We start from the raw sequence: 288,358 nt of genomic DNA, 5'->3' as shown, positions 1-288,358 counted from the left end.
GGGTCACACAAGGGAATCATTATGAAAAAACTGATAAAGTTGGCAAAGGAAGTCAGGGAAAAGGCACTAATGCGAAATAATCAAGGTGTAATGGCTTCCTCTGATCCAGATGGTTTACGTCACAGAGGTAGCACTAGCTCGGATGAAACAAATGGAAATAAAAAAGAGGTAAATAATGTTTGGTGCTTTAATATATTCTGGTTTGAAATGTATGGTTCGTTTACGAAATACTGAATAGAATACAATGTAAAGACACTTCTTTTTAAATATAGAAACTATTGATATATCTCGTTTTATGTCCTTCATAGAACATTTAAAATGTCAACCAATTGTATTGTAAATAGCCCTAAATAAGATTATCTGCATTTTCAAAAAAGTTTCAGAAAATGTGGATTAAAATTTATTTTTGTTATTTTTTAGACTGTTGTAAAAATGGATGCAGGTGTGACGCTACAGAAACAACGCAGTGAATTGGAAGATAAACCAGCATTTGAGAAGGGCATGCTGTATGCTATGTACTGTGACGTTGCATCGAGAATTCTGTTTCCGCTCGTGTTTGCTATATTTAATGTTGTATATTGGGTGCATTATATCCAGATTCTAAATTATTAGTGAGAATGATATAACTTACTGTAGAAGTACTTGTAAAACATTGGATAATTTAGAAATAGAAAAAAGTTAAAAATTTTTATTTTTATTTTGGAAGCTTCATTGTTACGTGCAGCCGAAAGAAGACAGAGTTTATAGATTTTACAAAATTTCCGTGTAAAAGAGGGGCAAAGATTCCAAGGAGACAGTCAAATTCATAGGTCGAAAATAAACTGACCACGCCATGGCTAAAAAAACAAACAGACAAATAATGAGTACAAAAGACACAACATAGAAACTAAAGACTACGTAACACGAACCCCAACAAAAAAGGGGTGATCTAAGGAATTCCGGAAGGGTAAGCAGATCCTTCTCAACAGGTGGCACACGTCGTGTTACAATATTTCCGTGTAAATAGTATATATACGTTTTTACTGTTATTATTGATTGGTCAAAACTCTGTGTCCATGTATGTCCTAGCGTGCTCATGTTGGTAGCTAAGCAGTAAACTATGTACATTATCAAAACCACCTACAAATATATTTCATTCGGTATTTTATACGAGTTTATAAGCTTTTAAATTACTATATTAGAAATTATCTTCGACAAATGTGTATGTCTATTAATAGATTGTGATGTTGTAGTACTATGTTTATAGTTTATTTGTCTTTTAATATATTATGCCTATTTTATAGATTGTGTTGTTGTAGAATGTTTATAATTTGTTTTGATATGTTTGTCATTTTTTATTGTAAGTTTGTTTGTTAGTTTTGTTACGAATTCATTCCAGCGACTATGATTGTTAGGTAATTTTAGCGGTAAAAGGGCGATAATTGTAGCGATTTTAATAAATGTTCCACCCTTTGCTTTTTGATTTTTTTTCGGTAATACTATTAACCATGCAGCAATATGTTCTATTGTAACACCACCTGTGAGTTGCAGCAAAAAAAATGATATAAGATAAGTACTAATACCAGAGGCACACCTAAACACAAAATATGAAGAAAAAAAACAAGAATGTGTCTATAGTACTCGGAAGCCCCATTCGCACTATAGTGGAGCGGCGGAGAGGACAATTTTAGAAATTTAAATTACCTAAATACCTCATGGGATTTTAATAGCTCATTGGAAAGCTGAAATCCTGTACTTTTTGAAAATATGTGTCGTCAATATCAAATCTGGTACCATAATATCGAAAATCAAGGTCAAAGGTCATCACTTAAAAAAATCCTACTTTCATCTAGAGAAACAATACCATTGATATTTTTTCATAATTAATAATCTATTCAATAAATTATACGAGTAGTAATATGTAGAAAAACGTTAGTGCATACAAAATCTTTTTCATATTTGCACATGACGTCATAACAACGTTTTATTTAAACTTTTTTAAAGGTAGTCCATGGTACATACAAATTTTAATGCCTAATGGAAAACAGGAACATATTAACATTGATAATTGACATCGACAAATAGCATTTCTTGAATACTTTAATAGTTGAAAAGTTTTCAAAGAGTATCTGAAATGCATAGCTAATAAATCAAACCAAATATACAGCCATGAAAAAATTCGTTTCAGTTTTCAAGGATTCGACGTGTCACTGAGTTTAGTTAAAATGAATTCAAACTATCTCAATACAAGATACCTTTTTATTTAATATACTCGTAGTTAATGGAGTTTGATATATTACTCAATTAGTGCAAGTGTGTTGTAGAACAAATTCATAAAATTGAGACGTGACCGTTATGGTATCTATGATGAGTTTATTTTCATATCAAATGAAACGTCGAAAACATTATAGCAAATTAAAATAAAGTTACCAAATATTACAAGAACTATTTTCATGGTTTTTCATAACAACTACCTACATTTTGACAAAAAACATAATCAGTGCAAGGAAGACCCTGCTCCTTGCAAACACGTGCTGCCTAGCATGTTTTCCCTCCTTAGATGAACTAATAAGATCTTGTAGAAAGTCCGATGCCATTTGTCCCTCAAAGAAAACTGGCTCTAACGTGTCATGTTGCGCAGTTTTCCAACAAAGGCACATGGGGAGCCATTACTTCGATTGGCTAGATTTGCGGACAACCAAACTTTGCTTTGCCACATTGTACGTAGTACGTGATGCTTAAATACAAATTCACATGCCGAAAGCTTTTCGGTTGAATTGTTTTACACTGTCTTATCGGGGCCTATTAAAGCTGACTGCGGTATGGCCATTTGGGCTTTGCTCATTGTTGAAGGCCGTAAGGTGACCTAAGGCTACTGGATTACCGAAACGGCTTGGTTTTGTCCTAAAGAGGTTGAATATCGACTTTTAACCGATTCCAAAAAAAACTTGAAGTGAAGTCACACCAACCCAGAGCATGAACGACCGGCATAATAAGACTTTAGATGGAGTAAGTATGTTAATACAATTTGACAACAGGCACTCTGCAAGAGTAGCACATTTTCTCCGAATGTCATGCGAAATATTCATTGATACTGAAGAAAATGTTTCAAAAGACTTTGTCAAGAGACAAGTAACAAAACTTATCAAATAGGTTGACAACATAGCTTCTGACATTTCCAACGATATGCATTTGTACTTGGTTATTTGCACGATAATAATCCCTAGATATATAAATACTTTCCATTTTTTGTCATAAAATTGAGGCTGCTTCATAAAGTACATGCATACCGATTTGTCGTTGGTTTTGGTGGAGCTACATATACTTAAGTCGGCTTTTATCTCAACCATTTTTATGCCCCACCTAACGCAGGTAAAAGTTTTTGGTCAATGTAGTTTTTGATGAAGATGAAGTCCAATCAACTTGAAACTTAGTACACTTGTTGCTTATGATATAATCTTTCTCATTTTAAAGCCAAATGAGACTTTTGACCCCAATTTCACGGTCAACTGAACATATAAAATGAAAGTGGGATTTTCAGGTTAAAGTTTTTGGTCAAGGTAGTTTTTGATGAAGCTTAAGTCCAATCAACTTGAAACTTAGTACAATTGATGCTTATGATATGATATATTTATAATTTTGAAGTCACATTAGACTTTTGACCCCAATTTCACGGTCCATGAAACATGGAAAATGATAGTGCCAGTGAGGCATCCGTGTACTTTGGACACATTCTTTTTAGTTATGCTTTGATGTTATTCGCTGTCTTAACAGCGTCTCCAATGAAAATATCGCTGGCAAATACAATGCTAGATTTATATTGTCCTTGTTGAGCTAAAAAGGCAATGTCATCCCTGTAGTACCTCTCAAGTTTAGCCTTATGTTTAGAGGAATTACAGTATGTCTTACTTATTTTATCAGGTAAAAAAGACTGATACCTTGTCAAAAGTGATGATTAAACAAGAGACTTTTTTTCAAGAAGAAGGTCTTTTTTGGCATCTAGCGAAACCCGTTTTAACGAGATTGTTAAATTGTCCATGTGATTGAATAAAAAAACAAATCAAACACACCTGAAAACCAAACCCAGTTCAATTCAACAAAAACGAGTATACAACAATACCAAACAACATAAATTAATCACAAGGCTTTGGAAATTACAAAATGAACTAAAATATGCTTAAAAATGACTACAAATGACCTTCGCTAAATCGCTGAATGTTTGACTATAACTAGAAACCACAACAATGTCGGTAAATCTGTGACAAATATTCGGACTTGAAATCTGGATAAAAAGCAGATATTTAGTCAAATATTTATATTTTTAGGAATTAACTTCAAAAGGTAAATCGGGTCGATTGAAGTATTATACGGCGGCTTCATTGTTGTGCCTTTAAAATATACCTATGCTGCACGTGCAAATAATGCTAGATGAAAAACGATGATTTTTACAGTGTTATTTTCAACCATTTTCAGATGCATTAAGCATTAAATTTAGGACTATTTGGAAATGCCCTTACATTGTATGAAGTTCACGAATAACTTTATTTACCAATTTCATTCAAAAATTATTTTTAGAACGGGTTTGTTGTGAAATTTGCATGACTACCAAATCGGCAGTGAGGTATGCGATGCAAGTTGGGTAACGTCAGTAAAGTCTATTTTTAACGTCATTTGTACCACATATGATATTGACGACAAATATTTTTCTAAAGCTGAATAATCGATAAACATTTTAGGACCTTAAAATTCCATAAGGTATTTAGGTAATTTAAAATCGTTAACTAAGCGACTTTTTCAACATTCGCCGCTCCACTACTATCATTTCTATGTTCGGAGGACCGTGAAATTCGGATGAAAAAAATAATATGGCATTTGAATTAGAAAGATCATATCATAGGGAACATGTTTTCTAAGTTTCAAAATGATTGGACTTCTACTTCATCAAAAACTACCTCGACTTAAAACTTTGATCAAAAACTTTAACCTGAAACGGGACAGACGGGTGGACCAACGGAATAATGGGAGGAAGGACGGACAGAGGAAGGAAAAAGGCAGAAATATGAGAAAACAAACTAACGACAATTAATTGGAAAAATCAAAATAAAATTTCAAAAGTCTTTCGGATATATACACTTACATGAAAATAAAAAACAAAAACAAATACATAAAACGCATCGACTCCGAAGATTAAAAGTATAAATAGTCACTGAGAAAAACGGACAAACAGCACACCATGTTATCAGAACAATGTTCTAGCATTTTTATAAATTTACCACAGCATAAACTGTAATGGCGTGTTATCAGATTCTTGTTAACTAAGCATGGACTTATAATCAGATAGGTAGTCATAGAGATTGTTTAATGAAAGCTTTATATAACAGAGGTGAGAGATACCAAATGTATTTTCCAACTCATAAGTCGAAAACAAATTAAAAATGACATAACAAAAATATGAAAAAGGCATACTATAGTGCACATAACACAACAAAGAAAACTAAAGACTGAGAACCAAAAAAAAACAACGATAAATCCTGGATTTTATCTCAGGTGAATTTGAATGAGCACGTTGATCCTGCTCCAAATGTAACAACAGTTGCATTGCTCATGTAAGTACAAAGCCGGTGATTAGTCTAATTCCGAATCGGTAGATTGAGGAAGAAAGAACAGAATTGTGAATACGACTATTGGAACAAATCCATCGTCATCTGCGAAACCGCGCTGAAGTACATCTGCGAAACATATATTTCATAAAATAATTCAGGCTATCTAGTAACAAGGTGTTATCCATTTTGTTTGTCTTTACATTAAATGATAAGGGGATATGGTACGACTGTAAATAATACAACTTTACTTCAGAACCCAAATAACGTAGAAGTTAGCAACTATAGGTCACTGTGCGTGGCATTCATCAATGAGCAAAACACTTACCACAAAGCAAGATATAAAAGACCCTGGGGTGAAAAATATAGAACAATTTAAACGAGGAAACGGGACAAGTAACTGTCTTATTTATGCACAAAACAATAATAAAAAAAGGATGCGACAAACCGCAACAAACGACCACTGAACTATAGGTTGCTAACTTAGGACAGACAAATACAGAATTTTGCCGAATTAAACATCTTTGTCGACGCTCAGCCCTATCCTAGCTTAATTTGATTCAGCGGCAAAACAAGGACGAACTGTAGAAAACAAGAACGAACTGAAGAAAACAGCAAATAAAAAAACCAAATGTGATATAAACACCAACAAAAAACAACCATTAAGTTATTGGATCATGGTCTGGGACAGGCACATATATCATGTATTTGTATGGGGGCGCTCAGTCCTCCCCTGAACTACGACAGTGCAGGAGAAACAGCACAACATAAAAACAAACTGTAAAAATCAGTTGAACGATACAATGCATACAACAAGAAACTTAAGACATAAAGTACAGATATGAGACCCCTTGCAGTAACCGAAGTGAGGACATATATTTATGAATTTTTAAGATATGAACCTACTCTATTTTTGAAATAAATCACCAACTTCAAACGTCCTGTATTTCTTATAACTGCCAATTTTAATAACATTATTTTAGAACTTATGTTTCATCAGCCATTATGGCGTGTCCGTAACTACAATTTAACATTAGTGAATATATACAAAGTCTCAAATGTTGACTGGAAAATAGAAATATGTATGTTCCGGACCATATGAGTATTTGGACCATACGCGTATGGTCATGACCATATGCGTATACTCATATGGTCCGACCATACGCGTAAGGTCCGACCGTACGCGTATGGTCGGACCATATGAGTATTATACTCGTTTGGTTATTAACGGGCCGGACCATATGAGTTTTTGGACCATATAGGTAATTTTTCAAATATACAATAGAAATAATACGTATTAATTTTACATTTCAAAAGCTACATAAACATTAAATATTGATGCCACAGTCAGTTGATCTTAGTTTTCATCGCTAATTGTATTCGTGTATGCTTTTGTATACTTAGAATGACATTCACACGGTACCATACATGTAGCTTTTCTGTGATTGCTTGTTTTGGCTGCGTGCAGTGATATCGACTCGGACAAATCCGATGTGTTTACGGTATTTTTAAAAAACTCTATATCTCCAATATCGTAAAATGAATATCACAGATCAAATTAAATAAAGGCAGTAGCTATTTCATGGCTCTTAAATGCTATTTTACCGGTCTTATAATTAAGATTAAAATAGAAGTATAGAAATAAAGAATAGAAAATATCATGATCTTTAAAAAATATCGTGATCCTTGCCAATGATGTTTCCTTCTCATGCTACTTTAAACAATAAAATTTCTTTTACAATATGTTCATTTGATTTTGACATCTTCTTATAATTGTACTTACAAATAGTAAGTAATAGTAACTGTGTGAAACTGGTTTTTTTATAAGTTTTTTATAATTTATAATAAAATGACATTTTAGTGACGTAACAATCAGAAGGGTCACACCTAATGAAGAGTTTAAAGTATACGTGTTGATTACCCCGACCATACGCGTACGGTCCGACCATACGGGTATGGTCGGACCATATGAGTATATACCCATATGGTCATGACCATACGCGTATGGTCCAGATACTCATATGGTCCGGAACATGTATAAAATAAGAAAATGTGGTAGATTGCCATTGAGACAACTCTATACTAGAGACCAAAATGACAAAGAAATTTTACAACAATAGGTCACCGTACTGCCTTCAACAATGAACAAATCCCATACCGCATTGTCAGCTATAAAAGGCCCCGATAAGACAATGTAAAACAATTAAAACAAAAACACTAACGGGCTTATTTATTTTTTTAAAATGAACGAAAAACAAATATGTAACACATCAACAACACCCACTAAATTACAGGATCCTGACTTGGGACAGGCACATAAATTTATAATGTGGCAGGGCTTAACATGTTAACGGGATCCCAACCACCCCTAACCTTGGACAGAGGTATAAAAATACAATGTCTTTCAATGTTGTAATTTTATACTACTGTTTCAGGTAAGGTTGAAGTCTGACGCATGTTGAATTTTTAAACCTGCTGCATGTGTTTGCACAGGTGTAAGTCTGTCCTATGTCAGATACCTGTTGTCCAGTGAATGTCATTTGTTGTTGTGATATATAAGTGTTTTTCATTTTTCGTTCCTCGTCACATGTATTTATATAGATATGACTGTTATATTTCCTGTTTGAATTGTTTTAAACTATCCATTTTGAGCCCTTCAGTGGTTTGTTGTTCGTTAAGAGCTAAAGCTCCGTGTTAAAGGCCGTGCTATTTCGTATGCAAGTATTGTAAAGTATATATTTGTCTTTTTAATGCTATCACCTATACTGAGAAACGATATGAGTAAAGGGGAGTAAGTCATGTCATTTTTACGGACTAGGATATGAATTTTTCTGTATAAAAAGGATTTAAAAAATAATAGATGTGGTTAGATTACCAATGAAACAAGTACCCACCAAAATCTTATAAAATTACGAATTTGTGCATATTTATATTGCATCGTACGGCTTTCAAAACTTAACATAAATTCACACTGTATAGTCAGCTATAAAATACCCCGACATGACTTATGTGTAACAATTCCAATGAGAAAAGCCGAGTTCAGTATAGAACTGTTTGATCATACTTATATTTATAACTATTAGTATTGCAATATTACGTACTTTGAATTACTTGTATTCATTGATGAAATATAAAAAACAATTATGGTTGTGTTTTTTTTGTTTTAAATATTATGCACTTAATTAAGTAGTTTATATTTTCTTTTAGTGTCTGCTGTTAGTACTGGGGATTTGTTGTAAGTCTATTGACTTTCATTAAAAGATGACAAACTGTTGACATCACAATCAAGAAGTTTGAAGTTGTATCGCTATATCTTTAACCTTAGGTGATTAAGTTACATGTAAGTGCTCGACATATTGTGTAAAAGTCTTCTGCTGACTTTGAAATGTCTTTTCTGTTTCTTGTTAGATTGCTGTCTAATTTACCCAACGCAACGTTGGTTTTGATGTGTCAAATACGACGCTCGTCTATCAAGACCTGTAGTGCTCAGTTTTCTTCAGCAAACTATTTGGTTAAGTAATCTATATTTGATGCCTGAGGGTTGTACTTATGCGTTTTTTTGGACACTTAAGTAGTGTGTTAATTATGATTCGTTGATGATTGCTTGTACTTTCGACCTTATAAAGTACAAAACACTCCCAGATTCAAATAGTGTATACTGAGACCACTTTGGATATTTTTCACATTTTTAGGACTATTAGGGTAAACCAATTATAGCTCACCACAGTGTTCTTATGTAAAAATGAACTCTATCAAATGTACAATCCCATTTTATTAATGCCATTGTAAAAATACGGTTCGTAAACATACATCTCTAACTAAAAAAGGAAGAAAATTAAGAAATAATTAAAGCTTGACAGACAGAAGTAATTTGTATTAATGTGTGTCGGAATATAAGTTAACTTTAAGTTATTAACGTTAACCGCTAAAACAGTTTACCAATCCTCGTATTCCCATTCACTTAATTAAGATAATGACTGTATATGGTTTTTACTGTTTTACAAATCGTTAAGCACACATTTTTATAGATATAAAATAGTAGTCGGTACTTATTACATGTACTTTTGGTTGACATGTTATTGCGGTTTTAACACAGTTGTTAAAAAGGGGGATATCCGTATGCATTTGTATAACCATCATAAACGTACCTGACGATCCTAGTTACATCAGATTTTAGTCTGAAAAATAATAATTCTTTGACGTGAGACTGTGAAGCATCAAAGTTAAGATGTGATCACAAGTAGGCTTCAAAATCGCTTACCATCCATACATTATACATTTTGTTCTAAAAAGAGCCAAAATGTCGTCCTCTATTGGAAATAAATTGGAAATCAAGACAAATCTATAATAGAAACAATCACTTGAGCATCCTATCTTAACATACATCTGAAAATAGACAATGAAAGTCGGTTGAAACTTTACGACAAAAGAGATAATTTCAGCTTCCCAATTGTGTATTTTCCATTTCTATGTAGCAACATTCCAGCAGCACCTGTATACATATCACTAAGTTGATACGATATTGCAGATCCTGTATTTCCTATTATTATTTCCTTCATAAAGGGTTATTGCTGCTCACAAGGAAGCTATTTAACTAATTGTTTCAACTGGTAAAGTTGAAATCATCCCTTCGTAGGGTATACGGACGCCATCACGGATTAGTTGACCGGTATCGAATAACCGTTTCACTGACGATATGTCGAAATTAACAATCCCGTCCCCTTTTTTCCCGCATGTAACCAACCAAATTATATTTATTACCAGGTTTGTATTAACATGAGCAACATGACGGGCGAAACATGTGAAGCAGGATATGCTTACCCTTCTAGAGCACATGAGATCATCCCCAGTTTTTCTATGTTTAGTGTTGTGTGCTGTTGTTTTTCTCTTGGTCTTTTACTTTTTTAGCCATATAGTTGTCAATCCATTTTCTCTGGTATCTTTCGCCTCTCTTTTTGAAACAATATCTGAATTTGTGTTTTCGCATATAAAACTTAAAACAAACTTAGTCAACGTGTTTAAAATACGCCCATTTCTAGTTTTCTCACGGAATTTCATTTTCACAAATCACTATAAACTGTAACACACTTCTTTTATAGACCTAAGATTTTGCTTTACTTGTAGAAAAAGTAAAAACAAACGTGACATTTTTAAAAGAGCCCCGACATTTAGATACGATCCATGTTAACTTATTTATTATTGAAATAAACTTGTTCTGATAGGTTATCAATTTGACTTTGTGGAAAGGTTTGGAGTATTGTTTTCATTGGTTCCAAATAATCGTAGAATTTGTTCTGGTGAATTGAAATATAAAATAATATATATTGATATATTTTGGCATCGCTCAATGCCATGACTTTCTTAGACCTTTTATTGTGTCTTTTATTTAAGAATTGAATGCTTCTTTTTGTAACTTTATTGAGGTGTAAAAGCGTTGACCGAAGTACATTTTGTATGAAGCGCGGAAGCACTTCATTCTAAAAATGTGCACACTGTCAACGCTTTTACAATCCTATGAATTAAAATTACATTTTTTTTAACTAGGATTATGAAAACACGAATTTTATCATTTTTTTATGTACTAGTAATTCACCTGTGAACTTAATTGTGGACCTCGTGTTATCATGAATGATAAGTTTTATAATATTCAGTAATGCAATTGCTTAGGAATAACACGTGATGTGCAGCTAACCAATCAGAATAACGTATTATAATGTAATTATTCAACAATACATCTGTTAGATGTGCAATATACTTGTATATTAGTCCTTATTTACGTGATTTGTTGAAATTGACTTTGTTTGTGTCATTTTGGTCTTTTGTGGATAGTTGTCTCATTGGCAATCATACCACATCTTCTTTTTTTATATTTTGAACTAGGTTTCAGTAACTGCGAGTACTTTTCGATCGGTATTTCAACTTGTATTTTGTTTTAATTTTGTTATGATTTGTATGTAGAGTGTGTCAATCTGAGGCGCAAACCTTATATCATGCTATACGATACATGGGTTTTGGTTTATTGAAGGAAGTATGGTGAACTTTAGCTGTTTAAATCTATATCAGTTGGTCTGAAGTTGATCTTTGTTTTATTGAAAATCATACCTCATCTTATCATCCTGCAGATGTTAATGATCTCGTACTGGCTCGATTGGACTAACTTAACTCTTTACCGTTCTATCTTAAGCATTTTTTTCGTTATCGGTAAAATGTATAACCACATTATAGATACATGTATGTGTTCTTTAAAATACATATGCAGTGATACGTATTTTTAAAAAGTCAAGGGTTACTGTTTAGTCAAGAGGCAATTGAGTAAATCAATAGGAAAAACATATCATTGAAGTTTACAGAGGCATCATGATATGGTTGAAAGAGAGGCGAAAGGTGTTAAAAGGAAATTCTAACTCATAAGTAGAAAAAACTGACCATGCCATGGCAAAATAAAAAACAAAAAAGACAAAATACAAACAACATAGAATCTTTAAGACTGAACAACATGAACCCACAAGCTGTTGCGGCAGAGTACGCAGATCTTGCTCCACATTTTGCAACATTGAGTTATGCAATATTTACATAACTGGTGATACGGGAATATGTTCCCTGTCGTATTTTTTTCCTTCTTGACTCTTGTCCTCTATTGTGACACACATTTTAATAAATGCGACCAATTACCGTCTTTTAAGCTGTAATGATGACACATGAAGGGTGGCACTATTGGAACAGTTTACTCCTCCGGGTGCGGGAATTTCTCGCTACAGTGAAGACCTGTTGGTGACCTTCTGCTGTTGTTTTTTTATTTGGTCGGGTTGTTGTCTCTTTGACACATTCCCCATTTCCATTCTCAATTTTACTGTATAACCCTTCCTGGATAACTGAGTCTATCTCTAGTTTTGTGTTAAAGGATCTTGTCCATTTTGATTTAGTTTGCAGAGTCATATTTTGTATATTTCGCAATCCTATAAGTTGTCAAAGAGTTGACTATGATAACATTGTATTTTTAAAGCGTATTTATGCTTCATAATAGTTCTCAAAAGTACCAGGATTATAATTTAGTACGCCAGACGCGCGTTTCGTCTACACAAGACTCATCAGTGACCCTCATATAAAAAAAGTTATAAAGCCAAACAGGTGCAAAGTTGAAGAGCATTGAGGATCCAAAGTTCCAAACAGTTGTGCCAAATACGGCTAAGGTAATATATTCCTTGGACAAGAAACTCCTTAGTTTTTCGAAAAATTCAAAGTTTTGTAAACTGGAAATTTATAAAAATGACCACATAATTGATATTCATGTCAACACTGATGTGCTGACTACTGGGCTGGTAATATCCTCGGGGACGAAACGTCCACCAGCAGTGGCATCGACCCAGTAACATCATAAACAATTTAATGTCCGTCCTCGCTTACAGATTAAAAAATAAATAGTGCACAAGACGCTTTCAATTTAAAGATATAAAAAAACCTGACGAAACTGCATGCAGACAGAAATTCAACGTCAAGTGAAACAAATACACCAAAAAAATAAAAACATGTAAGTTAATCGCTGAAATTAAACTTTAACGCTATCTGATGTGACATATTAGGTTGTAATTGTATGGATAAATGATGGGGATGTAATTGAACTCGTTCCTAAATAAATCAATGATCCACCAACGCCAATAGTAATTCTTTTAGCGCCCTGTATAAACTGACATGTTAAACCTTTCAAATATCAAATGTTGTGGGTGTTAATGTGATAGATCATATTCAATAGAGATATTGATCACTTTCGAGACAATTTTACTTCATTAAACATTTATCATATGCTCATTATTTCATCCAATTATTCATTTTTTCTGTCATATTCGAGTAAATCAAATGAACTGATATTTTAACATGTAATTCACAGGAAACGATATCGGTTTAACAAGTTTAATGATATTTAAGTTGATTGTAATTTTATAGTAATCTTCGTTCATTCGTTTTAGTAGTCGGAGTTTATAATCTTATTAGTTCATATAATTGTGTTTTCACATAAATACAACTCTTTCCGACATCACATCTCTGGAATACACCTCCATAATTGACATTTAAAAAGCACTAATTTACAGATAATTCATTTGCAAAGCACATGTAGTCAAATGAACTTAAATGAAAGTCGTAAATGTTAGCATCAAAGATGAATTATTGATACATAGCTATTAAGGACCCGAAAATTACTTTTCGAGAACGTAATTGAAACTATTTTTCTTCAATTTTACATGCATTATTTACTGGTTAAGGTTAGTTTTAAACATTTTCATAATCCGAGCGCAGATTTATAATGTCTTGTGTATTTTCCCAACATACCCATCGAAACATTTGCATTTCTACCACTTTATCCCATTATTGATAACGACCTTTAACCGCTATTGGTGCTTTGCTTCTGCAATTGGTATTTCTTATGCGCCAATAAAAATCTTTCATGTGGGCCCAAAAAAAAGCCATTCATTTGCGCCAAAAAAAAACATTTCAAAAATAAAACCTTTTTTTTTTGGGCAAAAAAATAAAACTTTTCAATGGCGCCAAATATTAGGTAAATGCATCTATTCATGCTCATGCGTATATTATAAATTAAACTGAAAATGATAATGTGGTAGATACTACATCTATTTGATAACTTTTTAAAGGTAATTATAGAAAATAATGGTTTTATTAGTGCTTTTCTAGAGGTTGGATCTACAAAAAAAGTGCTAGATAAACGACGTAGTAGGATGTCATTTGGCTATCTCATTGATAAGATTTATAATGAAAAATATAAAGAAGTTGCTACATTGAAATTGATTCAACTATTTTATTATCTTAAGCAACATCGGTATTCTAGATTATCAGCTAGTTTGTCTTTAGTTACTGTCACGCATTTGCGTCAGAATGAAATTTGATATCCATTTCATCTGCCAAGCATTGATTAAAACGGATGTTTAAGAAGTGATAATTACAAGTATTTCTTAAACTGAAAATACTACATACAATTATTAAGTTAGCAAAATTGGAGCACTGGATGCAAAACATGATCTAGTGGTGTATGCAAGTCAACGTGTTATTCTGTAAAATGAAAAGCGTAGCCAGTTTACTATTTCGAAGATAGTGCATCCCAAAATGTAGACTATTATCTGATCTGAGGTCGGGTTGTTTTCTCTTTGACATGTTCCCCATTTCCGTTTTTAATTTTATTTAAAGTAGGAAATACTACCTTATTTTTTTTTTACCTACTGTACAATCCATGAACTTTTATCTGTAAAACTTGCATTTAAACGATATCAAGAACAGCGTCTGTGAATGAGTGTGTTCCATTTTTTGACACCCTTTATTGAGCTATTTTATTTAAAATCAGCTATTTACGCATTCTAGTCTTTTATACCATGCTTAATTTATTTACTTTTACACACGACGCAGTCTTGGTTAAAATAGTTCAAAAATTGTATTTGTTTTCTTTTTTGTACACATTTTAATTATGCACCCTCGTTAAATGGCATGGTTGGATGCTATTTTGGAAATACCACGAATCAAAACAGTATTTTTTATTGATATAATTATCAAATTGGCCTATATTTAATTTGAATGTTCAATTTATAGTAACTAATGTAAAGATGTCTTCCCTTTATATATAGTAGCAAAGGATCAAAAACCACATATAATTGAAACAAAGCGTCTATAGTGATAGTCCACTAAAACAAAACAAAAAAACAGAAAGTGAAATACACGATTCTAAAATACTACGATCCCAAAAAGAAACCAGACTGTTGGTCCTGTTTGAAAATTTCCCAAATGAGATGACCAATTATGACATACTATATAAAAAAGATGTGGTATGATTGCCATTAAGACAACTATCCACAAAAGACCAAAATGACACAGACATTAACAACTATAGATCATCGTACGGCCTTCAACAATGAACAAAGCCAATACCGCATATTCAGCTATAAAAGGCCCCGATAAGACAATGTAAAACAATTCAAATGAGAAAACTAACGGCCTCATTTATGTAAAATAATCAGTGAACGAAAAACAAATATGTAACACATAAACAAACGACAACCACTGAATTACAGGCTCCTGTCTTGGGACAGGCACATACATGATTAATGTGATGGGGTTAAACATGTTAGCGAGATCCCAACACCCTCCCCTCTAACCTGGGACAGTGGTATAACAGTACAACATAAGAACGAACTATAAAAATCAGTTGAAAAAGGCTGAACGCATCAGATGGACAAAAATACAAGTGGGCGTGGCCGGGTACTTATACATCCCGACACAAAAAGACACAATGAACAGACCTGAGAGTACTCGCAGTTATCTGACAGCTTGTTCAAAGCCACTTATGCTTACTTTGCCTGATACATTATTGTACATCGCTATTGTCATCATTCAAGTAAAGGGCCACCTGTGTATAACTTATCTTTACAGAATATTGCTTATCTTTGTATCTTGTACTAATTGTACTATTAAGAATAATTATCATATGATCACTATAGCTAATTATAAGTACTTTAATAGAAAATCGTTAACTGGTCACAACATTTTATTTATTCAATAGCGAATTCCTTTTTTTTTCGAATTCAGATTTTACGAATGAAGTTTTCTACTTACCACTTAATAATTTTATCTTTTACAAAGTCTTGACTCGTATTGAGATACTAGATTAAAGGATAATGAATGGAATCGTATCAAAGCGTACTCGAAGTCACTGATTGTTCGGTGCACACAGATATATCAGTATTAGTAATCAGGGCTGTAAACGAAACTTTAAAAAAAAAAATTGAGGGATTCATTTTTAGACTTATATCTCGAATTTGACTTACACAGTCATCTCAGTACCAGAATCTATGACAAACAAGACGATTTTAATTTTGAAATAATAAATTTCCCCCACCTTAGTAGCAATATACCAACTTCACCTGCATATGGGATATATATTTCCCAACTTATTCGATATTCAAGAGCTTGCAGCTCCTACTCAGACTTTGTAAAACGTCATCAGTGTTTGAGTAGAAAGTTGATGAACCAGGGGTATGTCAAAGAACGTCTCGTGCTTTTTCTAAAAAAAGTTCATCGGAAGGTACCAAGACCTTGTTGATAAATATTCCGTATCAACTTCCCAAATAATACACTATGGTCTTGATGTATAGATTCTGCGTACTGATGTTGTTTATCATCTTAACAACGTGTTTTATAGTTCTTTCATTTGTCGTTGTTTTATTATTAATATTACTTTTACTGTTGAATGGTTTTATGTGATATCCGTTTGACGTGGCTCAGTACTTATACATCTCGTCAATGTGTTTGTATCAATTGTCTTTCATTTTTTGGTGGTGTGTTTTGTATATGCGACTTTTTGTATTTCTTTGGTTCTTATAACGTGAATCTGTACTTTAATAGATCCCGTCAGTATGATATTGTTCTATTTTATGTCATTATGATATATTTCTATCATGAATTACAATTTACGTTGAACCACAAACGTCAAAATCATTCAATCGTGTAGTGGAATTAACTATTTGTGGATTCTTAAAAATTCTATGCATAACTTTTGGACTAGTTTAAATCTCGGTCTATTTTTGAAATTTATTCTTCATACTTTTGATGATTATTTTAACCCTGTATGCTAACATCGCCTATTTTTTAACCCTGCCTAGGTAAATTTTAAAAATTATTTTGTATGCAAATTGAACGACAAAACTATGTGACGTATACAATTTTCTGACGTCAGACACCCAAATCAATTAATGTGTTTGTAGATAGATGTTTTTGTGTTTTGTTAAATTGTTTCTTTTTAAAATTGTTATACGATGATGACTGATGTACTCATATTTTGACAATTTTATTTATTGTGCCTGTTTAGTTAACGCATCAATGTAAAAATACCAGAATTTGATGAGACTGTCATCAAAGTGGGAGGGTTAGCGCTATAAAACCAGGTTTAATCCACCATTTTCTACATTTGAAAATGCCTGTACAAAGTCAGGAATATGACAGTTCTTGTCCATTCGTTTTTGATGCGTTTTTTATTTGATTTTGGCATGTGATTATGGACTTTCCAAATTGATTTTCCTCTTAGTTCAGTATTTTTGTGATTTTACTTTTTTCGTAAGTTATTTTTGGGGTATTTGGATGGAAACTGTTGTAAGGATTAATGTATGTCCATATCCGACATATCCTTTTTCACATTTGAATCCCCAATCCTCTCCCTTTCCCAATTCGACTCCCAATTGCAGTACCAACTATTAAGTTCAGTCTCGTCCTAAACTTTCTTGAAATATTTGCCACTGGACGTAAAGCAACAGGAAATTTAGACTATCGATGATCACATTCTCATAAAAGAAATAGTCCTTCCACTGGACAAAATATGTTGTGGATTAGAAATAAAGCATCTTGATGAAAATAAAATTAGAAGATGTGGTATCATTAGCAATAGGACAACTCGCTACCAGAGACGAAAAGACGTAGAATTGTTATCAAAGGTACCAGGATTATAATTTAGTACGCCAGACGCGCGTTTCGTCTTCATAAGACTCATCAGTGACGCTCATATCAAAATAGTAATAAACCAAACAAATACAAAGTTGAAGAGCATTGAGGATCCAAAATTCCAAAAAGTTGTGCCAAATACGGCTAAGGTAATCTATGCCTGGAATAAGAAAATCCTTAGTTTTTCGAAAAATTCAAAGTTTTGTAAACAGGAAATTTATAAAAATGACCACATAATTGAAATTTATGTCAACATCGAAGTGCTGAGTACTGGGCTGGTGATACCCTCGGGGACAAAACGTCCACCAGCAGAGGCATCGAATTTAGCTATTATGTATAGGTTGGTTTCAGGGAACCTGTTTATTTGTTTTTAGAAGTTTCTAAAACATAATAAACATATCTAATTTAGAATCCTTAAAATGCATTTAGACTTCTTACAAAAGTATTTGAATTTTACTAAGAAGATGTGGCTGACAATGTTTTAACAGATTTGATGCATTTATGGAGAATTGCTATATTTGCATTGATTTGCGTTCCTCTGACCTGAAGGTGCAGTGTTTATAACCCATAGGTAAATCCTATCAATCATCAGATACCGCAATCATAGGGGATTGTTAACTTTGTTTTTATTACTTAGAAGATTTTATCTTGTATATAAACATCTACGTGAATCACATGGTGACAGTTGATGGAACCAGTGGGGTATCATGCGATCTACACCCACTACTTACGCTTAATCAACAGACAGGGATACAGAGGCTTTACATTTCTTTTGATAATTAAAAAAAAGATTTATAGTTTTTAGACGGGCATACATATTGTTTAAGCGGATAAACATTCATTTTAAATTTTTTTATCATTAAAGAAAAAGATATACTGTTTAAAAACGGGTATTATTTCATTTACATTCTTTGAAGGAAATGAAAAATTATCGAAAAATTGCCGTTTAATGCTTAGAACTGGAAAAAGAAAGAGAAACCTGTGAAGTGATTATTTTCAGCTTGTAGCTTGCAATTCTTAATTGGACAACTTGATGGACCAATATTAATTAAATGTGTTGTTTTCTAAGATATTGATTTCGCATTATGAAATTTGACCGCATAGTCATATTTTGCTACAGTTTTCTGGTTCTATGTTTAGAAATTGGGGATTTTTCAATTACTCCAGAGAATATTGAAGAACTGAAAAATTTTGTAAACAATTTAATGAGCTGTAAAAAGATCGTTGGACTCGGATTAACGCTTGTTTACGACAATAAAGTAATATTAGCAGATGGATTCGGAATGGCAAACATTGAGAAACGTATTCCAGTTGACAAACATTCTAAATTTGCAATAGGATCATTAACGAAAGCTTTTACAAGTACAGTCATTGCTAAAGTGCTCAGTGAAAATCCGAGGTAAGACATTCATTGTTATTTATTTTTTATGTTTAAAATGTTTTAAAATCACATATTGTAAAGTACTATAAGATGCATGACTATAGTATATGTTTAGACCATATTTCATTAAATTTGATTACCTTAATTTGATAACTGATTTTGGATAAGCATAGATGTACTGGCCTAATATTTCTTTTAAACTGAGCACATGTTGAAGATCTACGACCAAAATAGATAAGACAAATTATTGCGTTAATTGTTTAATGTAATTGATATTAGGTTAATTTGCCGCCTGAAAACAACATAAACTTGTATGTTTTGGAAGAAAATATTCTAGTTTTTTGCTAATAATTATTTTCCAATATTCCGTCAGACTCAATTTACACCTTGTTATGCAAATGTCAAACAAAAACTTCAGTGTTATTAAAACAGTACATATAAAACAGACAGAGAATCGTGTTGTTTACATATTTGTTGTAACGATTTGTATAACAGACTATTCTATAATTATATATAATTTTAAATTTTTATCTATTGTTCATTCGAAGAACAGCAGCCGCATATTTATTGATACAATAAACTATTGTTTCTCTCTCTTTGTTTAAAACGAAAATAACAACTTATCGAAAGTCAATGGTAATGGTGTATCAGCACTGGAATATTTGAGGAGATTTGAGACTAAAAATTAACAGGATGGGCAAATACTCATAGGATCACTTTGCCGGGGGTGTTCGAATTTTAGGTATTTTCAAAATTTCCAAATTTATTAACCTAGAATTTCATAAAAAGAGTGATACACATATTGTTAGAAAAAACATCAAGATTGCTGAGATATGAAAAAAAAATTGAAGATAACACTTTATAACTTTGGAATGTTCAAAGCGTTATTTTCTAAATTTCACTTCACATGCTTTCGATTGCATAGTTTTACCGTATTTTACCTACTATGAGCAGCATGACGGGTGTAACTCGTGGATCAGAAACTTCAAATATAACATGAGTATCGGGTTAATATGTTTCGTCTATTTATCTTCGACTTATAATTCTTAATTGCCATCTTAAAATCTTCTCCCGTTTTATTTGATATAAAGGAGTTATTGAAGACCTGAAATGAAAGTCAATGATTGATTTCTTGTTATATGTTTAACTGTCAAGTAAGTTCAATAATTTGTGTATCTCTGATATAATACCGAACCAAATAATCGGTCAGTTGGATGCACTTGGATTGAGGGAAGACAAATTTGAATGTCACTTAAAAAAATGACAAATGGCAGAGGCAGAAATGTTCTAAGCCAATACACACAAGCACTTGTCTCAGGAAACATTTTCCCTATATACGACACCATTGGATATCTGAATGTATTGTAATTGTTCGATATTAACTAGAGATGCTTCAAAAAAGAGCATCGGATTTTAAATCCCATGCCAACGGATTTTGCTGCATATTCACACTTTCGGAACAATCATAGTTACACTGACGGCATGGTTCTTTCTTTTTTAAGCAGTAACGTTACAGGTTGTCATATACCTAAGATATCTTTTTGAATAGAAGTAGAAATGATTCATAACAATCATTACAATCAGATGAAATAATTTGATAAAAATGAGATGAGGTATGATTACCATTGAGACAGCTTACCTACGAAAGAGACTACGTCAAGAATGCTTATATCGTCTGATCTACACTTTGCTTTCTGTTCTATCTGCAATCAGTTGATCCTACTATAGTATATGATTTTGTTTTGTTATTTTTATGACTATGTTTAAGCCATCCCATCTGTAATATAATTTGATCGAATATTAAGGAGTGACGCTATAACTGCTTTCATATGAATTCAAAAGCGCAATTTTCACGCATTCTATTATCAATTGTTTTTTACTTTTAACGATCTTTCGGTAACTTCGAGTACCCTCAAATCGTACTTTTATGTTAATTTGACCTTTTGATACAATTTATAATGCGTTTTGTTATTTAAAAAGTAAAATCACAAAAATACTGAGCTCCGATGAAAATTCAAAACGAACAGTCCCTAATACAATGGCAAAAGCAAAAGCTCAACCACATCAAACAACAACTGTCATATTTCTGATTTAATACAGGCATTTTCTTGACGACGACGAAAACGGTTGATTAAACCTGGTTTTATAGCTAACTCAAAAAATTCAAACGAGAAAACTAACGGCCTTATTTATGTAAAAATAAATGAACGAAAAACAAATATGTAGCACATAAACAAACGACAACCACTGAATTTACAGGCTCCTGACTCGGGACAGGCACATACATACATAATGTGGCGGATTTAAACATGTTAGCGGGATCCCAACCCTCCCCTTAACCTGGGACAGTGGTATAACAGTACAACATAAGAACGAACTATAAAATCAGTTGAAAAAGGCTTAACTCATCAGATGGACAAAAATACAAGTGGTCGTGGCCAGGTACTTATACATCCCAACACAAAAAGACACAATGAATAGATCTGAGAGTACTCGCAGTTATCTGACAGCCTAGTTCAAAGCCACTAACAAATAAAAAAAAAACATGCATCTAAGACTCAACTATCAATCCATACACATCCAACATCCAATGGATTTAGTGTAAAGACGTCATAAACAGCCAGAGAAAAACACGACCTTGTACAATGCCAAGCTACAGGTATTGACAGATTGTCTTAATGAGTTAAGCCATTTCAATTGATATTTATTGTGTGTCTTTCTATGTTGTGATGTTACACTATTGGTTTCGGGAAGGATGAAGGTTTAAAAGTTCAATCCCGCTGCATTTGTTTGCATTGTTCTAATTCAGGAACCTGATGTTCAGTGGTTGTAGTTTGTTGATGTGGTTTAGAATTGTTATTCGTTTCCTTTTCTTTTGTATAGATAATACCGTTGGTTTTCTTTTTTGAATGGTTTTATACTAGTCATTTTTGGGGTCCTTTAAAGCTTGTTGTTCGGTGTGAGCCAATGCTCCGTGTTGAAGACAGTACTTTGACATATAATGGCTTATTAATACAAATTGTGATTAGGACTAATACCACATCTTCCTATATCTATATAACCGTTTCACTTTTTATGTTTATATGAAAAATTCCACGAACGGAATGAATCTGCAAACCTGATGAAAAAAAAAGTAAAAACACAAAAATACCGAACTCCGAGGAAAATTCAAAAAGGTAAATCAAAAATCAAAAGGCAAAATCAAAAGTCTAAACACATCAAACGAATGGATAACAACTGTCATATTCCTGACTTGGTACAGGCGTTTTATAATGTAGAAAATGCACATGAACACATATATACGAATTGACTTTTTGTCGCAATTTTTCTGTGTTTCTTGTCAAAGACAAAACCAAAAATTTCTTCTTAAGATGCTCATATAAAGTCAATAGATTGAAAAAAAAATCAAAACTCCCCAAAACAAGAAGTCCATTAAACCTGGCAAAGTCAGACGACCGACTATATCAACCAACAGAATGATTGGAAAATAACTGTCGTATTCCTCACTTAGTGCAGTCATTTTCTAAAGAAAATGATTGGTGAAACCTGGTTTCATCACTAGCTTAACCTCCTACCTGTACAAATGTACAACTAATGCTCATAGCTCCTGTTCATTCTTAATCTCGCTCTCTCGTTATTTTAAACCTGGAAAATAGGGGAAAAGATCATAACAGACACAATTGTCTTGATGCGAACATACTCATTATCAATTTTGTCTGTTCAAAAGAATGATATTGAAAAGTATGAACACTCCTTCGGCAAACAAAATTGAATCTTGACTTCCTTCAAAACATCTTTATTTGACATTTATTGATAAAAAATATTACCAGAAAAAACAGACAAATGCTTCCTTTGAAAACCAATATTACCATTTTTATTTTCAAACTAATTTACTGATTAATTTTTCTTTTCTGGTTTCCTTGTAAGATAGTAATTGCCATGTTTAACGCGTCCGGATCTATTGGGGGCGATGTTTCCATTCAAAGAAATTATACTTTATAGTATTAACTACAGCTCCATCCACCGTGTTAATTATATTGTAACCGTAAAATAGATGTTTATTTAGCTTTGAATTAAAAGTCGTCTCGTCAAAAGAATGATAATATTTTATGCGTTGCTGTTCCGAAATAACAGTCGTTTATCGTTTAAGCGTGTGTTATATGTGCAATGTTGATAAAACCGTGGTTGTTTTTTGGAGCAAATGCAAAAATATTGCTTTAAAAAAAATAAACCTTTATTCAGATAAATAAAGAAGATAAATGAAAGATAGCTCTTTTTTCTAGCTATTGTTCTCATATACGAACATCCGATGTCTACCTTTATTCACTCATTAAAAAATAAGTTAAGTCATAAATCTAATGTACCTTTAATTGGGTCATTCTACTCATATATGCCCATTTAACAATGTGTATTAGATTAGATAAAAATGTGATCATAGCTGTTTTTCTTGTGTATCATTGCATTCCAAAATTATTGGTTTTATAAGAAACGTAGTGAGCAGTGATTAGAACGTAACCTTAAGATCTCTAAAAAATGAAATAGTCCACATAATTTTGGAAAATGTCATTACCGTAACGGATTATAAGACATTAATTTTTGTAAAAACCATATTCAATTTGTTTTTGTCCTATTGACATATCGTAAACAATCTTCAAGTTTTATAACCGATTCTAGTTATTTCCAGTTACAATGAGCATAAAACATAAATTTTAAAGGAAAATGTTGGCAAACGATACTTGCTTTAATTTCCTTGAACTTATTTAGTTTTTAAAATATTATGGTTTTGTTTGTTTTGTATTTTAGCACCTTGTTACTTATAAACTGTATTTATATTTTATAGTAATCTTTACAAATGGTATCAATTATATAATAACAGTGTTGCAAATCGGCAAGTCAATGTTGTTACGGGAGTGACCGTTACCGTTACGGCAATGACTGTGTCCCCTTAAACTGTGTAAATGGTTATAAAATGTGTACCTGTTTGAACACCGAACCTTTCAGTTGTAGGATAATTTAATAAAAAAAAAAACTCTTACACCAGTATTATGCAAAAAAGTATTAATATTATGTGAACTACGACATTTAAAATCAGGAAACTGATAAGTTCATCAACGATATGGTATCCTTTATTTCGAAAGAAAGTTTTATTAGATACGCAGTATTGAGGAGACAATCAAGAACTCAAAAATAAGTGGTAAAGGACTTTGGTTAGGCAAATACATCTGTGTTCACCCAACTTATCACTGTTATGTATCAAAGGATGTATTCGACTGGGATCGCAAACAATATAGTTTGTCAATTTCCCGAAAAATCCAAAATCATATTGAACGTTTGCGATTGTTTGACTAGACAAATGACTTCTACTTATATTAACTAAAACGTACATGGACCTATGATGGTTTACTTTTATATATTGTAACTTGGATGGAGAGTTTCTCATTGGCACTCATACCACATCTTCCTATATCTATTAATAGTTTACTAATAGAAATAATTAATAATTATAATAAAAACAAAATATTTTTTTTATTTTGATCAGCTGGACTTTCAAATAAAACTGTTGTTTATTTTATATAAAGATGCATTTGAATATGTTATTTCAATTGGTTTCATCAAGTACAGCTAAAATTAAATATGTCAATCTTAAACAAATTTAATGAATGAAAACGAACGAACTAGAAACATGATTTAAAGAAATCAATACAACTATATACAGTGTTAAATGCCAAGATCATCTTTTACTCGCTTCCAGACTTTTTTGTCAACCTCGTAATGGCGGGATCCTACCTTTGTTGGAGGATCAATTAAAGTTACAAAGTTGGAATGATGATACCATAGAATGTCATGAACCATAGGCCAATAAAAACTATTTTCGCCGATCCTGTGCATCACCTCAACTTCACATTCGTTTGCATCGATGTCTTGTATAATTCCAGGGTATGGTTTGTTATCGTAAGTGACTATACAACATTTTCCAATGACTGATTGGTCCAAGGAGTCTGATTGTATATTTGTTGCATTACTTTTGGTATTACTTTTATCAAACTGAAACTCAGATACACCAAAACAATCACATGGCTCTGGTTTCTTACAGAAGCAACTAACATGCCTTGACTGTACTTTTAGATTATTGTGCTCCTGACAAAAAACCTGAAATACAACAAGTTATTTTTATTTACGACAATTGCAAAAAAATCAAAGTATTTGAAACGCTTGACTGGGGTAAAAAGTATTAAAATATTGCTAACAGTAATTTTATCAAAAATGTTTCTTGTATTCAAGATTCTATAAACAAGTCAGTGGAATTTAATAGATAGGTTTTTGAAACAGTGCTAGCGTTTCGTATTACCATAATATTTTCATTGTTTCGTATGCAGCAGAATTTGCTGTCATAATCAGCTAAATTGTCATCAATAAACCAGAATGTTTCTTTTGCCATGTGGGTCGTATATAAAATTTACAGATCTAACATTGTTGGATTGATGTTTAGAGGAGTTGTATATATATATATACTAGTATATTAGTGTATTGTTGATTTGGGTTAGACGTACAACCACTTCATATGTGGCCTTTGAAAGAACGTTCTGAACTTTGTTCATACTGGTTTTTTTTTGGGTTTTTTTTGTATATTTAACCGTCCTTGTGATCATGTAAAGGCTACGCAATTTGACTGTTGGTGGTTTCTGAGGTCTGTTATGGTCTACTTAATGATCTCATGCATGCTTCTTTTCAATCTTTTGCAACCATTCAGTTGATAAGAATTTTTGAGTTTGGTTAATTGTATACATATAAATAATACCTGGTGAATTTTCATTGTTTGTGGTATTGGTTTCAAACTATCTGGTATTAATTTGTTCACAACATCAACGTCTTCCTCCTCCACTAAAAACAGCTGAACTGAAGTATTAGAGTCTTTTAACACTTGCATAAACGATTTTGCATCTGTCACATCCTGTCCATTTGATACTACCCTATCAGCTGTCCTTTTCACCGCAGCCCCTATGCCATCTGCAGCTCCTTTGCCGTGGCCGGCTTCAAGAAAGTTCCAATTTCCAACTTTAAACCCTATAGTGAAGAAATAGGTGCACAGCAAGTAAAAGTTCTGTTTATTTCTATACTGGGTTGTTGGTCCATCACTTACAAAGTAAACAGTATCAATTGTACCAATCTTTTCTTTAATCATCTTCAAAACCGGAGTAACATGTGCCCAGATGGCTGCTGGGTTGTGTTGTTTACAATCCGAAATAGAACAGAATGAAAATAACACTTTATTTTGGTGATATACCAAACCAGTATGAAGTGAAATGGAACGCTGGCTTGCGCCAAAATGGACGCTTTGAATTTCTTTTTCGTATTTGCAGTTAAAATTTTCTGAGAAATCCATATGTATTACTACTTCGTTGTCATTCAAGTTTTCCTTCAGCCTTTTCAGGGCCTGATACTGGTGAACTATGTTGAAATAGTGGTAGCAAAATTTCTTTAAACTTTCTTGAAATTCATCAATAAGATGGCCCAATATATCCGTTTCTTCAATCTTAACTGTTGTTGAAACTGTTACAATGGAATCATTCTTTACCTTTTCTTCTCTTCGCGTGCACCATTTATACCATGATACCTGTTTTGTAAGGTCTTGTTCATTCATTTCGACTTCTCTCTTTTCACAAATGTCACATTGCCTGTACATACAATTTTTATTGGCGATATCACAGCAAATATTACCAATAAACGTTTCAATCCTTTTAGTTGTTATAACCTGTGATTGGTACAACTTTTCTATTAGGTACTGAATATTCTCATGCTTTATACAAAGACATGTTTCTCTATCTTTTGTGCTTGGTTTGACAACCCAAAAGGGTCTACATTTACAAAACATTGAGTATGAAACCGGATGTTCTGGAAATTCGCTGTAAAATTTCTCATGAAGATGCCGAAGATCATCATTTAGGTAACGCTTCTGCATTTTTAGTTTGTTTCTGGTTATAGTCTCCTTTTTACCAGCGGCACATCTACTGTTTTCATCCCTCTGCAGAAATTCGCGGACCATTTTTTAAAATTTCGTCACAGTTTTGTTTTTGTGTTGTTTTCTAGTGTATTCTAAATGTTCTGTCGTTTTTGTTTTTCTGCAGAAAGAAAATGTTTTCTCTGTGAAATGTTTAAATCTATATTTTTTCAAAATGTTTGATTTTACTACGTTTCGTATAAGTTGTCTTTTCTTTTCACTTTTATTATCTCTATACTTCTGTTTAATGCCCTCTACTAAACTGAAATGGTACATAAGGGTTTTTCTCACTTTCGGGCAAACTTTCTGTCCCATCAGCAAAATGTTGGTTTTGGATCGGGGGGATTCAGATGATAGCTTTCCTTTCTTCTTCATTCTATGAAGACGCTGGCGGTAGCGTTGGTTTAGTTTTTCTGCGCTGATAAGCCGGACATTCAATTTCTTCAGTTGTCTGTACGCCTTTGATCTATCTTTCCTCACTTTTTTTCTACCTCGTCGCTGAGCATTTGTTCTTCTGATGTTCTGTTGAAAATCTCCGTTTTCTGGAGACACAGGTGGTGTGTTATCTGCCAAGAAATTATTAGTTTCAATTGCCTGCTTCGTTCTTTCTCTTTATTTGCTTGATGTTTCCTCCAGTGTTTTCGTTTTCGCCTTTTCTCCCGTTCTGTCATATCTTCAATTGGTTTTACAACACCAGATATTTTCTTATCTTTATATCTGTTTCTTTCCTTTTGAAGATATTCAGAATATTTTCGTGGGTCTGATTTTTGGCGTTCTCTCCATAGCTTTGCTCTTTCAGCACCCGTCAGTACCATAATGTTGTTTTGCGATTTTGTTTGCTAGAATTAACTTTTCTTTTGCAGAGTCAATTTGCTCTTGTGCATCACACACGTATTTAGACCAAGTAATCTTAAAGTCGTCTGTAAGAGGATGTATTCGTAGTATTTTTTTTAGTTCAATTTCAGCTAGGACTAATGATGTATCCAATTTTGTTATCCAAATTTTAAGCTCACTTATTTCTAGAAACAAAAATAAAAGTTTTTATTACGATTATTATTTATTGAGAATTTAACATTATTATTATCATAAAATATAAAAGTGTAGCACTTGTCCATGAACTGTCACTTATCTGAGTAGATATGTGTATATAAAAACTCATCGTAGATACCAGGACTAAATTTTGTATAAACGCAGTGTACGCAAGTACTGATAGGTTCGGGAAACTTTTTGCTCTAACGTTGTTGGCAATATAAAAATTGTTGACAAAAAAGTTGATTGCTTTGTGTTTTAATTCAGATGTCTCATTACAAATAAATCTTAAGAAACTTATTCACAAAAGCAAGCGTCGGTTATATGCAATACACGATAAAAAGATCATTGCTGTCGCTTATATATAACTTTTGGTCATTACCGTAACGACTCTAGTCATCACCGTAACATTGCATTCGTTACGGTGATGATACGTTACGGAATTGACACTTGTGCTAACTTTCGTGGATATAAGCGGGCTTGAAGTTTTTTAAGGGCTGGACGATTTCTAAAAAGCATGAGGAAACATTCACCTTTCACGATGTATATAAAATTTTGGAAACTACTAAAATGCATAAAAATTGAGACGCGTACGGCAATGACTCAATAAAAACATACGTGATTATTTGTGTGTAAAAAGATTAACAAAATATACATACCGTTGTCTTCATCTGCCATCTTTCTTCCATGCAAAACGCAAAAGGGTGATGACGTCATAAACGACATGAACGCTATATTCGTATTATCTCCCCTTTTCCACAGCTTAAAATTTCAGCCCGTGTTACGGAAATGACACGCAACTATGTGACACATAATCTAACTTGAAGATTTTGTTTCTAGTTTGTTACATCTATGATTTTTATTCAAAATGTAGTAATATGATTATAAGGGTTCGCGTGAATATTTTCTTTCTTAGTCTAGATGAAAGAAACGTCAATAATTTGCTTTGACAACTTAGAAATGGTAAACTGTGACAGTTTTTAACCATTTCTCGTAAATCTCAATAATCTTTTACAAAAATCTTCTCCTCTGAAACTACTGGCCTAAATTAGTCCCAACTTGACCACAATCATCTCTTGGGTATGTAGTTTGAAAAATGTGTCCGGTGACCTGGCCAACCAACCAAGATGGCCGCCATGGCTAAAAATAGAACATAGGGGTAAAATGCAGTTTTGGGCTTAAATCATAAAAACCAAAGCATTTAGAGCAAATCTGACATGGGGTAAATTTGTTTATCAGGTCAAAATTTATCTGCTCTGAAATTTTCAGATGAAACGAACAACCCGTCACGGTTGTTGGGTTGCTGACCCTGAAGTGTTAGTTTTAAGGAAATTTTGCTGTTTTTGGTTATTATCTTGAATATTATTATAGATAGAGATAAACTGTAAACACCAATAATGTTCAGCAAAGTAAGATTTACAAATCAGTCAACATGACTGAAATGGTCAATTGACCCCCTAAGGAGTTATTGTCCTTTATAGTCAATTTTTAATAATTTTCATAAAATTTGTAAATTTTTACTAACATTTTCCACTGAAACTACTGGGCTAAGTTCATTATAGATAAAGATAATTGCTAGCCGCAAGAATGTTCAGTAAATTAAGATGTGCAAACACATCACCATCACCAAAACATAATTTTGTCATGAATCCATCTGCTTCCTTTGTTTAATATTCACATAGACCAAGGTGAGCAACACAGGCTCTTTAGAGCCTCTAGTTTGTTTTAAAATAATTCTCTCATGAAATACCGAATTTCTCAACCTGTCTCTAATAAACCCCGTTTAATGCGCAATTATTGACGCAAAACCTCAACAACGAAAAAGGTTCCAAGAAAAATAAACAACAGTGTAAAGAGCTAGAAGACAACAAGATTCATTGCAAATGAATATCATTAGACAGATGAACAAGACAATAAAATGCCACTCCAAAAAGGTGGTGAAGACACAGAAATTTACTAAACGCACAGAAAATAGAAAAAACTGAGAAATACGATTACATAAACTTTTGTCAACTTTAATCAGCTTAATACATCAAATGAGTAAGCTGGGGGGAAATCAACAAAGCAACCAATGAACTCTACCATCACTTTATAAGAATAACATGGTGCCTATAATTCAAAACATAACAATCATAATCCAATAAACAGTGTTAATAATTACGTTGGTATTTACCCCTTACACACCATTGATTAGTTAACCTGATACTAATAGATCCCCCTACTGAGACACATCATTGATAAGTATATCTGATACTAATAGATTTCTAAAAGAGGTTAATGACTCGATTAAGGTTAAACTATAGATGGCATTTAATGGGAATTTGATGATCAGTATAATAAGTAATTTTATTTATTGAAGTTCGTGTCATGCAGTTTTACTAATTTTTATGTTTGTAAATTATGATGTTTTGGCTACGTGGTTGATCTTGATTGTTAAATTTACTATCAACTACAACACATTGTGTGTTGGCGTCTTCGTTAGATTTATTTGTAAGTTTGTTTGAATTTTTTAGACAGTTGTGATGTATGTTTACATAATTGTGACTGCTGAAACCTAATTATTGTCACACATACCGGTTATGTCTGTGTGTCAGTATATCGGAACTATAGGGGAAAACGGTACTATTTATTCTGCCATAGGCGACAATATTAACATTTTTCTAAATTTACAACTTTTTTTTTATAAAAACCTGGATAAAACAGTTATATGTGGTCTTAGTACTTAAATATTCTGTTGTAAAAACTAAAGCAAAATAGTATCATGACCAAGTTCCAATGGAGCTTGTTTATGTTTTCCATGCCCACCGTCATTTTGCACCAAATTTATGAAATTGTGGAAGTCGTTTCGAATAATTCTCTAGAAAATAGTTCAATAGGTTTCAAAATTTATATTGCAAACATACACACTGCAGCTATTCATAGATAAATAAAAAAAATATAGTGTACCATTACATCAAATCATAGCGCTCCTAATTTGACTTCCATCACCTGGCCAACCTAATGCTGGGAAAATGTAATATTACCGTTTTCCCTATAGACAACTGACATACAAGAGGGAGGTCAATGATTCATCTTCAACACAATGTTGACTACTGTACCCTTATTTTTTTTTACATTTTAACGTCTTATATCTGGTCGTTTATTCATATAATATAATGCTATTGTATGTGATTGTCATACAAGTGTGATGATGAGCTAGCTTTAAAACCTGGTTAAATCCGCCATTTTATACTTTAGAAAGTACCTATCAGGAATATTATAGTTGTTAACCATTCTTTTAATGAGTTTGAGCTTTTGATGTTTTGCCATTTGATTTGGGACTTTCTGTTTTAAATTTTCGTCGGATTTCGTTACTTTTTTAATTTTACTTTTTTGCTAGCTTTAAAATAGGGTTAAACCAACCCTTTTCTTCGCAAATACATTGACCGTTTTTTTCAACTCGTTTTCGTTGCTTGGTGTTGTCAGTTTTTATAGACTTTTCCGTTGAGTTCGTTAGGTGTTTTTTTTTTTAATTTAAAAAAAATATTTGTTTTGGTTTTTTTTACTTTGAGGAATTTTGGTCCTAAATGCTCTTCAACTTCGTACTTCATTTGACCTTTATAATACTTTTGAATTGCGCGTCACTGATTAGTCTTTTTGTAGAATAAACGTGTGTCTTGCGTTTATTCAAAAATTTTAACAATCATAAGAAATAAAAAAAAACATAAATCAAGGACTATTCCATATACTATCGATCATCTTTAGTCATAAGGTTTTAAGTCAAACGCAGGCCAAACGGATATAAATTTAGTTATTAGTGAATATTGAATGCATACGAACCCTATAGACTGTCATTTGAAGTGTGTTTAAATTTTATAACCTTCCGGAGCACTTAAGATCGCCCCTGTTTTTGATGTTTTTCTAGGCATTGTTTTGTCAGTTCATTTCAACGCCTGAGTTTGAATGTCCGTATATACAAAATTTAGTTCTGGTATATATGTATGATGAGTTCATTTAGGAATATTTCGCCTCTCTTTTGCCAGCCTTAAATATATTTCTCTCTTTTAAAAAAAACCCTAAATTTACACCTCTGGGAGATTGTGTATATTTATTCCTTGTTTGCAGCGCTATCCTTTCTTGTTATCTTTGCAGCGCTATCATTTCTTGTTATTTTAACAACGCTATCCTTCACATTTCTTCTACTTACACATTGCAAATGTATATGCAAAACATTTTGTTTTATAAATCTATAACTATTTAATGTAATTACAGATACAACTGGGATACACCAATAAAAGATATTTTGGGGAATGACTTTAGATTATTTGACGATGTCAGAACGGACAACATTAATCTTCGAGATCTCTTGGGACACAAAGTAGGAGTTCCCGGATACTTTGAACCTTTACTGGTCGGCTTTCCTGAAAATACATCCAGAGAAGAGTTCATTAAGTAAGATCTTCAACCTTATTTATATTTCAATACTACTTTAAGAGTATTTAATTGAAGCCTGTTAGGGCTATATTATAAAAACAAAAAAAATATGCACTTTTTTTTCGCTGTGGGGATAACCGGCTTCCGTTATATTTCACTATCTGTATATGGAATATCAACGGTTCTTTTCATTATACTCAATTAGAATACATACTTGGTGTGGGAATTGATAAAATATAAGTCACCAAAACCTATCTATGAAATAAAAGAAAAGGAAGTATGGGAGAGGAAGGAAAATCAATTTAAAAAGAGTGACAATGCAGAGGCAGTTGTTCAAGGTAAAAAAGAAAGGATGTGCATATTATAACAATAGACATTCTTACAATATCAATCTGTATGTAGGGACAATCGGGGATATGTAAGGGATTAGGAATCAGGCATACGCGATTGAATGTAAGTCAGTCGGTTTAAACTATTTCCAGCTTTGTGTCAAGAGGACATTGTTGAATAGTAGGTTGAGGTATATAGATATGTGCGTAAACATATCTACATGGTGAATTATTGACAGATAACTTTACCAAATGTTAAAAGAAGGTCAATATAAAAAAGATGTGGTATGATTGCCAATGAGACAGCTCTCCAACAGAGACCAAATGACAAGTTAACAACTAAAGGTCACCGTACGGCCTTCCCCAATATGCAAAACCCATAGCGCAAAGTCAACCATAAAAGTCCCCGAAATGATAATATAAAACAATTCAAACGAAAAAAGCTATCGGCTTAATTTATTTACAAAAAAAGAACGAAAAACAAATATTTTACACATAAATAAACTACAACCACTGAATTACAGGGTCCTGTCTTGGGACAGGTACATGCATACCATGGCGGAGATACACATGTTAGCGGGATCATCACCCTTCCTCTAACCTGGGACAGTGGTGTTACAGTACAACATATGAACGAACTATACAAATCAGTTGAAAAAGCTAAAATTATCAGATGGATAAAAATACAAATATAACAAATACATGAGGACGTGAATAACCGGCTTCCGTTATATTTCACTTTCGGTATATGGAATATCAACGGTTCCTTTTATCACACTCACTATGAATACATGCTTGGGTGTGGAAATTGATAAAATAAAACTCATAAAACTTATCTTTGAAAGATAGAAGAATGTTGGGAGGGGAAGGGATATCAATTTTAAAAGAGCGACAATGCAGAGTCACTGAAACAGGTTAAAAAGGAAAGATATGCATAATATGAGAATAAAAAACATGGACAATCGGAGATGTGTTAGGATTTAAATCTCCTAATCAATTCTTATAGAATTTTGGTCAGTCCGATTTTATTATTTGCATCGTTGTGCCAAAAATGATAGTTAGTGTTTAATAGTAAGTTCCGATTAACAAAAATGTGCTTAAACAAAACTAGCTGGTGAATTATTGACAGCTAACGTTAAAAGAAGGTCAATGTCAGGATATCTTGTACAGCAATTTATAAACATTTAAAATGATATAACACTATACAACTGAAAAATAAAGGCAACAGAAGTATACTGCTTTTCAAAATTCATAAATCGATTGGAAAAAGAAACATATCTGGACTACAAACTAAAACTGCGGAAACACGAGGATAACAAAGACACAACAGAAACAATAAAATGCAACACACAGAAACGAAATAAACGAATAAGATAACAATAGCCATTTGCATGACTTGTTTAGACATGTTTGAATTACAATACATGAAGGGTATTGAGAGCTGTTCTGTATAGAAATACTACCACTATATCACATTGACAGTTAGTACTTTTTTCAGAAATATACAGTATCAGCCTCCAGTAGAACCAATCAGAACGAAGTTTATATACAGCAATTACTTCTATGCTCTTGCTGGTTATGTGGCAGAGAAAATAACAGGACGTTCATGGGAGCACCTTGTCCAGGATTATTTGTTTATCCCATTATGTATGAAAAACAGTGGGTTTGTGGATCACATTTCCTCGTTTCATGAATTTGCCTTAGGATATAAGTACATAAAGGAGACTCCTGTTAAATTAAAAGAAGAGTTATTATAGTAAGTGTTATCAATTTATAACAACTATTGGAGTTGCATGAACAACATAACACGTCGTCCATCTGTGTCAACATGAAGGAGACGATCAAGGAGGGGCAAAATATACCTGAGGGACAGTCAAGCTCAAAGACCGAAATTAAACTGACAATGCCATGGCTAAGAAAGAAAAAAACCAGATAAATAATACACACGACACAACATAGAAAATTATGAGACAATTCTTTTTTCTGTAGCATTCATTATTTTAAGTTTACCAGGATAAATTTTATGCAAGACCTCTCTGATATATGGTTTATTGAGTGACAGGATAGCCTCAAATATACCCGTGTGAACGTGAGATGTGCTTCCGAAACAAAAGGTATTGCTCCATACTTTCTTTTGTTTTCTATTTGAGTAAGACGGACGACTTCAAACAAGAGTCCAAAACAAAAGGAAGGATTTCCGAAATAGACATGTTGTCTGCATTGTGATTTATCTATGTATGCAGTCCATCATCACCTTCAGAGCCAAATTGGTCTTTACATTGTATTTATCATACCGGTAATGTTGCTTTACTTATCATTCGACATTATTCTATTCGATCCCACCGGTTCTATATTTGTTTCATTTTTAATTTGTTATATTTTAGTACATCATCGCCTTCGGGTCCAGCAGGTTCTATATATTCCACCCCAAAAGACATGGGAGAATGGATATTATTGCATCTTAATGCAGGCAAAGATTCAAGTGGACATAATCTAGTGGTCAACACAACATTAAAAGAAACATATCGGGGTCAAATGGCAACTCAATTGTTTGGTAATTTGTATAAACCAGGATTCCCAATATCTGATGCTGTTATCTCCTACAATATGGGGTGGTTAACATCAGTGTACCGAGGTATGATTCAATTACGTTTACATTTATAAAACACTAAACTAAAGATTAATATCTGAATGAAATGTTTATGCTTTTTTTTCAGCTAAGATTAGGTTGTTTCAATAATACTAATTAGTTTTCCTAATGAGTGCGAAAATATTGTTAATACACTGCACGGATAGGTCGAATCCCCGAGACTCGATTGTAATTACAGTACAAACGTATGGTAATGATTTTCATGTCCACCACTTTCATCAATTACGCTCAATGCTCTGCAAGTTTTGTTATTCCATTTATACATAAGCTTGAAATTGGGACAAACATAATAATTAAACCCATGTTAGAACTGAGCATAAACTAATGATACATAAGCTCCTATGTGGACAATACACCAAGGTACCATCAGGACTACCGATCCAATGATACACCTTATCGCTTATCCCGGCTGACCCTGCCGCTTGAACTTTTGACGTCAACAACAATCACTTTTCCATTGTGGCGTCAGATATTTTGTTTTATGACGTCAACATTTTACGGGAACCTGTGTGAAATCCAGCAATGGCGGATAAATAGCGATAAGGTGTATTAAAACATATCCGTCCGATTTTTCGCGACTATAACTCACGTTGAATTTACCACACCTAGTACGCTCGCGACAAGAAGTTCGAAAGAAAAAAAAAACAAAATATATACAAGTATATGAAATTCAAAAGTATAAACCAAATATTGACTGATTGAGTAATTTAGTTGATAATTTAATAATTCTATTTCAGGTTACAAACGACTGTGGCACTCAGGTGGTATTGTTGGTTATTCGTCACTCCTTTGGTTGTTTCCAGATAAGAAAGTGGGCATATATGCTTCAATGACTGGTTCCAAATCTAACGGAAACAGTGACGCAATCAAAACAATATTAAGTAGATCTGCTGATATGTTGCTGGGTCTTGATCCTTGGTTAAATGATACAACAGCGTGTTCATATCCAGAACCTTGGATTAAGAAAAGTCCCGTTGAATATCCACTTGACGCAATGATACCCGAACCTCTCTGGAACATTTCAACACAGCAAGATGATTACGTAGGATTTTACTGCAACCCAGCTTTCGGCATGATGAAAATACAAAAACAAAACTCACAATTAATTCTGCGCTACGGGAGATTCGGTAAGATGAAACTTTACCCTATAACTGAGACGTCATTTGATATACGATATATAGAAGCACTGTGGTTTGTTACAAACTCTGATGACAATGTCACACCTGTTCGTATTACCTTCAGTTCAGACTTTGACTCTTTGGTGTACCCTATTGATAAAACGTATAGAAACACTACTTTTAACAGAAGCTGCAATGTTAACGTCGATAGATCAAACCTTCAGGGAAATGGTTGCAATATTATGCATTATATACACGATACAGGGAGCTACCTCAAATCGTATCTACTTATGTTAAATCTGTTTCTAATCTTATTTATACAATGGCAATAAACATATTTATATATATGAATAAACTATCTTATTTAAGTTCTATAAATTGTTAGTTTGCTGATCTACAACCACTTTGTACATGCTACTTTTTGAACCTTTATATAAAAAAAACCAGAAAACATAATTAATCAGTACTGATCAATTGTATTTTGCTTTCGGGATCTTTTAATGAATAACAAGCAACATGTATTATACGTGTTATACTGACTTCAGTATGACGACAGCCATTGAATAAATCACCAAATTGATACAAAGGAGACACACTTGTCATTCATTCCTTGTGCAATATAACCGTATGATACTGGTATCCATTAAGTCACCATTTACAATCAGGATCAAAGATTTTCAAAGCCAAATGAAAAGTGAAACAACTAACATATTCAAAAAAAGGCAGAAACACTTAACCTTTAAGAGGCAAAGACTATTTCAGCATGGTTTATAGTGTCCATTACATCTTTATATGATAGGGAAATTGGGGTTCTTATACCCTTTCTAAATATTTTGGTTGTTAAAGGGTAAAATAACACAAATAACAAACTTAGAGAAAAATCAATAAAAATCGGAAAGTCCATTTTCAAATGACATCAAAGAAATGACATATTCCTGATTGGTACAGGCATTTTCTTATGAAGACAATAAATGATTTAAACTAGTTTAATCGCAGTTTAATAGCAAGCTATACATCTCACGTGTATGACAGTCGAAGAAAATTCCATTATATTAACAATAATGTGTGAACAAAACGAACAAACATAAAAGGTACGAATGTCAAATATAGGGGTACAGCAGTCAACAGTGTAATAATCTGAACCACTTAACCTCCCACTTGTATGTCAGTTCCGTTATATTACCAAACAGCCATGATAGATTAATGTGACGATAATTAGGTCTCAGCAGCAAATTTGTGTAACAATTCATCACAACTGTCTAAAAAATTCAAACAAACTTACAAAGAAATCTAACAAAAGACTCCAACATAAAATGTGTTATAGTTTATAGTAATTTTTTTTACAAAAGAAAATGTCTGAACCAAGGCACGAATGCTACAGTTGTTATCCATTCGTTTGATGTCGTTGGACTTTTGCAATTTGATTAAGGACTTCCCGTTTTGAATTCTACTCGGAGTTCAGTACTTTTGTTATATTTCTTTTTTTCTCTTTTGACAATAATCAATATAGACTACGAACTAGACAAATCATCATAATTAACAAACATTCAAATTAGTAAATCTGCATTACATGAATTCCAATAAATAAAAGTAGTTATTATACTGATCATTAAATTCCCATTAAATACAATCTATAGTTTAACCGTAATCGAGTCATTAACCTCTTTTAGAAATCTATTAGTCTTCTTTCCACTTAATACATCTTAACTATATAAATAAAAACACAACACAAACTTATGTTGTTGACTAGCTCGAGTACTGCATATTGTGAGCTGCCGATTTAATAAGACAAATGATCAATATAAACATATTATACACTATACAATGTGAAAACAATAACATCATTGTTCAACAAAAATATATACTCATCAATGTTGACCTTCTGTATTAGAATAATTGAATAAATGAATGTTTCGTGGCCGCCCAGGAAAAACCCTTTTAGGAAACCTGTGTCCTTTTGTCCATGCCAACGAAACTCTAAGTGTTGGACCTCACTTATCAAATGAGAAAAAGAAAAACATAATTTTGTTTTTAAATATCGAAATAGAAAAAGAAAGCGAGTCATTAGGACTCAAGGGCTATGAAAAGTTTTGATACAAAAGTCTAAATACGATTACGTTTGTATAGCCAATCAACCTACATAAAAATCAATATATTTATCAAATACAAAATTATGCAAATCTTTTTTCCTTAAAAAACCCTTAAAAATACGATGTTCACAGTACGAAGTACAGGCTAGAATTAACTATATAAAACAGTCACTTTACAACCTAATTTTTTGGCGCCAAAAATTCCTACGCCTACACGTACATGTATTACACATGCGCAAGAAGACAATCAATTCCCGTTATACTTATGTGCCTCGGGAATTTTTTAGTCTTCTTTCCACTTAATACATCTTAACTATATAAAGAAAAACACAACACAAACTTATGTTGTTGACTAGCTCGAGTACTGCATAGAGCAACAAAGATAGAAAATTAAGAAAATAAATATACTACAAGCCTAAAGTTTTAGATACGGCTAACATACTTTCTACAGAGTCGGCTACGTAGCCGTCTTTGCTTGAATCACTTTTCCACCTACCATGGCGCTTCCAGCACCTTTCATTGACACCTGAATTTGCCGCCATAGTGGCACCACCAGACCTAAGAGAATGCAACCCAAGATTCAATTCAGGTGCAACTAGTCTTAATCTCTTAATAACACACTCCCTAGCAGTAGTGTAACTAATAGGTTTGTTAATACTAATTAATGCACATTTTTCCTTACTTCTGTACAAAGGTCGAAATAAAAACATATCACTATCCAAAACTAATTCAGCTAAACTTACATATCTAAAAAACATAGCATAAGGACAAGCCAAAGTATGACCTTTACAAATTAAAATTTCATCACCTGATCTGTACTGATCAGTCTTACTTCGCCTAATCTTAATAACTAAATGCTCTTCTTTTACGAAAAAATCGTTACATCTAAGCTGACTTAACTCATTAAAACGTAAAAAACCACTGAAACCTAGCAAAGTCATCAAAAGATCCCTAACTACCAGTAAATCTGTAGAAAAATGAAACATAGAACATAACCGAATTAAGATATCAGTAGTGACTGGGTCTTTCTTATTAACAACAGGTTTAGCAGTTCTTTTAGCTGATTCAACTAAATTTTCAACAAAAGAGTTATTTGTAGGGTCAATTTGACCACACATTTCATGTGCCCATTTAATTGAATAAACAGCAGATGATACCGTACTGTACGTTGATCCGGAATCTAACAAATTAGACAAATATAAAGCAATATGTATAGGCGAGGCAGGCATAGAAATTAAACAATGTTTACTAACAAATTTTTCCCACTTTAAAAAACCATAGTAATATTTTTTCACAGTACTGTCACTTCTGGATCCCAATAAACGTCTTGATAAGCTGGCAACCGAACTGTACAAAGGGTGAGTTTCATCAATTCCACTATGTACCACGGCGTCACGCACAAACTGCTCTTGCTTTATTCCTGTGCAAAAGAAATACAACAATCAAAATCTGATTTTAAAAGCAATCATTGCAAAATTCAAAGGATTTACTCCAAAAATACCATTATTACCTCTACCTCTTACAATTAAGTTTTTATTTGTAAGCCGCATTTTACTCTCAACAAAAGTGCAATTCGAATTGTGTAATAATGCCCAGAATGGAGCTGATTTCCAAAATGGAACAACAAGAGTACTGTCCGCGCTATCGTTGCATACTTTTCTAATGACCTTGGCTATCAAATTTGGCGGTGGCGCCAACCAGTTATTTTCTCCTTGCCAATTTTGCGTGAAAGCGTCAATAGCTTCAGTACCTTTGCACCAACATTTTGAATTAAACCTAAAACATTTACTGTTATAATCAGTAGCAAATCTATCTATAGAATGTTTTCCCCAAAGCTCATCAAGCATGTCAAACACATCAAAATGAATTCCCCAATCATCACAATCTGAATATCTACTTAAATTATCAGCTATTGTGTTTTGTTCCCGAGGAACCCATTGTGTCTTAATACTTATATTGTTTTCTGTGCACAATTCATTTAAATCGCAAGCAATCTCTTGAAGATCTAACTTTCTACTACCGTTCTTAATTATGCTTGTAACGTTTTTATTATCAGTATTCAGTTGAACTGTATGATTTTTCAGCATTGTAACAGAACTTTTAACTACTCTACTTACTGCTTCAAGCTCTCTCCATGTAGAGCTTTTAACACTTTCAGATACCGACCAGTTACTAGTCACAGTTATCAAACTGTTATAAGGAACTTCTAGACCACAATCAGTCATTTTCATAATACAATCAGAGTCACAGACAGACTCTGTATCAGCTGGGACTACATATCCCCCAAAGCCGACATCTGATGCGTCAGTATACGCCACAAAATCACAAAAATCTGACTCATGCAGATTAAAACCCTTTCTATTGAACTTTCTTAAGTTCTCAAACCAAAAATATAGCTCTTCAATAGCTACAGAATTCAATACTACAAGCGAGTTCCAACTTGCTCTCATTATAAGACAATTGTACAATTCTCGAGTTCTAAGTCTACAAACGTTTCACATTACAGACATCATTGATATTATCTGTCCAACAATACCAGCCACAAATCTAGCATTATACAAAAGCTTGCCTTTACCTACACTTATCAATGTTTTGTCAATAACCGAAAGAAGTCTTTCGACTCTCTCCTCGGTAATACTCAATTTTCCAAATTGCATTTCCCAAAATAACCCTATCCAAGTAATATTCTGTACAGGCAACCATATACATTTCTCTTCTGCTATTAAAAAACCAAACTCTGTCAAACTTTCTCTTACAAAAGTGCTAACACGGTTTGCGCAATCGAAATTACTGTCTCCGCCCAAACCATCATCTAAGTACATTAGGATTTTAAAACCTTGACTCCTCCAGTACTTAACAACTTCTTTTGTAAGTTTGGTAAATATATGACCAGCGCTAGCAATTCCAAAAGGAAGAACATTAAATACATAATATCTGGTTGTCCCTTCAAATTGCCAACTAAAACCTAAATACTTTCTGTGGTCTGGTAATATCTCTATGTGATGATAAGCACTTTTTAAATCAAAGCGAAACAGATAATTTCCTTTATTAAATAGTTGCTTGGCAACTGACCCATCTTCAAACTTAAATTGAAACTGATGTATGCACTCGTTGATATGTCTGCAATCTAGAACCAATCTAGGTTTTGCTGATCTGTTATATGCTACCGTTAGCGGATTTACTACATACGGTATTTCGTGTACTTCTGAAATACACTTCTTATCTAATAATTTAGAAATTTCACCATTTACAAAAACAGAATTATCTAAAGATGATTTATTATTTCTGAGAACACAACTGTCTGGAAGAGTTTTAAATGGTATACCATAGCCTTGCTCTATTACTTTTAAAATGTACTCACTTGTACCAGTCTCCTTCCATTTGTGTATTGCCTTATTTAATTTACCTACTGGTGTCAAAACATTCACCTGTAAATTTGAATGACCAGACGTCTGGTCATTACTCTCGTCATACCTGACTGAACCGTTAACACAATTGACCATTGTTTCGTTTACCTCTTTGTGAGCAGAATTCAATAAACGACTCCCCCCTTTTAACTCAAAACTTGATTTGTAACTCAAATCCCAAGCTGAATTACAACATTTATCAAAAATTTTACTTAACTTTGGTCGTTTCTTTTCAGGACACTCATTCTGCCAATGACCAGGCTTGTAACAATTATAACAAACACCAGGCTTCCTTGATACTGTCTGTCTATCTCTGCTTCCACTGGAACTCGCTGGTTTTACATAAGGCTCAGCGCGGGATCTCCTCTTTACTCTGTCTGCTTTGATCTTCCTTTCCGCTCTGTTTTGTGCTCGAAATATCTTTCTGTCATCTTCTGAATCGTCCGCCAAAGGATTTGCGGTATACTCCTGAACCAATTTCCACCCACATTCTGAAGAGTCTGCCATCTTTACTAATTTTTGCCGATAATTTAAAAGTTCAATACCTTCAGATATCTTCTGTTTAGCCCTCGCGGCAGATGGGTCTTTTGGCTCGATAACAGCTTCTGCTTCTTTCAACGCGACAGACACTTTCTGGTTGAACTTAAATTGATCTTCACAACTTTTCCTCTGAAATTTGTAACTGTCTGTTGATAAAAGGTCATTGTGAATACGGTTGAACTGTGCGTCCGAACGTTCCTTCTGTTGCTGGTCATAAACTTGAAATTTAGTAGTAAATAAACTGTCCAACTTAGATAAAAATTCATTCTGTGATCTATTTACTTCTTCACTAACGATACGCTTCACATTATTTTCTAAGTCATCCATAGCGTGACGGTGAACGGCACTCACAAAATACGATGTTCACAGTACGAAGTACAGGCTAGAATTAACTATATAAAACAGTCACTTTACAACCTAATTTTTTGGCGCCAAAAATTCCTACGCCTACACGTACATGTATTACACATGCGCAAGAAGACAATCAATTCCCGTTATACTTATGTGCCTCGGGAATTTTTTAGTATCATATCTATCTATGGTGTGTATCAGAGGGGGTAAACGCCATCGTAACACTATTAACACTGTTTATTGGATTAGGATTGGTATGTTTGGTATAATAGACACCATGTTATTCTTATTAAGTAAGTGATGGCATGAGTTAATTGGTTCTCTTTTTTGTTTTTTTTCTAGCATAATTTTTCAAATTCCATCACTTCTTTGACAAACGATATAATAATTTTGCGACCCATTGGGGTCAAAAGCTTTGTAATTAAGTGTCTATTCAATTATGTTACAACAAGATATTAAGTGTGGTCAATTAAAATTGGCATTTAAGTCGATGTGATTTCAATTATTACCCACACCTTTGAAGATAGTTGTATTAACAATATTGACAGTTATCACTCATACAGGTAGTTTATCAGTACTTTTACTTGACTCAGGAATAATTTGAAGTATGTGAAAAAGTGCGGGAATGATCAGATTGTAATATCAAAAGCTTTTAAAACACATTAAACGAATGGTAGATAAGAACTGTCATATTCATGAATTGATTTATACATTTTCTTATGATGATGTAAGGGTTTAACGACATTGACTGCCTTTACATGGTCGGACATTTTCTTATGTAGATTAGACCTGATTTTATAGCTAGCTGAACCTCTGATTTATGGTGTTGACATGAATATCAATCATGTAGATAAAGGAAGATGTGGTGTGAGTGCCAATGAGACAACTCTCGATCCAAATAACAATTTAAAAAGTAAACCATTATAGGTTAAAGTACGGCCTTCAACACGGAACATTTGGTAATTTTTATAAACTTCCTGCTTACAAAACTTTGAATTTTTTCGAAAAACTAAGAATTTTCTTATTCCAGGCATAGATTACCTTTATAGCCGTATTTGACACAACTTTTTGAAATTTTGGATCCTCGATGCTCTTCAATTTTGTACTTGTTTGGCTTTATAAATATTTCGATGTAGACGAGACGCGCGTCTGGCGTACTAAATTATAATACTGGTACCTTTGTTAACTAGTATGGAATCATTTGCAAGTGTAAATCTATATTTGGGTTACTGTTCTTTATTTATCAAAAGTTGTATGTAAATGATAAGTGATGAGCGGAGTCATCAAATTGTTACATTATAACTAGATAGAGGGGGTCTAAATAAATAAACCAATCAAAGATCAAAACAAGTTTCAGAGTAACGAAGAAACTTCCTACTCTATGGGAAGTGTGAATCCTCTGTTAGAGTATATGAAACCTGAGTTTGAGTATGGGTAATCAAACTGTTAATAAAAGGCAAATGGATTTAAAAAGCAACCTTTGAAAAGAACCTTATCGAAATTCTTGATTTGTTTAACTAAAAATAAACATGTTATATATATATGTTTTGTGTGCGTGCTTTCAATAACCAAAATACATTCCTTTTGGAACAAACGGTGCTGCTTGTCTCTTTATTTGTGAGGATAGATTTATATACTAGTTAGTGGTTTTCTTTGAAAATATGAAAGAAGAAAAGGTTTTCTTACGTTCAAGTATAGTGTACTTCCTTTAACAGGACCATTCAGTTTTTGTGAGCATCTTCAACTACTATTTGATTTGGTCTTAATGATTCGATTGCCAATGATGATATTCATTAATTAAGATCTAGACAAAACGCATGTCTGGTAAATAAAATCATAAGTCTAGTATCTTTGACGAGTGTTTGCAATTGCTGGGGATGATTCAATGCCACTGATGGTGGACCTAAATCCCCCCTCCCCCCCAGAACATCAGCCTATAGCTAGTAGTCAGCACGTTTAAATTGACACAAAGTTTAATTGATATGATTATTTTATATAAATGTATTTTTTTCTGAAATGTTGAATAAAAAGAAACTATTAGGTTAACAAACCTTAAACACGTTGCCTCAGACATATTTGGCATAAATTTCCGGAATTTTCAGTTTTTGCTGTTCTTCAAATTATAGATATGATTCCACTGTTTTACTTTGAGTGCCACAGACAAGTCTAAGACTCTTGAGTATATTAACTTGCATATGGAGAATATAGCTTCTAGTTGATACGCTTTTTCAGACCTGGTGATTTTTGGGTACATGGTTGCTGTTTAATAGATAGTTATTGAAATGGGAGCCATTAGTGGTAATGTCATCTTATCACAGGTCATAATTTGGTTGAACAAGATTTTATCTCTGTGTCAGGAATTTTAATTGAAATCTTCAGTTTGATGTTGCCACAGTACTTTTATCTTCTCAGGGATTGTACCAGCTAAAATCCGTCGGAAGGGGACGATAAATGGCTGACCCGTGTTAAGAGAGAGCCATATCTATTGCACGTTAAAGACACCTTTGTTGATTTCGAAAAAGAGTAGGCTAATGCCGCTACAAGGCAGCACTCGCACCCGCAAAGTGGAAAGGGATTAATATAAGTTGCAAAACTTGTTTCCCAATCCACTATAAATAAATATGTTTAAACTAAACTAGCTAACACATTATTCACTATATTTTTAACACAGTTAAAGTAGCAGTTACTTCATACTTATCCTGAGAACAAAGTTAAGCCATTAGGTTTTGTTGAAAGCGGTTACTGTACTTTTTTTTTGTTTTCTATCAGGTATCTAGTTCAATTTTATTTTTCTGTGTTGTTTCCATCAGTAACAATCGCATCTATTGTTTGTCCTATAAAACTGGGAATGATAACTTTAGCTGTCTCAACTGTATATGAGCTTAAAAGAGGGACGAAAGATACCAAAGGTACAGTAAAACTCATTAATCTAAAACAAACTGACAACGCCATGGCTAAAAATTAAAAAGTCAAACAGACAAACAATTGTACACATGACACAACATAGAAAACTAAAGAATAAACAACACGAACCCCACCAAAACTAGGGGTGATCTCAGGTGCTCCGGAAGGGTAAGCAGATCATGCTCCACATGTGGCACCTGTCGTGTTGCTTATGTGATAACAAATCCGGTAAATTGTCTAATTCGGTAGGTCTTACTTAACCTGATACATCTGTATTCATGACTAATATTTCATGTTTATTTCCAGTCATTTTACAATGGGAAAATTAATTATAGAAATTTATGTGTATATAAAAGGCTTATTGAAGGCCGAACAGTGACCTATAGTTGTTAATTTCTGTGTCATTTGGTCACTTGTGGAGAACTGAGTCATTGGCAATCATATCAAATTTTCTTTTTTTATAATTATTTAAATCTTTTCTCTTTATGAATTGACCTGCATATTTTTCCACAAAAACTATATGATGACATTTCAGTTGTATAATATATTTTAACTTGATATACAACTAAATATGCTTGATAATAATAATATGGGGAAACTAACAGCAAAACAAATTCAATGTGGACTAAAAATAAAGACAAATATACAATTTATTTTGTGATTTTATTATAGACATGTAATGTAAAATCTTTTTATACATTTCATAATAACTTGTTTCAGAAGTAATGAATTATTATTATATAGAGAATAATACATGGCAAAATCCGTATCATATGTCGTATCATCCCGAGACATCAATATCAGCCCCAGGGCCTGTAGGCCCGAGGGATGATATTGGTCGAGGGTGATACGTCATGTGATACGGATTTTGCCATGTATTATACGCTTTATCATATATTTCGACCGAAGAGTTTATATTATATGAACTGTTTTCTGATCCATAGCACTGGGTTACCTTCAGTTCTGCTTTTGTCTTGTTTCAAAGCTTTAAAATAACTGCTCAATTATTTATACGAAGCACTTAGGTAACCTTACAATCTGTTGTTTTGAAAATATTTTGTTTATTATTGTATTATTGAGTGTTTTGTATTTTTTATAGTTGCATTTAGTGTGCCAAAAAAATTGTTGTAAAAACTTTATGTTCGTGACGTTACATACCAAACAATGACGTCATTAAAAAAATTGACCTATTTTTAGAAGAAAAAAAAATCTTTTTTTTTTTAAATTTTTTTAATTTTTCTTTTTTTTTTTTTTAATAGAAAAAAAATTCTTAAGCAAAAAAAAACCTAAAAAACTGACTTGAGTTTTAAAATAAAAAAAAAAAAAAAAAGGTATGCGATACGGGTTTTACCATGCGATACGGGGTATGCGATACGGGGTATGCGATACGGGGTATGCGATACGGGTTTAGCCATGCGATACGGGGTATGCGATACAGGGTAGGTGATACAGACTGGAAAAAAGAACCTTTATTAGATATACTAAATAGCTGTATTTTGTACTAAATATATGATAAAGCAATTGATTGCATTGCATGCAAAGTACTCCGATATGTAACTGGCACAAATACAATAGAGATATCATTTTACAGCTTGCCATTACTTTGACATTAATATAACATCTTTTGTCTGATATATGGTTTTGTGTATTTTTTTCTTTCTTATGTAGATTAATTCAGGTTTTTTACTTTCTGAAATTTGTGTACTCCTTTATAAAATTATCTGCTGAACACATAAAAAAGAAAGGATCAAAACTTTAGCAATTTTTAAATCAAGCAATTACATTTACATGTATATAATACATGAACATATAGCATTGAAAGAAATAAGCAGAACACATGGCAGTATTACCTCCATGTGAAATAGTACAAAAACAAACACAACAACAAACAATAAATACAAAATCTATACATGCTACAAGAAAAATATTGTAAACAAAGATCTTGGATAAATTAAAAATGGACGGCAACTATGGACAATGAAAGTATGTTGACATAAGGAATTGTAACCATTCAACAGTTTAGCGTTCTAAATTTGCCCATCAAAACAATCTAATATTTGAAATACGTCAATCAATATTGGCTGGGTGTGATCACAATGCTGGCATACAAAAAGATATTTGCCGTTCTTACTTGTAATTGTGGAATCTTATAGAAAGGGAAAATATGGGCAAATTGTTATAGTGAAGTAAAGATAGGATTTTTGCATCATAAACACAAAAGGGAGACAAAAATAGGAAGAGAAATATTCCAAAGGAACAAAAGTCAACCCTCATTTACAATATACTTCAACATAAAATGTATACACTCTTTTAAGAGTTTAACATAGCATAATTACTTAAGAATACTTTTTTTTAAATATGAACTGGACGGAGAATTGAAAATATTTCTATCTCAAAAAACAAAATTATAATTACAAATACCCTCCATTTCTCACAACCAAAAATATAAATAATCACAATTTCCCCCGAACATTTCCCCTTTTTCTATTCAAGATGTGAAATATATATTAAAATGATTTATGAATCTATAAAACAAATTGAGAAAAATTGGAAATTGTGACAGTAATAGTTTTTAATGCATATTATATATCATTTATATTGCAAAGAAATGCAAAAAACATTTCAGTGCATTTAAATACATGTAACTCATAATCAACAATGAAATATGGAATGCTTTTGAAACAGTAACAGTTGGAACCCCATTTCTATGGAGAATCAATGCATTTAAATGGGGACATGTAGTTGGAACCCCCTCCCCCCCTTTTTTTTTAAATGGCTGGATCCAACCCCTGTTCTAGATATTTGAAAAATTAATGTAATCTTTGGATTCTAAATTATGCAAAACCTTAATTATGCTTTTAATTAAAATCAAAGATTCAAGGAAGTCTTCTTCTACCATATTGCTATCATTTTTCAAACAAAATAAAGTGGCAATCTGGTTATTTGAATTCTATTGATTTGATTATTTACAGAAATGATTCTTCTAACAACTTTTTTTAATGGTCAGATATTTTCTTTTAGGAACAAATTACTTTGTCCAATTAAGTTTACTATGTCACAGATTTATTATTATGTCAGAACATGTGACAATGTCACAAATTTATTACTATGTCATATGTTACCATAATGTGAAATAAACAATAATGTATAATAAATATACAACAAACTATGTGTAATGTACCACTCACTCACAATACACAATCATATACACTTGTAATAAACTGGCAGCCTCAAAAATAAGTTATCTTCACAAACAAAAGCAGTACACACATAAATGGAGTTCAATATTATTTATAAATAACCAGAAGTTTTCTCTTAACAAACGAGAGCAGTACACACATAAATGAAATTCATATTTATAAATGTATTTATACTGTTGTATTTTATAAGCTGTAAAGATGCTACCTATCACAGTTAGAATGATTCTGTCTCTGTATGGTCTTTATTCATTGTCTGTAATGGAAAAAAATAAACATGATAAAAACAAAATAACAAACAGAGCTTTACAACAGTGTTTCAAACTTTCTCAAAATTGTTCAGGTACATCATTTTTGTAATTAACTTAGATCATCAACACTCAAATTAATGAAAAGAAGATCTGTACTTACAGAAACATGTCTTTTATGATATAAGGGAATTTATTAAATACAAAGCATCCCTCAATAATAACCATGGTAATATTTCTCCAAAAAAAAAGTTTTAATAAAATATCACCAACAGTCAGTCATTGAGGTTAATAGACAAATATTTGTATATCTGTTGAACAAGGGAAGGGATGTGTAACAATACTAATTTTTAATCATTTTAATTAGCTCTTCTTTCATGAAATAAGAGCTAGAAATTTATATATACATTGCTTATAGTTGTATCTTATATCATTTTCGTTGAGCTGATAACAATAGATATTAAACCACAGGTTATAATCAGAAATAATATTCTTTACGTTATGAAAATAGAATATACTGTGGATTCCTTTATTTTCTTGGGTTCCAATTTTCATGGAATGCAGAGAACTTACAGTTTTGTGGAAATATAGTTTCAGGGTTTTGCCAAATCTGCATACAAACTAATGGCAAATATGCAATTCGTTGAATATTTAAATATGTGGTTAACTTGTACTAAAAAATTTCAGAAAAATTGGTATCCATTGAAAATTAATGAATCCACAGTAAATGAAATATTTAAATGCATCAATAGCTTTCAAGCTCAAAACAAAGATATAAGTGTTAAAAACTATAATATTCCCACTGAAGTTACAAATGTCCACAACCTAATGATTCAAACAAGATAAATTTCATTTCATATCATTTTAAATAAAAAAAAACCAATAAAATTAGTATCTTTTATAAATAAAATAACCTATTTAAGAAATTAAAAGAAAAAGATGAATGAGAAATTTGTAAGTATGTAAACTGGTGAAGTGGAGTAAATAGTAATGAAAGTCTTCTTGTGAAAACAGTAGCAAAATTAAAATCAATTCTATTTTTGTGCAGGTAACCATACCAATAAACCCCATAATGATACATTAAAAGTAAATGGTGAATGTGTCCATATGACGAAGTTTATGCTCCCACTTGCATGTAACGTTGAAAAGGGAAATAAGACAAGAATGGTAAAAGTAATGCTACTCAAACTCATACTTGATCTGAGTTTTACAGTAATAAGCATTGTGTATAAGTTTCAAAACACTTAGTTAATGTAAACTTTTGTAAGAGAATGGTAAGAAATTCAGCAACTTTTAATTTGTAAAGGGGGCAGATTCTAGAATGGCAAAAAGGATGCCACTAAATTTCATAATTTATGTTACTTTTAGTAAAGATGCTAGTGTGTATTATTTAAGTTTTATTATCTTAATATGTAGAGAATTAGTGGCCTTAAAGAACCTGTGTTGCTCACGTACCTTCACCTTCAACAAAGACCACCATATAATAAAAAATCCCATAAAGGGGAATAACTCTTATAAGAGTTTTAGAAGTCATCTGATAGTTTTGACTTAAATGAACCATAGATTTAGCTCAACATTCTTACCATATAAAAAAGAAGATGTGGTATGATTGCCAATGAGACAACTCTCCACACACGCCCAAAATGACACAGAAACTAACAACTATGTTTGCTTTTAAAATATTTTGAAATACTTGCATTTCCCCCCTTTGTTCTATTTAACCATGTCACTTGGCCTTTTAGGCAAGGTGAGCTAAAGAGTGGATCTTTTCTACACATGATTGGACAATTTTTGGTGGAGTTATAAGAGCAATATAAAAAAGAAGACCACCTTCTGCCTATAAAAGCATGATCACCCGTTACTACTACACTGTTACATTGGCTATCACAGTCTTGTCGTTTATATCAACTGTACATTATTATTTTGTAAAACTAATTTCAAGAAGTTTAAACCTTAAGCATATTTTTTTTTTAAATGCCTATACCAAGTCAGGAATGTGACAGTTGTTATAAATACATTTGATGTGTTTCAGCTCTTGATTTGGACATTTGATTAGGGACTTTCTATTTTGAATGCAGCATTTTTGTGATTTTACTATTTACAAATAGTTTATAAATCCAGATTCTGACAAAATTAAAGATGGCAAATTGATAATCCAAAACTAAATAAAATGTTGGTCACCCAAATAAAAAATTCTAATTTTGATAGAATTTCTTTAATTCACTTTTAGTAATTCCAAAATGTGCATCACTGCAGACAATATTTTAGTGTATGGTTACCATGGTTACAGGAAGCAAACATAAAAAGACATAATAATTTACTGTGATTCCATTTTCTGTTGCTGTCCTGCAGAAAAAATTAATCATAAGATTTTTATTCTGCAAATTGGTTATTCGACTGAGTCAAAATTTAAAGGTAGAAGTTATGCTGAAAAAAAATTTCGATGGTAACTTATCCTTAATCCTATTAATTTGCAAAAGACATATCGGTTGACTTTAATAATAACTGTTATTCATAATTGTTTGCTAATAAATAATCATGATAATCAAAGATAGACAATAAGAAGATTAGACTAAATATATTTATATGTTAAACTATGTATGAAGAAAAATAAGAGATAACACATTATAGGTAGTATTTTTAAGTAAGAAAAAATTATAAGTTAACAGGAAAGTCTTGAATAAAAGAAAGGAGAAATAATGCATAACCCATGAAATAGACATAAATGAAACAGAAGACTGAACAAAATAAAAATTTGATAGAAAAAATCCTTTTTTCATAATAACACCTTCCCAGATCTGTATATATATGAATTATTTCAGAGATGTAAAATTAATCAGTTTTCGTTTTTTTAAGCACTATTAACTAAAAGATGAATTAAAAGGTTTTATGTAAGTAAGTATGTCATAAGCTTGTAAATCTAGTTTAACATAAACAATCATAAAAATTCAGTCAGATTATGATGGACTTCTCACATTTCAATAGCAGTTTTTTGAAGAATAAATTCTGGTTTGTTTGTTATGCATTACCAGTATTCTCACTTTCTAAACAAGTTCCTGTCAGACAGCTCATGGTTGGTCATACCCACCTTACACACTTAACCTCAGTAAAAGATGAATGAGTTTCCAATTTACGATATGTAAAATCCCTATAATAATCTTAGTAAATATCTAGCACTTAAGCATACATCTAGCAATAAAATAAATGTTTTACTCTATTTCTGGCATAAGAGAGATGTTGAAGCATTTTACATTAACACACTACATCAATGTGATATGTTACCTTTAGGCATCTTCACCTGTACAAGATAATTATTGTAGATTTCTTATCAAGTTCCTAAATACTGACATTTTTCAACCACCAATATAAATATAGTTAATACCATTGTCTTCAGATTCATGGAACAAAAAGTTTAATTAATATTGTATAACTCTAGAGTTATCAAGCTGAGACCAAAAAGTAGAGAGAAAAAATATAATAATTCAAATTCGGAACTCATAGGAGAAATTAAAAATAGTAAATCCTTAATCAAATGAAAAAATCAAAAGCTCAAACACATCAATATCCAGACCCAACTTTGCATCACTGGTTAAAATTGACAGAAGTATTACTTTAAGCTAAATAAGAGCTAAACAGTTAACAACTGAACATGTCCATCCTACAACCAGTATAAAGACAAAATACTTTCCTTTTCACCCTTATATATCTGGTTATGCTCCTAAAGGACAAATTATAATATTTACTAATTGTATTCTGAATACCATGAAATATTTGCCACTGGACATCAAGGAGCCATACATACTCTTTTTTCGTGATCTTTACATCAACTCAAAAGCTTACTGTTTACATGAACTCAAAGGCTTACTGTCATTAAAACTTTAATAAACCTGGCTAGTTCAGATATTTAAGGACAAGTTCACAACATACCTTCAGTAAATGCAGCATCGGCCATGACTAGTTGGAATATTTTAGGATATAAATGTTCCTGATCTTTGCCTAACATGTTCATGGCTAGCTTAGCCCCATCTTCTATATTCTCATCTTCATCTTCTTGAAGAGCCTGCATTTCAATCAATAAAATAGCAGTTAACACAGATTGTTTCAAATCATTTGGATCTTTCATAACCACATTTAATATAACAATTCAGTTAAGTTTAAAAAAAAAAAAAAAAAATTGTTGGTCTTCTTCTAAAGGCTTTTATTTATTGAGAACTACTTTTAATTCATGCATAATTATTTATAAAATTTTGGGTGTAAAGAGTTTTTTTTTTATTTTAAAATCTAAATGTGAATAAATTAAGTTTAAAAAGCTTTTGGTATTTTTTTTCTCAAAACCGGTATATTTTTCTAATATTTTTCCTTTCTTAATTCTAGCATCATATATTTAAGGAATGACTTTAATATTTTTTCTGTCTATGAAGAAATAACATAAAAAATGTGGTGCACACGGAATAACACGGGTAGCGGGTTATTTAACAGTGTGTACCACAATTTTATGTTATTTCAAATAGACTGACAAAATATAACAGTTATTTCTTATAACTTAATTCTAAAGCGTATATCATGCAAAACATTGATGATGTCATGGTCACATGATAAAATTCTGTCTATGATATGATAGCCGAAATGACGTCAGCTAATCAGAAGAAATGTTACATCCAAAATTAAATCATATATAAATAAATATAATTTTAAACTGAACATCAAAATCCATTAATGATATCTTACCTGTACTGTTTTATATACTTTTAGAAATTTATCACAACCAAGTTGACCTTCTAATTCTGCTCGAGATTCTTCTAACCGTGAAAACAAATCAAAATCTTCATCGTCATCTCCAAACTGTGTATCAACATCACTCTCATCTACGATAACAATGAAAATAACTTATAAAACGTCAAGTATACAATCTGATATGCTATAGTCTGAAGAACACTTCAGCCTTCCCACTGGCAGCAAAACAGAGATACTTCAAGAAGACATAAGGGAATTCAAAAATGCTTCTTGTGTGACAGACTTTTCTTAGCATTTCTCCTACATGTTTTTTTTTATTACATATTTATTTCCTTGCATTGTAGTCTGAATTAATTGTAAGCTAAATAATGGGTGCATTTGCGGTAAAGATATTTAAACAAGAGGCTAAACAATATCAATGCTCAGCTAAATGGTGTTGATTAAATGTTTACAAATTCAGGGGAAGCACTGTTACAATACCAGTAGTACAAGATAGAAATATTACTTAAATATTTTCTTACAGCTGTTTTATTTAATCATACATGACACCCAGAGACAGAACCTGTGAACAGGTGCTTAAGACTATTGTTCAATAGTAAATTTCGCTGGAATTAATTGTAATTGTTTCAATGGATTAGTAGCACATTTTCTAAGAACCATACCTTCAATATTCTAACAAACGTTCCTTCTCCTTACCTGATTCAAACAATGCACTATCATCTTTATATTCAGCATCTTCTAGAGCCTCAGCGTAATTATTGAGATCACCATCATCTCCATTTTCCTCTTCTTCATTGTCATCTCCCTTCTCCTCTTCATCATTTTCATCTTCCTTGTTTTCTTCATCTTCTTCATCCTCCTTTTTATCATCATTTTCCTCTGCAATGTCGTTCTCTTTATTGCTTGCTGCAGACAATCTGAATTTGTTTGTGTCTCCTTTGTTTGAACCATCATCATCTACAATATAGTTATAAAATTGGGAATGAAAATAAGGAATATGTCAAAGGGACAACGAACTGACAAAAGAGTAGATAACAGCCAAAGCCCAACATAGTTCAGTGAAAATGTACATCATAGTTAAATCTATAACATATAATGGAACTGAAAAAAACCATACAGGATTAACAAAGGCTCCTGACTCGGGACAGGTGGAATAATGCCACTGGGTTAAACATGTTTTGTCACTGGGTTAATCAGATCTCAACCCTCCCCTATACATTTTTATACTCTTTATACTTTATCAGATCAAACTATTTACAATTCAAACTGTTCATAAATGGACAATACCAGTTGAGAGAAGGTAAAAATTCATAAAGGAATTTCTGTTTCAAGATTGGCATTTTCTGCACTTGATCAAATCATTAAAAGGCATTACTGTAAATTTATTTATTTTTCGTGTGTACCAATTTTCGTGGATAAAGGAAAACTTACATGTTCGTGGATATCTATTTTAATGGTTTTGTGAGAGTCTGCATACACCCCTATAGAAAATTTGTCATTCATTGAACATTTAATTCTGTGGTTTCCCTGTACCCAAGAAATCCATGAAAATTGGTATCTAATGCATAATAATGAATCCACAGTATTTCTCATTCACTCACCTGTACTACATTCCCTCAGTAAAAGACTAGCCATTGTTTCCCGTACACTCATCAACTCTTCATATTCTTCTTCATCTCTGAAATACAATTTCACACTTTACAAAGGTTCTCAAACAAAAGGCTCTCAGGGGCCTGAATTGCTTACCTTGATTTTTTGCATTTATCTTTCGTTTAAGAGTTTTAAAAGTGTCAAATTTCATCGTAGTTGTTTTCTTGGTTTAAAGTATATTAATAAGTGTTAGAAAACATGATAAACAAATTGTGTAAAATTGTTCTTAAAGGGCAATAACTCTTCAGGGGGTCAATTGGCAATTTTGGTCATGTGAACTAATTTGTAGATCTTACTTTGCTGAACATATTCGCTATTTACAGCTTATCTTTATCATTAAAACTTTTCAAGATAATAATCAAAAACTGCAAAATTTCCTTAAAATTACCAATTTAGTGGCAGCAACCCAACAATGGGCTAATAGATTCATCTGAAAATCTCAGGGCTGATAGAACTTTACCTTATAAATGTTTTTTTCATTCTTTCTTTATATAATTAGTACATACTGGTATATATGAGTCAAATATTTTTCTTGTCTGAATTATTGTACATTTGTCATTGTAGGGCCTATTATTGCTTTCCATGTGCTATTGGTTTTGCTCATTGTTGACAGCTGTACTGTTACCTATAGTTGCTAACTTCTATGTCATTTGGTGACTGTTAGAGAGCTGTATCACTGGCCATCATACCACATTTTCTAAGTTTTTTATAATTTTAAGTTAAACATTCAAAGACTACATCCTAGGATTTGCACATCTTCTTATTTTTTAAAAGTTAAAATTTTTAAAGACTACCAGTCTGTGACTTACACATCATCTTCCTCTTCTTCATTCTCTCTGTCATCTTTATCTTTATTTTCATTGGTTTCCTCTTCATCATCATCGTCATCCTGTGTTACAATTTATATTTCATTTTATTCCAACTGATAAACTGATATAATACTGTAACTAACAGTAACTTATATAAAAATTCATTATTTAATTTGATTTTCTTAAAGTACAAATTAAAGTTTGTTTTCATTCAAATACAAATTAAGTTTGTTTTCATTCAAATACAAGCATTTGCCCATGCTGAGTCCTTTAGAAGGCATAGAATCTTATGAAATATTGAACCATTGCATATTACACATAAAAATAACAACACAGAAAATGCAATCTCCATTCTGGGTAATGATCAGGGGTCACCACACCTCAGACTTCTCCCTGGTAGCTAAACAGGGATGAGTGTTGATGCAATAGAAAGACTCCAGGAAGACAAGAGAGGTTTTAATAATGCTATTTGTGTGAAAGACTTTTCCAAGAATATTTCTGTCATGCCACTTTGAGGGCCATTTTTATTATTCATTTAAAAGATTTATTTCCCTGCCTTGAGGTCTGAATTAATTGTGAGTTAATCAATGTGTGCCTTTTTAGTAAGATTTGTTAAAAACATCACAAGGCCACACCTGGTAACTTGACAGAAAATCTAGGGAGATCAAAACTTCCTTTTTACCATTAAGAAAAGTTAATATCAGGACTCCAAAGAGGATCAATTTGCTCTGTTCACCTGGTGTGGTGACCCCTGCAGATCCAATTATACAGAGTCCTATATAGATTACTGAGTACATGCTTACAATGAAATAAAAGCTGAATATACATATAAACATGCAAACTTAAAGCTGAATTTTCAAGGAACTTTTGATTTGATAGTTTCATTTACCATGTTTAGTGAACTCCTGATTAATGACACATATATAAACATTATTTAGCAGTAAGAAATCCCATATAAAGTCTTTCCCTGACCCTAGTTATGCAGAAAACTATTGATAATAAATAACGTATCACCTCTTTAAGTCTTTCTAACTCTAGACTTCTTCTTTCTATTTTTATTACATCTTTTTGTGACAGTTTACTCAGATCTGGTTCTGAACAGGTTCTTAACATCTGAAAATATAGTATGGACTACTTTATGAATACGGTAAACTTGGATATTATTGCGATGTCTTTATCATTACCATTATTATGATTTGGTAATAATTGCAATAATAAAAACTCACATTCATTTATCTGATTTTTTTAATGCATGCAGACTTCCCCCAAATCACAATAAAAAATATCCCACTTTATTTCCTATCAAAAAAAAATGCAATGCACACATGATCATTATTGAAGAATATTGACCTCCACATAATTATATGTGTTGTTTCTTGTGTTACACAGTGTAGTTGGTTTGTTGTCTCATTGGACGTTAACCCAGAATCCCCTTTTTTATTTAGGTCATAAAAAATTGTTTAAGGTGGTACCCAACACTTGCACTAAAATTAATTTGGCTCGTTTATTTTTCATAAAATTTTGTCAAAGTACTTACTTTTACCGTTTAACAAAAATATAAAAATTTCTAAAATTTTGAACCAACCGTTTTGTCAGAAAAATTACACTGGTTATATAGCAGTTTGACAAACACCAATTTTGATCATTGAGAAGCTTAATATTCCTGTTACAACACAACGCAATTAAAACGTTTAGCTGACTTTAAAGAGTTATCTCCCTGTAGTGTTAGGTACCACCTTAAGTGATATTTGAGGAATTCTTTTTGAAAATCTTAATTCAAAGCATATCTTTAATTTCTATGTATCTTTTTCAAATGATAAAATCACTACAATTTCTTAAACTTAAAAATTTATGCTTAAAAAGTAAAGTAATGTATTGCATTATGAAGCTTTTATACATAGTCACTACTCTTTTCACCTATACATAATCCTTAAATGACTTACCCCTGTATACTTGATATCAAAATGACCAGTGGTCAATGCCACAGCTAGTCCTGTCTTTGGTTTACCACTGTCATAAAGAAACAACACTCATATCAAACATAGTCCAACTTAATTATTCTATATTACTTAACATTATATCTTTCAATGGTTCACAAGACTTCTTTTAAATGTTTGCTAAATTCTAAACAAGTGAAACCGCAAGCTACTGCTCACTGATGATAACCCTGCCGTAAGTGGATAATCTTAATAATATAAAAATATTTAAGTTTTCGGTAAATAGGAAGTTGTTGAGTGATGAATCTGAAAACTCATCACACGGTATAGCTGACTTATATAAACCCTAAAACAAAATTTCAGAAAAACCTTGTAGTGTAGTTCCTGAGAAAGATGAAAGGAAAATATTCATAGGATACAGACAGACTGATGGATAAATGGGCAGACAGTGGTAAAACAGTATACCCCTATGGGGGTATAATTATAGAACAAACACATGTAAACCTTTTATCACATGGTTACTTACTCTTTATCTTTTGGTACATCGTCTTGAACTTTATCTTTTGGTGTATCTTCCTGAACTTTATCTCTTGGTGTATCATCTTGAACTTCCTCAAGGACTAGATTATCTTTGATGACCTCTGTTTTGTTCTGGTCTGTCTCCTCAAGTTCTACTTTACTGAACAATGATCCAACACCTACTTCATTCTTAGTCTGTGGTACATCACCTTGTTTGGCTGCAAATATTGGTTAATATGTAATAATATGTAATAAAGGAAATGTACGAGAATAGGAATTCAAATCATTTGTATGACACATACTTTTGGTGATTTGAATATATATTTCATTTAAAAAAAACACACACAAAAATAATTTAATCACCATTTCAGGAAAATATCAAAGCAAACCGTTTTAATATAACAAATAAAAACAAAATAGCATCAATTTATTACCAGTGACAAAATAAAAATATAGTTGTGAACTTGTTAAACATGCTTACAACATATGGGGACCACTTCAGCTGATCTATTTTTCTCCTCTCAATTTTGGACTTCTTACCCTTGTAGAGCAAGGTTTTTACTTTCGTTCATAATCCTCATCTTAAGGTTTCTGTTATGTTTTACAGACTGTGGATTGTATTTCATCATATTTCTTTTGGTTTAGTTCAACTATAATTACTGTGGATTTATTATTATTAGTTGGATACCAATTGTCATGGACTTTGTGGGTACAGGTGAACCACAAAATTAAATATTCAACAAATAGCAAATTTCCCATAGGCTTGTATGCTGACTCCCGCAAAACCATGAAATCAAATATTCTTGAACATGTTAGTTTTCCTTATCAAATGAAATTGGTACCCACGAAAATGAAAGAATTCAAAAAAATTTGATCAAGTTAAATATTTCATTGGCCATAATAACAATATAGGCTTTGTTGTGAACCATTAAGTTAAAGGTACAAAATGATTACTAACCAAATACTAATGGAGATTCTGGTTTGGTTAAAATTGTTGGTTTAGGTAATACCAATGGTTTGTCAGCAGGTTTAGGTTTGGACGGCAAGGGAGGCTTATTTAATACTGATTTAGTAGCTACTGGAGGCTTAGATAATTGTCCCTCAGAACTGGATTTATCTGGTTCCTTTTCTGTGTCAGATTGTGTAGATTTCTGGTCAGGTGATGATGTTATTGTAGGTTCTGATTTTGATTGGTTGACTTCATGATCAGGTGATTCAGATGGCTTTGATGGGATTTCTATTTCTAAACAGAATAAAAGTGCATAAACACAACATCAAATAAAATAATGGTGAAAGTACAAAAAGCAAGCACTTCACTAAATAAAGCTAAATAACAAACTTGAGATTTTTAGATAATCAATATTATTCAGTCAGTATATATAAAAATGTTAATGTTATTTCATACCACAACATCCATCTTAATTATAAAATAGATTTTATTTATTATTTACAAACAATCATTTTTACAAAGTATTCATCCGTATTTTTTTTTTATAATTTTTAAATATAACTTTAATGTATAACACATTTTGTTCATGCTTTTATGATTTTAAAAATGATGTTTCAAAATTTACATGTTAAGTCTATCTGCCTTTGAAAACATAATTGTTACTGTGAGTTTTGATGACTTGGTAAGTGCTGGACAGGCCCTACTTAAGGGGTTAAAGAGTTTAAATTTCAAAATTAGTTGAATGTTTGAATCCTAAACAAGAGAACAAGCTTCTCAAAAAATAAATTGAAATAGAATTGTCAACAGATGAAATTAATATTTTGTCAAAATTTTATGGAAATTAAGCGAGCTAAATCTGTTTTAATAAAAGTGAATACCCCCTGAAATGCATGCAGGACCATAAATGTGAACCATGAAACAGCATTCTTGAAGTAGAACAAATTATAATAAATGGGTGTATAATGACAAAAGAGTTCTAAAAATAATCCCCAAAAAGTTTTGATTCAAACCATACAAAGAAGTAAGTACTGAAATACAGACTAACTGTATAATTTCTATTTTTCTAATAGAGCTATAATTTGAAGGGGTTGGTTCATAGTATATCATCTTCAATCAAAACTTTAATATTCAATCTGATACAAGACAAACAAAATTTGGATTGAAAGCACAGACTGGAAAACAAAATGTCTCCTTACAATTACAAGCATGGCATAATAATCGCTAATTGAAAAGCCCCTCAGGAAAAGTATGGAGGAACAACCTAAAACATTTAATGCTTCCTGTTGAATACATTGCAGTCGACACCTACCAGGTCTGGTTATATTTTCCTTTGTCTCTATGGATGATATTGTTATTGTGCCTTTTTGAATGGGTGTTTTTGTTACTGTTATGGTTTCACCAATACCTGGCTTAACTTCTGTGTCTGTTGAAGCTACTGAAGAGGGAACACTATCATCTGAAATTAAAAATTTTATACTATTTTGCTGTAATTTTTTTTAATATCTATGATCCTTAATTATGTGATCCCCAATAAAATTTCACAGAATAAATAAATTTACTGTTTTCTGATTGGTTAACAGTATTACTTTTATTTTCAATGTTGTCAATTTCTATGGTGACCTGCCCACTCTGGCGTTATGTATTCATACACCAACATGTGTGTACATTTTACATAATCCGCTTTGCGGATTATTCAATGTGAAGAGTGAAAAATAAATTTTATGGTTTAATAAATTCAAAATAAATTATTGCCATTCATTAAATAAAATCTATTTTTTTGTAATGGCTTCACATCTTTCCCTCTTGGACTTATGAAATTCAAACTAAAGAAAAGTATACCTGACTTATCACTCGACAAGGTATTGCTCCCCTCCATGATAGGTATATCTTACCTGACTTATCACTGGACATGGTACTGCTTCCCTCCATGATAGGTATATCTTTAAGAGCATTCATAACTGTACTGCCAGGTCTGCCCCATTGTCTCCTGGCTGCATCGGCTGCTATATCACTTGGATTCAGGATAACCTGGTCCCTGGCACTAGTGGCTAAAATTAATATAGAAATGGGCTTTACTGGAAGATTCTACAACTGCATCAAGTGTGAAATAGGATAAATAGACTAAGAATTAAATATCTTAGAAATAAAAAGACAAACTTCAAAATTAAACAAAACCAAATGTCTACAATAGTCCATACAGTAATGTACCTTCCATAGCAGATGCTGTTTCCTGAAGTGGGAGTCCTTTCAGTCTGTCGTCTATCTTGTCACCCCATCTTGACCTTGAACTTTCAGGTTCTTCCTCTTCTTTTATTTCAAAGGCAGGTTTTTCATCTAGAGCTCCCCATCCTGCTCGAGGTGGACCCTGAAATTAAAAAGGTTATTAGACTGTAACAAATATCATTCAAAATTTATATTTTGGAGCTTAAGGGGTCTCGCGGGTCTAACTAATTTTTTTAATTTAATATAGGATTTCTCAATTTTTTTCCCTATAAATGGTCCGAGACCACCATTGTCGTCCCTTGATTTTCGTTGTTCACAAATATAGTCCCTAGTGTTGACAGTGGGTTACTTGCCATTAATTTTTATACCCCTTCCAAATTTATTTCTCCATGTTCACTGCCTCAAATTGCAAGAAGGGGGATGAAATTACACTGTAAAAAAATTTGGGTCCAGAATTTTAAAGGAAAGTAGTGATTTGGTCCAGCTGAAAAAGGTGGAAAATGAGCACTTCGGAAGCTGTCAAAAGATTTCAAGACGCCCTAAACATAAAATTGTCCATATTTTGAGTTAGAGACGATGAAGTTTTCTATAAATTTGATATAATTTGTCCCAAAAGTAGTACAACACACTGTAAAAGTTTCTTTGAGAAAGCGCAGGTGGGATTTTTTTTATTTTCATTTATGTTCTAAAAGAAATGCACTACGAATTAATTGTGTTCTCGGACCTAAGAGGTGAAATCTGTAAATATAGAATTTGTACTCTGGCAACTTCCCTAAATGATTTGATGGTGTCAACTTGTCAAATAGCATGAAACTAAAGGATTTAAACTTTTATTTTATAGAATTTCTGCAAAAATTACCAATTTTGGCATTTTATGGTCAAAATAGGCATTTTATAACTTTTTCAATATTGATGCATAAATGGCATCCTGACTTTCTATCTGACAGGTTTTTATGGGTCAATATTTGTGTTTCTATGCCTTTACCTGCTTCTTTTACTTATTTATGAACTCTGAATCTACAGAAAAGAAGTTTATCTCAGATAAAATGTGCAAAATGTGTTGTATAAATGACCCTTGTCTAACGCCTTGTTTGGATGAAGGCAATAGTGGGGAGCTTGGTATATAAAATTTGATGTCCATATTACAGACCTCACTAAATTTGTATCAAATGCACTTTACAATGTCTATTGTACCTGTTCCATTTTTCATAATAAATTTCTTTTCTTCTGTAGGATAGCAAGTGGTTTAAATATAAGCCTGTTGAGAATAAATTGCATGCAAGTTTTTCCCTAAAAAGGCAAAAATCTTTGTTTCAGCCCATACTGCTTGTAAGAAAAGTTAATTGCAAGAGTCTTTTTGTGCTCAGATTTGTTGTATCATGTCACATGAGTATAGAAATGATAAAAAAGACACAAATTTTTATTTCTTATAGCCTCAATATGCATTTTTTAATGCAAATATGTAGCACGGCCTTAATTGACCCTAAATGTTTTCCAGTCTTACTTGGCCTAAGACCCTTTTAAACTAATATGATATGTTATTTGTAACTTTTCTTTCCATTTAGAGTACTTTAAATACATATGTAAGGATTATTTGTAACTAAAAAGCTTCACAAATTAAAAATTGCTGGAAAATATTACATCTTCATGTAAGGCTCCCCTTCATTGAAAAACCTGAATTTTTAGGCACAGGCTCATATAAATTTGACTTTTGAATAATTATGCCAAGTCTGATAAATCAAATGAGTACTCTATTGCTTTAAGTACATGATAAGTTATATGTTAAGGCATTTAAAAAGTATTTTTTTGCAATATTTTAATTTTTAAAGCCCCAAATGTTGATAGTTGAAATTTTTCAATTTTAACGTCAAAATTTTACACTCAAAGATGAGTATAGAACTTAACTTAATGTCTATAATGTACATCCTATTGTCATGAAACTTTGTAAGCAGTGTTATAATACATTAAGCTTTGTTCATACCAAGTTTTTTTAAGATTTGTCAACTCTTTCTACCCTATTAGGTCCGAGACCACCATTGTCGTCCCTTGATTTTCGTTGTTCACAAATATAGTCCCTAGTGTTGACAGTGGGTTACTTGCCATTAATTTTTATACCCCTTCCAAATTTATTTCTCCATGTTCACTGCCTCAAATTGCAAGAAGGGGGATGAAATTACACTGTAAAAAAATTTGGGTCCAGAATTTTAAAGGAAAGTAGTGATTTGGTCCAGCTGAAAAAGGTGGAAAATGAGCACTTCGGAAGCTGTCAAAAGATTTCAAGACGCCCTAAACATAAAATTGTCCATATTTTGAGTTAGAGACGATGAAGTTTTCTATAAATTTGATATAATTTGTCCCAAAAGTAGTACAACACACTGTAAAAGTTTCTTTGAGAAAGCGCAGGTGGGATTTTTTTTATTTTCATTTATGTTCTAAAAGAAATGCACTACGAATTAATTGTGTTCTCGGACCAAATGAACTTTATCTTATACTGAATAGAAAAATGAAATAAAACAATTGGGTGACCATTCATTTACACTCACAATCTGACTTCGAAAGAAGCATACATTTTTGTGAATGTCCTTTTTTTCTGTTGAACTAATAGGAGAAATAGCAGTAATATCGAAATAAAAAAAATACAGAAATCGCATAAATTTTACAATCATTTAGGCTTATTTGAAAACACCATTAAAAATATAGCTCACCGATGAGTTAAAAAAGATATTACAATTTTAATGTAAAAAAAAGTGGCATTTTTGCACCAAAGGGAGATAATTTGGAGCTTTTTTTTTAATTAATATCTACATTTTTAAAATTGATTTTTTGGAATGATTTTTGTACCATATGATAAAGTAACAACTACTTAAGGTAATAAATAAAATTTGTAATGAAAAATAAATGTTAATTTTTTTTCTGAAAATCTTACACCAGCAAGCCTCCTTAAAGAACTTTTGTCATATTCAGGGCCTTTTAAAGCTATCTAAGCAGAATGGGCTTTGCTTATTGTTAAAACCTGCAGTTTTTAACTTCTATGTCATTTGGTCTGTAGTGGAAAGTTGTCTCATAGCATCATACCATATCTTCTTTTTTATAATGATTTGAAAACTCTGTTTTTTCAGCAAACCATATATTACTATATTCCATAAGAGAATATATTCGGCATATTGAAAGAATCATGTTGTAATATTGGAGCTAAAAGGACTGATTTTAAAGATCTGTTTCTTTGGCAAACCTTAAGTTTTGATATTCCATAAGAAACTAGATTTCCACATATTGAAAAAAAACATGTTGTTGGAGAATCTGTTAACTTAACATATATGATACATACCCTTTGATTAACTCCCTTTAGAACCTCATCCCTTTTAATCTGTAATGCACTTCTGAAATAACACAAACATATTTAAATAAATCAAACATTATTACTATAATAATTTTTTATCTTTATTTTTATATAAATACTCATATATGTTAATGAATGAAAGTAAATGTAGGGTAAACTTAGTATCAAAAACACCTGGATGTAAACACAGTATTGAACAAATTCCTATGATATACATACTTAGGTCTTTCCTCTGGTGAGTTCTGTGCTCCAATAGCCTTGAGGGCACCAGTCATTCCTATCCCTGGGGGAGATTGTACAGGCTCTGGTATAGCAGGCTCTGAACCAATAGCCTTTAGAACTCCTGTAATACCAACAGCTGGAACTGGCTTGGCAACTGGAGGAGCTGAACCTGGTCTAAATAATAAAAATAGATTTTAAATACCATAAACTTTCCTGCTAAATATGCCAGGTTATTCATTCCTATTTCAACATATTTAGGTGGACATAACCAGAGTTTGCAAAATCTTTTTCTGATGGTCCTTGTGATCCTTGAAGAAAATTGGCAGGTCCTCACTATTAATTCTATTGAAAAATACTAAAAATGTGTCAGTCCTATGCCAAATTTTGGTGGTAAAATCCAGAGGACCACCACTTTTCACAAACTCGCTGGCATAACATAAAATTGGGTAAAAGTGTTTCTATTAACATGATAAAGTATATTACTAAATTCATTGAACAAATGAATATTAAAAAAAAGAAATACCATACTGTAAATAGGGAAATTGACGCTATGTTTTATGACATAAATTGTGACTGGTTTGCATTTACATTATAATTTTGAGTGACTCTTTAAAAAATGCAACTGACTTGCTCTAATAAATGTTAAATATGTCTACATGTCCCATCTTCTTTAACAATATAAACCCTGACTATTGTAAACTTCTAATATACCTGTCTTTTCCTTGTGCATATCTTTGTGCCTGGAATTAATCAAATATTCAAAATAAATATCAAATTTTAAATTATAAGACCTATATTTATCCTTTTTTTGGTACTAATTTAACAAGAGGTAAGTCTTAATTGTGGTGTTTATACTGTTTATGTATTAGTAGCTCCATCAGTGAATGTCAGTCATAAAGTTTATGAAGGTAATAATGACAATTAGTAAACTTATCATCCTAAATGTCAGCTATATTTTGTATAAGCTGGTTGGCTGAGTGTTAGAGTGCATAGGACACAGTGGGTGTGGTGCTATCCCATTAGAACAGGGATTTCAATTCCCTTGGAAAGTATAAACTTTGCAGATCAAATATTTTGGGGTTATATTTTGGGCCAAGTGTGTATATCTATTTTACATATTTACATCAATTGATATAAACTTATGTTCAGACTAAAAACTTTACAAATTCAAATAATGCATCAGAGATTTGCTTTTAAATATAAATTTGACACATGTCTTGGTTTTATATACATGATCTTATACTAATATGATGTTTTGCTTGATAAGGCCCATTGATTAAGTCCTGTCACCAATGCAATGGATGATTTTCTAAAAAAATAATATGAAAAAAGTTTCAGATGATATTATTTTATATATCTTACCTGATGATTTCTCATTCTTTCTTCTTTCTGTACCATTTCTCTTCTCTGTCTCTCCAACTGTTCCTTTAACTGTCTAGCCTTGTCATCAGCTTGTTGCTATAAAGATATTATGAAGTATAGTTACCTCCCCTTGTTGCTATTAAGATATTATGAAGTATAGTTACCTCCCCTTGTTGCTATTAAGATATTATGAAATATAGTTAACTCTCTTGATTTGACTGTTTATCATGTATGCAACTTAATTGTTCTTGAAATACCTATAGCTATTAGACATTTTTATCATTTCTCATCTTATCCAAATTATAAATTCTCCTGTTCAAACTATGTTCTAATTTGAGAATCATCCAATGTTTGATTCATTTAAATAATTCTATCTAATCATGTCTTTATTGAGTGTCAAAAATTGCTTACTATTTTAAATGTAAGGTATTGTTGTTCATTTAAACATTATTTTTTTTTTTGTAAACCCAACTTACTCTTAAAGCTTCAATTTTCTTTTTCCTAACTTCGGCTTCGTTATTCTGAAAATCATAACAAAAAAATGAGCAATATTTAATGGTTTTACTTTAATATTCAGAGGTAATATCTTTTCCTGTAATTCAGTGGTTGTCGTTTGTTTATGTGTTACATATTTGTTTTTCGTTAATTTTTGTACATAAATAAGGCCATTAGTTTTCTCGTCTGAATTGTTTTACATTGTCTTATAAGGGCCTTTTATAGCTGACTATGCGGTATGGGGTTTGTCCATTGTTGAAGGCCGTACAGGGACCTATAGTTGTTAATGTCTGTGTCATTTTGGTCTTTGTGGATAGTTGTCTCAATGGCAATCATACCAAATCTTCTTTTTTTATATTTCGTAAATAGATCAAACTTTTTCCCCTTCTCTTAACTGTTGTGCATAATTGTCTTCAGATTTTTCTATTTCATTGAAAATTTTTTAAATCTTTTAATTCTGTGAAATTTGTAAATACTAAATGAAATTTTGTTAGTATAAAACAAAATTTTAAATTGCAACATGTTATAACATTTTATACCATACATAACTTTCAATGACAATAAACCCTAACTGATAGGGCAGTGGTATGTTATCTACATGGAAATATGATATGCTAATGATTACACAACTGCAAATACAATATTACTGTTCATGACTAATAAGTGGTTCCCCGAAACATACCTAAATAACCTTTTCTGCCTTGTCTGTGATTAACCAACAGTCAATATTTAACACAGCTAAATCCCACTGTTACATAAAATTCTTATATTAAAGACATGGAATTTACATATAATATTATATTTACCTTATCATTTCTTCTTTCATTATAGTTAGCTTGTCTGATCTTTTTCAGTCTTTCTAAATACTCCTATCAAATATAATAGTAACAAGTAAATTAATGGTATGAAAATAGCAAATGTCTTTTTGTGTTGCTGTCTTGATCATACGGGTACCCAAGTATATCTTTTTACTAATACAAATCACATGCTTTTATAGGGTTCTAACAATTCAATGTTTCTTCTATTCAAAATACTAATTTATAAGATTCTTCTCACTAGACAGATATATACCAGCATAATACATGTTATGACCTTTTATTTTGTGTGTCAAGTTTTATTTGTAGTTTTGGTCAAAATTTGGCAGTTTATTCTTTACAGAGTTCATTATTCATATTTTATGAAGTTTCAATATATGTTTATAAAAGAACAGTGAAAAGTTCATTAAGGGTCAATATCGTGGTAAAATGTCTGTCCAAAAATAGTGAAAATTAGAAAACACTTGAAAATTTCTCAATATTGATTTCCATAAATCAAATTTCAATAGTAATGGGAAGAAGTCTACCTAAGGCCTGAAAAAAAACTAGGTCTGCAAATATAAATGCAAACTCTCTTAAATAATATTCAATCACAATTATTCTGTCAATATCTGCTACTGAAATAATATTTGCAAGGTCAACAGGCCCGTAGCCAGGAATTTCCAAAGGGGGGTTTGTTTGACTCACAAACTCGACTTTAACAGTCACAATTCGAACAGAACATCGACTTTAACAGTGCTTATTTGTTTTCAAGGGTGGGTTCGTCCAAACCCCCGAACCCCCCTGGCTACGGGTATGTTCAACATTCACTTATGTTCTGCCTTACCTCTTCTTCTCTTCTCCTAGAATCAGCTGATGAAGGTCTGCCATCATCCCTCATCGGTGAAGGTGAGGGGGGAACATTCCTTGGGGACTCATATGGTGCAGCTCCCTGAAATAAATATAAATAAACCTTTATTAATCACTGTTTCAGACCAGTTCTTTCTTTATTGATTGCTGCTAAATACTCAGTCAATGACATATGTCTGATAGAAGAAGACAAAATAATTTCAGATGTCAGGTATGCCAATGCTAATACAGCTGCATACTAAAGATCTCTGATCTATAATAAATGGTTCCAAATGAACTGACCTAATGAAAATTTATACACATAAACCATTCAAAAGTTTCGAAGTCAATAGACCCTGTCTGAGGGGGCAAAGACAAATAATCTCCATCAAAATAAGATGTGCCAAAGCTCATACAACTACATCCCAAATAACGTTGATTTACCATTTGTGTTTCTCCTTAAACTGTCCTAATCACAAATTTTAACATATTGTCAAAGCTGGCACCACAATCAGCATACCTATGAGCATCCATTAAAGGGAGACAAAATTCTGGATCAAATTCCATCCAAATAAATATAAATTAATTGTATGAACCTGATCTTAACTTTTTGCATATCACAAACTGAATTATTTTTATATCCTTGTTGAATGACAAAATGAAACAGCAAAGACAAGATTCTTTTTGATTTAAAAATAGGAAAAAAGTCTTAAAATTTTGTTGTATTTAGTATTTACATGTTTTATACACTTCTGGTTCCGGCAAAGACAACAGAAGGTTTTTTTTTGTGCCCCTAATTTTTTTTAAAAAATCTGCATCAATCCTGCATAAATTTGGTGACCAAATTAACATTTTCGCCATGAAAGCTTAAACACAACATCGACATATCTTTTTAACTAACATTTCATTCAGAAAAAAAATAATGAGTAAAACAGCAACTCCAAAGACAGGCACCATGCCGACCTCAATTAACAACAAATCTTGTGCCCAATGTGAAGAAACATTTAAGAAAAACCAGAAATGTATGAACTGTAATATATGCCGATATTGGTTCTGCATAGAGTGTAGCCATGTTTCAGCAAAATTATATGAGTTACTGAAAACTGAGTCCACCCCTAATTTGCCATTTAACTGTGATGGATGTGTCCGCGTATTACCAAAACTAAATGAGTTAGGGTTACACATTGAGAGACAAAGGGTACTTTTTGAAGAACTTGATACAAAATTGAAAGTTGTTGAATCCAGCATGGATATGAAAATTGACAAAAGAGTAGAAAGAGCCTTTGAGTCGTTTAGGGACAGAGAAGAAAGAAAATGCAATTTAATAATTCATAATGTCCCAGAACCAGATTGTAGTACTGATAATAAGAAAAGAGATGATGAAATTTCATTGAAAGATATATTGCACACTGTTCAGAGTGATGAAGTTGAAATTAAATCATTTATAAGATTGGGTAAACCAAATGAGAGTAAACCAAGACTGATGAAAGTAACTTTTGGTTCAGTTGTAGATAAGCATAAAGTTCTAGGTAACTCTAAATTGTTAAGAAGGAAAAACAGTGATGGGTATACTGTACATAAATGGAACAATATTTATATTACCCCTGACTTGACAAAAGAGGAGAGAGATATTAACACTGAGCTGAGAAAGGAGCTTGAGAGGCAAAAAAAAGCATCTAACAATGCAAACTTGGTAATTTTCAGGGGGAAAATCGTTGAAAGAAACTTTGGAAAAGGTTATACGGAAAGAAATAATTAATCATTTAATAACAAATAATTTGTTATCAGACTCACAGTTTGGCTTTCGCTCTGGAAGATCATGTATATTACAATTACTTGATGTCATGGAAGACTGGTCATTATACATGGATAATAATATATCCTGGGACACATTATATCTCGATTTTGCCAAAGCTTTTGATAAAGTGCCACATAAAAGATTATTAAAGAAACTGTATTCATACGGTATACATGGATCTATATTAGAATGGATAACTGACTTTTTAACTGAACGTCAACAACAAGTTGCGGTAAAAGGGGAAAAATCTGAATGGCAAAATGTAATAAGTGGAGTGCCCCAAGGCAGTGTACTAGGACCTGTTCTTTTTATTATATTCATAAATGATTTACCAGATGTTGTGAAGTCTATAGTAAAAATTTTCGCAGACGATACAAAAATTTATGCACCTACTTCTAAATCTGATGTCTTACAGAATGATCTAGATGCACTCTACAATTGGTCCAAGTTAGGGGACATGAAATTTAATGTGAACAAATGTAAACAAATCCACTATGGAAGAAATAATCCTGAAAATGTTTATACTATGAACAATATTGATATTACTAAAGATGAACAAGAAAAGGATCTTGGAATTATTTTTCAAAATGATCTTAAATTTTCGCAACATATATCAAGTAAAATAAATAAAGCCAATAGTATACTTGGGCTGATTAACAGAACTTTTAACTTTAAAGATCAATATACATTTTTAAGACTATACGTTGCGTTGGTACGACCACATGTGGAATATGGAAATACAATATGGTATCCGCATTTAAAGAAAGATATTAATGCTGTAGAAAAAGTGCAGATGAGAGCAACTAAATTAATTCCTGATATACGACATTTAAGCTATGAAGACAGATTAAAAGTACTTAAACTACCCTCCCTAACTCACAGAAGGCGAAGAGGTGATATGATACAAGCGTTCAAAATATTAAAAGGAATCGAAGATATATCTTATGAAAGATTTTTTACTGTCATCAGTACTAATACCCGTGGGCATAATTGGAAATTAGCAAAACCTAGATGTAACATTTCTATTCGTTTAAGACATTTCTCACAACATATTATTAATGATTGGAATAACCTACCAGTTGAAGTTATTTCATCTAAAACTGTGGAAGCCTTTAAAATTAGTATAGACCGTCATTGGGAGTCAGTCATGTATCAGTTAGGAAATTGATGAGGACACAAATAGTTTTATATATAACTTTTAATTGTGTGAAATAATGCACCAAATCATGCAGGATTGATGATTGTATCAGTTTTTGAAAGTGTACTAAAATGTGGTGGGCTAAAAAGGATAGGATCCTTCCATATGAGCCCCACAACGATCTTACAGGTATCTTACAGGTATACCCAAATACAAATTCCCCACCTACCCCAAACAGTTCAGCATTTCCTCTCCTTCTGTTTGCTTCAGCCTCTTGTTTCCTTTGTATAAAATCACCAACAATTCTGGCTCTCTCCGCAGCGTCAGCACCCTTCTGCCTAAAATAATACAAAGTCTCCATTATATATACTGCAGCATTTATATCCAGCTGTCTATAAAATTAAAACTTAACACTATATCATATTTTTGTATATTTTGTCCTTTCATGAACTTGATGTGAGGAGATCTTCTCTAGTCTTAATTGAAACTTTACAAAATTTGTATTTGGATTGAGGCTTGACTGTTATTGTAAATAACTGTTCCAAAAATAAATATTTAAACAAGGAAATGTTTTGGTTCTATTTTACTTTCAATCTAAGTTCTATCAAATACTTATATTAATCAATAAATTACAAACCTATTTTCTTCTGCCTGTTGTATGGGGTTGGCAGCAGGACCCCCAGCACGGTTCCATTTAGGAACAGCCTGTTGTTGCCTAGGTGCTGCCATGTATGCCGCTCCACCTGTTGTCAATAATTTCAACATTTTAAAGAAATCAGAAAGTTAAAGATCTGTTAAGAAATATGATAGTTGTTTTCCATTTGTTTGATGTGTTTTAGCATTTAAAAAAAAACTGTTTCATTTGAATTTTTCTTGTATTTTTGCTATTTTCTTTTTATACAGAAAAAGTTATTATGATCAAGAGCTCACAGCACACAATGTTTTTGAAAACATATTTATATTTTGTTTCTCAAAATTTTACATGTTGTGGTACCATGGGAATGTACAAATAATCTGTGCCTTGACAATTGAAGTTTTATCGTTTGTCATTAAAGGATTTTTTGTTAATTGAGGAAAAATAATGTTTTCTTTGATACTTGCCCCTATAATTTTGTTTGTGAATTTGTTGAACCATTTTTTTTATAGATCCATGAAAATTTGTACCCACAAAGTAAGTAAAATGAATCACATGACTGATGCTTCAAGGAACAGGAAGAGCGTGCTGACTTTATACAAGGTCTCAGTAACAGATTGTGAAAGGCTGAGTGGGATATACAACATTTAAATCTGTAGGTATATCTAAATACCTGGAGCGTTTTGTCTGTTATTTCTGTCTCTCTCTAACTTATCTAAGTAAGCATGATAATCAGCATAATCACCTCTATTATTTGGCTGGTTATACTGTGCTGCCGGCTGAAAAACAAAGTTAAATGAAATCTTTATATAACAAGAATGTGTCCATAGTACACGGATGCCCCATCCACACTATCACTTTCTATGTTCATTGGACCTTGAAAATATGGGGAAATCTATTATTTGGGATTAAAATAAGAAAGATCATATCATAGGGAACATGTGTACTAATTTTCAAGTTGATTGGATTTCAACTTTATCATAAACTACCTCGACCAAAAACTTTAACCTGAAGCAATACAAACGGAAAACAAACAGACGAACGAACTGACTGATGAACAGACGCACAGACCAGAAAATATAATGCACATAAATGGGGCATAAAACATATCAACAATTCAATTGTTTGTAACTTTTCAATAACTGACATTAAAGATAAAGTACAATTTCCAAGAATTGTATGATGTTTGTAGTATACTTTAGTGTGCTTATATTATCACATAAGGGGAACAATCAACAAAAATGTGAATTCTGTTTCAGAAAAATGCTAATGCAAATAAATGTTCTTGAAATCTAAAATGTGAGCTTATACTTTGGTGAAACCTATCCTGTTTCAATGCTAGGAATAGTTAATACATCACATTAATTTCTTTATTTATATTTTATAAGTAAAAATTCACAATAATTATTTGAATGTTAGTTTGTAAGAGTATATATTGAAATTACCAAGTTCATTTCAAGATCCCTAAATCTTAAGACTTATCTATGTTTATGAATAGGAGTATTATAAGACAAACAACACTATTAAAATTGTTGTATTATCATGTCAAACTACATATCAATAGTCCAGTCAATCTAGCATAAATTTGACCCTAACCTTGTAAGTAATTGCAACAGAAGATTTTTAAGTTTTAATCTTTAGCATTATACCCCAAATATACACAGAAAAAAAACCCATAAAATCTAACTTGAGGAAGACTTAAAAAAACACCATTTAAAATTCCTAAGGAGATTTGCATTGAAAAGGGAGATAACTCTTGCAAAAAGGCAGAAATATCAATAAAAATTGATACAAAATCATAACTTTATCGCTTCTATTCATCATAATGTATTGATTCTTGATATTTTAGCGGTCTTTAGAGTATAACAAACAACTCTATAGGTGTTTCCATATCTTTTATCAAGCTATAATCTAGATTTCATCATTCATTAGTTGACCATTTATTGAACATGTCAAGGTAAAGAATCTCAAATTAAGTAAAAAAAATTAAGCATGTATTCTTCTTTTTGTGGTTTCAAGTTTCTTTAGATGGGTAAGTTGCTGAAAAAATATAATACAATACCAAATTGACACATTATTTTTTCATAATAGTTACAAAGCTCCAAATTTGTAATTTCTTTAATGAAAAATGCATGAAGAAAATAAAACTACCCAGATCAATTTGGTTTTGTACATTTAATGGCTAGAAGATTATATAATTTAGTCAAATACAAACTTATAACCCTATCAAAGTATCATACTTTACATAAATTTCATGAAAAACATCAAAACAATGACCAAAAAAGACTCTTTTTGTAAGAGTTATCTCCCCTTCCAATGTTTATTTCCATAGGAAATTTAAAATGTTGATTTTAAGTTTTCCCCAAGTTAGATTTTATGGGACTTGTTTCTGCATATATAAAGGTCATAATGCTATAGATTAGAACTAAAACATTTTCTGTTGCAATTAGTTTGAGTTAAATCTTAGTTTGACTGGACTACAATGGTAGTTTCAGAGAGTATAGAGAGTGCACGCCTCCTTACATAAGATTTTGTTTCCTATTTTGTCATACAATCATAAAAAGAAAAAACACTATGCTCAGCAGTATTTTCACAGTCCCTTTCCTCATACCCTTGGTCCACTCCTGTACATACAAACTAAACAATATCTACCTTCTGTGCTGGCCATTTAATCTGTCCCTGATTTCCTTCACTGCTGTCTTTGCTATTCTGAAATAATTACAAAATAATATTACATTTACTGTACAGTCTGATGTACAAAACTTAGGTATTCCTAAGCTCTTTTACAGCTATTTGATATAGCATCTTAAGGTGGTACCTTACACTACAGGGAGATAACTCTGTAAAGTCAGCTTAAGGTTTCAATTACTTTGTGTTGTAAAGGAAATATTAGACTTTTCAATGATCAAAATTGGTGTTTGTCAAACTGCTATATAATCAGTGTAATTTTCTGACAAAACTGTTGGTTCAAAATTTTCAAAATTTTTATATTTTTGTTACAGGGTCAAGGTAAATACATTGTCCAAATTTTAGGAAAATTAAACGAGCCAAATTAATTTTAGTAAAAGTGTTGGGTACCACCTTAATGTATTCAAACACCTTGGCTTTCAATGATATTTCAGACATGATAAGAATACAAAAGAATATTTTTTCTCCCTTTAAAGATACAAATGAAGAAGCCTGTTGATCAAAATGCTGTTTGAGGGGAGTAACTCTTGTAAAATTGCAAATATATAGCAACTAAATTGTTAGAAACGATGTCCTAAAATATCAATAATTATAAGAATTAAAGCCACCATCAAAAAACATTTTCCTCCATTTTATGTGGTTGAATACACTTGAGTCCTTAGCACCATTTAATATCAACCCAATAATTCAAATAAAAGTTGAACAAGAATGTGTCCATAGTACACGGATGCCCCACTCGCACTATCATTTTCTGTGTTCAGTGGACCGTGAAAATTGGGGTCAGAACTTTAATTTGGAATTAAAATTAGAAATATCATGTCATAGGGAACATGTGTACTAAGTTTCAAGTTGATTGGACTTCAAGTTCATCAAAAACTACCTCGACCAAAAACTTTAACCTGAAGCGGGACGAACGGACGCACAGACAGACGCACAGACGGACGAACGGATGAACGAACGGACGCACAGACCAGAAAACATAATGCCCCTCTACTATCGTAGGTGGGGCATAAAAAGTAGCTGAACTACAATTCCTTGTCAATAAAAAACACTATACACATTTTTTTCTTCCTAGAGCCTGCTGTATTGATTATACATATCTGTAGATCACTACTCTACCAAGCTAAATATAACATGTTCATCAAAACAATAATAAATACCTGGCTATCATCAGAGTATCCTAGAACTTGCTTCCATCCTTCTTCACGAGCTTTGTTCATTCTATTTGCCTGTTAATGAAATAAAAATAAGATCTAACTATTGAATCAAGCATATATGAATAATGATAACTATTCACATGAATTAATTTCTTTAAATAGTATACATCCTCAAACCATTGTTAAGTTTTAATTTAATATCATTCTTTTGTGAGACAAGGATCTCTATTTTGGCCATTGTATTTGATAAAATGTATATCTTTTAACCCTTCACAATGATTCTTGATCATGAGTGCATTTATCAAAATCAAAGCGCTGTAAGCACTGTAGGCAGTTAACCAAAAACCAAGGCAAACATAATTATGAAAACTGTGGCAATGTTGCTTCAGCTTTTTTTAAAGATTTAAAAGAACAAACATTAAACATTCATATGTAATTGTACATTTATGTTCAATTAATTAATTTATCATTGAGGGAAATTAAAATAATTCATATTTTATCAAGGTTTTCAATAGCAACGCACATGACCACCTTTATTTCATATGATTTGTTATATTGTCCCATACATGAATATATGTTTTAGGGGTGGGGATTTTTATCGTTACCAAGTTCTCAAACATGAGGGTGTACAGTGACCCTAGGGACCCCCTTATAATTCTTTTGATTTGTAATACTAGTATTGTCCCATACATGTTCATTGTGTCTTTTTGTGTCGGGATGTATAAGTACCCGGCCACGTCCACTTGTATTTTTTGTCTATCTGATGAGTAAAGCCTTTTTCAACCGATTTTTATAGTTTGTTCTTATGTTGTACTACTATACCACTGTCTTAGGTTAGAGGGAGGTCTGGGATTCCGCTAACATGTTTAACCCGCCACATTATTTATGTATGTGCCTGTCCCAAGTCAGGAGCCTGTAATTCAGTGGTTGTCGTTTGTTTAGGTGTTACATATTTGTTTTTCTTTCATTTTTTTTTATATAAATAAGGCCGTTAGTTTTCTCGTTTGAATTGTTTTACATTGTCTTATTGGGGCCTTTTATAGCTGACTATGCAGTATGGGCTTTGCTCATTGTTGAAGGCCGTATGGTGACCTATAGTTGTTAATGTGTGTGTCAATTTGGTCTTTTTGTGGGTAGTTGTCTCATTGGCAATCATACCACATCTTCTTTTTTATATGAATATATATGGTTTAAGATTAGGGATCTCGACCGTTTTCAGACAGTAGGGGAAGCATGACCCCACAAACTTCACCTATATTTCATATGATTTGTTATATTGTCCCATATATGAATATATATGGTTTAGGGTGGGGATCTCGATCCGTTTTCAAGTTTTCAAATAGAAGGGTTTGGATGACCCCCAAGAACTCCACCTACATATTTCATTTGATTTGTTATATTGTCCAAAACATGAAGTTTTATGGTTTAGGGGTAGGGATCTCAATCATAACCAAGTTCTCAAACAGGAGGGGTGGGGTGACCCCCAGGGACTCCCCCATATTTCATTTTATTATATATATTGTTCCATACATGAATAAATATGGTTAAGGGGTTGGGATCTCGACTGTTTCTAAGTTCTAAAACATGAGGGGTGGGGTGACCCTAGGGAATTCCCCTATATTTCATTTGATTAGTTATTTAGTCTCATACATGAATTTATATGGTCGAGGGGTGGGGATCTCATAAGTTTCAATGTTATCAAACAGAAGGGGTAGAGTGGCCCAATGGACTCCACCTATATATCATATGATTTGCTTACATTGAGGTGTCATATTATATAGTTGCACTAGTTGTGTCTGTGCCAAGTCTGAAGCCTGTAATTAAGTGGTTGTTGTTTGTTTATGTGTTACATATTTGTTTTTAGTTATTTTTTTTTTATATAAATAAGGCCGTAAGTTTTCTTGTTTGAATTGTTTTACATTGTATTATCGGGGCCTTTTATAGCTGACTATGCGGTAAAGGGCTTTGCTCATTATTGAAGGCGGTACGATGACCTGTACTTGTTTATGTCTGTGTCATTTTGGTCTCTTGAGGACGGTTGTCTCATTGGCAATCATACAAACATCTTCATTTATATATAAGAAACTTCCAGCTATTTTATCTGACCCATCAAAATTGAGAAGAAAAAATCTCAGAAAAAATACTTCTTGAAATTGCAGTAATATGTTTAACTTTAAAAGCATCTAACATGCATGACCAACATTTATCACTGATAAAGAAAATTTATACTGTCACCAGGAACATATATATTGTTAGGTATACTGTTCCATTCTGTCACATTGTAATAAATTTTGACATGAAATTTGTCAAAAAGTATAATTTTGATTGTCTGTATAAAATATTTTCTGCTGTTTCTTTCTTTAACATTTTTCTTTTGCATTTCAATTCTAGTGTTTGTATTCATTTACTATGCATAGATGTATTTTTGTCACATGTATGGATTTTTGTAGTTGACCGCCAAACCCGGAATTTCCCTTATCCGCTTCCGGAATTGGATCCGATATTTGTTTCACGGCAGCCATTTTATTGTGTTTACAATGTCGTTTTGTCAATAAGATACGATTTTAGTCGAATTTACACAATATTTGTCGGCGATTTTCTGTCTAAAGCTAGCGATTGAACAAAAGAACATCTCTGTCATGAAAAATAATGATGAAAATAAGTTGAGATCGATCTATTAGGAGACTTTGGTAAAAATGTTTGCAAAGTTATTTCATTTTCTTTCAAGGTCTGTCGGGCGTAGCTAGAAATCAAGTAGAAAGTCCGACTGAAGTGGGAGGTCGCAGATCTCGAACAACCGCTAATTTGAACGCCTGCGTCCAAATTGAAAAGATATGAAAATTTCATCATCTAGTTCAAAATTGCCGCCAACAGCGTGAACAGTTGAACTTATTTTAAGACTACTGACGTAGTTGACTACGTATTGATGACAAGCAATATTCCTACGACTTCTGCCATTTGGGAAATTTAAACTACTTGTCTTCAGAGATTTTCGGCGATAACATATTTCATACATTTGTTCTTTGACATCGTAGCCAAAAGCTCAGGGGATAATAAACTACATAAGGATTCTTAATGTGTTCTACTTCCTATGTGCAACTTCAAAACTTTTGGGAAAATCAACGATCATTTAAGGTTTTTCTGGTCATATATTTTGTAAACCAGAACTAAAAGTATGAAAAAACTGTCCAATAAGTTATAAATAACACAATATCCAGCTAGATAATAACAATGGCACATATTTCAGCATTTTTAGGGTAAAAAACAAAGCCAGGGTGCTCGCATAAGGCAGCTTAACTGCCTAAAAATTATGCATAAGTTACATCTTAAGAGTGAAATAATAATGGAATTAACTTTCAAATAATTGACTTTACTATCTCAGATCATATTTCGCTTAATCATGCTTAGTAAAAAATACCATTCATGAGAATAAATTGTCAAGTCTAGTTTGTTGCCATCTTGAAGATGATAGATATATATATAAATTCTGAAGAGATTTTTTTTAATCTTTTAAATAAAATGTACTTTTTCTGAAGAATCAATATGGACGAGTTGTCCTGAAATATTCTAGAACACTGTACTCTGTGTTGTTTGATTGTTGACTCAGATATTTTGTATATCCACTTCAAAAAACTTATTATAACTATACTAAAAAGATTCTAAAAGAATACCATGAATACCTTCTGTTTCTCAATAAGATCCCTGTGTTTCTTCTCAATTGCTGCCTATACAAAGAAAGTTATTATTTTTAGGCATAGATTACATTAGTCATATTTGGCACAACTTTTTGGAATTTTGGATCTTCAATACTTTTTAACTTTGTACTAGTTTGGCTTTATAAATATTTTGATATGAGCATCACTGATGAGTCTTATGTAGACGAAATGCGTGTCTGGCGTACTAAATTATAATCCTGGTACCTTTGATAACTATTTCAAAACCTCAATATAACATATGCATCTAATGTGTTTTGATTCAGTAAAGTGATTGGTCATATTTGTCACAAGTTTTTATTAACCAAACCACTTATTAGAAAAATATAAAAAAAAAAACATTTAAGCATTCTGTTGACAGCATGGTATTGAAAAACACAGTAGTCAAAATAATAGATATGAGAAATCATTTCACTGTGAATTTCATTTCTACCAGATGAAATTATTATTTCAGAATATGCATTTGATGTTTCTTTTAAAAAAATGCGAAGATTTATCTACAACACTAAGAACTGATGTCCTATTTTTATGAGTTCATTAACAAAAACAACATATAAAATACAATTCAAACCTTTTGTATTTCGTCCCTTCTTTTCTTTTCTTTTTCTATAAATTCATTCTTTTTCTTAAGCAGGTCCTATTGAAAAAAAGTTCTAATATTCTTATAAATGATTAAAATTTTCTGATGTCAAACAAGCGAATCAATGAATGTGTTAGTAGATTGTGTTTTGTCATTTGATTTTACTATGTGATTATGGACTTTCTGATTAGATTTCCCTCTGAGTTCAGTATTTTTGTGATTTTACTTTTTACATCTAACATACTGGTTTGATAGCTTCTGTCATGATGTGGTTCATAAGTGTTTCTCCTTTATTTTTAGATTAGACCGCTAGTTTTCCTGTTTGGATTATTTTACCCTAATTACTATGGGGCCCTTTATAGCTTGCTGTTCTCTGTGAGCCAAGACTTTGTGTTGAAAGTCATACTCTGACCTATAACCATGGTTTACTTTTTATAAATTGTGACTTGGATGGTAAAATTGGCTCACATACTGCATCTTCTTATATCTATCAGATGTGTTTGATGTTTTAAAACAATATCACTATAGTCAATATATTTGTTCTGCCAATATTTGAATAGGTGGAGTCTACTATTATACCATTATTGGTTCACTTATATTTCTGTGATTAAAACATTTCATTGATATTGATGTATAGTGTAAAAACCCTTGTTACCTGACTGTTTTGAGGCCTTTGACCACTCCCACTTCCAGGTCTTCTCCTGTCTTGTGATCTATCATCAAAACAAAGCATAACATTAATAGACTGAGCTTAGTGCATGGACATATCAGCTACCTAATCTAAGACTTGATCAGTGTCTTGCGATAATAATCATTGCGTATAAATTTTATAACATTTCATTGAAGCGAACTAAAGTTAGAGAACAGAACCCAATTTTGGGATTTACGAAAGTACAGATGGACATGGGTAAAACTTAATGCCCCCCTCAGCTATGACAGGGGTATAAAAATCGATTGATTTTGAAGAATCACTTATTTTTTCCAAAAAAAATAACAGTAACTGTAAATTAAATAAGATCTCGGATGAATCACAATAAAAATTTATAAACCAATTTGACGCCAAAAAGCCAATAAATTGCTTTGCTGAGTGCAGTTGGATATGTCCGCAGAGGTTCAACCCTGTATGAACTAGCTTGATTGTATTGGCTTTTCATGCAACAAATTATGGCAGTTTTATAACCAACCTTTCATTAGATTTCCTAGCTATTGGAGCACCATATATATTAGCTGGATTATATTTCTTAGGAGCAGCAGCAGGGGTAGGTCTAGCAGGAAGAGGTCGTTTAATACCAGCTGTAAAAACACAAAAAATAATGAAAATCAACTGAATAATTCATAAAAGGTGAAATAGGGGATATATCAATCTGAAAACAACATATTAAAACCAAAAAAGGCATATGTGAAGGCTTTTAATTATTTACCTGATGGAGGTCTATTGGCTGATGGTGGTCTGTTAGCTGATGGAGGTCTGGAGGCAGGACTAGGACTGGGAGCTGGTCTAACTTTGTGCCCCAGTTTGTGACCATGCATGATAGTATGACTGAATTCATCTGCTATTTGCTGTAAAATGGAACCAACAGGTAAAATTGAAATAAGGATATGGGTATGAATGTCAATGATGCACGTTAAATTTGGTGTTTTACTGCATATTTTGAAAAAATCCACAATATTTTTATCAGACCTGTATGAATATTTCTACAATTACTATTCATCTTGAGTAAATAATCATTGGAGATCGTAACAAAGTTGCTTTAAAATTTCAACTGAATGCAACTACTGTGAATTTATGTCTTTTTCGTGGGTACCAATTTTCATGGATTGAAAGAGAACATAATTTTAGTGGATATTTGATTTCATGGTTTTGCAAAGTCTGCCAACAAGTGTATTGAAGATTTGTATTTCATTGGCCATTTAAATTTTTGTTATCCTAACCAACAAAATCCATAAAAATTGTTACCCACTAATAATTATTGATTATCGTTGATTATCTCAACGAGATTGATTTTCTAACTTGAGCTGGAACAGAAAAGCAATCGAGTTGAGATGACCAATGATAATCTGTTTATCGCTATTTTACCTATGACGACGTTGTCAATTTCAATGTCAATTTTGTTAGCAACGCCACGTGGCCTCCTTAGTTTCTAGCGATAATTTTCCATCTCAAGCGAGAAGCATGATATGAAAATTATCACAAAAAAAGATCGAAGGAAACATGCACAAAATAGCGATAATAATGAATCTACAGTTGTTTAAGACCTAATGAGAAAGTGCAGCCTCAGCTTATTAAGTTGGTTTTGTCTATATCCTTTTAATCTGTGATTTAAATCCATATCATAGTTTTGTTTGCTCACTGTCCAAATGCAAACATGTCATGCATATTTAGAACGATCTAATTACAGCAAAGTTGTGGAATTGAAAATCTTATATTTAAATTAAATTTGAAAATAAACTAGTGTATAATGTAATGCTATAAAGTATGAATATCATTTGTGACGGATCAAAAGTTGCAAATAATGACATTTTTCATTCATTGCATCTATCATAATTATAAGTGATACTTTTTGTACTTACGTCATCTGTTAAGAATTTGGGGACTCTTCTTTGAACAAATGGCATCTTTAATACAGAATTTACAGACGGTCTGTCTCTGGAAAATAGAAAATTATATACATAAACATCAAATAAATCAAATATAACAAAGATTTTGTTGTTTCATTTACACTTTTGTGTCAGGCATATATCATTTCAAAGTATAATACCATTCACCAAGAAAAAATTCTTTGGAGATTTTGTATCAAAAAATCAAAACTTCATAAATTGTTAGTTTTTTAATTTATTTTATGGTATTAGGTATGATATAAAACTATTAAGCTTGACATATAACATGTCTATTGTTAAGTCTATGTATGTCAACTTGTAGATATGTTAAGTGACTGTGTCATTGATGTAATCCTGACAAAGAGACTCACATTTCCATTCATTTATATTCAAAGTTCTGTAAAAGTGCAATATTACATATATGCATCAATAACTATACATCATGCAACTCTCTATCCTTTCACAAGGAAGTTATATATTAACTTAAAAACAGAGTTCGCAAAAATCTTTGGTCCTGTTGGTCAAAATGAGGCACAGACCAGTATTTTGAAGGCTAGTGCTGGTCCCAATGACCAACATAAAAAAAACGATGTTGCAGTGCATAGATCGGTATAATGTATAACATGTATAAGATGTACCGCAACTATTTCCAATATGTAATTACAATCATGGTCTTCAGATGTACCCGCTGGCTGCCAATTTCCAGTATGGGTTTACAAATTTATTATAAACAAACCAAAGCTGTGATTTACCTACATATGGCCTATTAAATTTGTTCATGGTGCCATCTCTGGCAAACATTCACTGATTGAACCCTTCAATGAAGCCAACAAATACTGTTACAACAGAGAAAGCGATTCAGATGATGAAATGGATAGTGAAGATGACTTTAAATAAGAACAATCAGAAGACCTGAACTGGTCCTTTATTGTTGAATTGCCTGTAAATGTGGTTGCAAAGAATAAAGCTTATAATAATAAAGTTATTTTTTGATAAATAATGTTATTAATTTTATTTCAGGATGAAATTGACAGTTTTTTTAGGACTGGCTAAAACTGACAAATAATCTTGCTTTGTCTGTCCCATGACCCACGTGTCAAAAAACATTTTCGTGAACTCTGTATATTTTATTCTGGTATATTGCTTCTGTTAATATGAAATTGCAAGATGAAACCAGTGTTTTATAGGGAAATGTTTTTTAGAATAGATATGATGTTTCACGACAATGTACCTATCTATCATTATATCATTTTGGACATGAACAGATATTTCTATATTAAATATTAAAATTCTCAAATTGGAAACAAATTTTAATCAACTTCATCATGCATTAATATCTGCATCTATAACTTTTTATCTTATCTACTCTATTATAAAATTCATACTTTGGTGTTCTTTTGAATAATTTAGCTATCAGCCCTCGTAAATCATAACTGTACTTTGGTGATATTGGTGGATATGAACCTCTACAAAAGAAAAAGTAAAAAAATACATATAAATAGTTTTTAAATATCAAACAATTTTGTAAAATATATTCTCATTGGACAATACAAATACTTTTCAGCCAAAAAAACATCAAATGTAAGAGATAAAGCATTCACATTATTATCAATATGTTTGATTTAGATATGGATAATAGTTTTCATTCAAATATTTCAGAACTTTGTATATTTATTTAACAACTTTTAAACTTAGAAATTTTCTTTTTTAATAACATGCAGCTATACTTACCTTATAATTTTTAATACAAGATTTTTCATATTTCCAGCTTCAAACTGAAAAAGTAAAAACAAGTTAAATTGTGACCTCTTTCTAAATATTGATATCCCTGCATTAGATTATAATCCAACTTTTTTTCAATTCTTTTTATTTCATAATGGTTTTTAGTGATGCACAATTAATGCTGTATGCACTTATAAATCAAGCACTGCAATCAGTCTTATTGTGAAAACATTATCTTTCAATCAGTTTAATTGAGGTCTGGAGCTTGCATTTCAGTTAAACTGCTAGTAGTCATTTGTTCATATATAATTGTCATCTTGCTTAGTTTCTTTTGTAACTTATTCTGACATTTGACTTCTTTTAAACTGAGTTTTACCGTATGTATTGCTGTGTTTCTTTATTCTTAATAAGCTAGAGATATACCGGTAAGGGAGGGTTGAGATCTCACAAAACAGGTTTAACTCTGTCAATATTGTGTGCCTGTCCCAAGTCAGGAGCCTCTGGACTTTGTTGGTCTAGTATGTTTTTTAATTTACAGTTAATTTATGTTATGGAGTTAAGTATGACGCCCATTTTTACTGAACTTGTACCCATTTTTGTTTAGGGGACAACTAAGGTACACCCTGGGTGCTGGATCTTCACACTGTGTTGAAGACCCATTGATGGCCTTGGCTGTTAATCTGTTAATTGTGTCTTTTTGTGTCTGGATGTATAAGTACCCAGCCACGTCCACTTGTATTTTTTGTCTATCTGATGAGTTAAGCCTTTTTCAACTGATTGTTATAGTTGGTTCTTATGTTGTACTGTTATACCAGTGTCCCAGGTAAGGGGGAGGGTTGGGATCCCGCTTACATGTTTAACCCCGCCACATTATTTATGCATGTGCCTGTCCCAAGTCAGGAGCCTGTAATTCAGTGTTGTCGTTTGTTTATGTGTTACATATTTGTTTTTTCATTCATTTTTTTTGCCTAAATAAGGCCGTTAGTTTTCTCGTTTGAATTGTTTTACATGGTCTTATCGGGGCCTTATATGCGGTATGGGCTTTGCTCATTGTTGAAGGCCGTACGGTGACCTATAGTTGTTAATGTTTGTGCCATTTTGGTCTTTTGTGGATAGTTGTCTCATTGGCAATCATACCACATCTTCTTTTTTATATTGGCTGTTATCTGCTCTTTGGTCAGGTTGTTGTCTCTTGGACATATATCCCATTTCCATTCTCAACTTTATTTCTTTAAATATTTTTAAATATGATGAAAGGTGCCTTTCAGAACCTCCTTATATCAATGGAATACAAGAAAGGTGAGAAAAAAAGTCTTCCTGATAATAACATAACCAATACTTACTGCATGCTTTAATGTTGCTATTTCATATAAAACACAACCAAGTGACCAGACATCACTACAAATATAAATAAAAAAACATCAAAATAATTACTATTTTCAACTGTTTATTAGCTAATCAGTTTAGAAAAGAAACAAGTGTTCATCCAATATTTTCAAAGATTTGTATGATTGATGATAAATCAACACCAACAAGGATGCAAGTTACTACATGTATACTAATTCCATAAGAAAATCCTGTTTTTGTTCCAGCTTTTTTACAGGTCAAGAAAATTCTGTAAGAATCTGGCTATCATCAAATGTTTAACATTCAAACAATAGATGTCAAAACTGAAATACAATCAAATTCCGATGCACAATTCGTTGGTTGTTGCATAAGGTCCAGTGGCAAGTATTCAGGACAATAAATGGCTTCTTAGAATCTCACTTTTTATCATAATGTGGTCTGTTTTCACAATCTTACCTTTTATTATTATATGGTCTGTTTTCACAAACTTACCTTTTATCATTATATGGTCTGTTTTCACAAACTTACCTTTTATTATTATATGGCCTGTTTTCACAAACTTACCTTTTATCATTATATGTTCTGTTTTCACAAACTTACCTTTTATTATTATATGGCCTGTTTTCGCAGATTTCAGGTGACAGATAATATGGTGTTCCTATACATGTCCTGGCTAATTCTACAGTGCTATAAATATAACAAAATTAGTTATATATTAAGTGAGATTATTTCAAGTTCCAAGTTTTACATCAATAGGACAAACTGAAACAAGTACTTGTCTCCATTCATCCATTTTTATAAATATAATCTTACCAGCTTACTTGAAAGTTTAAATTCCAGACAATATGACATAAAATCTCGAGAATACTTATATTTGTTATCACTTATTCACCAATCTGGCAGCAGAAAAATTTATAAAAAGCTATTTTAAAGTTTTCGTCTGCTTAAAGTTCAAGCTGGCAAAACGGCATTACATAACATGATAACTACAATCAACTAATCAATCAAGCAAGCAGAACATTTACAGCTAAAGAACAAGAATATGAGAACTAGAAATGATTTTTAAACAAATAGATAGACAACAAGTTGTGTTCACAGCTGATTCAATTCATTTTACCTTCCTAGAACTTTAGCAATTCCAAAATCTCCAAGCTGAACAAGTCCACTTGCTGTCAAAAATATATTCTGTGATAGAAAAAAATATCAAACATCAATTTAGAAAATATATCTCATCTAACAAACCTCCTACCTAATAGTCTTATTCATTGTAGTTTGTATTTGAACAGACTTAAGTAGCCTGTATTTGTTAACCTAAATATTGTTTGGTCTCTGATGGAGAGATGTCTTATTGGCAATTGTACCAGATCTTCTTATCTTCATATACAACTTGTTACCCATTCAGCGATTCAAAATTTTAATTATAAATGCATTGTTTAAACATTTATTCAGGCAATTGTAGAATATTTTTATTGAGGATTTCAAATAAGTCAGAAGTTAGATTATTGATAGTATATATATATACATGTAATAAGTTGATTTACTCAGTAACAATTTTACAAGCTGTTTTAAATATGTGGTGCACTGGCATTGTTTATACTGAATTTTGTGTGTGGTTTAATATTCAACATTCAAAATGTGTATAGCTGAGATGCATGGAGAAACACCATATATTTAATTTAAGATATGGACTTATGAGTATAATGTTCTTATAATAGGCAATAGTTTAAATTGTTTTTTTGTCTAAATTAGTAATTTTTCAGTTGATTTTTTGGCTAAATGGGAAATAACCCATACGAATTATGTCCCTTTACAATTACTATATGCATGTTCTGTACTTACTTCAATTTATTTGTAAGATAAGTTAATTCTTCTGATGTCTCCTTTATAGTTAAAGGTGTATTGACTTTGGACATTTCATGGAAGTTTTATATAGTTACCTGTGTCTTGATATCTCTATGAAGAATTTTCCTGTCATGGACATACTTTATGGCGAGTGATATCTGTACAAACCAATCCATTACCTATAATGCATCAGAGATAATACAGAATTAAGACTCTTCATTAACACACATGGATATGGAGAAGATGTAAAGCATTGCAGTGACATAGTCAATTTGGCCTTTAAAAGAGTTTGTTCGGAAATTGTGTGACTTTGGTTTGTTATAGTTTAACATTTTTGCATGGTACACTTATAATTTCTATCAGCGTCCTTTAAATCTTAATGAATTTGTCATTCTTCCAAATCATGATCTCAAATATTTATTTTTCTATTCCAACTGAATCAATATTATCATGAGAACATTTTCAATTAGACACCAATATAACAATTCCAAAAAATAAAAATTATGAAAGTTTGCCCATCTACATCCTCTATTCTTCTTAAATCCCTTATCTGTTTATACATTATTATAATTACATTCAATGAGAATCATGCACAAACCCTTATTCATATTTTACTGTGAATAATAACTTAAACATTATCTCACCTGGTCTTCAGGGAAAAGGATGCCTCTCTGGCTACTGATCTTATGATAAAGGTCACCTAAAAATGGAAAGTCAACCATAAAAATAAAATTTCAAATCACAACTCAATTGCAGAACAATATTGGATAGGATGTTTTTTTCGCCTGTAGTTATTGTTATGATTGTTGCTCACAGCTGATAATAATTTTCAATCAAATTGCCTTAAATTTTAAAATAATAAATATTCTATAAGAATGCCATTATGAATATTATCAATAAAGTTCACCATAATCCGTATTGGTTTCATTAAAACCAATCTTTAGTCAAAACTTATTAATTTCTGGCATGCTAACAGGAGAAATCCACATGCTCTCACACTACATTTTTGGGAAAGGTAATTAAGTTATTTCAAAATGGTACTGTTATACATGTATAATTCATTTTTATAACACTGGTCGCATGACATTGCAGAAGAACACTAAATAAGCGCAACATGTTCTTTGAACAAATGAGTTGTTCACATGTTTGCAGAAACAACTAGATGTAAAATTCCATCATATCATGAACATACACAAATACTTATTATACTTCACAAGCTTCAGTAAAACATACCTTTCTCACAAAAGTCCATAACAATATGTAAATACCCCTTTTCTGAAAAAGAAAAATACAAATGAAATAGTGTACTGTAAATTCAGAAATTATTGCGTGCATTTATTATTGCGATTTTGTCATTTGACAGTTGCATGCGATTTTAATTTTTACGATTTTGAGAAAAGTCATGCTTAATTCAGTTAAAATATTACAAAATGCGAGTTTTAATTATTGCATTTACAACTCAGTTGCATTATTCGCAATAATAAAAACCTCGCAATAATTTCTGTATTTACAGTATTACAATATGTAAATACGCTTTTTCTGATAAATAAAAATAAAGAAAACATTGCAGCAATATGTTATTGAATATAAGTTATTACTACAATGAGAAACAATAACCCCACTTATTAATTGTTCATGACAAATACAAATCAGCTGAACATTAAAACCTAGACCTATTTGAACATATCCATGAATATCACAATATGTATTGTAATGATAAATATATTTATTACATTGGTTGCAATAAATTACATTGATTTCCCAGTTAGATAAAAACCAATAATTTCACATGTGAAATAAGCGTGGTTATTTCACTCTCTGACGTCATACATTAATAGGCGTTGTCAAGACGTCAATAACGTCAAAACAAAACACGCGTAGGAAAAACATATAGCTCCTTACATTTTCTACATTAATTTCATCAAAAAAGCAATTTGACAATGTAATCAAAAGTATACCTAATCGCCGTATTTGAATATAAAAAAACTTGTGACTGAACGCCGCTATGGAATAAACTAGTGCTGCGCATTCGTTTAATCCATGCGTCATTCGGTCATGCCTTGTCTTATTTTTTTATATTCAAATACGGCGATTAGTTATACTATAAACATTCACACCCCTTTATAAACATTTTTTCAGAAAAAGATAAAAGATACAGCAGATTATTCCAGTTTTGAATATAATGTACTGATAAAAATATCTCAAAAATGCCATACAGATAAAATTAAATAATCTTACCTTCAAAAGATTCTCTGTATCGACAAATATTTGGGTGATGTAACTGAGCCAGTACTGAAACCTGTAATCAATTTCAAAAATAGTTAAACTGAGATATGTTTACGTAAGTGTCAAAATAAACATCATATAAATGAACACATGAATTAGCATGAGTGAATACCTCATCTTTTGTTCATTGATCAACAAACACATCAATAAATATTCAAAATTTTTGAATTCAAGTAATTAATTAAATTTATATATATCATATGAAAATAACAATAAATCATAAAAATTGTATAAGAGTTCCATATATCTGTATATACTAAATAAACTGGAGAATGTTTTCATATAACTTTATAAAAGGACATAACTTAAGGTGGTACCCAACACTTTCACTAAAATTAATTTTGCTCGTTTAATTTTCATAAAACTTTGTCAAAGTATAAAAGTATAACAAAATCAAGAATTTTGAACCAACCGTTTTGTCAGAAAAAATACACTGGTTATATAGTAGTTTGACAAACAGCAATTTTGATAATTGAGAAGCTTAATAATCTCTTTTCAACACAACGTAATTAAAACGTTTAGCTGACTTTACAGAGTTATCTCCCTGTAGTGTTAGGTACCACCTTAAGTTCAGTAAAAGTGACACAACCCAAATTCCTACTTTATCTGAGTTTTGTGGTAATGAGCATTGTGCATAACTTTCCTAACATTTGGTTGAGGCAAACTTAAGTTAGAGAAATGAAACGAAAAATTCTGATTTTTTTTCATTTGTGAAGGGGCATAACTCTAGAAGGTTAAAGTGACATCACCCTAATAAAGGCCTAATTCAAACTTGATCTGTGTATTGTGGAAATAAGCATTGTGTATACGATTTGTACTATTTTATTGAGGCACTTATTTAATTAGCAGGCTTTATTTTCTATTTGTAAAGGACCATAACTCTAGAAAAGTAAAAGTGACATCACCAAAATGCAAACATGATCTGTGGTAATCAGCATTGTGTATATTATTGAGGCAAACTTAAGTTATAGAACAGAAAGGACAGTGGACAGACTGACAAAGGTAAAACATTTGCTACCAATGGCTACAGTGGGGGAATAGCTATCATTGGCTATTGTCAATTCTTGTAGCTGCAGCTGTATATATCTGAACATTTTAAAAATCAATTGTATGTTTGGCAGACCATATATATACATATGACATATATCTGATATAAATGAATTTAACATGTTCAAGATTTATGAATATGTTTTTTTATAGAGACAAACAACTTTTGTAAACATGGTAAAGATTGTTACCTCCTTTCTAGCATCTTCTCTTTCCTTTGCTTTCATCTGAGGAAACAAAGAAAGTTATTAACATATATATATATATGAATTTAACTTTAACAGACAGTTCTTTTTATTTTAGAACAGAAGAAAGAATCTTTTAACCCAAGTACAACTTTACACTGGAAAACCTTACATGTACTACATGCCAACAACAGTGATTGTCTTGAAGACTTGCTTACATGAGATGATCTTGACCGCTTCCATCTAAGGATCTTTTTAACTTCAATGTAAAATGAGTATAGAATGTACCTGTATATCACAAACCTCTCTGTTTTCTATACATGCTATAAGTTATCATGGTTATTACAATGTGCATCCAAAATAATTTTATTGACAGAATAATTAGCATGATCATACAATGGTAAATTTTCTACCAATTACGATAATTTTACTGGCACATACTCAATAACAATAAATTATCTTATAAATTACAAGAATAATCATGATTATACTTGTAATAGAACATATATATCGCTTTAGTATTTGGGAATCAGTGAGACTTCATTACTTGAACAATAGACATAATAGACCTCATACAACAATCACTTTTCAGTGGTCTCAGACATTATCTATAGTGACATCAAAATTAAATGGGAACCTTTAAATTTGTGATGTCCAGTAATTAAGGGCAAACAGCGATTAAAGGTGCATGATAGACAAAAATGATAGAGCTATACTATCCTTAACAGCAAACTTTACCCTAACCCATACCTAAACCTAACACTGGCTCTGACCCTAAAACCTAACCTAAATTAATAAATCTCCTAACTGGTATCAGGTCTGTTCGTGCCCAATATACTTTCGCACCTCACCTGTTCGCATCCTACACGTTCACACCCAATTTGTATAAGTAATAAGAAACAGGGAGGTCAAAATTAGTTGAATTATTAGATTTTTTTCTTCTTTTTTAAATCGTCTAGATTATTTTTTATCTATCTTTTTTATTCAACAGACAACGTGATTGTTACTAAGTGTAAATAAAAAAAAAAGAATTTAATGTAAATATGAAGTTTTAAAAGTGTATCATCATGATCATAAGTCAATTTTATGGCTGGCTATTGATTGAATGTTTTAACTAATGACATGTATATTGCGTACTTTATTATATCAATCAATATCATGAATATGTGACACTAAAATAAATTAAATCTAGTATCTTATATATATATATATATATACCAAATAATTTTATTTTCTTGAACAAAACTTGAGGAATTATCATATAATATTTTTATTTTTAATGATCTCATGTGTGATTGGACAAGTATGACAATATGATGGCTAAATATTTATAGCAATACATATACATTGTACTTTCCAAAACTTTTTGTATAATTCATAGTATATTTGGGCGTAACGTGTAGAGTGCGAACAGACTTTGGGTGCGAACCCGGAAGGGGGCTAATGTGAGTGGGCGTGAATGGACCTGGATTCTTTCTAACCTAACCATAACCATGAATGACATCTTACTCTAAAGTATAGGGACCCTCGGCCTCAAAGCAAAAGAAGGCTGATTATGTCAATACTCAACGGAAGAATTTCACATTTGTGTTCTCTTTACCCTTTATTTTCTTTGCATGAATGTTAATGTTATTATGTCAAAGTAAGAACCAATAATTCAATAGAGTTGTTTACACCATTTGAACTTTTGGACAACTCATTCATAAAAAGAATCTAGAGATTGGAACTAAACATGCTAAAATTTATACTGTACCCTCAACATTTGAATTTCTTTAACAACATACTGCTGACCATTACTTTTATCCCTCACTAGCAATGCTTTGCCAAATGCTCCTTCGCCTATACTTTTGATTTTGGTGTATTTTTCCATGTTTATTTACTTTTTGATAAATTTATTTTTCTTTCATTACTTTCGATTTTCTTGAGATTAATTTAAAAAATGCTGATGGACAATAAAGTAAAACTGCATGTTAAAACTAAATTGAATTTGGTTTAAATGTCTTGGTGAGTTATTGAAATATACGATGTAAACTTATATTTCGTAAAAGTGGAATTTCAGCGGAAGTGTACAAAATCATCCATAGTTTCGTTAATGCAAATTTAAGATTTTAATAAAAAATGAACATAAAAATGTAATATGTGTCAAATAAAAGTATTCTTTCATAGTTCAGCATTGCTGTCAATATCAATTAATTGATTTATTGAATGTTTCTGATACTCATAAGACTTAGTTAATATAAAAAAATCTTTCCAAAATAGTTGTGTTCGTTTCACCATTTCATCTTATTTTTACAAACCAGCAAAAATGGCGTCTGCTAAAGCACTTCGCTTTGGACAGAGTTTAAAAGAGCTGAGAATTCATTTATGTCAGAAATCTGCAGCAAGTCAGGGCGTCAGGTTTGAACCTTATATAATAAGTTCATACTAAGAATAACATAAGTAGCTCACATCTTGCAAATTCACTTGCAATACTGCATTTCTTTAAAGAGACTTACGAAAAATAGATTGTGACCTTCACAAAAATATCTTCTTTTTAAAGTAATTGAACAAGTTCTTAATACTATGACTAGGCTTTAAATGTTTTGATCGAAAGGCCAGTCATATACCGGTCTAGCAAGGTTTCAGACACTCTAAATCATGGGAAACAAGTGTGACGGGATTCCTCAATCCTCAATCTTAAGGCCTGTTGCCTGTTGGCATGAATTGTCCCATTGTCCCATTGAATGTGCAGTTTTCCTCTCTGGTGCGTTTTCCTCAAAGTATTTTCTTCTCTGTGCTTTAAATTTGGTATGCGCTGGTCAAGATTGGGATTGAGGAACAGCAGTATTAAAACTGCCCGTTCTATCATTGTAATGTGCCACTTTTTGTAATTTGGCTTTTGTCTCTTCAGTGTTCTCGCCACCCAGTCTTGTTAACATAGTAGCTAAATTCAAGTTTCTGACCCGACCTCTTTGGATATTTGGTGTAGCATATCTTCTTGTTTGTTTTCATAGCAGGGACACTCAGGAAGGAAATGTTGAGGCGTTTCAGGTGCTTCACAGTTGCATGACTCTATGGCGTTTGTTTGACCTACTCGGTTCTTGTAGTAATTCAGTTCTGTATAGCCAGTTCTTAGTTGGGCGAATATACTGAACTGTCTTTTAGTTGGGAAATCATACATAATTGAGTGTTTTGTAGTTGGTATTATTTTCATAAAGGTCCCTGCCTCTCTCAGATATTTCCCATCTTCTCTGCCATGTATTTCCTGGTTCTTACTTTGACATAATAACATTAACATTCATGCAAAGAAAATAAAGGGTAAAGAGAACACAAATGTGAAATTCTTCCGTTGAGTATTGACATAATCAGCCTTCTTTTGCTTTGAGGCCGAGGGTCCCTATACTTTAGAGTAAGATGTCATTCATGGTTATGGTTAGGTTAGAAAGAATCCAGGTCCATTCACGCCCACTCACATTAGCCCCCTTCCGGGTTCGCTTGTTTGACGTCCTGTAGTGTTATGACGTTATTTTCCGGTGGTAGTTCTTTTTCTTCCTCTGCCACTGTTTTTGCAAGGATGTCAGCCTCATCATTACCAGCTACATTTGTATGTTGGCATGTCCTGGTGTCCATGATACAATTACATTGAGTCTTTTTTGCCTAAGCTGTTCAATATTTTCTTTTATTTTTCTTATTACGGAGATGTAACTGTTTGGGGCCCAGTTCAGTGTAAGTAATCGCACGGCGCTTTGACTGTCAGAAAAAATTTTGATTCTTTGTATTGCATTGTAAATGTTTTCTGTAATGCAGTATTCTAGGACCATGATTGCTTCCCATCAGTCAAGGGTCTAACTTAAAGTTTTGAACAGCGATATACTACTGTTGCCTTTATTTGAATAAGTAATTAAAGAAAAAAAACATACATGCTATTTTTGTGGGCTAAAATATCAAAACATCGTGATAATGTATGTATGTTACTTGTTTCAAAGAAGCATCATATATCCTTTACTTTGTTCAATTGTATACAAGTTCTGTTGGTATTAATACACAGGCACTCGTCTCAGAAAAAATATATTCCTGTATACCTTTATATAACACAAGGTACTTAACTCACGAATGAGAAAAATGTCAGGCGGTGACGAAATTCTGTTATATATTGCCTATTTCTCAACTGACAACCCCACTAAAAGTTGTTATTCCGTAAATTTCAATTGATTTATCTTCATAATGGTGTATAATATGCCTTAGTACTTTTGTTGTTGGATCAATCCTTCTCAAGGATGTTCACCGCCTGACATTTTTTTTAATCGCCAGGTTAAGTACCTTGTGTCATATAAGGGTATACAGGGAAATTTTTTTCTGGGACGAGTGCCTGTGTATTTTAAAATACTATTATTATTGTCTAATATATATGTATACTAAACTTTAGAAAGATATAACAGTTTATGATTTGCCAATCATGTATAGTACACCTATGTTATTACAGAAAATATATGCCTGTAATCACAAAGGGTGTAATTACAGCTTTTCTCCATCTCTTCAATTCTTAGACATATTATCACAATGTACTTATATTTATTGTAAGAAATAATGATCAGAACATGTAATGAGGTTCTGCGCAAGCTTCCCAGTAATTCCCAAGTGTCTCATTTTATACATTACAATGTACATGCCTGTAATAACCAAGCCTTGTTATTGCATCTTAATGAGTCCATCAAAAGTCTTGATTTACCAATGGTTGACGAATAATTCAAATTCTAAAATGTTGATATTTAAAGAAGTTTAAATTCATCACTAGAATGGTATTTAAGTTTTTCCTAATGCTAATGATAGTCCACTCATATGAACCACATCAATAAACTACAACCACTGTCAGAATAACAGAATCCTGACTGCTTGAAGTCCAGTGACAAAATATGTATTGCTATTCAAAACATTGAATAAGATGAAGTAACTTTCAAATGACAGGAAAATCAAAGTATATATTCTAATGTTCATGATGTTTTTATTTCAGAGAGTTCATAGAGAATTACTATGTTGGTGTTAAGCAGAGTAACCCTAAATTTCCTATTTTAATTAGAGAATGCAGTGGAGTACAACCAAAAGTCTATGCTAGATATGGTTAGTTCATATTTTTTTTTAGTTTTCTTCAATAAACAAATTGAATTAATAAATTGTCATTTGAAAAGCAAAACGAAAGAGACTACACCCCTGAGATTTTAAAAACTTTTACATGTAAAATTGCTATGTTGAATAATTGAATACACCTTCTGAAGCAATTTTAAGTTATCACAATAGCAATGAAATTATTTCCCACAAAAATTTGTATTTGGGTAGATAATATGACTTGGACACACTTATAAAAAATTGAAAGAAAATTGATTTATTAGGGGAGATAACTCATTTATTTTTTTCTATTCAATGTACATGTAGTGCATTTAAAGATTTGGAAACATCTGAAAACTGTATTAATCTTTTATACATTTCTGTTAACATGGTTATGTCATATTTTAGAACAATTGTTGTAATATATATAAATAACAAATTTTCATAGAAGAATAAAACAAATGTTTTATTTGCATGTGTTTATCTTATGTTAAATGTTGTTACAATTATGGCACATGTATGCTAATATAATTTTTTTTTGTACAGAATTTGGAAAAGAACACAGCCTACCATTATCAAACATGACAAAAGACCAAGTGTTGGATGCTTTGAAAACATTATCACAGAGATCTTGATATTTATATCAAGCTGGTTATTTGTGAATGACTAGTATTGTACATAAATGTGATTTAAAGGACTTTAAAATAAATCTTAAACTACATTGTGTTGCAATAATCATTGTAAAGTACTGTAAATTCAGAAATTATTGCGTGCATTTAGTATTGCGATTTTGTCATTTTAGACTTAAATGCGATTTTAATTTTTACGATTGTTGAGAAAAATTCTGTTAAATTCATATAAAATATATCAAAATGCGAGTGTAAATTATTGTGTTTACAACTCAGTCGCATTTTTCGCAATAATAAAAACCTCGCATTAATTTCTGAATTTACAGTAGTAATAACACAGTACTGCACACCTATAGAAATATCTGTAGTCTTGGTTTTTTGCCTTATGTGACAAAGTGGTCTTGAAGGCCCTACATTGACTTATAATGGTTTACTTTTTTAAATTGTTATTTGGATGGAGAGTTGTCTCATTGGCTATGCACCACATCTTCCTTTATCTATTACATTTGTAGTTGTTTATTTACATAGATCACGAGCATGTTATGTTTTGAGTTTGAATCCTGTTTTTGCGAAGTGTGCTTGGCTCTGATCTGAATTGACTAGGATTACCATTTTTCCTGCTAAAAGTCTGTGATTCTTTCCAGGTACTCTAAATTTTTCCACCAATCAAAACTAGGTTCCCTGATATGACAAAGTTTTCAGAAAATAGACTTATACACCAATAACAAATCATCAGTCTTGAGATGAAGGATTTTCTCAGTAACACTCAAAGCAAGAATGTGTAGATGAGTTACTGTGGCAAAATGAACCAGAACAAAAATATTATCGGCTGATGTCTAAACTATATAAATAAGAAGATCTGTTTATTGTTAATTAGAAAACTAGTATATAATAAATTTTGAAATTATCACCTGTGTGACAGTTAACCCACTGATCCAAAGAATTGATTCCCTAGCTCAGTTGATTAAAACTGGCTTTATATATTCTACCTGTACTAAGGGGAAGCAACCCCACTACACTATTCCCCTACCACAAGAGTCATCTGACATCATATCTTTATATATGACTCTAACAACTCAAAAGCTGGCTTCGGGTGCGGGAATTTCTCGCTACATTGAAAACCTGTTGGTGACCTTCTGCTGTTGTTTTTTTATTTGGTCGGGTTGTTGTCTCTTTGACACATTCCCCATTTCCATTCTCAATTTTATTAACTCAAGATAACCATCATGGTTTTTTTAGTCGGGCGCCAAATGTAACTGGAGAGCATGAGTCTTCTCTACAAATTTATATTGTCACCACCCGGAATCGAACCCCGGTCGCCTGCGTGACAGTCAGTGTGTTAACCTACTGAGCCAAAGAATCAAAGTCTTCAATAGCTCATTTGACTAAGAATGGCTTTATATATTCTACCTGTACTAAAGGGGAGCAACCCCTCTACACCAATATTGCGACTTAATGAGTATTGCAATAAAAAACACTTTCAAAAATTGCAATACATATAATAACAACTGTTGAGATTGTACACATCGTAGGAGTCAGCACCAGCTCTATTGTCTGTTTTAGCTGACCAGTGGTAGTGAGATAAGGTTTAACACTGATTACTGACTGTGTTTGTCTCTTGAATAACATTCCTCATGTATGATCAAGTCCAGGAGTTTCAAAAGACAACAATAATCATATATGAAAGTACAAAATACAAAAACAAAAGAACCAAACTGGTCAAAGGTCAACACTGCAAGAGAATAACAACCTACTCTTGACTACTAAAATAACAATATACTTGAAAATAAAAGTATTATGAGTCATGCCTGTGACAAAGCAGTCACAGCAGTTATGGAATTTCAAAATTAAACATAAAACAAAAAATTACATTGACTGCAGTAATGTTTTCACTGATAATTGTATCTGAAGTTGGTATTGGTTGGTACTTTATTTCAAATGTTGATACATATATGCTAAAGTTTGCTTACTAAGTTGATAAATTGACTTCTACATTTTTATTAAATTAACCAACTATATTTGTCTTAAGTGGTGGAAATCATGAGTTTGAACCCAGCCAGGTCAAACCTTAGACTAAAATTAGTATTTGCAGCTTAAAACGCCACCTCAGTTTGTCTAGTACAAAACAAGGTTTATATTCATATTGCACTATTATGTTCTCATCCTGTATATGTCTTTAATTTGCAACTGGATATTAAACAGTCATCCTTCAATATGGACATGAAGAAGGATACTTAGATAAGGGAATTACAGGGATACTGTCCATAATGCAAAACCTTCTCTAGAATTGGGTGTCTGTTCAACTAATACAACTAAGTCCAGTCACAAAGAAGACTTGAAATCTGACGTCTTATGGAGTGCCAGTGCCACATGTTCTCATCAAAGAACCTTTGCAACAACTGTCTTCATAGGTGGCCTGTTACAAGGCAAAATTTTATTGCCCAGTTAAAGTTCTTTCCAAGTCGACCTTCCTTGCGTAATCTAGCTCTTTTTTCCTTATTAAAAATGATATTTGATAGCATCTTATCCTTGTTACATTTGATCACAAATTTTCTAGCCATTAGTTGATTTTGAGCTGGACATATTTTAAAAACACTTCTCTGTTGTTTAGTATGAAATAAGGAGATGTGTGGTATGGTTGCCAATTGGACAAATATCTAACAGAGTCCAAATGTTATGCATTTAAGCAATAATTGGTCACTGAACTGCCTTCAACAATGAACAAAATAATACTATGTAGTAAAAGGCCTATTTGTTAATTATACACGTCTTATGGTTCGTTGTGGTGCTGTCAGTAATTTTTACATTTTCTCATGTTTATTATTTCACATGTAATAACGGAAAACTCTTTAATTGTCAAATTTATCTTTTGAATTGGTGTAGTATATTAAACAGTCAAATCTATGTCCTGTCAAACTCATATCATTGTTTATTCAAATTTGTACTTGTGCCAATTTTTAAGGAAGACTTGATAGAACATGACTTTGGACAAGCAAATACAGAATATGGTGGGGTTAACACCCTACATCCTCCTGAGGTGTAACCTTGTAACAAAATAACAAGATCAACACAAAGCACAAAATCCAAATTAAAAAAATATCTTATAATCAAAAGATACAAAGCACTGATCTAACAGTTCTCAAATCTATTTCACCATTTACCTCTAGACTTTGTTACTTATTTATTAAATCCTAAAAGAGCATTTCTCACTTTTAGAGAGAGAAAAGGTGTTTATATTATATCTATTTTCACACATTTACCTTTTAAATCCCTAAGCAGGTACCAATATAATTCAATTTTAAAAGTTGTATTAATTCCTTTGATTACAAAAAATCTCTCATTGAAGTTTTGGTTGTTATGGGGTCAAGGTTTAAGCAAGTTATGATGGATTGAAAAGGACATAGATTTGTGATTTCTATGACACAAAATATAATTAGGCACAGATCTGAAGAAAAGATACAGATTTGAGGCTTACATATATATTTTATATATTGGTACATAGATAACATTATGCTATGAAGAAAAACAACCCATACTTCCATCTGTTGAAACACTTTTTTATTAAAATATAATATTATTTATACAATTTCTTAATTATACAAAATTTTGATATTGATTCTTTTGTTAACACAATATATTGATTAAAATAAATTTATGTACAATTGATAAATGTAAAATGTAAAAATATATGTTCAAATTTTCTTTAAACAGTAGGAAAACACAAGTTTTAGTATGTTTGGTCATTATAAAACTAACTGCATTGTTTTTGTATTATTCTATTCAGAACAGGAATGTGTCCATAGTACACTGATGCCCCACTCACACTATTATTTCCCATGTTCAGTGGACCGTAAAATTGGGGTCAAAACTTAAATTTAGCATTTAAATTAGAAAGAGCATATCATGGGGAAGAAGTGTACTAAGTTTCAAGTTGAATGGACTTCAACTTCATCGAAAACTACCATGAACAAAAACTTTAACCTGAACTTTGCACTATCATTTTCTATGTTCATTGGACCGTAAAATTGGGGTCAAAACTTTAATTTGACATTAAAATTAGAAAGATCATAACAAAGGGGAACATGTGTACTACATTTGAATTTGATTAGACTTCAACTTCATCACAAGTTACCTTGACCAAAAACTTTAGCCTAAAGCTGAACGAACGGACGGACAGACTAGAAAACATAATGCCCCTCTACTACCATAGGTGGGGCATAAAAATTCTATATCCAAACCTTTGACTCATTTACTATAGGTTAATGTTATAAGTAGTTATTATGATTATAGTCCATTAGACTGACCAAAACCAAAAATATTAATTCAGTTCTTTTTAAAAATGTTAATAAATTAACAACAAGGCAATTCAAAAAATTTTCTTCAATACATCAACTATCGTTATATAAAATAAATAAACAAATTTCAAAAATACCCTTGGAAGATTATTATAAAATTAAAAAAAAAAGAAACAGTATTTTAAAAAAAAGTCTACTTTTGATTTGCTGAACCATGATGTACAATATAAAGTAAAGTGTGATAAGTATACATAACAAAAAAGTATGGAATGTCATTGAAAGAAGGAATTTAAAAATAAGAAACAGACCATATTAAATATAAAATATAACTAACAAAATGGTAATATATACAATTTGATATGTTTACTTAAATATGCATTTAACAAATTGATTCAGATACAAACACTTTTTTTTAAATATAAATCAATATTCTTCAGGTAATTACAGAATTAAATATTTCCAATCAAAGATACATTTTTTTTTATTATTTCATTGGATCATATTCATTATGTATTACTTAAATAAAATTCTGACTGAGAATCAAGTAAAATGAAATCTTGATTTATCTTTTAGATTTGTGTTTTCTTAATCTTAAGGTGGTACCTAACACTACAGGGAGATAACTCTGTAAAATCAACTAAAGGTTTTAATCATGTTGTAATGTTGAGGGAATATTAAGCTTCTAAATGATGAAAATTAGAGTTTGTTAAACTGCTTTATAACCTGTGTAACTTTTCTGATAAATTAGTTGGTTCAAATTTTTTTGAAATTTTTATATTTTTGTCAAAGGGTCAAGGTTTATACTTTGTTAAAATTTCTTGAAAATTAAACGAGCCAAATTACTTTAAGTGAAGGTGATGGGTACCACCTTAAATCATTTGTAACAGTATTCAAAAGTACTACAGTTATATAGGGCAAATTTCAGACAGCTAGACTGTTTGCAAACTTCAAAAGAAGGGGATAAAAAAAAAAATACAATTTTCCACATGGTCAAGTTAAAATATGCATACAATGCACAAATTGAAAAAGTGGTGAATCTGATGACATAAGCAATTACATATGAACAGAACATATCATTTCCCTTGAAACAACAAAAGAAGCTTGAAAGTTAGATATTTACGGACCTACATTATTTTCAATCAACCAAAATTATCGCCATAGCTTACATCTAATGTACATAGAGATTCTTCAGTCAGTCTATAATTAAATGATTAGAAAAATAGATATTAAAGCTAGGTTAATATGATTATCAGTGATGCACAGGATAAGTATATACATGAAAGCAAAAAATAAATCTTTCTACAGCAAGATAAATTACCATGGTTAAGTCTGTCTGTCTGTATATCTTATAAAAGTTTGAATAAAAACATAACAAATGCTTTAACAATTAAAGTAAATTTAATACAATTCTTATAAAATATTTATATAAAAACAGCACAACCTATGTATTGTATAAAAACAAGAACTTCTAATTGAAAGACTGGAATATTGGAATGTTTTGAAAATATTTATATCTTTGGTATAATTATCATAATAACAACCAACAAATATAACATTGTTCCAAACTTAACAGTATTTGATTTGTTGCTGTATATGGACTGAGCTTTTTGTTTGGCGACATTATTATTAGGATTTGTGTCATGAAAGTTAAGCACCATACAGGGTTCCGATGAATTCTGCACAACCTTCCACGACCTGTCAAACACGTTCTCACAGAAGTCAGTGGCATCTGTGTATATCTCTGTGAAGTTTTTACAGGAACTGTAACCTGGACATGTGTTTGTTCCTAGAAAACAAATCATTAAGCTATTTTATTAGTTTATTTTAAAATCACAAGCCAGAAGAAAGAAAGTTGTTCAGATAACCCGGCAAATTCTATACTGCCTTCGTACCTGATCTGTGCAATAACTTCAAATGAGTTGAGAGCAATATTTAACTTTATAACATGACAAAGTCAAAAACACTAAAAGTATCCATTTAAAGAATGCTCCTCTGTGGTATTCAATTTCACAGTAAATTCAGAACATTTTGCATGCTTTTATTATTGTGATTGCTTCATTCAAACAACAATTACAAATTCATTTTGCAAGAGCTTTCCTGTCACAATTATTTTGCAATAATTTAAAACATCCCCAAAAATTTTACTTAATAATATGTAGTATATATATGAAAAAGGTGACCTTGGTGATTGACGTTAATAAATTCAGGGATTCTGATGTATTGAAGATTTACCAAGCGTTGGTTTACTGTCATTTGAAATCATAACAATTTTTTCATTCTTATAGGTTAAAATAGTGTTACAACTTGGTGAGGAGCAGACAAATATATATTATTAGTTTTTAGGATATGTTTCCTCTAACATTTGTGTTTATATATGAGAAATTTTAAGGAAAAAATCATTAAGTAAAAACTGTTTTCAGTATCAGATAGTAGAAGTATCAATTATTTTACCACTGCTCAGGTCAAAATCTGTTTCCCAGTTTTTCACACAAGTACTATCATGTTGACAATCCTTCCACCATAAGTTACACTCTCTTTCACACAAAGGTACTTTGTAAAATCTTTCTTTTCTTGATTCCATGCCATTAACCTATGTAAATAAAAATAGAAAGACTTTGTTTTGAATCTTTTTTTTTCTTTAACATCAATATAATAATATATTTTGACTAAATATAAGCTAGATCAGTGCTTATCTATCCATGCAAATTCAGTGGCTATCAAGATAATGAAAAAAAAAAATATTTACATGTTGACCCATTGGTGGCCTAAGGCTGCTCTATGGTCGGGTTGTTGTCTCTTTGACACATTCGCCATTCCCATTCTCAATTCTATTAATGTTATGCTTATAAAGTTAATAGATCATATTTTGTTTACATTATGAAAGCTTTTCATTCTATATGTTGAAATAATATTTTGTGCAACGATACACTTTGAACTATTTACTTGTGTGATGATGAAATACATCAATCAAAATATATCCCTTTCCTCCATGGATTTTTCTTCTTCATATACTTGATTTGCATAGGATTTTTTTCAATAAAAAAAGTCATCAGGTTTCAAATATAAATGCATTGTGAAAACGAATATTTCATCATTGAAATTCAAGTCATAAATATTCTTTTTATATTGGATACAAACTTTTTTAAGTCTGATGCAGACAATTTGTGGTCAAAGAATTTCAACTCAGAAACTACACAGGCGTCAAAAGGCGTCATTATGGAGTTAAGGGGGTGGCGTCATTATGGAGTAAAAATCCCAAACAAATCACGAAGGTTGACAGTTCTGTGATATTCATTTATACAAAAACTAACAGGCTTTCTACATCAGTTACCATACTAACCTTAACAAGCCATGGGCCTACATTTGGTGAACATTCGTAGAAACAAAAATTCTGTAAGAAATGTCCCCTACACATAGGTGATAGCTGACCACAATGATTCAGATTAAAGTTCTGCCAACGTTCTAGCTTCTGTAAAGATTTAGTTGTGTTTTCATAACAACAATTTTTCTTCTTCCACTCAGAACACTGTAAAAGAAAGAATGGAGAACTAACTTTTTTTTATTTTGTGTGTTAAGTTGTTGGATGTTTTCAGAGATTATGAATTCCCCTCAATATGAAATGGGGAATAATTGTAAATCTGTGAAAAATCAGGTCATCTAAAACAAATTGTGATCACTTTAAACTCGTAATTAGATACTAATGAACAAAACTAACTAATAGTGTATTATACCTTCTTCTTAAAAGGACACCTTATACCTTTGTACCATAAAAAAAACATACTGTTTGAACAATGTGAAAATTACTAAAACATTGACACATTATTATTTAAGGAGATATATATACTCAATATGCAAGTGATGCACGAATATTGCAATATATAAATGGGAAGTTCACAAAAGGAAAGTTAAAGTCAATCACTTTTATCATAAAGTTTAATTTTCAAATAATGATAAACATGATCAATTCATCTTCTTTAATAATGATTTATTGATACACTGTGTGTGTGATTATTATTCTGTAGTGAACTTGAATAATGATTATTTTACATCTTAACAAACCTGTCCATACAATTCTCCAGCTCCCGGAGACTTTTTCTGATAGACTCCATCCATACAAATATCTAGGAAGCCATCTACAGAGTTTATCTGAGCTAATCTGTTATAACAGTGTACAACTGTTAACATCAACTCGATCAAACATATAAAATACATCCCTTCATCTAAAAAAAAATCAATTAACCAGTGTTAACATCAACTCGACCAAACATATAAAATACATCCCTTCATCTAAAAAAAAATCAATTAACCAGTGTTAACATCAACTCGAACAAACATATATTATAAAATACATCCCTTCATCTGAAAAAAACATCAATTAACCAGTGTTAACATATATTTTTATATATTTTTTTCATAATCCACTGTCACTCTTTCATTGTATGAATGTTTTGTCTTTAATTTGTTGCCATAATCATTTATAGTTAATGTGTTTGTGCTAATAAAGTTATGTGTTAGTGCTAATAAAGTTATGTTATGTTATGTTATGTTATGTTATGTTATGTTATGTTATGTTATGTTATGTTATGTTATGTTATGTTATGTTATGTTATGTTATGTTATGTAAATGTAAAACAGATATATATATATCATGTTAAGGAGGGGTCTTTGCGAAAAATACCAGTCGAGAGAATGATATATCTGTTTTTCTTTCTTGTCTCATATGAATTTGCACTGTATATGATTTTTCAATGGAAATTGTGAAGTCAAAATTCATTCTCATTAGCATGAAAACCCATGAGTGATCAGGATCGTACAAATTATTCAAAAAATATTCTTATACATGTAAGTCGTGTAAAATAACATGTATTATGTAACATATGTCATTACCATCATACTATATCATGTATAATATACATATAATTGTTACTTTGTATGAACATGTATCATGTATATTTTGATTGTTTAAATACATGTTTTGTTTTTATGAATACATGGTGTACATATTTTAAAACATGATGAATAATTATGTGTTTTTATGGATGTGTATTTAATTAGTATACATGTTCTTTTTATGAACATATACTTAGGTTTTATATATTTTGTTTTTATGAACATAAGTATTTATTTATGCCATACATTCATAAAGTAGGGAACTACCATACAAATTTACTTTTAATGTCACAGATGTTTTGACATGATAGAATTATAGAATCCAAGACTGTTCGCCCTGATTCATGTTTGCCCAGGTTCTTTTGCCCTGATTTTTTTTCTTCTAATTGTTGTCTAGTCGTATTCTTTTAAGCATTTGAACAAAGTATGTTAAAAGCTTGTTGAAAAATTGACAGAATATTTATCAATTTATCCTTTTCCCTTTGATTTGCAGAGTAGAATACTGCAATACAATGTATCTATCTCTATTTGATATTTGTTTAACAAAACAATTATATTCAGTCAATCACAAATGTATGCATTATGACTAGTCTCAGAGTATAAATAAACTAAAAAGCGCCTAGGAGCGCCTGTGAGTGCTAAGGAAAAGAAAAAGCGCCCGGGGAAGAAAAATTAGCAACTGGAATAATGAAATAATTTTATTATGTATCAATAAATTTTTTCCTTAAAAAAAATCATAGCTTGTTTTGTCCTTAATATAAATGACGATATGTACGATGCTACATTGAAAGTGAAGTTTATATCTTTTTATAAAACGAAAACTTTGATTGTTTAAATGTCTTTAGATGCTTATCAGGAATTTAATGCTTAGTTTTGAATTAAACCAAAGTCCTGCTTTTTACTCCCTTCATTTAACTACTGTGCATGTATAGTACTGCTTTATTTGCTGATTTATCTTTTTTACTCTTTTAATTTTGATTAGATAACATTTGTCTGTGAAATTAAAAGATTTTTTTTACATTTTTCATTTTAATATTGTTTTTGAAAAACATGTCTTTTGAAGTTTTACATTTAATAAATCTTCCGCATAATCTGTGAACTATTATTCTCTATCTTTCAAAATAGTATTCATGTATTATTGTTAAAATTGAAATCATTCTGTCTTCATATTTGTTTTTGTGCTTTATTATAAATGTCCATTATCTGAATTTGCAAATCACTTGTCTATAAGATTTAAAAAAAATAATGAATGTACATTACTTATTTCATCAACACAAAGTTGTCTCATGCCAACAAAATATCTATATATTTTCCCTGTGCACTTTTTCTTTCCCCTGGGCGCTATTTGTTCTTCCCTGAGTGCTTTTTCTTTCCCCCAGGCGCTCCCGTGCATTTTAGTAGGACCCAAATAAATGAACTTGTAAATTCGTTTCATACTTTATAGTTCATATATCATTGCTTTTATTTATTTCAAGCTGAATATTTTATCAAAACAAAACATTTGTATTTATTATTAATTGATCAAAAGACAATATTTAACACAATGATTAGTGATCCAAATTTATTTTGTCATTGAACAATTAATGATCCTAAACAATTAACCCATTAACTTTTAGATATTTCCATGTTTCCATAAATTTCAAGAATATGCATGATATCTATATTAATTTTTATAGTACATTGTAGTAGGGCCAATGGACTCTTTGAGCGAACGAACTCAGAGTGAACGGACCTAGGGCGAATATGTTATTAGGGCAAACGGTCCAGAATCCGAATTATATGCCAGTCTGCTGGTATGCATTATATATACTGTATGTGTTAAACATTGTGTTAATAGCGATAGTGTCAAATGTGTCAAACATATTTTTTTTTCTCATTAGAACACGGCATTGTTAACAAAGCGTAATCAGGACGTCATATTAAAATGGCATATAATCCTGCCCAAAAACATCGGCGTCTCTGCCCTGTGCTTCCAAATAATTATGACGTCTTGAAAGGCAATTATAATTTTTTTCTTTGACGCCTTACATCGCGTCAAAGAAAAAAATTATAATAGCCTTTCAAGACATCATAATTATTTGGACTACCAAATAATGTGACCATAATTTGTTTAAAGGTCTGGAGTTTTTATTGGAAAATTTGGTTAATTTTGGTGTTGAGGGTTGAAGAAATTGATCACACGGATTGTGTGAAGTCTAAATCATTATGTAAGAATGAATGAACTTCTATATAAAACTGTAAAACAACAAATAAAATTGGTCCGTTGTGTTCCAATATAAAATTAAGTGTTTGAAAATTCTTATTTCTTTAATCATTCTCAACTCAAATCTTTGATTAATCCCTTGAAATTACTTCATTTCCACTCAAATGTAATGAACAGTCTTCACTTCTATCGTTTCTTCGTCTTCCTATAGGGGTTTATAACTGAGCGTGGAGTGTTCGTACCCTTGTGGTATTCATTTACCTCTTTTCTCCATGAGTAGTCTGTTTACCAACAAATAAAGTCCTGGACAATGACGCACCAGGATGGTAAATTATAAAATAAAAAGTAAAATCACAGTACTGAACTCCGAACAAAATTCAAAACGGAGAGTTCCTAATTAAATAGCAAAATTTAAAGCTTACAATCAAATGAATTTATTACAACTGTCATACTCCTGACTTGTTACACGTTAACAGGCATTCTCTTATGTAGAACTTGAAATGGTGGATGAACATAGCTTTTTAGCTAGCTAAACCTCTCACTTGTATGACAGTCGTATCAAATTCCATTATATCGACAACGATGCGTGAACAAAACAAACAGACATAAGGCAGCAACCATTTGATTGTATGGGGGGCTATGGATTTTTTTCTGGACAACTTCTTTTCGCCTTTAGTGAAAAACAATCTATTTTTTTGGCGACAAGACAAAAACAATTTTTTTCTTTTAATTTTAGCATTACATATAGTGGTAGCTGAGGGTGAAATTAACATTTTTTTCTCAGGATCAAAAACAAATTATTTTTTTTTCTCTAAAAACTGGAAACAAACTTTTTTTCCAAAAAAAACCATAGCCCCCTCCCCTCTGAAAATCAAATGGTTGCTGCCTAATAGGTAAAAATGCCAAAAACATATGCATTTAAAGATTTATTGTACATGTACCCTTGTGTTGATTCAATTCTAACCATGATATGGAAAAAAAATTATTTGGTCGGGTTGTTGTCTCTTTGGCACATTCCCCATTTCCATTCTAAATTTTAAAGTTTCAGTATAGAAAATCCAAAATCCTATAAAAAAAAACAGAAAAAAGAAATCAGACAGAAGATGAACACACCAAAAAAACGGCAACGCACAGGAATTTTGGAAGATCTTGAATACAAAGCACTAATTTTTCTGTTGATGTTCTTTACGATTTTTTTAAGACTCTCAATTCTTCGAGTTCTGAAGATGAAAACATACCGATTTCAGAAGAATTGCAAGAATTGAATACAATTATTAACAGTAGTATTATTGAGGTAGACATTTTTACATGTATAAAAAAAAATAAAAAATAGAAAAGCATGTGGTGATGATTTAATTATAAATGAATATATAAAGTCTACTGTAATATTTGTATGCCTATTTATGTTTTATGTTGAACTTTTTAATGTTATATTTAGTTCGGGAAATGTACCAGAATCTTGGCTTATTGGAAATATTATACCTTTTTATAAGAATAAAGGAGATCAATGTGATCCACAAAATATTAAACCAATCACTTTTTTAAGCTGCTTGGGTAAATTTTTTTACTTCAGTACCCAATCTATGAGTAAGCTTATTTCTAGAAAATTCTCAGTTTGGCTTTAGGAAAAATATTCTACTACCAATAGCATTTTTGTTCTTCACATCTATTATTTTAACTGTTAAAACAGAAAAAGAAAAACACTTTATTGTGCCTTTATTGATTTTGCAAAGGCTTTTGGTACTGTTTGGCATGCAGGACTTTGGTCAAAATGACTTAAATACTCTGTGAATGGTAAAATGTTTAATACTATTACAAATATTACAGTAACATAAATGCTAGAATTTGTTATAGTGATGAATTTCAGAATTTTCCTCATGTAATGTTGGTGTTAGGCAAGGGGAGAATTTATCTCCTATTCTTTTTTGTTTATATGTAAATGATGTACTGGAAGATTTTTTTAGATATAAAAGAACATAGATGGTTTGAAAACTCCATCAATTGAATTAGAAACTGAACTAGATTGTTATCTTAAACTTTTTATTATATTATATGCAGACTATACAGTTTTGTTATCAGAATCGCAAGTTGACTTATAAAGCAACTGGATACTTTATCTGAATACTGTGAATTGTGGAAACTGAAAGTAAATGTACAAAAAAGTAAAATTGTAATTTTCTCTTAAGGTAGACTACCTAATAATATTAAGTTTAATTATAAAGATACAGCCCGTAACAGAGTAGTGATCGAATTCGCGTTTCTTTACCGTCAGAATAAGTTACGTTATCGACAAACTTATTTCAGAAGTGACATGATTTAATTTTCTTCATCGACAAAATATTTCATGTCCAACGTGTAAGTTTTCATTGTTTCAGTCGAAGTTTTATCATTTTATCATTGGTAATTATCCATATCTGACAGAGAAGAAATATTCATAATTCTCAGAAAGTTTTCGTAAATATTGCTAGATACCACTAATTCCAACAATCAAGACAACAGAGACAAACAGGGAAAAAAATATGAAAATGAAAAGATATGACTTAAGTGTAAGCATGTTCAGGGAGACGGCACTCAATTTACCAAAAAAATTATTGATGTTTTAAGGAACTGTAGAGGTCTCCACAGGTTTTCAACAAGGGTAGAATTCAAAACCTTGAATATGAAAGCCTCGAAGTCCATGATACTGTTTCTGTGCAGTAGTTATATCGACAAAATCCAATCATGTACACGACATATAATACATGTATATGCATACATGTGTATTTACGGAAGCGTATTAGCGCCACACATTTTTTTTCTTTCTATGTTTGCGTTGCCAAATCATTATGATATATAATAGGAATAATGGAATACTAGAAGTGCAATTATACATAAATTAAGACTGATTTGTGCATTAGAAAAGTATATAATTTAACAAGAAAATAGATACAGTTTAGTATATATTCATATTTGAATTGAAAGATCAAACATAATGTCATACAATTGTGAAACCTCCAAGTCAAATAGACAAATTGATCTTTCTGCTTTACAATGAATTATTAATAAGGAAACATTTTTTTTAAATCTCAGAATATGAACAAGATTCTTTGATAGAAAGTCGTTGAATTTTCATTTCGATATAATGAAGTATTTTTATGATGCTTGGGTAGCAATTTGAATAGAGAGAAAATAATTTTATTAATAAAACATCTTCATTCTATATATTTATTGCCAAAGGGTAGCTTGTTTGAATCTAACCTACTTTACACAGTTCTCAAACGAGAGCTTATATACTTTGGAAGTATATTTATATTCGGTTATAGCTATATTAGCAGGGTTGATTATTTTCTTAGGTATAACCTCAATTTATTCAATTTTCTTTGTAATAAAAAAAGTCGTATAATTTTCGTTATCGAACAAAAAATTAGAAATACGGAATATTATATGTGAATGGTTAGGAAATCCGTTTCCCCTACATGTTTTAAAAGTCAAAGTAAAATGTTTTCCTTATAACTTTTTTTTGTAATTGAGAACCTATGTTGTTTATTGGTAATAGATGAAATGTTGCATGATCCCCCAAAATGACAGCAAACGCAGTTTTCCGGACGATTTTCATTTGTACACTGCTAAAAACTGTCAGGTCCTGGCCATGGTATATTTTAGAGATTTTTTTTTTTACTATCTTTTTACTAAAAAAAATATTCTCTGTGTGTGTCATTGCAAGAAATAGTTTAGCTCGTTATTTTGTCATATTAAAAAAAAATCTCAACAAAATTTTCCCGTTTAAACTGTACTAGAAAAAAGTTTGGCATGTGAAACGGACGAAGACATATTCTAACAGAAGTACAAATACCAGTGCTCCCTTTTGTGTATACATATGAGAAAACATTTCAAAGTTATTGATTGAATTCAAATCCATCATTCATACGGTACGCATTGTAGTCCGAAAAAATAAAGGACTTCATTCCTATCAAACACCTTTTTAGTTGTTTACCAGTATATTACTTTTAGTTTTGGGTAAAATTGTAAAGGAAATAATACTATCAAGACGTGATGTCGTCCTTCCATAAATCTTTTTTTTCTGTTCTGACTTTGACGAAATGGTGCATGGACATATTTTGTTAGAATATTATTAGAATTATTTTTCAATTTTATCGGTATTAAACTTGATTATCGACACATGAAAGTTTGTCAGCATTGTCAATCTTTTTAACGTTAAAGTACCAATAGTTCGGTCATTACTCAATTAAGTTTGTCGATAACGTAGCTAATTTTGACGGTAAAGAAACATCAATTCGATCACTTCTCTGTTACGGGCTGTATTGTACTAGAAACTGTTAATGAGTTTACATATCTAGGTGTCTTATTCAGTAGAACAGGAAGTTTTTTAAAGGCTAAAAAGGCACAAGCTAATAAAGCAATGTGTGCTATGTACGACGTTATCAAAAAAGGGAGATTGCACATTATTTCTATTGAATGTAAAATTGGATTATTTAATAAGATTGTTAAACTTATTTTAATTTATGCGAGTGAAGTCTGGGGTTTTAGTAATAATTCGGTTATAGAAAGGGTTCATAATTATGAAATTCTGCAAACTTTTGCTTAAGGTTTAAAATTCCGAGGCTACACTTAATTTCATGACACATGGAGAATTGGGCAGATATCCTTTGGAAATTGATATTAAACTCCGTATAATTAACTACTGGATTAACTAATTGTCTGGAAAACAAGAGATATTTCCTGCAATTCTATACAAGTACTCATTGCATAAATATTAAAATGATATTACTTGGTTGAAACATGTTAAATCCATTCTTGATGAATCTGGTTTATCATTTGTGTGGGACTCAATATTTTGTTAACGATACATGACTATATACTTTTGTTAAACAAAATCTTGTTAATAATTTTAAACAAGATGGCACATTAACGTGCAAGAATCGTCAAAAGCTATAAACTATCGTATGTATAAAGGTAGGTGGCAAAATGTTGCAAGAGAAAATAGAAAATGCTTACTTTGTAATTTTGGCGACATCGGAGATGAATTTCATCATATTTTTATGTGTTCTGTATTCAATGATGATCGTAATCTGTTTTTGAGAAAAAGATATAGAAATCAACCAAGTTCATTAAAATTCAATGAACTGATGAATAGTAAAAATCTTTCTGATCTTAACAACTTGTGCAAATTATAAGACTTATAAATATTCATTTGGGCGCTCCTGTGTAATTCATGTACTTGATATCATTAAGTTTGATATGTATACCGTACGTTATATATGATATGTACCTCCCACTTGCTTTCGTATAATTTTTTGTATGTCTGTACATATACATGATGTAATTGTTGTGTGTTCTCTATCCTATTGTAATTTGGTTTGTTAAAAAATAAAGATAAAGAAAGTTTCAGTATAGAAAATCCAAATTACTATACGTATTCTCATATTTGTCAATTCGGTGTCTGATAGATGAAGGATTGTTGCATGCCGTGCTAGCAATGATTTCCTTAAAACACGTATATACATTTAGTAATTGGTCAAAACAAATATAGGTTAGACTAGATTCAAGTACACACATTATATTAGTGACTCAGTACCCGGAGAGGTTTTTGTTATATAAAGATTGTTTAGGACTATTTGTAAACAATAAATGCAAGCACATCATAGAAAAAAAACAATGGAGTAATCAATGTTAAAGTTTTATAACAAACATCTCTTTTTTAAAGTCTGTGGATTTTCTACAAAAATTTTGGTTATGTTTACCGCACCCCCTTTCTATTAATTGCAATGAAACAATAAATAATAATTCTTTGCACGAAGTTTCCCCTTGGTATAAGAACAAAATGGCCAATCTCTTTTATTCATTAATTTTGCTGTTTTAATACTATTGGATTTGCAGTTTGAAAATTTAGTTATTCACATGGCCACAGCGGGTTACTTAAAATATTGGATTTTGATATGATAGGGTTTTACTGGAAGATATTTTAAAATTGGCATAATGTATTTTATGGAGTGGAGTGTTGAGTGGAGTATTGGAGTGAAAATTGGAGTGATTTTTTAAAATGAAATTTTTGAAGTGAAAATTTTGGAGTAAAATAGAACACAGGAATAAGAGAACTGCAATTACAATATTATGTCCGAGATTTTAATTGAGAAAATATACCGATTTGTAAACAATAAACAACGAAAAAGTTTCACTTACATTTTACCCTAACCTTGAAGTACTTGCAACAGAAGATTTTAAAGTTGTAATCTTTAGCATAATACGCCAAATATACACAGAAAAAGCCTCATAATATCTTACTTGCGGAAAACTCTAAAAAAAATCATGGTTTTAAAATTCATATGGATATTTGCATTGATATGGGAGATAACTCTGCCAAAAAAGGCAGAAATATCAATAAAAATTGATACAACATTATAACTTTACCGCTTCTATTCAAGGATATTTTAAAGGCATCGGGGCGTTATCCATAAAAAAAAGTTTGCCACTTTTAGGATTATATAATATACAACTTCATCACTTACCTTGCAATTACATCATAGTTGATCAATCATTAACTATGTATACATGATGTCTTTTAAAATTATAAAATAATCTCTGTTTTTTTTATCTTGTGTGACAGAAACACTGTTTAAGATTCAAATTGTACGTTAATACCACAAAGTGTTCTAAGAAATGAGAAGCATTTTCTATTTTGTAATTTTAAAAGACATCATGTATACATAGTTGTTGATTGATCAACTATGATGTAATTGCAAGGTAAGTGATGGAGTTGAAAGGGGCGAAGAGGACGTACTCCCCAATTTGATGAAAACATTTGTATATTATTTAATTCTAAAAGTGGCAAACTTTATTTTATGGATAACGCCCCGATGCCTTTAAAATATCCTTGATCCCCCCTAAAGATAAGATTGAGAGAACATTTGAGCTGCGTTGTATATCTAATTAGGTACTAAATTACACACTAGTTTTTAATTATCCAAATAATAGCACAGTAAGAACAAAGAGATGTTGCCTATGTTATGTGTTAATTTGAAATCATGTTAGATGTCTTTCTAATTCTTATTTGTATTCTCTTTTCAAACAGATTAAAGAAAAAAACACAACTAAAGAATCGATGCTTCTTTTTATGATTTCTTTCAGGTGACCTTTGGCTGTTTTGTGCGCCTTGGTTCGGTTTGTTGTTTCTTTGAAATAGGGACGAAAGATACTGGTCAGATGGAGATTCAAACTCATAGATAGAAAATAAACTGACAACGCCATGGCTAAAAATAAAAAAGACAAACAGACAAATAATAGCACAGAAGACTTAACATAGTAAACTAAAGACTAAGCAACACGAACCCCATAAAAAAAACTTGGGGTAAGCAGATCCTACTCCACAAATGGCACCCGTCGTGAAAAGGGAAGGGTATTCTTTTCGTCGTAATAGCCATTCCATTCAGTATACTTTGAGGTGACATAAAAATGAAAATAATTTTCTTTCCGAGGCAATTTGGTTCGCAACGAATATAATTATAGTATGCGTTATAATTTTATCTTTTGCTGTGTTTGTAATGTTGTTTTTCTTTTTTTAATTTATATTTATTTGCAATGTTGCATACGTTTTTCTTCTTTTTTTTACTTTTTGTGTCATAGCAAAAACCAATTAAGCAATAATAAGTTTTTATATTCATACCAAAAGACTCTATATAACTGTTACGGGTGCCGCATGTGGAGCAGGATCTGCTTACTCTTCCGGAGCACCTGAGATCACCCCTATTTTTGGTGGGGTTCGAGTTGTTTATTCTTTAGTTTTCTATGTTGTGTCATGTGTACTATTATTTTTCTGTTTGTCTTTTTCATTTTTAGCCATGGCGTTGTCAGTTTGTTTCGGATTTACGAGTTTGACTGTCCCTTTGGTATCTTTCGTCCCTCTTTTACACTGTATATACCATCATAATAAAGAGACACGAGCTTATCAAAATTTGCTATCTTTAAAGAAATTGAGCATGATAACTGACCCTTCACTGAGTAGTCGTTTAACAACAAATACTTTGATGCTTGTAGCAAGCTGATCATCAATGTACAAATCCTTCTTTGTAGCTTTTCATCGTATTTTTAATTGAATACTTAAAATATGTTGTACAATGCGACATATGTCTTCCACTAGAAGAAAAAAGTATCCATATATCATATATAAACATCTGTTAATTGTGTAAATGAAGAAAATCATTAACACATTATATTTGTAAAAGGATATACATGAATGTAAGTATAAAAGCCAATTTTAGTTTTGTCTGTCTCAGATCTTTAGAAAATCTTGTCGTGTGATCCTCAAAAAGTAAAATAACAAAAATACCGATCTCAAAGGAAAATTCAAAACAGAAAGTCATATCTAAATGGTAAAATCAAAAGCTCAAATTTCATCTAACGAAGGTCATACTCCTCACGTAGTACATTCATTTTCTTATGTAGAAAATGGTGAATTAAACCTGGTTTGTAGTTAGCTTAACCTCTCATTTATATGTGTCTAAATCAATTACCGATAATGACATTTTTCCTGAGTGAGGATTCGCTTGACGAGGGACTAAATGCACTGGATAGTGAGCGACGCTTACCCTGTCTAACCTTGCTTGACGATGGACTACATGCACCGGATAGTGAGCGACGCTTACCCTGTCGAACCTTTCCATCTCTTTAGAGTTCATGCGATTGACTCAGTTTTTTGTTTTGTTACCTTACAATGAAAATAAGATTGAGAATGGAAATGGAGAATGTGTCAAAGGGACAAAAACCCGACCAAAGAGCAGAAAAACAGCAGAAAGCCACCAACAATTAGTATTAAAAGAAAGCGAGATAATCCCACACAGAAAGCGTGCATCAGCTGGCCACTTAACAAACATCTGTACTAGTTCAGTGATAATGGACGTCATACTAAACTCCAAAATTTATAAAAGAAACTAAAATCAATAATCATAAACAAGACTAACACATTCAAGACCAGAGGCACCTGACTTGGGACAGGCGCAAACATGCAGCGGTGTTAAACATGTTTTTTTTTATATTTCAATCTTCAACTAAACCTGTAGACAATGTAGAAAAAAACCAAACACACAGCAATACGCACAGTAAAACTCAATGTCCTTTTAAATCGATTAACGAGATCTGAACATCGGTAAACTACTGCTTCCTTGATTTAATTTAGCTATTGAAAATACCACAATGACTGCAATATATCTTATATCTGTTCTAAGTTAAACAGGGTAATGTTTGCTGTTATAAAACTTTATGTAAGATATTAACGAGGAGGTTCAATCATATACGATACGTTGATGGAACCGTTTTATGCCTCAGATGCTCACTTCGACAAATACTATTTATTCTCCGATGCTTGATAGACATAGGAAGATGTGATGAGAGTGCCAATGAGACAACTCTCCATCCAAATAACAATTTATTAAAGTAAACCATTATATTGAGCATGTATAATAAAGATACACAATTGTGAAATCCAATTTGTCCTCAAATCTAATAAAAAGGAAAATTGTTATCAAAGGTACCTGGCTTATAATTTGAAACGGAAGACGCGCTTTTCGTCTAAATAAGACTATTCAGTTACGCTTAGATGAAAATAATTAGAAAGCCAAACTAGTATAAAGTTGAAGAGCATTGAAAACCGAAAATTCCAAAAACGTTATGCCAAATATGGCTACGGTAATCTATACCTGGGATAAGAAAATCCTTAGTATTTCAAATATATTAAACGTTTAATCTATTCAATGAAAAACATTCATTTGCAAAGCAAATGCATTTGATTAAAATACAATTTTAAAAGTTAGAAAATATTGTGTTATTGCAGACGAAACGCGCGTCTGGCGCAAATACAAAATTTCAATCCTGCTATCTATTATGATAAAATTGGGAATGAAAAGGGGAATGTGTCAAAGAGACAACAACCAGACCAAATAAAAAAACCAACAGCAGAAGGTTACCAACAGGTCTTCAATGTAGCGAGAAATTCCCGCACCGGAGGCGTCCTCCAGCTGGCCCCTAAACAAATATATACTAGTTCAGTGATAATGAACGCCATAATAATTTCCAAATTGTACACAAGAAACTAAAATTAAAATAATACAAGACTAACAAAGGCCAGAGGCTCCTGACTTGGGACAGGCGCAAAAATGCGGCGGGGTTAAGCATGTTTGTGAGATCTCAACCCTCCCCCTATACCTCTAACCAATGTAGAATGTAGGTCACCAACAGGCCTTCAATGTAGCGAGAAATTCCCGCACCGGAGGCGTCCTCCAGCTGGCCCCTAAACAAATATATACTAGTTCAGTGATAATGAACGCCATACTAATTTCCAAATTGTACACAAGAAACTAAAGTTAAAATAATACAAGACTAACAAAGGCCAGAAGCTCCTGACTTGGGACAGGCGCAAAAAATGCGGCGGGGTTAAGCATGTTTGTGAGATCTCAACCCTCCCCCTATACCTCTAACTAATATAGAAAAGTAAAAAAATAACAATACGCACATTAAAATTCAGTTCAAGAGAAGTCCGAGTCTGATGCCAGAAGATGTAACCAAAGAAAATAAACAAAATGACAATAATACATAAATAACAACAGACTACTAGCAGTTAACTGACATGCCAGCTCCAGACTTCAATTAAATTGACTGAAAGATTATGATTTCATCATATGAACATCAGGCACAATCCTTCCCGTTAGGGGTTTAGTATCACACCATCATAACATATATGAGAAGAACATAACCCGTGTCATGCCAACAACTGTTTTTAGAATAAATGTGTTTAGTTCCGACGCAAAAACCTTATCAGTGATGAGTTTATTTGCAACCACTGGGTTGATGCCACTGCTGGCGGAGTTTTTATTCCCTCGAGGGTATCACCAGCACAATAGTCAGCACTTCTGTTTCGACACGAATTATCATTAATATGGTCATAATGATAAATTATCTGTTAACAAAACTTTTTTGAAATACTTAGGTCTTTCTACCTCAGAAATAGATAAACTAATGTTTGCAAAGTATTTAGGATTTTTTGTTTCTTTAAAGCTTTTCAATTTCGCCCTTTATTTGGTCTTTTTAAAAAAAAAAGATACATTGTATATATTCGAGCGTCACTGGTAATGAGTATTTTGTAGACGAAACGCCCTTCTGGCGCAGATACAAAATTTCAATCCTGTTATCTATAATGAATTTATTTACTTTGGCTTAATGACGTTCATTTTATATGGAAAATACAGTGCCTTGTGTCGTTTCTTATGTTGACTAGTATATATTAAATTAATCATATTAATACAAAGTTGAAGAAAAACAGAAGGACAAAACAAATGTACATATAAAATAAAGATAAATGACATTATTTCCAGAAATAACAACCAATAGATGTATGAAAATATTGATCACTAAACTTTACACAGACACGGCATGCATTCTTTTTGTACTATTCTTATGAATACGAAGTCATTATTTGACGGTTTAAAATAACATAGTAATGGACTATTTATATTGCGTCAATCAATTTCAGCATTCGTGTCCTTAATTATAACGTCCAATACACTATTATCCATCTATAGGAGTGAGTGATCAGATACAATTTAAATCATAGCACAGCGATCAAAGCCTTATACAATACAAACAGTTACATCTGCTTCATACATTCACTTTCACATAGAAATGGACGTTGAAATAAATTTTACGTAAAACTCTTTTTTTCCAATTGTGGATTCATTTCTATTTGTATAAAGCAATTTTCGAGCAGCTGTTGCTTGACATTTCTTCATTCATATGTTATGCGTTGCTATTATAATAATTTATTGATGTAAGACCTTTTTGTTGCATTATGTTTGTTCTCTCCATTGTATCATACGGGTATCTGGAGCACGAGAGTTCACTTGTGTTCATGTTGCCTATTAAAGCATTAGTATTCTGATTAGCATTGGTTTGTTTTAAGTCTTCCTTTTTATTTTGCCTGTCCTCGCTATGAATTTTATTGGTCTTGTTTTATCATATGTTATTACTTTGTCTATTGCACAAGGATCAATGTTGAATTATAATTTGGTAAACTTCGAAAAGAAATCTTGATTAATGATGTTTTTTTCTATTAAAACAAAAATTTCAAAAATAACACCAGAGAGTGACAGTATGATGACTTGGGTAACCACACCTCCGATACTTTTTGAGCCTTATAGGACAATCGTTAAAACCTCTAAGGGCAAATTTAAACTAGATTTGACAGTTATATTTATTCAAAACACACTTAAACGCAGATTTAACTTTTGATATATATGTTCATATATACAATTGAATACAAAATAAATTCCAACCATGCAACGGGATAGCTAGAGTTATTATTTTTTAACATGCTTCAACTGTTATTTTGTCTATTGTAGGAAACGATCATCCTTTTACGACGAAGGTGTACGATACTTCCAATTTCAAATAACACCTGACATGATTTGTCGAAATATAAGAGTACCGGTAAAGACAATATGTATTTAATTCGTCCATTCAGAAAAATATTTTTGAAAACTTCTTCAGTCATTAGTTTGCTCTTTCTACTATTTTGCTATATTCATTTTTTCACGAAAGAGATACAAATACCACGTGTGATTTGGATGTTTTGGGATCGAGGCTTTGAGCAAGCTCCAGAACTTCAACGTGCTTGTTTGAAATCATGGAGTGAACTAAACACAGATTTCAAAATTGTTATTCTCGACATGAAACAAGCTGAGGCTATTATCAACCGTAGAATATACTATTCAGACGAAGCCTGGAACAGTGCCATCATTCAAGCAAAATCTGATATCATTCGACTAGAATTACTGGCACAGTATGGAGGAATTTGGGCTGATGCAACTGTTCATTGCAATGAACCATTAGTGTCATGGATTGATAGTGCAGCTGAAAGGAGTAATTTTTTCACATACGAAAGAAGGGACTCCGATGTGACCCAAAACGAGATGCCCCATATATCAAGCTGGTTCATTGCAACTACAAATACCTCTTACCTAATATCTAGGTGGAGACACGAGGTTCGTAAGAGGTGGTCTATTAAACCGTATCCACCTGATGTCTATGGATATTATTGGGTACATCGTATATTCCGTGATTTGACTCGCACTGATCCAGATTTCTATAATGAGTACAACAAGATGCACTTTATAAATGCCGCTGGACCTCATTGCTTAACACATCTAAAATCTCACATGTATAAAATGACAGCAGATTCATGTATAACTCGGTTTAAAATTAGTAGTCAGCAATACACTAAATAATTCTAATGATTTAATGTAGAAATATTTAACAAAACAACTAAACTCAGACAAAATTAATAACCGAAAAGGTGACAACAAATGAGTATTAAGTAGACAGCACATTTGTATAATATTGAAACAAGACATAAAAAATCATCAAATTTGTAGATTTAGTAACAGAAATAATAATTATATTATAATGCTAGGCTGAAAACACATTCTATATATATATTTTTTCTTAATAACAGCCCAACAATGTTAGATCTGTAACAGACTCATCAATAGATAATTGAAGGTAATACATGGCTGAAAACACATATCATATTCATAATTAAACAGTAAATTAAAAATCAGCACCAAAAAATACTTGCCGGAATTCAAACTCATGCTACTGAGATATCATGGCACAAAATCGCCTTGCGATATACCACTCGACCACCTAGCTAGGCTTTACAATTATAAAGCTTCTGGTGGCCGGGTAACCTTTCCATGTCAGTTTTTATCTGTCGTCGTAACCCGTCATGATAAATTATTCATAAAGATGGAATTTTTATTGTAGTGATATTTAGTGTAATTATGAATATAATATGTGTTTTCCATGATGTATCCCCTCACTGTTTATCCTATTGATGGATCTGTCAAAGAGTTGTCTTTCGTTTTGACGTACAAATACCTATGACTGCATTACGATCCTTTACGAAAACTAATTTAGCTGAACTGCAATCACTATCGTCTTCATTCCAAATGTGTCATGTACTGTGTTACAACTTAAAATCATTCTGCGGGAAAGGTAGTACTAGTAATTGGTCACAGAAGGCTGAAGTCTAGGTGGTCAAGTGGGCTAGATCACTGGACACAGTGTAGGTAGTGATATATCGACATCCCAATAGAGATTTTCAATAACTGTATGGCTCCGATCCGAGTCCGGTTCCGAGTCATAACAAGACAGTTTAAAAGTCAGGGGATATCCCAAAACAATATAAAAAAACCATTTTAAACATTGTGTTGTAATCATTATAATACTAATTGAAAAGTTCGTTCGGGGATTAACAAAACTCTCACAAACTCCAACAATGACTTTTAGTTTGTAACGAGGATGCCTTCAAATAGTTCCCATGACTTTATAGCATTTCAAAACGCCATTAGCATGTTCAACGGAAACTAGGTATTCTGTTATTAGTCATTTCAAACGCTTAGATTCATCTGAAAGTGATGAAACGATTATGGTTCAAGGTTGTCGTTGCGCAAATAAGAAATACAAACAACATAATTTATGGATTTATGAAAACAACTAAACACAAAATGTCAAACAATCATAAAACAAAGAATAATTTAAATCAAATAGATGTGGTATATGATTTCCAACAAGGCAACTTTCCAACAGTTATAACACTACAAAATGTATAGTTCTGCGTACAAACTTCAAATAATAAGCTACAAAGGGGCCGGAAATGACATAATTATGTGAAGCAAACCAAACGAGAAAACTAAAACGTATTCCCTTTTAATGCACAGTTCTAAATTTTTTTTTATATGGCTATATACTATCAAATAAAGATCCCCCTGAAGCCACATCAACCTCCACATCCCATCAATTCTTTTCCCACACACTACACAGTCCTGTCGTTTTAATTCGTTCTTTTATTTTTCGTTTTCATTTTGATCTATAATTTACCAGAATAAGTATGCAACAGTTTGTATCGTTTGTTCTCAATTTTATGTTATCTTTTTTAAGATTGTTTTCAGAAAAGCTTACATAAAATTGAGAAAGGAAATGGTGAATATGCCAAAGCGACAACCACCCGACCATAGAGCAGAAAACAGCCGAAGGCAACCAATGGGTCTTCATGTAGCGAGAATTCCCGCACCCGTAGGTGTCCTTCAGCTGGCCCCTAAAAATATGCATAATAGTACAGTGATGATGGACGTCATACTTAACTCCGAATTATACACAAGAAACTAAAATTTAAAATCATACAAGACTAACAAAGGCGGCTCCTGACTTGGGACAGGCGCAAAATTGCGGCGGGGTCAAACATGTGTATGAGATTTCAACCCTCCCCCTATATCTCTAGCAAATGTAGAAAAGTAAAAGCATAACAATAGAACACTCTTTCAATTGCGTTATCAAAAAAACCTGTCAAACTGAAAAGTTAAAGAAGATAATAGAATAACCATAAAGAAATTCATCAGTTAGAATAAAAAAAAACATACAGAAATAATCAAATAACAAGAGCAAAAAGACTCTGATTTTTGTTATCTGTTATAAAGAGGGAATGAAAAAGCGTTTTCTTCAACTATATGATGAATTGTTTTGCACTTTCCCATTGTAAGGAAAAAATGTAACACGGTAAAATTAATATGTGTACAAATAGTTTTGAGACCACCCCTACAGCTTACCTCTAGGATTTGTAGTCGTACTCGGTACTCGAATCAAGTAGTTATTGTAAATTTCTATTAGCATGAGATCGATTAACGGCGAAGGTCGAACAGAAAAATATCAAATTTGCAGATTTAATATTGTTGTACTGATATTTAGAATAGAAATGTAAAAATTGTACAAAACACCAATAGTACATAAGGATATATCAAATATCATTATATATAAATTTATCGAATAATATAGTGAAATTAACTGGCTGTTTCTGTATTAGCACTGGTATAGATTCAAGATTTGCTGTAGGGTCGAGGGCCAATACAGCTGACTGATTATCTATACCTGTGCCAATACAGAAAAAAACCCAGTTTATAACACTTTTATTAAATAGTTCTACTTTTTCAATAGAGACTTGTTCTGAATAATCTATTACATTCATCAAATGTGAATATAGGGCCAATATGTCCAATACGGACTAGCAATGATGTGAATATAGGACCAATATTTCCAATACGGACTGGCAATGAGTCCTGAATTACATTTACAGTATATGTTTAAATGTAATTCAGGATTCATTGCCAGTCCGTATTGGAATATTGGACTGGGCCGAAACGCAATATAGATCACGTGATTTATATGACCAAGAAAACGTCACCAGTAGGACACATGCCGATATGGAAGTATTAGGACTGTTTTAATCGTATTATTTAATAACCGATATAATCATCAATATGATGTGAAATTAATCGTATCAATCTTTTCCGATTTAACAATAAAACTCTTGAAATTATACAATAAACCCCGAACACAGCAACGCTCATTCAATTCTAAAATTTCGAAAATGACGTAGGCTAAGTATTACTAACATAGATCTCAGTGCATAAATATAGCTTTAAAGTTTGATAATAATTTATAAAAAAATATTCATATTAATTTCTGTTATTCAATATCTAAATCAATCAATTTTATTTCGATTTTTGATGATATTTTTTTTCGGCTTTTTTTCCTAATCGCTGCAATAAATGTAGTTCATCTTCCATCATGAATTTACATTCTTTTACAGTTATATTAAAAGAGTTATTCCAAACAGTTTCGTCGATTGTCAGTACTTCGGCAGGTTGATTTTTTGTTCTATTTTTACAATAAACTGATACAGTTTCTTGCACGGCTTTAAAGTTTTCAACTTCTTCATGGAAATTGTGGCTCGTTTTATTAAGTTGTCTCATAAACTTCGTCTCAAAATATTGATATAACCTAAAATCTGCATAATTATATTTTTGGAGGTTGCTGATATCATCTGGTGATAACTTAATTTTGTTTCCTTTTTTCTTTGAATATGCATTTATTGGCATGAATAATATATCTTTTAGATCCCAACATAATATTCTTTTCATTAGTACCAGAGATTCGACAAAGTATTCCAAAAGCATTATCAAAGAAAATTCTTTATCCAGTGATTTAAGTTTTTCATCAATTGCAGTATCGTTGTCAAAATATTTGACTGGGAGTCCAAAATCAAAGGACATCCGATTGTGCATTAGACGTTTATTTAAATCCGGGTGTTGTAAATACATGGACATACGTTCATTGTCGTTTTCTCCCTTTATTCTCTCTCTTATTCTATCAAGTACATGCCAATAATATACTCCAGAGAGAAAATGTGATGCTGGATGTCGTATTATTCCAATATTTACGGCATCCTGACCAAGTATTTCTGTAAATTTGTCTTTACTGTAAACAACGTGGTTACATATAATGCTATATGTTTCGTTTCGAGGAATTGGAATAAGTCTTTTTTTCTGTAAAAATGTATCTACGCCGAGATAATTCCAGCTACCACTGTCCTCTTTTGGTTTAGGAACCCTGGGTAATGCAATGTTCAGTCCATGAGAATCTCCATATCTTAGAAATATATTCATCACTGTGGAGCTTCCTGCTTTATGAACTTTTAAAAAAGCAACAGTGTTAATCCGATCCTTGCACACATCTTCATGTACCTTTCTTGGTTTCATTGTCGAATTTACATAAGTCAATTTCATGTCTTTCTTATTTATATCTATGGTTACTGTGTCATATAATGACACATTTGCTGCCAAAGTTCTTTCTGTTATGTTTGTACGTCTAAATAGTAATCCTTTGATACGTATGTCATAACATTGATACCAAATGTTCAGGAGTCCAATCAATAAAATGATTATTAATATGCATCTGAAAGAAGAAAGGTGGACTTGATTTAAGGTACTGTCTAATCATAAGACAGAAAAGATTAAATATGGTACTTAGAGATCTACACAATTTAAGATGCCAACTATTTACTTTACCATTTAAGGAATGACTGTAATATTGTTTATGTATATGAAGAAAAAATATAAAAAAAATTGGTGCACGTTGAATAATGCGCGTAGCGGGTTATTTAACAGTTTGCACCACATTTTGTTTTATGTTGTTTCGAATAGACAAAAAAAATATTACAGTCATTTCTTATAATTTAATTCTAAATTCCATTTTGTACCGTATAAAACCATTCAAAAACGTTGATGACGTCACAGTCATATGACTAAATTATGTCTATGGGCTAATAACAAAATAACGTCAGCCAATCATAATAGGCGTTACATCCAAAGTTTAACTATTTAATGGTTCACAAGATTATTCTTTCTGTTTAACAATAAACATAATGATCAGTAAATTTTCCGTTGTTTTTTTTTCTTTAATCTTTTTATATCGGGCTATTCGCTTTAGATTGAAAATTATCATCAGAAACTAAGTGTGCACGTGCATTTGTCAATGTAATACACAAAAGGCGTTATAGGCAATGTTGCGTTCAACAGATTATAAATGGAATTTCGAACTAGATTTTCGACGTTTTTCAATCTCGAGGATGTTTCCGGACCAAATCTCATCTCAAGGCCTTCGATGAGATTGCAGCTTAGAAACATCCTAACGTTTGCACAATCATTGAAAATCTCGAAATAACATGTTATGACCATGTCATGGGTGTATGGTATTAACAAAACGTACATCGTACGATTTATCTTACATGAAAAAAAAAACACCGTAGTATACCGCTGTTCAATAGTCATAAATCGATTTATTTTAAAATAAATCCAAAATAAAAACTAAAACAGAGGGAAAGATATACTAGAAGCAAAAAAAAACAACGGAACAACAGAAACTAAACTGAACTAAAAAAACCACACAAACATGCATAGAAACGGTCAGAGAAAATAAATCAAAACGAAAATCCTTAATCAAATGGCAAAATGAAAAGCACAAACACATCAAACGAATGGATAGCAACTGTCCAGTAATTGTATTGTATTTACTATGAAAAAACATTTGTTTATTTCAATATGTTTCAATTAAAAACCTGTCTGCATAGTGAACATAAAATGGTGTGATACATTTTGTTTCAGGAGAATAACGTATGTCGACGATAAATAAGTCTTTTCAGATTTGACTCATTATGGTCTTGAAGTTGAGATCCTAGGAATTATTTATGCTTTATCGTAATTACATGTTAAATGTTTTTTTTTTCTTTGTATATTTTTAATGTCCTTTTGATTTAAGTGTTCCAAAGCCTAACATGCAAAACAGCTGTAATTCAAAATGTTTAAGAAATAAAATTCTGAATAGACACATTTTTTTATGTTAGCCTTCCTCTTTCCTTGTTTTGATATCTATAAGATGATGCAATGTTTTTAAAAATACAGAAAATGATGTTTTAGTTCACTATGAACTTTTCATCAAACATACAAAAAAGTAATTGTGACAAGAATTTAAAAAAAAATGAACTTATCTTAATTCAGGTCGAATTTCGACATCCACCAGACATAAGATACAATACAAGACTGGTACCTGTGACAGTATAATAACTCTTTTATTTTTTTTTCATTTAGTGCCTACATTTGAACATAAGAATAAAGGACACAAAAAAATTGTTCAGTTGTATTGATAAACATAATGACATTTTTGAAGAAAAAACATGTTTGAGTAATGAATGTGTAAAAGAGACATCAAGCCAACCAAATCAGCAGAACACAGAAAACACACCTTTTTCTAAAACAAGGCGAAATTTGGAAATACGTTTTTGCCTATCAAATGATCAGTAAATCTCATTGTTGTTTATTAATATGGATAAATACTTATTATTTGTATGTTGCGAAGCTAGAAGAGAATACTTTTTATTGCTTTCCTATTTTCATTCGCTTAAATAAAAACATAATAGTTTGCTCCTCCCCTTTTTCGCATGAAATCTTTGAGAGAGAGAGTGGGTATCTACCTTTGATCAAATGGAAAATCGTCATATATTGAAGAATATATTGTATACAACATTATAAAGACAAAAATGAATATACCTTTCCTCTTTCTTTTTGTTTATTATACATTTGTTCATATAAGATTTCTATAATATTATCATTTGTTATTAGGTTACAAAATAAATGAAAAAAGTATTCTATGGTCTTGAAGTACATATTCTCTGTGATTAAAATCTAAATTACAAGCTTTTATATACGCTTTGGATTGTACATATTTTGACCACGAGTATCACTGAAGAGACATGTATTGTCGAAATGCGCATCTGGTGCAGAAAAATTGGTACCGTTAATGTTATTACTACCACTGGGTCGATGCCTCTAATGGTGGACTGTTAGTTCACGAGGGTATTACCAATGTTATTTCAACTGATCGTGCGGAACTTGCGTTTTAATTTGCATGAGGACAGTCTATTATAAGATGTGTGTGATAAGGATGATTGCCGTTATAATTATTACTGATTTCTAATCACCTATCAGTGTCATCAAAGGATTTTTCAAAACAATGACTGGACACTTCATTTTTGAGTTTGTCCTTAAATCCCTAACTATAGATGGATTGGTTTATTATGAGCGAACCGGTTAAACTCCGCCCAGTCAAGTGAAATAAATTGAGTAATATCACCAGTTCAGTAGCCAGTACTCCGGTACTGGCATGAAAATACGGATTTTTTTGTCTTACAAAATGATAAAAAATATTATAAATTAAGGAATGTTATACTTTTTGGAACTTTTGGATTATAGATCTTCATTTTTTATATAACCTTTGAATTGTACATATTTTGGCCACGAACATCACTGAAGAGACATGCATTGTCGAAATGCGCATCTGGTGCAGACAAATTGGTACCGTTAATGTTATTACGTGTAATAGTGTTCTTTGGTTTATCTTTGAATATTTATCAACTTTTACTGTTTAGTAAATTTTTGGTTATATAATTATTCTTCTAACGGCTCGGTACTTATTAGCATACTTCTCGCCATTGTGTTATTATCCTATGGTACTTTATTTCATGTCTTTAAATTTTGGCTACGTGCTTTCATATAATGTGTAGATGCCATTCGGTTTTCTTTGTTGACATAGTTGTATGTTTTATTGGGATTTAGTTTATAACAGTATATTGATTGCATTTGTTCCAATACATCTTGACATTTGTACCATTTATTTCACAAGTCCTTGTCAATTGTACGCGTCTTTCATATTATAGAGATTAAGCTAGCTGTATCACCAGGTTATTTTTGCTATATCTAAATTTCTGTATTTTAGCATAAGAATATGCTTGTACATAGTCACGAATTCGACAATTGTTTGCCATGCATTTGATGTGTTTGAGCTTTTTATTTTGCCAGGTAACTTTCTGCTTTGCATTTTAATAGAGTTTGGTATTTTTGTGTTTAATATTTAGTAGAATTGTACCTTTATAGATGTTCATGAAGTAAAAGGCTGCACTATAAAAAAAAAGATACATGTGCGTTTTCCTGTAAAATAAAATGAGGCGATATATTGAGGACTCATATCTATGGTTGGTTCCACATCTATGGCAGATTCCTAATCTATGGCAAGTACGACGTCACGCCATCCCAACTTTATAGTAAAGTTATTACAATCCTAATCTATGAGAAGTTTTGTTATTTCCTAATAAATGGCGGATTTTTTATGCTTCCTAATCTATGTCAGTTTTTGTGCAAATCGAAAACAATGCATTAGTTATACGACCGATCGTAACGACTTGTCTTAAAAATAAAACCTGTAGCATGTCTATAGAAAGGGGTAGGTCCATTAAGACCTCTTTTTGGCCCCAAAAATGGTAGTTTTACAAAATGTTTAAAATGTAAACTTTTAGCTATTTATTGGACAGTAAAATGCTTCTGCATGGGCTGTTTGTGACAATACAATGCACATATCTTAAGAACTAGCACCATTAAGTCATGCTTAATTACTGGAATCTTCACAATTCTAGCATTTTAGTTAAATTTTAGTAAAAATGGCTGCATTCGTATTCATCCTTAATATTGAATTATATACTACAGCTGTGCTATTTGAGCAGTCAAATTGCATTGACTGTATACTCATATGTGATATACAGTCACTGACCGTTTGACGTCAATAAAACATACAGGTTCGCGGAAATTTAACGTCGTCCGCTTCAAATTAAGAAATGATGTTTTTACTCAAAATACTTCATTTAGAACCGTTTTAAGAGTTGCAGTATATAAAGAATAACCATACATTGTCTCGAAATGTAAAAATCTGTTATTTTTACTCGGCTCGAAACAGGTTGAAATGCTCGGCACAGCCTCGCTTTCTACCTGTTCCTAAGCCTTGTACAAATAATATTGATATTTCGAGACAATGTGTGGTTATTCTATATGTAAGTTGTATTTGATGATAATACATAACATATATAAAGGTTGAGGATGAAAACGGAAACGGCCACTTTCATTTTGGACAAATAACATCTGAAAAGTGACATTTTTAGGCATATTTGGTAGATTTTCAATATTAAAGCTTGAATCAGATCTTTTTTAATGACTAAACCGTTAAAATCATTCATATCAACTAATTAGTTCAAATGAAATAGACACTAATGTGTTTAGAAAGTGGTCAAAATCTTTCGTCAGAAGAACTTGACATTTAAAGCCAAAATCGGTTCTTACCGGACCTACTCCTTTGATCAACATTTCATCATAACAAACAAAACCCGTTCATATCTTTTAAATCCCTTAACAAACAAAAAAGCCAGTTTTTTTTCCATAAAAAAATTCAAAAAGGAACTTTTCACATAATATTTATTTCATCGTTAGTACATCTTTTTTTAATGACGATTTAAATCAAATTGTTGTCCAGTAATTTTATCTTTCACTTTATAAACATTGCCAGCCGTAGACCCTTACATAAATACGATAACTCCTTTTCTAAAATTTCCAGTATTGAAAACATCAATGCCCATATTCATTGGAAAATGACACAATTCAAAGGTACAATGATAATAACTTAGTACGCCATACGCGCGTTTTGTCTATATAAGAATCATTAGTAATGATCAGATCAAAATAGTTTTAAAGCTAAACAAATGCAAAGTTGATGCAGCATTGAGGTCCCAAAATTCCAAATGGAGTACCAAACACGGCTGAGGTTATCTATTCCTGGGTTACAAACTCTCAGTTTGTCGAAAACTTTAAGCTTATATAACTTGCAATTAAAGACAGACAATTTTAAAGAGGTGGAGTCTTTTCAAAACTTTAATGAGTTTGTCGTATTGTTAATCAAGACATAACTGAAGAATGTTAATTAATGTTTTACATTTAAAAGTGGGACGAAAGATACCAAAGGACCAGTGAAACTCATAAATCGAAAACAAACTGACAAAGCCATGGCTAAAAAAATGAAAAAAGATATAATTTAAGTTACCTTGATGTAGTATTTCCACATGGACATCCCATTCCGATATATAACTATACAGCAGAGACTTTAATTGTAATTCTTTCTAGTTTGCGTACTGGTTGTCATACTTCTTATTACCAACAGCTGGTCAACCAAATTAAAATTGATATTTTTCTTTTATTGAGAAGCGAAAATTGAATGAGAAGATTTTATAGTTCTATCACAAAATATTGAAGTCTTGTTTAAGACATGTGCGGGTATTGATTCGTACGCAATAGCAATTATCATTCTACAAAATAGTCTAGCAGTTCGAATTTATCTCAAATAGAAAATATGTTTGTGTATGAGAAGATTTTATAGTCTATCACAAAATATTTAAGTATTGTTTAAAACATGTGAGGGTATTGATTCATACCACAAAATATTCTAGGCGTCGGAAAAAATGTTAAGATGATGGAAGAACCTATTTATTAATTTTGTATTTTTCTTTTTTTAAACGATTCGCCCGTTTATGTCAGGAATATGACAGTTGTTATCCAATTGTTTGATGTGTTTGGGCTTTTAATATTGCCAATGGATTAGGTACCTTCCGTTTTGAATTTTCCGCGGTGTTTGGTATTTTTCTAATTTTACTAATTTTAAGAGCGGTGTAATTTGGTGTTTGGGTGGAATGTAATTTCATATATTGGTTTTATAAATAATTGCAGTGTGTTTAAATACATTTTCGAAATTCGTGTAAAAGTCTTCTAAACTTCTAAAAGAATATAATACGTTACCGTTTATACTCTTTACATCTCCTATACGGAGATGGTCGTGCAAACAATAACTTCATCGTTTAGTTGTCAGACATAACATTTGTCCTGGTTTTTTTTTTACAAAGAGACGAACTCAAAACGATATTCTGAATGTAAATAGTTATCAAAGGTACCAGGATTATAATTTAGTACGCCAGACGCGCGTTTCGTCTTCATAAGACTCATCAGTGACGCTCAAATCAAACAAGTTATAAACCAAACAAATACAAAGTTGAAGAGCATTGAGGACCCAAAAATCCAAAAAATTGTGCCAAATACGGCTAAGGTAATCTATGCCTGGGATAAGACAATCCTTAGTTTTTCGAAAAATCAACCTTTTGTAAACAGGAAATTTCTAAAAATGACCACATAATTGATATTCATGTCAACACCGAAGTGCTGACTACTGGCCTGGTGATACACTCGGGGATGAAATGCCACCAGCAGAGGCACCGACCCAGTGGTGTAAATAGTTATCAGAGGTATCAGGATTATAAATTAGTACGCCAGACGCGCGTTTCGTCTTCATAAGACTCATCAGTGACGCTCATATCAAACTAGTTATAAACCAAACTGTTTTTTTTGGTTATTATCTTGAATATGATTATAGATAGAGATAAACTGTAAACAGCAATAATGTTCAGCAAAGTAAGATTTACAAATAAGTCAAATGACCGAAATGGTCAGTTGACCCCTTTATGAGTTATCGCCCTTTATAGTCAATTTTTAACCATTTTTCGTAAATCTTAGTAATCTTTTACAAAAATCTTCTCCTCTGAAACTACTGGGCCAAAAACTTCCAAACTTTAACTGAATGTTCCTTAGGGTATTTAGTTTATAAATTGTATCCGAAGTTTTGATCTATCAACAAACATGGTCGCCATTGCTAAAAATAGAACATAGCGGTCAAATGCAGTTTTTGGCTTATAACTCAAAAACCAAAGCATTTAGAGCAAATCTGACTAAGGTGTAATATTGTTTATCAGGTCAAGATCTATCTGCCCTGAAATTTTCAGATGAATCAGACAACCCGTTGTTGGGTTGCTGCCCCTGAATTGGTAATTTTAAGTATTTTTTTGTTTTTTTTGGTTATTATCTTGAATATGATTATAGATATAGACAAACTGTAAACAGCAATAATGTTCAGCAAAGTAAGATTTACAAATAAGTCAAATGACCGAAATGGTCAGTTGACCCCTTTAGGAGTTATTGCCCTTTATAGTCAATTTTTAACCATTTTTCGTAAATCTTAGTAATCTTTTACAAAAATCTTCTCCTCTGAAACTACTGGGCCAAAAACTTCCAATCTTTAACTGAATGTTCCTTAGGGTATTTAGTTTATAAATTGTATCCGAAGTTTTGATCTATCAACAAACATGGTCGCCATTGCTAAAAATAGAACATAGGGGTAAATTGCAGTTTTTGGCTTATAACTCAAAAACCAAAGCATTTAAAGCAAATCTGACATGGGGGAAATATAGTTCGTCAGGTCATGATCTATCTGTCCTGATATTTTCAGATGAATCAGACAACCTGTTGTTGGGTTGCTGCCCCTGAATTGATAATTTTAAGGAAATTTTGCTGTTTTTGGTTATTATCTTGATTATTATTATAGATAGAGATAAACTGTAAACAGCAATAATGTTCAGCAAAGTAAGATCTACAAATAAGTCGAGTTGACCAAAATTGTCAATTGACCCGTTAAGGAGTTATTGCCCTTTAAAGACTTTTTTCACAATTTGTTCATCATGTTGACTTACTTTAAAAAATCTTCTCCTTTGAAACTGCTGTATCAATTTCAGCCAAACTCAGACTTGAGTTTCAGAGTATCTAGTATAAATTTTATATTTATTTCCTTGTATGTCAAGAAACATAGCTCCTATGGCTAAAATAGAACATAGGAGAAAATGATTTTTTTTTTGTTTTTCAAGAAAATAGCACGATCCAAAGAACATTTAAATAAATTGAAAAGCCAAAATAATCATTGATGAGAGATTTAACCAAAAGAATTAAGATGAGCGATCCAGGCTCTTGAGAGCCTCTTGTTTATATATTTATGCCTTATGTTACGACGTTTCCGAAAGGCACATGTCCATTATCCTTGACCTCATTTTAATTGTTCAGTGATAACTTGAAACAAAAGATTGATTGTAGTGTTAATATTAATGTCTCTCTGATTATGAGTAATTATTAAATAACAATATTTGGTATGTGTGTTTTTGTGTTTTGTCTGTTTTTTCTAATACAGTATGCAATAGTTTTACTATATTTGGTGTACGGAATAATTGTTCAGTTTATATGCACAAACTGGCATATCATCTGACCTTGACCTCATTTTCATTGTTCTGTGGTCAGTGTTAAGTTTTTGTGTTTTGGTCTGTTCTTCTTAAACTATAAGCATAGGTCAGCTAAATTTGTTGGATGGAAGGATTTTAAGCTGTTCATGTCTGCCTGGCATGGTTCATCTGACTTTGATATCATCTTCATGGTTCATTGGTCAATGTTTGGTTTTTTGGTTAAGTCCATTTCTTAGAAGCTATAACCAATATTATAGGTCGACTATATTTAATGTATTGAATGATTGTGAGGTATATAATTTCTGTGCACACAACAATGTTTGTCATAACAATTAATTTAGATAGATCGTTATGTTTTTAAAAGGTCAGGCATCAAGAATTTTTTGAAGTAAAAACTTCGACAAACTAATGCCTCACTAAAGAACTGATACTGACTTCCCTTCCCAGAAGAACTTGGGAGCCGTTTTTTTTGTTATTCTGCCCTACAACAAACTCCAAAATGCATTGAATGGGTTAGTTAAGGTTCACATACTTTGCTGCTTTGGTGATTCCTTTTAACATTCGATTGATAAATGAAAGTCGACTGTTTCATGAAGATTTTATTAATATGCTAATTCGTGCTTATCTTCTTGTTCTTTCTTTGAATTTACATATCCATCAACACAGAAATAACCATTGTTTCGGCAGTATCGGAATCTACAAATAAGTAAAATCATGAACATTTGTATGATATTCGAATTCTAATTTTATGAGTGAACTGTCCCTATTGACCTAAAGTAATTTTGAAAAGGGCGAAACGAATACTCATTGCAATAAAAAAAAATGAGGACTCTATTACAGTAAAGCAGTATTCATAACGATTTTCAACACCTATATCTTACGTTTATGTATGTTTAACACATGATGTCATTCGGGTTAATCAGGGTCACCCGAGCCGTGCAGAAATATCCTATATACCTATATATAATCAATATTGCATAACCTTTACAAATGAAAAATCTTTTATATCAAAATCAGTTCAACAACACACCCTTCTAAAAATAGCTAGATATATAGGCATGGATGAAGTCATCTTAAAGCCAATAATTTATAAAATCTGTAGGATAAATAAAGTGGTTCAACATTTGTAGTGCACGTAATGTTAATAATCTTATGAATGCACTTTCCTTCAGAATTTATATCAAAAGTTTCGTATGTGAAGAGCGCAGGATACAAATACACAACAATCAGATCAAATCAAATTTAAGGCGAAAGTAGGGATTAAACCCCTTATATATATATATATATATGAAAGAATGAAAAAGAACAATTATTGGTACAAATTATCATGGTTGCATTTGTTCTAAATATAATCGAGCATATTACCTTGGTTGTAATTCCTTGGAGTGTTGTTTCGAGTGTAAATGAATACTGGTGCAGATCCTCTCTTTTCCCACTTACAAGGCTTGTATGTATCCGCTATTACGAACAACCCATAGTCTTGAGCACAACCAGCGTAACTTCTGTTAACAAGAAACCTCCTGTCTAACCATCCATTACGCTGGTCACTGAAAAATTGTATATGTAAAAATAAGGAGATGTAACTTGATTCGAAGAAGCATTAATGATTGTTTAATGATTGATCGTGTACACACGTATAGTGAAAGTGCTTCATACAATACATGCTTTATCTATTTGAGGTAAACCACACGTTACTGTCAGACTATGAATATAAGGTAGACATTAATATCTCTCCATAAGCATACAGTAAGCTGGAGATGAAGAAATCAACTGATGCATTTATGAAATTGGGTAGTGTAGTTCGGGTGGAATGGTAAAACATTTAAAAAAGTTAACATTAATGATAAGTTTAATGGTTAGAACAAGTTGTAAGGTTAGTGGAAAGAGATTGCGTTAGAGTTGGGTTATAAGCGTCTGGTGTGTATGCAAAATTTGAATCCTTGTATGTATGATGAGTTTATTTAAGGGTTGTCGAATAAATCTAGACAAAAAACATGAAACGAATTGATATATAAAAATAGAACTGTTACCAAAAAATTGTAAAACAATGAATTGATACCTACAAAAAAATAGTATTCTACTAGAAATGTGTACTGTTGATCATTTGACCTGTTGACTTGGCAACATGTCAACCTAACTAATATAGAAAAGATAATGTGAATCTGGAATCGAGTAACCCGACAAATTAGCATAAAAAAGCCATTGATTGTCAAGGCAGCGGGAAAATAGTATACCCGGACAAGATATGTCACAAGTCGATCTATTAACGGCTTACTTGTCGACTTTTCTACATCCAAACATATCGTCTTGTCGACTTGTCGACTTGTTAACTTATTAATTGTCAGCTGATTGACTTGTCGGCCTGCTAGCCTATTGAACTGTTTATTATGATAATATTAATGTCACGGCATATAAACATAAAAATAAGAAAGATGTGGTATGATTACCAATGAGAGACACTGTGGATACATTCTTGTTTAATGTTAATTTAACCATTTTATTAAGAATGATATGGGTAGACTCAGAAGTTTGTTGTGCATCGGCGTAATCTTTGCAGGAACTGTTGTACTTCGACTAAATTTAAGAAATCATTTGAAAATAATGCATTAATTAAAACAGTTTTAGCTAATTATTGTAATATTTGCAATATATATAATTCACCCGTTAATTGAAAAGACATTGAAAGTACTGCATGGAGCCAAACCATTAAAGCTGTTGTCGGCCAAGTTTTTCTTATCAAACCAATTCATATTGTTGGTGTTTTTACCATTGAAGGTCATCCACATCACTCTTTTATTCTTATCAAATAGTTCCAATTTAACCCGAAACAATAGAAGAATACATTCTTAATGGTTTCATTATATCAATTTGTGTTTTACCGCTATATGATCGATATTGCTATTATGAGAGATGATTGTGCTTTCAGATTGATCAGAAACGTAGGGCCTGTCTTGTGATTAGACATTAACAGTAGAGTCTATTGACATTTATTTGGAGAATAACACTACGGGAAAGGAAAGCAAGGGACCTGTAAAACTAAACGTATTCATTTAACTGCTGACTTACTGATAATGCTACAACACTGCACAACTCAAACAACTCTTTATTGGACACCTCCAGGAAAAAAACCAGGGAGACTAAAAATAACCTGGCAAGGGATTATAGCAGCTGCATAGGAAGCGATGGATTACACCTTGGGTCAGGCCAAGTACATGGCAAAGGAGAAATGGAGATAATTTGTTGTGGCCTTAATTACCACTGCGGATGAAGATGATAAGTTAGTAAGTAACTCATATGCCCGGAAGAATAAGAGGTTACTGAATAAGAAACTTGTCGTTTTACCTCCTTTGTTTCATCACAGATTGTTGAATCAACCAACCCTCATTTCTATTTCCAGATGTAAGTCGAGATATCAGAAATAATTAACTGTATCGGTTTATAAACGTAACTGCGGACAAGCATATCAAAAGGTCGTGCGACATAATCAGTCAAACACACTTTATTAGATTAACTCTCTAAGGAACGATCGTTTTCATTGGTCAATTCAAACTTTCGACCTTACACCTGCGAAAATAGAACACACGTACTTTAACGTTGAATGGACTGAATAATATTCACGTAGCTGGTTAAAGTCGTTTAAAGCTTCCATCGTCGTATTCGCATACATGATTCCAATCACAATTCTAGCTTTTATAAACGTGCATGTGAAACTGTTTTATAATTTTCTGCAGTTTGAAGTAAAGTTTAAACTTTAAAATCTTAACAGTTTTAACATCTAAATATTGTATATAAATATCTCCTCTAGATCAAGGGACGACATCAAAAGTTCAATGTAGGATAAAAAAAATCAAATTCACATATTTTGTTCATTGACTCCCCCCTAGTTGATTATCCTGCCTTTTCTTTTACCCAATGGACTCAATGAATGAACATTGTACTTGAAAAATGGAACCGTACTTTACTACAAACACTTTTCATATTCTTTGTCAAGTTTTATGTATTCGACATGGCATAGTGATTTTTTTTCTGATTCCGTTTACTTGAGAGAAAGTAAATCCATAACATGTAACCAACCATGCTTTGTTAAGAAAAAACAGAGATAGCCAATCATGGCACATGGGATGATTAAATGTAGTTTATAACTCCAACGATATACTTCATGAGGTTTTGCTATTCTCGGTTGAAAAACGAACGTAAATCATAAATTGTAAATATAAGACCGTTGGTTTTCCCGTTTGAATGGTTTTACACTAGTAATATTGGGATCCTTTATAGCTTGTTGTTCAGTGTAAGCCAATGCGCCGTGTAGAAGTCCGTACATTGACCTATACTGGTTTACTTTTATAAACTGTTTTTTTTTTTGGATGGCGAGTTGTCACATTGCATTTCACACCACATCTTCCTATGTAAATAGTAACAAACAGTTTTTATATAAAGTGTTTATTCATTAAATCATTTAAATGTATTGATAAAAAGGTGAGTTTCTTCTTGCACTTGCATTTAGTCATCCTTGATTTCTTGATATTTTGTTTATCACTTTATCATACACGTTTCTTTATGTATTTCATTTTAAATACGAATGCATACTACATATACTTAAGTGGGTAGTATCTATTATAAAAATTGGATACAGAATAATGTGGCGGGTTTAAACATGTTAAATCCCAACCCTCCCCCTAACCTGGAACAAGTTCACTACAAAGCAGAAAGACGACATAGATGTAAAACCATAATTTAAGACGTGGAAAAAATGTAATTACATGTATTTATTTTAGACACGGAGACATTGTATAGATCAACCAATTCATAATGGTGTCCATTTCAATCTTTACTTCTCATAACTCTTTCGGAGCAATTTCTTCGTAAGGAGTACACTCCTGTATATAAAGTCAGTATAGTTAGAACATGCACGAGCATAACGTATCAATTAAGATTCGAAAAACAATACGACTGAGCAGAAGGTATGTTACTGCTTTGAAATGGAAAATGGATAATTGGGAAGCTCGGATGTTGAAATCATCCCCTTTGTCATAGATGTTAGTCTGAGTTGTCAATCTCTGTCAAAATTGAGGAAAAGTCCAAGGTATGAAGCAGTCTTCCTTGTGTCAGGAGTATCCTTATTTTTTTTAGTGATGAACATAATCATTACATCAATGATAGACACCACATGATGACACAAAAAGTGACGCGTTTAAGTAACTTATATGTAACCTCGAACTCAAAGCAATAACTTTCACAATACTCGTCTAAAAAAAATTCAGGACAACTATTGTAATGAAAAGTAATTTCATAATTATATGGACAACAGACGATACAACATAACACATTTTTCAACCAAACCACAACAGCAGAGATGAGTCCGACTACTTTCAATGTATATGATTAAATTACAATTACTTTGTCATTTAACGATTAAATTAAATTAATGATTACATCATTTCTGAAAGTGTCTGATTAAATTAATGATTACATTGGCAAAGTAATCATGATTACATCTGATTACAATGAATTGAAAAAAAAACATTTTGCATGATGTGAATAAATAAACGTTTAATATAGTACTATAGCATTTTTTAGAAATTATTGTGTTTGCTATATTATAAAATGTTAACTTCAAACTTCATCTATTTAATGAACCTCAAAAGTTCACTTCATACATACATGAACATTGTGTCACTGGTTACGACCCATTGCACTTTATCATCATTAATCTCTGAATTAGTTATATTTACATATAACATGTACTGTGAGCTTTCAATTTTTTTACCTTTGCAGAAGACAGGGGTAGTAGATGATTTATAACAATCACATTTCAGTGCGTGCTTATGTCTCATATATCCAAGAGAACTTGAGATAACGAATATGATTAGAAAAGAAGTGTACACGTCTGCTCGAATACTTGATAATTTCTAGGATATTGTCACAGATACACTGCAACAAACTAGAATCTAAGACAAACTTGATGATTTAACTTTCGTAATGTCAATTTTCAATTTCTGGCAAAAAGATACCAATTAAGATTTAAATACAATTAAAAGTATAAATGTACTGAGATACATTTTATAATGCATTAACAGCTCTACAAAGAATGAAAAATGAAAAGCTCTTGCTTGAATATTTGAAAATAAAGGATCCTTTGACAGATACAGAATTTTTGTTTGAAATTTAATATTGCAGTTTATCGTTCTTCCCTACGCATAAAACCCTGCTCTGTCTCTCCGTAATTCCCATATTAAGGCTTCAAAAAGATATTAGGCATTATCAGCGACGTCACAATGCGATAGGAGACGTTATCAAGCTTGTTTTTGTCATCGGAAGAGGGGAAAGACAAGTAAAAGAACGATAAACAGATAATCGGGTTTTCTTCGTATGTTTATCGTAATACCAGCCGGAGGACACAATGTTTAGCTATCTCGCCAAAGTTCATATTGTGACTCGCGGATGATATTTTACGATACCAATTGTTAGTAAACCCGATAATCTATACTTGTACAAGGGGAAATATCGTAGTCAAAAACAAATGTTTTAATCGTTAGTGACTGTTTAATCTTATATTATATACCTATATGGAGTTATTTTCTTTCAGAACGTCAGGTCATTCTTTTTCAGAATCAACCCGGACGATACCATGTTTCAATGGTATATGCTCCAAGGCATAACATAATGACATGTGTAAGGTCATTATTTTCCTTGATAAACATGCAATCTATGATTTACTTCAAAATTTTATTCGTCTAATAGTTTTTTGTTGCCTATATGGAAATTTTGTTTCTAAAGTTCAACCGATGATAGATGTAAAAGAAACCGTCATTGTTGACCCGCAATTTAATTTTAGAAACAAATAACGTGAAGTTTTGTTGATTTATCACTATGATAAAGAAACATTATCATATAGGTCAGAATAATTTTAATGTAGACTTTCATAAAATAAATCCAGATTTAACATATTCGTGTGTAAGATTTTGAAAATCTTATTGAGTCAAACTGCATAGGTTGATTGCTTAACGTCCAGTGGCAAATATTTCATGCATGTTCATTTCATGCATGTTCAGAACGAGACACACTGAATAGGAAATCATACTGTGACCTACATGTATTTATATTCGTCTTCGTGTCAGTTCGTAACTTTTTAAAATTTATGTATACCTTTTACTCTATCAAATGATCAACTAATAAAATAATCTTATATTCTATTGAATAACATTAACGTAACTCACGAAAGGGTCGGGTGCGGAGGGTCTATAATTTTATCCCGATTATCTTTTAACAAAATGTATTGCTATTCGAAAGATATTCTTTCTGAATTTTTCATTCGATTCAAGTGAAATGGTTAAATAAATAACAACTTTTCCGCGATATTAATATCATAACAAAACGAAAAATAATCATACCCCTCCCCCTTTTCCATAAGCTAAGTGATACAATAAATAACTTACAATGTGTCTTGTATTTGTCATACACCGTCATCGGATGGTAACAATACATTTGTGTCTTACTTCATGCAGTTAAAGTAATAATTTTATTGTGTATGGATAACAATTTTTAAAAGGTTTATATCTAAGTTATTTAGTGAGTTTTATTTCTCATTTTAAATGATCCGCAGGGCGTATTAAAACCTGAACGCATTAGAAAGGAATATCCCACTTTAGTGTTGTCGGTAAAAAAGGATACTAAATTTTACAAATCTTTATAAAATTAATATTTTTTGACGGTATATAAGTCAGATAATGCATATTTTAAGGTTTTTCTTGTCGTAGAACACACCGAGGGGTGTCAGGATTGTTCAAAGAAAGACCTCCCTGCGGTCGGTCTTTCATTTGATCAATCCTGACACCCCTCGGTGTGTTCTACGACAAGAAAAACCTTAAAATATGCATTATCTATAACATAATCACATAAATGTCAATACACAAGCATTTAAATTAATTTAAAATTATTTATATATCTACATCGTAATATATGAAAAATAGCATCTTATATTTTCAGGGACAAAGATGGTTATTTGGAAGAGCAGTATGTAGATCACTGATGCAATCTTTGATGTAGAGGGTCTACCTGAACAATGTATCCAAATTCACCACTGCAAATGTAAATGTAAATTTAGTCTCCTTCCATGTTGATTGAATTTCAATTTGCATTGCTATAAACAAATACAATTCTAATTCTATTATTTGTCTTTACTACAAATCACAAAAGAAACTGATTATATGTTAGCCTTTGCAATTTAAAATTGTAGTAAAATTCTTGTTTTTGATCAAATATATTACCAGCTTCCTTTTTCGACACCAAAAAACATGATCAAATGCAATATTGGATCAACAGACGTGTAACGGCGAAATAACGCACATTTAAAGAGTATTGTGTACATCTAGTCAGCAGGAATAATGTTAACGTTACCATTTTTACTTGAAGCCAAAGCCATGCAGGTAATCATAGATTTGCATGATGAAGCAATAGTCCAAAATTTAAAATAATGTATTGTAAAAGCAAATAAAAAAAAAAACAGAGTTCGGATTTTTTCGTGCAACTACCGAAGTTCATGCTACTGGGCTAATGATACCCTCGGGGATTAAAGGTAGACCAGCTTAAGTATTGTTTCATCCCATGTTTATCACAAAATTGCGATTAGCGTATACCTTACATTATATAATAAACAGTTTATTGGCTTATACGGAACAACGTTTTATTTCGATTTTTTCCCAAGCGATAAATTACATCAAATAATTTAAAACCTACATCGAACAACCCTCTCATTCCCTGGTTAATAACCCTTGTCGGAACTTAATGATCACAAGTTAACTCTCTTTGAAGTATAACGTCACTTAACGTCAAATAAACAAAAACGACAATGTTAAAAGGCCATCAAGTGACTAAGAAACAAGTTCAAACAAGACTTTCAAATTCATCTAGTGTCGACGATATCTCTTGAAAACGGCCCTTTTCAGGGGTCTACCATGTTTTTACATACGATAAATGTCAATATACACAAAATAGTTTTATAATGTAAGGGTTTTGACACTCTACTACAATATTTTACTTTTTATTGTAATTGGCTCGTTCGGCAACTTAAAACAATTCTAGCCTGTTGAGTCTATAAATATCCAAATGTCAACTTGAGTCAGGGTTATTCCCCTCGGGCTAAACCATTTGTGAATTAACCCCTACTCAGGTCGACAACTTTGGATAAACACCTTCTCATCGATTCATTATCTTATATTGTAATGACGAACAGTAGCATGCCATTGCTCACATTTTGTCCCGTGTGATTGAGTTACAATGTACTTGCAATAAGATAGTAAAATAGAACTCTGTATAATAGAGGGTAACAACAAGTAATATAAGATAAGAAGATATGGTATGATTGCCAATAATAAAACTATCATATAGAATTTTAAAAAAGTAAAAAGACAAAATAAATATACTACTATTGCCTTATTCAATATCGACAGGCGAAACAATTTCTATTTTGAAATTAAAAATTTCCCTCACTGGAGGAGCAATATACCAACTTCACCCACGTTCGAAGTATAAGTTTCTCATGCATGTGAACACATATTTGGTTTCGGGATCTCAACTGTTGTCAGATTATCCGTTTATTTTTGTTGTGAATGATTAACTGTTAATTTTCATTAATTATGGCACATAACACCCCTTTTTCTTTTTTATAAGACAAAATAGCTCAAATTTTAAGCAAATTCTTGATTTTTTTCTTTTGATTTGAAACCCAAGCAATGCCAATGAAAATAAAAGGTAAAAAGTAGAATCAGGCTTTTCCAGCCATATTTCAAAACTCAAATATCTCGAAAAGAAGCTCCATAACTCACTATTTTCAGTTTTTTTCCTTAACTAATGCTCATCCGACTTATAGTATTAATTTGATTTTTTTTTTCTAATTTCACCTAAGTAAACATGCACAAAATGGTGATATGGCTACTCTTTCGACGATTACTGTTTCGTCCCTTTTGGTGTTCATTCAATTCAACAATTATATTTGTCATCTTTAAATGTTTTCTTTTTACCAATTTATAAAATTTGAACATTGGTTAATTATAGTCCAGTCAATCTAGCACAAATTTGAGCCTAACCCGAAAGTAATTGCAACAGAAGGTTTTTAAGTTTTGATCTTTAGCATTACACCCCAAATATACACAGAAAAAAGTCCCATAAAATCTAACTTGAGGAAGACTAAAAAAATCACAATTTAAAATTCCTATAGAGATTTGCATTGAAAAGGGAGATAACTCTTGCGAAAAAGGCAGAAATATCAAGAAAAATTGATACACAATTATAATTTTACCGCTTCTATTCATCATAATGTATTGATTCTTGATATTTTAGCGTTCTTTAAAGTATAACAAACAACTCTAAAGGTATTTTTCATATCTTTTATTACGCTTTAATCTAGATTTCGTAATTCATTAGTTGACCATTTATTGAATTTTTCAACATGTCAATGTAAATAATCTCATATTTTACAAAAATATTTAAGCATGTATTCTTCTTTTTATGGTTTGAAGGTTCTTTAGATAAGTAAGATGCTGAAAAAAATTAATATACAGATATAGACAATACCAAATTTTTAAATTATTTTTTCAAAATGGTCACAATGCTTCAAATTTGCCATTTCTTAAAATGAAAAATGCACAAAAATATAAAACTACCCATAACAATTCGGTTTTGTACATTTCATGAGCCGAAGATAATACAATTTAGTCAAATACAAACTTATAACCCCATCAAAGTATCATACCTTACATGAATTTCAAGAAAAACAACCCAAAACTGACAAAAAAAGACTCATTTTTGCAAGAGTTATCTCCCCTTCCAATGTAAATTTCCATAGGAAATTAAAAATACTGATTTTGAGTTTTCCTCAAGTTAGATTTTATGGGACTTTTTTCTGAGTATATAAAGGGCATAATGCTTTAGATTAGAACTAAAATATTTTCTGTGGCTATTAGTTTAAGGTTAAATCTTAGTTTGACTGGACTATAATGAATAGACTTAACATATGAAGAGTTCAGATGAATATGACACGATTGGAGAATTGGAATAGCAAAAAAACACTCATCGAAGAATTACTAGTAGCGTCGACATGGTTTTATAATATTCCATTGACACGAGCAGAGATATTAGATTGATAACATCTTACAATTTCATCAATGATGGCATATATTTGTTCCTTTCGTTTCGTTTCGTTTCGTTTCGTTTTGTAAAGGAGTAAAAATACAAAGTTAGGAAAGAGAAAATCTAAAATTAAATATTTGAGCTTTAATTCATTGTTAATTTAATTTGAAATCTTCTTGATTTTGTTATTCAACTACTCGTTTTATAAAATGACATTCATGTTCAATATCTTTGATATTTGTACATGTTGTATTAGATAACTCACTCATTTACTCCATGTTATGGTACTAGTTCTATTACTTGTTTATTCCGTGAATGTAATGTAATACCGCTTATTTTTAACATTATCATGCTTTTATGGTAACTCTTATATATGACGCTGATATTAGATATCTTTTTTATTTGAGATTTTCATTATGTAGTCTTTTTTGTCATATTTACAGAATACACGTATTTATAGCTATCCAATCAAATGATTAACACTGAACATATAAAAGGATGACCCATGCGTTTAACTAGCTGTTTCGATTATGAGATTGAATATTAATTGGTTTGAATACAAACATGAATATTCAAATAACTTTATTGACTGTATTCGTTTGTGGTAAGTTGAATGCTATATCTGAATGTTTAAATTATATGCTGGAATTTCCCTATGGTATCGATTGCCTCTCTTTTATAAATTTAAAAAGTGAAATTTCGTATGCATATTTAACAAAAAAGTTATCGATCCTACGGAAACATGATGAAAAATCAACAAATAATATTTTTTTAACTTTCAAAAAATTAAGAAATATAAGTATTACTCGAATATACATTTGTATTTATCACCTGGTCTTACAGTCTGCATGATATCGGATGTCAAATCTTCTGGCATAAAAAAATTTTGGCAGCAAATAAAAAATCAATATAAATTTCGAATAAAAATGACTTATTTTTCATCAGATCTAAATAAAACATATTTGAAAAAAACAGTAAGCCCAGTGGAACCCCTTTTTGGTCCTAAAGTATAGCAGTATTAGTTATTTATTGGAAAGAAGAATAACGCTCAAACTAATACTCCCTGTCATCACTTACCTATTCTGTATATTGTTGTGAAAACTTAACAAACTTTTAACTTCGTTACTATCATTTGCATTTTACATGAGATAGAGAAGTATTCTTGTATTTCATTTATTTTAAAATGATTGAAGGCGAAATATAACAAAGGCTATTCCTGCAATAATAATTCTTGCGTCTTGATTTGCAACGTGAAACTTGAAACTATCTTGCATGCTTCGCTTGGTGTAAGGGTTTTTGCACTTTGAACAAGCCATTCAGTGATTACAGTTGCTAACTTCGACTTCATATAATCTCTAGTGAAGTGTTGTCACATTGGCATTTTACAGCATCTATTAAATGAGTTTCAAAAAGTATAACTTGAGTACACAGAATGAACAAAAATAGGTATGTAACACATCAACAAACGACAACCACCGAATAACAGGCTCTTGACTTTGTTTGGGCATATATATGCATAATGTGGCGAGGTTAAACATGATAGTGGAATTCCAACCTCTCTCTAACCTGGGACAGTGGTGTAACAGTTCAACATAGCAACAAACTATAAAAATCAGATGAAGAGTGTTACGGCCAGAAATCGCCTTTAAATTGTAGCCAACAAAAGACACAAATCAATAGTAAAATTTAACAATATTTAATATACAAAAGTTTACAAAAGGTATTACACAAATATTACTGTTAACTTAACTGTCAAAATATGAGTCCAATCTGTTATCTTTATCTGTATCCGGAAATCTTTCGGAATCCAATTTGAATATTACGTTCACTACTAATGTCACAATCCAGTATGATGTTGTTTGTAGAATAAAAGTGTCAATCCAAATGCTGTGAATACTAATGTCTATCAATGTCTATGTCCAAGTTTAATTATGAGAGTTTAACTTTAGTGTCTGTATATATAGTGTTGTCATGGAAAGTTCTAGAACACTCTATAATGGAACATTGTGGAAAATCCTGGAAAGTTACAACGGAAGTTTCTGGAATAACGTAGAAGTTTAAATTACGCATCTTTTATAAGGATCATTCTAGAAAGTTCCAATCATTCTGTGATTGTTCCAGTGATTCCTAAACTGCACAGTTATATAACTATTTGGTAAACAACTATCAGGCCATTCAACACAAATTAGGCCAACATAAATAAACATAATCATTACAATATCATAACACCTCCCCCCTTAAAAGAAGTTTTAGTGTAACAAAAACTTATCATGGATAATATGAACAAAAAAAACATAATATATACAAAGTGATTTAATAAGCTCTAGATAAAGCATCAGCTATAACATTATCTTTACCCTTAATATGTTTTACAATTACATCATATTCCTGTAACAATAAACTCCACATAGTCAACCTCTGATTTTTGTTTCTCATTTTATGCATGAAGGTGAGAGGATTATGATCAGTATAAACAAGAATAGGATATACAGTGGGATTCAAATATACATCAAAATGTTGTAGTGCTGACAACATTGCAAAACACTCTTTTTCAATAGTTGAATAATTTTTCTGATGTTTATCTAATTTCTTAGAAAAAGATGATATAGGTTTTTCAACATTACCATCTGTCTCTTGATATAAAACAGCTCCTATTCCTACATCGCTTGCATCAACGGCAAGTTTAAATTGTTTTTCAAAGTCTGGAGTAATCAGAACTGGACTATTAATTAAAAGTGATTTGCTATTTTCAAAAGCGTTTTGACAATTTTCACTCCAGATAAATTTAGAGTCTTTTCGTAAAAGATGAGTCAATGGTTGAACAACAGTAGCAAAATTTGAACAAAATTTCCTGTAAAATCCAATCATGCCTAAATATCTCATAAGTTGTTTTCTATTTGTAGGAGGAGGAAATTTGGAAATAGCTGCCACTTTAGCCATTATAGGTTTTACTTGACCTTGGCCAACTGTATGCCCTAAATAATCAACAGTGGCCTGACAAAATTCACTTTTACCAAGATTAACAGTCAAATTTGATTTTGACAATCTATCAAAAGTATCATACAAATGTGTTAAATGCTGTTCCCAGCTATCACTACATACAATTAGATCATCAATATAAGCATAACAACAGTCTAAATCTTTTATAACATTATTGATCATTCTTTGAAATGTAGCTGGAGCACTTTTCATGCCAAACGGCATTACAGTATATTGAAATAAGCCATCTGGTGTAACAAAAGCTGATATTTCACGAGCTCTCTGTGTCAATGGAACTTGCCAATAACCTTTCAATAAATCAAATTTGCTCACAAATTTTGCTTGACCAATATTGTCAATACAATCGTCTATCCTTGGAATCGGATAGGAATCAGATTTTGAGACTGAATTTACTTTTCTGAAATCAGTCACGAAACGAAAGGTTTTATCTGGTTTTGGCACAAGGAGACAAGGAGAGCTCCATTCACTGTTACTCGGCTCAATAATATCATTGTCAAGCATATATTTAATTTCTTTTCTCATAACTTCAAGTTTGAGTGGATTGAGCCGGTAAGGATGTTGCTTAATTGGAGAAGCATCTCCTACATCAACATCATGACAAACAGCAGTTGTTTTGTTAGGCACATCTGGAAAAAGATTTTTGAAAGAAAATACCAAAGTTTTTATTTCTTCTCTACGATCAAAAGACAGATGTGCAAGTTTTGAATCTAAATTTGACAAAATTTCTGAATTTTTCAATCTAACTGTCTCTTCCATAGTTTTACAACTAAAAGTTGGTTCAATTACATCTGGTTTGTCATGATTGTTCTCAAATTTAACCATGCCTAAAGTGGCAACTGGTTTACTATCACATAGTACATTAGTACGCTCAAAATATGGTTTTAACATATTAATATGACACACTCTATTTTGTTTGCGCCGACCTGGAGTTTTTACAATATAATTCAAATCATTAATTTTACTCTCTATTGTATAAGGACCACAATATTTAGCCTGTAAAGGATGTCCAGGGACTGGCAAAAATACAAGTACCTTATCACCAGGCTCAAAAACTCTGTCCCTGGCATCTTTATCATACCATATTTTCATCTTGTTCTGTACATTTTTTAAGTTTTTCTGAGCAATTTGACAAGCAGTAAACAATTTTTCTTTAAATCTAGATACATAGTCTAAAAGATTCAAGTCAGTATGTTCAGTAAGCCACTTTTCCTTAATCAATTTTAACGGTCCCCTTACAGTATGACCAAATACCAACTCAAAGGGACTAAATCCAAGGGATTCTTGAACAGCCTCTCGAACCGCAAAAAGTAGAAAGTGAACTCCATCATCCCAGTCTCTGTCAAATTGAAGACAAAAAGTTCTAATCATGTTCTTCAATGTTTGATGAAAACGTTCTAAGGCACCTTGAGATTCTGGATGATAAGCACTTGATCTGTATTGAGCAATCCCTAACTGGTATACGACTTGCTGAAATAAACCTGACATGAAATTTGATCCCTGGTCGGACTGTATAGACTTAGGAAGTCCTACTAATGTGAAAAATTTGATCAAAGCTTTGACGATAGTAGGTGTCTTGATATTTCTGAGCGGAATAGCTTCAGGAAAGCGGGTAGATGTACACATGATTGTCAATAAATATGCATTTCCAGTCTTGGTCTTTGGTAAAGGTCCAACGCAGTCAATTAGAACTCTGCTGAAAGGTTCGTCGAAGGCTGGAATAGGCAGAAGTGGTGCTGGTGGTATTTTCTGGTTAGGCTTACCAACAACCTGGCATATATGACATGATTTGCAGTATTCTGCAACATCATTTCTAAGTTTAGGCCAGTAGAAATGCTGCAAAATCTTAAGGCAAGTCTTCCTGATACCTAAGTGTCCAGCCAAGGGGGTGTCATGGGCAAGACCAATAATTTCTTGCCTATAAACTTTAGGCACCACCACTTGGTACACCACTCTCCATTCCTCCTCTGGTGTAGCATCAGGAGGCCTCCACTTCCTCATTAAAATGCCGTCCTGATGGTAAAAGCATTCGGCCACTTTGTCTGCTTCCTCCTGTGGTTGAGCCCCTTGGCTGAGCTGAAGAACCTCAGGGTCTTTATGTTGTTCTTCAGATAAATTCTTTCGGTCTAATGAATGGCTGTTAACGTCTGGCCATGGCATAATAACATTCTTGTTAACACTAGGTGGTTTTGTAATGGCCTTTTCTGAGCTACCAGGACCTTCAATGTCAGCTATAAAAGTGTCAGAAAGGTCCATGTAATCAAATTTGTCTTCTTTCAAATTATCATCTTGTTGTTTTCTAGCCATCGCCCTAGTAACAACACAAGCTGGATACAATTCAGCATCCTCTTCAGGTGATTTAACATCCACCACCGGTTCACTGGTAACAATTGGTTCAGCAACCACTTTGTTCCTAGCTAGATCATTTCCTAGCAATAATGTAACACCCTCAACAGGGAGATTAGGACGAACACCTACAACAACTGGTCCAGTTATCAAATCTGACTTCAGATAAATACGATGGAGAGGAACATCTATACAACCCAACTCTACACCTTGTAACAAAACGGAGGCACCAACAGAAGTCTTCTCGGACAAAGGCAACACACCTTCTAACAATAAAGACTGAGAAGCTCCAGTGTCCCGTAAAATCTTAATAGGCTGAAGAGTGGTATCATCAACAATAGAAACAAACCCATCAGACATAAAGGGTTTATATTCCTCCATGTAATCACAAAAACTGGACTTAAAAGCCTGACGCGCAGGACATTCCAATGTACTGGTAATATAAGGTGTCGTACAAGCACTGGTCTTTGGCTTAATATCTCGTTCATTCTTCTTCTGGAGTCTAAAACAATCAGCCATCAGGTGACCAATCTTCTTACAATAAGCACAAGTCAGTGACTTCTTCTCAAAAGTATCAAATTTTGAACTAGACATATTATAACTGGACTGACTCTTATTCTGTGGAACAGGCTTACTATCAGTATGCTCAGTGCTTTGATTTTTGTAATTTCCACTGGAAGTATTATAATTTTGACCCTTGAAATTCTTTTATGTGAAAGAGTATAATTATCTGATATAACAGCTGCATCATGTATTGACTCAACAGTTTTGTCGTCTAAATGTGTTTTTAATTCTAAATGAACACATTGTTTGAACTCTTCTAATAACATCAATTGTCTTAGGTTATCAAAATTGTTATCTGTTTTCTTTGACGTAATTTTCTTTGACGTAAGCCATTTATCAAATAGATCTTCTTTTTCCCGAGCAAATTCAACATAGGTTTGTGAATCAAACTTTTTATAAGATCTAAATTTTTGTCTATATGCTTCTGGTACTAGCTCATAGGCTTTCAAAACTTCCTGTTTCACTGTGTCATAATCAGAACTTTTTTCTGATGGAAGTGCAGAGTATATTTCAGCGGCCTTACCCTCAAAAACACTTTGCAGCATCGTAGTCCAATACGGCATTGGCCATTTCAAATTAATAGCAATTTTCTCAAACTGTGGAAAATATTTATCGACTGTTTTTTCACAAAATTTTGGAACCAAACGTATATTTTTTTGCTGCATCAAAATAATCTGATTTCGACTGAACTTTAGTGTTGCTTTCTTCTTTGACCATTTCAATTTTCAGTTTTTCCATCTCTAGCCTTTCTCTCATTTCAAGTTCTTTTAATTTAAATTCATCTTCTTTTTCTTTTTTATCCATTTCCAACCTTTCCTTCATTTCCAGCTCTGCCTGTTTAATTTTTAGTTCATCTTGTTTTAATTTGAACTCATCTTCTTTTTCTTTTATTTTCTCCATCTCCAACCTTTCCTTCATTTCCAGTTCTTTTAATTTAAGTTCATGTTCTAAAGCAAGCTGTTTTAATTTGATAACGTCAACATTTTCAACCTTAAGATCAAGAGCCTCTTCACCTAAAATTTCTTCGTCAACTAATTTGTCTATAACCAAATTTTTTATAATTTGTTTTCTCATAGATATTTTAAAAACTAATTTCAGATGTTTAGCAAGCAACACTAATTCCTCTTTCTTTAAATTATCAAAACTCTCCAGGTCTGGCGTTTTCAAAAATTTACCAGCATCAAATGCCATTTTGTAGAATTTTGTTGGCTAGTAATAATAAAAATACTAAACAAATTGTGAATAAAATAATTTTAAGATATCCCGGACGAGCCCCCAATTTCGAGAGGTCCCGGGTTCAGATCCCGGACGAGCCCCCAATTTCTGTTACGGCCAGAAATCGCCTTTAAATTGTAGCCAACAAAAGACACAAATCAATAGTAAAATTTAACAATATTTAATATACAAAAGTTTACAAAAGGTATTACACAAATATTACTGTTAACTTAACTGTCAAAATATGAGTCCAATCTGTTATCTTTATCTGTATCCGGAAATCTTTCGGAATCCAATTTGAATATTACGTTCACTACTAATGTCACAATCCAGTATGATGTTGTTTGTAGAATAAAAGTGTCAATCCAAATGCTGTGAATACTAATGTCTATCAATGTCTATGTCCAAGTTTAATTATGAGAGTTTAACTTTAGTGTCTGTATATATAGTGTTGTCATGGAAAGTTCTAGAACACTCTATAATGGAACATTGTGGAAAATCCTGGAAAGTTACAACGGAAGTTTCTGGAATAACGTAGAAGTTTAAATTACGCATCTTTTATAAGGATCATTCTAGAAAGTTCCAATCATTCTGTGATTGTTCCAGTGATTCCTAAACTGCACAGTTATATAACTATTTGGTAAACAACTATCAGGCCATTCAACACAAATTAGGCCAACATAAATAAACATAATCATTACAATATCATAACAAGAGGTTGAACTCATCAGATGGATACACATAGATATTTTAATTTTAGTTTCTTTTATATATATTTCGGAGTTTAGTATGACGTCTATTATCACTGAACTTGTAAAATTGTTTTTACTCTTCGGTGTTGACATGGATATCAATAATGTGGTCATTTTTATAAATTTCCTGTTCACAAAACTTTTTTCGAAAAAATAAGGAATTTCTTATCCCAAGCATAGATTATCTTGGCCGTATTATGCACAACTTTTTTGAATTTTGGATCCTCAATGCACTTCAATCTTGTGCATGTTTGGCTTTATAATTTGTTTTATATGAGCGTCACTGATGAGTCTTATGTAGACGTAACGCGCGTTTGGCGTACTAAATTATAATCCTGGTACCTTTGATAACTATTTACACCACTGGGTCGATGCCACTGCTGGTGGACGTTTCGTCCCCGAGGGTATCACCAGCCCAGTAGTCAACACTTCGGTGTTGACATGAATATCAGTAATGTGGTCAGTTTTATAAATTTCCTGTTCACAAAACTTTTTTCGAAAAATAAGGAATTTCTTATCCCAAGCATAGATTACCATGGCCGTATTTTGCACACCATTTTTAAAATTTTGGATCCTCAATGCTCTTCAATCTTGTGCATGTTTGGCTTTATAATTTGTTTTATATGAGCGTCACTGATGAGTCTTATGTAGACGTAACGCGCGTTTGGCGTACTAAATTATAATCCTGGTACCTTTGATAACTATTTATACCACTGGGTCGATGCCACTGCTGGTGGACGTTTCGTCCCCGAGGGTATCACCAGCCCAGTAGTCAACACTTCGGTGTTGACATGGATATCAATAATGTGGTCAGTTTTATAAATTTCCTGTTCACAAAACTTTTTTCGAAAAAATAAGGAATTTCTTATCCCAAGCATAGATTACCTTGGCCGTATTTGGCACAACTTGTTGGAATTTTGGATCCAAAATGCTCTTCAACCTTGTACATGTTTGGCTTTACAAATTTGGTGATATCAGCGTCACTGATGAGTCTAATGTAGACGAAACGCGCCTCTGGCGTACTAAATTATAATCCTGGTACCTTTGATAACTATTTACCTCCGAGCGCGAAATTTCCTCACTGCATTGAAGACTCATTGGTGGCTTTCGGTTGTTATTTGCTGTTTGGTCGGGTTGTTGTCTCCATTCTCATTTTTATCTAACAAAAAACACAGAGTTTATATGGCTGGCTACTTGTTCATCCCAACAACAAAAAGACAATTTGCATTTTGCAGTGTAATCAAATGTAATCAGTAATCACGCATTTCTGATTACGAGTAATCGTAATGTTATTGATTTTATTGCAAAAAACAGGTATTATCATGATTACTTTTTGATTACTTTAAGATTACAATCATATGATTACTTGCTGATTACATATCTTGTATTTATATAAAAATAGTTTTTGATAGACAAGATGAAAATAATAAAATGTTAAGTTTAAGGGAAAATTCATGAAACTTTTATTTACATTGATGTTTCATGTGATAAATTGTCGCATCTAGTATATAACAAATATGTATAACCAAGTGTTTTATTATGTTGAACGTTTACTAAGGAAAATTCCTTGCCAATATTTCGTTGTGAGTTTGTGCTCTTATGTTATAAGAATATGCCATGAAAGCATTCATTGTCCCCTTGATTGGAAACTTTTAATATTGACTCCAATTTCATATAAGTTTACCCAATAATTTTACATAACTACATTGAAATTCCAATTCAGAAAACACATGGTTCTAATTTGACTTTGATGGACGACATATATATATGAATCCACTTTTTTTTTTTTTTTTTTTTTTTTTAAGATTATATTTTTTATTCATCATTCATATCTATACATACTCATGATACAATCGTTATACACATCATATTTTAAATATTATGAAGACAGTCCAAACAACACTACATCACACATTACATCATTTTCATTAAGAATTTTTATCTTTTTTTTCTGATCTTTAAATTTTAAAGAAGATTTAATAAAAAAAAAAAACTATCTAAAAAACAACCACAATCAATCGAATTCATATTTCACAACATTACTCTCAGTCACAATGGTTATTATAGCATGAACATAAATATTGTATATATATATGCAGATGGTTTTCCAATTCCGTCACATATCAAATTTTTTTACATTCTAAGCTGTTTACTAAAAGACTTGTTAGTTGAAATATTACAGAAAAGAAAGTTATTCGAAAGCATGGAAATCAATATTCTCAAAATTTAAAATTTATCTAATATAAACATCAATCATTTCATACAAACGAACAGTTTTTTGTCAAAAGCAAATTTAGCCATCAACAAAAGTTTATCGTTAGTATCATTTGGACGGAATCCATAAGTTCTCACGTCCATAAAGTCATGTTCTACATTTTTCTTATATATTTGATAATCTACATCATTTGGATTCACTTGTTCTACTTTATCAGATCCTCGATCATATTTTATAATAGTTCCGGTTCCTTTCAATTTCGCGATGAATTTATCAGAAAACAGTCTACTTTTCTTTATCACCGCTTTTGAAATGATATCGTCGATTTCAACTGCAATTATATCATCATTATGACCATCGTCGTCATCTTCATCATCATCATCGTCTTCATCGTCGTCGTCATCATCATCATCATTATCATCATCATTTTCGTCGTCATCATCATCATCATCATCATCATCATCTCCATCATCATTTTTATCAGATTCATATGACTGCTCTGGATATTCATTTCGAGTTGGTATTGTTGTATCGTTATCATCTGTTATCATAGTTTCGAATAATTGATGCTCACTAATTTCCTGTTGTTTTGTTACTTTGTTTAAATCTTCCAATTCAACTTTTTTGGAATGTATGTTTGAAAAAACTGCATTCTTTTCCTGTAATGTAAGGTCACCATTCTCTACTATAGTGTTAGTTTTTGCGCTCCTTATATTTGCAGTTTCATTTTCAATTAATTGATCATCATCGATATTGACAGTTTCTTGTAAAATACTTTTATTTCTATCTTGACTTGCATCTACTTTTGTAATTTTTTGAATATATTCAGCCATTCTTTTGTTATTTCGGTGTTCCGTAGATTTTGATTTTCGTTTACTTTGTTTATTATCACTTTGTCCGAACATTATTGATATTCGTGCTTTACTTTCATCCCCGTGTATTGTGAATGTTAAATTGTCAAATATACTACATGCATTTTCTATAGACTTCATCAAATAAACAGGTAATTTATCCATATTGATAATAAATCTCAAGGTTAATATCTAGGTCGATGTTACAGTTATAATAACTCGGCTTAAAATGTCTTTGTGAAACAGGGACATCAAAGTTTTCAACATAGAAACACCACTTACTTTAAACTAGTAAGCTTTGCTGCCAAAACATGAATACGGATCCTGGAAATCCTGGAAATCCTACATATATTGGAGATTTGTTTTCCTGATGAAATTAACGTCCTTGCTTATCAAAGGTGCGTTCGATCCTCTCTATATGAATCCACTTAATTCAAAATGGAAATTAAAACCAGATTTTATTTATCAACAAATTGAATAAATTTTGTTTTCAATAAATTTCGTGTATGATATGTGGTTTTTAATTTTTGTTCTTTATTAAGTTTGAACCATCAGTATAAACAAGTACATGTACAGTATTTACATATGGCATAATATTACAATTAATATGCGTATGAAGTAAACAATAGGTGACATCAGAAGTTTCATCAATACAAAATATCTTTTATTACAATAAACTGTTTCTTAATTTAAAGACAATTGTATATATTTTCCATAAGTTACAAAGCTGCTTTGTGTTTACACCTGACAATAATTCTTTCAATTATTAATTAAATCAATTATTGAAAATTCTAAAACAAATAATGAAAATCAACCGCTTTAAACTTTATTGATATTGTTATTAAGACAATAATATTTTAATACCCAAGCTCACCTATCGTTTGTTAAAAGAAATGGAAGTAGTGATTTTAAAACACCTATAAAATCATTAATGGATGTATCAGTTATGTTCCAACAGACAATAAAACTATACTTATCGTTTTTTTTCTAATTTGTTCAGGTTTTTTTTTAATTAGGCAGTTGGTTAAAATTTGTAGAAAAAAAAGTTCTATCTTTTACATAGACAAAGCAGGCCCAGATAAAGGACACTAGCCTATAGCTGTGTTTATGAAATTATACATGTTACATTGAACTTGTCTATAAATTTTTTAAATAAGATGGCTTTAAAACAAATCATCAAAATTCGCTTTTTTGAGAGGATAAAAGGTTTAAAAAAAATGATTTTGCAATATACAATGTAATCATAAGTGATCTAAAGTAATCATGTTTACTTTAAAGAAAAGTAATCTAATGTTATCGATTACATATGAAATAGGGTGTCATTGTAGTGTAATGGATTACATTTTATTAGCAAAGTAATTGTAAGTTTATTTCAAGCGGTTGAAATTCGACTTTTAGTCAAATTTTGGGGAAATATTTGACATCTATTTCCGCTTTTTGCAATATTTTATAACATATAAATGCAGGTTGTTGCAATGAATACACCAAAAAGAAATTATATTTTGCCATTTTATATACTGGATATAACATCTATGGAAGATTCTGATTACATACACATGCCCATATATGACACAAACAGTGAGCTTGGTATTGCAAGAAAGCAATGAAAAGGGGATTGTAAAATTTATAAGGGCAAATTCTAATATTTTTTCCTAACTGTTTATTGCTACATAAGGAATTCTAAAATTAGAGTGCAGAAACGAACATGCGACGGACGTTTGGAACGACAATTAACACCTTATAATAATGACCTCCCCGTTGCGTACTAGATTCCAAACTCTCAAGTATATATTGTAAATATTTTCTAACTTTTTAAATAAAATGTAAACTTCGGTTATGTTCTTATCAATATGTCACGGAATTCAAACCACTGGCGTGTACAAACTGGAACCAAATGTTATGAATATCAATGAAACTTTAGGCTTAAAGTGTGTTACATCTGACACGCAAACATTATTTCTGTTATTAGTAAAACATGAGACATGGCCTTTTCCATGTGCATGTAATAACAAATCAGTGTACTATTGTGTTGTATTTTATTTTATTATAATTCCATTGCCATAACAAAAGCATTGTATTCATTGTATGAAATTTAAAACCTGCAAGGGTGCATAATTAGATTTATAAAGTATTTATATTTCTATATATAAATTAAACATAACACAGATGAGTTTTTTTCAAGTGATGGGTTTTAATGCATACTTTAGTACTTTAGCAGATCCTGCATAATCGTAAATGAATATAATAAATTAGGTTTGTTAACAATTATATTAACCAGTTGTCAAAATGTAAAATAGTTGTCAAAAACGAAATAAGCTTGACGTGGCACATCAAATTACTTATGTCTATATTTTGATGGTGAAAACTATATTTTTCAATGAATATTTGTTGTTCATGTTGACCTGGCTAACGTCCATTGTATGATATTTCATGCGAATCCAGTACAGTATTTTTAATTGCTATTTATAAAATATGTTATAGGTTGATAAATTTAGAAAACATTTATATGTTTCTTTTTAAAACTTTAGCTATGAAAAAAATTACCGTCATCACATCTTTGCTTTATTGTTACGAACGATATATACTGAGCCAAAAAACACTTTTTTTTTCATAATTTTTTCTGTTGTTTTTGGAAAAAAATATTTAAACATCATTGCTATAATCCTTAGTTTTACCTGTAATTTAAAACAGTAGTTCATTTTTCCTGCTGATTGATTTCGCGCCATTTCAGCTTTGCTCGTGTAAATGATGTTTTACCTTCTGTATCTGTACTTTTAAAACGATATTAAAAATTTCTTATTCACTAACGTTCAGAAACACACCATTGGTAAGAAAAATACAAACACCTTTGAAAAAATGTATGGGGCGTCAACCAGGCCTCCCCGAAAACTTTAGTTATGAAAAAAATAATTGCATCACATCTTTTCTTTATTGTTACGAACGACATATGTTGAATAGATTGAAATTATTAAATTGTCATCAATTTTTAACTTGTGGGCCAGTTTGTTGATGTTGTTTGTTTGTTGGTTTATATTGTTGAATATTGTTGAATAAATGCCATGACAAATAATCAGCCAAATTTCAAATTTCAATTGTTTGTTTTTTGTTTATATTTTTTTGGCGAAAGAATGAAACAAAACAATTCTGCAGTTGTATATTCATTGCGCACATTGAATATGCAATAATGTGTTTAAGCTTCTACACATGACCAAAAATTATTCAACAATATTCAACAATATAAACCAACAAACAAACAACATCAACAAACTGGCCCACAAGTTAAAAATTGATGACAATTGGTCACTGAAGGGAAACCAACAGTAAATGCATAACAATTTCTAGCTGCTGGGCAGATCCATAACAGCTTAATGAACGATATTTGAATAAATCACTGCCAGTTGAATCATGTTGATGATGACATCCAACGCACTTTCCATATTGAACGGAATGCCATGACGATAGACACTTTTTCTATTTATTATTCCTGCAAATTCCTTGTATATTCAGGTTTCATTGGATCTTCCGATGAATATTGAAAAGTCTGACACTTTTGATGATACATGACAATATAATAGGAACATTCAAAACATTTGGACCTGTTCACCATGTGATCTGAAAAATAAACTAAAAACAGGAGCAATTTTGTTTATTAAAGGGAGGGAGGGTGGGTTGTGCAATCTGTTGAAAAATACTCGTGGAATGAAAATTTAGCGGGAGCACGTGTTTTTATAAGAACAAAGTCCACGAGGCGCTTCAAAGCATAGTATTTCGTATTTTTAAATATATGGTTGTAATTATTTAAATGGCAAAACGTAAATAATGGACTGACGTAAATTTAAAACACAATAAACAACTAAATGTATTTTTAATGCAATAAATCAATTTAATTATTAGATCATTAAATTTTATTAATAATTATTTAATATAGATTTAATGAATTCAAGTTAATTTAAAATTTTAACGAACTTCTATCGTTCATAAATGAAGTATGATTTTAAATTGATATCCATGCGAACGTTTTGAAATATGAAAAATGGTAAAGAGCGAACTATTTGTCAATTTTCTTGTCCTTAAATTAATATAATGTTGTGAAGCTTTCGATTTTGCAATGGTTAAGGAACTTTCCGTTTTGGAATTCGATAGTGTTGATGTGTGTCCTTCCAATAAGTTGATTACTTGTAACACCGTTGCTAAAGTTCCGTAATGTTTGGAAACATTCTTAGGCAAACAAAACAAACGCTTAAATAAATCTGGCAAAGGATTAAAACAATACACAATTAACGTCTGATGACATGCATCTCAAAGTTATTGTAGTTGATAGTAAATCTGACAAAGATGCCAACAAATGAGATTGTTGTAAAAAAATATACATAACACACTATGTAAAATTACTATGCGTTTTCCCGATAAAGCTCCAACTAAGTAATTAATAAATATAAGGGAAAATTAAAAAAAAACACAAATACTGTAAAAACCTCTTTCATTTGAAAAAGACGCTTCTGGCAGCATACCATATATACACCGACTATACTAGTTTCTACATATCTAAAACTTAGAAGAATATAGTTCAGTCAAACTAAAGTTTAACCTCAAACTAATTGCAACAGAAACTGTTTTAGTTCTTATCTAAATTATTATGCCCTTTATATACACAGAAAAAAGTCCCATATAATCTAACTTGAGGAAAACTCAAAATCAGCATTTTAAATTTCCTATGTCCCTAAAAATCTTCTGGTGCAATAATTTTAGGTTAGGGTCAAATGTATGCTAGATTGACTGGACTAATAGTGTTCAAGGAGAACAATAAATCAAATAAAATTCAAAAAGCACTTACCACGAAGTAAAAAAATATTGTATACATATATATTTGATGACAGATGTGCATTTGGAATGGTCGCAGCATAACTAATATATAATCACGATTGACTAACGGGTACATTGCTTCCAATCTTTCAGTATTCTTACCAAAGAGTTATGATGGAAGATTAACTTACAACTATTTTGACGAGATGGCGCAATCGTACTGTGCAAGTCGCTCATTGGGTTATGTGTTTTCTCTTCGAAGAAATTGTGCGGGACGAGCAAATACTTGCGAGGAAATCTGTGCAGGTGCAAAGACTGAACTATTGGCTTCAATCAATTACCAGAGAAAGCGGTGAGTATACGTTTTATATCATCTTTATTTAGCCATTAGATAAATTGGTAAATAAATGTATAATTTGTTGCAGACATTAAACTATGTTAAAGACAAATTATTTAAAAAAAAGGACTATATACATGAATACCAAACAAGAAACAGAAACAAACTTGGGACAAACGTATGGCTATTATTACACCGCACTCAACCACTACCACTACAATGGTTACTTTTCTATAATCCTGATTGGAATGGTAGACGGCATCCTGGTTTAAATTCGCTGAAGAATTATAATATAAACTAAAATACTGACTGACTATAGAAATGCAACACTAGATTATGTGTGTGTTATTTTTGAATGAATGTGTCAACGTCAAAAGCAATGACTGCCTGTTATAAACGCCAAAATGATTGTCAGGAAGGTCAATAAATTCTGTCTGACATTTTTCGGGTTCTGTTTTACACCTTCTGATTTTGCGTTTGTTCAACCCATTAATTGGTTTTGGCAATTATGCGGTTGGAACCTAAGGGCTTTACGGGTTTTCCTTCAGTCAAATAACAATGCAGTTCGTGGGAAACATTTATGGCATGAATCTGTACTCAATGGCACTCAGCAATTTGGTTAGCAGTTGACGTTGCGGCCATAAACATGATTGACAAATGACGTTGCACAATCAAATTCTGTTGATGTTTCATTGTCACTACATGTTGATCCTTTCATTGATGGCCAGAAACAAATCTTGTCTACTTGTATCGTTGTCGGAAGGACAGTAGGACGACTTTCTGAAGTCATACGGTATGGTTGCAGCACATTTATGCTTTCATGTTTGCAGTATTCTTAAGGGCTAATTCAGTTCTTTGTTGTTTTTATTTTATTTCTCAGACTTGGTAAATAGAGATGCAACATTTAAAAAAAAATAAGTAAGGCAAAGGATTGAAACAATTGTTTCACAAAGCAAAAGAAACTGAAACAATCTTTTATGGGACCAACATTTCGCTTAAAGAAATTCATGCGACTTCAAAAATTCGGTATTTTCAATAACCACAGGTAAGTCAGATTTTGATTTTTTGTAAGGAGAAAGAAGCATGATAAGCATGAAAAGTAGTCGTAAGAGAATCAAGAAAGATCTGGTAAAAAAAAATCAACAAAATGAGTGTTGCGTTTCTTAAGCCGTTCAGTATACGAAAAACGTCGTCTACTTGCATTGAAGTTATAATGACACTGAACAATATTGAAAGCAAATGGCAAATGCCACCCACTAAATTGGTCCTTCTTCATATACTAGTAGTTCGGAGTAAAACGCGCGAGTGATCCATGACCGTGTATGATGTTGTTCAAAAGTCGAATAGCAATAATGAAGATTGTTCACATATCCTGAACATTCAAATTTTGAATTTGTTAATGAACATAACAAGATCTCTAATAAGAACTCAAGGGCAGATGAAGGAATAAAATATACTCAACGTGTCTCTTCTCGTCACACATATTCCTATCCTGTTGCATGTGTGTTTGTCTATTGTCTCCAGGAATAGACACTTGATTCCACATGTTCAATTGAATTCACAACGTCTGTGAATGGCCAATGATTGATCCACATTGATAATGAGAAAAATAAGATTACTCAGTTGTGCAGCTAGCCAACACTCAAGATAAAACTAGTTCAAAACATACCCTTTTATCTCACTTTGATCATACTAAGGCAACGGTCATTTTCATTTGGGAGCTGGGGAATTGTTATTATTCCATTCCACACTTGTTTAAAGCAATCACGAGTGTCGCATTATTTCTTATAATTAAACAAAAATTGCTATTTGTTATCTTTTTTTCATACACTATAACATATTTGTCTTACAAATCTTGATGATTTACGTTACAATTTGATAATGGCAAAGTCATCAAAAATAAAGTTGTAAGAGGTTTAAACATTTAACGATATGCATTTCTATGTGTATAATCATTCTTAACATAAGCAACTCACAGGACGTACAAAATGTAAGTGTATCTTAGAATATTCTCTTTTTTTGTCTGATCATTTGCATTTTATTAGCCATCTGTTTAAATTGTTTGTGATAATTGCTTGTGATCTATTTCAATCAGATAGGAACGCCTTTAAGTCGGATGAAATAGACTCTCAGTATTATCTCGTATAATACAGTATGAATATAGCCCTTAGACTTAGTCAATTCCAAGCCACATATGAATACTATGTATGTGGTTGAACAATTGACCATATGAGCGGTACTGTATATCTTTGCAGCTTACTTAGATTGAACTCCACACAAAAAAGATTTTCTAACATACGACAATATATTTCTCTTAATTTCAGAGTCAAATGCTTTGATGCATACCATATCAGTAAATATCATAGCAAGCTTCGGGATAATCCCTCTAGTTGGCAGCCTGATGCAGAGAAAGTAAATCTGAAAACCTATGGATATGGTAATGGTGGGTGTACGTGGAAAGCTAACCATTGTGGACCAAACTACTGCTGTTGCAAAGCTTATTAAAATGTTTGAGACTACCAATGAATTAAAAATATCCTATATTTTATTTGTCTGATATTCAATTTATCATATCCTTCAACTTTTCTTTACATAATGACTTCAATCTGCTTTAATAAAGTTAACGGTACCAATTTTCTTGCACCAGATGCGCATTTCGACAATACATGTCTCTTCAGTGATGCTCGTGGCCAAAATATTTGAAATCCAAAGCTTATATAAAAGATGAAGAGCTATAATCCAAAAGGTCCAAAAAGTTTAGCCAAATCCGTGAAAGGAATCAGAGCTTTGCATGAGGGAGATACATTCCTTAATTTATAATAATTGCTAATATTTTGTAACAGTAAATTTTAATAACACAATAAATCCGTATTTTCATGCCAGTACCGAAATACTGGCTACTGGGCTGGTGATACCCTCGGGGACTAATAGTCCACCAGCAGAGGCATCGACCCAGTGGTAGTAATAAAGTTAACGGTACCAATTTTCTTGCACCAGATGCGCATTTCGACAATACATGTCTCTTCAGTGATGCTCGTGGCCAAAATATTTGAAATCCAAAGCTTATATAAAAGATGAAGAGCTATAACCCAAAAGGTCCAAAAAGTTTAGCCAAATCCGTGAAAGGAATCAGAGCTTTGCATGAGGGAGATACATTCCTTAATTTATAATAATTGCTAATATTTTGTAACAGTAAATTTTAATAACACAATAAATCCGTATTTTCATGCCAGTACCGAAATACTGGCTACTGGGCTGGTGATACCCTCGGGGACTAATAGTTCACCAGCAGAGGCATCGACCCAGTGGTAGTAATAAAGTTAACGGTACCAATTTAAGTTAAGTTAAGTTATACATTGACGTTTTGTTAAGGAAGGGTGAAAGTTACCAAAAGGACAGTCAAACTAAAAGATCGAAAATGAAGTGACAACGCCATGGCTAAAAGGGAAAAAGACAAACAGACAAACAGACAAAAATAGAACACAAGAAACAACATCGAAAACTAAAGACTAAGTAACACGAACCCCATCAAAAACTCGGGGTATCCTCATGTGCTCAAGAAGGGTTAGCAGATATTTATATGATGAAGACATAATCTTTCAATCAGTTTAATTGAGGTCTGGAGCTGACATGTCAGTTAACTGCTAGTAGTATGTTGTTACTTATGTATCATTGTCATTTTATTTATTTTCTTTTGTTACATCTTTTGACATCGGACTCGGACTTCTCTTGAACTGAATTTGTATGTGCGTATTGTTATGCGTTTACTTTTCTGCATTGGCTAGAGGTATAGGGGAGGGTTGAGATCTCATGAACATGTTTAACCCCGCCGCAAGTTTGCGCCTGTCCCAAGTCAGGAGGCTCTGGCCTTTGTTAGTCTTGTATGATTTTAAAGTTAAGTTTCTTGTGTATAATTCGGAGTTTAGTATGACGTCCATTATGACTGTACTATTATGCATATTTTTAGGGGCCAGCTGAAGGACACCTACGGGTGCGGGAATTCTCGCTACATTGAAGACCCATTGGTTGCCTTCGGCTGTTGTCTACTCTTTGGTCGAGTGGTTGTCGCTTTGAAATATTCACCATTTCCTTTCTCAATTTTACTACGTATGTAGGCGCTATGTTGCTACATAGAAAATTATTGTAACATTTCTGAAATATACAGATATAAGAGTGAAATGAATTACTGAAGTATTTAAATGGTTGATTTTAAAATCACCATTTGGAACTCTTGGTTTAAAGAGGGACAAAAGATACCAGAGGGACAGTCAAACTCATAAATCGAAAAACATCGCAATGACTTAAAACTCAAACGACAAACAGACAAACAATAGCACACATGACACAACATAGCAAAACTAAAGAATGAGCAACACATATCCCACCAAAAACTAAGGGTAATAATAGCTTCGTTGTGAGCAGCAATCCTCTATCAAGGAAATCATGATAAGAAATACACGCACGTGAATATCGTACTAATTTGGATTTATACACTACGTATGTAGGCGCTGCTGGAATGTTGCTACATAGAAAATTATTGTAAAATTTCTAAAAGTATACAGATACAAGAGTGCAATGAATCATTTAAATGGCTCCGCAACATAATTGTCGGGAAACCATCATCCGCCATTCAGTCATTTCCTTCTACTGACTAAATGCCTCAACAGATTGACCAAAATGTAAGGTTGTGAGTGACTCCGGGTAGCTACGCTCCTGACTACATATGTAATTGAAAACAAATGTACGATTAACAATGAACGACGACAGTTACATAGCATTACTGCATATTCATCGGGATTTCAGTGTGAATATTGACAAAGTAATAGAGAAGTTTCTTTCTTCCAAGACCCAAAGAGTAGAATTTGAACAATTTTGAGTAAATTCTTATCAAAAATATGAGTTGTTTATTTGTTACTCTATTCAGAAGATTTATTAATAGTTTTACATTCATAAATTTTTATCTACATATACGTGTAGCTCCTCTTTTAGCCGTCCTATGACCAAAAACCGAAAAAAAACATTTTTCTGCAAAATAGGGTCCCAAAATATTTTTCGACTCGCTTCGCTCGGCGGAACTTGCTTCCACGTCGTTTCTTTCTAGCTACGCCCCTGGAGTCTACTATATTGCGTAACATATGAAGTGAACGTTTGGTTCCCCTCCGCTTATTTTGCCAAAGTAAAGGGCTTTGGACTTTGAAAATTTCATCTCATAGTTGAGCATTTTTTTGGCCTTATCGAAGAATAATGATATTGTGCCAAAATTTAAAAAGATTACATCGTTGCATTAAGAAAACAAAGACAAACATATTTAAACGTAGCAGTTATACTGATATCTTTCAACAGTTTTAATGTGTCTGTCAAAGGTCTGGAGCCGTAATTAATAGGTGCCGGTTTGTTACTGTGTTAAATATTTGTTTTTGGTTGATTTTTTTGTATATTAATAAGACTGTTGGTTTTATAGTTCGAATTTCATAGCTGAGTATGCGGTGCAGTGACCTACAGTTGTTAATTTCTCTGTCATTTTTTTCGGTCTCTTGTGAAGTGTTGTCTCTTTGTCTGTTCGGTTAAATTGTCCCCTTTTAAAATTTTTAAACGATGATGACTGATGTACCCATATTTTGATTACTTTATTAATTGTGACTGTTTATTTAACGCATCATGTAAATATAACGGAATTTGATGAGACTGTTATTAAAGTGAGAGGGTTAGCGCTATAGAACCAGGTTTAATCCACCATTTTCTACATTTGAAAATGCCTGTACCAAGTCAGGAATATGACAGTTCTTGTCCATTCGTTTTTGATGCGTTCATCTTGCTGTCCACTTATCGTTCTAATAGATCAATTTTCTTTACTACTTATAAAAAAAAGAACGAAAAAAGTGAAAGAAAGTTGATTAGACAACAACACTTCATATTAAGCCAAATGATCTCTAAAACGTTGGCAAATATGGTTTCGTTTACTTTTCATCATTGGCCAGAGGTATAGGGGGAGGGTTGAGACCTCCTAAACATGTTTAACCCAGCCGCAATTTTGCGCCTGTCCCAAGTGAGGAGCCTCTGGCTTTTGTAAGTCTTGTATAATTTTCAATTTTAGTTTCTTGTGTACAATTTGGAGTTAAGTATGGCGTTCATTATCACTGAACTAGTAAAATTGAGAATGGAAATGTGGAATGTGTCAAAGAGACAACAACCCGATAAAAATGAAACAACAGCAGAAGGTCACCAATAGGTCTTCCATGTAGCGGGACATTCCAGCACCCAGAGGCGTCCTTCAGCTGGCCCCTAAACAAATATATACTAGTTCAGTGATAATGAACGCCATACATAGTATATATTTGTTGAGGGGACAGCTGAAAGACGCCTCCTGGTGCGGAAGTTTCTCGCTACATTGAAGATCAGTTGTTGACCTTCTGCTGTTGTCTTTTCTATGGTCGGGTTGTTGTCTCTTTGACACGTTCCCAATTTCCATTCTTAATTCCATCTTACCGACGTCTTTTTCTCGAATATGTCGTATGAGAATAGGATTTCAAAATTGACGGATGACGATCTAATTATTTTTCAGTTCTGAAATTGATTTCTTGACCGAGACATCCCTAGTTTGTTATTGAAAGTGTTTTAAACCTTATTTTTTCAAAATTTTGAGTTCATAATTTGAACTTCGTTGTAAACTGGTAATGATATTGATGACTTTCTGTTATAGAATCTATGGATAACAGTCATATTTGCTTATAAACAATTATAAGGTGTAACACCACTAATTCAGGCCTGGCCAGAAAGCACATACCAGAAAGTAGTACATATTTAACACAAAATAATTTCTACGCATGGACATACCTTTCAAAATATTTAGAATATGTTATTAATTTTGGTATCAAATGAAAGCTGCATGACTGGTGATCATTGTAGAACAATTTTTGACTGATAAATTTGAATAATAAAAAATTGACATGAAAATTAAAAAGGAGGGTACATTTTGCCTTTTTGTCAGATCGGAAGTACCTGTTTTGGTACATCCGAAGTTCCGGGAACTGGTTCTTTCTTATATGCCATGTAAGGTATATTGATTTTTTCAGTACAGGACACCAGAAGGTGTTGCTTTGACATGTAATGATTGTCACTTTATTTGAACTTAAAATAAAAGAGGTGTGCCTGCTTGAAACGGAGGAATTTAACATAGAAAGCAATGGGACCATGAATTAGTGGTGTACTTCCATAATGTCCCAAAGTTAGAACTGCGTCAGTATTTTTCGTAGGTTGGAGAATTTTTGTTTTTTGCATTACGTCTATACTGAATGCTTTCGATTGAGTAATACACATTTCGGTGCAACATTTGCATTATTCGCCAATCTTTTTTGTAACGTTTATAATATTTTTAATAAATTTGTAAATCCATCTGTAATTGGTTGCAATATTTTGTCCGCTTTTGTCCTTAAATACAAGAATGAGTAGTCCCTCTTTAAACATATTTAGTGCTTAGTCTACTTATATTCCAGTAGCCCCTCGATACGGAGTAAATATCCCAATTCATACAATATTTCAGGATTTGTATTTTCTTACATGGTTTCCTTCATAGAGGGTTGCTGTTTACAATGCAGATGGGCTATTTGACCAAGAGTTACAAGTCGTTAAGTTGAAACCATCCCATCGTAAATTTTACAAACGCCATCATGGGTTAGTTTGCCATTATTGAATTCTGCCTTGGGCTTCAAATCTTCATAAAACATGAACAAGTAATTTCAAACATATATATCAATGCTGGACTGTTCAAAACAATGTTGTTCTGGACATATCACATATTTTTATCAGTTGATTTACAACAAAGAATCATATCAATGAAATTTCCGGACTTGCACACTCACTGCCTCCATCTTTGAAAACGTTCCATAATGAATGAATGAACACATTGGTTGAAACACTTCATTACAAAAATTGGTATTGTCAATCATACCAAATGCATGTTACGACTTCATTAGACTTATATTTGGCAATCGAGTGAAAATCAGTGTATAAACCGAAAATTATCCGAAAATTGCACAAACCTACCTTTGGTCATGTAAAGTGATGTATGCTGCTTACATAAAACTTTATACCAACAATGAGTTAATATATATATATACGTCAACAAGTTGTTGGTTTTATTTTTGGAACATATTGACTGTAAAAAAATGATATAAAATTTTGCATCGATCATAATGGCATTTAATTGTTATTCTCTCGTTTACTCAATTCTCAATAATATGGTAATATTCATAAATTAGCTGTTGAAACTTTTTTGAATTTTTTGAAATACTAAGGCTTTTCACCTCAGCTGTATTTGGCAACACTTTTATGACTTTTGGTTTCCAATGACTCTCAACTTCGTACTTTAATTGATCTTTTACTGATGGTTCTTTTTAGACGAAACATGCGTCTGGTGTTCACTAAATGTAGTCCTGTAATCTATGATGATTTTATTTATGTGTTGAAGCTTTTAATTTTGCAATTTGATTAACGACAAAGCAATTTTTCAATGAAATTTGAACGAGTATAAGTTATCGTGACGGGGACTTTTCCGTTGTGAATATTCCCATGTTATTTTCTTCTTAAATTGGTTGTCATTTATCTTGAAAGTATTAACTACCATTCCAGCTGAAAAACTTTGTTAAGTTGTCGTTTACTCTGTGTTATTAAGTTAACTGTGTGGATTGGATGTGCCATCATGTCAATCGAAGTCGTTACCTTTTTTTCTGTTATTTTAGGAGGTTCGACACTCTATTTCATAATAGCTGGGATTTTTAAATTTTAATTTGATCGATAAAACTGAAGAAAATAAGGGGACCTGAAAAAGTCGAAAATACAAATGACAGGTTAGTGTCCATGTGTTTTTGAAAGAAAAATATATCATTGAAAATTGATGTCACTGCGAAAAAGAGTCTCTCTAGACTTTCTCTAGATTTAACATTGGCATTTTTTTCTGAAAGAAACTATGAAACAATAGTTAAGATAAAAGATTAAATGATTTTTTTCAGAATTGCTTTATAAACTGTATATGATAAAATCATGAACAAAAAAGTAGACGCTAACGGGTGAAGATTTATTGACACTTAATAGACAATATAAAAGGATTCCGATTCTGAGATTGTATTTTCTCAGACCTTTTAGAAAGCTTTGCAACAGCAGTAGTTTGGACCACAATGGTTAGCTTTCCAGGTACATCCACCACTACCGTAACCGTAGGTCTTGAAGATAACTGTATTAGAATCAGGCTGTGCAGTCGATGGGTTATCTCGGATTCTATTATGATTTTTACCAACATGGTATCCATCGAAGCAACTGACTCTGAAAGTATAAAAAAACATGTTGTTGTAATCTGTCATGTTATATCTGAAATATCTGATGGTTTGAACTCGCTACTTTATCACAACAGCCGCATGCACTACATTAAGAACAATACAAAAAATGCAAAATACAGCAGCATGTGTTATCACCAAGACGAGAAAGCTTGCAATTCAAAGTATAATTTTTTTAATTATATGCTGTGCTTTGACCGGTATCGGCCCTGTTTACATACAGGAACAAAGAACATACACGTGCCTGGATTATCTCGCTGTTCAGGCTCTACACAACTACTGCTGATTCCAACAAAAACAACAAAAACAAGATGCACGATGAGAGACAGTTTGATTAGGTAGCAGCTTTTTTTCAATTTTCTGACAACTTGAGACAATGAAAGTACTAGAGCACTTTTAGGAATATAACAGTTGTTTTCCATTCGTTTGATTTGTTTTATCATTTAATTTTGCCATTTGATTAGAGCCTTTCCATTTTGAATTTTCCTCGGAGTTCAGTATGTTTGTGATATTACTTTTTAAACCTCAGCTAAAAACTTATTTTTATCGAATTGATTTATAACATTTTTCTATCATGTTTTGATATCTGAATTGAGAAACTAGTTAACAGTGTGCCTTTATAGAGAATTTCATATGCAAACTTTTACTTGTGAATTTACTTTTAAGAATTAAGGACCCTTTTTTTGTTTCAATGCTAAATTATTTGAAATTTTATAAAAAAATCCACAGCCATTCCTCTTTTTCCTCAAATATTTGACAATGCTGTGCTTGATAGGTAGAGGATTTGTGCATGCCGTGTTATAAATGATGACGTTAATAAATTTAGATATTGGTTACACGTTAAAGTCTCTGGATTTTATGCCCCAAAAAATGTTTATATTTGTCACAAAATCCCCATTTTCTATTAAACAATAAGTAATAATGCAGTAAATGGAGTTTTCCTTTGGTATATGTACACAATGGTACATCTCTATAGTTCATTAACTTTGCTGTTTTGATATATTTACACTTCGAAATTTTCTTAATAAACATGGCTACCGAAGTAGTCATTAACATACATGAACATGATATTGCTGCTACTTTCATTTTCAGTTAAAACAAGAAAATATATCTTAAAGGTCTTTTTTGAAACCAGGATAAATCGTTTTCATTTGAACATATTTATGAGTATTTATGATTTATATTGTTTGATATCTTTGGCAGCTAATTTAGTTTAATTTGAAAAATAGAATATTGAAAAATAGCATACAGTGGTAATTGTTTCGTTTTGCTTTCTTCGTTGGTATTCGTGTAAATAAATAAGTATGCAATGCATGTTTAAAATAGCCAACGAAGATAATGTAGTATCTCGACAAACTCTGACTACATGTCAACTAAGTTGAGATGGCCATCAATTATAGTATCACTCGAAGAGACCTTTAATGTAAGTCTACACAAGTTCATCAGAATTAATGAAGTAAAACACACTGTGTTAATCATATACTTGTATCCTATGTTGTTTTGTAGTAAAGAGGGACGATAAAATTTCCCAGTGAATACTATTAACAAAATTCAAAGAAAATAGAATAAAAGAAGAAATTATCCCGGTATGTTTTTGATTTAGTTAAATGTCTGTAAAATCAAACGTAACTTAGTATATAATACTAGGTCAATGTCAGAAAAATGCAGCTTTTTGTATGAGTCTGAGAAACTGGGGAAGGGCGAGGTTTTGTCGAGCTTTTCCAAAGTTTTGCGCCGAATACAAAAAAGTTAATATTTTTTCTGATATTGACCTTATATTGTTTTTTATGTTACAACTTAAAATAATACATTGATAGCTATTTAAATTTTAAAACTAATTTCAAACTTATTTTCTTCCTTTAAGGAATCCCTGATTGTGGAAAAAGTGATTCACAATTAAATTGACATTGCACAAAATATAGCTGTGATACTTAATTTAGGAAATAAATACATCTTGTTGCAGTATAAATCATTGATATATATACAATTATATTTAAAATTTCATTAAGAAATAAACAAAGTTAATACTGACCGTGTTCTCTGATTACTTATTGAAGCCAGTATTGCATTCTTTGCACTAGCACATATATTGTTGCAAGTATCCGCTCCCCTCGCACAGTCTCGCCGAAGAGCAAATACCCAGCCTCATGACTGACTCGCACAGTAAGATTGCGCCATCTCATCAAAATAGTTGTAAGTCAGTCTTCCATCAAAACTCTTTGGTAACAATACTGAAATTGTGTAAGCAAGGTTATAGAAAGCCAATTGGTATTTGAAATTGATCTGACCTTTTTAATGACATGAATGTGTAATCTTTTTAAAATGTACAGTGTGTGTGTACTTTTTGAGTTTTGTTTTGATAATATCAATAATAATCATAAACCAATTGATCAGAGAACAATTGAAAGTCCTGTCACTTCTAAGGATTATTTCTAATATGTTAATGTCAAAAATAGGTTTTTAATTTCATTTCCAGTGTCTTATGAAAGCTTATTGTTAGCTGATTCCAAAAGTATATGGTTTCTTTACAATTCTGTTTGAAATAAGGGAGATAATTTTTTCTTCCATTCTGGTTCTATTTGAAAGTTTATTTGACACTGCTTTCAAAAACAAATTGTTCTATAACCTTTCACCTAAAATTAGTACAAAAAATGTCCCTTCTGCCTTACAAAAGGTCACTTCGGATTAGCTTTCACAAAGTCATATGGCTAGATACCTAATGCTAGTCATATGGCTTTATGATGTATAAGTATGAATTAAAAGCAAAGGGCAAATAAAGAACGTCAAACTAACATTTTACCTTGAACTCAATAGCAAGGTCATATACCAAAGACATCAAAGCTAAAGACCCTGGGTCTTTAATTGTATAGTTAATGAGGTATATCACAGTATGCATCATTCTATATATAAGAGGGGCAAACACTCCTATTTTGTTGTCTTAGCACCCTTTCAACCAAAATATAGGAGTTACGACATACTGCAAATTACAATTTAGTATGCATATGTTGTCAATATATTGTACGGTTTACGAAAAGAAGTGAGAATGAGCCCAGTATAGACCTTGGCCTTAATCTATATTTTTTGGACCAAAGACCTCAAATAAAAAGGCTCTAGGTCTCTATCACTTATTGTTTACCAGTTAAAAATGCCTATCACTTATATCAAACGCATGAGGGGAAATAACGCCTATATGGAGTCTTCAGAACACTGCGATGAAAACCAAACCCAACATCATTAAGATATAGCGAGCAGTTTGGTAAAAAAAAACTTGTCGTAATCTTTTACTGTTGCGAAGGAGTAGTCGACACAATAAATACCGTGTTTGGGGAGACAACTGTTACAAGAAATACCGTGTTTGGGGAGACAACTGTTACAAGAAAAAGTTTCTGTTAAATAGGATCAGTTTCAAAAGTGCACAAACTGTTCGATATCATATACCAAACATCAAAGCGACGTCTTGCACCATTATAAGATTGCGAAAGACAATAATAATCAGAACAACATCTAAAGGTAAAGTGGAAAGACATGAAATTAGAACAAATCTAAAGAGCTTTCAATAGAAAGATGGAAAAACCTAAAAAATCAAAACAAAATCAATAGGTCTTCCAGTCCTAGTGGAAAGGGGGGAAGACCTTATTAATTAATGAGAATATAAGCTAAAGGTCTACCCACAGAAAAGACGTCAGACCTAATAATGATAATAATTATGAAAGAATTTTTTCAGTTTTTATTTCTTAATTTTGCGTGCATTTTTGATATGTCGGTAAACTCGTGATACCTATCAGGATTAAATTATGAGGGCACCAGTTACGCGATTTGTCTACAAAATACTACTTTTTACCAGTATTTAGTCTTATTTGGTTTTTTTGTGGACTTGTCCTATTCCAAATTGAAAAGATTTGGAGGAGTAGAAGTCCTCGTGACGGGGGATGAAAGCGTGCGAACGCCAATTCACATTCTTACTGAAGTTCCTTTATTCATCCCTCCTCTCCCTCAGTGTTTACCTGTTGACTTGATTTGCCTCTTTATCGACTTTCGAGATTTAAACATAGACACGGATTTGGCTATACTTTTTGGACCTTTTGGATCATAGCTCTTCATCCTTTATATAAGCTTTGGATTTCAAATATTTTGGCCACGAGCATCACTGAAGAGACATGTATTGTCGAAATGCGCATCTGGTGCAAGAAAATTGGTATCGTTAGTTTTATCTTTAACTACTGCCGCTAAATTTAATAGAAGTACTAAATCTAAATTAGTATGATAACATTGAGAATGGAAATGGGGAATGTTAAAGAGACTGGGGCTGAAAAATACAAAGAAGTTTTCTTCTTTTTCCTTGTTCTATATGCAAAAGAGGTCATATGGATTTTTATTCTTGATTCAAGAAAAGAATCGTCCATGGTCTTAAAATTAACATGCATTCATTAATTCCTCATTCGAAAACTGACATTTTTTATAAATGTCTAAAATATACATGTATATTACAAAAGTTAATAAACTTTAAACAAAAAAAGATAATAAACGATATATCCGATAAGAGTTTTAGGTCAACAAACCGGACGGATGTAATGATGAAAATAAGTGGTTAATTTCAAAGGTTTAAAGAAAAAACGTAGATCAAAAACTCTAAAACAGCATATAAGTATCAAGTTAAAATATGGATCCGGATATGTATAATGTTAGCCAGTCAATACGCAATCAATTAAAACAATAAATCACAAAACCGACAGAACCTTTAACGTGTTTGTCAGACTTTACAACATATGCCTAATGTTACGTTGAGTCGAAAGATACCAAGTTGATTTTCAAACTGACAAAAATGACAATAATAACAAGCACGTGCACAACATAAAAGGTAAAATTAGCAGTAATTAGGAACTACCTGTACAGGTTTATATGTGCGCTTTTCAGGAAGATATAAAAAATCGCGAATATTTGCACGACTTCAATATCTTAATAAAAATGATAATCAATTGAAACAGATCAGCTAGTGATATGCCTTGTTTATTAGAAAGTTAAGCCTATCGAGTATCAACCCATGAAACAATTTACTTTTTATGGTATATTTATTTTTATATCATGTTTGAAAATTATAATAGTTATTCATCTGGCCAATTAAGACGATGAGATTTGAAAACAAAATATGCGTTCCTTTGTTTTCTTGGCATAGTTGTCTTTATCGGTTAAACAGATTAATAGTCTAAGTTTTGCAAACAAATGGTTTCATTATGGTCAGATTTCGTCAATCTGTAAGTTATCAAAATATTGCTTTAGTTGAAATAAGACACAAAACATATGTGATTTGGTTTTAGAAAATATTGCTTTTAAAAAAAAAAATTGTATGATTGCCAAAGAATGTTTAATGAATCAAGCAATTTTAAAGACAAATACAAAAAACAACGCCCTCGAAACTTGACAGAAAACATCAAATCACGTTATTGCTGATTGCGACACAATGTATTGGGTAACGTATATGTAAAAATAAGCATTTATAACGAATTAAAACTATAACATATGAAATTAAATTGATAACATTCAAAACTTTCATTTAACTTACCACAAACGAATATACTCAGGAAAGTTGTTTGGATATTCATTTTTGTATTCCGTGCAATTTAACTGCAACCAGACTATCGAAACGACAAGTAAAGATGTATTATCCTTTTAACAATTACATGTAAAACCCTTTGATTGGCTATCGTTTATTCATGTGTGATGTTGATTGGCTATAGCGTTTATTTATGTGTTGATTTTGCTGATAATTGAGTGTAAATGATATTGTAATCAGTTTTTTAATTGAAAACTTAAATATATTTTGTACGGAAGACAAAGTAACAGTACATTGGAATAAAATGAAAAACGACCAAAAAGATATGTAATTTACAAAAACACAAGATAGAAATCTAACGACTGAGCAGCTCGAACACTAAAAAAACCAAGGTTATTAATAATATCAAATGGACAAGAAGTGTTGCTATCAACATGTTAGTACTGTCAACTATCAATTTTAACTTTATATAAGAAAACTAATATCAAACTCATAAAATAAAATAAGAAAATAACTTAAACTAATATCAGCATATAAAATATAAGTACAAATAGCGACAATATTCTCTAATTTCAAAACATATCTTGGCGTGAAACATTTACTCTAAAAATTGATGTGGAGTTGAGTATATTTCGATTTGTCATTAATCTTACTGGTCCGTTCTTGCCAGTGTTACATATAATTGGTTGTTATTGGCTTTATCGCTGACTTATGAATATAACTTTTGAAACGGTTTATGGATGATATATGTATACCAAGAAGTGTATCATGTTGATGTATGACCACGTATCGATTCAATATTTTACATCTGTTTTGCTTTCGGATTCTCTTAGTGGTTTTCGCAAAGTTGTCACAATGACAACACTGAAGAGAAAATAAAAGCAAAAGAATCAGAAAGCAAAATATTAGATACAAGCTTCGATCTATTTTTAAATAAAATTGAGAATGGAAATGGGGAATGTGTCAAAAAGACAACAACCCGACCATAGAAAAAAAACCAACAGCAGAAGGTCACCAACAGGTTTTAAAGTTTACATAAAATTTATTAAAATTGACTCTTTGCTGCATAAACTATGCTCGTTGTTTGAACAGTTTATTGGTCTAATGGTTCTTTTTATAACACCGCTATTGATATCTTAATTTGGTTCACGTACTTTACTTGGCCTGAAAGTTTTCGAATGGAGCACCACTGATGAGGCTTCTGTAGACGAAACGACCGTTTCGTGTACAAAGATTCAATTCTTGTATCATAATGAGTGAATATAAAGAACGCAAAACGTGAAAATAAGTAACATCGAAACAAAACGACTACGGTACAAGGAAATAAATTTCCTGTTTTCAGCTCTTACAATAAAATATGTTAAAAACATTTCCTTTAACATGAACATATAAAACACCACATGTACTATTAAATTATTTTTTTTGGTATCCGGCTATGTTAAAAGGTTTATTTTTCATTTTCAAAAACAACCGTCTATCGGGAATACATAGAATATCTATATACAAAAACACCATAGATGAGCTATGATTGAAATTCCTTAAAATTCTTGCAGTACATTTTTTTTTCTATTGATGTCAACTTGTTTTTTTTATAAACGACTAAAATTATGTAGATTCCCTGAACTTTTGATAATAATAAAACGGGAAGATCCACGGACATAGCTGTGACAGCTGTTGAGTGTTTGTTAATAGTTATCAAAGGTACCATGATTATAATTTAATACGCCAGACGCGCGTTTCGTCAACATAAGACTCACCAGTGACGCTGAGATCAAAATAGTTAAAACCAAACAAGTAAAAAGTTAAAGAGCATTGAGGACTCAAAATTCAAAAAAATTGTGCCAAATAGGGCTTAGGTAATCTTTTCATGGAATAAGAAAATCCTTAGTTTTTCGAAAAATGTTTACATCGTGTTTTAATACTGTTGTAGAATATAAAAAAAAATAGCATCGTATGATGGTTATCACATGTAAAAATATATACGTATGCATTATTTTGTACATTTCAAATTGTATTTTACATTTATGATCGTATATGACAATTTTTCAAATGTATCTAACATTTTGTCTTCATGGAGTCTTTGAATTCTTTTTCGTAACAAAATCGACGTTTCGACATTTCATACGCTCGAGTATTTTCGTATGTGTCTTTTTAAGACGTCATACGCTCCTAGCGAATACTGAAATTTTCATCTGTACTGGCTGTATGGAGCATTGCTTATTGTTTCTAAAGTTGCAATTTGTGAAAGCTTATTCATTTATATTGTTTATGACTGGAGAGTCTTTCATGCCAACATTACAGATTCATTTACCAAGGATAAGGGAAAGCTCTAATAAATGTATCCAGTGTTACTGGCAAAAAAATGAAAGTTTATTCCTAAATTCATTTTTATAATGAGTTTCTAATCGAAACATATCCAAACAAATAATACAAAAGTTTAAAGAAAGTTAAATGTCTGAGTCATAGCACAGTACTTAACACACGAAAATTTATCAAAAATATCATTTACTACTAATTATGAATTATACTTGACCCAGAACCAATTTCATTTCGATATGAAAAGTAATCGAAAACAGATTCCAAGTAATATATAAAGAGAACAGTAGCACATTGCTGTTCGATAGTCATCAATCGATTTAACTGAGACAAATCGGGGTCACAAACAAAAACCGAGGGAAACAAATCATCTATAAGAGGAAACCAATGTAACAAGAGCAACACTGAACTGCTGCGAAAAACATACACCAATATACATTGAAACAAAATATTTGATAACAACTTCCATTTTCCTGAATTGGTACAGGATATTTTAGAAAAATGGTAGGTGAACCTGGTTGAATAAATAGTCAAAACCTTCCGCGTATATGGCAATGTTAAAAATGACAACATTACGTAACAGGAACAAGAAACAAAAAACACTAGAACACTCAGGACAAAGAAATGCATAAATAAATAATTAACTAGTATATTACAACATGTAAACCACAGAATAATAACGGACACTTTTCTTTAATTTGCGACAGATCACAAGTACACCACAATAGAATTATGAACTGTTATATATGCGTCACCCGAATAGATCAACACAACACATAGTTATGAAATGTCCCATGTAATGATTTTACACGTCAGACGCGAGTTTAGTCTACATAAGTCTCATCAGTAACGCTCAGAAATAGTTATAAAGCCAAACAAGTACAAAGTTGAAGATGATTGAGGACCCACAGTTCCAAACAGATGTGCCAAATACGGCACTATGGTAATTTATGCATGGAAAAGAAAATCCTTAGTATTAGAAAAATTCATACTTATGTAAATAGAAAATTTATAAAAATGACCATCTAATTGTTATTCATGTCAACACCGAAGTGTTGACTACTGGGCTGGTGATACCCAAGGGGACGAAACATTAACCAGCAGTGGCATCGACCAAGTGGTGAAAATATTTATTAAAAGTACTGTGCTTAAAATATAATACGCAAGACTCACCAGTGACGCTAAAAAGTTACAAATCCAAACAAGTACAAAATTGAAGGGCATTTGAGACTTAAAATTCCAAAAAGTAACGTCACATGTAAAAATAGAATATAAAATTAGGATACAGTTTGTTATGTTACATCTTCGTCATCATTTACGACAAGCTCCGTGTTCAAGATAGACCACGATCAACACTTGTCGGTCTTTCATGTGATTATTTAAAATAGCAACTTTATTCCCAATAACCATCAGTTAACATGGTGAAGACAAGATATGCATATGTTGACCTTTATCTCATTTTCCCGCGAAAATGTCTACAGAGTTACTTCAAACGATCGTTGTTTACCTCTGTAATTTTTGTATCAACGACTTTACGTGCATTTGAAACACATTTGATTTACTTTTCCATAGTAAACCAAATTTTGTTTATATTTAATTGAATTTTAATATACAAGAAATAACATCAAGATGAGATCAGTGATGAAACTTTGTATTGATATCGAAAATAGTATTTGTATGTCTATGGCAGTTGTGTTCAATTCTTTGATGTGTTTGGGCATTTGGTCATGTTGCCTTAGGTATTTGATGGGGACTTTTCGTTTTGAATTTTGCTTGGAGTATGGTATTTTTGTTATTTAACTTTCTACATGTATTATCACAAACAATGCAGAATGATGCACTAAAAGCAATTAAAAAGAAATATGCACGTATTTATTAGTATAAGTATTGACAGATTGTTGCAGATTATAGTATAATCTATGTTTTATCTATATAAAAAGATACCATAATCTAGGTTGATGGTGTTTATATCTTCGATAGCCCCATTTATAAGTACGTAATAAAGTAAAACATCGGACAGCACGACACTTAAAACTTATAATTGTCAAAATTTACGATCACTCATCTTATATAAGGGTATTGTATACTATTTCTACATGATTTATTAGATAAAAAATGTAATTGTAAAATTACTACTGGATTACTGAAAAAGGATAGAGCAATGAGTTTGTTATTACAATAGAACAGAATTGCAAATTATTACATTATATAACAAAAGAATAGTATATATTACTTCGAGCTACACTAAAATGAATTTTAAATGTACGCCTCATTATTTTGAGCATACTGAATTACTATTCTATATTTAGGTGATAAATGCAACGATCCTAGAACTTCTTTTTCTTCTTATTGAAAACTTTGGTTCAGAAAAAAAAGAAGGAAGGCTTATGAAAACAAATTCCTGGTGATTCTCAAGTAAATAAAGGCAACATTAGTATGAACCGGTGTTCAAAGGTTAAAATCTAATGACGGAATATACATCCGGGATACAAACTAAAACTGAGGGAAACCAATCCACTATAAGAGGGGGAAAAGGAACAACAGAAACAATATCGTGCATCAAAAAACAAACGCCAACATACATAGAAACAAACTATTTGAAGGCTGTACATTAACCTATAATGGTTCACTTTTTTAAATTGTTATTTGGACGAAGAGTTGTCTCATTGGCACTCACACCACATTTTCCTATATCTATTTGATAACAATTGCCATATTCCTGACTTAATACATGCCATTTAAAAAAAATGACGGGTTTAACCTTGGGTTTTCAATCATATTATCTAAATGCTGGACTTTTTGATCGGCAATATATTTCTTGAGTTTGGGGAATTTGTATTTCAACACACACTCGGTACTCCAATGGGTATCATTTGTGCACCACTACTGTCCGATTTGCTTTTGTATTCGTATGAAGCATAATTCATTCAGAACCTTCTAAAAGACAAAAAGAAAACGCACTTTGCAAAATTCGTTATTTTTTTCTTTCCTATGTATTGATGATGTCCTATCATTGAACAACCCATATTTCAGTCAATACTTACATCTCATATATCCCAGTGAACTTTAATGAAACTACTGATACTAGAAGGACTGTTCCATACATTGTTCTTTTCCAAATATTGACACAGATGGACGACTTCACACGAAAATATCTGATAGACGGGACGATTTCAACTTCCCAATGATCAATTTCCCATTTCTAAGCAGAAATATACCCTCTTCCCCTTCGTATGGTGTTTACATATCTTAATTGATACGTTATGCTCGTGTATGTTCACACTATTCGGTACGCACTTTATATACAGGAGTGTGCTCCTAACGCATAAACTGCTCCAACAAAGATATGAGATGTACAGATTAAAAATGACAATCCGTAAATTTTACAGACACCATCACAAGTTGGTTGATCTATACGATGCGTTTTTGTCCTAACTAATTAATGACATTTTAACCACGTGTTAGATTCTGGTTTGTCAGTACGCCGTCTAATCTTTTAATTACCGAACGTGACTTATTCCAGATTGTGACTGTTTTGCTGAGTGTGAATTCGCATTGCTATAAGACGTGTCACGGTACTTTTCTATCAAAAATACATGTATTTAGTTTTAATGTCATATTTGTTATTCTTTTTGTATTTTTTCAAATGTCTTATCGTTTGTAGTTGTAAATCTTATTATTTTTCTGTTGCATTCGTGTGGTATGGTAAAGATAATTTATCATCCAGTTCCTTTATTACAATTTAGTTTGGATCAACTAAATTTTTTTTTTTTTTGTCATGTGATTACATGGACTTTCCAAAATGATTTTCCTCTAAGTTCAGTATTTTTGTGATTTTACTTTTTATACGATATATTTGGTTTACATTTTGATTTAAAAGAAACACCGTCAGAGCTAGATAATACAATGCATTATCTAATTACTACCACAATTTGATATTAATTAGAATTGTACTTTTCATTGTTATAATATCAGTATTACAAACCTAATCTTGAATTCTATACTAATTCTATCCTATTTTGGGGAAATATTTAGAATTAAAACTTGACGTCACTTTGTGTGTTGATCGCTTTGGCTTACTCGACTGTAAATTTGTATGTGTTCGTTTAGGTTTTTTATGTATCTTAGTCAACATTTCGGTTTAATCATGTTTATTTATTAAATAGTCATTTTAAACAAATTTGCTGTTTTCAAAAGAATGAATTATTCTTAATAATAAGGACGTCCTTATCTAAGGCAGAAAACTCTAGCCGTATTTGGCACTACTTTTTGGAACTTTTGGTTTTCATTTGAATGTTATATATGTAGGACTCAAATCTATGGTGGGTTCCAGATCTATGGCAGATACCTAATATTTGGTAAATATGACGTCATGTCATCCCAAATCTATGGCGGACTTTTTAGATTCCTAATCTATGGCGGATTTTTTAGAACACTTATTTATGGCAACAATTTAATCTCCTAATTTCTGGCAATTTTTAGTTTTCTAATTATGGCGTATGTTCTGCACAGGTCGAACAAATCAATACATATCTGACCAATGATTTCGATGTCGAAATGTCCGGCCAAAGAAGGCAAAAGAGCTGCTTTAAAGTAAAACCTGCAGTACCTGACCCTTCACAACACAACAAGCAATTTTTTTTAAAACTAGTTACATGTATATCTATTTGAGCGTTAGGTAATATTTATAAATATTTTGTAAATGATGACGATTTAAGTCCTATAATGGACAATGACTCTCCTCAAACACGTGACTTTCAAAAAATAAATCCTTAGTTCTCTAACAGTATACAGTCATTCGACATATTGATAGCGTAAAATAAAATTAATATCAATTAGAAATTTATGACATATTAATGTTTTTCGTATCTGAAATAAAGATTATTTGCTACAATAGTACAGTTAGTCACTGCAACATAGTTGACAATATACTTTTCGTTATTTAACATAAAATAACATGAAAACAGCAAAAAGCAAACCAAAAAGCACAGTAACAACTTGTATAATTAAGGGAGAATGCAACATAAGGAACACCAAAAGGAAAACAAGGCCTGAAACAAACACAATTCTCAAATATTATTTGTTTACGGATAAGGGTCCCTTGCAAACTTGCTTTTTGATCTTTTTCTATTCCTCATGTATTTCATTGAATAACCAAACCGTCTCCGCTAGTGGTAGCTGCGACGCGACATGACGTTATTTAATTGTGACGGAACATTGCGTAATTTCAAATTTTCCAAAAGATTTGGAGAAAACAAAAACCTGCCATAGATTTGTGGTTTGTTTGGCGTTTGTGACATCATATTTACCATAGATTAGGAATTTGCCATAGATCTGGAACACGCCATATATTTGAGTCTTTCCGAGTAACGAAAACGATTCAAAATGATGACAATAATGTAATAATTTTAATGGATCAGATGGACTGATCTACATGCTATAACTTCTATATATAAACAAGTTCGTATATCAATTGCGTGTGTTGGGTTTCAATTGTCAGTACTTGTATGTAATTTGAATAGAATCATACCGTCCGTGTTTATATATTGTTGTTTTATTTAGCTGTTGTTGAAAAATTATGTTTGTTTGAATAAACAATTCATAATTTCCTTTTGGCACCAATATCTGGTGCAGAGAAATTGGTACTGTTAATGTTATTACTACCACTGGGTCAATGACTCTGCTGGTGGACTGTTAGTCCCCGAGGGTATCACCAGCCTAGTAGCCAGTACTCCGGTACTGGCATGAAACTACGGATTTTTTGTGTTATTAAATTTGCTGTTACACAATATTAAAAATTATTATAAATTGAGGAATGTATCTCCCTCATGCAAAGCTCTGATTCCTTTCACATTGCTATCGCTTGGCATTGTGTATTGTTTACAGTTAAAAAAGCATTTCCTCCTTAACATAATCTATTTGGTCATAATACACAATTAAAACATGTGTGTGATAAACTTAAAAAAAACCCAAATAGAGTGAAAATCGAAGTACAATTTACAAGATATTATAAATTATTTTTTTTTGCTTATTCTGTTGATTGACAAAATTAATGCTCTTTCAACTTATAGTATCAATTTTAAATTATAGATTTGTTTAATTTCATGCTAGTAATAAAAACGAAAACCTTTATTTGTCACATTCCTAAAGGATTATATGATTTTTAGATGAACAAACTGTCACATTAGATGTCTTAAGGTGGTATAGGAGTCTAAAATAAAAATGATAGAATTTTTTCATACTTTGTCAAAATGTAGTATCTATTGATACATGTTCAAAAATATTATAAAAATGATAGGTCACCGCGCATTTTCTCAAGATACAGGTTGTGACAAAATGACAAATTTTGTATGGATTATACAGGAAAAAACACCAATTTGTGAATAGAAACTAAAAAAAATGATAGAACTGTAAAATAAATTAGGAAAAGATTGCTTTCAGACAATGCTTTGAGAATATCAAAAGAAAAGATAGGGTCACCGTACGTTTTTTCCGGCTAAAAGACAAAAAAGGAAAATGTCATGTATAGTCCTTCAGAAAATGCACTGTTTTAGAGTTACCTCCCCTTAAAATGCCAATTTGAAAATATTCAAAAACAACCAAATATAATCTACACTTGTAAAAATATTAATATTTCTAAGTTATATTCTTATAAATTGGTTCTTTTAAACGAAAATTCACATTAAATATCTGCATTCCTGCATCAAATTTTGCTAACTTGATAGAAAATATGGACCTTAGATTCTCTGTTTTTTCAAATCCAAGATGGCGAAAGACACCCATACCACCTTAAGGATGACAACAACAAATGAAATAATGTGTGCAAGAATCGTCGCTGTTGAACTTTTTTAATTTGTGGACAGAAAGAAAAACAAAGAGTTTTGCGAGGAAAGAAAATCATTGCCGATAAACATTCGAAACCAACGTCTAGAAGTAGCGTCCCTCATAGCAGAGCAAAACCAGTTATCCCGAGTACAAAGAAAGAAGTGATGCTTCTTTAAAGCCTTTCAAGAAAATAAATAAATCTGTTCAGTGTTGAAATAAAGCATACTGATGCGCCATTTTATGTGTCTCAAGTCTATGTTTAATGGAAAAATCCCACCTGTTAGAAACTGTTATGTGATTAGTTACATTTGAAAACAAATGAAATTGTGATGTAATTAACATTTTACTGATTGTAAATAAACATATCATACATACCAGGATTGAAATTCAATATTTGCGCCAGACGCACATTTCGTCTACAATAGGTGACGCTCGAATCCAAAAAGGTTAAAAAGGCAAAATAAAGTACGAGTTTGAAAAGGATTGAGGACCAAATTTCCTTAAACGTTTTGCCAAATACAGCTTAGGTTATCTATTCCTGAGGTAGGAAAGCGTTAGTATTTTAAAAATTCAAAAGTTTTGTAAACAATTTATAAATATGACTTTATCAATTGAAACGGAGGTTAATGAAAAATTATTTCCTACAAATATGTTTGAATAGTGCAATATTATGTGATTTTACGAAAACTATCACATTTGTCAGATTGCAATGTTTGCACAAGTCAAATTAGTCTGGTAGAGAATTCCGTCAGTCAACAAATAGTTTGCTGTATAATGTATTAGTATGTAAAAGTGACCTTCAAGGAGATTTGCTTTTTTCCAGCAAAATTTATAGCCTCTGAGTCTGATAATACAACACCTTCTATAACATCTTTCTAATATAAGGTTGAATTTCGATTTGTGAAGTACTTTTACGAACGGTCTGGACCTCACCGTATAGAAACATACTTCAATTGGGCTCTTAAAGTATGCCTTCTCTTTAACGCCGAAGATATGAAAATATATATATCAAGAGAATGGACTATGTACACCGGAAATGCTCGACAGCATCTAAAAGTCATTGAACAATTTCTATTTGTGCCAGTCATATAATGACGAATGTGCAAATGCAAGTCAAAAGTAAACATTCAGATACAGAACACATTGATTTTGTCGTTCGAAAGTTTTCCTTAATTCAAAACGAAAGGATTTTCAAAGTTAACGGACATTCGGACATTAATCTGTATAAATGAATTTGCAGGACAATGTTTGACAAAAACTGATCAGAACAGCCTAGATACGCTAAACGACATGATAAATGCTAATTTTTATTAAAAATGATTTTTTGGCAAACTAGGCGGTACTATGGAAAGCGGCATAACTCTTTGTCCTTTTTTGGTAGAAACGCAAATACCAAGTTATTCCTTCCCCTGATCATATTATATGATCTCAGAAGGCGCTTCAGCTGCAGTTAGAAGTGGCAGGAAATTTTGGAACTAAAAGTTATATTACATTCTGCGTAATTTGTGTTTTTAATAAGACGATTATATTGTGACTCGAGAAGAAAAAGGATTATATTCTGTAGATAATTAGGTAACTTTAATATGTTATTTGACATTGTAATTTAAATCCGTTATTTATCGTAATTTGCATCTACCTGCTTGAGATTTCTAGAGTTTAAAGAACATTGTAGTCTAGTTTTATTGAAAGGTTTTTCTTGTAATACTTTTCACGGAACAACAAGAAAAAGTATCCAGAGAATATTGTATTAGATCCAATACGTGATTTTGGTCGGCTGAAGCGCCAGAAAATAAAACTATAGTTTAATTAGAGAGACTATCATTTTACGATGAAAATTGTCGTAGTTGGTAGTTCACACGTCCGTAGATTGGGAACTTTTATTTATAATAGACCTGCATTACATAATTTCAACTTGATGAACTGTGAGGTAAAATGTCTTGGAATCGGCGGCGGAAAAGTTTCAAATTCAGATCATGTGCAAACTATTTTGTCTTTCATAGAGAAAAATCGTCCCGAACATGTAATTATTCACATTGGTGGTAACGATTTGGATATATTAGGAGCCTCTGAAGAAACGACAGAGGAATTGGGTTTACGGCTTATTTTATTATCACAAACAATGACAACCCGATTTGCGATTAAGTCAGTAACAATATGCCAACTTCTACCAAGAGAATCGACACGAGTCATTGCATCAAATGTGTATAATGATTTAGTTATTAAAACTAACATATTTCTAAAAGCTCAAATAAAGGACCAACAACATTGTCGTTACTGGAAAATAACAGGGGTGAAAAATTCGGATCGCAATAACTATGTTGATGGTGTCCACTTTAACTATGATGTTGGCATGCCAAAATATTTTCGAAATATAAGAGGGTCAATTATTCAAGCTATGAAATAGAAGAAAGTTAATAGCAGTTAAGTATTGGACATGTTTTTATTTATTTATTTATTTGTTGAAAGCTATATTAAGTTTAAGGGAAATTCCCCATAAACATGCTTGTACAGAACAATGCGATTTAATGTTCAATTTCTTTCAAAACTGGAGGTATTATTTGGGTATTATGTGCCAAAAATAGTTTTATGCAACTATGGTATATTTATATCAGAATGATTAGTTTCTATAATAATTATATTAAAATCAGGGTTTTAACCGGAGTGTCATATCATAAAAGTTTTTATTATAACAGAACACGTTATATTCCTTGGATACTTTCTCGCGTGGTTGAACTGAATCGGGACACATAGGAGCAGAAGATAAATAAACAAACTCATAAACTATACGGCTTGTAATTAAAGTCATGATAGAAACAACACAGCTCTGCATCATCCATCAATTTTAACGGTCATCCAGACAGTCTGCTAAGGTCCATAAAATCAATTAAGATAACATTATTTAACAACCTTATCCCTAACAAATTAAAACACAGCTGCATATTACATTAATTTTAACGGTCATTCAGACAGTCTGATAGGGTTCATGAAAACAACTAAGACAAATTTAGTTAACAATCCTTATCATAGCAAATTAGGTGGGCAATTAAATACTGATAACAGAACTACGGATATTTTAGAGCTTTAATCTTCTTCTTGCGTTTTGTTTAAGTGTAACATTATACATGTAGACTTCTTCACCAAGAATCATTGTAATTAGAATTCATACATTTATTAGTTAATAGTGCTTATGACACATGTATAGAATATCATTATTTTTTCATTCTATTTTTAAATTTTGTGCTTAAATTTGGATACATTGTGTACTTTAAACAGGTGTTATGGCACCTACATGAATTTATGAGGCTCTTTTGATGAGCCACTGAGATAAATAGTGTACTTGGATATATTTGTGTAACTAACACAAGCGCATCTGAATCTATGAGGCTCTAGTACATATGGTGCTTTGATGAGCAATGCCCATATGGCATTTATTTAGTTTTGTGTGCTTGAGTACATATTTGTTTTCATGATGGGTGCATATAATATTTAGATGAATTCTATGAGGCTCTAGTACATATGGTGCGTTGAGGAGCATGCCCATATGGCATATAGATAGATTTGTTGTGTTTGAGTATTTTTTGAGTGAAAATAGCATTAAGATGAATTTGTGACGCTCTAATACAAATGGTGCCCTGATGGACAGTGCTTAGGATACTTATGTCAATTCTGTTGTGGTTAATAAAATATAATATTAAGAATCAGTGCACACGGCACTTAAATGAATTTAAGGGTATAGAATATGTATGGTATAAAAGAGAAGTGCAGATGGTATAAATATGTTCAACATGTTCTTATGGCACTTTTTTGATATGGTAGTTTTATATCATGCATTCAATATATTTTGTGTTCTTCTTTCCAGCAACCGTTTTATCAGAAATGCCACCCAAAGAACCAAAAAGAAGTAATCGTAAACGGAAAAGCACAAAGAGGCTTGGAGAAGTAATGGAAAACCTAGGCAGTTCAGATGTGGGACTGGGTGTATCTATTGACAATTCTGCACCAAGCTCTTCAAATCCAAATATTGATTCCGGCCAGGTGTCAGCTGATAATCCAAATGTACAGTCCAATTCAACTGATCCAAATACGTATAATGATGACCAAATTATGAGAATATTGACGGTCGCAACTCCAATTATCACCCAAACAGTAGTTACCATACTCAAAAGCACTGGTGTTATTCAAGGCAGGGAGGTAAACTCTCAAGATCCAATTTTGATACCAACACACCAAAGTGTTAATTCCATTTGTCCACCAAGGCAAGATGATACCACTACACGTAATACAACAGAGATGACGACACCATCCCAGTCGTCTCACTCAACAAATATTGATAACCAATCATCCGAAAGCAGTCATCCGTCCTGCTCAAATGTTATTAGCAGAAGCGGCCAACAGTGTTTCATGCCAACTGAAGAAACTCCGAGTCAACAGGTGGTGAACCACCTTCTACAGGGCAATCCAAACACAGGTACATTTTCAAACGAGTTAGGAGGCCAGGGTTTATCACGCCCACTAGCTTTGGGTGTGGAACCAAAACTGAAAGCTGATATTTGGTCTAACAAATTTATTAATATGAAGGATTTATTGAAATCAAAATCCAGAGTTGTTAAGTATGTTCCAGTAGAGAAGGATGATTGTTTAACATTTGTTAAAAATAGTAGTAGTAAGGCAAAAATTGAGTCAATGGCACAGTGGCATGAAGCTTTTCGCATTTATGGGGCAATTTATTTTGAAAAATACCCTACTGAATCCCCGAAGCTGATGAAATATGCGGCTATCATTGCAAACTTGGCAGAAAAAGCTGGAATTGAGGCTGCATTCTTTTACGATCAAGCATATAGGCAGTGGAGGGAAGTAGACCCTTTACACTTACCATGGGATGGAGTAAATGGGGAATTATTCAATGAGGCGTTAGCTATGGGTCTTATTGGGAAAACCAATGCCATGAAACAGCCCTTTCTTACACAAAGCCTCACGGCTCCAGCCCCTAAACAGAAAAGGTTTTGTTATGCTTTCAACAATGAATCAGGCTGCACGGCAAGAATTTGTAGATACGAGCACACCTGCCAGGTTTGTGGTGGAGACCACAGCAGGAGGGATTGCCAACAATCCAAACACGAAATGGCCGATTCTAACTTCACCAATAGAAGAGGGGGCCCTGATTCAGAAAAACAGTCCAGTAAACAGAAACCTAAAACCAGGTGATTTTCAAATATCTACTCCTATTCACATTGACCAATTGGGCAAGTACCTTAAAGGGTATGACACAAGTAAAGTTGAATTTTTATTAGAGGGGTTCAAAAATGGGTTTAAAATTCCTTTTGAAGGCACTGAAAAGTATCAATTCAGTAGAAATTTGAAGTCAACTCTGGAAAATTGTTTAGTTTTAAAGAAAAAAATTACAGAAGAGATTAAGGTCGGTCGGGTGGCTGGGCCTTTTAAGGAACCTCCTTTTGAAAACTTTAGAATCTCTCCTTTAGGTCTGGTTAAGCAAGACCACATTAGAACTTACTATATATCAGTTTAAGAGGTGGAATAATAATTTTTTTCAATGAAAATATACCAAGTAAAATGACAAAATCTAAATATAAAATTATTGGGAATCAGACCCTCAAAGAGAAATACAACTACAGAAATACACTGAAAGAGAAATTGGGAAAGCCCAAAGTATTATACGGAAGAAATCATAAGTCCTAAACTTGAGGGAAAACGAAAATCATTTTGCAATATATATAAAAGGGAGAAAGACTTGAAACATCACTTTTGAGAGGTAAAGATCGATTACTTTAAAGTGACTCACAAACTCAAGCAAATATTTTAAATGAACAATTTAAATGTGCATTTACTAAAGCAGATAAATCTTCAATGCCACATACACCAAAAAGTCCCTACCCCATCATGCCAGATATAACCATTAATAACAATTGCATAACTAAAATCCTTAAAAACATAAACCCCCATAATATAGGGACGAAAGATACCAAAGGGACAGTCAAACTCGTAAAGCTAGTGGGCTGATAATATCCCTGCTTTTTTCCTTAATAAACTCTGGGAAGAAATATCCCCGTCATTGAATTCTTATTTCAAAAATCCAAATAAAAAAAAAATCCAGAAGAGTAGAAACAGGCAAATGTTGTGTAAATTTTTGAAAAGTGAGATAAGCATAGTGCAGTAACTATAGACCGGTTTCTTTAACGGCTATTGGCTGCACGATTTTAGCCCAAAACTTAGCAAGTTATATTATCAAAGATATTTTGTTAAGATTGCTATAATGGCTAGAGGAGTAAAAGTTCCTGTTAAGTACAACTTCTTATCCGCACCCAGGGCATAGCCAAATGTTTGGCAAAAGGTTATCAAGTTGAATGATGCAAATCTTTTATATTATTGTTAAAGGTTTTGATGAGGTCCCTCCTTTAAAGATCAATAACAAAACTTAGTTATTATGATATACGTATAAATAATTAACTTTGGATGAAAGATATTTTGTCAAACAGGCTACAGCAAATTCTGCATAACGGTGTTCAATCTTCCAAATTAGCTGTTGACTCTGATGTTCAATCTTCCAAATTAGCTGTTGACTGGTGTTCCTCAGGGCACAGTATTAGGTCTTACTTTATTTTTGTATTTAAAAAAAACCGTCCTGCCTGAGCATGTCTCCTGTAAGGTTTGTCTTTTTCCTGACGACTGTCTACTTTATAGAACATTAAAAATAATATAAATGAGTCGCAAGCACTATCGCAATATCTATCGAATCTTGAAAAATTGGAATCTAAATGGCAAATAAAAATTTAATTCTGAAAAAATGCTGTCATAAATATTTGGTAATAGTTATCAAAGGTACCAGGATTATAATTTAGTACGCCAGACGCGCGTTTCGTCTACATAAGACTCATCAGTGACGCTCATATCAAAATATTTATAAAGCCAAACAAGTACAAAGTTAAAGAGCATTGAGGATCCAAAATACCAAAAAGTTGTGCCAAATACGGCAAAGGTCATCTATGCCTGGGATAAGAAAATCCTTAGTTTTTCGAACAATTCAAAGTTTAGTAAACAGGAAATTTATAAAAATGACCACATTGTTGATTTCCATGTCAGCACCGAAGTGTTGACTACTGGGCTGGTGATACCCTCGGGGACGAAACGTCCACCAGCAGTGGCATCGACCCAGTGGTGTAAATAGTTATCAAAGGTACCAGGATTATAATTTAGTACGCCAGACGCGCGTTTCGTCTATATAAGACTCATCAGTGACGCTCATATCAAAATATTTATAAAGCCAAACAAGTACAAAGTTGAAGAGCATTGAGGGTCAAAATTACCAAAAGGTTGTGCCAAATACGGCTAAGGTCATCTATGCCTGGGATAAGAAAATCCTTAGTTTTTCGAAAAATTCAAAGTTTTGTAAACAGGAAATTTATAAAAATGACCACATTGTTGATATCCATGTCAGCACCGAAGTGTTAAAAGTCAAAACCTAACATATTTCGTTATAAATTACATAATGATGTACTTGAATCTGTCAAAGACAACAAGTATCTAGGAGTAACACTAAGCAATGATTTTTACGTGAAACATAACGTACATAAAAGGTAACATAAATATAATGTACACATCACTTGAGTGCCCGACCATCGAGGACCTCTCGCCAGTTTGGGTTTCATACAAACAAAACCAAATGAACCAAATTGAGCAATTACAACGTAAGGCAGCAAGAAATGTGTTAAATGATAACTGGTATTTTTAACAAACTTTAATGGGAAAACTTGCAATCCGGTTGAACAAAATGTAAGCTTAATTTGAATTACAAGATTAATGGGGGGTTGAAGTCACTAATGACGTTCTGACACAATCTCTCAGGGGTACTAAAGAACAACATAAAACTTCGACATATATATACAAATAAAAACTTTTTTAAGTCATCTTGTTTTCCCAAACACTATTGCTGTTTGGAACGATCTCCCAGCAGCAATTTGTATTTCACTCCTTCTAGTATCCTTCAAAGGTGGTATTTCCACCTTAATATTTGGAGGCTCATGTTTGGCTAATTAATTATTGTATAAAAGCCGCTGAACATAATGTGAATATGTTTAACATTAAGCTACAACTAATGTTATTTTAAATGCTATTTGAACTGTGGCAAATATTATACACCTATTGACTGGATGTGAGGGTAATATCAAGTTTGTTGTCCCTGAGGTACCAACTATTGTTCGAGGCAAAGCCGAGGGCAATAGTTGGTATGCGAAGGGACAACAAACTTGCCAATATCCGCACACCACGTCATTAGGTGTTTTATTATACTGAACAACACAGCCATTAAGTATTTTATATATACTGGTCAACAAAAGAAACGATACAAGACTTTTTTTACAAATTGAAGATAAAGTTTTCCATTCAATGGACCAATATTGAAGGTAGTAATACTTAATCATAATGTAAATATAATTCCGTTAAAATTTCTTTTCCTTTCGTGACGTTTTTTTCGCGATTTTTTGTTTTTCACAAAATTTACATAAAACGACAATTTAAAAAAAAGAAATTCCAAATAATGATGCCAACCTCTTATTTAAAGGTAAAGACAGTGTTTGCCATCAAGTTGTTTTTAAAAATCATACAGTTTCTTCGTTTATTTGTTAAGCAAAGTTTGTCCCCACGAGAAATCGTTAAAATGTATGATTTACCAGACAGTATGTGTAAAGTGATATTCAAAAAGCGGTAACAATCTTAAAACTTATCCGAAAGGTTCCAAATTCACTGTGTGTTGTTTTCATATCTAAAGCATTGATTTGAGACGAAAATAAAAAAAAAATTTTTTGCATTTTTTGAGATTTCAAAAAACATTTTTTTCCCAAAAATTTGATTTTTTTTTATTTCGACCCATTACTTTCAACATGAACATTACTTGATAAGCATATTGAATATTTTTAAACAAATTTGAAATCTTATTTAGAACTTAGAAAATTATGTGTCGATTTTTATTCAACTTTCCGCAAAACTAATCAGTTGGAAAGCTGACCCCGGTTTGACCCCATTTCTTAAAGCAACAATGGACGCCATGTGATTACCATATATGGGCATATTTTTACCAAAAAAAGTTAAGCCCGTTTTTTGGAATTTGTAGTACTTTGCATGAATTAACACTAATTTCCTTTAAAGTGAACATTCTTGAATATATAAGAAATATATAAATCAACTCATTTATGGATTACACTAATTTTTTTCTCTCAAATGTGTCTTCAAAGTCAAAGTGTTGACGAAAAAAAATGGTCACAGAAAATTAAAATCTTAAGTTTCTTTCTTAACTTCTCGGGAAGCTATGCTGAATTTAAATTATGTTATGTAACATAACTTGGACTATAATATGTCAAATTTGTGCCAGTTGATATGCTAAGATACGCAAATGTGCCAGTTAGATGTGTCGATATTTCTGACGAAGCGGGGCCGACGGTAATTCACGAGTTACGTCCCTTTGTTTGAAACTATCATGAACAAACTATTGTTATATCAAGCACCATATGCTGTTATTTACATCATGGATATTATTAAAATTATCTTATTAAATATATTTTGATACTGTAAAAAAAATAGAGAAACACTTTTTATCACTTTTCAGAACGCAGTCTCGGTGAAATAGGCCCTATGTGTCCCTATGTGGTCTAACTTATGTGCCATAATTCAATTTAATTTAATATTCCAAGGGTTAATTTAATTTTTATGTTTTGGTAAGTATTTTTACTGCTGTAACCAAATTATTTCTACACAGAAATAAATTTCTACTCAATTAATACAATACAATACAATACAATACAATATTTTTATTGTCAATCAAAGACGCCCTACGTCGATTCCGGGATGTGTAGTTGGACGTACCTTATCACGTGATAAAGCATATCACGTGACATTATTTAGGGCAATTTTAAAGTCAAAATGGCCGTAGATTTCAAAAATTACTCCGTACAAGAATTGAAAAGTTACCTACAGTCTAGGCTTATTGCTGCAACTAAATTCAATAAAAGGAAACTGATTGAACTTGCAGAATACGCACACGATCTCAAATTGGAAGTTATTGAAGAAGATGACTATAAAGATTTGTGTAAAGAGCGGCGACGAATTTAAACAAAAGAAGGACAGTCTCATTATGTAATAGATGTGACGGAGGTACAGGATTGGACAGCTGATCTCAGAGGAGTGCCTAGTGTTGAAACTGGAGATATAATGATATATTTGCTCAGTACTTGTCAGTGGTCAGACGATAGACTGCGTGATTATAAACAAGACAATGGTTATAAGTTGTTTATGTGCAATCACATTTCAGACGTCAAGATGTACAAAACTGATACTTTGGGCTACATGTATGTTCATGCCAATTGTATTCCAGAAACCAGACAGAGTGCTGATCGCTATAATACATGGGTACTGATGGATTCCACAGGATATTTGAAGTCTGGAGGATGTACTTGTGTGGCGTAAGTAGTACAAATCATTAAATTCATGTACATTTACAACATTTTATCATCGTTTCGGTCTGCGCATGTGTGAATGAAATATATCGGATTTTGAATTCAGGAGAAAAAAATATTAATTTAGTGAAATTTTCTATGATTGAAATGACAATTTTGAGAATCAAAGTGGTTTAAAGTGGTTTACATATCTGTGTTGATGAATGAATTCAAAAAAAGAAGGAAAGAAAGGAAGGAAAAGGAAGAATGATACCAAGGACCAAAATGTTAGTGGTGAAAAACCGACGAAAAAACAAACGAATGAACGGAAGAACAGTACTCACACTGCAAGTAAGAAGGTAAACAAACATATCGATACACAATCTGAACTGACCAAGACAAACAATATGACTTCGTTTAGTAATTCACCAAATACTGTGCAGGAAAAACAACCTTATCCAACTTATCAACAATATGTACAGCCGATGCAACCTATGCAGCCCATACCAAGCCCTGGTTTTAACCAAATGTCGCCTATGCATGGATATTATAATATGGCATCCCAAAGTCCGGGTAATAATATGATCCCACAAGGCCTTCCACTTTCTCAATCAACAATGAACATCGGACAAGACAAAAATGATAAAATAGACAGTTTAGCACAAAAAGTTGATCAAATGTTCCAAAAACTATCAACACTTGACAAAATTGACGAAAAGCTGAAAAAATTTTAGTCGTCTATAAACAATTTGGCTAAAAATGTTGGCACTGTAAATAAAAGAATTGACGAAATTGAAAAGGGAATGGAATTTGTAAATACCAGTTTTGAAGTGAGTAAAACAGAACGGGAAAATCTCAAAAGTACTGTTGATGAAATAAAAATTAATAATGGAGAAATTGTTACGCATTTAAATGATATTCGCCGTAATCTCAACCACTTAACTGAAAGGCACCTTGATTTGCAAACCAGGTCGATGCGCGAAAACTTAGTGTTTTCTGGTATCACACATAAAGACGAAAAAAACAATAGAAGAAACGGAAAACATTATAAAAAACTTTATGTATACAGAACTTAAAATGGAGACAACTGTGGATTTCCACCGAGCGCATCGTTTTGGCAAAGAAACAGAATTTCGTGATAAAAAAGATGGGAGGCTAATAAAAACAAGACCTATCGTATGTCGCTTTAAGAACTTCAAAGATAGAGAAATTGTTCGGTCGTCGGCAAAGGAACTAAAAGGAACTCATTATGGTATACAGGAGCAATTCCCAAAAGAGATAAATGACAAACGCAAAATGTTATGGCCATATTTTAAACAGGCTAGAGAAGATAAAAAGAAAGCTTACTTGAAACGGGATAAGCTTTTTATAGATGGGAAAGAATTCATCCTACCCGATGACGATGAAATGGAAACAAATGACGGCAAGAAGAATGATGAAACCCAAGGTACGCGTCCCAAGACAACCCCCCACAGAGAGCCTCAACGACAAACACATCGATCCCACATTGCACCCCGCAGAGGGCGAAGATACTAGGTAGATCAAGGAGGATTAACAGATAGTTTCATTCAGCATGACTACTCCAGCGGAACGGACTTTCACTTAATTAACAATGAAAATCAATGTAATATAGAGGTCAATAAATCTATTAAAATATTAACATTAAATGTATGTGGTATTAAATCCAAATTAATGTACCCTGAATTTATTACTTTACTTAACAATTATGATGTTGTATGTTTTGATGAAACTAAACTTGATGATCTTGATACAGTAGAATTAGATAATTTTGTATTTCATTTTAAAAACCGTAAAAAGTATTCAAATCGAAAATCTGGTGGTATCGCCTTTGGCTACAAGAGATATTTAGAAAATTGTATTACACCAATTGAAACTGATTGTCCTTTTGTACAATGGTTTAGTATTGACGAAAAAATATTTGACTTAAAAATTAGTGTTATTTTCGGAGTAATTTACATACCACCTGAAAACTCTATTTATACATCAGAAAATGCACTTTCAGATATAGAATTAGAATTTTTTTATTTACAAAGAACAAACAAGTATATTTGTCTTCTTGGCGATTTTAATAGTAGAACAGCGAGTTTACAAGACTTTAATGATTTAGTAGACACTGATGATTTTTTAGCACAGAATTTAATTGATATTAATGAATTTAGTAATGTTGATATCTTAGATAAATTGGGTATTCAAAGAAAACGACACAGTACTGATTCAAATGTAAACACATATGGTAGAAAACTTATACAATTTTGTAAGAATAACAACATGTATATAATGAATGGTCGGATAGGAAACGATGAAGTAGGTAAACCTACGAGCAAGAATACCAGTGTCGTAGACTATGCAATAAGTACTGCAGATGTATTGTATTTAGTAGAAAATTTTGATGTTCTACCATTTAGCAGTTTATATTCTGATATCCATTGTCCACTCGAATTAGTACTCAATTGTAGTAATACTAAGCAATCAAATGTAAATATAAATGTAGAATCTGGTGAAAATAATACATATATTGGAAAATGGAATCATGATCAAGTTAATGAATATAAAGACAATCTTGACAAAGAAAGTATATCTCAATTGTTATCTTTTATTATGACAAAAACTGAAAATGTTCAAAATGTTGATAAAAATACTATTGATGAAATTGTAAATGAAATAAGAGATGTTTTACTCAATTCTGCTAGAAATACATTTGGGGAGTTCGTACAGAAAACTTATGGATTTGATTACACGGGAGGGAAACAAAATCACCGTGATTGGTTTAACACAGAATGCCGCCGGGAAAGGAGGGCGTTTAGAAAATCAAAAAGGTTATATAAACGATATGGTTCACGTATATTCAAGGAACGTTTGAGACGTAGTGAGACTTTATATAAAAAAACTATGGATAAAAATATTAGATCATTTAACGTTGATTTACGTTCAAAGATGAAAAAGGTGCGAACAAAAAACCCGAAAGAATTTTGGAAAATTATTAATCGGGGTAAACGAAAGAAAAAAAATGATATTAATATTGAAGATTTGTTTTCTTTTTTTAAGGATCTGAATAAAAATACAGAAACAAATGATCGGTATATTTTAGAAAATGATGTAAACGAAAATTCATCAAATGTATTTCTTAATGCTTGTATTACAAAAGATGAAATATTGAAGGCAATAAAAAGCCTGAAAAATAATAAGACCCCTGGTGATAATCTTATTGTAAATGAGTATATATGCTCGTCTATTGAATTTTTTATTGATGTTTATGTGTGTTTATTTAATCTTGTTTTTGACACAGGATTGTTGCCTGAGGCATGGTTAATAGGAAATGTAATTCCATTGTTTAAAAACAAAGGCTCTGAAAGTGATCCACAAAACTATAGGCCTATAACGTTATTGTCTACTCTGGGTAAACTTTTTACCTCAATATTGAACACAAGATTATGTAATTATCTTGATGAATTGTGTATATTGAATGAAAACCAAGCAGGTTTCAGAAGGAATTATTCTACGACTGAACATATTTTTACTATACATATTTTATTTGAATTGTTAAAATTGGGAAAGAAAAAGTTACATTGTGCTTTTATCGACTTTGAAAAAGCGTTTGACTCTCTACAGCGAAATTTACTTCTGTTCAAATTATTGCAGAATGAAGTAAATGGGAAATTTTTTCGAGTTATTCAGAGTATGTATGATTATGCCAAATCGCGTATTATACACCAGGGTAAAAAATCTGATTTCTTTCCTTGTGAGATGGGGGTTCGGCAAGGGGAAAATCTTTCACCTGCTTTGTTTTCTATATTTTTAAATGATCTTCAAACTTTTTTTGAAAAGAAAAACATAACAGGCTTAAAATCTATATCACAAGAAATCGAAAATGAGCTGGCAGTATTTTTGAAATTGTTTTTACTTTTATATGCAGATGACCCTGTTTTATTAGCAGAAAATAGCACTGATCTAAAATACATGTTAAATACATTTTACGAATATTGTGACGAATGGAAAATGAAAATAAATACAAATAAAACTAAAGTTTTGATCTTTTCGAGTGGCAGAATGCCAGCAAATCTCAAGTTCACAGTTAATTGTAACGACATTGAAATTGTAAAAGAATACAAATATTTAGGTATTTTATTTTCTAGAAGTGGATCCTTTTTATCAAATAAAAAATATTTAAAAGAACAAGCAACAAAAGCTATGTATAGCGTTTTAAAAAAAAGGTAGACAAAACAATTTGTCAATAGAATGTCAACTTGATTTATTTGACAAAATGGTTGTACCAATATTGTTATATGGATCAGAAATATGGGGTTTTGAAAATATAGATATTCTTGAACGTGTACATTTACAATTTTGTAAACTGATTTTACATTTAAAACAGTCTACTCCAAATTTCATAGTGTATGCAGAACTTGGCAGATACCCTATTACTGTGACTGTAAAACTGCGAATGATTAATTTCTGGAGTAGACTTCTTAATGGAAAAGAAAGTAAAATTTGTGCTGTATTATATAAGCTTGTATTTTTATATTATAATGATTACGGAATAAACACTAAGTGGATATCATGTATTAAAAATATTTTTGATAATTGTGGTATGTCCAATATATGGAATGCACAGTTTGCTGATAAATGGGTGTTAAAATGTATTGAGCAAAAACTTAAAGATCAGTTTCAACAAGAATGCTTTGCATTTGTTGCCGAATCACCTAAAACTTTATGTTATCGTATTTTTAAAAATAATTTTCAATTGGAAAAATATTTTTCTTTTTTACCTTACAAATTCATTTATACATTATGCAAATATAGATGTGGTAGTCACCACTTGCCGATTGAGTCTGGAAGGTGGCAGGGTTTACAGAGAGAAGACAGAATCTGCCGTCTCTGTGACTCAAACGACATTGGTGACGAATACCATTATATTATGAATTGTGGATCTTTTATGTTTGAAAGAAAGAAATTTTTACCTACATACTGCTGGTCTAACCCTAATATCTATAAGTTTGATCAACTGTTTAATTCATGTAATATTGTAATATTAGAAAAAACTATGTAAATTTATCAAAGTTATAAATGTGAAAGTCAGTCCTCCAAGTTAATTTCATTGTATTGTTCACACATGCTTGTAAAAATTGTACCTTATAGTTATATTTATGTATGTTCTCTATAACTATGTAATTGTAGTTTTATGAGAAATAAAGTATTCGTATATTCGATAACTCTCTAAAACTAAAATGAAACACTATCTGACCAATTGTATCAACATAAATACATAATATCATACTTCCTTGATCATAATATCAACATAATGTCATTCATGTAGCCATATATATATATGCATGTACAATCAAGGATTGTATGCTATTTATAGAAATCCTTGGTACAATGGACATGATTACTACATGTAAATGTATGTAAAAATAAGATGTGGTACATGTACGCTAGCTTATGAGATTACTCTGCACAAGACCAAATATTGGTGATACATGTAAAAACAGATATTATACCTGTAAATTGCCATACATCTTTTATCAACATGATCAAGAAGAAAAAAGCCAACAAAACAGTTTACTTAACAGTTTTGTTTCTATTCATGTACAATGTAGTACTGTAGAATTTAAAATTTAGGCTCTTACATTTTGTGATGAAATGATAATGTGTAGATCTATAAATATATATATAATTGTGATATTGTTTTGTTCAAAATTTTCCAACACAAGTCCATGCCATATTTCATACAATGTACTACAATGTATATACATGTACATGTATGTCATTCACATTGTACATGTTGTATGTACACTTATAATGTAGTTCTCAATTATTACAATTATCAACCTTTTTTTTGGTATTTGATTTAAGACATGAATATTTTTAGTACTAAACATGTTTATAATGTAGATGTTTCTTATTGCAGAGATGATGGTAGTTGTAAACATGTGGTAGCCTTATTGTTTGCATTAAGTTATTTTGTTTCACGGCATACTGATCGCCATACTTTGGTTGGCACTGATACCATTTGTGCATGGGACAAGCCAAAACAGGAGACCAGACCATCAAAAATTGCTGAATTGGAATACTTTAGCAAGAAATCAGACATGAAGCATACATTTAATCCTGTAAAACAGAGAGAGACACATGCATCCAAAAGAGACCTTCAACTCAAGGTAAAAATATATACATACATAAAAGATTAGATGTATGCGGTATGATTGCCAATGATTCAACTCTTCACAACATTTAAATGACACAGAAATTAGGAACTACAGGCATTCAACAATGAGCAAAGCCTACACTGCATAGTCAGCTATAAATAGTCTGAAATGACAAATTTCATGCAAACAATTCAAACAAGATACCTGATACTAGTATATCTGAATTTAAATTTTATGTACAAAATAATGAATGAAAAACAAATATGTGCCAAAGCAAAAGTAGCACCTACTCTTTAGAAAATTCTGACAAGAAATCAAAATACAATGTATGTATTGTCATGATTATTAAAACTATCTAAATGAAAGTGGGATATATATTAACATAAAGAATAGTGGCTGAAACCTGTATAAATTTTACTTGTACACTATGTACATGTACATGTGTATCACCCCTTACTGTTACATGTGCAAAATGTAGTAATTCAAGTAACTTAGTTTGAATATTGCATTTTGACAGACGGTTTTGAAAAAAATTATCTGAAAGACTCCGATAAGGCTAATCTTAATAACTAAAAGAAACCAAAATGTGCAGTGCAAAATTTTCTATCACTTTGTTAAAATGTTAATTCTTTTAATTGCAGGTTTATGATCTATGCAAAGGCTCATCTGCAGGTTTTTTGAAATTAGTAGATCCTCCATCCGATGAAAGTGAAAGTGACGAGGAGACCCCTGAATATTTTTCCGACATGTTAAGAGGATTTAGTGACAGTGATGACATTATGGAATATTTACACAACAAACATGACAACACATATATTTATAATGTAGAGCAAGGTACAATTGGACAGAGAGATAACCCTGAATGGCAAAAACATAGAAAGTGTAGAATAACTGCATCCGTAATTTCTAATATTATGAAATGTAACTTCGATCAACTAAGTTCAAATCATTACTTGGTAAAAAACTGTCTTGGAACATCAATATCTTTCCGCTCAGATGCAACAGAATTTGGAATTAAGATGGAAAAGGTTGCAAAAACACAATACTTTGACATGTTTAAAGCTCAACACAAGAAATGCAGCTTTAAAGAATGTGGTTTATTTGTGTCAAAAGCAAGCCCATTCTTAGGTGCTAGTCCTGATGGTGTTGTTAAGTGTAAATGCTGTGGTACACGTCTTGTGGAAATTAAATGTACATTTAAATATGCTGACAAAACGCCAATGGAAGTGGCTAATTTACAAACTTATCATGTTCAAAACATAAATGGTGAAATTAAACTTAAACCGTCTTCACCATGGTACTACCAGATTCAAACACAACTAGGAGTGTGTGGCAGGGACATTTGTGATTTTGTTTTGTTTACTTCAAAAGCTATTTCAGTTGAGACTGTTAAGTTTGATCCTGATTTTTACAAGCAGATTGTGGACAGATCTCATGCATTCTTTGACATTGTATTTCAAAATTATTTTAATTGAATAATGATCATGCATTAAACTCAATATGCTTCTTTATTACAATTGTTTTTTATCAATCTTTTTGATATATGAAAGATGACTGCTTTAATACTTCCAGAATTGTCCAGTGGCAATTATTATGCATATTCTTGACAAGAAAAAGTTAATGTAATGTATACAAATAATAATTCTGTTTTGTGTTAGCCAACACTCAAAAGGTAATTGTCCGCTGAAAGACATTTCACCTTACCCAGACACATTATTCTGATTCAGGTCACCAATCTTTGCTCTACTCATTAATACTGTGTGTCTACCAGGGAAGCAGCAAATACTAATTTTAAAGTCTTTGGTTTGATCTGGCTAGGGTAATTAGCACCCTAGACCTCTCCAACTCGAGGAGTCAATCTTTTGAAGGGCATTTAAACCAGGATAATTAAACAGACCTGAAGGGTTAAGGGGCCAAATTCTTTAAAATTACAAAATCAAGGTGTCGTGTGATTTCAAATGAGACAACTACATGTACATTGTATCTACTGTTTGATCATTTATTAGCTAACGGTTTCATCAAATTGCAAATAAATCCAGCCACTATCATCATGGGATAAACAAGTGGTTTTTGTGTCCATAGTAGAATCTGAGATAACATTTTGAATTTCTTCATTCTCTGTATTGCTTGTTCAACATATATTCTTACGTTAGCAATTTTTCTGGTTTTCCTTATTTCATAGGCCGTCAAACGTTTTCCCTTTCCCCATGAACATTTTCTAGTAAAAGGGGGCATAGTTAAATAAGCCCTTCTCTCAAGAAGAAGGTCTCTTATCCTGAATCCGCGGTCAGCCATAATTTCATCTCCTGCTGATACTAAATCAAGGAACCCAGAATGTTCAGTAATATATCTATCAGATGTGTTGCCTCCATAAAGATCCGAAATATAATTAAAATTACCCTTTGGAGTTATGCTGACTAAGCATTTATACGTGTTATGGGACTTGTAAGTACTGAATGTTTTAGCTTGAGTTGTTGGATTCCTTGGCCTTTGTATAAACAATTCTGTACAATCAATTACAGCTGTGGTATTTGGATATGATTTCTTAAATGATGCAGGCATATGCTTTTTAATTAAAGCTTTGGATGGCCATACTACTAGATCTTTTAATATAGACTTCATATAATATATCCATGTTGTAAATATTTGAGATATTCTACTAACTGAAACACCAAATATATCTGCCAACATTTTTTCTGGTAGAGCTTGCCGGAGCCTTATCATAGTAACTGTGTATTCATGGTATCTAGACAGCTTTCTTTTAGGACCTGGTTTTAAATGTTCTCTTTCTTCATACTTTTTTTCATTTATACTGTCTGGTCCATTCCAGTATTTTATATTTGTTTCATAACTGTCTAATATTTGAAAAATTCCATTAAACATATGAAGACTAGGGAAACCAGTATAAAAACAAATACTTTTGTCATCACGTAAAACTTTTTTCATAAACCTGTCTCGTAGTAAAAATGCATTATCTTTTAAATTCTCATTAGCCTTTTTTAATTTTGTTTCTAGTTGCTCAATAAATTCATTGTCAACGTCTGTTTGAATCCCAATGTCACGATAGGTTGAATAACTTTTGTGTTTTATAGTTGTTGTACTAAAACTGTAGCTGTGATCCTCTGGAACATCTATGATATCTATAAAAAAAAAGTATGTTTAAAAATATAAAACTTATTTGTAGAAAAAATAATTAAAGAAATAAAGAATAAAAACGATCAAATGTCAACTCTATTTAATGTGTTTATTGAGTACCCAAATGTAGGTTTACAAATATTTTATTGCAGATTGGTTGTAGAATACACAAGTTTATACATCTGTTACATGTACCTTTTGTGTAGCGTTATTGGATTTACACATACATGTGGCATTTTTTATTTTCAAACTATTCAAACTGACACATGCACTTCAATAATACTCATTTTGATGATTTAACTTCTGTATTCTCTATTTTTTCCATGCCAACATACTCCATAAAGTTAATTTTTGGTTCTTATTATAAATACAAGAATGATAATTACCTTTAACAGTTTCAACTTCAACTTCTTTGATAGATATGGGAACATTTTTTGCAATATCATCCTGTGTAAATACTGATGGCTGGTTCTCTTTCTCATCTATCCATATAACATCAGTTGTTTCATTTGGAATATCTGTTAAATATAATAGAAAATTCTCATAAAAATGATGTTTTTAAAGCAATTTTCTACCAATTCTAAGATTACAAAACTGCACACACTGTAAAATGATTGGATAAGACAACCAGGAAAGCTTTTTCACAGCTAGAATAGTAGGGACCAGTTTAATCTTTTCAATGGTTTAAGAGTCAAATACATTAATTTAATTTTTTTGACCATCAATTTGCCACCAATGAGTGTTGGTGCATTGTACCCTTTGTTTACATTTATACATGTAGCTCAAAAATGCACAACAGTGGGATAAGATGCAAAACTATTCATTCTTTACACATTAGCATTCTTGCTTATATATTTGTAAAAACAATATAAGCAAGTTAAATCAGAGACTTTTACACAGTATTAGGATTCATTACAATTTTAAAAAAAGTACAAAATGTATAATATTAATACATGTAATATGCCAAAGTTAAATCTAGTTTTTGCATGCTTTTTTGTCTTTAAAATATATTTTGTTAGTCACTCCTTTTCTTCTTTTGTTGAATTTTTGTACATATAAAGATACTGATTAAATTTGCAACACATCATACCTTTGTTTTGGAATTTCAATTCTCTTTTTCTTTGGCTTGGTTTAACAGCTGCAAGTATTTGTCTCTTTTTAATAGAGCTATCTGGTCTTTCTGATAAGGGTTGTTTGAAATTATTTTTATGGAATAATTCTGGAATATTGTTTTGTGCAGTCATTCTTCCACCAACGAAATGTCTACTACAAACACGGTGCCACGCAGGGGGGTCATAATCAGCTGGTCTATCAATCATTTTTAACCACTTTCTCCTCAACTGAGCATTTTTTATCTTTGTTGGGAAAGGATAAAAGTCCACATTCTTCATAAACTCGTGTTTGTCAGTGTTCTTTCTAGTATCCGATTTACAACCGGGAACAACACAACATAAATTTCTTTTTCCGTCGGCTTTCTTGGTCCTACCCATTGTTTTGAAAATTTACCGCTGTTGAACTAAAAGTGCCCTAAATTTTGACGTTGTCACGTGATCGACATACCGTTTCTTATCTTACGACAGAAGAGTTCCAACATCTCGGAAACGACGTATTACAAGCAATTTGTTACAATGATTATTATTAATTCTTAATGATATGCAAATGACAAAATATAGAATAAAGAAAATGAGCCCAAAAGTAAAATTAAAACCACAGATATTTATATATATGCATATATTGAGCATGTAAAAATGATTTTAAGCTGTTTATGGATAACATTAGTGCCATAAAATTTTAATTTGGTCTATGAATGATTCACTGGGTCAGCGAATTGGCATTACAAAGTATTTACACTTTTATCAGTTTATCCCTCTCAGTCCAGAGACTGATTATTAAATTACATAAGTGTTTTAGAACTTCTAGATTCTCACAACCCATTAGCCATATAAACATATTTTCATCATTACATTTATTTAAATTAGGATAAGAGATACAAAGTTCTTTAATAAATGTCATTCTGTATGTTTCTAATTATTAGTCAAAATATTCATGAATAATGGATCTGAAAAGACAGGATTAAGATGATATAAAACAGGAGTTCCATTTCATTAGGCTACTGATACCTGGTCCTACCTTTTTCATTTAAACTTAAAATAGATCATATTAAATGAAAGTATTCTGAATGTAAAATCTTCATAATTTTAGATAAAAGGAAAATTAGTTTGCAATTTTTGTATGAACAAACTAAATATAACAATAAATGTTGTCTCATTGATTCCATGCAAGTTATAGTTCTAATGAATGGACTCAAATTATAAAAATAACACACTAAACCAATAAATGAATGATGCTTTTCATAAACTTGAAAATAAATTAGACAAAATTGAATCAGTAATATTTCTCTTTATCTTTTTGAATAAATAATAACATTAAAAAAACTATGCATTTTTATATTTTATGTAAAATATAAAAAAAAAAGAAAGATGTGGTATGATTGCCAATTAGACAACCATCCACAAAAGACCAAAGTATTTCAGAGCAGTTTCTGGGGTGCTAAGTTAACAATTATGTTTTAGATCATAAGTCAAAATTAAGTCCCACTTCATGTCACTGTCAGTATGATAATGCTTTGAATAAGATTGATTAAAATGATACTCTGAATGTGATTGTTTTAAGGCAACAACCAGGGAGGGGGAACTATGGATTTTGTTCCCAGACAAGTTGAAAACAATTCTTCTCTTTCAATTTTAGCATTTCATTTAATAGCAGCTGAGGGTAAAACAAACTTTTTTTTTTTTCTCAGGGTCAAATTTTTTTAATTTTTTATCCAAAAATTGGAAACAATTTTTCTTCTTCAAAACAATCAATAGCCACCAACCCCTACCCCACAAGACACTCAAATGATTAATGGCTGAATAAGTTCAAATTTAGGACACTACTTATTCATTTACTTTTGGCAGTTTTGCAGGATTCCTTTATCACAAAAAAAATATATTATTATAAACAACGAATGAGTTTTATGTAAGTCATCTAAAGCAGTTAAGGTTGTGCAAAGACAGTATAAGATTTCCTTACCTTGTTTTTAGTTAAGTCGTACATTTCACTGACTTAAATAGAATAATTAATCCAGTCAAATATTCACAGCTGATCTCGCCATTACTATTTCATTCAAACATGTGTGTACATTGACTGCGTTCAGATGCAAGGTGACATCGATGTGTAAGACCGAAAAACTACAATGTCAAAAAATTTCTTTCTTTTGGAATTTATTTCAAACGGGGTTTCCAAAGGGGTGTCAGATAGAACGTTATACTTGATGCTTTTTTTTTTTAAATTTTGAGATACGTAATCTTAATTGTTTGTACATGTAGTTTTTGTTTATCTGTGACAAATAGAAGAAATTAAACGACGATCAAAAGTACCACGGGATCGTTAAAAGACGGCCAATAATAAATTTGACATGTTTGAGAAATTGCTTTCCTTTTGATAATAAAATCAATATTGCTAAACAAATCGAAATAAATCTATTTCAGACCCTAATGGCGAGTAGGAAAGTGAAAAAAAGATAACTTCCAAATTGGCGCCAAAAAAATATTCCGCGAAATTAACGCAATTTCAGAATGGCGGGTTTTAATATCAGTCCCATTGTTGTCTTAAGAAAGTAGCAACAACGGTCGTTTCTAAGGGCTTGCTTTCCGACTGTAATTTGCACCCTACGATCGTTTACACTGAATTTAGATTCTTTCCGACAAGTTTTGATTTTCATAATCACATGTGAATACATTGCAAATGAAAGCTTTTTAAAATAGTGTATCTCATTTTTTTTATATTTAATACTTTTTGATAAATTTTATTTCAAAGTCGTGTATCGTTTCTTTTGTTGACTAGTATATATACCAAATAACTAATTTTCTAAAAGTGTATATATATCATCTGAAAGAAAAGAAAAAGGTCAAATAACTTTATATGCACATGATGAACTATACTTTTTTTTTATAATTCGTTTTGTATTAATAAATATTTCATTAATTTCAATCAAGACTAGAAATACTCGTGTTAAACTTTCTGTGCTTATAAAAAATTCTAGCTAAAATACACCAAACGCAAATTCACTTTTAAAATACGGAGAGCGAACCCATATTAAGAATAAGGTACTATATTTTAGATCTTTGAAAATTTCCCTGTGAAGATTTTTCTTTTTCTTTTTTTATAATTTCTTCCTGAGTGAAATTACAATCAACACAAACAGATTCCACCGTTTACAATATTAGCGGGAGTTTGACGTTGCAAAGCATACGTAACCAAGCAGAGTAGTCAATGACATCATTATCGTCCAATGAAAAATAAGCATGAAAAAGTACGGGAAAGATGATTATGAAACTATTCACCGGGGCAATAGACGTATTTACACTTGTATGCAAATTTGTCCGCCATTACATAACATCACACAGGTTCCCGTAAACTTTGACTTCATAATTCAAAGCATATGACGTCACAACCAAAAAGTGATTGTTGCTTGACGTCAAAAGGTTATTTGGAGGTGATATAAGGTCATTCGGAGGCACAATACAGCTAAATACCAAAAGTGTAAATACGTTTATAGTCTTTGAAACTATTGACTGGCAAATTGTTCTGTGGAATGAAATAGCACAACTATTTCATTACTTTTTATATAGAAGAAACACACTGAAGTATAATAAATAATTTTATTTATAACACAATTTTCAACCTCCATTTACATGTACATAGCGCCACAGTTTCGGGTTATTCCACATTCCGGCACTGGTGGAGTCTCACGTACCAGAAAGAAGAAGAAATTAACCTGAGCGATACGACTCCTCCGAAGGGTCGTTAAATAAATTTTCTTTTAGTCAAATAGTTCATTACGTTTCTACGTATTGCTGTCGCTCCCTGTCTTTTAAAGGCTTATGTGTGTTTGTTTCTTATGAAAAAATTAAAATCACAAAAATACTGAACTCAAGAGTAAAATCAATCATCACATGGCAAAATCAAATAACAAAACGCATCAATAACGAATGAACAAAAACTGTCATATTCCTGACTTGGTACAGGCATTTTCAAATGTAGAAAATGGTGGATTAAACCTGGTTCTATAGCGCTAACCCTCTCACTTTAATGACAGTCTCATCAAATTCAGTTATGTTTACATTGATGCGTAAAATAAACAACCACAATAAATAAAATAGTCAAAATATGGGTACATCAGTCATCATCGTATAACAATTTTAAAAGGAACAATTTAACAGAACACAAAAAAACATCTGCTATTTACGAACACATTGATTTATTTGAGTGTCTAACGTCAGAAAATTTTAATACGTCACATAAATTTGTCGTTCAATGTGCATACACACAATTTTGAAATTTACATAGGTAATGTTAGCATACAGGGTTATAAAATGAAAAGTATGTAAGAATAAATTCCGTAAATTCCGAAAGTGAATCCAGGAAAACGCTTCAGGCGCACTAACTTTACAAATCGTTGCCTTTATATACTGGTACAGTATGGGTACCTTTTTCTGTTGGAATGGTTATCAGCTTTGTAGTCAGTACTTCAGGCAACGTTGACAATAACAGAATTGAGTCATCAAACTAATAAAGTGACACCGTATTCACATATCCCTAGCTGTCATATTATCAGCTTTGAAGGTTCCATATGAAGGTAAACAGAGGAAAGCGTTTCGGGCGCATATATACACGATTATTTTATTGATTGTGTCGGATATTTAAATACGTAGCCACGTCTGATTAAAATAGGATTAGAAATCCAATGCCTCGTATTTATAAAGTGGTACATTCTCTGCTCTCAAGACCCCTGGTAATTTTACTTAGTATCGGACGTACTGAATAAAGATAGTGCTACAAGTATTGACTATGTAAGGGTATATCAATAGTATGCAGCGACGCAAACCAAAAACAAAATAAACCCTTAATAACAGCATATTTTGGACGCTTCTCATACAAAAGCAATACAATCAAATAGGATTTTATTACCGTCAAGCCTCTGAAATGGCATCAAAAAGAAGCAATACAATCAACGGCATTATAAAAGGATAGAAAGCATTTTAAGACTACACTCAAACACGATACATGTAGTCCTCAAATCTTGTCGAAAAAATTAACATTACTTTATGGTGATGTTTTTCACGCTGCCCCCATTCCCTGTGATGGTAGTCCAGAGACCACAGGCGGATTTAGTGTGGGGGGTGGGGGTTCCATGAGAAAAATATATAGTTGGTTATATCGGGAATCAATAAAGCGTGACGGGAGCGGGCCCTCTTTTAGGCAGCCAGTGGGCCCCAACTTATGAAAATTTCGAGATCCGCCACTGTAATCGGTACAACGTTCAAGGTATTAGCTAATAACCGTATGGTATATGTTTAACACACTGATTATTCTGATTAGAAACTGATCTACACTTCCCCTTCTCCCACTTACCCAATGCAGTTTTGGAGTGTAGAAATTTGACCAAGTATTTTTTTCCGATTAGATTGATTGATGACGTTTTAACGCACCTGAAGTGAGTTACTTTTGGACTGTATCGTGACGGCCTTTTTTAATTGTTGGAGAAAGCCGACGACATTCGATTAGGGAACTGACAATCCCAGTCAATTAAGATCGGAGTCGAGTGAACTTCACAACTTTAGTGTTGACTGGCTATAAATGATTAAGGATTATGTACCCTTGTGTTGATTCAATGCTAAACATGGAAATTTTATGCCCTTATACTCTCATATTTGACAAAGCGTCAAATGATAGATAGAGGTTTATGGCATGAAGTGCTAGCATTAATTTTCTTTAAAACAAGTTTCTTTATGTAGCTATTGGTTTTAACAAATATAAATATGAAACAAATCAAGAACACCTATAATGGTGCGCTCGACTTTAGTGACTCAGCAAAAGGTTTTATGGAATAAACAGGTTGTTCAGAACTTTTTTGTAAACAATAAACGCAAGCACATCACGAAAAAAGCCAGTGAGTAATCTCTGTGGATTTTCTGCAAATATCTTGATTTGTTTGCTTTAAAGTCCCCTTCTATTAAAAGCAATGAAACAGTAAATAATAATGCTTTGCGTCAAGTTTTCCCTTGGTAGATGTACAAATTAGCCTGTTTCTAGCTCTATCATTTATTATATCTGTTGTTTTCATACTGTTGCAGTTTGAAAAGGTCGTACTCAACTTGACACAAACCTAAACAATTTACAGTATAACTTCTATGACAACTTGTCCACCAAGGCCCCTCCCTCTCCGATACTATAACGAATACTTGTTAAGAACAGTAATATAACAAAAATATCGTACTCCGAGAATTATTCAAAATGAGAAAGTCCTCAATCATATGAAAAAATCAAATTTTTCAACACATCAAGTGAATGCATAACTATTGACATATTCCTGACTCGGTTACACAATTTGACGTGGCTCGGTACTTATACATCCGTTGATGTGGTATTGTGAATTTTTGTATGCTCGTCTTTCGTTTATTGTCTATCTGTTATTTTTGTTTTCTTTGCTGACGTATTTAGATATAAGATGTGGTATGAGTGCCGTCAGACAAATCTCCATCCAAGTCACAATTTTTAAAAGTACTACTCTATCTATTTGTTTTATAATATACTAGTCAACAAAAGAAACGATACAAGGCAATGGAGTGTTATTTTCTTATTAAAACCATTGATATAAGGCAAAAACGAAAATTGATTCAGGGAGGATTCTTTTTTTTTTTTAAATCGCATTGCACCCAAAAATTTAAAAATCGATTTTAAAACTTCAAACTTTTAAACTTAAACTGTTTTTAATTTGGAACTTTATTCTCAACTCCAACTGAAAATTAAAAGCCGACTTTTGTCATCATTTTCCGCAATATAAATTTGACCCCTTGTTCAATCACTCGGTTTTTTGTTACTTTACAATTTACTCCAATGCTTAAATCATATGCATTTGCTTTGTATATAAATGTTTTTCATTGAATAATCTTTCAATTTTTCCTATTTATTATATTTAATGATAAATTTTAGTTCTAAGATGAGTATCTTTTCTTTAGTTGACCATATAATTGAGATAAAAAAAAAATGACATTGACACTGCAGCTTATTTCAGACATTTTACCCTTTATGTCTGGGTTTTATTCACACAGTCATTGTTATATGGAATTTCATGCGACTCTCCTGCAAGTGAGGTTCAGCTAGCTGTAAACCAACCATTTTCTACATAAAACAAATGCCTAATATTACCAAAAATAGACTAAACAACAAAAGTAATAATACACAAAGACAAACAAAATAACACTATATCAATTCAATAAGAAAATAAACAACCCAGTATCTAGAATCTCAACTTCAAGACCATCGTCTTTAATTTGTGAAGTTAATACGTAATATGCACGTATCAACAAGGACTTCATACATTCAGATGAACTACTTAGAAAAAGGATCGAGACCCTTTGCCATAACCCTGTGACAATAATTTATTGCTCAGACATTGGTTATGTTTTATAAAGTATGAACAGCAGCTGCAAGCTCTTTAGGGAGCAGCCATTATCGTGAATGCTACTATTTGTATGTTGAAAAACAGTGTAGATATATATCTGTTAGATTATTTTTTTAATTTTACATGGGGGATGGTTGTATACAGGTTGGAAAAATCGAAAGTTTGACAGAACCAATTTTAAAAAAAATCGAGATTAAAAATAATCCAATTCTGTAGTTCCTACAGTTTTTGAGGACCCCACTCCCTTTTGCAGGAGCCTCATATATTTGGTTAATGCATATGCTTTTTAAAGTCCCACTCATTACATTTATCAAACGATATTTTCGACCTTATTTCAAAAGATCCAAATCAAGTCAGTTTTACTTAAAATAAATAATTCATCAACAAACACAATGCAGATATGAAAATTAATGGAATTTTTCTTCTCCAGTCGAAGGCATTTCTGTTAGGTAGCTGGGATCTATAATTACCTATGTATTATTTTTTTTCTTTTGTAGAAACTACTTAGACCACTCGGCCACCGAAGTCCCCCGAATACGGGCAATCGATATACACTGTTTTCATACAAATTAAGTGACGAAGGAGACACTGAATTCATGAACAGATAGAGCAGAATTTCATTTGTAAGGAACGAAGCACGTCTAAATGTACACCAACAGCGGTGATGCTCATCGTTTCAAGCCGTTGCACTTTCGTCTGTCAAGAAACAAAATATGTTTGATTTCTCCAGGTTGTAACAATGGTATATGACCATAATTGAACGGCAGTATTTTACCTAGAACTGATTCAGTGAGCTATCAAATAGTACACATAGTATGGTCCATAGGAATCTGGACAATACACCGATAGAATAAAAACTGGTGATACTCAAGAAGAAAATAAAGAACCGTTTGCTACCGGAGTTGTAGAACCAAAACTTTTACTAGAATGTAGTGCTTCATCGTCGTATAAACACGCCGACATGACAGAAGACAGTTCAAATAAACCCAAGTAGCTTATCAATATAGAAGAACATCAACTCAGTAGCCAACTGAAAGGAAACCTAGATGACGAAAAAGTATTCCCTTATTATCGAATTCTGCCACAATCATTCCAGTTCCCAAAACGGAAATACAAAGACAAAACGAAAACAATATGAAAACTAACAAGGTCCTACCAATATCAGTGGTACACTCCATTTGATTTCATTACAATTGATATAACTGGAGATGGATTATATTTACTTTCCATGCATTGTATATTGAAATTAATATTACCCTAGAAAGCCGTGCAAAGGCACTAATAGAAAACACTTACACAAATAGTAAAGATGCCGTTTGTGACCTTGAACACCATGCGGTGTCCTCTTGTCACAGACCTTAAATGTAAAAATGAATCATTTCTTACGAGAAGCTGAGAATAGGCGTAAAAGAATAGACAGTGTTCTGGATATAAAATTAAGAGAGCAAATCGAAAGAAAAAAATAGAACTATATTGCCTATTATCAGATGTAACAAGTATTAAGGGGGACAATGTCAATCTTTACGTTCACACCAGGAAGATAGTTCTAGCGTTGGCATATTAGATGAAAATAAAAAATACAATCCTCGATATTTAAAAGAATTATTCAGGTTATGTGCCAACTCAGATTTCAGAAACCACAGTAGCGTCAGGTGAGCAACACGGGCTCTTGAGAGCCTCCAGTTTATGATATCTTAGGACATTCAGTGTATTTCTACAAAGACAAACAAAGGACATTCTTTCGGCTTTCCAAAACGTGTGTGTGACCACAGTTGAATTGCAAAGTATTCCCAAGGCTTCTGATGAAGGATTTGGCGACGTTTGTGAAATTTGCTAACAAAATGGCAAATCTAGTTGTCACCTTAAATATCAATCCAAAGAGTTTGGACGACAAACAAAAAAGAACAATACGCCTCAGTAATACTGGATGACGACACGGTTCGTCCTTTACGTAGATTACCTTATTATGGAATTTGAATGCCGTTTTACTCGTGCCAACAAAAGAGGTACTATATCTCTTAATTTGCCTCCTGCTTTTTACACTTAGTAGTGAAAAGGTTGATACAATCGGACGATTTATTATCGATGACATTCCGTCATGTTAATCATTCAAAAATAAAGTGGACTTATTGAAGCCAGATTTGGAGGAATCATTCTTCAAACAAGATACCGCAGGAAACACTTTAAGCAGAAGAGACAACGAATTCTCACCTTACATTGCAATGATTCTACGAATATACCAGTATCTGCAGCAACAGTAGAATGATGAAATGCTTCCCTAAAGCAAAGTAGAGGCACTTAAGAGCCTGTGTCAATCATCTTGGTGTATGTGCATTATTAAACAAAGGAAACAGATGGATTCATGACAAAATTGTGTTTTAGTGATGGTGATGTGTTTGTAGATCATAATTTACTAATCATTCTTGCTACTTACAATTTTCTCTATCTGTACTGAATTTGATCTTTTAGTTACAGAGGAAAACATTTTAATTTGACTATAAAGGGCAATAACTCCTTGAGGGGTCAACTGACAATTTTGGTCATGTTAACTTATTTGTAGATCTTAATTTGCTGAACATTATTGCTGTTTACAGTTTACAGTTTATCAAGATAACAAAAAACCAAACAATTTCTTTAAAAATTACCAATTGGGGGTTGGGGGGGGGGGGGGGGGGCGGCAACCCAAACAACAAGTTGTCCAACTCACCTGAAAATTTCAGGGCAGATAGATATTTTTTAGATAAACAAGTTAACTCCTTTGTAAGATGTGCTTTAAATGCTTTGGTTTCAGAGTTATAAGCTAACATCTATATTTATCCCTATGTTCTTTTTTTAAGCTATGGCGGCCATCTTGGTTGGTTGGCTGGGTCGCCACGCACATTTTTTAAACTAGATACCCCAATAATGATTGTATCTAAGTTTGGTTAAATTTGGGTCATAAGTTTCAGAGGAGAAAACTTTTGTAAAAGATTACAAAAATTTCCGAAAAATTGCTAAGAAATTATTATTAAGGGCAATAACTAAATAAAATAAATAAAAAAATGGTAAGAAATTACTATTAAGGGGTCAACTGACCATTTTGACCATCTTAACTTATTTGTAGACCTTACTTTGCTAAACATTATTGCTGTTTACAGTTGAACATTATTGTTGTTTACAGTTTATCTCTATCAATAATAATTTGTAAGATAAAAAGCGAAAACGGACAAAATTTCCTTAAAATTACAAATTCAAGGGCATCAACCCAACAACCCCTTGTCCGATTTATCTGAAAATTTGTGCAGATAGATCTTGACTTAATAAACAATTTTACCCCGTGTCAGATTTGCTTTAAATACTTTTGTTTCAGAGTTATTGTACATATATATGTGTGTACACACACACGTATAGATTGAAAAAGGGTCTAGATAAAAAAAATAATAAGTGCACTTGTATTGTTTAAATTTGCATTCTCATAGTTTTACCCTCATGATGTAATGAATCTTATAAAAAAAAACTATAAATTAAAAACATTAAAGAAATTAAGATTTATTTGGCTGTAAATGTGTCATGACATTTATTGCAACAATGAAACACAAACAACATGTCAATCAAAGTTATATGCGAAGCCACTGGGTAATCCATTACAGCTTAAAGTAAATTCGGCCATTCCATTTACAATACATACAGGCTCCAAACTCAGTCTGTTATATATGCCATGACGCTGTTTCTATAATCATTCTACCAAAACTGAAACGAAAAATGAAAAGCTGAAGAAAGTATTCATAATGGGAAAATGGGAGGGCGGGTAAATTCTATAGCTTTGGTCAAGCTCCGTGTAAGGTTTGAATCCAAATGATCAAACCACTCGCGGTAAATTGCATGGACTAAAATTTCGCGGACTTAACTAATTAGCATATGAAAGTGACCAGAATATAATGTTGATTTAAATAAGACGATAATAAAGGGGCTCCGCAATTCTGCCATTTTTCGCTTCAACTATGACTTTTTCCAATCTTAACTTGGATCTTGAAAACCATTATATAATATATTTGTCGATATATTATCGGGGCAGTCTTTCAATATGACCCTTAAACCGTAGTATTCACAGGGGTAAAACACAAACACCAACTATCATATTGTCGATTACAAGCTGTAAAAACAAAATATTTTAAATTCGAAATGATTAAAATTACATCCGTGGAAAGTTTGCCTTTGTGACCTGAAAATCTTGTGTATGTGTATTCAAAAACTTGTTTGACTGCGTTGTAGCTCTAGCACTGGACTGATACATTGGTTGTTTGCATCAGGTGCCCTAGGGTAATTTTGATACCTAGGAGCAGAATAGTGCGAAGTTACAAGACTTCGAGTATTGTTCTCGTTATATGAATAATTTGTACAGTACATCGAAGAATGGAACTGGCTACATCTTATACATTAATGGCTGTATACACAGTTTATACAAGTGCAACACCGTTAAAATTATAATCGTAGCAAGGACTGTTAACTGTGTGAGAAGTATTAGAAGATGTCTGTGGAACATGATTTATGCCAAATGCAATAAACTGAAGCCATAACTGCTCATCAATGACGTCCTATACACGCACATGATCTCGAGCTTTTCTAAGTCGAAATTGCTTGTCATATGTATAAACGTTCTCAAAAGGTACACTTGCCCCCCTAATAATTGTCACGGAGCTGATCAATTCATTTTCCAAATCTAAAAATCTTTGCAATAAAAATTTCATATAATTTAAGAAACCTTAAGTCCACTCGCTAATGTTATATAATGATTTCACTTCTGAATATTTGTTTCTTTCAATTGAAATGTCCCCATCCTCATCAAAACCTAGCACTTTTTTCGGTTGATTAATATTTGAAACAAAGTTTTTGTACAGTAATTGGGCCAAATCAACATTTTGACAATCAACCATCCAAATTTGGTTTATAATTTGTTGTGGTACAAACACATCAACATCATTACTAGTAGGTATAACTAAAATCTCACCGTTTTGTACAGTATTACGAGCAGTGGGCTGCCCAAGGTGTTCACATCCCTGATCAGGAACTTGTTGTTCCGCGGGCTGCTGAGGGATGTTTGGAGTATCAACCTGTTGTGGAGGTGTATTGGTTGTGTGGTAACAACTGATGTGGAGGTGTATTGGTTGTGTGGTAACAACTGATGTGGAGGTGTATTGGTTGTGTGGTAACAACTGATGTGATGGCATAAATGGTTGTTGTGGTGGCATTAATTGATGTTGTGGTTGCTTTGATGGATGTTGTGGCGGCATTAATGGCGGCTGTATTGGCATTAACGGCGGTTGTGGATTGGCTTCATTTTGTCTAATAGTTGCAGCTCTCCTTGGGCAGAGCCCTTCTGTTTAAAGGTAGCTGTACTTGATTTTCCTGCCTACGTGCAGCACGGTTTGTCAGCACCCTCTTCACTTTTCCTCTTGGCATACTGTTTTTCTTCTGTGTTTTAAATTCTATTGCTTTGGTCAAGCTCCGTGTAAGGTTTGAATCCAAATTACCAAACCACACGAGGTAAATGGACTAACACTTCGCAGGCTTAACTAATTTGCATATTAAAGTGACCAGTATATAATGAATCGAACGCCCCAATTAAAAACATTCCAAATTTGATTTATATCATTACAATAACTGAATTTAATTATTATTGAATTAAATTCTATCATAAGCCAAAATATACTTTTGATCCCTATGTTCTATTTTAGCCATGGCAGCTATCTTGGTTGGTTTGCGGGGTCAACGAACACAAGTTTTAATCTAGATACACCAATGATGATTGTGAATATCTATCTACCCTTAAATTTCAGATGAATTGGACAACCAGCTATTGGGTTTCTGCCAAACCCCCCCCCCCCCCCCCCCCACACCTATTGGTAATTTTTTAGGACATTTAGCCGTTGTTTTGGTAATTATCTTGAATACTATTATAGATAGAGATAAACTTTAAACAGCAATAATGTTCAGCAAATTCAGATCTACAAATAAGTCACCAGAACCAAAATGGTCAGTTGACCACTTAAGGAGTTTTGCCCTATATAGTAAATTTTTATCAATTTACATTAATTTTGTAAATTTTGGTAAGTTTTTACAAAATGTTTTTCTCTGTACAAAGGAACCAAGTTCATTACAAATAAAGAAAATTATGAGAAGCAAGAATGATCAGTAAAGTATGATCTACAAACACATCACCATCACCAAAACACAATTTTGTCATGAATCTATCTGTTTCCTTTGGTTAATATGCACATAGACCAAAGAGAGCGACTCAGGCTCTTAAGAGCATCTAGTTTTTTTTGGAAAATGACGCGGCATTGTTCCAATACCATTGACCAAAACAACAGGCAGTTGCTTATTGCCTCCGCCTACCGCACTCGGTTTCATAATTTACTATTTTACAAACTAACTGGTTTCTGCATGTATTCCAGTACACTTGAACAAAGTGTTGTAGTCTGACGGGAACAAGTTTAGAATGTGTAAACTACAAAACGTAGTTTGAAATTACCTGAGTTTCATTAGACCTTTGATAACAGTAACAAAAAGATTATTTACTTAACATTTTGTGGGAGAAGGGGGTTCAGACTATGTGGTATCAGGTCTGTTCGCGCCCAATACACTTTCGCACCCTACACGTTAGCACCTCGCACTCTCATCCTATTTTAATTCAAATTCTAGTTGAAAAATCATGATTGTTTTAAATTGCTTTGGTGTAAATACTGAATGGTATAAGTAAAACATTGAAGATTTTAAAGGAAAAACACAAACGATAATTGTTTCTAACAGCTTGGTCCCTTCGATCTGAAAAACAACGAAACAATAAAATATAGGAACCAAACTATAGCAATTCACTATTATAACCAAAACATGAGAAAATTTATTCAACACGCAGAAAAAAACGTAGTCAGAATCTCTCTTCATTTTGAAACAAGTCAATGAAAAAAAGTTATAGCAATACACTAACCAAAACATGATGAGTTATTCAACACAAAATAAAACGTTGACAAAATCCCACTTTATTTAGAAAGGATTATTATTATTTTTAACAATACGCTATCCAAAACATGATTAAGATTTATTCAACACAAAAAAAAGGTGCTGTCTCACTTTATTTTGAGACAATGACAACAATTATACTTATAAGAATACATGCTTAAAGAGTTATTAAACACAAAACTAATTAAAATTTGGTGCGAACATGGAGGGTGCGAAAGTGAAAAGGGGCGAACATGAGTGGCTGCGAACGTGAATGGGCGCGAACGGACCCGGATTCAGACTATGTTCCAGTCGGAAATATACAAGCCTTTCTACGGTATTTACTTGTACAATTCAGGTAGTCTTGACCCATTCATTTGTCTTTAAAAAAACCAGCCAGTTGTCGCCTCCACTTCACACACACACATATACGAAAATCAATTATATGCTTTCGAGACATGTTGCATTGTTAAACTAATAACGGTATGTGAAAATCAAGACTTGCATATAAAATATCCCAATATAAGAGACAGTGGAGTCATTTTTCCTCAAAGCTTTCAGCTCTGATTAAATCCAGGATCCGCCACTGAGGGAACATTTTTTAAGACAGACAGCTAGATACCATAAACATACTACGTATACACAAGCCAGAGTCTGAGCTTGATTTGCTATATGATATAAAAACTAAACTGACGAAAAAAGGTCATTTATTCAAAATCATAAAATGCAAAAAATACATTTTGCTAATAAAACATTTGACATAAAAGTTCATATTTAATATGAAATAATAATACATAATTACTACGAAATTACATCAACTAATATCATGTCAATTGAATAAATGACAAAGAATAGCAAAGGTGGGGAGAAAAACCTGCCCCATAAATAAACATATTTACTTCAAAAGATAATATAAAGGGCGGTATGTGGGTGGGAATTTTGAACAAATTGTTTGATAAGAATCACAAGTTAACACATCAAATGCTGATGATAAAAGGAAGTGACCACAATGCACTTACACGTGAACTCGTGCTGACCCGCAAGGCCATTGACCAATAAGAAAGATGATATCCAATCATGCATTGGTCATAAAAGAAATTTCTCTGCACGTGAAAACAAGTTATCTAATTTCAACAATTTATCGTTTAATTAAGTAGGACACTCTGACCCTTTGACCAGACTAGAGACATTATACATTTACAGTAATAAAAGCTCACTCTTTTATTTAAGTCGGTTAGTAATAACCAATTAAACAGAATTATCTTCTCTGCTGTCTTAAATTATTTTATTCCGCTTAATTTTCAATTAGCAAATAAAACTGGTTTTAAGACAGACAGCTAGATACCATAAACATACTACGTATACACAAGCCAGAGTCTGAGCTTGATTTGCTATATGATATAAAAACTAAACTGACGAAAAAAGGTCATTTATTCAAAATCATAAAATGCAAAAAATACATTTTGCTAATAAAACATTTGACATAAAAGTTCATATTTAATATGAAATAATAATACATAATTACTACGAAATTACATCAACTAATATCATGTCAATTGAATAAATGACAAAGAATAGCAAAGGTGGGGAGAAAAACCTGCCACAAATCCACTCTTTGGCTGAAAGAGTGGATCTCCACTCTAAGTCTAAAAGAGTGGATCCCCCACCCGAGGACTCTGGCGACGTGAATATAATTATATATGACTTGGAAAAAAAATACATTCACATACATGTACACCAAACACATATCACTTTATTATGTAAAATGTTTCCACATTTAGCAGAAATATTAAAAGTTCCTATTTTCATATATCAAGATATTACTTTAAAATAATCTCTTACTGGTAAAAATGATAAAAGGTGTAAATCTTATTCCGACCAGGATCACAGCAATTAGATTACAATAGAATCGCAGTTACAATGTAAGTATGATTCAGAATTCATATTTCTTCTTACATCCAGACATTTAAATATAGAATCCTTTATATATTTTAGTACAGACAATTAGTACTTTGATTAACCGAAACAATATCTTTAATTTTAAAAATTCAAACAAAACTAAAGTATATTTGTACAAAGCCCTGGATCCTTCCTAAATACGAAGTTTTATATCTGACTATTTCTGTAAGGGATCATGAGCAAAGGATTCCCAAACTACACTTGACATTTTTCAATCGAAAATGTATAAATAAAAAAAAGAATATGTGGTATGATTGCCAATAAGACAGTTCACCACAAGAGACCAAAATGACACGGAAATTAACGACTATAGGTCATCGCACTGCCTTTAACAATGAGCAAAGCCTATATTGCATAGTCAGCTATTAAAGACCCGAAAATGACCATGTAAAACAATTCAAACAAGAAAACTAACGGCCGTATTTATATAAAAAAAAAAAAAATTAAAAAAAATTAAAAAATAAAAAATTAGCAAAAAACTTAAATGTAACACATAATCAAACGACAACCACTGAACTACAGGCTCCTAACTTGGGAAGGCACATACATACATAATATGGCGGGTTGAATTCCATAGGGTAAACATTTTTAAATTGAAATTAGTAAATAAGTATTTAGTGTAAACCTTTTTTAACTCTCAGTTATTTTTGTTGTGATCCGAATTGATATGAGACTATAGAAATAATATTCGTAACTCATGATACGGTAAAAGGAAAAGTTTTAGTCACAATTTTTTAAATATACAGCTTTTTAGAAATTTAATGACTGGTGAACATCACCATTCAATATTAATAGTAATAATTTATATCGATAACACCACTATAAAAAAGGAGGAATACACCAAACTTACTTCAACCTAACATAAAATAAATTCATTCCTTCCTGGCATGATACTGAACTTATTTTAACAAACTGTTATTGCAATGCAATACATTTAAAAGGTTTATATTGTATAGTAGTAAATAAAGTTGTAAAATGAATAATATATTATTCCAGCTTTAAGTGATGTTTCATTTAATTTTTTGTACCTTAATTGCGATAAAAGTGAAAAGATGTAAGTTTTAACCGAATAAATATTTATAGCTTTTGACACATACTATAAACATTTAACCAAAAGAAGAAAAAAAACCAATTTAGTTAATAACCAGTTTAGTTAAATATAAAAACTTTGGTTTGTGATGGATTTATCTCTAAAGACAATAGCATATAGACAACATTGGAATAAACCATTAAGTCGTTTTATATATATAATTTGAATAATTAGTATGAATAAGCACGGCAACATTAAAAGCCATAACATGATTTACGAATTATTCATGTATACATACAGGAAGTTAAACCGAGCCTACCGAAGATCCCATTGACATTCGAACAATGTGTAAAGACAGCATGAGGAGGGCGGCAATAAAGACATACATTGTATGAAATGAAGATCACAAACGTTTTAGCAGGCTATACTGACCCAAACAAGATACATTGAAATTATGTGAAATAAAGATAAAAACCGTTTTGGCAGGCAATGCTGACCCAAAACAAGACAGTTGTAACTATATGAAATAAAAATCATAAAACGTTTTGGCAGGCAATGCTGACCCAAAACAAGACAGTTGTAATTATATGAAATAAAATCATAAAACGTTTTGGCAGGCAATGCTGACCCAAAACAAGACAGTTGTAATTATATGAAATAAAATCATAAAACGTTTTGGCAGGCAATGCTGGCCCAAAACAAGACAGTTGTAATTATAAGAAATAAAAATCATAAAACGTTTTGGCAGGCAATGCTGACCCAAAACAAGACAGTTGTAATTATAAGAAATAAAAATCATAAAATGTTTTGGCAGGCAATGCTGACCCAAAACAAGACAGTTGTAATTATATGAAATAAAGATAATAAACGTTTTGGCAGGCAATGCTGACCCAAAACAAGACAGTTGTAATTTATGAAATAAAGATAATAAACGTTTTGGCAGGCAAAGCTGACCCAAAACAAGACAGTTGTGATGGTATGAAATAAAGATCATAATGTTTTGTCAGGTAATACTGACCCGCAACAGCTGAAGTATAAAGTTCTGATACTAAATTTATTCTTTTTAGCTGTTAAATTCTATAAACGTATTTGACTTCAATCCTTGAATCACGGATACTATTAGGACCATTCCATCCATGAACTGCGGTAGAAGTCTTTGTTTGTTTTATTTTCCTTCCTCTAAAACTACATGTAAGTGCTGTATTTAAGTAGCGAGAGTCCTGGACAATTAACGACATAGTCAACTTTTAAGAGATGGTGGAGTAACATTAGGTGCTTTAAGCTTTCATCGTAACTAGGGTCCAGTTGTGTATCAAAATGTTGATCGAAGTCGTATTTTGTAAATTTGTATTTATAAAACAGTCAATTAGGCTTTGGTTAGTCAATGTTGATACGACTCGCACTTCTGGATCAAAATTCTAATCTCGAAATTAGGTATGTGTCCTTAATGTCAGTGAAACAGCAACCCATCAATATTCGTATGTTCGTATTATCGGACTTGTGGCATACCGCTGGCAAAAGAAAGTATATGGAAGTTGTTGATATCACGCTTTATTGCACACGTCCTTAAATGGGGAAAGTTCTTTCGTAGATGAATGCCATTCTTAGCGCTCTTCGTCCATAGTCAAGGCAGAAAATAAACAAACAAAAAAAGAATATAAAATAATGGATAAAATTAAATTCTCATTAAAAACAAATTTGGTCTTACTCAAGGACCACAAACATAACGCATGTTAAGGAATAACATGCGATAATTAAATTAACAAAGTTTCTCTTCTTTAATAATCAACCATTAAACAGAAAAGATGTTTTTATCATGTATCAAATGAAGAGTATGCACTTTAAAATATCATCAGTATATATCTATATATGGCTTGTCCAATGTTATTTTTATTAACAAATCTAGTATATAGAAAAAAAGCAAACGACCTTAGAGTGCATAAGTATCGGCATAAAAATTATCAATTACGTTCATCGCAACCCAAACTATATCATTTACATGAAATATACTAGTAAAGATAAATAAAATAATATAATAAAAAACATGTATTACAAACTGACAAACATGTAAATCTGAATACATGTATCAAAATACTGGCAATTTTGTATGTAGTTAAAGAATTGATTACAAAATTAATTTATTCCAAACCAATCACCATGACGAAAAAATAATTAAATGTAGTTTAGCATGAGTTTCATGGCGAAGCATAAAACAATACAGAGATCATAGACCAAGCTACTACGACCTCTGCAAAAATAAAACATGCGTTTCATGACGAAGCATAAAACAAAACCCACTACATATTAACTTTACAAAAGCAAATACACAGAGGTCATAGACCAAGCTACTACGACCTCTGAAAAAGTAGTATGAGTTTCATGACGAAGCATAAAACAATACAGAGATCATAGACCAAGCTACTACGACCTCTGCAAAACCGAAGCAGCATGAGTTTCATGACGAAGCATAAAACAATACCCACTACATACTACAATATTTGCAAAAGTAAATACACAGAGGTCATAGACCAAGCTACCACAACCTCTGAGAAAAATAATACACAGAGGACATAAGTACAAGCAACCACGCCCTCTGCGAAAATTTAAATATCGTCCACATTACCCAAAACAGGCAAAGACAGGTAAATTGGTTCGTAATAAATAAGCATTGGGTTGCGATAAACATATAGGTAAGAGACATATCCTTTTTATACCGATCACATAAAGCAAACAAGGTACACTTGCATAAATTTAAATATTAACAATTATAGCGATTAGGCTAACTTGCAAAATTATAATAAGCTCAAACCAAACTGCCGTGACGAGATTTACGAAAGTAGCACGAGTTTCGTGACATAGCATAAAACAATGAACTCTGCATAAAACATAATGAAAAAGCACATACACAGAGGTCATAAGGTCAAGCAGTCAAGCTCACTGCACCAATTGAAATAACTCCAACCTTACCCAAACAAGTAAGTCAAATGGGTTTGTGACACAATAGCTTAGCATTAATACTTAAACTGACTTGCTCTTTCATATAAGAGTAATTAAAATGTATGGAACCGTTAATAACATCATATAAATTATAAGTGTATAACTTTGCATTCTATCATGTATGGTATTATTATCGTTATGCAATAATCCAATTTTTAATAGTAGTAAAATTTAAACGAATCATGTATCTTACAAATACATAAGGCGGATATACGTTCTGTAAACATTATGATGCTGTAAAGGATGCAGTAACTTGTAAAATTACAATCAGGTTAATCATCAGATAAATGATAAATAATTACATTTTGATCGCAAACGCATAGTGTCGCCACCCACATGAAAATCAAATTGACCCAATATCTCTTTGACAAAGAAATGAATTTGACCAACTGCTCATGTTTGGCATAAATCTAAATAGTGAGTTTTATCCGAATGAAAGGATGGTTAAAAAAATAACTGTACGTTTGTTCAAAATGTAAGCATAGAATAGCTTAAAAATAAAAGTATAGTTCGATTTTACCTGAAATAGCTAAAATGAAATCACTCCAGTCCAAAATTATCCATAACATAAAATTTTGAACAAATTGTTTGATAAGAATCACAAGTTAACACATCAAATGCTGATGATAAAAGGAAGTGACCACAATGCACTTACACGTGAACTCGTGCTGACCCGCAAGGCCATTGACCAATAAGAAAGATGATATCCAATCATGCATTGGTCATAAAAGAAATTTCTCTGCACGTGAAAACAAGTTATCTAATTTCAACAATTTATCGTTTAATTAAGTAGGACACTCTGACCCTTTGACCAGACTAGAGACATTATACATTTACAGTAATAAAAGCTCACTCTTTTATTTAAGTCGGTTAGTAATAACCAATTAAACAGAATTATCTTCTCTGCTGTCTTAAATTATTTTATTCCGCTTAATTTTCAATTAGCAAATAAAACTGGTTATATTGCTTGCGCGGACAATCAACGGGTGTTTGACAAACCTATAACAATATAAAAAGAAGTATTTGATTCTTTTAATTACTTTTAATTACTTTTTTATGGTACAACTTGACAATAAGACCTTCATCTGGCTTTTGTTCGTTCTTTTATGGAATGCTTGAATATTTTCGACGACAGCAAGTGCATCAATAACTGTTGTACGTTATACGGAAATTTACGATTGTTGTCTGCTTATAACGTAATTGTTTAATGTTTTTCAAATGAAAGTTATATTTTTCTCGTCCATAGTTTACATGAAATAATTGTCGACGAAAATAATGCAAGCTATAACCAATCAATCATTGAACAACCGTACAGTATTGTTAACTTCGGTTTTTTCAGTTGCAGATCTAGAGACGCTTTATAACTGCACACGGCGAAGAAGGTGACAACCTCACATGTATACCGAATAACTGAAACTACATTCAACTGGCGCAAATCGCATGATATTGATGCAATTACAGAAGCCAACCAACGAATGCATTTTTCATACCATTTATTTTCTTTTAAGTTTACATCATGATGAAATATACGTGTGTGCTTTTAAATATCATATATAAAATGTACATTAAATTTTGTAATAACAGTGTTGGTGTAAGTTAACTTATCAATCGTTATTTTATATTTTCATATACAAATTTCATTGATTGGTTGACGCACAAATCATTTTTGTTGTTATTTATATAATGCTACCACAATTACCATAGTTCTATACGATGCTATGTTTCCCCTGGAGTTGTTCATATGGCGGCGGCTCTTGTCCATATGGCACCGGCCCTTGTCCATATGGCAGCGGCCCTTCTGTATACGGCTGTGTTTGTGGATATTCGGTCATTGCAACACCAGAATACACCAGGGCTGGTCTAGCAGCGGTGTGCTGGCAGTACATGAAGCTAACATATATCATTATGATCCCACAAAAAAGGGCTCCAATTCCACTTAAAATCAAAGAGTATGGGACGCCAATGGGTTTAATTGAGTAAATATTAAAAGATACATGTATCATGCGGGTAAACCAACGCCCGACTGCAATAAATGTAGATATTCCTGAAAAAGAGATGAAACCTTTGAAGATGCACTTATTTACGATAAACAATGCTCTGCTGCAATTATACTATAAGTCGCTAGAGAATGAATATTAATCAAATAAGAGAACATATTTTATTCGTAGCATGTTTGACAAATCTTGTATACTGATTTTTAAAGATGTGGCAGTAATCAACTATTCTTATTACTCTCAAATTTAAAAGTCAAAATACAAGGATTATTTATTTAAACACTTTGTCAACAACCTTGAAATACTAGCCATATATGTTTTAGCTTGATGCTAAGATTTTGGGATGTACATAAAGGTTCGTCCTTGTCTTTCCATGTGAGAAATGTTTACAGATCGCTGCCATTAAACTTCACAGCCAGAACTTCGAGCCATTCCTGACCAATTGCAAATAGGTATCAACTGCTTGAGTGAAATACAATATTTTTGAGATATAGTTTTAATCTAAATACTGTGGATTCATTAATATTCGTTGGATACCAATTATCGTGGATTCCGTACATACAGGGGAACCACAATTTAAATGTTCAACGAATTGCAAATTTTATTGCGAAATGAATGCAGACTTTATTAAAACCACGAATTGAATATCCACTAATATACAAGTTTTTCTTAAACCACGAAAATAAATACATCGAAGTTGATAAGAGAACCATGCATAATAATTTGTGTACCAATTTCTTAAAATTAATGATGCATGTATTGCATTAACTGTCTGAAATTTCTTTTACTATCAAATTCGGGTTTTGTTTTCAGTTCTCGCTCATAAAACGTTTGTTTATCCGATATCTTGCAGTAGTTTTGTGGACTTCTTGACAATTTTCTCTTGTCAATGCATCCCTTGATCTATAATAAAGCAATTTAAACCTTAATTCGACAGAGTTAGACACTTCCATTAATTTATACTCCCTACTGTTTTTTCACTTGATTTTCTTTTTCAATCAGTTTAGTTTCGACTTTAAAAAATCATGTGATGGATAGGCGTAGAATCGAACGTTTACAAAAAATGTGTAAATCATAAAACCTTCAATTAATCTGCATAGTTCGGATGTAAAAACAGTGTGCACATTCAAAAAGAAAAAAGAAAAAATTAAACAGAGTAAGAATCTCCTATACTATGTTTCTCACTACTGTAAAATAGAATGGATTGGTCCCATCAGGCTTTTAAAAAAAAAAAACTGTACATGAACGCAAATCTTCAACTTCAATGAATTTGTCAGTTAATTATTAAAAAATGGAGAAACCGTCATTAGGAATGTTTAAAATTACGCTATGGAGGAAGTTAAAAATAGACAGACCAATATAAGTTGTATTGTCCTCTTTATAAAGATTCTTTAAAAGTAACGAGAAAAAAACATAATATAGAATTGTGTTGAAACAGGTGACGCTCCTTAACACAGGAACACTTCCTGATTACGGTTTAAAAACACTTTTTACTAAAACATTTAACTGGTTTGTGTTTCACTCACAATATAAAATTGTAAAATCCAGCTGTTACTTTAATATATATATAAATTAAAATCGTCTTCTTATAATATTATTGCTGTCGATAATAAAGGCTGATTTTGATTTTTGCACTGTACAGTGCTTACTTAAAAAAATGAAATTTTATGGATTGATTTCTATCCGACAGTAACGAGTTTTTTTTAATACCAGGAAAATGTGTGTTTGCTTGCCAACGTCTATATACTTTAAGGTTTGACTGACCGAAAAAGAAATTATAACATTTTGCTATAGATTCAACCAAACAATATTAATAGTTCTGTCTGACCGAAATTTGTTGTCTGTTAGACATAGTTGGGATACACTACCGTTGAATATTTTTTTTCAGAAATCAACCTAATGGTGTGGTCTATTTTTATATTCTTTGAAAACATTCGACACCCCCCCCCCCTTTTTTGTGACAAAATATTTTACTACTGACCTGCTATAATGTACATTATGAAAATAGCAACCAAAACGCCATGTGTCCCTTCCTTTTTGTATGTGAAAGTCAGTATGACTGATATTAAACATAAGACAATTCCCAGGATAACCTCTACCTGGTATTCAAGCAAGCCAATTTCTACAAATTAGAGAAACTTATGTTAATCAGAATACAAAGATGATTGTAAGTTATTATAAATTTAAAACGCACGTGCCTGTGTTTTGTAATTGAAGCAGTTTCTGTTACTCGTTATAAAGGTAGATTCACACTGCCGATCAGGTCAACTCGATGATCCCGATTGTTCAAATTTCCACGAACAAGCGTTACCTAAGTCTTCATCGGGCCTGTTAACGACTGTACACGACTTTAACTCGCCCTGTTATAACTCCTAAACAACCACAAATTGAAAACATACATGTATTCGATAATTCTGTCCAATTCGCGACTTTACACGATCTTTACTAGACTAGCTAGACAATATGAACTAAAATCAATCTCAGCCTTATTTCAACTCCAATTTCTTGTTTAATTCCGTTTCTCGGTTGGAAATTGTGATTTACGTGTGAATCTTTTCTAACTTTACATCGTACTAATGTATGCTTTGTAAAGAAAACAATATAGAAACACTTAAACAGACAATACGACTACTGACCTAATTTTTATCATAAATATTGGAATGACCGTGAATGCAGTTAAGGTCATCAGCTTTACCCCCAGTGAGGTTTTTTTGGGGTTATTGTTGTTAAATGATCGGATATTAGTCGAGATGATCGAGTAATGATCGGTGAAATATATATTTGTATTCCAACCTTACTCGATCTCCGTACGATCCTTTTCTGATCAATAAGACCGCTACTAGACGAATTTTCGATGTCTTCCCGAGTGACTGGCTTCTCGATCCTTACTCGAATATTTTTGAAATGTCAAAAACTCTCGGGTAGAAAGTCAGATCGATGACGATCAAGATAGTAAGACCAGTTTCGCTTAATCTGGTCTTGATCGAGTAAACCTAGTTTTGGCCCAAGAAAATAAAATGTTCGATAGCTATTTCAAATTGGTACATAATGTTTAGAAATGCATCAGGTCAAGAAATATAAATGAAAAACAAAGATTTTTATCTAATGACGCCACAATTAAGTCATAATATTTTTATGTTTTCACAAAAACGATGAAAGCATACAGAATTTATCTTTATTTTCGTTAAGGAAACATCCTGCGCAGCCCAGAAACAACAAAATAATTTCACCAAATATAAAGTTGTTTCTTGGGTTTTGATGAAAAAACATGGAAAATCACGAAATTTAACATACTATGCAAATTAAGTCATGATTTGTTGCCATAGTTACTTGTTCGACGTCAAATTTGTGTTATTTTTCTAAGTACCTTATACTTTAGTCAAGTTTTCAGTTATTTAAGAATATTTATGATAACTTTTAATTTAGCGGTAATTCTTGGGCAAAATAAGGGCCTTATTGGCCCTTCTCTTTAAATGTTATATTACGAAAAATGTATGAACTGAATGTGTATGAACTGACCAGGGTTTTAGAATAATACTGGTTAGGGCGGATCTCTTTGAACATTTATGAACTAACTATTTCTGTACTTCTATATAACACATTTGATTACAAATACATTCCCAATCAATGTCTGCATAAGCACACAGCGTTTTTCAAGGGGATAAAATTAAAAACCATGAATTTAAGTCATTCAAAAAGTCCCCTTTAGATGCTTACGATTATTTTGATTAATTTTCTTGTTTAGTTCATGTGTCATTTGTATTCCCCATACATATTTTTTTCATTCCATAAAATAAATATAGTCATGAATGCTTTAATCCAACCAATATAAACAAAAGTACATACTTATTGTGGTGGATCCAATAAAATCTTCATACCCCATAACTTTTCTAAAATCTTCCCCTACAGCAACATAATAAAATAATCCAATATATACTTCAATACTGTCTGAAGTATAATGACGTTCTCCACTCATTTTAGCACCTTCTTGAACATTGTCAAAGGCAAACCACCAGGGAGAGAAAGCTCCAGCACACAATAAAACTAATGTAATTATTCCAAAAATTGCAGGAAACCGTTTTTCCATTTTACTTCACTGTGAATTTATAATGAATTAGCCCTAGGCTTTTTAACTGTGTTTGTTAAGACTGTTATTTCATGAGACCGAAAAGGGTTATGTCTACCTTTATAAAATCACAATTCTTCCGGAACGGACGAGTTCATATCAATAGACAAGGAATTGTTTTAAATGGTTTACATCTAATGTAAATAGGTCAAAGTTATATATGTTTAATTTTGTGTATCCCTTGAAAAAAAGGAAGTTCTATGTTCTCCTTGTGATTCATGAAATCCAACTCGGAGATTTTCTAGGCATTTAGCAAAATTGACTTATCTTTCCTGCAAGTTGGACCCATGATGGTTTGGATGTATCAAGTCCGAATTTGACAGTTGTTATCCATTCGTTTAATGTGTTTGAGCTTTTGATTTTGCGATTTTCATAGGGACTTTTTAGAATTTAACTCGCAGTTTAGTATTTTTGTTATTTTACTTTTTACAATAATTTCTTGTTCCCTTTATGACTTAACGGTAATGTTATTATAGATAATGGAATACGTATACGAGAGACATTTGATAACATGGACTTCTTTAACCCGATAGTCTGCTCTGTACAAGTTTGGGTGCCTTTTGACTGTGTTCAATACATAAATAAAATAGGTTGGCAAGTTAAATGCAATCGGCTGGAATTATTTATTTTAGTAAATCTGTAACGGTGCATTTTCGAAGATATTATAAATGTAAGATATGATTTTTTTTATCTTAAAAGTGAAATAGTGTAATGGCCGTTCGCTAATCAGCCATTTTGATTAAATTTTGTCAATTTTAGCCCAAAAACATCACTGCGTGTTTAATCCATTTGCAAGTGAATTATACGACCTTATAAAATCTCTATTCATGTGACCTTCTATTTAACCTCTTAGTTAGATATGGCGTTACACATGAACTTGGCGTGTTAAGCTATTTCAAGGATAATACTGTCAACATTGAAAGTAAAACAAGGATTAACCATTTGGTTGATTGATTTGATCCCTATAAACTCGTTCTAATGCAGGTTCAAAAGTACAAATAATGATTAACATGTTTGTTTAACTGATGATAAACATATGTGTTTAACTTATAAAATGGAATCAAACAGACACAGCAAATCAAATTGCAACTGTTCACTACCTAGGTGTATCTAAATTTATGGTTATAGCGGGATCGGTCACCGTGGGCAGTATTAGAAGGTCACCCCGATGGCTAACAAGCTTCAAAGTGTCGGAAAAAGGCTCTTTATTTTGAAAGAAATACTCCTAAATAGCATATTATCTTGTTTAGTCATGTTATGTATGCCAAATCTGTCACGAGAAAATATGATCATTCAAAATATCATGATAGGGAAAAGCAGATTATAGACAAATCATTATAATTTTATTTTTAGTTAGTGCAACCAAAATTTTATTCTTTTGACATTCATCTAAACCACCAAAACCGAAATATTTGAAATGTATTTTTATTTTAAATATGACTACCATTATATTATTATTTTTTACATCAACGGCGATTATAACTTTGAGACAAAGCCTCGTCGAATCGATCAACCAAAAAAACCAAAGCGATTGTTTTTGTGAAAAATATTATAATTTAATATAGCCCTTCTTTAATAAGTGGTATATTAAGTGTCAATCTCACAAATAAATGAAATGCAAACTCACAAGAATACATGGATCATTGACCGACATGACATCATCCATATGTCGTTACATGGTTGTTTTTAGTATTTACGAACAATTACTTCTGGAAAGTTGGCTCCATAATTATAAATTAAAAGTTTGATATAATAGTCAAAAACAAAACTGCAAATCTAAGGATTCTTATAATGTAGTGAGATCTTGAACCACATACACTTATTTGATTTCCTGAAGATATATTTTAGATTTTTTAAATAGGCTAGAACGCGCCCGTGATATCGCGGGTCCGTGACTGAATTTAAGTAGATAACAACGCGTACAAATGTAAGCCTTATTTTAGTTATTGTATTGTCATTTGATAAGGTCATGTCGATTATAACATGTATAAGACACAGTTTTCTCTGCTTTCAAAATCTTTCTGTTTCAACCTGGAACTTAATTATTTGGAAAACAAAATGCTTGGAATGAAGGTTTTTTTTACCAACAGCATTGTAAATAACGTTGAATTCTTTTATTCGCTGTTTTACCTCATGCCCGCTAACAAATTGAAAACTGTACCTATACGCCATATTTTAAGTCCAGATGTTTATTATTCGTATCGTTATCTTAGAAAGTCTAACTGATAAAAAATACTACAATAGGAAATAAATTGAACATAAATTGAATTTAGCGGCGTTTTGCATTTGCGCCGATTTGCACTTCATTTGCGCCGATTTTTTCTTTCATTTGCGCCGAATTTTTTTTCATTTGCGCCGATTTTTTTACAGGTAAATACAGGTAAAATACAGGTGAACTACAGAACATATATATATATATGTCAATGAGACAACTCTTTTTTTTTTATTTTTCATTAAAGACCTCTTCCGTTGTGTTTAGTAAAAAAAAAGGTACGAGACAACTTTGATTTTCATATATATGGTAATGCTATAGAAGTTGTAGATTCTTACAATTATTTAGGAATAACTTTTAATTATAACGGTAATTTTTGTACTGCTAGAAAAAGGATTTTTGATCAAGCACAAAAAGCAATGTTTGCTCTCTACAGGAAGATAAAACATATATCATTGCCTATTGATATTCAGTTACAACTCTTTGATGCTGTAATCGCACCTATATTATTATATTCATCAGAGGTTTGGGGGTTTGAAAATAAACAGAATATTGAGAAAATGCATTTGCAATTTTGTAAAAATATTCTTGGTGTTCGGAACAGTACACCAAATTTTATGGTTTACGGGGAATTAGGGCGAGTTCCGTTAGATATCACTATAAAACTTAGGATGGCATCATTCTGGTGCAGAACTATTAAAACAGAGAGCAAACTGTCAAATATCCTTTTAAGACTTATGATTAAGCTACATGAAAATAATCCTACCAAATTTAAATGGATTCAATATGTAAAATCTATATTTGATGATACAGGTCTAAGTTTTATATGGACCGATCAATTAGTTGTAAATATTGATTGGTTAAAAAGTATGGCTAAACAGCGATTAAGTTACCTATTGAGACGGGTAGATGGGCGGGGATCGCGAGGGAAAATAGAATATTTACATTATGTAATGAGGGAATAGGGGATGAGTTTCATATATTGTTTACCTGTAAAAATGCTGATGTTTCTGCTCTTAGATCAAAGTTTATACCAAATTACTATGTAATGAATCCAAGCAAGAACAAGTTTTCTGGCTTGTTGTCTATTTGTAACGTACAAGTTCAAAGGAATTTATCAATTTTTGTGAAGAAAATCATAAAATACTTTATTTAATTATACCAATTGTCTTTTAAAATATACTATGTATTTGTGTTTCGTTTGTCCTGTCTCGCTATGTATTATCTTAATATGTATGTATATAGCCAGTTGTACAAACGTGAAGCAGTCCTCAACTTCATTTGGGGGAAGGAATGGTAACCCGAAAAATTGGGATAGCCATTTACCTATCTCAGTGGATTTATCTTTGTAATCGGTACTCAGCCCAACAGTCTGGATTTTCCTCCACCAACTCTGAGCAAGATGGAAACGGCAGCAATCTATTTTACATTGTGGGAAAGCATAATGCATTGCTTGTTCAAGGAACATCATTGCCATTCTTACAGCCGTGTAACGTATATAATTGGTAAAAGTACTTTGGACAACACTTGAAAGTTCCATCTATAAATATTGATGACATTTCGTTGCAGAGACAAACAAGTTCTCTAGTTTTTGGTAAAACAGGTGTATCTTTACGACGCTCTCTGTACACAGCTAGTGATGCATTCTTCAAATCTTTAGGTGCAAGATGGCTTTCATTCATTCCCTTCAAAAGAAATATTAAATCAATGATAAGTCGATATGAATTATAGTTTTACTGTTTTACAATTTAACGACATTACAAGCAAGTTAGTCAGCTAGTCAACTTCATTTTAATTCGACATCTTATATAACAGTAAAAAATAGGGTCAAAATAATGAAATGCTTACCTGTAACTCAGTCCTGACTATCTTTGAAGGTCTACTGGATACATCTCCATACTTTTTCCTAGAACGTACACGCAATTCTCTAGCTTCTGTCTTTCTGTCATCTGCTACATGATTATGCTCGTTTAGTGTTTTGACAATACTCATACCATCATAATCCATGGTGAATCTGGCTTTACATGATTTGATGGTACATCGGTAAGATATGTTGCCGTTTTTCAGGACACTGACCTTCCGATATGTATGGCTATCAATAATTAACGAATTTACTCCTCGGCTCGTTTCGGTGTGCAATATGTCCATCGTGTAACAACGATGTCCCAGAACAATATGAAATAAAACTAACTTAAAACTAGTGTTGTCAACGATTAACCGGTTAACCGGTTAACCGGTCGAACGACCGAATACCGAATACCAAAAACGCTAACCGGTTAACCGGACTTTTTTCCAATTTTTATAGATTTCATATAAATTTGAGATAAAATTATTAAAAGTTATGTTTGGTCGAAGATTTTTAGTCGTGGTAATTAATTTGACAGATCAATTGTCCAGTATATTGATTACTATTGTTAATCCTATAAACATATAACTAATTAGAACATGTCTATCAGCTCGGGGCAGAATCTTAAAGAAACATCATTAGTATACATGTTTTTTTAACAGTAACTCTAAATCAGTAGTCCGATTAAATTTTACGATTTAATTCATTATTTCGTTTCTGATCTAATATTATGTAAACCTACATCGAAATGTGCAACCTCCGTCGTGCAAGGCTTAGTCTTACTTGTCACCGAAATGCTAATTCAAAAATTGTGAAATGCAAACCAATGTGAATGTAAGCAATGTATACGTGATAGTACGCGTAACATGCAAACAAAGTAAAGAAACAGGCTGCACAGTGACATATAGATGTTAATTTCTGTGTCATTTTGATCTCTTGTGAAGAATTGTCTCTTTGTCAATCATACCACATCCTCTTAATTATAATTAATCATTCAAATTGAAACATTCCACACTATTTTCAGGGACAACAATTCAAAAGGGAAGAATTATCAGTTTCAGACATATTCAATTTTACGAGATCAAAAAGTTTTTTTTATCGTTTAATCTGAAATTGATACAAACTCTATAGTTGATACGGTGTAGTTGATTATTAAAAGTCAAACTTCGCCAGGAATCGCCACAGACAAGCCTTATAGTACCAAAGGACAAACTTAAATTCTAAAAGCGTAAATTAATGAATTTGATGAAAGGTTGTCAAATTGACACTCATACAACATCTTATATCTATCTGTAGGGTACTATTGATAAGGCTTTCAAACACCAACTAAAACTACCGGTTAACCGGTCGAACGATTATCCGATTAACCGGTTAGGCAAAAGTGTACGATTTGACAACACTACTTAAAACCATAAGTGAACAACGTTTATAACCAGATTTTACCAATATACCTTCAAGGTAAAGTAGATGTAAAAGTATAAACTTACCTGTAATTTACCTGTAAATCCAATTAGTAGAAAATATAAAATCGGCGCAAATGTCAAAATGAAATCGGCGCAAATGAAAGAATGCAAATTTTCAAAATCGGCGCAAATGTCATACGCCCGAATTTAGTAGTGTCAACCCTGTGATTGTGACTCGTGTATATAGCAAAATCCTAAATACACCGTTTGGTGCTGCGCCTGTCAGATGCGGAACGTTCAGATTAGGTAACAGGTGAATATACTATTGGTATCGGTATAGGTTTCGACCCGGAACTTGTTAATTGTTGGCAATATTAGTTCTGTTGAAAACAGAAGGGTCTGGAGTAGTGTAATTTTTAATCTACACCATTGTCCTATATTAGTTATATAAAAATTTGAATTCTTTGATTTGTCGTTTTTATTCGATGACGGCTGACAAATTGGACCTCGTAATTTTATTATTATAGGTAAAACTGCTTCCGGTTCCTTTTTACAGCAAGTTGAAATTTTTTCTAGTGAAAAACATTTTGGTAAATCTGTCTCAATCATTCAAATTTGTGTCCATCCAAGCCAATTTATACATCAAATTACATCATTTAATCATATTATCCATATATATCACATTATTTAGACCTTTGATCGTATAACATCAGATATATGTAGCGAAAAAAAAGTCTTCCACCACGTTTTTTCCTTGTCCGCCATAGGGAAGCCCTATACGGACCAAATCTACTGTTGATAATAATATAATTACTGTTTAAACTTTTCCATATTGCCCCAAGTTGACTTAATACAGTTTATATAATATATATATGTCGGTGACAAAAATATTGGAAGAAAGGAAGAAGTTTTACTCAAAAATAAGAGGTGCGGCGATAGACCGAGAAACATTCCTTTTCACCGATAGTAAAGGCGTTGGATAACAAGAATACACACCAAATTCCGTTAACGAAAAAATTTCAACGTGATACATGTATACAAAAGAGGGCCAACCATAGAAAATAAACATCATATTGAAGACCTACTCCAAAACTAAAATCATCATCATCAGATAACCCAATAGTTTACATATGGTTAGGCACTTGCGAAATTACAAGGAAAGTAAATAGAACAATAGAAACAAGTAAATACCCATACCAGAGCATAGAATTCATTATAACCAAATATAGAGAAGTAAAAAAACAAATTCAAGATTTAAAACCATGCAGCACAGTATTGTTTATAGACTGTCCATGTTATTACTAGAGCAAACCATAAATATGCAATTAGAAAAGAAGGCAACGAAAGACCTAAACCAAATAAAAAAACATCTCTAGTGATTAATAAATTTAAAAAGAACAGAGTAGTGCAGTTATCTACAGAAACTGATAATCAAGCATGCAAACAAGTTGATTACTACAATCGTCAGATAAAACTAATCAACAGAAATACAGCAACACCTAGGCTATCACAAGATTTAATAATATCAAATAAATCATAAAAAGGCAGACGGGTAAGATATAGGAAAAACTATAATCTGCTACAAGACGGTGTACATCCAACACGAACTATAGCAAAGCTATGGATTTATAAACTCATTGATCTAGCGTTAGAACTATCAGAAGATAGGTGTTAGACGAACTTATTATAAGGAAGCCTTATTATAAGCTGAATGACTCTTATAGGGAAGCCCTAAATGAGTTGGATATATATAGTAAGTGTAACAATTTAGAATAAATAGGGAAGCCCTGTTTGTCTGTATTAAGAATATAAGGAAATAAATTATAGGAAGCCCTATAAAATAAACAAAGGTGACCCATACTGGAAAGAGGGCTATGGAAAGTATAGCTGAACCCTTGAGCTTGATATTTAACCAATCATTGAATGAAAAGACAGTACCAAAAGAATGGAAGAATGCACTTGTTAGCGCTATATTTAAAAAAGGAAACAAATCGCAAGCAAAAAATTACCGCCCAGTGAGTCTAACATCAGTTGTTTGTAAAATATTGGAGAAAATCATAAGAGAACATATAATAAAGCATATGAAGCTAAACAGGTTATTCTCAAATAAGCAGTATGGAGTTATCTCGGGGAGATCAACAACATTGCAATTACTAGAGGTAATTGACAAATGGACAGAGGCAATAGACGATGGATATGAGGTAGATTGTGTATATACAGACTTTATGAAAGCTTTTGATAAAGTACCACACAAAAGGCTGCTACAGAAAATTATGGGTTAAAAAACCAAATACTAGATTGGATAAGAGATTTTCTATCAAATAGACAACATAGAGTCTCAATAAATGGTGAAGCTTCGGAATGGAAGGAAGTAACCTCAGGAATACCGCAAGGCTCAGTACTAGGACCACTCTTATTTGTACTCTACATCAATGACTTACCGGAAGGAGTTAACTCAGATGCTTACTTATTTGCTGATGATACAAAAATCTTTAAAATAATAAAGGAAGACAGAGACCATGAAACATTACAAAAGGATTTAGACAAACTAGAAAAATGGAGTGATACATGGTTACTCAAGTTTCATCTAGGAAAATGTAAACATATAAATATTAGCAAAAAAACAAAACAAGATATTGAAAAATATAATCTACTAGGAAAAGAAATAAGCAGATGCAAAGAAGAGAAGGATATAAGGGTGCTATTGATGAAGAATTATCCTTTGAAAAGCATATATGTGAGAAAGTAAATAAAGCAAATTCAATCTTTGCGGCATTAAGAAGATCATTCAAAAATCTAAATGCAGAAATCTTTATTCCATTATATAAAACACTTGTAAGATCACATCTAGATTATTAGTTCAGTATGGGCACCTTTTAAGAAAAAATATATGCATAAAATTGAAAGTGTACAACAGAGAGCTACGAAACAAATACCTGGACTTAACAACCTAAGCTAAGAAGAAAAGCTAAAGAAATTAAAAATTACCAACACTAGCGTACAGAAGAATAAGAGGGGACATGATTGAAACTTATAAGATGATACACAATAAATATTACCCGGAAACTAGTACTTTCCTAAAACTAATGTCGAGCACAGATAATAGGCACAGTACAAGAAAAAATAGTAGTAAAATCATACATCAAAGGTTTAATACTAATCTTAGGAAAAATAGTTGTACGGTGAGAATAGCAAAAACCTGGAACAAACTACCAGAAAAAGTGGTTAAGGCACCGTCTGTAAATGCCTTTACAGACTTGACAATCGTTGGAAAAACGAGGAACTATATTATTCTGCTTACCGCGCAGTTATAACCGGAAGCAGCAGTAACAACAACAATTATGACCTAATCTATGAGTCTGGTGAAGAGGAGCCGTGAGGATCCTTTACCGGAAAACATCTTTAAGTAAGTAAGTATGTAGAAGCAGATTGATCAGCAAAAATGCCATTATTGTACCTATAAAATGAAAGCGAGTAAACTACGCAAACTTGTTCTAAGTTCCTACTATGTTTGGTCAGATGGTCTAAGTAGTTTTACTACTATATAACTAGCCTCAACAAATATGTTGTGAAATTTAGCCCCGTATGTGGCTGGTGCATTCTACTACAATGTTAATTTACTATGATAGACAGAAGGTCGTTGGTTCATACCGGGTACTCCTACTTCTTCCTCAAATATAACAAACTGACCTTAGAGAAACAGCTTACAATGCTGAAATTTGCGTTGAAATACCAAAAATTAATCAATATAACATCGTATGTTTGCAAGCTAATATTATCGAAACACGTATGCTGCTTTAAACAATCACCAATAAAAAAAGGTGATGATAATTGATTACAACACTGAAATTATGCAAACCATCATTGTCGATATGTTTGAGCTTTTGATTTTGCAATTCTACGTAACAGTTCTGATTTTTATATCGTTGCTTTACTTTCATTAGACAAAACATAACTAAACATAAGTAAATTGTTAATCACAAGTAGATAGACCGTTATGAAATATCTGCTTCATAGATGAAGACGCATGTATGTTCCAATCGTGGAAACCGTCCTTTCTCCCCGAATCGACCTAATATTTTTCCTCTGGGGTTGTAAATACCTAACTAACACGAAGGGTGGAGCAGGATATGTTTACCCGTACAGAGAACCTCAGATCACACCATTTGTTGGTGAGGTTCGTTCGTGTTCTCAGTTTTTTTTTTGTTCTGTTGTGTTATTGTTGTTTGTCATAAACAACTAGTTAAAATAATTAAATAATCAGCACCTTGAAAAAATAGTTTCTATGTTCCGAAGTACTGCCCAAACGACGAATTCTACATTGAAACACAAAATTGACCAAAACATTTAATAATTATAACGAGATGAAAGAGTCGAAAAATACCAGAGGGAAATTTAAACTTAATTCGAAAATTGTCTGACAACGCTTTGACTAAAAATAAAAGACCAACAGACGCACAATAAAACACAAAACATAACATGTACCTATTACTAGCAAATCTATGTCGGATGATACCAGTATGATCCTATCTTATAAAATTAAACTCATTGTAATAAAAATAGAGAGGTGAGGTATGATTGCAAATGAGACCACACTTTACCAGGGACCAAATGGCAAGAAAAGTTATCAACTATAGGTGACCGTACGACATTTAGCATTGCATAACAAGTTATAAAAAGCCACATATGAGCTAAAGGCCGCTAGCCGTTATGTTAAAAGTAAATTTAGCAGACTGCTATTTTCAGTGCTCATACCTTATATATTTTGCCATTTCAACATACCCTTTAAATTTCGATAAATGTAGAAGTTGGAATAGTGTAGGTACCATTTTCTTTTCTTCATAAAGAAAAAAAAGTCTGAGGTGTGTGTATTAAGCTTGTTTCAGGTAAAAATTTCTGCCAATGCACAACATGCTTATATTTTAAGAGGAAATCATCAAAATTATTGCCTTATGATCACAAATGGCATTTGTTCAAGAATCTACCTTTTGTACATATTTATTCATAATGTCAATGTCGTTTACATGAATTACATTATTGCAATTGTTCTGAAAAGGAAACAATGCAAGAATGACCTATGATCAAAATACATCCAGATGCACAGAAAGTTAATTAAGGAAGGCATTGTATCTGACACCAACTTGTTAATGTGTTAATATAATCATGGCAGTTCTGTCTTTGCAAGGACAACCATCAAGTTATTGATTTTATGATAGTTGATCCATCGTGGCTACTTCGTGGTACCTCAGTATCCAAGTGGTCTTAATGGTTTGTCTACTTATCACCTGTTAACACCTGATGTTGTGAGTTTATACACCACATGGAGCAGGTACAATGGAATCCAATCTAAATTTAGGCCACACCAATTAAATTCCTATTTCGACGGACCCAACCGCACCTATTTTTTTCAAAACATTTTTTATTATATTCCCGCTTCCCGAATCCGGAAATGTAATCGTGTCCATTTCCCGCACCGCTTTTTTGTGTAAATATTATAACAAGATATTTACACTTGTTTTTATAATCACAGTCTTACCTGAATATAACGATTTTAAACCTATAAGAACCCCAGTACACTGTGTAAATTTCTGTGATAATATTTGATTCAGCATGAACCCCATTTATCCCAAGAGGGAGTGCTCTGATATGAACATATAACAGAGGGTGTTATTTCCGATCCCTATCCGATGATGGAACATCTGTTGAAAACTTAAATAGTTCTTGAACAAAAATCAAAATCATCTCAAATTCTAACATATGGCTTGGAGGAGACATAAACTTAAGCCGTACTGATTGATCAGTTTCATCTATTTTTGCTGGAAAACCAGAACAAAAACTACACCAACAACTCCTAGACATAGCTTTTGACAATAATAAACAACATATGGAAGATATAGAAACACGCGAAGACGGAACCCTAGATTTGTTCTTCACTAAAAATCCATCTAGTGTAGATCAAATGACAACTTTACCACCAATTGGTAAGGCAGACCATACTACCTGTAATGGTGTACCTTGAAATTGACACATAGCTGAAAAAGGTACGGGAACTACCTAGAAAAATCATGAAACTTAATAAAGCAAATTGGGAGAACATAAAAAAATGAAAATTACAAACACAGTAATGTCAATGAATTATGGGGAAATTTTAAGATAGACCTCATCAAATCTGTAGAAACAAATGTACCACACAAAATGATAACTTACAAACAAAGATTACCTTGGGTAACAGACAAACTGCGTAGACTTATCAATAAGAAATACAAAGCTTATCAAAAAAGGAAGAAAGATCCAGAAAAATATAAAAAGTTGAAACAAATAGTAAAAAGAATTACGAACGGAATATTGGTAATATATTGACAAAATGATCTGTGACATACCAATAGACGAATCTGGTCCATATGAAACATCAAAAACAAAACCAAAAGGTCTGTTCAAAAGCACACAATCTGATAACACTGGTGTTGCTCCTTTAAAAAAAACCCAGAAAACTAGTCACAGACACGGCGGAAAAAAGCGAACAATTTAAATCAACAGTTCAAATCAGCATTTACAGATGAAACAGATTATAATACACAGACAAAGATACAAATCCCCATCCGAAAATGCAAAAAATAACAATTCCTGAAGCAGGTATTACTAAATTACTGTCAAATATAAATCCATATAAAGCTTGCGGCACGGACAATATCAATGGCATAGTCCTTAAAGTACTAAAGGAACAAATTTCACCAATTCTTACATTGATATTTAAAAAATCACACCTAAGGACTGGAAACATGCTAATGTAGCACTAGCGTTCAAAAAGTGGGGAACGTAAAAACACGTAAACTAAAGGCCAATATATTTAACCTGCATATGGAAAACATCACATAGTATTATACGGTCTTCAGCACGGCTTCAGAAAATCAAGGTCCTGTGAAACACAATTAATAGACTTCATTCAAGAACTAGCACGGTCAAATAATAGAAACACACAAATTGACTTGATCATAATGTACCTCGCTAAAGCGTTCGACAAAGTCTCACATCGTCACCTTCTTCACAAACTCGCATTCTATGGTATTAAAAAATAACACACTGAATTGGATTCAGGCATGTTTACAGGACAGAACACAAACAATAGGCATTAATGGCATTTCCTACACTTCAGTACCAGTAACATCTAATGTACCACACGGAACAGTATTGGGCCCAATACTGTTTCTCATTAATATAAATGACTTACCGGAATACCTACAATAGTTATCAACGCTTAGACTCTTAGCTGATGACAGCATAATTTACAGGGAAATAAAAACACATGATGATTGTCATAAGCTACAACTAGACCTCGACTCAGCAGCTCGATGGGAGTCAGATCGGCCTATGGCATTTCACCAACCAACCTTTCCATTTCTCAAAAGAAAAATAACTACCGGCATAATTACATCCTCCACGATCACATTCTCGAATCAGTAACATCCGCAAAATATCTAGGCATTACCTTACAATCAAATCTGAAGAGGAACAAACATATAGACAACATAGTACCAAATGGGAATAGATCACTTAGTTTTCTAAAAAGAAATTTACAAACCCAGAAACAAAATCAAGAGCATACCAGGCACTATTAAGACCAAAACTGGAATATAGTTGTAGTGTCTGGGACCTCCATATAAACGAACAACAAATACAATTAGAAAAGGTACAAAGACGCTCTGCTCGGTATGTACACAACAACTACGATTACACGAGCAGTGTCACAAACATGCTAATTCAGTTGAAATGGCCACCACTAGCTGAGAGACGCTTAAAACCAGACTTATTTTATTTTTTAAAGTATTACATTGTCTTTTAGCCATTCCATCGCATATTCTTGAATCAAAAAAAGGCTGATAAAATCATACTCAGTCATACAGACACATCCAAACTTCCAAGGACACCTATAAATGGTCATACTTGCCGCGAACAATTATTCAATTGAGTTTACTACCACAAACTTTAATTGAAACAACCACTGTTGACAGCTTAAGAGATCGGCAACACAAACTGTTCTCTCTAGCTTTAAATAAATAAATTCAAACAAAACATGTACATATATTTTTTATCACAATCTGTATATACAAACACTCCAGTTGTTAAAAAAAAAAAAAAAAAATTTTGTATAATTTTTTGTCAATCAGGCATGCGCAACAACATATATTCTTCAGTATTGATTATAAAAAAGAAAATGTGGTATGATTGCCAATGAGACAAATATCCACAAAAGACCAAAATGACACAAACATTAACAATTATAGGTCACTGTACGGCCTTCAACAATGGGCAAAGCCCATACCGCATATAGTCAGCTATTAAAGGCCCCGATAAGACAATGTAAACAATTCAAACGAATAAACCTATCGGCCTTATCTAAGTAAAAAAATGAACGAAAAACAAATATGTAACACATAAACAAACGACAACCACTGAATTACAGGCTCCTGCCTTGGGACAGGCACATACATAAATAATGTGGCGGGGTTAAACATGTTAGCGGGATCCCAACCCTCCCCCTAACCTGGGATAGTGGTATAACAGTACAACATAAGCCTTATTGACCTTCAAGAAGAGAAGAAGATGAGGAAAATACATGTACAGAACAAGAAATTGGTTTCTTACCCTCGTACTTGTATTCCCTATAAAAAAAATGTTCGTTGTAAGAAATAAACTTCAAATACCTCTGGAAAGAAATGCCTTCAACTGCAAGTATAATGTATGCTGGCGATACAAAGCTATCCGTACCCGCTGTATGTTAATGTCCTGATTGATTCAGGGGCCAGACGTTCAGCAATAAGATATCGTTTGTTGATGTTCTTAAAAAGTATTTCGGATATTCCTGTTTGTTTATATATATATTAGATTGTTGGTTTGACTGTTCGAATTGTGTACACTTATAATTTTGGGGTACCTTATAGCTTGCTGTTTGGTCTGGGTCTTGGTCTAAGCCCTTTGTTAAAGGCCGTACTATAAGTATAACCTGTATTTGTTATTATCAGGTTGGGAACAATCCTTCCTCTGACAGACAGGGCCCATATGGGTTCATTTTACTGTTGTAGAAAAGAAAAAAAGAATTCAAAGGATGTGTATAGTGCTACTATACAAATGCTTTGAAAAAGTTAGAATGTTTTACTTAAAAAGAGGAGAAATACATCATTTTTTAAACAACTATTCTAACAGAGGGGTCCATGTATTTTGAGTAATATTACAGTACTACAAAGTATTACAAAATCTTGGTCATGTTTTGGCCATTAAATACATGATAGATGAACAGGAAAAGAATACTTCATAAATAAAAGAAATGTCACAGTACAAGTGATAAATCAAGTTTTAATATTGTCAAAACCAACTATTTTATGTTTACAAAAAAAATATGATCGCTCGCCTTTCCTTTTCTTTCAAGCTTCGCCTAAAAAATTTGCAAATTAAAATTTTCAAATCGACGGGCGTATCATGCGCTGATGGCGCAGGTGTTTATTTTCTTATGTTCAACTGTTACATGACTGTCCAAGTTTCGTGGAGGGTTGAGGGCTTACAAACATGTTAAGCCCCGCAATATTCTTTATGTTCCTTTCAGGAGCTTATAATTCCGAGGTTGTCGTTGGTTCGTGTTTGTCATATTTTCTTTTTTTAAATTATTTTTTTTATCCATTAGACCGTTATTTTTATTAATTGTTTATAGTTTTTGTCGCTGCCGTATACAGCCGACCATATACGTTAGGAGTTTTGCTTATTGTTATTTGAACGGTTGCCTATAATTGCAAGCTTAAATTATTCAATTAACAAATTGTGATTGGTATAAACATCAGCTCAGTTAAAGGTTATGAAGACATGCTTCTACTGCATGACTAAAATAGTGACATCAGCACATCATTACTCACACATTGGAACCACATGCAAATATGCATGGTAATGATTCAAATACAGAGGACATTTCGTCATATCAATTTGTATTATATTTTTAAGTTTACAACATGATGGAATGTATGCTTTTGAATATCATGTCTGTGATGTGACGACCTTCAAACGCTTTGAGTATACACCCGTGGTAACATATGAATATATTGCAATGGCTGCTCCGATCGTACTCCAACGTCATATGTTTTATTATAAATGATGTATCCGACGTCATAATTGAAGCATTTTGCGGGAAAGTACACTCTTTTGATACCGAAAAACATCCCAAGAAGAAAACGTCAATAACCGATGCTAAAATGTGGTACAAGTTCATCCAAATCTACCTGAGAATACGTTATTGTAAATAGTTTGAGCAGGTCACTAATTCTGTTTTGCTTCGTTCTTTTATGCCAAGCTCAAAGTGCGTTTATTTATAGGAACGGCAAATATTTGCCTCCACCTGGAACGATTCGATCCAAACAATTGCCGTATTTGTCCTATTAGAATCGAAATAGTTCATTGGGGCTGGAATCTATCTAGATTTTACCACGGGTTGTTCCTTTATGCCGATATGATACCCCTCGCGCTATCACTCAGGGTAAAATATTTGTCATCAAGGGCCAACCCGTGGTAAAATCAAGATAATTTCAAGCCCCATAATTTACTTGTATAATAACAGTATTGCAGTTTTTTTGGTATTGGTTAACATATCTATAGTACTTTTATATTTTTATATACAAATTTTTATATTTGGTTGACGCACAAGTCAATTTTGTTTTACTCATCGTGAGATACGCCACCGCCATTATCATAGTTCGATACGGGGCTATTTTTACCATGTGTTTGTTTATATGGCCGCGGTCTTGCCGTTTACGGTTGTGTTTGTGTATATTCGGTCATTGCAACAGCGAAATACACCTGACCAACGTTTGCCTGTCTATAAGCTTTGTTCTGTCAGTACAAGCAACTAACAAGTATCATTGTGATCCCACAAAAGATGGCTCCAAGACCACTGAACATTAAAGAGTATGGGACGATCATGTGTATTCCCGAGTCATGTGACATAAATATCACGTCGTTAAGCCAACGTCCGACTGCTAAAAATGTAGATGTTCTTGAAAAAAGATAAAAATGTGAACATGCACTGTTTACAGTTTATAATGTTTTACTGCTAGTATTTCTCAGTAGAACTGTCAGAGTAGTCTGTCATAGAACAATTCGAAGTAGGCCTGTCTAAAACAACTTCTAGGTAGAACTGTCAGAATCAGTTCTAGGGTAGAACTGTCTGACACTGTTCTAGGTAGAACTGACCAAATCAGTTCTAGTCGAAGAACTGTCGGCAGAACTTACTAAATCAGTTCTAACCCATATGTCAAAATTTGGGGTAATTTGGTAGTTTGCCTTAACATGTCATAACAATAGGATTATATAAGCCCCTTAAATAAAATTGTCAATATGCCAATACCTATCTTGAATGAACAATTTGTTCGCATAATGGTGAATAAGGCTTCTGTCTGTGTAAAAGTGGACATTGTCTACTCTGCAATCCTGCGGCCTTTTAGTTTAATAACATTAACGGTACAAATTGTCCTGCACCATATGCGCATTTCGACAATGCATGTATCTTCAGTGATGATCGTGGCCAAAATATTTGAAATCCAAAGCTTATATAAAGGATGAAGAACTATAATCCAAAAAATTAATTAAAAATCGGAAGCGTTCTTATAGTATAATTTCTATTTAAGATCATACAAAATGACGGAAAATCGTAAAATAGCAAGATTCAAAACCGAAATACATATGCTAGAAGATATTGTTCATGATTTGTTCACAAGGAAACACCTTGTCGGTTGAATTTGAAAGTTATATATCTTGTAACTTACCTGCTTTCGTAAGTTTTCGGCCAAATTCTTTTGAAAGCATGATGAATTCAACCTTCCCATTTCGTCAAAAGTCAAAATTTAAGCATTTTCCCTTAGAATTACACAGCAGTTTTGTAAATATCCACCAAAGGAATTTTTTAAAGATAAATTAGTTTTAGCAGCATGACGGAAAAGGACGTGATTATCCGCAAATCAGAAATAAGTTATATTTTAATCATAAGCTAAGTAAGGTAATTTGTTCCAAAGAGACATATTAACGTGGTGCTAATCATTTGAATAAAGCACCTTGATTTTGCCATATGCGTAGAACTGTCAGCAGAATTGTCTAAAACTGTCAGAATTGTATAGACCAGTTCTAAATCACGCCTCTGCAGTAAGGGCATCTCACCGGTCAACATTTAGTCTTATTTTTTTAATGTATATATAATGTTCTTTTGACTTATCATTGAAGACAAAGAGTTCATAAAACTGTTCTATGGATAGAACTGACTATATCAATTCAAACCGTAGAACTGACTAAATCAGTTCTAATCATAGAATTGTTCTAGTCGTAGAATTGTTTTAGCCTTAGAACTGTATAAAACTGTTCCAGATAGAAGTGACCAAATCAGTTCTAGGTAAGAACTGTTCAAGATAGAACTGTCTAAAAGGTGCCATGATGACAGTTCTACATTCTATCATAAAACAGTTCTCCTGACAGATTTGATGATACGTTAGAAGTGGTCTCCACTGTATACTCTTATATGATAGTTCGGCCATAACAAATTTATGACATGTTTTTGGTTAGGAACTTCTAATTCCGTTTTTTGAATTTTCCTTGAAGTTCAATATTTTTGTGATTTTACAATTAAATCCTAAGTTCGATTTTTACGGCTTTGGTCATCTTGGTATTTGCATTAAAACATTCAGAAAATTTGTCTGTTTCTGATAGATTAAAAGTTCCACTAGAGAGAATCCAAATTTAAACATAATGTCAACAAACATGAGATACTAGTCACATCTGTTTTATTGATGCTAAAATTCGGATATGGACAAAACAATTTGTACCTATCCTTATATTTCATTAATGTTAATAGGTCACTTTACAGTTTTTCACATTAAATTTCACAGCCAGAACTTCCAGCCATTAATGATCATTTGCAAATTGGTATCAACCGTTTGAGTGAAATCAAATATGTTCAAGGGATAGGTTTAATCTAAATAATTGGATTCATTAATATTTGTTGGATACCAATTATCGTTGAAAGATGGTGAAAGAATTCTCTATTTTAGCGCATTTCATTTTTTATGATCGGTGTGAGAAAAATATATCTCCTAACTACTGGACAAATTGTTCCCGGCAAATGATTGGTCGAAATTTAATTGTGACGTTCAATTTTCTTGCTTTCTTTTGAATTTACTTTTCTGAAGTCTTGAAAAGAAGCGTCCATGCCTGATGACGTAATTTTAAAGGTATACAAATGTTTTCAAATCTTTGAAAAGGAAGACAAAAATCATTGGAGAAACCGATTCGACCACTATAACTCGTGTATTATGTTTGTTCTCATTATTTAATAAAATCAGAAAGCCTCGAACTTTAAATATTAAAAATTAAAATTTCAAAAATACTGAACTCAGTGGAAAATCCAATCGGAAAGTCCATTATCAACAGGCAAAATCAAATGACAAAAAACATCAAAAACGAATGGACAACAACTATCATAATCCTGAATTGGTACAGGCATTTTCAAATATAAAAAATGGTGGATTGAACCTAGTTTTATAGCGCTAAACCTCTCTCTTGTACGCCAGACGCATCAAATTTGACAGTCTCGAGTTAGAGAAATGTCGTAACACACATGGTGCTGTTCTGGAACCTATATTTCCACCATGCACAATAATCGTATAACCCCATCTCTTTAACTGAGTGATGCATTTATTGTTTTAACTGTCTGAACATTTTAATTTGTACCTTTTAATATTTTTTTTGGCAAAACGTTACATCAATAAAAATGTTAAGTTTTTTCCATCATTTCTCGCTCATTGAAAGTGAAATCACAAAAGTATTGAACTCCGAGGAAAATTCAAAACGGAAAGTCCCTACTCAAAATGTCAAAATCAAACGCTCAAAAACATAAAGCGGACAGATAACAACTTCCTTATTCCTAACTTGGTAGAACAGTGGGTTGATCTATGATTAAGCAATTTAAAATTTATTTCAACTCAATTGATTTTTACTCATCATTGGTTTTTTTTTATTCTCTTTCAACCGATTAAGTTTCGACTTCATAAAATCATGAGATGAATAGGTGTAAAACGAACGTTTATTGAAATGTCTAAATCAAGGTTTAAGGGGAGCAAAATCCTAAATAAAACTTCATAGTGTGCCCAATACGAAATACAAAAGGAAAACGAAATCAAAAGGAGTAAGATTCACAAAATTACAATAATAAAAAAATAATCTCATCAGACCTTTAAAAAGTGAAGTACATGAACGTTAATGGTTTTTGATTGTTAAAAACGTCAAAAGGTATGTGGGAAAATTGCACACAGAAGGAAGTAGTTAAAAAACAGATCAAAGACAGTTAGCATTGTCCTCTTTTTAAAGTAACGAGAAAAATATAATACAGAATTGTATTGACCCACAAATGACGCTCCTTTGCACAGGTTATGCACTTACTTCCTGCATTAAAATCACTTTTCAATAATACATTTCATTCACAATTTCAAATTTAAAAACTGTTAAATCCAATCAAGATTTGAATTTAAAAGAATTTATATCGTCTACTAAAAATTTTATTTCTGTTGGCAGTTAATGCATGTTTACAAATTTTGCATCGAACAGCGCTTATCAAATGATACATTTGTATTCGACAGATTAAGAGCTTTTCTTCCAGCAAAATTTGTGTTTGCTTAACAATGTCTGTATTCTTTTCTTAATAAAAGTACACTAAATTTGACTAAAATCTGTCAAGTAATTGTTTGAGGCTATATTTAGACGGTTATAATTTGGTGATCTGTCATACCATAACCCGTAATATTGTTAAGACTTAATACTACACTCATTGGGATGTAATACTATAAAATTCGGTAAAAATTGAAAGACATTTTGAAAACGGCCCTTATCTGATATAAATTCATGGAAAATTGGCCCTACATCGTATCACTTTATACCTTGGGATTTGTCAATTTGAAAGAAAAATCAAATTTGATGTTAAATATGAGACAATGATGGTAGCATAATAAATCCATATAACTCATGGTATTGACTTGACCAAATACAGTAAAACAGGATAGGAGGACGTGTGTTACAATATCATGAATATATTTAAGAAATTGATGCGACCCTTCCGTTCGGCGTTTAATATGTTGTTTTTTTTAAACCGACCTAATTTTGCTGTCTTTTAATAAATACTTACAATTCATTCGACCCCCCCCCCCCTCCCCCTTTGTGACATAACATTCTAATACTGACCTGCTATGATGTACATGATGATAACACCAACTAAAACACCATTTGTTCTGTCTTTCTTGTATGTAAGATATTAAACATAAGACAATTCCAAGGATAATCTCCATCAGGTATTCAAGCAGAGTAATTTCTACAAATAATATTAGGAACTTATGTTGTAAATAAATATATATTGGGAGTGCATGTTTTGTAACAGACAGAGTAATTCGATTATGTTACGTTACTTTCATTTATAAAATCATTTAAATACTTTGATCTTAAATCAATGTTCACAACTAAAAAAAGCCACACTTCTCATCAAAAGACCAATTTTTGGGATACAGTACCAAGAACGCTTGAAGCTGACCGTTCTGTCGAATGAATTCCAACGTCTTCTTGGTCCCTTGTTGTTGAAAAGGGCCAACTCGCATGTCATTGTAAATCAACTTATTTATTATCCCTTCTTGAGTTATGAGGCAACAGGAATCTGTGCACAGGTCATGAATTATGTATACGAGTTATAAAACTAAAACATAATGATGTCTTTCATATGCTTCAAAAGTTTTTACGTAGATCAGTTTCTACGCAAAAAAAATATAGGAATTTCTCTGTTAACATACTCGGATACTATTAGACATGAAGTCGTCAGAAGTGTTTAACTCTCTTCGATCAGCACCGTTAAAGTGTCTATTACTTATTATATAAGTCGATTTTAAATTATTTGAATATGTGCAAACATTTAAACGTTTGTTTCCATGGAATGTACTTTTGATAGAATATATTGACCAATGAATCGAAATGATTGATTTTTATACCAATTATTACAATCTGTGATTTTGCTGTGGTTTAAAATGTCATCTTTGAATTCTTCATTTTACACCAGGACACGATTAGACATTTGGTTCATAATCGGATCTGAAGGGAATACAGAAGATATAAGATGCAGTTAAGAAATATTTGCGGACGCATTGCTTGCAATATCTTTTTTCCTCAATTTTATTTTTATATGCAAGAAAATTATGATTTAGTGCTAGATATCATTTTTCAAGTTCACCAGACAGGAAATCAAACCACCATTTACTTTGGATATGGTGTATGTCATTTTCACCAATGATATCGGATATGTTCCTGACGTCATACCTACAATCCCCTTCCCTTTCATAAATGTGACCTACCGAATTAGACCATTTACCGGATTTGTTATCTCATAAGCAACACGACTGGTGCCACATGTGGAGCAGGATTTGCTTACCCTTCCGGAGCACCTGAGACTACCCCTAGTTATTGGTGGGGTTCGTGTTGTTTTTTTTTTAGTTTTCTGTGTACTATTGTTTGTCTGATTGACCTTTTCATTTTTAGCTATGGCGTTGTCAGTTTATTTTCGATTTATGAGTTTGACTGTCTCTCTGGTATCTTTCGTCCCTCTTTTGTATCCTCTAAAAAAAGACATTAAAAACAGACAAATAGACTGGAAATTCTAACTGTTACACTTATGAAGAGGGTGTTGATGGGGTTCCGCTTCATTCATAACAAGTTTGGCTTATATTAAACACTTTTAGGGTAAAACGAGTTACTACTATTGCCCCATGTTTGTTACTGTTGGAGGCCAAATGGTGACCTACGGATTCCTATGATGCCTAGGATTATTTTGATAATTTCATGTCTCATTTGCATTTACCGTACATCTTCTGTCATTAAAATAAATATAGTCATACATGCTTTTAACCATTCAATATTAAAAATTATACAAACAAGTACATACTTAATATGCTGGATTCATTAAACTCTCCATATCTCTCAACTTTTCTGAAATCGTTCGCCACAGCAACAACATAAAATAATCCCATATGTATTTTAAAACCGTATGGAGGATCACTGCGTCTAAATCCACTAAATTTAGCAGTGTCAAAAACAAACCAGCCGGGAGAGAAGGCACCAGCACACAATAAAACTAATGAAATTATTCCTAAGTTTGCAGGACACCGTTTTTCCATTTCAGTTTTCTGTGATTTATAATAAACTGACGTCGTTTAATGTGTATGCTTTAAACTGCGTTTGTGAACACGGTTACACCGTTAACCTTACCAGTAAAACTCACTTCACAAGTGATTTGTTTTAAACTACTTGTAAATAAATACCACAACCCTTTATCCTCGTTAGTTTTATTCCTTAACATAAGAAACCTATGTACTCAAAATGTACGTCAGAAAACTTCGCTGAGGATTTATTCACTTCCAAGTGAATATTTTTTACCTTATTGAATTCTTATTGATGTGTTCTTTGTTAACTCCTCTGTCAGAGATAGCTGGTGCATTTTACTCCAATCGTTGGTTCGTACCAGGCACTCCTATTTCTTCCTCATGACCTCAGAGAAATAGCCTATAATGCTGAAATTTGCGTTAAAAAGCCGCAAATTAATCAGTTAATGATCTTATGTTTGCAAGGTAATCCTATTGGAACTAGTATGCCACTTTTCACATTTCACGAAAAAACATGTGATGAATAATTGATTGCAACACCGAAGGTACTCCAACCACTATTGTCGATATGTTTGAGTTTTAGATTTTGCCATTCTACCTTACAGTTCTAATTTTATTTTATCTGTACTTTCATAAAACAAAACATAACTAAATTACAAGTAAATTGTAAATCAAAAGTAGGTGGACCATTATTAAATATCTGTTTCATATAAGGAGACGCATGCATATGTATGTTCCTATCGTGGTTACCGTCCTTCTTTTTTCCCGAATGTGACCTACCGAATTATATTTATCTCCGGGCTTGCACTACAACACGTAGGGTGGACCAGGATATGTTTACATTTACAGAGAACCTCAGAACTAGTAAACACACCATTTGTTCGTGAGGTTCGTATTCTCAGTTTTTTGAGTTTTCTATGTTCTGTTTTGTTATTATTTTTTGTCAAAAACAACTAGTTAGCATTATTAAATAATCAGCACCTTGAAACGAAATAATTTCTCTATTCAGCCAAAACGACGAATTCTACATTAAAACACAAAACTGCAAACATTCTTAAAACGAAATGAAAGAGAGGCGAAAGATACCAGAGGGAAATTTCAACTTAACACAAAATTTATCTGACAACGTTTTGAGACTTAATATAAAAGACGAGCAGACAAACAATAATACAAATGAGACAACTCTTTACCAGGGACCAAATGGCCAGAACAGTTATCAACAATAGGTCACTGTACGACATTCAGTAATGAGCAAAACACATATTGCATAGTTATGAAGAGCCCCATATGAGCTAACGACCGCTAGCAGTAATATTCAAAGTAAATTTACAAGATTGCTATTGTCAGTGCTCATTCCTATGATATTTCGCCGTTTCAACATATCCTTTTAATTTCAATGAATGTAGAAACAAGACGGAGTAGTGAAGGTGGCATTTTATTTTACTTCGTGAAGAAAACTTTTGCAACAAGTCTGAAGTGTTTGTATTAAGCATATTTCAGGTAACAAAATCTGCATATTCACAACATGTTTTTATACTCAAGAGGAAATAATCAAAATCCTTGCCTTATGATCACAATTGGCATTATTTCAAGAATATACCTTTTGTATACATTTGTATATTTATTCATATATCAAAGTCGTATACCTGAATGACATTATTGTCATTGATAGTCAAACAGAAGAGAAAATTATGTAAGAAAGATGTTTGTTCATAGTACGACCAATTGCACAGAAAGGTTTAAAAAAAAACGGAAAACATTGTATCGGACACCGACCTCTGAATGTGTTCATCTAATCATGGCAGTTTGTCTTGTCGTGGACAATCATCAGATTATTGATTTCATGTTAGTCGATCCATCGTGGCTACTTTGTGGTAACTCATTATCCGAGTAGTTTTAGTGGTTCTTCTACTATCAACACCTGATGTGGAAGGTTCGAACACCACACTAAGCAGGTATATTGGAATCCAATCTAACTTAACATGGCTTGTCACTTTTAATTTAATACCTTATATATCTGTCGTTTTCCCCGGCTTCTTCCACTACAACCTGACCGCCACGATATAAATAAAGGCGTTCACTACTTTATTTTTATATGAGCTTTCATTACATGACTAAAATATAGACCAACACACATGTTTACCTACACATTGAAACCGTATTCAACTTCTGCAATTACTGAAACAAATCAACGAAAGAATTTTGTCATACAAGTTTTTATTCTTGAAAATTTATAAAATGATGGAATGTATGCGTTTGAATGTCATAAACGTAGTGTAAAATGTACATTTACTTTGATAATATAACAATATTACAGTTTCTTGGGTATATTTGTATTGGTTAACATATCTATCGTCCTTTTATATCTTCGCATACAACTTTTATGATTAATTGACGCGGATATCATTTTTATTATTACGCTTTATGAGATGTACCGCCGACATTACGACAATTCTATACATTGGTATGTTTCCCCTGTGGTTGTTCATATGGCGGCCGTCCTTCCGTTAACGGTTGTGTTTGTGGATAATCGGTCATTGCAACACCAGAATACACCTGACCCCCTTGGGCTAGTCTAGCAGCGTTGGGCTGGCAGGTCATGCTACTTACACATATCATGGTGATCCCACAAAAGATGGCGCCAAAAACATTCAAAATTAACGAGTATGGAACGATCATTGGTATGTCTGAAGTTGAAATAACGCCGTAAAGCCAACGTACGACTGCTAAAGTTGTAGATATTCCTGAAATAAAAGAACATTTTGTTTAACTGCAAGTATACATTCAAATGATATTTTAGAAACCACACAATTGATGACATGCACTAATTTGAAATACAAAGTTCCATTTTGACGGTTTTGGCATTGACATTTGAAAAATGGTTGTGTCCAAAATTTTCCTTAAACTTTGGTTTTACCTCTGATAAATTGTAAAAGTTCTTCTAGAGAGAATCGTACGTCAACCATTATATCAACTACCATGAAATACTGATCGATTTTGGCCTTTCGGGCTTTGGAGTTTCATCGTTCCAGTCAGAGCTATTCGCTGCCTAAAGTAGTATCTAAGGTCACTAGATAAACCTAATCTGATCCATGATAATTATTTTGGGAGTGGGTTTTGCATTGGCGCAGTTTCATCATCTCTGATCTATTGATGCTAAAAATCGGGTAGGTACATACAAGTTTGTTCTTATCCTAATAAACGAGGACAGTTAACCGATCGCTATAGAGTCATCGACATTTAATCATCTACAGAGCAAGAACTTCGAGCCATTCATGGCCAAATGCAAATTGGTATCACCTGTTTTGAGACAAACAAAATATATTTTATATATAGGCTCAATTTGAATAGAAACAAAAGGCTTGCGGTCAAACTTCTCGCAGTTGATGAAAGAAATTCACCATGCCCAATAATCGTTTTACCCTATCTCTTTAAATGAGCGACGCATTTATTGTATTAATCGTCTGAGAAGTCTGTAGCCTTCGAAATCGGGTTTTACAAGATAAACTTAAAATAAAAAACAAAGAATTCACGAGAGTGTCATCATTAAGGATCATAAACGCAATTTTGTTTATCAGGTATTTGTCAGTATTTTTCACGATTTAATGACGTTTATCTCTTGTCAACGGGTGCCTTGATCTAAAATATAGCAATTTACAATTCTTAGACAGAATTGAACACCTTCATTTGTTTGTACTCATCACTGTTTTTCCCTTTTCAACTGATTACGTTTCCACTTTTAAAATAATGTGATAAATAGGCGTAAATAAATAATAATAAAAATGTATATAACATAGACCCCAAATATCTGTGCAAATCGTTGTTATCAACAAGAGACTCTGAAGAGCCTGAAGAGCTCACTTGTATTTCAGAGGAGAAGATTTTTAAATGCTAGCAAACTTGATGAACAAATTGTGTAAAATTGTCTTTAAAGAGCATAAACTACCTAAAGGGTCAATTGACAATTTTGGTCATTTAACTTTTTTGTAGATCTTACTTTAATGAACATTATTGCTGCTTACAGTTTATATCTATTTATAATATAACTCAAGATTATAACAAAAAACTGCAAAATTTTATCAAATCTACCAATTCGGTTGCAGCAACCGTTCGATTCGTTTGTTTATTTCATTGCCGATAGATCGTGACCAATTGAACAATTTTAACCCGTGTCAGATTTGTTCCAAAAGTTTTAGTTTTTGAGATGTAAGCCAAAAACTGCATTTGAAATCTATGTTCTATTTTCAGCCATGACGGCCATATTTGTAAATGGATCAAAACTTCGGATACAATTTTAAAATAACAAGATACTTTTACGGAACATTTAGTAAAAGTTTGAAGGTTATTGGCCTAGTAGTTTCAGAGGAGAAGATTTCTAAGTGTTATCAAACTTGATGAACAAATTGTGTAAAATGGTCTTTACAGTGCTATAACTTATTAAAGGATCAATTGACAATTATGGTCCTATTTACTTTTTTAGTTCTTACTTTGCTCAAGTTTTTGCTGTTTACAGTTTATAACTATTTATAATAATATTCAAGATAACAAAAAACTGCAAAATGTTCTTAAAACTACCAATTTAGTGGCAGCAACCCAACAATGGGTTGTTCGTTTCGTCTGAAAATGTCAGGGCTGATAGATCTAGACCAATTGAACAATTTAAGCACTTGTCAGATTTGCTTTAAAATCTTTAAGTTTGAGATTTAAGCTAAAAAAAATGCATTTCTACGTTCTATTTTTATCCATGATGGCCATGTTTGTCGATGGATCAAAACTTCAGATACAATTTAAAAACAAGATACCCTAAGGAACATTTATTTATGTTTGACGGTTTTTGGTCCAGTAGTTTCAGAACAAGATTTTTTAAATCGTTTACGACGACGGACGCCAAGTGATGGCATAAACTCAAATGGGGCCCTTTGGGCCACGGTAAACTAAAAATATGCACATTCTGAAATACGAGGAAGAACCGGAATTAAACAGAGTAAGAATTTCCAAAGATATTTTAATTTTTCTCTGCTGTAGAATAGAATGTATATTTTAAATAAATTGGTCCTTTATTGATGGCATCAGACTTTTAAAATGAAGTACATGCACGTGAATCTTAAACTGCAATATTATTTTTGATTAACAAAAAATCTGTAAAAACTGTCAATAGGGATATGGAAATTTGCGTCAAGGAGGAAGGAACAGATCAATGACAGTTAGCTTTGTCCTTTTTAAAAGGATGTTTTTAAAATGAACGCGAAAAAACATAATACTGAATTATATTGAAACAGGTTAGTACGCTCCTCTACACAGGTATCACTTCCTGCTTACAGTTAAAAAGGAGAAAAAAACAATAGTTACTAAAATATTTCCCGGTGTTTGTTTGACACATCATATCAAATTTAAAAATTGTAAAATCCAACTGGAACTTGTATATAAAAGATTTCATATCTTCTACCTTATAATAATATTTATAGTTGCTGTCTGTAAAAATGCTAATTTTGAATGATTTCTAAATTGTTTGCATCGTTCAGCTTATTGTTTATATATTTAGACGGTAATGGTTTGGTGATCTGCCATACCATAGTCACACTACTTGGCATAGTATTGTAAGGACTTAACAAGGATGTCATACTATAATTTGTTTTGGAATAGGTCCAGTAAGACACCTTTTATCCCCAAAATAATGCAGTTTTACAAAATTGTTAAAATGTAAATTTTTAGTAATTATTAGAAAAGAGGGATGGAAGATACCAAAGGGACAGTCAAATTCGTAAATCTAAAACAAACTGACAACGCCATGGCTAAAAATGAAAAAGACAAACAGAAAAACAATAGTACACATGACACAACATAGAAAACTAAAGAATAAACAACACGAACCCCATCAAAAACTAGGGTTGATCTCAGGTGCTCCGGAAGGTAGAAAGTAGAATGCTTCTGCTACATAAATATATGTTGTTTTGACAATACAGTGCACATATATCGGGTACTAGCATCATAAATGCATGCTAAATTACTAGAATCTCGTCAATTTTAGCATGTTTCTTAAATTTTGGACGGTTTCCGTCTTAAATGAAAGTGGCCGAATGTGTGTTCATTTTTAATATTGAAATTTAATTAGAGTTTGATGATAATACATAAAATATTTATAGAGGTTGAGGATGGACACGAATGCGGTCACTTTTATTTTTGACAAAAAACATCCAAAAAGTGAATTTTTTTACCTATTTGATAGATTTTTTTCATATTTAAGCTTGAATCGGAGCGTTTTTAATGACTAAAATAGTTAAAAATCTTTCACATAAATGAATTAAATCAACCGAAATAGACACTTAAGTGTTTATTAATTGTCCAAAATCTTTCGTCAGATGAACCTGAAATTTGAGGCAAAAATCGGCCCTTATCGGACCTACTTATTTAGATAAAATTGTACGCATATGGGGATGTTATACGTAAATTAAGAAAAACATTGTAAGACTTCTTGGCAATTGCCCTTATCTGATATGAATTTATGAAATATTGGCCCTACATGGTACCTCTTTATACTTTGGGGTATGCCAATTTGACGGGAAAACCAGTGGATATTAAATTTATGAGACAACGATGATAGCACTAACAAATCAATTGAAATTACAGAACGGATCGGAAGTCGCGTAGTAAAATATCATGAATATTGAAAAGAAAGGCCTAGATGTTGAACCATTGAATATTAGTTTCTGTATTCAAATCAATGTTGCTGTCTATTCTTAAGTTCTTCAAACTCATTCGACACACCCCTTTTGTGACAGAAATCTTTAATACTGACCTGCAATAATGTACATTACGATAATAACAACCAACCCTCCATTTCTTTCTTGCTTGTATGTAAACGTCAGTATGACTGAGATTAAACATAAGACTATTCCAAGGATAACTTCTACCTGGTATTCAAGCAAATCAATATCTACAAATAAACATAATTGTTATGTTTATGATAAATATAAGGATTATTGTATATTTATATAAATTTGGAGTGCCTTAAGCTGCATATTTTGTAGAAGACACAGTAACACAATTCTTTTACTCGTTATAACACATCCACGTGAAGAAGATTGTGTCCGTATTTCATTTTCTATGTCAATGGACCGTGTAAATGGAGTCAAAACTCAAATTTAACATTTAGATTAGAGAGATCAAAGCAGAGGGAACCAGGGAACATGCGTTGAACTTAAAATTTATTTAAAACTACTTTGACCAAAAAACGTTAGCCAAACACTCAACCTTAAGCGGGACCGACATCTTTTTTTTTAAGACATATAAACGTTTTATTCCTAAATATGTCCCGTGTACAATTACCTTAGTCGTACAGGATCAGACTAAGGGTCCCTGTTTACAAAGTGAAACCATATATCCAGGGGAAATAGAAGGCACTAAAACAGTAGTCCACTTTTAACCTTGGATTTACATTTAGTGTAAAAAAATATATCCATATAATATTAGAAGCATCTAACAGATCTATACTTTAATTTCAAAATAGTGAGTAAATAAGTATAAGATACCCACATAAAATATGTGCATTCACTAAAATAACCATGATAGGCTAATACTTTTTTTGTCATATTTTCTTATATACAATCATTATTCTAATGCTATAAACCATAAAAAAATGTACTTTGACTCAAGCTATATTATACTATATAAATGTCTAAATTTTCATTATTACAGACTCCAATTTTGTCTTATCAATGATATCAACGCCTTTCAAAAGAAGAACAAATTCAAGATTATATTTCAAGTTGTGTTTCCAAATTTTATAAATATCTTGTGGTGTTTTAGGAGTTTTGTTAAATTTTATTGAATTCCTAATTTTCCATAGTGTCCATTTAAAAAATATGATAATTATGTTTAAAAAATTATCATTTTTTTAGTTCTCCCGTATTTTTGCCCAATAGAACATCCTTTTCACAAAAAGGATTATTTATTCCTATGTTTGATTTGATAAGTATTTCTTGGAGGTTTTTTAAAATTAACTGTGATGTACTACAACTGAAAAATAAATGTTGTAAGGTTTCTATATTATTGTTATTTTGACAAATGTGGCATTTTCCATTTGATATCTTCATTTTTTTTTTATCTTTCTCCAGTATATAAAATATTGTGCATGGATTTCCATTGAAATTCTTTTACTTTATTTTCAATTTTCAAATATTTTAATACCGACCACATATTTTCCCAAGGGACCCACATCTTCGGAATATATTACTACGGACGCTTGGCCCCTCGTTGTTAAAAAATGTAAACCCACTTTTATGGACTTTCCAATTATTATATTTTACTCTTGAGTTCATTTTTTTGTGATTTTACTTTTTATAACTACATCTACGTAAAGAAGCATACTGGAAAGCAAATCGATTTTCTTTTCGAAATATGAGGCAAAAGGAGTATGTGCACTTTAAAAACGGCTCACAAATTTGTTAATATAGCATATAGAACTAAAATATTATGATTTCTATATTTAAATGTCTCAAAAGATTTTACATAGCACAGTTTTTTTATACAGTAAACTATGTTTCTTTTACAAAACTCTGCAAGGGAAGGTCTTCTGTGTTTACGTACTATTTGACATGAAATCGACAGCAGTTTTTATAGTTTGTTGGAAAAGCACCTTATTGTCGCTATCTTGAAGTTGTCGCTTATTATATAATACAATTTCTAATTATTTGAATACTTCCAAATATTAATCATTTATTTCCATTGGAATGTATTTGATAAATACTTTGTTCAGTATTCACTTCGGTGAAAAGTTTGCCTCAAATGTATTAAACACCTTTAGCGTAGAACGAGGAACACGTTTGTCACAGTAAAGGCCAAATACTGACCTATAAATGATAATGATTATTTTGATTTGCTTATTTAGTTCCTGTCTCATTTTTATTCACCGTTCATCTCTTTTCTTTCAAATAAATATGGTCATGAGTGCATTTATCCAACCAATATTAAAAATTATACATACAAGAAATTATTGCGAGGTTTTTATTATTGCGAAAATTGCGACCGAGTTCAAAACGCAATAATTAAAACTCGCATTTTAAGTTATTTTATATGATTTTAGCAGGATTATTTCCCAAAATCGTAATAATTAAAATCGCATTGAAGTCTAAAATGACAAAATCGCAATAATAAATGCACGCAATAATATCTGAATTTACAGTACATACTTAACATGATGGGTGAATTAAAATCTCCATAGCCCACAACTATTCTAAAATCTTTCCCTACAGCAACAACATAAAATAATCTATATGTATTACAATGCCGTCTGAAGTACTTCGGCCCTCATCTCCAGATAATTCAGCAGTGTCAATGACAAACCATCCGGGAGAGAAGGCCCCAGAACACAAAAAAACTAGTGCTATTATTCCAAAGAATACAGAAAACCGATTTTCCATCTTAGTTTTCTGTGAATGTATAATAAACTGACAACGACGAGTGTTTTCTTTAAACTGCGTTTGTAAACAAAGGTTATTTCAAAAGATGGGTTATTCATACCTCTATTACATCACCATTCTTCCGGAACGGACGAGTTCACATCATTGGGCAAGAAAATGTTGTACATGGTTTACATCTAATGTAAAAAGGTTGAAATTATATTAACCTTACATGTTGTTTATTCCTTGGAAAAAAGAAGTTCTATACACTATTTGTAATTTAAAGTAAAAATTTTATTTCATGGAATACACACTCAGGGATTATCAAGTCATTTGACGACATGGACTTACCAACCCTGCAAATTGGACCCATGATGGTATATGTCTGTTGGGACTTTTACAGAAAATGTATCTACCAAAATAGGAATATGACAGTTGTTATCCATTCGTTTGATGTGTTTGAGTTTATGGTTTTTCCATTTGCTGACAGGCTTTTCGTGAAGATATTTCCTCTGAGTTCAATATTTTTGACATTTTACGTTTGACAATCATTGCTTGTTCCCCTTGTGACTTAACGGTAATTTTATATTTCATGGAATATAAACCCGAGAGACATTGTGATTTGCTTTAATATATATATATATATATAACTACTGGTACATTAACATCAGAACCCTTCATCCTCGTTGGCGTTATTCCAGAACATAGGAAATCAATGTACAAATGTAAGCCAAAAAACATCGTTTAGGATTTATTTACTCGCAAGAAAGGGACGAAATATACCAGAGGGACAGTTAAACTCATTGATCGAAAACAAACTGACAACGCCATGTACCGAAATGGACTACGCACCATAAACTGGGTGTGATTTCAGGTGCTCCGGAAGGGTGAGCAGATCTTGCTACACATGTGGCACCCGTGTTGCAAGTACATATTTTGACCTTATTGAATCCTTATTCATGTGACCTTCTTTAGAACCCCTTCATGAGGGTTGGCTGGTGCATTCTACCATAATCTTGATTTACTAGGATTGGCAGTGGAACTGGTAAAACAATCAACTTAAGAAACATCATCATTAAACCCATACACCATTGATAGGTATAAACGTGGTGTATCGATTTTTGACGAAATAAAATATTTTGGACATGGCAACAGTTATGGTTCATTGTAAAATTTCAACTTCCGGTCTGATGCCGAATAAACACAAAAATAGATTGTTCGTCATTTTGGAGATACACAGATGAAGCTATCAAATATCTGTGAATAACCATTAGCAACCTTACTTTAGAGTTTATATACAGAAAACGCAAAGGCTTTATAAAACTGTAAAAGCAGCTGCATATGTGAAAGACTTGCCGTGGAACAGTATGGGACCCAACAACCAAAAATGAGATCAATGAAAAACTAAATAACTTTATATGAAATAGTATGTTCATTTTACATGTAGATACATACATCCCGAAAACGTCTACAAGCCAGACACACTATACCTACATAGGTCATGTATCATCACAAACTACAACTATTAGTACCATAATTATAATAACATTAACATTTCACCTCATAGTGTTCTAAATAAAAATGAAAACGTGATCGCCAAGATTTATCTCCATCAGGGATCTCCATTTCAAGTCTAAAAGTTTAATCATAATTATACTTGTTACTTTATTAAACATTTTTTGTTGGTTATTGAACAAAATTTTCATCACACATAGCTGTGACTTTTATGGTAGCTTTTATTCATGGATGGAGTCCGAGTGTGCAAATAAAACCATCTACCTTCCCGAATATTTTATGCATATTTTCTAAAGAAGGTTATGTAAACAATGGTACAAAAGGTACATATTGTTACACGTTAAACGAATGTTAAATTTAGATTGAATTTGCTGGAAAAACAATATTGTAATTGATAGGGACATACATTTTACCTAGCAACTGTCATGTGAGGCTAAAAACAGTCCAAATAGCTAGCCTAGGAATAGTAAAAAAATGTTTTAATCACGGAGAGTGCGTGTGGAACTTCCTCAACACTAGGCAACAGATTAATATAAGCGCTTGTTGCTTGTTTCTGAATCCTAATTATGAATGAATTTTGAAAATGTACCTGTAAAATTCATCATAAAATATTGTTTAAACCTACACTAGACACGTCACTATTCATACAGGATATGACGGCAAATTAGATCAGCCTCAATATACAAAGAGAGCATGAATAAGAAATTGAAAGCAGGAAACAAATGTAAGCATAAAAAAGTAATTTTACCAAACCACAAACTAAGGGTTCTCACTAAGATATTTTGATGGCAAGTCCAGGAACTTATCATTTTTGGCCATGGTTAGTCCAACAGTGAGAAGATGCTGTTTTATTGCTGTATATTTTATTATTTCAGTTTCCTAAAATAATCAAAGCTGTATAATCTGTTGAACAATAAATTACATGGGTGTAGTTTGTATTAAGATACAGTATGTTTACGTTTTCTTAACATTCTTAAAATGGTTAGTAATCCAAACTATTTTGGTTTACAGATTTGTCATTTGTGACGGTGGGTTGAGTAAGCGTTCCATAAGCAAATTGTTAATGCAGTTGGATCTGCTGCTGTCATCATCGGCACATAAACCAAAAAATACAACATATTGGTATCAGGAACAAATAATGGTATATTTGTTACCGAGCCGCCATATTAGGCATTGAACCTTTATATCATATCTGCTTCAAATTGGAATAGGTCAAGTCAGGCGATGAGGTCGGACATCATTGTTGAAGACATCCTTAAAGCTAATGATCATGGTGTCCGCTATATGGAAATTATTGGTGATGGGAATTCCTCTGTTAAGGCAAAAATTATGGAAAAGTTCCTATTTGGGTTTGCCACGTGAAAAAAACTTAAAATGCAAATAAACTCATAGTTGTTAATGTTTGTAATATTTTGGTCTTTTGTGGATAGTTTTCTCATTGGCAATCATACCACATCTTCTTTTTTATATCATCATAGATACCAGGCCTAAATTTTGTATATACACCAGACGCGCATGTGGTCTACTAAAGACTTATCAGTGTCGCTCGAATCCAAAAAAGTTAGAAAGGTCAAAATAAGGACGAAGTTGAAGAGCATTCAGGACCGAAATTCCTAAAAGTTCTGCCAAATACAGCTAAGGTAATCTATGTCTGAGGTAGAAAAGCCTCAGTATTTCAAAAATTCGAAATTTTTAATAATTCAAATTTAACTGTTGAGAATTGAGAAATATCGTAATACGCGTGTTACAGTTGTTGAATCTGTTTCTCTTTTGATTTTTATGCTTCCTTTTCAAAGATTTGAGGAAAGTTGTGTACTTTTGATGTGACGTCATCAGGCTTTCTCCTCTTTTCTAATGACTTCACAATAAGAAAATTCAAAAGAAAACTTGGAAATTTAACGTCCAAATTAAATTTCAACCAATCATTTGACGAGAACAGATTTTTCACCAGTGAGAAGAAATATTTTTCTCACACCGATCTGGAAATGTGAAAATATTACAAAAATTAGAGAAGCCATTTTATTAAGGAAAAGAAAGAATCTGCGTGTTATCCGTATACGATCGCTAGTAAAATAAAAAAAACTCATCATAGATACCAGGATTAAAATTTTATATTTACGCCAGACGCGTGTTTCTTTTACATAAGACTCACCAGTGACGTTCGATTCAAAAATCGTTTAAAAGGCCAAATAAAGAACGAAGTTGAAAAGCAAAGAGAACCAACATTCCTACAGATTTTACCTATTCCTGAAGTAGGAAAGCCTTAGTTTTTCAAAAATTCATTTTTTTGTTAACAGTTTATTTATAATTATGAACATATATTGATGATAACCCAAATCAACACAAAAGTGCTGACTACTGGGTTGGTGATACCCTCGAGGAAACAAATATCCACCAGCTTTGGTATCGACCGTAAAGACAGAAAAGAGGATATCAAGAAGTTAGAACACAAATATCCAGGAAATAGAGAGACTTGACTGTCGGGTATGCATAATGTATGGATACTTTTATTCCAGTTCATATCGAATAAGTTATAGTTTGCTGGGGGGTCTTTAATTTGACATGTTAATATTATATTTAGTGAATCTACAAACATATAGATTCGAATGGCTTTTAAACACAGTATTCATTTGGGTTAATATTTTTTGTGTTTAATGTGCAAAAGTGTCATTAAAATTGTTCGTCCGTCTGAATGATATGAACACAGTTGTATTGTTATATTAATTGTGCTAGCTACATTTGGTCTATCTGTTTGTGTTTGCAGCCTCATCTGTCCGACGGAGCATCCGTTTCGAGAGTACAGAGCTTGTCCTGATTATAAGGGTGTACATACACCACAGACAATCGATCTTTCGATGATATTACAGCAGACATCAAGGAAAATATTCATCAGCTGTCACCAGCTCTTAGGGTGCTATATAGTAATGACCTAGTTAAAAAGGCAAAGCAAAGAATAGAAAAAGAATCCCAAGAATAATTGCCAATGCGGAAAGGGAAGGAAAACGGAAATACGGTATAAATATAAAAATATATTTAAACACATGGAATTCCCCAACATAACTAGTATAGTAGTATCATCAAATTGTAGAGGTATTTACCTAATTGGTTGGATTAGAAAAGGTATTATTATTAACAAATCGCAAACAAATTAGCACATGTAATGCATAAAGAAAATCCAGCTTATACAAAAAAAGAAAAAACCATGAAGAGTTGAAATATAAACAATCATAACAATGATTTAGATAATAAGAGAACGATGACATTAAAATGTTAGCAATAGTTCACCACATGATCTCCAGTGTATGTGAACCACCCTCAGCAATAACAAATCCCCTGTCAGGCCTACCAAGGCAACTTGAAAAAATTTACGACATTTTACAGCACTAAATTATATCGTTCAACAGTCCAATGGCTATTCTATGGCTTACACACGACATCGGGACGGGGATGGGGTACTATCTTTGCATGTGAAAGAGAAGTCGGTCATAAAATGTTGAAAATCTTAACTTAACCCTAGAATGTGGAATGTTTTCATTCAAATGTAACACTTTTAAAACTATAATAAAATTGAGAAAAGAAATGGGGAATATGTCAAAGCGACAAGAACCCGATCATAGAGAAGAAAACAACCGAAGGCCACCAATGGGTCGTTATTTTCAAAGAACTGGACGTTAACGGAAGTGAAAAAATTGCAAAGGCAAATTCATGAAAAATGCCAAGAGAACCAATATCCAATGCTCTTCAGTTCAAATTTAGGTATATACAAGAATCCAAGGTTTCTTTCGATGAATCTCATATATCGCCTCTTGTGTCGCCATCTCCGCTACACCAAAATAAAAAGGCACCCCTTTAGAGTGAATATGTCACCTTAACCTCCATCACCCCACCCCTGCAGCCAGTCAATTTTGTTTTTTATCGGATTACAGTCCGAATCATCTGAAACTCAACGCTAATCGTATCATTCTTGTATCCTCGCCGGTGTTTGCCAAAACTAATTCTAGAGTCTGTAAAACTAAATGTAACAATTTCGTGTCCTGTAATGCCTCTGTAAACGAACAGATGTTGTTTTTGCGAACTGCTGCTTCTGTTAAAGTGGCAATTCTATTTTTAAGTGTTCATAATACTGAACTAGAGGCTCTAAAGAGCCTGTGTCGCTCACCTTGGTCACCAAAGGTCTGATTTCTTTCACGGATTTGGCTATACTTTTTTGACCTTTTGGATTATAGCTCTTCATCTTTTATATAAGCTTTGGATTTCAAAGATTTTGGCCACGAGCATCACTGAAGAGACATGTATTGTCAAAATGCGCATCTGGTGCAAGAAAATTGGTACCGTTAATTTTATTGGTATATGTGAATTAAACAAAGGAAGCAAACATTTCATGACAAAATTGTGCTTAGGTGATAGTGATGTGTTTGTTCATCTTACTTTACTGAACATTCTTGCTGCTTACAATTACCTCTATCTATAATGAACTTGTCCGTGTAGTTTCAGTGGAAAATGTTAGTAAAAATTTACAAATTTTATGAAAATTGTTAAAAAATTATTATAAAGGACAATAACTTCTAGGGGGTCAATTGACCATTATGGTCATTTTGACTTATTTTTTAGTCTTAAATTGCTGTACATTATTGCTGTTTACAGTTTATCTCTATCTATAATAATATTCAAGATAATAACCCAACACAGCAAAATTTCCTTAAAATTACTAATTTAGGGTCAGCAACCTAACAACGAGTTGTCAGATTCATCTAGAAATTTCAAAGCACATAGAAATTGACCAGATAAACAATTTTACCCCTTGTCAGATTTGCTCTAAATGCTTTGGTTTTTGAGTTATAAGGCAAAAACTGCATTTTACCCCCTAAGTTCTATTTTTAGCCCTTGCGGCCATCTTGATTGGTTTGCCCGGTCACAAAACACAATTTTTAAACTAGATAGCCTAATAATGATTCTGGCTATGTTTGGTAAAATTTGGCCCAGTAGTTTCAGAGGAGAAGATTTTTGTAAAAGTTAAGTAAGATTTACGAAAAATGGTTAAAATTGACTATAAAGGGCAATAACTCCTAAAGGGGTCAAATGACCATTGACTTATTTGTAAATCATACTTTGCTGAACATTATTGCTGTTTACAGTTTATCTGCATCTTTAATAATATTCAAGATAATAACCAAAAACAGTAAAATCTCCTTAAAATTACCAATTTAGGGGCAGCAAACCAACAATGGGTTATGGGTTGTCTGATTCATCTGAAAATGTCACAGCAAATAGATCTTGACCTGATAAACAATTTTACCCCCATGTCATTCTATTTTTAACCATGGCGGCCATGTTTTTTGATGAAATGGGAATTAAAACACAAACTTTATTTTAGATACCCTAGGAATCAATCAGATGAAGTTTGGTTTGAATTGGTTCAGTAGTTTCAGAGGAGAAGATTTTTGTAAAAGTTAACGACGACGGACGATAACGGACGCCAAGTGATGGGAACAGCTCACTTGGCCCTTCGGGCCCGGTGAGCTAAAAAGCCATTGCAGAAAACATTGTTTCTGTTATCAAACAACTTGTACATAAGAATCTTAGTCTGGAGTAAGCTGATGTTATAAATAAAAGTGTAGCATTAAAATTTAATGGCGTAAGTGTTATGGTTGGATGTACAAAAATATGTAGAGCTAAAGTGGGGGCACTGTTACTAAATGATCTAAGTTTAATTTACACTGCATGGCCCATAGATTAGACCTGGCATTAAAGGATGCTAAAAAACACTGTGTGAAAAATCAGTGGCTGTCTTATGTATGAGGCTATACTATTTTTATCATAACAGTGCTATGAATCGAGCAATGTTAGCAAGAAAAATCAAAACTGACAATCTGTTAAACTGAACATAGAATGTTCTCCGTAACACTCCATAACGAACACATATGTTTGGCAGAAGCAACAAAATCTGTTTCCAATTTCTATTCCGAACTAAATAATAAAAATGCAACTGAAAAAACAGACACAAAACCTACTACTCAGCCCAAAGATAATGGAATAATACCAGTTTACCATAGTTAGATTTCATTGTTTGTAGCATTAATCTGTATGAAATTCAAATTCAGAGAATAACAAAGGACTTGTCATTTTTGGAATCTGAAATATTTCTATATGAATGCAATTGTAGCAGATTAGCGTCCCCGACATACAACAAGGAATCAGAGAGTCTGACTATCTGGTATGAATAATACATAGATAAATTGTTTCCAGTTGATATCTTACAAGGTATAGTTTCCTGAAAATATTATTTGGTCTTTTATTTGATATGTTCATATTAGTTAATTTACAAAAATATAGATTTGAATGACTATTAAATACAGTATGCATTTTAGGTTTGTTTATTGTTAAATTTTAATGTAATAAAATTAACGGTACCAATTTCCTTGCACCAGATGCGCATTTCGACAATACATGTCTCTTCAGTGATGCTCGTGGCCAAAATATTTGAAATCCAAAGCTTATATAAAAAAGGAAGAGCTATAAATTACCCAATCATTTAGCTTAGCAGCATAGTCCGTTAACGGACCATCGTTTCTCAAAAGTTATTACAAGGGATATTAATTTCTCATGTATTAATTCGATTCAGATGAGAGTTTGTAGGTTCTTCCTTGATGTTGGAAAATATACATCTAATCCAGTTATTAAGGGAGCTATGGATTGGTTCTAATTCACATGGTTAAAAAACATTTCACGGAACTCGAATTTGTTGACTTTTATAATACAAACATTTGTATTAGTAAAAATATTTTTATTGATACATTCATGTCAAGAATGTTTGATAATTACAAAGAATAATGAAAAAGTATTGTTAATTCATCCTCTTCCAGACGGAAAATGTGCGTAATATATTGAGAACTTATAATAATTTTAAGCAGAATTAAATTGTTGAGGACTATTGCAAACTGCTGATACCTTTTTGTGAATGAAGCACCTTTGCAAAATTTAGATGTAGGGTGGCTCCTATTAGACTGGAAACTGGGATGTATAAAAATTTGCCGCTGGAAGAGAGATGCTATTTCAATTGTTTTAAGACTGTTGGAGATGAGTATCATGTTATTTTACATTGTCCTGTTTATAATGATATAAGACCAGTTCTTTTAACTGAGTCTCTTAAAATTGACGAACAATTAAATAGTTTTATAATCTAGATATTAAAAGATTATGTGTCAAACCCTGTAATTTTATACTTAAAAGACGCCGAGAAGTTTTATATTGTAAATAGTAATTGATTATTTTTGTTGAATAAATTTGACCATTTAGGTTTAATACTTGTTATGTGCATACATATATATATTGTTTTACTTGATTCTCGTCTCTCATAAATCTGTACAGATTGGTTTATGTATTCAAAACATATCTTTTATAAAATAATGTATTGTGTCATTTTATACATAAGGTGAGAACCAACTAAAATATTGAATTCAGTATTATATAAGGCAAAACATAAAATTAAGTAGTCCCATGCTCTAATACAGCTATTTCCTAATACTCCAGTAAAAAAGGCAATACAAAGAATTAGAGAAAAATTTCAAAGAATATTGACCAATCAAGAAAGGAAAGAGATGGGAAAATAGGGTATAAATATAAAAATGAATGTTCGCACGTAGAGGAAATTGCACATACATATTAACTTTTAAATTTCTGACGAGGTGCACAAAAAGAAAAATATTTTTTTGAAAAGTTAGTTATGTATTCTAACCAAATTTAAATTGTAAAAACTTGCATTTGTGATAAACCCTTTAGATAATGAAAAGGAAACTCGCGAAAGTATGGCAAAATAAACAATTAAACTTCAGACGTGTCTGCATCTCATGGATCTATTTTATAAAGTTGGCTCATATATTTATTTGATAATAATATTTTGAAAATTTTCGATTTTGGTTGACATTTATCGAGTGGGAACTCACCTTTGTCCTAGCACAATATATAAATTAGTATCATCAAACTAAAGGCGTATATACCTCTTTGGTGAGATAGGAACCGAAAATTGCACCAGATTAACAAAAACAAATATAGCCCATGTAATGCATACAACGATATTGCTTTTACATCAAAGAAAAAAACATGTAGTGTTGAATTATTCACAATCATAACAATAATTTCAATAATAAATCGAAGACATTAAAACGTTAGTAGTAGTCCGCTGTGTAATCTCCAGTGTATGGGAACCAATCTCTCAGTAAAATCAAATGCTCCGTTTTGACAGGCATACCATGGCTCTTAATTCTTTTAATCATCAAAGTCAAATATGTGAATTTTAGATTAAAAATGATAAATTGATGAGGAATCAGAAAAATAATTTAGTGAATTGGTAAATGAACAATTGATCTCACTTCATTTAACAGTGAGCACATCTCTGGTCAGGGTTTAGTTGGTCTGATTTCTAAATTATTTTAAACACGTTTTCTATTGGTCACGCAGTGCAGTAATATACCTTGGATAAAAATTTCAATTTAAAAATAGAACTCAGTATTGATTTTCACTTTCCAGAAGCACCAGAAAACAGATAGTCAACATTTTAATAATTTAGAATTTTTATGTTTAAATATGTCTTATTTTGTCGTTGAAACTTCTATCAGCGTAGCTAATTTGTTAAAGAATATTGTGTTTCGACGTTTGTTCTTTTTTTAAAATGTTAAATGAGGCCGCTGCCTTAATCTACACCACGCCACCCAAGAAAAAAAAGCAAAAAGAGAGTGATTAGTTGAAACTTCGTGTGTTTCATGAAGAGCTGGAGTTGAGAGTGAACGTACGTGAAGAAAAGAAACAACGACTCAAGAGGGAGCAATTCAACCAACGAATTAAAGAGTTGGAGGCGAAAATAGGTGGACTGTCAAAGTTAGAAGAATGTCCAAAACAAAAAGATGTCCAAGAAATCAAAGGGGGAAATCACAGGGAAATTCTGTAAAAAATTTAAAAGAGACATACGTCGAACGTATAGACAAATTCCAGTTGACCCAAAAGATCATATTTTGAATGACTTCACTTAGAAAGGTCATTATTTTGTTGATAGTGTTACCGATGGGTTTCAAATCAAGTGCTTTTATTCGTCAGTCAGTGACTAATGCTGTCAGATTTATATCCAAAAACCCTGATATATTGTTGATAAATTATATAGATGATTTTGCTTGTCTGAAATAAGTGAAAAAAACAGATATTTCATATACAAAATTTAAATGGGTTTTAGATAGCTGTTGTTTGGGAGAATCTGTTGAGAAAGCTAGTAGTCTTTCTCACAGAATGAGTTTTTTAGGTGTTTGGTTTGATCCTGAGAAAATTACTATGGAAGTCACTTCTGATAGATGAGTGGAGAATTTAAACTTAGTTTCATTTTGGTTAAATAAAGACACAACATCTTCATAGGAAGTACAGTCCTTAATAAGAAAACTAAATTTTATTGCTAGTTGTGTTCGACCAGGTCTTATTTTTATATCAAAAATTTTAAATTTCCTTAGGGAGTTTAAAAATGTGGATTGTATTTTAGAGGTTTCCTTGGAATTGAAGCATGATCTTCTCTGGTGGTCAGAATTCTTGAGATAATTAATGATGTTTCACTGTTGAATCTTCAAGAATGGGCAGAACCAGACAAGTATATGGCTTCAGATGCATGTTGAGTTGGTTGCAGAGGGGTTTCGAATGGACAGTTCTTTCACTGTGCTTCAAGATTTGATTGTACAGCAAAACTTGCATATAAATGCCTTGGAATTATTGTCAGTTATTGTTTGTTTGAAATTGTTGGGACAGAGGGCAGAAAGATATGTATTCAGTGTGACAATATAGTTTCAGTTCAAGTTATCAATCAAGAGAAATCAAGGAGTCGTTTTTTACAAGCATGTCTTAGAGAAATATTTTTTAATGGAAATGAAACAGTAAGCACAAATTCTTCAAGGACATTCACGTGCTCTAAAAACCTTATTCCAAATATTAATTCAACCGCCGTCAATCGAAATTCCTCATCCAAATTAAGCAGTTTTTACAATTGTGGTAAAGGTGACAATGCTGCTGCAGCCAGATTATTCAGTAACAAGAGGCTGTCACAACGACAGCAAACCGGATTTATTAACGTTTATTTGTGTCCTGGCAATATCACAAGAACCATTACTGATGATTGGTGAAAGTGAAAATCGTCAATATAAAATTTGAAAAGCTTAGATTGAATGGTTCATGAGTAAATGCAACAAGGTGAATGGAAACACTATTTTACGATCTTTCCAGAACCATAACTCCTGAACGATAAAAGTCAAAATCGTCATTATTGAACTTGCCCTCTATTTTGTCATCAGTAACAAAATATTAAATTTGAAAAGCTTTGGTTGAATGGTTCATGAGAAAATGCAAGGACACGACTGGCAACACCATTTTTCAATCTTTCAAGAACCATAACTCTTGAACGGTAAAAGTCAAAATCGTCATTATTGTACTTGACCTCCATTTTGTCATCAGTAACAAAATATTAAAATTCGGGAAGCTTTTTTAGAACAGTTCATGCGTAAATGCACAGACATGACTGGAAACTCCATTTTCAATCTTTCAAGAACCATTACTCCTGAACGGTAAAAGTCAAAATCGCCATTATCAAACTTGACCTTCATTTATAGTTGTCAGTAACAACATATTAAAATTTTAAAAGCTTTGGTTGAACGGTTCATGGGTTAATGCACGGACATCATTTGATTGCCGCCCGCCGTACATCCCCAAATCAATAACCGACATTTTTGTCACAAAAATCCGGTTAAAATAGCACGTGGATATCCACAAATATTTCCGTGTAACACCAGAAAATGACAAACCTGTTCTAGATTATCTTCTGATAATACTGTAAGGTCAACAGTGAACGGGAGAGCTTTCCTGTGACATGACATGAAAAACTCAAAGCCTCGTGTATCTGATTACATGAACAAAACCAAAGTGTGGTATACAATGTGTAGGACAAACAGGGCGGGAGTTTTTTAATCGAACATAGGAACATCTATACCACTTCCGAAAACCAAAGAAATTCGAAAGTATGATTTATCAACATTTCGGTAAACACAACCACAATATTAAATTTATTAGATTTCAACCCATTAGTAAATTAAACGATATTTTGAAAGAGTGCGGCAACATCTCATTCTTCGGCCCACTGTATGAATATTTTCGTATAATTACAGCTTTTTGCCACCATAGGCGGTTCCCGCGTATGGACAAACCTGAAAATCATAAACGTCATTTTCTGAAAATTAAATATATTAGCAGAGGAATTGATTTTATCAACTTATCTAGTATATTTAATGGCTCGACCGTTCAAAATTTTATACCTCCCTATTTTGATAATAGAGAACCACCTATAGTTTCATACACATACAAAAATAACTAGCAGAAATTTCATTTTTAATTATACGTCGGTTACATCAGACGTGAATATAGATATTAATACTCCCTTAACTTGAAACTGTGGATCGTCGAAGTTTAGATATGTTCCATATGGCCATTTTATTACAGGGGACCTCAATATCGTCCAGGACAGAGGGGTTAAAAACTTTTTGAAAAAAGGACCAAATTCTCGTCCTCTATCTAAAATAGATTGAAAAAAGAGTGCCGTCAAGTCTACAAAGATGCTCTTTCCTCGTTTTGTAAAAAGTGGTGTTAACGGGAAAAATCTGATAAAAAAAACTCTTGATTCTTATTTATATAAATGTATGAATGCGGTAGATAAGAGAATATCACATTTTGAAAATAATTTAGAAGTAAAAAATAGAGTACATTTATGTTTATGAAGGGATTAAGACGATGCAATCCCGACACAGTTCGGGTGGCTCTCCCAATCGCACCTTGTACTTTATTAAAAACAAAAAGGGAGGAATTAAATTTTGATGATGTCAATAGTAACACATATTGGTGCATTTTTCTTTTTGCTTTGATTTATAGAAAATCAAATTTGGTTGGGACAGTAGATGATAGCTCTAAATGTTTGCATAGAGAAAATATTTCAGTTTTTGAAGATTATTTACTAGTTAAGTTTCGTTGGTCTAAGACTATACAATTTCGAGAGAGAATTTTAGAAATGCCATTTTTTTAAAAGTTATCCTCTCCGTTGTGTGCTTTTAATGCATTCAAGGCCATGTGCATAAAATTCCTGCTTCAGCATCTTTCTCAGCTTTTCTTGTTTTATCTGGTAGAAAAACTAAGCCAGTGTTCTACAATATCGTACAGAATTCTTTGAAAAACATTGTTGAGAAAATTGGGTAAGATCCAACAAAATACCCATCTCATAGCTTCAGAAGAGGAGGTGCAACATGGGCATTCCAATGTGGTGTATCTTCTGAACTCATTTAATTACAAGGGGATTGGAAGAGTGACGCCTATAAACTGTATCGTAGATATGATTTAGACGACAAAATGCAAGTCTCGTCGAAAATGATGTGTAGACTGTGATGTATGTTTTTTATTTGGTATTATAATTTTATTAGTATTTAATCATTTAAATTATATTGTAGGTTTATTCATTTAAATTATATTGTAGGTTTGAAGGCATGGGGTAAACACAGTTTAGTAATATCAGATTAAATCTTACAGTATCTTCCAGAGATGAGGAATACGCAACTCCAGGCCTTTGGGGTTTGAGTTGTGAAATGCTTCTAAGGGAATTAAAATACAGTGTATTCACCTGGTACCATTTTAACAATATAATTGCACATGTGGATACAAATTATGTATTTTAAATATAAATTCTAATTTAATTGAAAAATACATTCGTGATATTATACATGAATTGAGGATTTGTAATTCAGATTGTGTTATCGTTTTATCTTCTGTATTTATACCCAGACCATGTGATTTTAATCATTCTGATTGTTCGTCCACAATTTTAGCGATGTACTAAAACAGTTTGCTTCCTCTCAAACTGATGTCAAATACATGCCGTGTGAGAAGACTTGTTATAATAGAGTGAGGAAGCCAATAAACACTTTGTTTTCAGAGTTGTATTTGTCAACCACTGGTCTAAATAATGTTTTAACTTCATAGTTAATACTCTTGCACATAATTTAAATCTTTTGAGGTAGAATGAATTTTCATTGTTTGAAATTTGATTAAGAACTTAAAAATTAAATTTACTAGTAAATTTTAGCTTAATTTTAGGATAAGGTTTACTCTTAATCTCCGCATGAGAGAGAGAGTAAAATGTTGATCCCGTTTTTTTCTATTATTGTAGAGGGTTTACACTGTTGGCTCTATTATGCATCCTTGTTAGTACAATGGTTAGTACATCTGTCCTTGTGATGGGGGATCGAGGTTCGAGTCCTCGACTTGGATTATAGAAGATGGTGTTGACTTACTCTCTTATTATTTAGAATTATTGTAAAAAAAATATTAATTAATTAGAAATCAGAAAAATAATTTAGTGAATTGGTAAATGGACAATTGATTTCACTTCATTTAACAGTGAGCACATCTCTGGTCAAGGTTTAGTTGGTCTGTTTTCTAAATTAATTTTAACACGTTTTTTATTGGTCACGCAGTACAGTAATTTATATTGGATACACTTTCAATTTAAAAGTATAACTCGCTATTGAACACTAGAAAACAGGTAGTCAACATTTTAATAATTAAGCATTTTTATGTTTAAACATGTTTGTCGTTGAAACTTCTATCAGCGTAGCTAATTTGTTAAAGAACATTGTGTTTTGTCGTTTGTTTTTGCTTTTTACAAAACCCTCCCTCCCATTCCCTTAATGTGGAATATGTTTGTATAAGGCGGGTATCAAAATTAATAAATCATTTGTATCTCATAGAATTTTGAATTTGTTATGCCTTATTCTTTGTAATTATTTATATACTACTTAGTTCTTTAATTCAGAGTTTATTTGTCGAGTTACAATCTATGATCACTTCGTAATTTATTTGTATTTTCTTGACACTTGTATATACTTTTATGACTACCTGCAAAGCTTAAATAAAAGTTTTTATTTAAACATATTTTGTTCTGAATTAATTGCTATTATATGGCTCGCAAACAACACAGGGTCGGGAATGGGTTACCAACTTTTCGTGTGAAAAGTCAGTCATAAAATGCTGAAAATCCTAATTAAAACCTAGTCCTATAATATAAGACTCTGAAGGTTCATATCATTTACATTCAACGTTTTTTATCGGATATTTTTTTTTACTATCAATGTTGAACCTCAGATGTTCAACATTAATAGTAAAATAAAAAATATCCGATAAAAAAACGTTGAATGTAAATGATATGAACCTTCACAGTCTTATATTATAGGACTAAATTAAAACCTAGAATGTGGAATTTTATCATTTAAAATGTCACACTTGTAAAACTATGGTTTACTTTCAGACAAGAATTCGGCGCTATAGTCACATTCACAAATTCACAGCAAATACCAAGAGGACCAATACTCAATGTTCTTCAGTTCAAAATCTAGGTCTATACAAGAATCTAGTATCTCGCCTTTCCTGATCTATCTCCACTTTACACAAACAACAATTTAAAGGTAGCCCTATATAAATGATATGTCACCGTAACAACCACTCCTGTACCACTCCTACCAGTCCTAATCATCTGAATATCAACACTCGTCGTATATTCCTGTATCCTCACAGGTGTTTGCCAACTTGATTGTTTAATCTGTAAAACAAAATGTACTATTTCCAGACTTGTATTTTCGTGCCTCTGAGCAGGTCCGCAGATCTTCCATGCCAGCACCAACACCTAAATCGCCTAGAATACAATGACCTACAATCTTCTTCACATCTCAACTTGGGGATGAACTCACTTTTAAATGCGTGCCGAATGCCTCATGCAGTTACATTAATTACAGAAACGAGTCGTTTTTACAGCAGCCATTCATCTCACACGGCTAGCCGCTAGTTTTTTATTATCAGCCATAGACTTCTGGTATCCATTCGTCCAACTCACCAGTCTGGTCCTTGTATGCAGCCGTCAACATTTATAAACCTGCCATCTACATCTCATTACAAGTCACATATCACAACCCGCCGTCAACATCTCGCTTCTTGCAATGATCACACTTTTCTTGATAGATAATGTTCTCGTCAATTTTCATAGGTAAAGTGTGTTCGATTTTTACGTTAAAATTTGTATAGAAAAAAAACACACTGCACCCTAACTTGCCTGAGATCACATAAGGAGAGTAACAATACAACTTTTAAAAAAAAATCACACTATAAAATGTCGATCGAAATGCCGTTACTCGATCAAAAAGACATGTAAACACACAAAGAAGTAGACATACACAGTACGAATAGGATTGATTCTTGTAATTGTATGGATTTAAGGATTATGTAATCTTCAATGTTAAACATGCTTATAGAAATTCCACAGCCTTTCCCATTGTACTCTCATGTGTGGCTATTACGAACTTGCTAGCAAAAATTTCCTGAAAACAAGTTTAATAATTTAAGGTATTGGTGAAAACAAATATGAATATGGATCGAATCATGTACACCTTTTAGGGTGCGCTCGACTTTAGTGACTCAACACAAACTTGGGCTTTTTTTTGGCAATTTAAATGTTGCAAAAAATTAACCCTAGCACATCATAAAATTTTTTTAGCAAGTTTAAAATTTAATAACAAAAATCTGTATTTTTGGCTTTGGATTTTCTATTAAAAGGTTTGTTAATTTGCCACAAAGTCCTCTTTTTCTTCCAAATGTAATGAAACAGTCAATAAAATAATGCTTTGCACAGTTTCCCATTGGTATATGAACATAATGGCCTATATTTATCATTCATGATATTTCTTGTTTTGATACTGTTGAAGTTTGAAAAGTTCGTACTAAACGGATTACAGAAGGGGTTATATACCGTAATGATGATATAATAATTTATATATTTACAGAGAAAGATAGTTGTTCATTGGATTTATCTATATTAAATTATTGCTGTTTAAGTGAGGCAACGGTTATAGATTAGTGGCGAAAGATACCAAAATAGGATAGTGGCGAAAGATACCAGAGGGACATTCGAATCCGTTGATCGAAATCAAACTGACAAACGGACAAATAAATGATATCAGTACTACAAAAGACACAACATAGAAAACTGAAGATTAAATAACACGAGTTGTTATATCAGTTGTTAAACTAAACACGCAGTAGTAAAGAAAAATATATACTTCATAGAATATGTATTATAATAGCTTATGTCTGTCATCACTGAGGATTTCATTTTTGTAATGAACACTTTTCCCCCCTTCATTTGAGGTGAAAGACAAGGGAAAGGTTTAAGTCCTACTTTGTTTAACAAATATGTTGATGAACAAAAGAGGAGCGAAAGATACCAAAAGGACATCATAAATCGAAAATAAACTGACAACGCCTGGCTAAAAATGAAAAAGACAAAACAGACAAACTTAAAAAGACATGACACAAAATAGAAAACTAAAGAATAGGCAACACAAACCTCAAATAAAACATGTGATTTTACTGTTGAAGAAATTTGTAACCCTCTAGTAACTTGATACTTCATGTTTTCAAACTATCTATTATGAAGAAAACTAATGTTAATATTTGAGACACATAAGTGGCTTCAACATGCTTCAGACAAAGTTTGTAAAAGATTATATTATAATTGTTGCTACTCTAGCACTGGCACTAAATATTCTTTGGATAATGTTATTCTAATTTATCAGGACTGAAAAAGACACTTTAGGTGCTAGATCAAAATTGGGTAGATTAACTTCGGACTATGATATAAATTTCAAACACTCGTGTATTTTTAAAACAAATTCTAATGATAGTAATCCTCTTGATATAAAATTTTTAAAAAACTTTGTTTTAGAGGAAAAACTGCTTTAAAGAATCTTTCAAAATTGGTATTCCTTCTTCAAACTTTGTCTAAAACTGAAAATTAGACAACAACTATCTTATTCCAGGAGGCATTTTCTTGTGTTGAATCGATTAGTGAACAATATGAATCGGACATAATTTGTAAAATAAGGGTAAAGTAGTCAAAAGTGTGTTAATCACTATAAAAACAAATAGAGATATAAACAAACATTTACCCTTACACAAAACACATTGATGGAAGGTATAAGTAAAGAGCCACATGCAAGAAAGAAACGGACAAAACACGTTAGCTAAAACAAGAATACAGAAATTGTCATTAAAACAGATTGACGGGATGTGTAAGTTCAGCGCCACATCATATGTAACCCAGAAACACTAAAAGGCATAATAGCAAAAATGTAAGACAACTAAAATAATTATTATAGAACATTGACAGGATGTATACGTACAGTGCCAAGTCAAAAGGAAACCACCAAAAGAACACTAACTGTAATATTCATGTAAAAGACACAAATAAAAGAATACCGATACACGTTATTATGGTGATAAACAAGGTCAGTACCAAGAATCTAACAGAATATAACCATCGTGTAATAATTGGATGTAACGAGTCTTCTAATTGGCTGACGTTATTTTGTTATGAGCCCATAGACATAATTTAGTCATTTGACCGTGACGTCATCAACGTTTTTTCATGGTTTTCTATGGTTTTCTACAGTTTAAAAATGGAATTTAGAATTAAAATGTGGTGCACACTGTTAACGCTACACGCCATTTTTTTATGTTATTTCTTCATAGACAGAAAAAATATTACAATCATTCCTTAATTGTTCGTGAAGTTGATAAGGAAATTTATCAACATGGTCTTTGTACCTTCCGATGATCAGTCTTTTTTTAGAAAAAAGATGAGACGTTTTTTATTTTACTCCTGGTTCATCAAATTTCTGCTCAGACATTGTGACGTTTTACAAAGTCTAAGTAATTGCTGCATGCTCTTGAATACCGAATTGGGAAATGTATATACCAAATATAGGTGAAGTTGGTATATTGCTACTTAGGTGGGGGAAATTGATAATTTCAAATTCACAAATATATTGTTTTAGGGAAGATAACTCGTATACTTTGTGAAAAAATTCTTTCAGCTGCTAATGTTCTTGAAAATATGTATGTACGTTTTGCCAACAAAGTTTATCGACAAATTATGGGTAATCCTATGGACCCTTAACATGCCCCTTTGATAGCAGACTTGTTTTGTGCAGTTATGAATCACAACATATGACCAAAGAAATCTCTATGAAGACCCTTCTGAATTTCTTTTAAATTGATGAATTCAACAATACTTACTGTTATCTTGATGCTGTTTTTCGTTAAATAATCAAGAATTTTCTAATAACTCTGTCGAAATTTACTCAAGCGAACTTACTATGAATAAATCAAATGTAAACGCCAATAACTCTCCTTTCCTAGATTTAGATATTTCAGTTTTACACGGGAAACACCACACTAAAATGTACCCGACAAAAGGGACGATTTTTCGTTCCCGATTGTTTATTTTCCTTTTTGTGGTGGTGGTGTTCCTTTGGCACCATTTAACGGCGTTAATATTTATCAATTCTATCGTTATGTCCGTGTCTGTTGTGACGTTTTACCTTTCAACGAACGATCTTTTAAATTATTAGGTCTGGGATTTCGTTACCACAAATTATTTTTGATTTTTCTTACAAATTATTTTCATTTTCTGTATAGCATGTTTTTTGTCAAATACATTTTTCAATCCTTCTTTTGTCATGCTGGATTATACTGTATGGATATTTGGTATATATATTTTAACCATAATAACTTTCAACTTTCTTTGTATTTCATGCATATTATAAATGCCGGTCAGTGTTCACACTGTTTTGTTTTCGGTTATTGCCAGTTTCAGTTATTAAAGTTGAATCACCCTCCCCATTATATCAAATGGTTGTTCCTTAAATACAGTCTAATGAGTAATAATGAAAATGGATTTTTATAAGAAAAAAGGTGATAAGATGACAGACGGTATGGGCTTTGCTCATTGTTGAAGACCGTACAGTGATCTATAGTTGTTAATGTCTGTCATTTCGGTCTCTTGTGGACAGTTGTCTCATTTGCAATCATACCACATCTTCTTTTGTATATTTACAATAAAAATATTATATTGGTCACAATGCTGAATGGATGACTTTTCATTGGACAAGAAGGGGTGAGTATGTTCTAATAGTATACTAATAAGAAATATTAGTGAAGGATTATTTAATGGAACCAGAGGCACCGGACACTCATTGAAAAAGGACGGTCTCCCTGTTATTAATATATATGATAAATAATAACCATACCAAAATACAAATTTGATGTGTTTGATATGCAAACTAGATGTGTCAAAGCGACACGAGTGGCCTCGTCCCAAAAAGTTGAAAAATCTGCAATGTCTTTAACACATGTGGACACAAACATGATGCTAGTCTCACATTAGTATGTTCATAATTATAAATTAAAAAAATTTAGCTCAAAATGTGGAGGCCTATAGAAAAAAAAGTCTGTATAACTGTTAAAAAAAACTCAGCTCAAAATGTGGAGGCCTATAGAAAAAGTGTATCACTGTGATTTTTAACAATTTTCAAGGTTGTCAAACCTTGATTTTTACCAAAAATTAATGGAGAGAAACAAAACTTTAACTTGATCTGTAACTCATCATTAGTAACTCACATACCACAAATCGGCCCAATATCTGAAGGCGTTTAGAAAAACACTCCGTATTACTGTGATTTGCAACAATTTATCAAAGTCCAAAGTCCGTAATTTCAGCAAAAATTAGCGGAGCGGAACAAAACTGAAACTTGATCTGTAACTCATCATGGTGAACTCATAAACCAAAACTCAACCCAATATCTGAAGGCGTTTAGAAAAAAACTCCATATGAGGGTTGTTGCGGAATGACGGAATTACGGAATTTCGGACAAGTGTAACACTATTTGGCACCGACAACTTCGTGACGGGGCCATAAAAAAGTCCGTATAACTCTGATTTTCAACAATATATCAAAGTCCAAAGACTGCAATTTCGTCAAAAATTTGCGGAACGAAACTTAAACTTGATCTGTAACTCATCATGGTTAACTCACATTCCAAAACTCAGCCCAATATCTGCAGGCGTTTAGAAAAAAAACTCTGTATAATGGTTTGTTGCGAAATGACGGAATTTCGGAATGATGTTATTATTTACTCAAGGCTCCCGTCGTTCTGTTAGAATTAATAAGAAATTATTAAGAAAATATAAATTAAGTCATGAACTTCGGGATTACGGAATTACAGAATTTCGGACAAGGGTAAAACTATATGGCACGGACAACTTCGTTGCGGGGCCATAAAAAACCAAGTGCTTGCATCACGTATACAATATCCTATTATGTTGGCATTTGCAATGACTGTCCACAGAGCGCAGGGTCAGACACTCCAATATGTTGATGTTGATTGTTATTCCTTTTTGCTGCAG

General features: G+C 32.1%; 11 protein-coding genes and 1 long non-coding RNA gene across 22 annotated transcripts in view; 6 read left to right on the top strand and 6 right to left on the bottom strand.

The window, feature by feature from the left end:
* The window catches only part of LOC134696330 (glycine receptor subunit alphaZ1-like), a 20,609-nt gene extending 19,155 nt beyond the window's left edge, over window positions 1-1,454 (top strand). For all 4 annotated transcript variants that reach the window (XM_063558052.1, XM_063558053.1, XM_063558055.1 and 1 more), the window contains 2 exons: window positions 1-168; window positions 421-1,454. The exon at window positions 1-168 is cut by the window's left edge and continues 317 nt beyond it. In XM_063558052.1, the coding sequence (XP_063414122.1) occupies window positions 1-168; window positions 421-612 (360 nt within the window). In that variant the 3' untranslated portion in view covers window positions 613-1,454. The remainder of the gene's footprint in view (window positions 169-420) is intronic.
* A 17,110-nt stretch (window positions 1,455-18,564) lies between these two features.
* On the top strand, window positions 18,565-37,356 carry LOC134695803 (uncharacterized). Of its 2 annotated transcripts, XM_063557221.1 has the most exons (6): window positions 18,565-18,639; window positions 19,209-19,467; window positions 32,729-32,908; window positions 34,718-34,975; window positions 35,604-35,854; window positions 36,607-37,353. In XM_063557221.1, the coding sequence occupies exons 2-6, from the start codon at window positions 19,274-19,276 to the stop codon at window positions 37,317-37,319; spliced, it is 1,596 nt and encodes a 531-aa protein (XP_063413291.1). In that variant the 5' UTR covers window positions 18,565-18,639; window positions 19,209-19,273; the 3' UTR covers window positions 37,320-37,353. The 2 variants fall into 2 exon arrangements, with proteins under 2 accessions (XP_063413291.1, XP_063413290.1); XM_063557220.1 differs by lacking the exon at window positions 18,565-18,639 and having other exon boundaries at window positions 18,681-19,467; window positions 36,607-37,356.
* Window positions 37,357-47,798: 10,442 nt separating this feature from the next.
* On the bottom strand, window positions 47,799-94,420 carry LOC134697050 (serine/threonine-protein kinase Nek1-like). 3 transcript variants are annotated; one of them, XM_063559066.1, is made up of 43 exons: window positions 94,096-94,420; window positions 92,349-92,384; window positions 91,063-91,123; window positions 90,058-90,099; window positions 89,469-89,524; window positions 88,920-89,003; window positions 88,100-88,167; window positions 87,583-87,669; window positions 86,979-87,033; window positions 85,645-85,688; window positions 85,299-85,379; window positions 83,887-83,962; window positions 82,737-82,875; window positions 82,500-82,608; window positions 81,971-82,028; window positions 81,307-81,372; window positions 80,703-80,747; window positions 77,026-77,094; window positions 75,830-75,886; window positions 73,851-73,956; window positions 73,181-73,286; window positions 72,773-72,881; window positions 69,606-69,710; window positions 68,771-68,833; window positions 67,946-67,990; window positions 67,470-67,565; window positions 66,819-66,847; window positions 66,105-66,281; window positions 65,874-65,925; window positions 62,531-62,687; window positions 62,215-62,370; window positions 61,632-61,778; window positions 60,332-60,616; window positions 59,381-59,591; window positions 58,861-58,927; window positions 57,932-58,030; window positions 56,918-56,997; window positions 56,060-56,136; window positions 55,155-55,415; window positions 54,453-54,589; window positions 53,652-53,784; window positions 53,007-53,022; window positions 47,799-49,732 (listed from the first exon to the last, which is right to left on the bottom strand). In XM_063559066.1, exons 1-42 carry the CDS (start codon window positions 94,210-94,212, stop codon window positions 53,009-53,011), a joined length of 4,062 nt encoding a protein of 1,353 aa, XP_063415136.1. In that variant the 5' UTR covers window positions 94,213-94,420; the 3' UTR covers window positions 47,799-49,732; window positions 53,007-53,008. The 3 variants fall into 3 exon arrangements, with proteins under 3 accessions (XP_063415136.1, XP_063415138.1, XP_063415137.1); XM_063559068.1 differs by having other exon boundaries at window positions 73,923-73,956; XM_063559067.1 differs by lacking the exon at window positions 53,007-53,022.
* A 194-nt stretch (window positions 94,421-94,614) lies between these two features.
* Window positions 94,615-98,145, top strand: LOC134696002 (NADH dehydrogenase [ubiquinone] 1 alpha subcomplex subunit 2-like). Its single transcript, XM_063557521.1, has 3 exons — window positions 94,615-94,739; window positions 97,333-97,439; window positions 97,971-98,145. Exons 1-3 carry the CDS (start codon window positions 94,648-94,650, stop codon window positions 98,057-98,059), a joined length of 288 nt encoding a protein of 95 aa, XP_063413591.1. The 5' UTR covers window positions 94,615-94,647; the 3' UTR covers window positions 98,060-98,145.
* A 3,539-nt stretch (window positions 98,146-101,684) lies between these two features.
* LOC134695752 (folate receptor beta-like) lies at window positions 101,685-109,778 on the bottom strand. Of its 4 annotated transcripts, none has more exons than XM_063557160.1 (5): window positions 109,703-109,778; window positions 106,408-106,568; window positions 105,689-105,874; window positions 104,800-104,938; window positions 101,685-104,134 (listed from the first exon to the last, which is right to left on the bottom strand). In XM_063557160.1, exons 1-5 carry the CDS (start codon window positions 109,713-109,715, stop codon window positions 103,857-103,859), a joined length of 777 nt encoding a protein of 258 aa, XP_063413230.1. In that variant the 5' UTR covers window positions 109,716-109,778; the 3' UTR covers window positions 101,685-103,856. The 4 variants fall into 4 exon arrangements, with proteins under 4 accessions (XP_063413230.1, XP_063413232.1, XP_063413233.1 ...); XM_063557162.1 differs by having other exon boundaries at window positions 106,408-106,635; window positions 109,591-109,703; XM_063557163.1 differs by lacking the exon at window positions 109,703-109,778 and adding an exon at window positions 109,561-109,691.
* Window positions 109,779-126,030: 16,252 nt separating this feature from the next.
* LOC134697483 (galactosylceramide sulfotransferase-like) lies at window positions 126,031-127,077 on the bottom strand. The gene has a single exon (XM_063559763.1). The coding sequence runs from the start codon at window positions 127,075-127,077 to the stop codon at window positions 126,031-126,033; it is 1,047 nt and encodes a 348-aa protein (XP_063415833.1).
* Window positions 127,078-147,525: 20,448 nt separating this feature from the next.
* On the top strand, window positions 147,526-165,612 carry LOC134697340 (uncharacterized). Its single transcript, XM_063559551.1, has 3 exons — window positions 147,526-147,588; window positions 162,881-163,079; window positions 165,389-165,612. The coding sequence occupies exons 1-3, from the start codon at window positions 147,549-147,551 to the stop codon at window positions 165,567-165,569; spliced, it is 420 nt and encodes a 139-aa protein (XP_063415621.1). The 5' UTR covers window positions 147,526-147,548; the 3' UTR covers window positions 165,570-165,612.
* Window positions 165,613-172,122: 6,510 nt separating this feature from the next.
* LOC134696179 (uncharacterized) lies at window positions 172,123-178,107 on the bottom strand. Its single transcript, XR_010102910.1, has 3 exons — window positions 177,954-178,107; window positions 174,426-174,624; window positions 172,123-172,382 (listed from the first exon to the last, which is right to left on the bottom strand). It is a non-coding gene; the product is annotated as an uncharacterized LOC134696179 (long non-coding RNA).
* Window positions 178,108-188,447: 10,340 nt separating this feature from the next.
* Window positions 188,448-192,530, top strand: LOC134696888 (uncharacterized). The gene is made up of 2 exons (XM_063558846.1): window positions 188,448-188,657; window positions 190,945-192,530. Exon 2 carries the CDS (start codon window positions 190,962-190,964, stop codon window positions 192,288-192,290), a length of 1,329 nt encoding a protein of 442 aa, XP_063414916.1. The 5' UTR covers window positions 188,448-188,657; window positions 190,945-190,961; the 3' UTR covers window positions 192,291-192,530.
* Window positions 192,531-196,981: 4,451 nt separating this feature from the next.
* Window positions 196,982-205,205, top strand: LOC134695595 (uncharacterized). The gene is made up of 3 exons (XM_063556873.1): window positions 196,982-197,554; window positions 203,457-203,706; window positions 204,336-205,205. Exons 1-3 carry the CDS (start codon window positions 197,304-197,306, stop codon window positions 205,167-205,169), a joined length of 1,335 nt encoding a protein of 444 aa, XP_063412943.1. The 5' UTR covers window positions 196,982-197,303; the 3' UTR covers window positions 205,170-205,205.
* Window positions 205,206-205,211: 6 nt separating this feature from the next.
* Window positions 205,212-208,434, bottom strand: LOC134695594 (uncharacterized). Its single transcript, XM_063556872.1, has 3 exons — window positions 207,920-208,434; window positions 207,216-207,347; window positions 205,212-206,834 (listed from the first exon to the last, which is right to left on the bottom strand). The coding sequence occupies exons 1-3, from the start codon at window positions 208,317-208,319 to the stop codon at window positions 205,690-205,692; spliced, it is 1,677 nt and encodes a 558-aa protein (XP_063412942.1). The 5' UTR covers window positions 208,320-208,434; the 3' UTR covers window positions 205,212-205,689.
* A 21,384-nt stretch (window positions 208,435-229,818) lies between these two features.
* LOC134696419 (uncharacterized) lies at window positions 229,819-234,473 on the bottom strand. 2 transcript variants are annotated; one of them, XM_063558206.1, is made up of 3 exons: window positions 234,143-234,473; window positions 232,278-232,418; window positions 229,819-230,346 (listed from the first exon to the last, which is right to left on the bottom strand). In XM_063558206.1, exons 1-3 carry the CDS (start codon window positions 234,381-234,383, stop codon window positions 230,009-230,011), a joined length of 720 nt encoding a protein of 239 aa, XP_063414276.1. In that variant the 5' UTR covers window positions 234,384-234,473; the 3' UTR covers window positions 229,819-230,008. The 2 variants fall into 2 exon arrangements, with proteins under 2 accessions (XP_063414276.1, XP_063414277.1); XM_063558207.1 differs by lacking the exon at window positions 232,278-232,418.
* Between the last annotated feature and the right edge of the window lie 53,885 nt (window positions 234,474-288,358).

This window comes from Mytilus trossulus, chromosome 14, assembly GCF_036588685.1.
Source record: "Mytilus trossulus isolate FHL-02 chromosome 14, PNRI_Mtr1.1.1.hap1, whole genome shotgun sequence".
NCBI lineage: Eukaryota > Metazoa > Mollusca > Bivalvia > Mytilida > Mytilidae > Mytilus > Mytilus trossulus.
The sequence above is the reverse complement of the archived record's forward strand: the minus strand, read 5'-3'. Positions and strand labels throughout refer to the sequence as shown.

Coding starts and splice junctions, on each gene's coding strand:
- LOC134696002 (XM_063557521.1), top strand. CDS start 94,648: ATGGCGTCTGCTAAAGCACTTCGCTTTGGACAGAGTTTAAAAGAGCTG. Junction 94,740..97,332: donor GCAGCAAGTCAGGGCGTCAG/GTTTGAACCTTA, acceptor TTTTTATTTCAG/AGAGTTCATAGAGAATTACT. Junction 97,440..97,970: donor AAAAGTCTATGCTAGATATG/GTTAGTTCATAT, acceptor TTTTTTGTACAG/AATTTGGAAAAGAACACAGC.
- LOC134695594 (XM_063556872.1), bottom strand. CDS start 208,319: ATGGGTAGGACCAAGAAAGCCGACGGAAAAAGAAATTTATGTTGTGTT. Junction 207,348..207,919: donor ATTGAAATTCCAAAACAAAG/GTATGATGTGTT, acceptor TATATTTAACAG/ATATTCCAAATGAAACAACT. Junction 206,835..207,215: donor TGAAGTTGAAACTGTTAAAG/GTAATTATCATT, acceptor TTTTTTTTATAG/ATATCATAGATGTTCCAGAG.
- LOC134695803 (XM_063557220.1), top strand. CDS start 19,154: ATGAAATTTGACCGCATAGTCATATTTTGCTACAGTTTTCTGGTTCTA. Junction 19,468..32,728: donor GTGCTCAGTGAAAATCCGAG/GTAAGACATTCA, acceptor ATGTAATTACAG/ATACAACTGGGATACACCAA. Junction 34,976..35,603: donor TTAAAAGAAGAGTTATTATA/GTAAGTGTTATC, acceptor GTTATATTTTAG/TACATCATCGCCTTCGGGTC.
- LOC134697050 (XM_063559066.1), bottom strand. CDS start 94,212: ATGGAAAAATACACCAAAATCAAAAGTATAGGCGAAGGAGCATTTGGC. Junction 89,525..90,057: donor TATGGACTTTTGTGAGAAAG/GTATGTTTTACT, acceptor TTCCATTTTTAG/GTGACCTTTATCATAAGATC. Junction 62,371..62,530: donor AACAGCATCTGCTATGGAAG/GTACATTACTGT, acceptor TATTAATTTTAG/CCACTAGTGCCAGGGACCAG.
- LOC134696888 (XM_063558846.1), top strand. CDS start 190,962: ATGCCACCCAAAGAACCAAAAAGAAGTAATCGTAAACGGAAAAGCACA.
- LOC134697483 (XM_063559763.1), bottom strand. CDS start 127,077: ATGAAACCAAGAAAGGTACATGAAGATGTGTGCAAGGATCGGATTAAC.
- LOC134696419 (XM_063558206.1), bottom strand. CDS start 234,383: ATGGAAAAACGGTTTCCTGCAATTTTTGGAATAATTACATTAGTTTTA. Junction 232,419..234,142: donor TATTGGATCCACCACAATAA/GTATGTACTTTT, acceptor TCTAATTTGTAG/AAATTGGCTTGCTTGAATAC. Junction 230,347..232,277: donor CATAATGTACATTATAGCAG/GTCAGTAGTAAA, acceptor TCTCTTTTTCAG/GAATATCTACATTTATTGCA.
- LOC134695595 (XM_063556873.1), top strand. CDS start 197,304: ATGATATATTTGCTCAGTACTTGTCAGTGGTCAGACGATAGACTGCGT. Junction 197,555..203,456: donor GGAGGATGTACTTGTGTGGC/GTAAGTAGTACA, acceptor TTCTTATTGCAG/AGATGATGGTAGTTGTAAAC. Junction 203,707..204,335: donor AAAGAGACCTTCAACTCAAG/GTAAAAATATAT, acceptor TTTTAATTGCAG/GTTTATGATCTATGCAAAGG.
- LOC134697340 (XM_063559551.1), top strand. CDS start 147,549: ATGAATATTCAAATAACTTTATTGACTGTATTCGTTTGTG. Junction 147,589..162,880: donor ATTGACTGTATTCGTTTGTG/GTAAGTTGAATG, acceptor CCAATCTTTCAG/TATTCTTACCAAAGAGTTAT. Junction 163,080..165,388: donor ATCAATTACCAGAGAAAGCG/GTGAGTATACGT, acceptor TCTTAATTTCAG/AGTCAAATGCTTTGATGCAT.
- LOC134695752 (XM_063557160.1), bottom strand. Junction 104,939..105,688: donor TAGGCCCATGGCTTGTTAAG/GTTAGTATGGTA, acceptor TTATTTACATAG/GTTAATGGCATGGAATCAAG. Junction 104,135..104,799: donor AGATTTTGACCTGAGCAGTG/GTAAAATAATTG, acceptor TTTGTTTTCTAG/GAACAAACACATGTCCAGGT.